Genomic DNA, 288170 nt, shown 5'->3' on the forward strand with positions numbered 1-288170 from the left:
AATAGTAAATAACCTTTTTAGTCAGGTAATTAGTTTTCAATAAAAAATTATGATCATTCTAATGTGAGAACACACGACAAATATAGAGTTGCCAGTCTTACTTGTGACTAAGTGTGGAAAAGTAACATTTTCCAACTTCATTTCAATATTCTGGGCTTTTATTCTATGATAAGCAGCATACAGAATTAGGAAAGTTACATAACCATGCATATTCACTACATTTAAATCACTTGACATAACACTAGGTAAATGATCCAAGGAAAAAAAGAACAAACATGCATTATGATTCACGTTTTGGATGGTGAAAACTAAACTGTTACAAACCCCCCATGTTTTCTAAAATGTGTATACAGTAAAAACCATGACAGCTGAAGTAGGTACAACAGCAGTATAGCCAGCATCAGGTGTTCTCAAAGTTTCTACACATAACGAAGTAGCCCCCATTCAAAACACGATTATTTGACAAAGTTATAAATGCCTGTGCCTCACATAAAATTTTTTAAAATACACTTAATCTCTCCTACAGATGATTGCTCTTTGACAGTGTGTACGTTATTGCCCTTTTCACAACCTTTAAAAAGAGGCCCAAAACAGAACTCCATCTCCACCCTCCTATCAGTAAGTTGCCAAAACCAGGGTCCTGAAGTAAAATGAGCCCAGGGTTTGCTCCCCTCCCTTGGGCTGTCCGCAACATACTCACCATGGTGGGCTAGTTTTGAAGACTTTCTTCCCCTCCCCCTGCACCTATGCACAATGAGGGAGAATGGAGAGCAGTTTCAGCATTAAATTTGAACTTTCCGGCTTTTGTTAGCTTCAGTCACCACCTTAACATTATCTCAACTGTAGACTTTTATCTGTGAATATCTAAGCCCTGTCTTGTGGAAAACTAATTACTGAGCCACTGAGAGGCTTCATAATGTCCTGCATTTAAGTCCTGAACATCATACATAATGCATAGGAAGCAGTCTCTGCACTCTGATTACAGAACACTGTCATTAAGAGAGCAAATTAAAGATGTGAATAATTCACTGGCTGAGCTTATTGTCAGTGCTGCATTGTGAAATTAGAATTTCTAATAAGTACTGCAATTTTTTTAACCCAATTAACACAGAGAACATCTTGAGTCTGATTAGTACAATAAAAATTATTACCTTATTCTTTTGCTTCACAACAGCCAAATTAAATACTGTACTTAATTATGCAGCATTCATCGTTTCTGTGCTAGAAATAATAATAATAATAATAAAAAATCTCACTATCGCTTTAATAAGACTTCCAATATTTAGAGTGCAACCCAAAAATAGAGCATATGAATTTCATGCACAATTTCTTATCGCAAAGTTACTGGCTTCCCCCCCCCCCCCCCCTTAGACTTTGAAAATCGGTTTTAATATCAGCAGTCGACCATGATGTCACTACTGAAGCCTTCTCTGGAAACAAAAACGTATTCAAAAAAACCCCCCAAAACAACCCTTCTGAACAAGCTCTGAATATATATTGTGAATTAACTTTCTCTGGGTTGATGTGAAGACAGAAAAAAGACCATTATCACTTACTGACTTGAAACCAAATACACAAATATACAAACAGAGAAATACATAAATATATGCATATATACATATATAAGTCATTTCAGAAAAGATGCTTAGGAAATATACTATGAAAAAGCAGGAGCTGGATCAGCTCTCTTACCTCAGTTCCTTCTTGGCATGGGATAGATAACATCCTTTCATCCTAGAATGGAGAAAAGTCCAATTCAACATCCAGCGTGTTGATTTTCCCCCCACACGGTGCCTGCTGCCATGTTAAATAAAGAAAATGATCACTGAGGATGCAGCTTTTGTCTCCAAATATTTTAATACTGCCTTTTAGTGTCAAGGACCCCAGGAACCTTAGCACATCTGGCAGCAGACACCACTGGCTGCAGCTGCTGCAATGGGATTTTGCCTCAACCCTATTTCATTCCCAGCTCCTTTTTCTTCGCCATCCTGGGGAAGTTTAATCACAGAGCATGGGTGGGGAGAAAAAAAAAAAAAAAAAAGAAGAAAAAAAAAAGGAAAGGTGGCATTGCAATCACAAGCTTTCTTGATTTTGTCCTAGAGACAGGGACTGCAGCAACCACCTTGCATCTTTGTCTAGTTATTTTAGCATGTGTATGCAAGGGGGGAGGAAAAAAAGCCTGAAAATTATTCAGGCATAATGCAATAGACATAAAGAGACACAAAACGACAGAGGAAGAGAAAGAGAGGGGAAGAAAGAGGGAGGGAGAGAGGAAACAGAAAGACTAAGAGAAGGAGAGGGGGCTGTCAAGTGCAGCTAAATCTGCATATGGAAATCAGGGTTATCCTGGGTACAGTTTTATTTAACCATGATGTACTGTTTTTTTAATTAGACAGGAATTTAAAGAAGGAAACGAAGGATTCTTACAGACATAGGAGCAAAGGAAGCATTTTTAATCACAGGAGCCTTCTCACAGCAAGCTGCAGAAGTAACAGCAAAACTTTTTACAGCAACTTCCTTGTTAGAAACAAAAGTTTCATGTACTGCTGCTGTTTTACACCCAGAAACCAGGCAAAACTGGAAGAGCATTGATTCTGAAGTGAATCAAACCAAAGCAATCCACAATGATACAGTAATTTTTAAAAAGACCCAAAAGCTGCTAGGTACATAGCATGAATTTTAAGTGGACTTATGCCACATGCAGGTTTTAGGACTTCCTCCCTGGCCCCTATTTGATGGTGACTGTCATACCCAATGAAGGCACTTCTATAAATGAAAAGAGGGACACTCAGTTTGAATTTCAAATGTACTAAACACCGCTTCCCATGCTTGCTGAGAACTGCTGCTGTCTCCAGATGGGAGCAGTACCTGACAGACATGGGAAGGTTGGATCACAGTCTGTTAAGCATCAGAAAAGGCCAGGACCTCTTGCCCATGGCTGTGAGGGAGCATGGGGATGAGTGAACTGAGGAGGCCAAGGAGAAGGAAAATGAGGTTCAGGTACAAGCTAGAAAAGGAAGCCAAAGAGAGGTAGAGGTCAGTTGAAGCACAGGATTAGGAAGCAGCAGTCTGATCTGGGGTATTCAGTAGCAGTGCCAAGGTGCTGCTGTTCAGGTGAGAGGTGGCCAGGCACCACTCGCGGCTGGCCAGGCAAGGGGCAGCTGGCCAGGCAGTTGCAGTGGGGGGCTTGGGGGCACTGGAGGGGGCTGCCAGCGCCCAGTGCTGGGGGGGGCGAGCGGCTGCCACAAACCCCACCTACACGTAAAGCTGCAGGCGAGTAACAAACACATTGGGAACCAAGCGGCTGGGAGACGCGGCCACCGCCCGGGTGTGAGGAGGGAGGCGGTGGGGAGCGAGGGGCAGAAGCCGGAGGCGGGCAGCGGGGGCCGGGGACAGGCACAGGCGGGCCGGGGACAGGGCCGGCAGCCGCCCCGCAGCGGAGAGGCCGCCCGGCCGCCGCGGGGAGCCACCTGCGGGCGGCGGCGGAGGGCGCCAGCGCCGCTGCGGCCTGAGGCGGGCGGGCAGGGGAGGGAGGAGCGGGCTCGGGGCGGGGCGGTGCCGCGGGGCGGTGCCGCGGGAGGGAGCGAGGAAGGGAGCGGGCGGGAGCACCCCCAGGGGCGGAGGCGGGCCAGGCCCGGGCCGGGCGGCGGGGAAGGGCGGGGCGGGGCGCGGCGGGGCGGGGCTGCCGGCGGCCAATCGGCGCCGCGGCGCTTGCGCAGTGCGGCAGTGACGGTGGCGCGCGGGACGTACGGAAAGTGTCCGGGCGCGGAAGGGGAGCGGCGTCTCCGCTGGCGCGCAGGTACCTCGCTGCCCCGCCGCCACCCCGCCCCATCGCGGGCCTACCGCGGTCTAGCGGGGCTGACGCATCCCGTATGCGCGGCCCGGCCTGGCCCGGCCCGGCCCGGCCCGGCCCCGCCCGGCCCGTCGGGGAGGCGCCTCTGGGGAGCGGGGAGCGGCGCTAGGCCGCAGGCCTTGCGGGCCGGGGGTCGCGTGTGTGGCAGATCCCTGGCAGGTGTGCTGTCCGGTGGCCGCCGCCCGGCAGGCGGCTGGGGTGTTGTTACCGGCGGCTTTATTGTCGGTGTGCGGCTCCTACCCGCCGACTGTAACCTCCTGGGAAAGTGCTCCCGCGTGGCTGCCGGGAGGGATGCTGTGCTTACAGCCCGCTGGATCAGGGATGGAATAGACAAGTGGAGAACTGACGGGAGTGCCGGCTGCGAAGAGCTGCCCTTTTTATACTTACACACCCCCCCCCCCCCCCCCCCGCCCCCCAACGTTTTCTATCGTGTGGGGCGATTTTGATACCCTGAATAGAACCGACTTACCTTGGAAACCTTTCTTCTAGTGATTAGGGAATTCCCGTTAGCAGCTCGTTTTTGCCTTGCCTGCTGTGCTAACACATCTATACATAAGGTCCTGGTGTAAACTGAAGCACTTAAGTCGTTCTTTTACTTAAGAGTTGTTCTGCTGCTGCTGTACAGCCCACTGCGCTGCAGCAATGTGAATGAATGGGGGAAACTAGGACAGAAACCTCTTTTTAATTTAGCTCATTTTTCAGTCAGGCCTCTGTACTGCCAGCCTGTAGCCACGGTGTAAACTGATTTCTATAAGAACAGTATTCAAAACTGTTAGCAATTAAATTGAAAACTTAATTCAGAGTTTTGTTTATATGTTTGCATGTTATTGTAGAACTCTGATACCTATTGCCTAGTTCTGCTCTTTCAGAATGTTATATAAAATATTAATTCACTGATGTTAAGCTTACATGAACTTCTTTTGGGCATATATTAATTCACTGATGTTAAGCTTACATGAACTTCTTTTGGGCATGATCTTCCTTCTGCTTTGCTTTTTTTTTTTTTTTCTTTTCTTAGGTTCCTGGGAAGTCAGACTTTTAAAATGAAACCTCCAACTTTAGCTATGTCAGAATTAGCCATACAATCATTTTCTGAGCTTTAAAACTTCAGCATTTCAGGGTTCCATAATTGTCATGTGGGGTGTATTTACTGCTTCTTAGAAGGAACTTGAGCTGTAATGTACCTTAAAGTCGTGGGCAACTGGGAGCCTGTAATGCATGATGTATTTTAGTAGCATAGCTACTCTGGTCGGAAAATGCAGTGTTGCTGAAAGTAGCTTACCCCTGTCTTGTAATGTATTCCTGCCTCTTATTTTACCCTAATGCTGGTTTAACCTCATGACTAGTCAATTTAGAGAGCTAAACCAAAAGAAAATGAACCTGTTTTGTTTTTTTGTAGTCACTGATGTGACTCCTTGGACAGGTTGTGGTGGAGGAAGATGAAGTTGCACAGAGAGGCAGAATTGTGTGGCAGGGCACAAGATGGTGATTGCTTTTCTTGGAGGTATCTCCCTATTTGTTAGTTTGATGTTACAGTTGGCGAGATGTGTCCTTACTTGGACTGAAGGATTATTGGCAGTTGTAACAATGAGAAATTTATGTGAAGAAACGCTATGAGGTAGTTTTTTTAATTTGTCTGTTTGTTTTCTGGTTCAGGTGGAAACAATGGATGATGACTTGGTGGCTTCTCCCACGCCCCAGTTTCTCACTGAAAGCTTGGAGATGGCAATGGAAATGGAGAATGAGAATTCAAAGATGCCTTGTTTCTCCTGTGCTTTTGACAACCAAAATGGAGGGAGAAGCTTCTCTGCAGAGTCTTATTTAGCAAGTGGGTCTCTTAAGAGGTATGGGGTGTTTTTTGAGTTACAAATATAATACCCTTCTAAGATGTTCTTTCCTCTGGTGTTTGGTGTCTCTAAATTCTGATAGGGTTTCCAAGTCAGTTTGTTCCTCAGCTTTTATGGTCCTGAGGTCAGCTTGGTGGTATACCAAAGTGGGAAGGGCAATTGTGTTGATTCACTGCTTTGAATAGTGTTCCAGGTCTGGTTCCTAGCTTTGTGAACTTTAATATTTTAAAGGACCTGTTACGGGCCTGTTAGGAGACTTCAAAACTGGCCTGCTGGGCAACAGCGTCTGAGACTCCTTGAAGTTCTGAGGAGGCTGCAGCACTGCTTTTTCCAGTCATATGCTCTATTCAGTACTGGCCCTTACTCTCGTTTCCATGTAATAGAAACAAACCTGAGCTGCCCAGCTTCCCCAGATCACTGGGTCTGTCAAGTCCATCTTTCTCAAAGATGCATGCATTCTGGGTTTCAGGTTCAGAAGTCGGATGGATAACAAGTAAGTATTTTCTGTGAAATTCCAGGATGTTACTTTGGTTTAGTTACTGTCTTCTTTACTGTCTGTGATCCAGCTTAGTTGTCTGTGTCATTTGCTGATCCTGCAGGGGTTGTCTTATTTTTCCTACAAAAGCATAATCTTTCTGTCTGTCTGCCTGCCTGCCAGGCCTCATATTTTGTGTTGTTATTTGGAGTGGTTTTTTACCCTTCATTTCCACAGCCTTTTCTGTAAAGCCTTAAAGGGGTTTCCCCTGTACCTCCGCCATTCCCTGCCTTATTTATCATATTGGGGTTTTTTGTTGGATCAGAGCACATTCATTCAGGCTGATGTCAAGTAAAGTACTGAGAGAGCCTGTGTCTGCATGAACATATCACTAGTGGATTCCGCACTGACAAAGAAGCGTTTCATGACAATTTCATGTGAAAACTGACTCAGGAGTCTGCATGTAGACAGGTTTCCCAGATCACTACAGTCATGATAATACTGTTCACCTGCCACTTATGCACGTTGTCTACTTGGATTGTAAATTCTTGGAAAAGTGTGTGTGCGAGGGATGACTTTGTCTTAATTATCTAGAACAGGAGTAACTGGATTTAATTGCTAAAGGCTTTAATTGCTAAAGGCTTTAAAATAGACCAGTGTTTAGGCAGTTACCAAGTGAACTACAGATGTTATGGGAGATTGAGCTGATTATTCAGCAAATGCTCTTTTTGCCTCTGAGAACTGAACTTTTAATAGTGCATAGTTCAAGAAGAATATGAATTTGGTGTGTAATATAATGAAACTAAGTGCTTGCCCAGTATGTTTTTTTTATTTTTGAAAACTGAAATACTTCTTGAATATTAGTGAATTCAGTTTCACCTATACTGAAGTATTTTATGAAAGGCAGTGGGGAAAATTCTGAAATAATTTCCTCTGATGTCTTTGTTGTTGTTATACAGCTTGCTGTGATTTATTTTTTTGAAACCACATTAATAAATATTTTTATATTTGCACAATTATTAATGTTTTAACAATCTACACAGATGGCTGATTTTCTTGACTTAGAGTGAAATGGTAATTCTGATTTTATTTATTTTTCCTTTAGCCAGAACAAAGGGTAGTCATGGCCTAGCGTTAAAGTTATATTAAGTCAGATTTTGTGACCTTCATCAGTTTACCTGCATAAAAGTGTGTTTTTATTAATGCGTTCTAAATAAATATTATTAAATGTATATAAAAGAGCAAATGCATGTTCTAGCATTAGTTATTAGGTATGTAGTGTACATTGAGACTGATTCCAAATATACACTTCCAGTGGAGTATGTTACCTCATGTAGCAGCCTCTTCTGGTAAGTACAGTCTGTATGTTATGTCTTAGCCCCTTTTAAGGATGAAGGTGCTTCAAGGTGGTAGGTTGTTAATTTTTATTTGATTCTAAAATATACTGTGTCCTATGACTATATAATGTTTTTATGCTCTTGAAGCTAGAAGTTGTCATATTTTATGTACTATATATCGTATTGCTATAAAAGATATAACAGTCTTGTCTTTTGAGAGCACTGCTGCTCCTTCCTATCTATAGTATGCATGTTGCTGATAAATTGATAAAATATCAGTGGTACGTAAGCCAGCTGTAGATACTGTATTCTATAGCTTTATTACTGGGGAATGTTTGAGTATTCTTGGCTCTATTTTACAGGGTTTTGCTGAGACTAGATCCTTCTCCAAATGACTATGAAGAAGATGTAGTGGAAATGTTTGGCTTTCAGTGGGTTACTGAAATGGCATTAGTTGAATCCTGTGGACTTCTCTTTGGCTTACTTAGGTATGGTAACATTAGTGTATTTTAGAATTAATCTGCTTCTGTAATAATATAAACCTTAAGAATGTAAAACTTTTCAAGTTTTTGATAATTCAATTATAAAAGACTGTCGGCTATGCAGCGTATCCAGAAAGATTATACTGTCTATCTAATGCTCTAGTAAGTGAAGGGTAAGACGCAGATGGAGTTACAGGAAGAAGTAAATTTTGTGTCACAGATTTTTAATAATAAGTTTCTAAGCAGTGTGGTGCATATCTTAGCCATCACCAGATAAAAATTGGTAGAGTATAATTATTACAACAACATTGTGATTAATGTAGAAGTCTCTAACTTCAGAATATATGAATAAACTATATAAGATTTCCTTGAATGAGATTGTGCTACCCATATAACTGAAGTTGTCTTTTGAAGGTTTTAAGTCCTTTTTTGTGCATAAAGAAAAGTGGAGGTTAAAAATCAAATACTGTAAATGCTGGATGCAGCACTTTCTTCAATTCTTTGGATTAGGATAGCTTCAGCAATCTTTTCAGATACAGTTACTCAGTGTTTGACTAATTCAATGTAGATGTTTAATCTGGTCAATGCAAATACACAGATCACCGATAATCCTCTTTGCTACTGATAATCCTCAGGATGTACAGCACATACAGAGAGTGGATAGGAGAGGAGCTTTTGTATGATTCCACAATATATTCCATCATTCCTTTTGATTACAGTGGATTCTTCCATCCCTTTAGGGTATGACCAAGGGCATGATGTGAAACTTCACTAATAGGGTCTGGCTTACTGAAACCTGATGGCATAGATGGCAGGAAGTATATTAAAACCAGTATTATTTAGCTTTGCTTGTCTGATGCAAGCTTTGACTTCACTGTGATTTAAAAAAAAAAAAATTATAAATATCTGATAATGAAGGAGACAGGAGGATAACTTAGTTAAAAGAAATACTGTATCCCTTTCAGCATTTAGTCTTATCTGTTTATTAACATAAAATCATTGGGCAGTGACAGTGATATAGTTGATCTGTTGAATTAAATTGATTTTTTTTTTTCCCTGTGATATAAACTGCTCTGTAATTGTAATAGAGATGAATGTAAGGCATAATATATTTTGTTGTGTTTTTTAAGTTATTCAGTGTTTTAAAACCTACTGAACTGGTAGGAGTAATGGTTTTCAGCTGACCCTTGGCTATGAGGGTTTGGTTGCTAAGCTGTCTTTTGGTGTGACAAGTCCCTCATCAAGGATATTATCTCAGTTCATTTGTTCAGTCATAAAATGGAGCACTTTCATTTATAGACCAGTTGACAACTGGAAGTAGGAAAAATTCTTTTTACATTGTAGAAAACGTGTGCTTTGAGTACAAGTTACAATGATTCTTGAGGACAGGGTGGCTGTAAATAGTTTGGTTTATGAAGTACAGGTAATATCTATGTTGAAATACATGCTTACAGTAATCTAGTCTTTTTAATGTGTGTGTGTAAATATTAAAGACTGTTATTTCACATTTTTAAATATTGTAGTAAATAATGATATTATGCAGCAGAACTGCAAGTTAAAAACTTTAATTGCACAATAAAAAGAATTCTTACCTGTGGTTTTTTTGTGTGATTGAGGATGTGTAAGTCAAAGTGAGTAACAGCTACATAACCACTTAAATGGGTATATTAAGAAAATATATCTTTGATTAATGAACAGCAGTACCAGTTTAACTGTCAGAATATTTATTTGCAAATCGAGTGATTTAATGATTAACAACCATGAGGATCAATCTTTGAGGTAAAAATGCAAATGGAAAATTGAAATTAAAATTACTTATTTAACTGATGATATCTTTGTTATGCTTCTCATGCCCGGTTTGTGCTTTTTTCTTTTTTTTTAATCAGCCCACTGTATTCTGTCTTGTCAATTCAGTGGAGAGTTGTTTTGTTTTTTTTTTTAAACTTGTGTGGCTCCTTTCTGACATTCTCTCTCTAACCTTCAGCCTTTTTCATAAAGTCTTCCTGCTTTAGTCTTACCTCCTTTCTACATGGTTGAAATACTTGGAAAAAATCATGCACAAATTCAGCATTGATTTCAAAACAAAATGAACAGCAAAACCCCACAACCCACATAAGTGACTGAAGGTAATCTCGGGTAGCTGACATGATTTTATCCAAGGAAGGAAGAGTTAGGGGAGATACTTTTAAAGTGTGCCTGCCCTTTAATATGCAGGTTACAACCTGGGGTATTGGGTCCTTGTGGGCACTTCCTAGTTTTCAGATTTTTTTTTTCCATAAGAACAATTGATCTGTGTTGTATCCAAGTATCCTGTTTTTGAATCCTTCAGTAGTTGCTGCTTTGACTGTATACGAAACAAAGCAGAGAGCTCCTTCCTCAATTTATGCAGCATTTTCTTTCAAAAATCTGTCTTACACAGTTGTGCTTTTCATGTATTCAGTTTACTACCACATTATCTCTGCGGAGACTATACTTGACGACCACTTGAAAATAACAGTTGTTGCAGAATATGGCTGAGTGCTTACCTATGTTACAGCTTTCTTAAATTTTCATTTGCAGTGGTAATTAGCAGCTTCTTTAAAAATGCTCTCTCCCCTCCAAAACTGAACTGAGTTTTAACTTTTCTAGAGACACTTCCTCCTTTTATTCTACTATATTTGTTGCTTTTTATCTTTTGTGCTCAAGTTAAGCAGCAGACCACCCTAAAGAGGAAGTGGGAAAAGCTGTGGAAACAATTTACTAGTGTTCATACACAGGTGAATTAATTCAGTGTATACTGAGCATATGCCATGAGGGCTAACTTTTGAGTTTTATTCTGTGGTCAAATACGAAGTTGATTAATGCTTGTGGAAAGATCACTTACAAGGAATTGCTTTTGGGGTTTTTGTGTGTGTGGTTGCTTTTTCCTTCCCTCATATTTAGTTAATTTTGTATTTGTTACTGTGTTTAATGTTGTAAAAACAAGCAAAAACCCTGTCCATTTTAATCCTTTCACAATTGGATGTGTCTGTTGCTTTCCACTATTATTATTTCGTAAGTTACATTTCTGTAAGCTTTTTCAGAAATACAAAGGAAGAAATACCTCTCACCTCTGTTCTATTTGGATCTTACTGAAATGTAGTTTTTACTTTTAAACAGCTTTAACCTATATAAATACCATAAACCTTTGTATTCTTTTAATTAGGCAACAGATAGACAGACTGGAAAACCTAGTAAAAATGAGTTCATCTGATTTTGGTAAGTTTAACACATTTAATTTGACATGGGGACAGGTATCTGACTACTTTTTTATTATAAAGTATATTGTCACAGATCACACTTGTGCTTTGAATCTTGACCGAGGGCTTATGGCATGGAGTGTGCCACAGAACAGTGTATAACCAGTGTAAACCTGCAGTAAGGGTCCAAGTACAGGCAACCAAGAGATGGATATAAAGTAGTGTGGAAAGATAGTGGAAATGTTGTGAGTCAATTTGGAACCAGATCTGCCTGTATAGTAGGTGCACTGGGCAATCCAGACCTTACTGACCTGAGTGGGCAGTTTTAATTTGACTTGAGCTATGATGTCACCCCTAAGGCAAAACTGTGAACTCATTTAATTGAAAAGGCAAAGTTGCATCAAAACTCCCAATAACTATTGTAGTTACAAAGGTAGTGGGTTGGGGCTTTTTTCAGAGTTCTCTTGGCTTACGTATAACCAAGTTAGTTATTTGCTTAATTTAGTGTTATTTACAAACAATTTATCTTTGCAGCAGGATCAATATAATGGGATTACTACAGAACACTTTGTTTCAATTAAATACTAAGACATGAGAAGCAGTATGTTTCTGAAGGATTATTGCAGCCTTGGGCTGCTTGTAAGTTTGAAGGCTGAATTACTTAGCAAGTTGAGAAGTTCAGTAATTACTCAGAAATAAACTGTCCTTAGTATCTTCTCATTACAGATACATTGCTAGTGTTCTAAGAGTACAAGTGAATATTTTTACACATTATTTTGGTTTGGTAATGTCATGCTCTCCCATTTAAATCGTTGGTATGAATTTATCAAGTTTTTTTCATACATTGTTGTTGATTGTATCTTTAAAGTCTGATTTTGCTGACATTTAATACACAAATGGAAATAGCCTTTATTCAACTTTATTCGATTACATTTGAACTTTTATTTATATGGTAGCTGGACAGCACGAAACTTTTCTGTAGTTCTTTTTCCCTTAAATTTAAGCATCTGTTTGATTCTGTTCTCTGAATCCAGTTCTTCCTCTTGTCAAATAAGTTAGTAAAATAACTGTTGGATTTTATGCTTTCCATCAGGCTTTCTTTGTGATTTAGAGCAAGTCACTGACATGTAGGGGACTGAAGTCGCCCTTTATACAACCAGGCTAGTAGCAGAGGACTGTCATGAGTATTAGAATACTCAAAATGATCAGGCAGTGTGATGTTAGGTATTATGATGTCTTAGATAAATGAGCTATTGCCACTGTTCGGAGTTTTAGCTCAGTAAATCTTTGTTGTGGATATATGTTCATACAGTTATAAATTTTGTACACTTAATTCAATTTCCTATCAGTTTTAATGAGCTTTGGAACCTTGGTACTGAGACTGTAATGTGGAAGCTGTATAAAATCTTGTCTTATGCTCTGTGTTATTTTGTCTTTTTTGAAAATGCCTGATCTGTTCTTAACACTCTGCTGTTCCTGTTTTGTTCCACTTACTTTATTGCTCAATGATTTATGACATTATGCAACAGATTTTGTAGTGAAACACTGTAATTAAAATTTTGCTTAAACAGAACTTCTGAGAACTTAGGATAAAATATTTGTTGTTGCTACAAAGCAGCTGTAATATGTATAAAGAATTCCTTTTCAGCAGAGTGATCTGAGCCTCTGAAACTTATGATTCATTAGCATGGCAGAACCCATGGCTGCTTCTGTCGTGGGGGTAGGCTGTACGCTAGAATATTATGGTAGTTGTACCAGTTGATTTGCTTCACTCAGTGAGTGGTGGTGTTCAGAAGATATTGAGGTAGGCTTATACGCACAAATTTATTTGTGGCATCCATAACAAGTGGTATATATGAACCTCAAGATTACTTGGAGGGGATGGGGGGAAGCAAAGAGGGAGGGGAGAGCAAGAAAAAGGAAAGGGAAGAATCCCCGGTGGTCAGCTGGGGAGAGGAGCAAAGGTGATTGCCTTTCCCTGGACGAGCAGTAGTAGGTGACAAAGAGTTTTTGCCACAGATCGGCTCTAGCGCAATACGCTTTCACTGGGGCTTGCTCAAAATTCTCATTTGCTGTTCCCATTTATGATGCTCTTAATGATTAGCATGTGCTTAATCAGGTACAAGTGTTGCAGGCTGACTGGTTGCTATGCTTTTCTGTATATATATTGTTGGGCAGTAGTTACTGGGTATTTAAATGACTGTATCTGCTTGGTTATGCACAAAGTTTCATCTTTCTGTAATATAAACTGAAAGCTACAAGGCAAGGTGCAGGAATAAATAAAGAGTGATTCTCACACCAATGGCAAACGATTCCAATGAATCTGCTGTAACGATGGTGTTTGAGCTTGCAGGTGCAAGACAAGGAGGATAACACCATGAGAACAACAGCTTCAGAGGGCAAAGGAAAGGAGACGTAGCCACAATAACTGGCTGAAAGGGTACAGAGCTGCAAGGGAAAGGCAGGCTACAGGATTGTACATGGATGGCTCTTAGCATTACACATCTTAAGGCACTGTGCAACAATGTGATGCTTCCTAGGAAGAGAAGTTACAAAGCATGTTTCCAAATAAGTCCACCTGCTTAAGTCCCCCAATAAAAAGGATGCTGAGAATTTTTCAGACATACCTTTTTTGAAGGTGTCTTGGAAGCAGACAGGAAGCAGGGCAGTAGGGCTGAATGAATTCTTCTAGCACTGCTTGCTTGCCTCTGCCACCTTTCTTGAGGGGCTGGAATCCTTCTTTTCCCTCTGTATCTGGGTATGAGCCTGAGAGGATAAGATGAAGAATGGATCCCTCTGGCATTTACATTGCATGCAAATGCAATGACATTTACAAGTGCATGTTTACCACCAGCTGCCTCCCAAGCTGTCCTCAGAAAAGAGAGTGGCTTTCCAGTGGTCTGGTTTAATTTCTGTGGAGAATGCATGTCTTAAATGAGTCACAGTGTGGGCACATCTGCTTTAAGCTATTTATCTCTTTTACTCCAGGTCAAGCTGCAAATTTGCACTCTGAAGCAGAGAGCATCAGGCACCAATGTGTTGAGTTTTTGCATTATGTGAAAGTTTTCATCTTCAGGTGAGATTTGCACACAGTTTACTAACTGATGTACTGAGCTTTGTGCAGCTGCTTCTTATATGTTTTCTGATTATGTGTCTTTGTATGTGTGTTCAGGTATCTGGAACCCCCTAAATTGGAAAACAATGGAATGCTCCATCCATATGAAGAACTAGAAGCACAGTTACCATCAGTGTTGGTGGAGGAGCTTCATGCTTTAACCATGCACATTGGTCACCTTTGTGAACTCCCTAGTACTGTCCTGGCAGCATTTACTATTCAACATCAGGCAAAGGTTGATGTCTTTGATAATTTTAATAATTTTTTTTGTGTACGTATTCAACTTGATAAATTTTGGCTGAATAAGAATTAATCTTTCTTCAGGCTGGAATTGAATTTACACTTTATATTCTGCTTTTTTTCCCCTTTATAAGTGCCATCCCATACTTGGCAAATACAACAAATGAGACCTGGATTTTCTGTTGTTGTTTTTATTTATCTATTAATTTTTATGTTTTATAGCTTTTAGAATTCTCCCTACACTATACAAATGATAATAACAATTTCAGGTAGATAAGTAGGCTTACTAATGGTTAACATTTCTGACCTTTCCCAGTAGGAGGGGCACTTTATAAAAATACATTCTGAAATCTGATTCAACATAGGAAAACATCATGCATATAAAGAAGAAAAGGGCAGACATGGAAGTAGGCGTGGCAACATTAAACTCCAGTGAAGTATACACCTTAAGATTTGTGCATACATATAATAACTAATGCTTTCAAATAGTTAAGAAAGAAAGAAGGAATTTCAGTCTTGGATCGCATAAACTAGTATCTGGAGAGGAATGATCCACTGAGAAGCAGCATTTTGATTTTTTCTGATTGCTTGGGTTGTCAGTAGGGCCACTGTTGAAATTACGATTTCTTTCATCAGCTCAAGTAAACTTCAAGGAAGAGAATTTTGAAATGCTGGAATTACTTTGAGTGCATTTTAGTAGTTTGTGTGCGACCTAATACTTCTCTGGAAAGGATAACTAAGGGTGCTGTTGTCTGTCAAGTTTAATCAATGCATTGTGTTTAAATTGTAGTTTAAATCAGATTAAAGACTTCACGAACATCTTCTACAGACAGAATTAATTGTCATGAAGGTTTTTTGTTTCTTTTTTTCTTCTTTAAATGAATGGAATGTTGGTATGTTACAGTGCATTTGATCATAGATGTCCATAATGCTCACTGTTGGGCAAAATGTACGCCCATCTTCATGTGTCTTAGTACAGTATCCAGGATTTGCTGAAGAAATGTTAAATATAAATAAGTGTGTGCATTTCTAATCGCAGGTCTTTCCCCCATCATGGCATTTTCTACACCTCCACTTGGATATTAAGTGGCTAGTACTGGAAGTTCTTCATGTACTAGGTGAAAAAATGATGAGTAAGTGTGCAAAGTTTTGTTTTTTTTTTTCCCTTGGAACTTATTCTTGTATATATGACTTGCCTAGACTTCTCATCTTAATTTGTCCAGAATCATTTACTACTTTTAGTAGCTTTTAAGCATGGCTATATTTAATGGGGTAAAGTGAAATGTGGTGGCTGGTTCTTTGAATCTTTGTGTGGCTCAAATTAAATGAAATAGGAATTTGTTCTATCAAAACCTGACCAGGATTACAAAGTTTGTTCTCAATTGATGTTTACAGCATATTACATGTTTAAAAACAATGCACTTTTTGACATTGCAAATGAAAATGCATTTGCAGAGATCCAGGATACATAATAGTGAACAGCAGTTTGATGAATACAATGTAGGAAAAGTATCCAAGGATGGACCAGGATTAAGAATCTTAGAGTGGAGAATTTGTATGGTTACCCATGTGCAATACTGGGCAAAAGAAGCCTCAGTCCGAGGAGCTTGTAAAAGTACAGCAAGAAAAGGGCAAGGCAATACCTTTTTTCTCTCTCTCTTTTTTTTTTTTTTAAAGACTTTGAAAGGGCAAAAAGTAGATTGATAAGACTAAGATAAAAAAGGTCATAGAAGGCAGCTGAAGAACCCAACTTCTAAGTAGATCAGTTTGCTGAGGAAGAATTGTTAGAATACAGAAAAGAACTTAATTTGCTTTGTGAGAATTGTATCTGTTGTTCATGTCCACACTAGCAAAATAAATCACAAAAATGTATTTTCTTCTATAATAATGGTGTCTCCACAACCAAACATTCACCATCCCCACCCTGTTATTATAAATTATCAATATAAGTTCCATGTAGGAATTCCAACAGTTGGAATAACATAGAGGTCTAGAAAGAATGCACTGCATATTTAGCCTGGGTAACTGGTACTGTGTCTAAACTCTTGGATTAACTTTCACCTGCTCCAAGTGCTGTCACAACACCGATTCCCTCAGGTTAATGCATCTTCACTGTTTCTGTATATCAGTGCTACTGGATAATGTGTGGGTTGGCTGTTCTATAATTCTAAGTTTCTTCTATGATCCATTGTGGGATAACCTGTTTTCCTTTTTGGAGCCTTTTGAAGAAAGGATGAGAAAACTGTTGGAGGCAATTTATTGTCCAGAATTCTATATTTATTTTAGGTAAAGTTCTGAGTAATAATGCAGTAATCCATTTTTATAGGAGGAAAGCTCTTGCTTTGTATCTCTGTGTATATTATTTTGTCTTGTATTCTTATGTGCCTTGTAGAATTTCTTAGGATCTCGTGTCGTTCTGTAAAGTATGCCGAGTAGAAACTTCACACTGGTGAGACCAGTGGCAGGATAAATGGGTTCAGGGCTTCACCCTGCATTTCCAAGAATAAAATACAGGCTCGTTCTACATATCTTCTGTTCCACTGATGTCAAGGGAGTTGTACTGTTGAAAAGCTTGTAGGATAAGATCTTACAGCCTCTTAACTTCACCATTTTATCTGTCTTAATGTCTACAAATGCTCAAGTTGGAATATGATCATGCCAGCTTTTTACATCAACACATACAAAGGAAAGTGTTAGACCTCTCCAGAATTGTTTGTCATCAAGTTGCCTATCTGCAAAACGTGTCATGATTTCAGAACATGCGCACTGGCATGTGATAAAGAGGAACTTGCAGATAAATAAATCTTTATTCCACTGCAAAAACTGTGCCAATAAAAGGCTGTGAAGTGCCAAACTATTTTACTGTCAACCAGAATAATACCAGACTTCAGTATAATAATAAAGGGTGCATGAACTTTCCCAAATGAGTCTGTAAATTACAATTGCATACAGCTCAACAAACAGTTCTAAAATACATAGAATAGAATAGAAATTACTGTCTTGTATTCCTACAGACAAATCCAGGACTAAATAGGTCTAATTTTCTTTTCTTTTTTAGGACAAGTTGTATATGCTAACCATTTCATAAATCTAACTGGAGAGAATTTAACAAGTGTCAGTTTATTTGAAGCACACTGTGGAAATCTCATATCTGATTTAATAAGCTTATCCATCAACAAGTTTATAAAGGTAACTTTTTTCTTTATATAGGACACAGGCAGTTAGGTGCTGTGTATTGGGAACCATATGAATTAGATACTGCACCAGTGCATAGATGACTTCTTACTACGAAGTTTTAAATGTTATGTGTGGTTTGTATCTCCATGTTTTAAAAAGTGTTATTTGTTAGGAGCTAAAATTGTGTTATATTTATTCATGACCATCTGGCAGTTGAATGAGAGAGTAATATTGAAATGCACTGTGTACAGAGCAGAAGTGAATGCCACATTTCCTAAGTTCAGTGTTCCAGGTTTAATGCCAAACATGGCACGGTCTAAAAGGTTTAGAACTATAGATACAAAAAAAAAAAAAAAATCTTTTCATACTCTCTTCAACAGGAACAAAAAGAGAGTAACTGTAATCCTGGCAGTAAGCTAACTGGACATTTACAGAATGTCATATTCAGTTGATTGTTGCACTGTTCCTATTTCCACAACCTCATATTTCTGGTACAGCAGTTCTACATTTGTCAAGGGAAAACTTGTCCTCTTTTCTTTTTTCTTTTCTTCTACAGCTGCAGTGTTTTTCTCACTTTGTTTTGAGCCCTCCAAAGCTAGAAAGTCATAACAGCATCATATAGCAGCTAGTAAAAGAGCTGTGTAATCTTCTTTGGCTGTGTCATTGTGAAACCTGCTTTAGATCGGCATGTGTGATCCACGAGTGCAGGACTGAATTCTCAGAAAAAGTAGCAGTGACCACTGTATAATATGTGTTTTCCTAGTACAGAGACATGAAAAATGGAGTCCCCCTTCTTTCATATCTCTATTGCTGGGGCCAGGGGGAATGACTGTACTAGCATTTGATAACTTCTTTTAAATGATCCTTCCATACAGTCCTCTGTTACCTTTTAAAAGTCAGTTTTGATCTATTAAATTATCAGATAATACTGCAACCTCCTCCCCCATCAAAAGGCAAATAGATGAGAGTTAAAGGGATTTTGTTAAAGGAAGATTCACATAGTATCTGTTGACCATTGTGCTTGATAATAGGCTTTGAACTGTCAGATGTTAAAATGACAGATTCACCCTACTTCCACAGAGACATATTACAAAGAGAAGATTGTTTTACCACCACTTTTTCTTCAGCTTTCCCTAGGCTTGGGCCGCACAGCTTGAACTAGTTCTATTTGAGATTCATTTCTGAAGTGGAGCTTGCACTTCAGCTGGATAACGTCTCTTCAGATGGTGCCTCCTCTAGTGTATATTCATTGCTATAATCCAGTAGTGGAAGTAGCATCCCTCAAAACTGTTGAAAACACAACTGATACACATAATAGATGACACTGCCAGCTCATCACTAAAGCATGTTATTAAGATTTTGGCTGTGATTATTGAGAAGTGCAACTCTTAACATTTGTGGCTATCCTTGGAAGAAGAGACATAAACTTTAATCCTCCAGACTCATATTTTCAGATCTGTTTCTTGGGCAGCTCTGGTATCAAGACACTTGACTTGGATCGTGTACTGAGTGGATTGTGTAGTGAGCCCATTGTGCTCTGAGATACGTTTGGTGGAGAAATATATATCCTTGGATATCTTCTTCCTATTTTCAGAAGCCACATCTCTGACACCAGAGCTCTGTTGTCTAAACAGTAGCCACAATTTGAAGTTACAACCACTCTTACCAAGAGACTGAACTCAGGATGTTGCAGTGTTCTTATACAGAGAGAAAAAAAAAATTGTGTGTCACACTTACAAATACGTATAAGTTAGTACTTCTAAGTAAGTGGTTGGTATTTAAACCTGATTAGGAGCTGTATGAAAACAGCAGTTGTATTATTCTAAAGGTAAAGTCTGTATCCGTACAGAATGTTACACAGATTTGAAACTATTGGTGATACACTTCTTCTTCTAATTGTTACTGTGTTTTTTAGTCATTCACTCCTATTTCTGTAATGTCTCTTCAATACTACTACTGCTGTCACTGGCATTGCGTATTTTGATTTAATTTTTAATTTACACCATTAGGTTTCCAAATTCAGAAGTGATTTGAAGTACCAGTGTGATTTGAGAATATTTGTGCATGAATGGAGCAGGAAGAGCATGAGGATATAAAAGTACAGGATTCATCTCATCAGATCTAGGTGTCTAGGAGTCAGTTGGCTAAACTAGTCATCCCAGTTCTTTTTCTTGTCAGGGAAGGATAGCAACTGTTCTCTTTCCTGCAGTGAGTAAGATGAATTAGTCTCTCTGGGTGCCTGTTACCCTCTGTTTGCTTTAGAGGGGTGTAAGCTGATTTATTCAAACTTGTGCTACTAATTCTTTAGGAATAAATTGAGTATGAGCCGCTTTATCTTGCTGCTTCTCTTTCTACATTTCTACCATTGTGTCCTTCTGATATAAATGTGCTGAATTATGCTAGTTAAGCAAAGCTTTTCTCACCATTTTTACCACCTCTGAGTACAGTTCAGTGCATTCATAGGTCCTAAGAGTAAATTAAGTTTTGTCTATACTATGATTATTTCAAGTACAGTACTAATAGGTCTTAAACATTAAAGCTTACAGAGAATGTTTATGTATTTAGCACTTCCTTTTGCTGTTTTGCATATTTTGTTTCACAATTCAGGAAATGTAAAACTGAAAGATGAATCACAAGAAAACTATTTGAAATGCATCAGTCTGAGTGAATTTTGTTAAATATGGAATAGTAATCAAATAACGTATGTGACTTGAAAGATGCTGTTTTCTGCATATTAAAAGAATGCCTTGCAGTAAATTTACCGAAAAGCAGATTTTGTGAAATGTTGTGGGAACATTAACATCCTCATGCCAACAAAAACATATTCTTCTAGCATTATGCCTAGTCATTAAGGATTTTTCAGTTAAAAATAACAACAATAATAGCTATTAAATCATTTGAAATCTTTTTCTTGTCTTCCCAAGAACATCAAGAAAATGTAATCAGTCATTTTCTCTTTTCCTTACTGTCAGACAGTGAATCAGTATTTATTGCAATTCCTTTTCATTTAGGCCTCAGAATCCCATTTTCATTTGATTAAATAATGTTTGAAAGTGGCTCAGAAGAAACTAAGAAATAACACAACTTGTAACTTATGCAGAATTAGGAAACAGTCTTTATAGTATGAGAGAGATATTTTGGATGTTAATGAAATAATGCACTTTCAGCATGTAATTGTAGCTATATTTAACTGCAAAAAAACCCGAACAGCCAAAACCAGAGGAAATACTTGTACATAAAATGCAATTTAAAAAATAACACTTTGAATAATTGTATTGCATATTCTCTTTCAGGTGAGACCTTCTGAGGCTCTTACTAGTCACCATTATCCCTGTACCTGCGTTAAAGAATTATGGATTCTACTTATTCAGCTGCTGGACCACAGAAATAAGGGCCCTCACACAGAGGTAGTGGAAGAATACTGTTATATATGCATGCATGTTACATATGCAGTATAGTTGCCAAATGTTCCTAGATCGCCATGAATGCACTACTTCACATCTCTGATGATAGAACTGAACTTCATATTTGCTTTATGCTGCTAACTGTGATGCTTTAGGCTGCCGTCTTGAATGTGCATCAGGTCCTGACTCTTTGCAGTGTACTGTTTGGTTATGACCTAGGGCACTGATAAGTAGTGCTCCTTGTGCTAAGAAAAGCAAAGGAAAGGAACAGGCTGTGAAAGTTTTCTGGTAGAACAAGAGAAACCATCTTTATCCATTTAAAAAAAAAAATATATTATTTGCAATTTTTGTGTGATGTCATGCAACGATTCATCTCCAGGCATTAGAAACACAGGTACAGTCAGACCAGTGATCCATCTAGCCCATGTTTCTGTCTTTGATACCCATACTTAAACTACCTGTACAAGAACAACCTGTTTTTTGTTTTTGAATCTTGTAGTTGCTGACTTCTTTTGATGCCCTCTTATACTTTTATTGGAAGAGCCAATCACTAGTTGATCTTCTTCCTTAGACCAATATGACTTTATATGTATCTTCAGGTTTTTTCTGCCTTTTCTAGGCTGAAGAGTCTTACTATATTCAGTCATTCTTTTTACAGGTGCATTCTCTACCTGTGGTCATCTTTGTCACCCTTCTTTGAACCTTTTTCCATACTACTACATCCTATTTTGAATGGTAGAGTACCAGGATTGCATTAAGTATTCCAAGTATAGATTAGGTGGCCACATGATTTTGTACATTGCATAATGATGTTTTTTCTATGTAGTTCTTTTCCTTTGCTAATGTTTTCTGGTATTTTGCTTTTTCTTTCTTGACTTGTGGTTGGAATTGAGCTGATGTTTCTCTGAATTAATATGAAGAAGCGTCAACATCCTTTGAAAGTTTTCTGAAATAATTTTTATAAAAAATGAAGTTGCCATTTGCACAATGAGTACTGTTCACTTTTTATAGAATCAAGTACTTCACAGTAGAGTGTTTGTATTGATAGCTATTTACTCATTAATGATATGAGATGTAAAGGTGGGCAACCCAAGTGAAAATTTATTATTGTTAAGTATTTGCACTAGCATTTTGAAGCATAAATTAGGATCAGAGCTCAGCTAAGGTGAGTGAGATAGAAGTGCAAAGAAGTCCCAGAGAGTTTCTGTATAGTTAGGGAGGATAGGCACAGGCTGTAAGAAGTAGTGTTATGGTATAGACAGGGATCTGAGCCAAAGAGAATTAATCAGTTTGTCAGTGCTGGAACAGATTTGGAACAAAACAGGGAATTTCAGCCTCAGTTTGCTGTCTTTCAGACTGATTCTCTACCATCTACTACTACTTTTTTTTGTTGAGGCTAGTCTGGCACTAAAAGTTTTTCAAAAATGTGTTATAAAAAGTCTTTATTAAAGAACTTGAAACTCTCTCATGTGAGTGCACCATCCCATCTGCATATCATCATTCCATCAGCTTGTAATTTTGCCTGTGAAGTGTCACACCATGTTCTTCCTCGTAAGCAAAGCTTGTCCTTTCATATTACTTTCTACTGGCGTTTGAGAAAGGACATAAAGTAGCTCCAGGTTTTCTCTGGTAATATGGAGATGACTGTCAGTTTTCTTGTTCTATGTAAAAGCAAATTAACTAACAGGACAGTATCGTAGAGAAAATTGTTAACATAAGCTTTGTTATTCAACACAGTTCAAATTTACTTTTGCATTTTCTACAGTGTTTCTGGAGCTTGGTGAACAAAACTCTAAAGAATACCTTTGAAAGGCCAAGTAGTTCTAAAAGGATGTCTGTTTTTGAAACAATTCAGTGTAAAGATCCATTGAGTTTTAGCTGGTGGATTATTAGTCATCTGGCATCACTCTACCAGTTTGATCGTAATGGAAATCTAGATGAAAAGGTGGGTATGCTTTTTTTCTAAGTACCTAAAAGTTATAATTTATTTAGATTTCTAACTTTGCTGTGTTGTTTTTGTTGACAGAAAACAATTAATATTATAATACAGGAGTTTTCACACTCCTTAAAAAAAGGTCCTTTAAGGTTGGTGGTGTTAAGGTGTGCTTTGTACAGGTCAGTAAACATTCCAGGAGCCCCTGATGTATGCATGTTTTATACCTGTTGTATTAAGTAGATTTGTGTATTAAGGAAATTTGAAATATCCCAACTAGATAGTAGCACATATATTTAATGATGTAGCATATGTTTTAAGACTGTCTGCCTGCAGCAAAAATGCTTCACTGGGTTTGTTGTTTTAGGAACTGAACACATTAAATTGTACCGTATGAAATATAAACCTCAAACATTGACTGTGTAATTGTTAATGTCACTTTTTTTTTTTCTAAAAGTGGTAGCTCTGCTGTGGCTATATTTCAATCTCATTGCATTCCCTTTGCATCACAGCAATGGCATGATGAGGTACATAAGTATTTGTTTATACAGCTTCATTTTCTTGAATACCATTTCATCGGTGTGGTACCAATGCCTGTCTGTCTAATAACGGTTGAATTTGAGCTTTAGTTTTGGAAGTTCTGGCAATAGGTAACAAGGCATTGACATTTAGAAGATGGCCTTAGATTTTCCTACGGGCTAGAGTAGGCTAGTTCTTAATTAATCAGGTTCTTGTCTGAATCTCCTTGTGAGGGACTTGAAGTTACTGTGCATTCTGTAAGGGACCTAGATGAGACCTGCACATGTCATTCCTACACCTGTAAGATGTATGTAGGGCCATACTTGGTACTGATACATCAAGTTACTTCATGGACCTCACTGTGGTTTTCTGCAGTTCTGGGGTCTTGGAAACCCTGACCTTTCTTTCAGTTTCTTACTCTGAAATTCATCCTGTCTAGTTTTAAGTTCCTAGTCATTGATTGGAAAGGAAATAGGCACTTGCTGAGGCAAATCATCCATTTTCAGAGCTATGAAAGCTGCCAATTTTTCTGAAGTGACTATAGAGGGAGCTGACTAGAAGCCAAAGAGATAGCTGAAGACCCAGAAATCTAGGTTTGGGTTTGTGGTTTTTTGGGGTTTTTTTAGTTTGATAATGTTATTGGCACTAGGGAGAACTTGGTCATGCCATCTTCTGTTGTCTGGCCTCTGTTCTTTTATCTTTTGCCTCATTATAGTTGTATTTGGTGATTGTATTTTTGTTTGGGGTTTTTCTTGGCTTGGTGGGTTTTATTGTATTTTTTGGTTTTGTTTTGTGGGTTTTTTTTAACCTTTCAGATGGATTGCTTATATTCCCTAAAACTGGAAAGGTCATATCCTTTTTCTGTTAACATCTTTACCATGATCTTTACCATGATTTCCCATCCTGCCTTAGGATGAAATGTTAAAACCTTGAAACTGTTTGTGAACTGCAGATCTGTAAAGAGAGAAGAGTGTGATCACATCAGTTGATCAATTTGTTTTGATAACTTAAAATCCCCTCACCTTCATCTTTAGATCTTTAAAAGCATTAGTATATAAAGAGAAAAGGAATGAAAAATGCTTAAGTTCTGTGAAGGCTTTTAATCCTAAGTGAAGTTAGACTTTCTAATAAAAGAATTGCTTTCATTGATTTTTATCTTGCAAATCCCCTGATCTGTTAAAAAAAAAAAAATAGGGAAGGCGTGGTAACTCGGTAACTATATACTTAATTGAAAAACTCACGATCATTTCTGGTGACTGGAGGACTTGATGAATGTAGGATGCTTATGCTGCTTGTGGGTTGACAGATCCTTTAGGATCCCATGGCAGGCTGCTCATTTTCATGTGTTTCAGTCTTTTCTAATAATACCATGGCAAAATGAAGCAACTTCTTACACGTTCATACAGTGTAGAATTACAGACCACATCTGATTGTAGCACTGAAGGTTGTCTCAAGCTTCCCTTCCTTTTGCCCTAGTACTATGGTAGTGGGAGAGGACCGCAGTCCACAGTGTATTTGAGGGACGTTGGGAAGACAGAATTACTATGCTCTCTGCTTATTAGAGGGAATTAGATGGAGAGAAAAGGTTATTTCCAGGTTGAATATAGAAACCAGTGTGAAGCAGATGTTTATCCAGGGCTTTTTGTATTTTATGCCCAAATCAAAATGCAGTGATACTCTATACTTCGGCCATTGGATTTTTTTGATGTCTCTCATATATACTATGCATTTAGCATCATGAGAGATTATTTTTTTGCCACAAGCACTATATAATTTAAATAAGCCAAACAGATGTAGAATGGAAAAAAATAATTCCTGTTGTTCTTATTTTAAAGTAGGAATCTGAGACACAGTGACAGAAATTAACTTGCCCAACATTAAATAATATTTTTTCCTTAGGGCCCGTGTGGGAGAAAAGAATTTCCAAGTCTCAATTTGTATTTTTTTTTTTCACGTGAGACTATCCTGTGCATGTTCCTCTTGTTGTTTCCAGTAGTCTCTGTGTTTGAACTGTTAGCTGTGCTTCGCACTTGTCTGAGTGTGGCTGTGAGTTTGTCCAGGGATCCCTGTTCACTTAAGTGCTGTGGGTGCTTACAGAAAACCCATCCATAACAACAGTGTCTTTTCACACACCACAAGAATGTAATCTGTCATAGGTAGTTGTTGGTAACCATTCCTTTAGGTTCTCCCCCTAGCCCCAAAGTACAGCATCAAACATTCTTTGACCACTGTAAGACAAAATAGTCTGTGATACAAATTTGTGAAGTCAGTGGAATTACATCAGGCCTCAGTGTAGTCTTGTTTTGTTGTTAAACATCTGATGCGATAGCTTCATGACACATGCTTTCTTTTAATTAACTGTGATCAGAGGTGGGAGGGTGATGTGTCATAATGATGGTTATTCATGTGCTCTGTAGCAAAAATTGCCTCTAAGCCTATGTCATCTGTGGAAGATTTTCAATTTTTTAATGTGGTCTGCATGGCCTTGAGGTTATTATGAAAGCTTTCAAAATTCTAAATTAGGTTTCAGACTTGCTTCTTTTTATTTTTTCCCCTTTAGCTCATATAACGTAATTTCAAATATGCAATGAGTCAGGTGTGTTGAATATATACTTCATACACATGGAACCATTTTTTTAAACTAGAAAATTTTGACCAGGTTTCTTAGTCACTGGGATGTACAGTGCATGTCTCCTTTCCATAACCTTCCACTCGGGTCCCACTTCACTCTTCTGAAAAGCAGGATTTGTACATTTAAAAACCAAATAGGACCTGATGAGAAAATTTGCTACTTCTGAACATTGCAGGGGTCAATTTCAATATACTTTGGGCTAGGGAAATATAGGCAGAGTTACTTGGGGCTAAGAATTCTTGCCTTTTAATAGAATAAGCTGAAATGACTATGTGGCGAGATACGCAAACGTGGACTTCCAGCTGAGAAGCCTCGTATGGCTCTTCCGGGTAGTCAGCTGTTAGTCCTTGTAAAAGATTCTTCCTGTGAACCCAGAGGGTCTCAGCTTAAGTTTTTGGTTTTAGCAGCACTTGCATGTAAGGTGCACTATGCACTGTAACGTGTCCAGGTTCTGTTGATTTTAGACTCTCTGGGGGTGGAGGGATGTTGTTGTAAGCCAGCAGGTTTGGAGTAAGAGCTGTAGATTCTACATATTCTCTGACGACAATGGGTTGCAAACAGTTGCCATGACATATTGCCAGGGTAGCAGGGAATGCAGTTAGGATGTAAATTTAGCGGGATATGAATGAAAAAAATCTGTTAAAAGATAGAAAAAATTGAGGCTTCAAAAAAAAAAAATAATGTGCAGCAAGTGGTTGTTGTCATTCTTGCCTGAGTTTGGCCTGAACCTGGATGTGCTCTTGTAGTCCAGTTCTACTTGATATTAGAAGTTTGTTCCAGATTACTCCAGGATCTTATAAGGTGATCTGTATACTGCAGACGAGCTGGAACTTTGGCTATAAACAACTTCTGTATAAATCGTGTGTCCTTGGACTATGGGAGTGCTAAAAGCATGTTCCAAGCAGACTGATTCAGACATTCAGAGGTCTCATAGCCATTTAGCATGACTCTGGAATACCTACTCATCTGATAAATCTGGCTTTTGAGCAGTTGATTAGCTTTACTTGGAGTCTGCAGTAGGAACATGTCAATGTGTAGGTCTTCACATAACATTAATAAAATAAGATACAGCAGTCAAAAATCTGACGTAAGTGCTAGCTAGAACTGTCTGGGAATGCTGATTATGTACTTCCTGGGTTTTACTCATTATTGACATATCCTGTGTTTTTTCCTAGCTATACAGGCCATTAATATCTGGCCAGCTCCTTACTGAATTGGCCAAAACAAGCCTTAATGTTTGGCCTGGGAAAAATGAGTTAGAAGTGTATTTTTGATTTAAAATGAAAAAACAAAGAAAAGGTGAGATTGTACCTTTTCCTTCTTCTTACCCCTTGTATCTTCCTTTTACAGAATGTTAAAGAAAAATTGTAAGACATACTGCAAAAATGCCTGAATATTTTGCTGCTTTACTAAAATTGAAGGTTGGGAGTGCAAATAAGCCAAAGCAGTTTAAATGGCATACTCTTTATTTTCAGCTCTTTATTTGTATTGGAGGCCTAAGTTTTAGGACAGATAGCAATTACATTCATAAAACAAAAAAGCTGTTTTCAGTGATGACTACAGTATACCGTCATGAAATGCCGTATATCTGGAAATTGCTTGTCTGCTTATTTTCATGTTATTACGTAATGATTCCTGTGAGGAATACAAATGCTATTTCATGCTGATAATCATTGTTTTTCAGAAACAGAAGGAATCCAATTGGAAATTTGTGGAAGAACTCCTTAAAAAATCCATTGATGCTCAAGTAAGTGTGTAAAAGGAAGAAATAATGAACAAGGAAAGTGTCAGGGATGCTTTCAGGAAAAGACAGTGCATGAAACAAAGTCCATCTAAATGTTTTTGGAATTCTAGTGTTTTTATCACAAGTAAATGAACATCCTTGATGTAGCTGAACTACGGCAGTATACGTTCTCTCCTTGTTAGCAGTTACTCTTGCTTTAAAGTGGTTGTGCTTTATGCTAAATTGTCAGATAAAGGAGAAAGATAATTATCCTGGAAGGGTGGGTATATGGCTACTCAGACAAGATGTATTCAGAATAAGAACTGGATGCTTAGAAAATGTAAACCAGATACTGAATTTGAGGATATCAAGTTGAGGAGACATGATGAGGGGGAGATAGTCAGTTACATTGAAAATCCAGCTATATCCTCATCACAGCGGGAAGGTGACTTGCCTTGCTGAGCAATTTGTCTTACAGGCTTGAATCAAACTCTTACTGATAAGGTTCTAGTTTCTGAGCATTCATTTCATACCTTATCATTTTTTCTTTCTGCAGAACTGTTAATGCAGTGCTTCATGGCCCAGAGGTCAGAATTGCTCTCATTTTAAAATGATTTTAAATATGCTGTTCATCATGTTTTTAAATATGTTACGTTGCAGCTCTATAATTTTTTTCTCAAGTTGCATGGTACAAATTGCAAATGCTGTATTAGCAACACCTATAAAAATTTCTGTAATTTGTGTATGCTTAAGACAAGAATAAACATATTTTTTATTTGGTCTTGGATGAAATAAAAAAAAAAGTCCTGCAAAGTTCTGTTGTTGAAAGCAGAAGAGGAATCAGTTCTTTTTTTATTATTATTGCTGCCTTGCTCATGCAGTAGCCAACAGCTGTGGTTGAAGCTGGAGTATGGAACAATGATTGTTACAACTACAGCTTTTACAAAAAGATATTGTAGTTGATAGGGTAGTTGAAACAACAGGGTATTAAAAAGTTGAAACATCATGCTATACATAAACTAACATTTGCTTATATAGTTTTTCAGCTTAAAAGGTCAGCTCCTTGAATTAATTCAGAATGTATAACTGAATACACACACTGTGCATGTACATTAAAACTACAGTGATGACATCACTTATTGAGTACTTACTATTTTGTGAGATAAACAAGAGATTTAGATAAGAAGCATAAAAACTGTATTATTATTAGCCACCTTCTTATGTTGCATCTTCTGTATGTCAGCAACCTTAGAAACAGTAAGAGGACACTTGTGGTTAATATTTTTCTTCAAAATATTGGTCTTTTCTTGTGACTGTTTATTGTTTTGAAGAAAGATTACTCTGAATATACATGAAATACACAGCTTTTTGATGCTTCTGTTAACCAAGTGTTGAGCTGTAGACAGTTTAGAAAGGCAGCTAGATGGCCAGGTTCAGAAGATTTGAATGAGTCAATTATGATGCAGTAACATGAGGCACGTTACCTGTTTTAATTTCCAAAGGTCACCACTGTTGAAATTGAAATAAACCCTCATTTGCCAAGGGTATGTTTGCAACTATTTCCAACTGTCTAAAACCAATCTAGTTTATTTCCTTTTTATTTTTAATTTGTTCATTATTTTTTCTTGCATTATGGATTTACCTGCTAGTAGGAAATGCTCCTTGGAGAGCTTATGTGCATGCATGAGTGGATATAGGTACTTCTATTAGAAAATGCATCCCACTTCTATCCCTGCCCACTGGCCATCTTGACAGTGTCTAGGAAGGAGATTCTTTTACCAGTAGGTATGTCCATCTCATCATACAGATGTCCATCAGATCATACATTTATAAGGTAAATTGATAGTCTCTCTCCTACCAGTAACTGTTAACTTTTCTTCATGTGAGCTTCAATTTCTGTGTTGTGAAAAGATGATTAAATAGGCACTGTGCAGACACGGATTTTGAGGGTAGGGGAGGATCATGAAAGCAGAGAAAAGAATGGTCACCTTTGATGAATCAGCAGAAGCTGGAGTTAACTTAAACATCCTTAGGATGGCTAAGTATTGGGATGCAAAAATGACTAACCAGTGTTAAACTTGCAGCATTTTGGTGGTTTCGGTAAAACTGTTGAGTTTAGTGACCCTCAGCACACAGAGGGCAGCCCTTGTGGGGGGCGGAGAGCCTGATCCACCTTCATCTAGCGTATGCCTAATTTTGGGGGTGATAAAGACTTCTGAGGAAGGTGTCCCATGTCCAAGTGAAAGTGGCAGAGGGGTGCTGCAGTGCCCAGTCTCCAGGTAGGAACTCCTTCTTTATAAGGTTACAGTCAGCCTGCTTCTGAGCAAGGAATAAATGTGAACATGCTGTTAGGTTAGGGAGCCAATGGAGATAGGAATCAAAAATACTCTTTATTTGTGAGCTGTAAATAAAGACAGGAGGGCATGTGTAGAGTGCTGCTTCCTTGGATATATCCTTTCAGCTTCAGTTGACAGACTGGTAAGTTTCTCAGCCAGAACTGCTCTCTTTTTTTATAATTCTTGATGGATAGAGTTGAAGACAATTGCTTGTGTGAAAGATATCCCATCTGTGTCACAAAAAAGGGCATTTTGGGGGAAACTAGTTACATGAGGTATTCCCCACTTCTGTTGTAATTTGGGATTTCTGTTACTGGGTTAATGACAAAAGTAGAGCTGGTTTACAATTCTAGTTGTATTGCAAAATGAAAATTGTTGTGCTAGGAATAAAATATTTGTATATTAGGCAACACCAAACTGACTAAATTTATGGATTGTCAGTGTAAGATGTGTTTGTGTTTACAAAGTTTTATTGTAAGTGAGCATCAAAAGCATTTTTGTTTATAAGAACTAATAGCAGTCTGTCTTATTAGCTCCTACTCTCATTTTAGAAAATAAATGTTTCACGTTGTTTAATGACTGCCACAATTTTATACTTTCACTATATTTTTTGTTTAATTCTACTCTAAAAGAGATACAGAAGTATTGTTGGAGTTCTAGGAAACCAATTTTGTTACTGCAGTAGGAGGTCATAAGAGAAAAATGTTGTGTTTAGATAGTACTATAATTTTGATAGTATCTGGTGTTCCTCCCTTCTGCGATAAATTAAAAGCTGACTACCTCAAGAGTTCTGATAGTATTTCCAGCAGTGCAAGAGACCATTGCAGAGCAATGAGAGAATCCATTAATCCCAGGGTATTTGAAGTCTGGAGAACTCTTTCATATTAAATTTGAGATAAAGCCTTCAGTACTATCTGGGTTTCGGAAACTGTTCTAAAACTATTGTTGGACAGATACTGGTTGAAATTTGAAGCTGCTCGCAGTACCGTGTTTATTGGTGAATTAATTTAACTGGAGCATTGTTTTTGAATTAGGCCCTTAAGCATGCTTTGGGTTTGGCTTTTTTTTTTTTTTTTACATCTTTCATCACTGCATAGATCTCTCTAGACAAATAGATATATTCAGCTGCAGTTTTTTGTTTTGTATCAACACTCTTGCTCATATTCATAAAAAATAGTAGTTGTTGAAAATGGCTGCGGTTCTGTCCCTTGTGTTGTTTTTTTTTTATAAGTTTATTTTGGGAAGACTACTGATTTAATAGTTATGTCATATATAAAACCAATATTTGAGGAGCACCTTTCATTTATAGGCATTTTTATTGTGTTTGAACTATTGTTCTGTACATTTTTTAATGAGTCTCTCTTGAAGAGTTTCTATTTCAGTGGGTTTTGCATGTTGTTATACATAATGTCTTGAATATATAATTTTCTAGGACGACTGAAAATGCCTTTTTAATTTTCAAGTTGTTCTAGAAATGCACCACTTTAGAAGCCATATGCTGTACATTAACTGTTCATGAGAAGAGAAAGCAGACATGATTAGAAGTTATTGTAGATGATTGGTATAATTGTTTACAATTTTCTGATAAAGTGTAGCAAATAATGTTTTCCACATGAATGTAGAGCCAGGTAGAGATAAGTTAATGAGTTATGCAACTCCTTTGTGTAGTACTGAAAACAGGAAAAATAATCAACTCTAAAGCATAATAAGCCGTCCGAAGCAGCGTTGTGGGTAAGAGCAGTAGTCCTGTTCTTGCAGTAGCAGCAGCAACAAACAAACTAACCCCCAAACAAACAAAACAAACCCAATAAAACCTAATGCTATCTTTTCCCATCAGCTGGTATCGGTGATTTTTTTTTTTTTTTTTTTTTTTTAATTTAAGCATTTTCTGAGCTGGTTGAGCTTGGGACATAATTCAGAACCTAGCACTGTAATTGGAACTGGAAGGGATAATATTTATCTTCCCAGTATTTATCTGAGGCATAGTTTCCTTTTTTTTCTCTTCCTGGGGCTATGATTTTGCGTCATAAAACTCACCCTGTATCTTCTTTATTTTTCTTACCCTTATTATTCCTTTTTAGCTTATTTTATGCTGTTAGAAATTCCAGGCCTGTATAATGTTTAAATGTATTTGAAAGCTAGGTCAGGGGTTTCTCTTGTCACAGAACAAGTTCACTAGTATCCCAGAGATGTTACTTACATGTATAAAAGTCTTTCTTTAAGACAACTACACACAAGCTGGTCCACTAAACCACTTTTATAGTCAGTGGAGACAACAAAGCCCTTCCAGGGTCTATCGTCCTATACTTCTCATCCTAAAGTAGATGTCTAAAATAGACTGGATTAAACACATTGATTTCAGTCTGAGCATGGAGCTCATAATATCCTAGCTCTGACGCAAGTCCAGTTTTGCTGACATCAAATGCTGGATGAGGGGAGTGCCACTCTCAGTATCCCACAATTACAGCCTGGATGCATCACTGTGTTCACATTTGGCATTTCCTATTTTTGTTCCTATGAGGCGCCTTCTTTTTGTGTGCAAAATTTGGAACTGGTGAATATGAAAATTGTGTGGGACATTTTTTGTCTTTTTTTTATTATTATTATTACTCCACTGTTCAGAGACTTATTTGCCCTTGATTTAGAGTTGTCTGGGAAGTTAGCAGTATAGCCATGCTGCAGAAGTTTGAGAAGGAACATGATCAGAAAGAAAAAATCTTCCTGTTTGGAATATTAGAAAGATGAGGTCTCAGAAAGTTGCACCTTCCCTCTGTCTCGGTGGTGAATGAGCTTTCCTTTGAACCTGCATGACAGGAGGGCTGAGGTGTGCAGCTGACTCATGCATTCAGTATACCTGCTGTCCCGTTTACTGTTTTGTGAGGTTCTGTACCAAGCAGTCATGGTTCAAGTTAGGCTCACAGTATTGAGTTGGCAGTTTTCTTAAGGTGAGCGCCTGAAATGGCACATGATGAACTATAATATTGGCTGGGTTGCAGGATGCAGTTGTCAGCTTTTATCTTCTAGTTCATTGCTCATATTAGCAGATGCATTTACCCAACATTGTATCATTAAAAAAATTATATTAGGAAATTATTCTTAATATTCTGGTAGTATTGAGTTTATGTGTAAACAAGGTGATGCTCCCCTCCTACAATAAACTACTTATTCCCTTTTCAAGACTGGTGTGTTAGAGGAACATTTACGAATGCATCTTCAGTGCTGTTTGACTTTGTGTAGTTTCTGGGACTTGAACCTATCTATTGTCACCATACTCTGGGATTATTACAGCAAGAACCTGGTAAGTAGATGAATATATAAAAATGTAGAATTACTTGTGGACGGTCCTTGAATTTTAGCAATTAATTCTGATTCTTCTCTAGCCAGGCTTCATTGCTAAAATTTTGTAAAACTGACTAGTCAATGGCAGTATCCCTAAATTAGCTGTATTTATATTTAAGAAATCACGTTTAAATATATGTTATGGTCTGTTATATTATGTCACAATAGAATTAATTATAACATATTTTTAGTCTTATTTTTCATCAGGACTATGGATTTTAAGATCTTGTAAAAACACTTTGCACATTTGCACTCCTCATTATTGTTTTTTCAGTGGTGGTGGGAGCATACCCTTTTGTTTGTGTGAAGGATTGTATCTTACTGCCTTTGGAATATTAGGATTTATTGTTACTTATAATCTTCTCTGGTTTTATTTATTCTTTTAGAACAGTTGCTTTACTGTTCCTTGGCTTGGTCTGAAGGATCTGGCAAATATTAGTAAAACTTCTTTGTCAATGCTTGAGCTGGTGAAAAGGTGCTGTTGTGAACAGCAGATCCCTGCCCTGTACAAGTCCAGCAACAGTTACTTCATTTTTCTCAGCATTTTGGCACAGATGATGAAGGAAGCAGAGAACAGTGGCATGCATCCTTGGAAACAAATTAAAGGACGGTATGGCTGCTATTTAGTTTGTCTCATGTTGTAAGAGGTCCGGTCAGTCAGATAGCATGGCCCTTCTAGCCACATACCAAAGCAGGGTGGGGAAAGGGGTACTGTGCTCATGAGAAAGTAAATGGGATGAGGGATCCAGGGTGATTCATAATTTAAAGAAAGCAGTTGTTCCCTGAAGTTTCTGTTGCCAGCTGAGACAGGGTCCAAGAGCTGGGTCCAAGAATCACCTTGGCATCCATAGCCCCTGTGATGATTTACTTCATCCCACATGCCAGGAATTTGGTATACTGGCAACCTATGCAGTGATACAACCCTATTGCCAGACAGGTAACGTAATTAAAGCACAGAAATTCTGTTTGAGCTGCATGTAATCTGTGTTGTCCAAAAACATGCAGACTGGCTCTTGCTAGGCCTGCAATTTCATTTATATTTACATTTTTCTTTTTTATGGTTTCCAAAATTTCTCACAATATTTTTTTTTGTGAGGGTTTTAATTTTTCATGTAATTTGGAAACATACTAATTAAGACATATGGTCAGTCATTATATAAAAACCATAAAATATATATGCTCTAAAGCAAAATCCTGATGTTTTAGATGCTTACTGAATTCTTAAAACTTTTATTATAGTAATGAGATTGTACTGAGCCTTAAAAGTGCTAACTTTTAAAAATTTATTGGATATAGAAGACTTAGAATTAGTTTTGTTTTGGGGTTTTTATTTGATTTTAAAAAAATTTTATTAAGTACTAATAAAATTAATTAAAAATGTATTAAGTAATTTTAATTAGGCTGCTCTGTTTTTACTGAAAACAAATTATACTTACATTTTTGTGCTATTATAGCTTGTTACTTTCCCTAATTTAAGAGGGGGAGCAATAATACACAACACACACTGTGTCACTCTGCTCAACAGTATTCATCATTTCTACCTTGAATAAATCAATTACACAAGTAGCAAAATTTAACAGCCTACAGCTATGATTTTGGGATGAACTCTGTGTTCAGCAGCTAACCAAGCATTAATTGATGCATGAAGAACGTAAATGCCTGTCAGTAGTAATTTACTACTAAACAACATTAATTGGATTTGCTGTAATTTTTGGTGGCTAGATTTGATAACCTCAGCACCATTTCCAACTATTTTTCCAGGTGACAGAATAGGAAAGCAGCATTTATGGATGTTTAACTACTGTATGTTGAACCTACTTTAAATTAAAGGTGAAGGATATACCCAAGGTTTTAAACATACAAATCAAAAAGTTCAGCAAGCCATTTTCATCTTACTCCTGTGTTATAGGAATGGTGACATTTATCTAAAACTCCAGATCTGAGCAAAGGTCACAGAAAAGACACCTATGTAAAGCCTTCTGCTTTTTGTCAACGACTATAAAGTAGCAAAGTAGGAACGCTTCTCGCCATCAGCTACATATGACTTGAGCACTGTCATACAAGCAATGCGGCTTAAAGTTTCTTAACATCTTCCTGCTGCAGAGAGGTTTCTCTCCCAAATGCCTCGGCTTTCCTGTTTTCTTCCAAACTTGCAGTCTGCAGTCCATACAGTAGGTGTGCGATACAGGTTGGCGCAGATTTTAGCAAAGCACTATGGAGAAAAGGAGTTTGCCATCAGAAATCTTCCCCTCTCTTTTACTACTGTGGTGGTTAGGTAGGTGAGCCTTTGATCACAGCACCTGTGGCAGATAATGTGAAGAACAGAAATCAATAGCTAAAGGAAGGAGGGTCACTTGGTCCTTTTTTCTTTTTTTAGAATCTTATTTGTGCCACATGTAAATATGGGAGATTGTAGGGAAGAAGTTGGGGTACAGGAATTGTTTGCTGTTGCAAAGAGATGCCATTGGCAACTTCCTTTCCTGGCACCCCTCATGGGCTAAATTTGATTGATGCGAAGGCATGGTATGGAGGACACCTATCACAGACAAAGTAGAGAGTCTGCTCATAACACTTTCCTCAACTTTGTACTAGCTTTTGGATAAGGGAGAAAGGTTAGGCTGTACCGGTGGTTGAAAACTCTTAATGCGTACCTTGTATTAAGAGCAGAAAGTGAAATAGCACGTTTGTTCCAGTAGCCAAAAGAGTAGAAGAGGGGAGGGAAAAGAAAGTATTTTACGTTTAAGGGTTATTGGAAGAGAATAACTGTAAACCAAAGGCATGAAAATACAATTTTGGTCTATCAAGCAGATAGAAAATTCCATACTTTAAGTACCTTAACTGGGGTTTTTTGTTTGTTTTTTTTTAATGTAGAATTTATTCCAAGTTCCATCGGAGAAGAATGCAGGAGCTGACAGAGGTAGGGCTGCAGAACTTCTTTAACCTGTTCCTCATGCTGGCAATTGTTGCAGAGACAGAAGATATAGTGAGTCGAGTGTTGGATCTTTTGGATTTCATGACTCCGTCCTCCATCACTGTGTCTCAGAGAGCTCTCATCTGGAGAGGTCATTTTGCTTTCCTTTTAATTTATGTGGAGAAGAACATGGACATTAGTGTTCTAGCTGAGAAACTCTCAAATGCTTTCCGTGAGAAGGCAAAGGCGTTTTTAGTAACCAAAAATGACTACGCACAGAAACAAAATCTCTGGACTCTGCTTTCAACCTACATTGATGGTGTCCAAGAAGTGTTTGAGACCAGCTGCTACTTGAGCCTTTCTGAGGAAAAGTTGCTAAATGATGGCTTTACTATGCTACTGCCTGCTTGTCGAGGATCTGAACTGAGTATGGTCCTAAATTTTCTTCAGGTTGTTCTAGCCAGACTGCGGTAAGTTATTTAGTTAAATTGTGGATGTAGACTGGCATGTTGGTTTTGTGTTTTAGGGTTAAACTGTAGTTCATATTAATTTCTTACTGAAATAGAGTAAAAGGAAAGAGAAATCTCCAGAGGACTGTGAATATGTTGAATTTCAAAATCCACTAATATCTCACTGCATTTAGAATCTTGGAAATGTTTCCTTACCATTTTAGGATATTAAGTTTGACATCCCTGATATTTTGTTATGAATTAATGACTCTGTAGAAAGTCATCCAGTTGCCACCTTTCAGACAATACCGTCTTTCTTTTGGCACAGGAAATTTCAAAATTTTTATCTGTACTGAATTACTTAAGTTAGGGGAGGGGAGTTTTATGTTTGGAGTTTTTGGCTTTTTTTGTTTTGTTCAGTGAATCCAATCTATTTTTCAGACTCTTCATTCTATTTTTTCCTCTTTCACCAAGGTTGCAATCAAATATAACAGTTATAGAGATTTAAATACTTGTCTGGGGTTCGATAGGAAAGAAGGAAATCATATTTTACCACTTTAAAGCAGTTTTGCTTTGATGTACTAGTTCAGTTTTCAACATCCACAGTGCCCTTCAATAAGCATATTTTTGTCTACTGATGCCTTTGAGAAGTAGTCCTCCAGTTTGAAGCCCAAACTGCTTTTTTTTTAATAAGATATTAAGAGGCGGCTATTGATCTGCCATTACTTCAAATGTGTACAAGGCTGATATATGTGGAAAGAACTGTGGAAGAGTGCATAATAGGAATAGTGAGGCTTATATGCAAGATCTCTCTTTAACTAGGTTCTTTGTTATTGTCTAGTAGTTTGACTGCAGCTGTCAATAGCTTATAGATCCAAAGACAACTGTTTTTCAGGCAGTCTTTTGAAAAAAGATGAAGCGTGAAACTAAGTTTAGTTGATTTATTATTTATTATTTCACTGCAACTGAATGTATTTACTGGAATAAATTGGAGACTTCAAAAATACTGATATTTTCTCCATTAGCTAATACACAGCATTTATTGTGTTATTTTTAAAGATGAAATGGGGAGAAATTTGAGACTGGTGAAAAAGTTGCCTATTTCATAAGTTGGCATTATTTTAAAGCTTTCCAGAACCTGGGGGTTATGTGATCATCTCATAACAAGGAGGACATAGAAGTTCATTACAGACTTCTCAGGTCATCACAGACAAGGTACAGGGCGATATTCATACCTCTTCTTACAAAAAGCAGGTCTGCTGACATATGTGAATTACCAACAGGCTCAAATACTAATTGGTATGAAAGAGATTATTACAGCCTTGTTTTTAACAGTTATATCAGCTTTTGTATTTATACATTTGGTTACTGTTACCTTCCTGTTTATTCCATCTGCAGAGAAGCTTAATTCCTTAACAGTTATAAAATGCTTTGATCATCAGCTTGCGTGGAACAGGAGAATGTTACTGGTTCTCTCTCCTCTGTAGCCATACAAGTAAAACAACGCTAAAACCACTTTCTGGGTGCAAAAAATCTGGATGGCTTTGGGCCAAGCAGATGTTAAATTATTATTGCCTTAACTAGACTGATTAAGCCTTGGTCTGTCTGCAAACTCAGAAAAGGATGAAATGGTTTAATGCCGATCTCTCTCCTGTTTTTAAAATCCATGCATATATAAGATAGCAGGCCTTTCATAAATGTAATTTTTCTGTACACTGCACTCTAATAATTTTATAACTGTATGACAGGGAATTTACAGGTAGGAAGGAAGTGAGATCACTGATTAAAGAGCGAAGCAGCTCCCTCTAGGCTGTTAGGAAATAATAACTTCTTATGCCACTTTCTGCTAACCCCAGATGATGGCTCACAGGAGCATTCTTTATTGCTGATTAAGTAGCATTATGAAAATACTGACTTGGTAACATTAACTAAATGCCTCAGTATTGAAAGCTTAAAATGTCAAATAGTTTTAGCAGTCCCCTTTAACATATCTTGGATTGCTAGAATTGCATTCCAGGTTTCCCAGTTGCTTTTCTTTGAGAACATTGTAGAAATGGCAATCTTTTTCGTTTGCAGTGAGGTGTAGCCAAAAGCTCTTCTTTAATTATAGCTATTCATGCTGCTATGGTTAAGGGTCTATCAGCATTTCCATTATAAACCTTTATTTTCAAGGGTTTGTAGCATAGCAGTGAAAGCTTGCTCTGGGCTAAAACTTGGCATACCAAGGTTTTGAAAGTGCGCTTGTTTTCTTCCTTTCTTTTTTCTTAAAAGGCATCTGAAAGGAGACCCCCACCTTCACCATTTTTATACTACTGTGTTTCAAAATAACTCTTTCCAATTTTTTCCTATGGTTTTCTTGTCTGCTAGAAAAAGTACTGGTAGCGTTTGATTGTTGTATTTACCTATGCTTAGACTGTTTTAAATAAGCTTTTTTAACCACCTTTTTTATTATTATTACCATTATGATTATTTTGGTGTCTGTATATTTTAAATAGAACTATGACTTGGCAGGAGAACTCATTTTTATCAGTTTTTGATATGTGGTGAATGGATAATTGGAAACAAGATGCTACTTGCTGGCACTTCCAAGTATTTGATCTTCATAATGAGATTCAGTATGAAGTGTAAGATTGTATTTTGATACAGTCCTTTTAAAAAACATATATAAAATAAACAGTATATAATCAAGAAAATTCCCAAAATAAAAAGGCAAAGTATTTCCTTCCTATGTTTACTTGTAGCATTCAGCTTCTAGCTCAGATACATATTTTTCCTTTTCATTCTGTTTTTAAGCAGTGTTTTAGAATTCTGATTTTTTTTTCTTATTTAATGAAAGGGAAATGCAGGATGCTTGCCTGTGTGTGCTTTCATTTGTTCCGCATCTCTAGCACTACCTATCACATCTGAGTGCCTCATGACACAAAAAGAAATCCTAGGTTAATAAAAATACAGGCATTCAATGGATTTGACAGAACACGCTGTAAAAATGGACACACTCAGAAATCTGCTGAGTGCCTGGAAACAGTAGGTTCCAGCATTGCAATACGTTATTCTTAAAAGAAGAGCTTGAAACATGTTAAAATGTCTTTTATTGTAATCGGGTATTTCTCTGACATGAGCTTTCTCTCGTTATCACTATCCTGGCATTTTGGTTTTGTAGTGTATTAGCACTGAGTTACGCAGTTATAAAATGCAAGTACATGCCCGAGTGTAAAATCGCTGCTGTGCTCCAAACATCTTTGCTTAGTTTCAGGGAGACTTGCTACTGATTCCTATAGGAGAAATGAGAAGTACCACAAACCTAATAACATAATAGATGGTAATTTTATTTTGAAAACAGTTCTTGAGTATTTATGCCCATTTGTACTTTTCTGCCAGTATTGAACGACATTAAAAGTTATTGAGTATTTCAGCGCGTAAATTTCATAAACTCTACAAGAATACTAATCAGGTAAACCTGTCTCTAATTAAAAGTTACATTAATTGGGCCATGGATAACAGCAGAAATGGATGTTTCTGTCTGTTAAGAGTGTGTCTAGCCTTGAGGTTGTGAGAGAAATCATGATAGGAAAGGATTATCCAGTGTATCTTTGCTATGGAAATGTATAGTCATTTGTGGGTTTGGGGTTTTTTTTTGCCTTATACTTGCCATCAAAACAGCCTGTGGGAAGATTTCTGAGACCTACAGAAGCCTCTCTCCCCCTCTCTGTCACTGTGTAAGTCAGCAGATAAGCTCACAGGAGAATAGAAAGGTCCTCCCTCCTTCTTTCCATTCCCCTCAAGGGTTTTAGTGTTAGTCTTTGTAAAATGTGTTTTCTGACATGAACTTCTGAAAACTGTATCCAGAACAGTTTGGAAGAGCATGAGTCTTCTCTTACCTGTTCTGTGGGTATATCACCAGCTGTAACGCTCTCAGAAGCACGGCAACTCTGTGACTAAGCCACTGCAGAAGATCTTAATTTGGCTCTAAGATCTTTCAGGCTTAATGAATGACCATTAGAGAGTCATTAAAAGTTGCTATGAACTTTGTTTATGTGTGTGGAAAAAGGAAAGAAGTCCTTTCTTTTTGACTTCGCAACACAGATCTTATGCTTGCAGACCAAGTGTGCCTTGTTGTGCTAACTTAACCTATGGTTTAAAGTATTTTTAGTTTTGTTTTAAGTTCAGTTATTCCATTAATAAAACTGGTATAACGAGTGTAAAGAAAATCTAGTCTCCAAATGCTTTAGAGCGTGGGAAGCAAGCACTGCTTTAGAATATAGCAGCATTTTAAGAGGTTTGCTCTGACTAAATCCTTAAAAGTAATCTGTTACCATCTTCGGTGGAATACTGGACGTGTTCTTAGCTACAGTTGTTACCTTAAAGTGTGCTCTGGTAATTAAAACAAAAATTATTTTTCCTACTTTATGTGGGATTCGAGGTTTGTTTTCTTTTCAGGATTTTTTTTTTTTTTTCTAAAATAATATTTTATACCTTTGGCCATCGTATTCTGATCTTCAAAGATGACTAGGTAAAACTGATGTGTTTTGATTGTGTCCTCTGCTCTGAGAGTATTACTGTCATCAAATCATAGAATCGTTTAGCTTGGAAAAAAACTTTGAGATCATCAAGTTCAACTGTTAAGGAATTCCTATACGAAGGAATGAAATGAGATAGTGTGCACTGGAACTGTGTATCTAATACTTTGCTTATAGAAAGTTCCTGTGTGTATTTAACATTGGTTCAGATTTGCAAGAATATTCACTTCCACTTGTCACTGTCTGTTTTCTTGAATTGGTAGGCAGCCATGTGAAAGCTGAATAATTGATTAAAAACAATTTCATATTGGTGTTTAAGATTTAATATAGACCATCTGCCTTAGAAGGAGGGCAACAAATCTGGTGTCAGGGCTGGAAGGAATGTCCCATGAGGAGCAGCTGAGGACTTTGGGCTTGTCTAGTTTGGGAAAAAGGAGGCTGAGGGGTGACCTCACGGCTCTACAGCTTCCTGAGGAAGGGGAAGTGTAGAGGGAGATGCTGAGCTCTTGTCCCTGATACCCAGTGGCAGGACCTGTGGGAATGGTTCAAAGCTGCACCAGGGAAGGTTTAGACTTGACATTAGGAAGCATTTCTTTACTGAGGGGGTGGTGTGACACTGGAACAGGCTTCCTAGGAGGTGCACTAAGCCTGTCAGTATTTGAGGCATTTGGACATTGTCTTTAAGAATTTGCTTTACCTTTTGGTCAGCCCTGAACTGCTCAGGCAGTTGGACTAGATGATCATTGTAGGTCCCTTCCAACTGAAAAATTCTGTTCTATTTTAGAATCACCTCAAAACCAAACTGAAATAACAGAAGCTGTCAAAGGACCTTCTGATTGTTGATGCCCATTGGTAGGCACCCAAAGCTAAAGAAACTCAAGTCTAGTACTCGGACATCAATCATGAAGATGCACAGCTCTGTCCCCTGCACTACAGGTTAAAACACTTCTCTGTGTTTCATCCATTGTGTCCATTTTATCTACCAGAATTTAATCCACATAAGCTTTCTGTGGCCTACCTGACAGCAGTACAAGACTTTCTGTTGTGAAGGAGTAAATCCACCCATAAAAGAGAGTCAAATCATCCAGGTGTCCTGAGAGCCTGCTGCTTGGGACCCTGCAGTTGTTTAGAGAAACACGTGCTCCCTGAAGGCTGTAAAGTGCACATTTGTTTTCTGATGGATGCAACTCACTTTTGAAACTGTTTTTCCCAAATTAACTTTCCTCTGTTTCCTTCTCTTTATTCTTCACACAAGGTATGAGACTAGCTTTTCATATGGAGTATTTTTTTGTTGTGGCTGTTAAACAAAGAAATACTTTTGCCAATAAAACCATTATATGCAAGTAGCCTTCTAATCTCTTAATTTTGATTGTTTCTTCGTTACCTTACAAGATATCCTAAAGAGAGAAGAAATATATATCTCTTGTCAGATTTAAGGCTTATTTAAAATGAACAGAAAGCTGAAGCAATTTTCTTTATTCCATTTCAGTCTCCTAAGGCCTATTTCCCCCTGGTGAGCTCATAGCAACAGGGGGGTTTAAGGGAATTCAGCTTTCTGCAAATTAATGTCTCACATCATGAAAATTCAGGACTTTTTTTTTCTATATCTTGAAAAAGTAATACAGTGAGTGCGAGTATTATTTCTTGCCAGCGGGTGGAAGATGAATGATTTTGTCACAGTTTTACTGCTTGATGAGCAGTGTCCTGAGGGTCAGGCTTAAGTCTGTGTCACTATGCTGCTCATTACTCTTGAGCTAAATAAGGGCTGATTGGATCTAAATTGCCTAGCACATGGGCTGCAGATGAGCTCAGTGAGTAGGGGATGACCTGCTATTCAGGCTGGGAGTAACCCCGGTGTGCAAATGCTGCATTAGAACACCGTGGGAGAATGAGAGGCTACCGACCGCTGCCAGCAAAAGAAATCGAAATGTAAAAACTCTTTGATGCTGCAATGTTAGAATTTGAAATGTAGGAAGTGACAGGTTGATGGTACTTATCAGCTTTGGCTGGATTAGAGAACAGTGTCATCTTGCTTATATAATGACAGAAGAATGAAGCTAGCTCCCAACCACTTTGCTGTGCAGAGCTGCTGCTGTCAGAGTCAATGCTGCCTCCTACTGACAGTCTGCGCAGAAGGATGGAGAAAGCAGATGGATTGCCGGCTCTGGACGACATACTCGGGCTCTCCAGCACGCCAGTGTACACTCTGTGCCTCTGCCCGCCTATTCCTGTATGTTTCTGGTCTCTTCTCGTGGCAGAGAATTGCAAACCTGGTTGATAAAATAGCACGTGTACATTCTGGGACAAGAGTGAGCCACTGCTGTCTTCAAGAACAGTTAGAAGTCATCTACATGCACCGAACTATACAAGTGTGTCTGCTTCACGCAAAGTATTTCTCATTGTAATCTGCTCTCCATGGCTAGCCCCTGTGAAAGGAGGTGATCTCTGGAGAGGGGAATTAATTTGTGCCTGTGTGTTTTAAAGAAAGTTAATCTTTAAAAAGGAGAAAAGAAATCTGAATGAACTCAGGGGAGAATCCTTCTGCTAACTGAACACATGAGTATACTTGTCTTAATAGAGGAAGATGAAAAGCAAGCAAATCGCCTGCCAGGTGCTGAACGCAACACTGATTGTAGTAGTTTGTGCAGTTCTGAAAGATTCAGTTCATTGGTTCAGTAGAACAAGCTTTTGGGTTGTGTTCCCCCCACCTCCATCACTGGTGCTTTGGAAACTGAGTAATGGCTGCAGTGATGATAAATAGCCACTTGCTTCGTTTTTTTCCAAATTTGTTTCAGATTTTATTACTAACAGCTGTAACCTCCCAGTGTCAGTCAGCTTCTGTTACTACTAACTTATGGGACTACCTCACCAGCAAAAGCAGTTTGGTTCTCTCATGAAACCAGTGACTAAAGAGGAAGGGATGAATCCAAATACATTCTGTGTTTTCTGTTTATTGTTTTCTATTTTTCTGTTTTCTGGGTATATACTATTTGATTCTTCTTCCCCTGGGATGCTTTTGCTCATGATGAAATGTCTTCTGGGACATAAAATAACTTGTAGTTTACTTGTTTCTGGGTATCGTAATAAAAAAGGAAGAGAAAAGAAAACAGCAGGCTTACAAGTGCAGTTTGCTGTAAAATGGTGTGAGTCTATGGGAATGAGAGAGAAAATTTTCATAAAACCTGTAATTAGTGTAAGGCTTCAGTGTTGCTTGTATTATCTTTGTATGAGGAGTGCTTAATGGTATCACTTGACTGAAAATAAGGAGCTGTTCAGCACAACTAGTTGTAGTAGATGAAAATGAGTTACAGGTTTGTATGTGAACAAAAATTACAGGGTGTTCCAATGGAAAGCAGAATGAGAATTTGGAATTGCTTTGATATTTTGAAAAAAAAATCATCAGCAAGAGGAAAGAGGGAAGGCCAGGTACTGAAACTGAGAAAGAGCAATGCTAATACAACCTATGGAATGCTTGGTGTGGCAGCTGTATTGTCAGAGTATGGGGAGGTAGTATGCTCCGTGAGATGAGAGAAACAAAGGAGATATCCACATCTGGGGTTGGTTAGTGAGGTGGCTACCGTGGCTGCTGCTCTTGCTTGTAGACTTTGCTGCCTGCTCAGCACAAATGGCTGCAAGGTCCCATATTGTTCCTGCACTAGCAGTTTCTGCCTGGTGTAGGGCGGAAAACCAAAACTGATTGTGAATGGTAGTTCAGATGGATTCCCCTGTACCTTAAAAAGGGAGGGGCGGGGTAGGAATGGTACTTACGTTTTTACCTCTATTTACACAGATATTTATTGACATCAATAAGATCATAGTCTTATTTACATCAGTAAGACCATAGTGGCTGTAAGAAAATTTGAAATTTGATTGAAATCCGTCTATTGGATAATAGTACTTTTCGCTGATGCACACAGCCTTTATGAAATCAGGAAGCAGGACTTAATGTGACTCTGCTTAAGTGAAAATAAATACATTTAAGTATCATTGTGGGGTGTGTTAATAAAACGTCTGCTTATTCTGTCTTTAGCTGTAGTTCTGTATGGAGTCCTGGACATGTCGCTTTACAAAACGTTTATGAATAAATTAAAAATTTGAGAGAGTCACAGAAATGGATGATTAAAGTAGGAAGTTTGTAGAAATTTGATGGAGCTGAATTTAGCTAGGAAAGGTTGAGGGGAGACATGCTAGGAGTTATGCAGTATGTAAAAGGGCGTTGCAAAGATGACAGGTTGCCTGTGTTCTCTATGCCAGTGAAAAAGGAATTGGCTTAATTTGGGGCACAAGTTTAGTGTGGTTATTTAGAGTAGGCTGCAAATGTCAACACTGGCAGGCCGCAATACAGAGCTATGGAACTGAATTTAATTTTTTTACCTTTTTAGACAATGCATTGGACAAACATTTGCCAGAGGGTGGTCTTGGTAAGCTTGCTAGAACTGCTGAGGTGAACTCCCTGAATGACTCCTGAGATGCTGCCCAGCTCTTCTCATACGTTTCTGTAATTTAATATCAATGAGTGCTCGATATGACTGGTGATTAATTAGTAAGGATGCTTCCTAAACTGTATTCTGTGCTTTTCCTTACAGAACAAAACCTCAGTGAAATCAGAAGGTAAAGAAACCAACCCTGAAATTGTAATCTGCCATAAAATTTACCTTTGGAAATCTGTGTAATTAATTTTGATTTGTAGTATCCACATTCCTTTTAATTTCACCTTTCTATTGGGGGTATTGGGGGGGGGGAAGTTGAACATGTTTAGTGCTTCTGTATCCTACTAGTTCTTGGGATTTCTGAGGTGGACACATGAGGGTGGATCGTACTGTATGCATGGCACAACAGCCTTGCTGAAGAGGGTGCCGAGTTTTTGCTGGTTTTGTATTTAAGTCTTGAAATCTGTCTAGAAAACTACTTTGAAAATGCTTTTTTAGGCATTTTCTAAAGGAAGCTAATTGATACAGGGCATGTATGTGTGTGTTGTTTTATTTGGCTTGGAGCAAATCCAAGTGCCCTTAATTGCCAATGCCTAAATGCTCCAGCTTGCTTTCTAGTGGTACTAAACCAGGGACAGTGAAAATGTGCCTAATGTGAAATGAGCCTGAAATAGTATGCCACTATCCTCTCTAAAAACAAAATGAAAAGTGTCGAGCATGCTCTGCAACATGTACATCTTGTGGGTGTCCCTTCCTGAGGTTAACTGGGAGGAGCAGGTGGGGCAAGGTAAAAGCAGCTTGTGGTTTACTTAGTTCTCTGATAAGCTGAAGGTACTGTCAGTTCTCTCTTTTTCACAACTGGAAGGCCCTGTTTATCTCTAATAGGGGTTAATTAAAGCCTTAGGGCAATGCTGAGACCCTGCCAATGGCTGGAAGGTACAGACATAATCAAGGCTGCAGCCCCTCACTGTAGGGAAGGAAGAGGTAACTGTGGGCTTGTCGTGGGCTCTGATAACACAGCTGTGCTAATTCTTTCTGAAAATACATGAGTGAACTTTTTTTTTTGTCAAATAGTTCTGTTCATTTATTAATTACTGGCTCATATCAAAGAGTTGTATGAAGTTGGTTTAATGTGTGTGGTTGCAAATCCACGTTAAGAAACAGAAGCCTTTTGGTTCTCTATATGGTAATGCAGGGACTACACACAGGCAGGCACGGCAGCCATTATGCACGCAGCAGGAGTGTTGCTGCAGCTGGGAATGTGTGGCATCTTTTATTGAGGGGTAGAAGAAGGGAGAAACAGGCAAGTACATATGTGTTTGCCAGGATAATGAAGTTTTCTTCTATAGCTTTTTGCAGTCTTGTTTTCTGTACAAAAAGTCAACCATGAGAGTAAAAGCAAATATTTTCGTTGGCATTCTTTTGTTTTCCTGGACAGAAATAAGTTGATTCAAATGCACTGCTGATGTGCATTTGAAAATACTTCAGTAAGTGTTCCAGGTATCTGCCTAAAATATTTTAAAGCTGCTAAAGATTTGCGTCCAGGGAATTCCTCCAATTCACACCACACTTTTATTCAAGGCTATTACACAACGGCCTGATTTGGCGAGGAAATGCTGTGTGCATACTTGCTCAGTGTGCTACACTTACATGGAGTTGTGCATTAGGTGTAAGGGTGACATAAGAAAGTAAAGCACTGTGATCATCTCTTAAATAATAATTAACTATAGCACGACCATGATTATCCTAATGTCATAGGGAGAGTGAATATATTCAGGCAATCAAGGGATTTTACAATGTAATTATTAGACATTGGGGAGATGTGACCCTGTTTAGGGTAACAGGGAGCTATGGTTAATTGATGTTAAGATAATCAAACTTACTGTTTTATTATTCTGGGACCCTGGGCTTTGTAACAAAATGTGTGTGTGTGCTTAGAAAAAAGAAACCTCAAACATATGAAAACAGAAGCCTAAATGTGAACCTTGAGGTTTTGCTTGCATTACCTTGCTGTACAGAATTATTGCTATGATTATAAATGTTGAGAAATCATTTATATTGTCTGTAAATCATACCCATTTTACACCACAGTGAAAATTCAATACGTTTCGATTCTGAGTATTTTGTAAAAGTATCTGTTTTCCTAGGACATCAAAAATGACTAGTTTTTTCGAAGTCAAACTCAAAAATTGAAGGTGTTTTTTCCTGCAGCCAAGAATTTTTTGTTGTTTTCTTTCTGGAAAGAAAACCTTTGATAGGTGTACAGTCTGAGCATTATGACAGAAAATACACTTGATGCAGTCCCCCTTGAGCTTCATTGTCTTGTCCAAGTTTAGAACATGAGGACATAAAACAGAATTTCATTTCATTAGAGTTCATTATGAAAGGGTTTCCACTGCACTGCTGTGATACTGAACCTCTGGAATTTCTAATAACTCAACTTGCCCTCTGGAAGATTTGAAGATTAAGTATAGCACTGGTACTGTCTCTTACTGAAAGTTTTGGTTTTTTTTCCTTGCTCTATTTTTCTTTCTTTCTCTGCTCCGCGCCTCCCCCCCCCCCCTTCTTTTCTTGAAACAGAGTAATTTCTGAAAACTCTTCAGCAATCCTATCTTCATGTAAATTAATACTGTAAATTGTGCTGCTAGTGAGGGTGGAGGGAGTAGTATGAGTGGGTGGGGGGAGAAAAGAATTAAAATCATTCCAATAAATGGTTTAATTTATGCCTCAGCAGTTAAGCATGCTCCTGGTTAACAGAAATACCCTTCAGCTACACAGGATTTGGGAGGGTTGGAGGGCATTCATTTGCACATAAATAGCCATTAACTGATAAATTCCCAGAGGTCTCCTGTTGCATGCTAGTGGTTCTGACCTACTTAGCTAGCTTAAATTTGTTTTACAGAATTATTATAATTCCATCCTTGGTACTTAAACTTTGTGATTAATGCATGCCTCACAATACAATTAAAGTATAATTACACAGTTTTACAGTTTGCTATCATGTGTTATTATTATTACAAAGAGCTGGATTTTGCAAATATTAGAAGAATTAGGGTTCTGATACCCATCACTTTGCTGTTATTAAGTGATTATGTTAAATGGGACCCCTTTATGTCTGAAGAATGAAGTGGAGAGAGGGGAATCATTAACTAAAACATCAGATGGTTTCTAAGTGATTGAGGATGAGATGTATGGTGGGGTTTTTTTACACATCTGTAGAGAATAGGTGCAAATACTTTTTGTTCATCTTTGCCAGCTGCCTATGACATGCTCTAGCTCATCTATGCTTTAGGGCTTAAAAAAAGTTTCATACTAAATATCTTATCTCTGTAATCTGTTAAAAATCATTTCCATGTGTTAAACACCTGATTTTATTATACTTCACTGAAGCTTTTTATCACAGGGACAGCTTTTTTTCCTACTCTTATTAAAAACATTAACAGCCAGATACAGAGGTCATATACCTCTGTGTAGCATAGGTTAGGACGTGCGTGCAAAGGCGGTACAGATCTTTCTCTTGCACTCTGTAAACTCAGAGGAGTTCTCTGTGAGGGTTCCTCTGTCTTTTTTTCAGTTTGTGTGCATGAATGTATCGTATATTTATACTGGCTGGAAATAACAGTAAGTCACAAACACTGCTATTTTTACCTTATTTGTAAGGGTTACCTGGTCTCCTCTATTTTTCTGGCCAAGCTTAGCTCTGTGGCTACTATTCATTCTTCGAGCAGTGATCCAAGAATCACTGACATCTCTTGTATGTGACCAAAAATAACTGCTATGCCACATAATTCTTCTTAAATCCTTTTTTTTTTTTTTTTTCCGTCCCGCTTTGCACCTGCACTGGAAAACTTAGGTCTTTAAATGTACAATTAATACAATTAGTAAATCAAAGGACTGAAAAATATTTTTTAATACTATTTCCCTATTCCAATATAAGTTACATATTTTACTTTCTTTATCGGTGAATATGTTAGATTGCAGTTTTCACTGGTGTGAAATGGAGCGGTTGACACATTTTCTGAATTACACTTGCTATTCTTCTAAAGCTTTTAAGGTTACGCTATGACTTTTTTTTTGTAGTTACAGTTGCACGGTGGAAACTCCAAATGGCATACAGAAATCAAATGTTGCACCCTCAAGTCTTACTTGATCCACTCTCTTGGATTACATTTTTGCTTAGTTTAAGAAGACCTGTTGCTTTTGTGGTTTTACGTTTTTTTCTAAGCTGTGCTATTCATTTCTTTAACAATGAAAATATATCTTATTTTTAATTCCAAAGAACACAAAGAGTAAAAGGCAAATAGAAATCTTTTTCTTAGAATGACTCCTTTCACATCTGTAATTTTAGTCTGTATTTATGCTACTACAATGATATAATCTCTGTTTTCACTATTATCATTTGCTGTCATTGAGCTCAGAAAACATTGGTCATTATTACTGATGCATGGAAGCATGTGAGCAGGTAGCCAGTAATTATGCTTGGAAGAATTTACTTTATTTCAGGGCTTCCTACTTGAATATTCGTGAAATGACTTTATTTCCAGTCTTTAAAAAAAATACTGCGTTGAAGTGATTTAAATCATTTTCATGTGGCAAAGCAAAAATGCAGAGGCACATTACCAGAAAGAAATGGTCAGCAATAAGAGCTGTTTTGCAAAGTTGGCATGCAACAACTACCACACGATGTGGAGAAAACAGTTATCCTGTAATAATAAGACTAATGAATTCAGAAATCCATTGATTGAACTGGCTCTGGGTAGATTATGTGCAGGCTTGCTTCAAGGAGAGGAATTTATGAAATGTTTGCCGCATCCAGCAAGCACTACTGCTATAATACAGCTGCCTCCTCAGTGGTTTGCTTTGATCCTGTGGAATGAAAGGACAGGAGGATCAGCTCAGGTCTAAATGAGATTACAGCTGGTTCGGCAGCTTATCTGGTCTAATGCCAACTAGTGTGGCTTTGCACGTCCTAAGGGGTTTACAACAGAAACTGTTTATTGAGTATCATCGGTTTACTCAACACAAGCAGGCTAATCCTTCCCAGCCTCAGCATGTTGTAGGATTGTGCATGAGCCAACCCAAAAGCTGGTGTAGCCAGGGCCTCCAGAGCCCTTTGTCTCGCTTCATATTGATTTTTTTTTACCTGTGTTAAAGACAGTAAAAAATAAAACCAATAACCAGCCCTATTGTGAGCAAAAGGTTAATCTGACCTAAAAATTTTACAAAAGCATCTTTTAACCCTAGAAGGGATGGAGGCCTTTTTCTGACTTTTCACTGAAGGGATTTTCTAGTTTAAGATTTTTGAAGAGCAAAATAGGAAAAACAGCTTAAACATTTAACTCTGTGTGTCTTGCAAGGTCTTTGAATTCTTTCAGCAGGTGCATAGAAATATTTAAACAGTTAATTCTGACATTATTAGCTATGTGTCACCTATCTGTGGTAGGTGTTACTGTGTAGCAAGGACATGACATGCTAAAGGTAGGCAGAGAAGTAGGAGCTGGTGGGTGTCCCAGGGGTCATGCTGATTTTTCACGATAGTGCTTTTTATGTAAAATCTTCAGCAAATGCCTTTATCAACTGATTTCTAGCCCCCCCCCAAAAAAAAAAAACCCAAACCAAAACAAACCCAAACACCAAAAAACCCCAAACCAACCAAAACCAAAAAACCCCACCAAACAATGCCCCCCACCCAAACCCCCCCCCCCAAAAACCAAAAAAACAACCCTCCCCAAAAAACAACATCCAACCCAAAATTAAATAGGTGAGTGCATCTTAAGGAATTCAAAAGAAGTATCAAATAGAATGTTTTAAACAATTATGTGCTGCGAGTTTTTAAACAATATCCCTTTCTGGTTTGATACAAAATACAACAGAATATTAGATATCATAATATTGTTGAGCATGTTTCCTGTCTGAGGCAAGTCTTTTTTGGACGACATTGCAGTGTATGTCAGATTATTATAAATCGCATTTTTTTTTTATAGTATAGAGAAAAAATATATTAAACTCTAGGAAGCCTTGCAGAGTAGTAGTAATACATTTGCACTGAAAAGAAACACAGTAAGTTATTGAATTTGCATTGTTGGAATTGTGAAGGAATTGATTAGGTACCTGTATTTATATACTGTGCATATTATTGGGAGTGGTTAAATCGGTTCTGCGGTGATGCAGGGCAGAGCATCTGGTGACACACCTATCTGTCCCTGCCTACATATGGCAGACTTAAATTGAACTGTTTTGAAGACTGTTGAACACTATCCAAAAGAAAACAGGGCAGTAACTTGAGAAATTACAAGTGGCTGTTTTGTTTACTTCACCTAATTGGAATGAATGTCTATTTCAAGCTACATGTAAAGCAAAGAGGTTACCATGGATACCATGGAGGTACTATGAGTGTTGTTTGGGGAAATTGCTAATAACGATGTTTAAGAGAAATAAGAACTTTACTAATACTTAAGCCTAATGAACAAGATGTGTACAAATTTAAAATACAGTATTTATCTAGTCACTTGTATTTGATCAAATCTGATCTTAAAAGCAGTAGGTTGCTCTCGTGTACTATTACACTTCTAGCACAATCGGAGATAAAAGCTATTGTTGCTGATTGCTTAAAGTCTCTTTGTTCAATCATCTGAACAGTGCAAATCAAAGCATTTTGTCAGACTGTGAGAAGTTTAGCCTGGATAATGCTTCCCACATACGCCGGTCACCAAATAAATTATGTGCACAGTTTTACAGCCTAGCTAGTGCTAGAAGTTAAATGGATGGCCAGTGGTAGAACTCATAAAACATTTTCCTGTTAACACAACCAGGCAGAATTGACATTGTTGATGGTAGCTTTCATCTAATAAACTATCAGTTCTAACAGTGATTTTTTACTGTGTTTCAGAGGGGATGATGATAAAAGTTTAGCAAGCCTACCATTCTTCCTGGATGACAGAAAATTAGCTCTACTGTCTGTATTACCAAATGTTGGGAACATTGTTAGTAAGGGATGTTTCATACCCAAAGTAATCTCCTTCGCTAAAAAGATGTATTACACAAACAGTATCCTTTAACACAACAGATAACTCTGTAAAGAACAAAATTGATTTTTCAGGAAGGAAATAAAATACTTCGTTTTGGAATTTGGAAACAAGTTCTTTATATTGAGTACAAGTTTGCCTGCCTTCCAAAAGCTGTTTTCTCTCTTGGAGAGAAAGATTTTCCTAAACCACTTACAGTATATGACTCCCAGCAGGTTTCTAGAGGGTATCCATATGCATATAGGTTTTGATTTTCTGCAAGGGCAGGTAGAGGAGCTGAAGCAAGAGAGCGTAATATTTTAAAAAGGCTTTATTTGAATTACAGTTCCTCTCTCTGTTACAGTCTTGTTTTAAATTAAGAGAAAGCAGAAAACTTGAAAGTATTTTCTCAGGCTTCCTGCCTGAAAATGGCATAATAATAACAACAAAGTCTTACACGTGTAATGGTAAGACAGGTCAGTTACTGGAAATTACATTCAGAATGTCTGAAGAGATAACTGCGGTTAGCAGTACTTCTCTTTTGTTTGTTTTCAGAACTTGCTGTTTATATTTTGATAATGTTCCTTTACTGCCCCTCAGGACTTTGTGTGGTTATCCTTTTAGAGTCCATTTCATCTCCTGATCAGATCAGGAAATTTCAGCTGAGATGACACCAACTCAACATTTGAATTTCTGCAGCCAGAATGACTATTTTACTGGTTTCTCTCTGTCTTCTTGGTACTTAAGTCTGGATTAGAACATGCTCAATGAGAGGAACTCTATTTCTAAAGCTGTGCTAGATAAAGGAAAAATATTTGAGAGGTGTGGTGAAGTTGATCTCATTACATTTCTTTCAAGCAATTTGCCAAACTTTTTTTTTTAAATAACGTGGGTTTTTCAAAGTGATCTGTACACTTTTGATCTGTTTGAACAAAACACTATGAGATTAAACAGAGATCCACCTTAGTACAGTATGTGGGTGTCTGTTCCCCAGTGTGGGGAGTCCATCAGCACTGGGAGCCCATTAGGCTATGGGGCTCTGAAATCATCTGCTCCATCAGCACTGGGAGTCCATTAGACTGCTGGGCTCTGAATTGTAAGAATTCATCTATTTAAGGTCAACCTGATAAGCTTTAATTTTTTTTAGATATCCTCTGTGAAAAATTGCATCTTAGAAGTGTAAACAATAGCTTACAGAAGATACGAGCCTGTCCCATCATTATAATTCTCTGTCAACTGATGTTATTCTGATCTCAGACTCCCATGGAAGAGCTAAAGGCAGGATTTTGGAAATGATTGTATGTATAATGATTGTATGGGTTTCAGTATTGGCCTTTCAGAACCAGTTGATTTGCATTCCAGTCACACTGCATAGTTACCATTTCTCATTGAATTCTTTTACAAACAAAAGACAGTAAGGAATTGGTAAAAAAGGCTTAGCTTGTAAAAATTCAGAAAATTTGTTGTATCAGAGTCTGGGCCATTGTATAGCTGTAGTCAGCTACACTTCATTGCCCTCCTGGTACCCTAGAAGAATGTGTTTCAAGTAAATTATGGTGTATAAGTAAGTAGCATATTGGGTTCCTAGTACAAGAAAAACATTGAAATACTGATTTAAGTCCAGCAAAGGACCACCAAGATGATTAGGGGTCTGGAGCAAATGCCCTGTGATGGGATACAGAGAAAACTGAGTTTGTGCACCCTTGAAAAGGCGGCTTGGATGGGAGGTGCCAGGGGGGAAGGTATTTTATCATTTTGTACAACAATCAAATGGGGTGGGGGCATTTACAAATAAGATGGAATTGGACCCTGCACAGAGGCGTACAGTGGTAGGAAGCAATGGACTGAGATTGTGATGAGGGAAGTTTTTATTAGATACAAAGGATAACGTTTTCACAGGATAGTCAAAACCATCAGAACAAGTTTCTAAGGTTGTAAAATTTCCCTTCTTAAGGTCATTCAAGATTATCATTGCTGTGAGCAGGGGTTGGACCAGATGACCTGTAGAGGTCCCTTCCAATTTAGATTTTTCGGTGACTGTAGCTCTATAATAAAAACAACAACGACCCCCCCCCCCCCCCCAAAAAAAAAAAAAAAAACCACCACCCCTATGCACACCAAACAAAAAACCCAAACCACAACAAAACCAACAAACAAAAAACAATCAAAAGGAAATCCTATTTAACACACTATTTCTAGAAGGTGACAAGTTTTAGAAGTTTTGCTCTAAGAGGAGAGTTCTTTGGAAGATACCCATTTGCAATCTGCAGTGTATGTATTAGTAACATGGTTGAAATCAGAAGTACTCGTTCTTTCACTTTAGCATTTCTACTTTATTTCAAGTTCTCGGGTTGAATACCGGAACTGGCATGCTGATTCTCACTATAAGTTATGGTCATGTGTGATTAATTTTATAATGCTTTGCAAGGTTCCCTATACCTTCATCAGGAATCTGAATCAGCAATGTGCCCTTTGCCACAAAGAAGGCTGATGGCATCCTGCGCTGCTGTAGGCAGAGCTTCACCTGCAGGTGGAGGGAGGTCATCCTTCCGCTCTGCTTATCACTGGTGAGCCCACACCTGAAGTACTGTGTCCAGTTATGGGCTGCCCAGTGCAAGAGTGACACAGACATACTGGACAGAGTCCAGTAAAGGGCTACAAAGATGATGAAGGGACTGGAGCATCCCTCTGATGAAGGAAGGCTGGGACTGTTTAGGCTGGAGCACAGAAGGCTCAGGGGGATCTTATCAATGTCTAGAAATACCTGAAGGGAGGGATGCAGAGGACAGAGCCAGGCTCTTTTCAGTGGTGCCCAGTGGTAGGACTGAGAGTGATGGGCACAAAATGAAACACAGGAGGGTCCCTCTGAACATCAGGAAACACTTTTTTCACTGAGGGTGACCAAGCATTGGCACAGGTTGCCCAGAGACATTGTGGAGTCTCCATCCTTGGAGATACTCAAAAGCTGTCTGAACATAGTCCTGGGTGACTGGCTGTAGGTGGTCCTGCTTGAGCAGTGGAGTTGGACCAGATGACCTCCAGAAGTCTCTTCCAACCTCAAGCATTCTGTGATTCTCCAGTTTCCCAGTAAGAATGGAGAATGTGGATTTTGTATTCAACAGTATGTATTCAAGGCAGGACCTTTGCATGTAATACCAGGATATTGTTTAATGTATGGCATCTTCTAAGAACTTTGTGGGCAAAGAGCTCACTCAGAAGGCCTTGATGGGGTTGAGTAGATCTTCTGAATATTTTGGGGAAAGGTGGTATTTAACAGGGAGCAAATAGTGCTAAGTCGCCTTATTTGCTGTGACCCTTGAGTCTGTAGTTGTAACTCCATCCTGCTCTGATGGCAAGAAGGAAGAGTGTCATGGAAGGTTGTTAACAATGCTCTTGTGTACCAGCAGTGATTTACTGCTTCCAGCTAATCCTGTCTCTTCCCTATATGACAGGCATTAGCATTTGTGTTCCTAATAGGCTATGAACGTGAATAAAGATCATCTGAAGTGATCCAGACTTCCTGTTCTTTCAAATATAAAATACTTTGAAAATGAAATGATGTTACAGAAATGTAATTATGATTTCTCAGTAGTTTTCTAAGAAATCTTTTGTATAAAAGATGACCTCTGTTTAAAACAAATGAAGAAACCCCTCAGAACTGAAGTGTTGAAGTGTCTTGTGGTCAGGGCTGATCACAGAGTCTCCAGTGTCTCCTGCAAGGCTCCCCTTGCACCACCCCCATCAGTGGTGGTAAAGTGTGTTTTGTGTTTTTCTTTCAAACTCTCATCACGTGAGGTGATGTGCCTGCAGCACAGTAGAGGCTGAGGCACGTTTGCTATTCTGAGGTTTTGCATGTGGTATGGGGATTTATTGGGGAATTTTGTCTTGTTTTGATCAAAATGAATTGTAATGTTAGTCTGTTACAAAGATTGCTATCCAAAATAAGGCTTTTGAGGTTTGAAGTGGAACTATTCTGTGAAATGGCAGTGACTTAGAAATACTAAGTTGGGTTTAGGTGGGGTTTTTTTTGTATGTGTGTGAACTAAAAAAAAGGGGGAATACAACAGTTTAGCGTAGTATCAATTTCAGTGCTGCCTGTTCCTTTTTTTTCTTTTATTTTTCTTTATTTGTTCTGTCAGAGGATTAAAAAATTCTGAATCTGACCTATGCTGAAAGCCCGTTTAGGCATATTAAGTGTCTTTTTAACTGTTTGCTTTTTCTGTGTTGTTTATTCAAAGAACCGAGCATGGACTTACCTGTTCAAAGCAACAAGATGACTCCAGTGCCTTGAACAGCGCAGAATCTAGTATAGAGTGCTTGGCTGAGATCTGTGAATGTCTGAGCCCTGCTGCTGACATGAGGACTTGGACTGACTCTCCCGGGACTTGAGATTTTGGGACAGCAGAGGGTCACTTTATGTGTTTGTGTGTTCCAGTTTATGCTTAGCATTAAAGACACGAAGAAAACTGGGATCCTAGCGTATGCCTGTGTAGTACAGGGGAGATGCTAACTTGGCTGAGTACCAGTGAAGGTAATGAAGTAAAATTGCAGTTGGGCTTAAATTACCTATCTGTTTTTCCCCCAAGACTATTCCATGAGCTGAAATGTGAACTAGTTGCACTGAATTAACGCAGGTTGTGTTGTCTTTGCTGCTCTTGCAACCTTATCTTAGTTAAAGGTGGTTAGGAAAAGACTAACAGCTCTCTGGCACAAATATGCTAGGGTGGCTGAAGCAGATGTAGTATTCCCTCCCAGCAGACCTAGCCAAAGCAGGCTAGAGCTTTGTTGCTTGCATTTAAATTATGGTCATAACAACTTGTCTTTTCGGTGATGTAGTTAAACCCTTTGAGAAAGGTTAAGGAGAAAGTGCTAACTAATATTCTGCAGCTCTGAATGTTTGGCTTTTCTGTACCTTTGTGTTTTAGGGTTGTGTGTCCATTCTTGTTAATATCTTTACTTTGTCTTTGAGCACAGTAAAGATGTTGGGGATTTCTTGTTCTCCCTGTGTATCATAAAAGTATTACTGAGCACACGCAACATGCTGCCACAGTGAACACAGGGTTCTCTATTACTGTGCTTAGCTATAGAGAGGATTATATTAAACTCAGTAACCTTGCTGAAGCCCCTTTGTACATTGCTGCTATATTGATAATCTTCACATGATTCAACTGCAGTTGAAAACCTTTTATTCACAGCATTAACACTTTCCATCCCAGTGCAGATGAGCACCTTTACTATCAGGTGATGAGCTCTTTGTGCAAATAATAATTTTTTTTATTAGTGTGGTCCTGCAGGTGGTGCCTTGGACATTTCTTCACCTGGGGCATATACAGGGAAAACTCATCAAGCCTAATATTTAAAAATGGGTAAAACAATTTCTTGATGAATGAAATAGTGGTTAACTAAGGGACTATTATGCTGTTTGATTGCTTACAAAATAGCGAATGCTTTAGGAGACTACTTGTGGAATTTTTTTTTAGAACACAATAACAGTTTAGAGTAAGTAAGAAAAACATTTCCTAGTGTGCTGCATCTGAAAATAAACAGTATAATCTGTGAATCAGTAGATTGAAGGAGCAATATAACATATGTTGACATTTTGTATCCATGATGAATTCAGACCTATTGATGAACAGCTTTTCTCTGAAATGTAAAGTTAAATGCACGGATAGTCATTGGAACTTATTGCCCCATCTTCAATACTGCACATTGTAGAATCACAATTTTGGTGACACTTGCTTTGCCTCCCTTTAAAGTAAAAGGAATCCAGCCACTAAAAAAGAATTCCATGCTTGGTTTCCTTTTCTTTGTCCATGATTTTATTTTATGCTTGTTCTTTTCCAAATACTTGCTGTTTCTTGTAATTTAGTGTTTCAGGTACACTGCTGGCCCATTTCTCCACATATTTAAGACCTTCATTAAGCAACCAGTGGGAAATCCTTGCCAGTGTTTGTAAGACGGCTTTCTCTTGCATCTCACAATTATGGCATCTCTTTGGCCTGGATCATTGTAAGTCTCACTGCATCCACAGTTGTCTGGGAGTCAGAAGGACAGGACAGGCTGGTCACAACACGTTCCAGGTCTCTCTTCTGCCATATAGCGCATGGGGAAAAGGTCGCTGCAGGAAGAATGTGATGAAAGAAGAACTGGTATAATAGAGGAAGGAGAGCTGGCTGTGCTTGGAGGTCACTTCATTTGTGGTTTTTTTTATGTCGGGGTTTTTTTTTCTTTCTGAGTTAAACTTTTTAGCAGTTGCTGTCTGTCCACATTCCTTTTTGAAGGATTTCCGCATTTCTTCCTGCAACTTCATCCATGAGTTTTAAAATAGCTTTTTTTATCCTCTTTGTCTATGCCAGGTCTGTTCGTGGTATCCTGGGAATGTTCACTGTTCTCCAGTAAAGGGTGGGAATGTTCAGGCTTTGGCCTTTGTGCAACTTTTGCCTTCCAGTAAAAAAAAGTAAAGGAGTATATGCAAATTACACCTAGGTTTTAAGTCATTATCACTCCTATGTGCTGCTTCCTTCTAAAAGCCTAGAAAATGATCTCCCAAAGAATGAATATATTTAAAGTTTAACAGGATGGCCACGTTTAGAGTTGCTGCAGCCTGACAAACTAGCATCTTTTACTTTGAATACTGGGTTTGAAAACTTTGAAGTGGATTAGGTCATGGTTGCTTTTGCGGTTTTAGTGATTCCTTGATTGGGAAAATGGATTAAGCAATGAGAGGTAACTTCGCTGATTATTTGTCCTAACATAACATATTATTGTTTCCATATTATGTGGAAAAGATGACAGTCTTAAAACCTCAGACTTTCAAGTCACTTCTTTGTGCTACATGCTTTTGGTAGTGTTGCGTTTAAATCTAAAGAATTTAGTGAAGAACATAGATCTACTAAATTCCTCTGTATTAGTGACAAAGAGCCACAGTTGTTGAACCGTATTTCTCTAATGAAATAGCTGCCAAGCTATGTATTACAGCATCTGTTGTTTAAAAAAAAAAAAAAAAGTTAGGAACATTCACTTAAAATTTGAATAGTGTATGTTTTTCATTCTTGATTATTATGGGTTCAGTTGCAATGGTTATGTTTTGGGGTTATTTTATATTTTTTTTAATGTAACCTTAAACTTGGAAGTTTTATAAAGAATGCTTCTTTTGATTTACTTTTTCTTTTATGTCAAGATGTAATGTAATCAAATGCTTTTAACTGTGCAGTTGATAGACTTCCTTGTAGAAGATGCATGAAACAAAAAAATGCAAACAGAAATCATAAAAAAATAAAATTGCTTGTGAGAATATTAAAAAATCATGAGCTACATTCCTAGCTGTTGATAGTATAATTATTTAATTACTGACAACTTGCATCATCCGTACTAATGCAATCTCAGATAATGTGAAAAAATATTGCTGCTGCTTTATGTGTAATATAACATTTAAAAGGATCTGGCACATTTTCCCCGCTCTTTCCTATGTTTTAGGGAACATCCCAAGTAATGTTTGAGAAATGAAACTTGGCTTTAGTCTTCAAATCACTAAAAGAAAAAGAGCAGTTGTTTAAAGTCTTTAACTGTTCTTTAAATATTTGTTTGTTCAAGGAGATTTATTTAATTTCCTGAATAGGTTTAGTAGTGAGGAAGGTTCATTTAGTTTAAGGTATTTTTTGTTGATATTGTTTAACTTTGGAAGGTGACCCTGAGCTAAATTGCAGTGTGTGATTTGAATGCCCACGGGCTGCCCTTTATTGGTTTGATTGGGGGAGATTATCTGGATTTCTAATATACTTTAATTATGCTGCTTATATAAATTGTCACATTAGAAGCTGCTTAACTGTTGAGTCTGTTCTGTCAATGATCCACTAACAATAGGAATATACTAGGCTCTTCCACTGAGATTTGAAGATTTATACCATCAATGAATGAATTGGAATGGCTCCATTTAAACCTACTGTTTCAATAGGAAAGAGTATGTGATCTGCTTCTAGTCAGGCAGCGATTGATGTGTGGCAAATTGAAAAGATCTGTAGCCTTTTTTATTTTGTTAATAGGCATTTTTTCAATTACGGGACATAATGCAAAATATGTTTTGGGGTGTTTAGGGGCAATGTTTTCCTGATGTGCATGTGGAAAAAAACAGAGAACAGTATGATTAGGATTTCTGGGTGGAGGAAGGTGGAGTATCTCTTTTTTTAGCAATGATTAGCTAAGGTTTTACAGAGAAGCTGACATAATTGAAATGCTGCCCTGATGTCTGTCTCTCTTACAGCCTAAGCTAGATGCCCTGCTATTTTTATCCCTCTCTCCCTGCATCCCCCCCACCCCCCTATATAAACAAGTCCTCTAAATTATGGTCTGGAGCATCTCAGTCCTGGAGTGTTATGGTGATTTAGCCCTCTTTTAACCCTTTACTCCTGAGCACTAGGGCATCTGCCTGCCTGACAGCTCTGTTCAGATGAGCTAGGAGGATACTAGGACTTGGAAGACTCCTGCTCTCAAATGTTGTAGGGGACTTCCAGGAAACAGTGGTCTGGTGGCCCACAGTGACGGGTCCAGCCGGGTGGTGACTTGTTTGGCATGTACAGCATGCATGTCTTGTGCAGCCAGCCACTCTTACCTCCTGTGTGGGACTTTGTCTACTGCTAACCTACAGAAAATGTGAAGGATTGAATCTAGTGTGTGTCTGGTGGGCCCAGAAACATCTGATTCAGTGTCATAAAGAACAGAAATCTGTGTGCTTGGAACCACTGTAGAGTCCTGCTGCTGAAGATGTGTACTTACATATGTTTGGGGTTTTTTGGTTTTGTTTTGTTGTTTGTTTGTTTGTTTGTTAGTTTTTTAAACAACAGACAACAGTCTGAAATGATGAAATATCTGTCACCTAGTGGTTAGGACATAATATGAGGACAGAGGAGTGTCATGGGCTCCATTCCTTGTTCTGGGATTTCATATTTTCCTCCAGTGATGGACTGAATATAAAACTCGCAATCAAGATCAGAACCTGATCCCAAAAACAGTCAGCCAAAACTGGACCCAGGTGCCCTCTATCTCAAGGCTCTGACTCATTGGTTGTTACATTAAAAAAAAACATGTGTTCCGAGTTTTAAAATGAAGATAGCTACTGCTGCACCTTGTGCAGCCTGCTTTTTTTATTTATTTTTTTTCTTTTGGTTTGGGTTAGTCATGATCAGATTTCTGGGCCCCAGTAGATAGAGATTGTGGGTTAGATGCTCAGCTCAGGGCTTTTGTGTAGCTGAATTGTGGGCACCTAGGGAACTTCTTGGTCAAAAGAGAGTGATCTGACTAAGTGAGCAGTTTTGGCATCATGATTCAGGAGTCTGAGATCTGTTTGTGCCCTGCTTTTTAACCGTTAAATCCTTTTATTCCTTTGAATCTCATCCAACATCTAAGGATGTCGCTTTGTGTATGCTTCACGCTGTTGTGCCTGATGAAGTCATGTTGTAACACTGACATGTATGATGTGCAAGTCTATGCTATAAAAAACTTCAGCACAAGTGGATGAATTAAAGCAAATTTATAAAAGTCCTGAATGTTAGAGTTCTGAAAAGCATCCCTCTTCCCTTGTTAGCCTTCCCTGCCTCATCACACCAATCAGCGATCATCATACACATACCTAACCAAGCATATTATTCAGACATCCTTTTTGCAGTAAACATTTAAACATGCAGTTTATTGTGGATTATTGAAGCAAATTAAACTGAAGGAAAAACACTGAAACGTGATTTAATAAACACTGATCTGTTGAGGGCATGTTATATGTTTGATAATATTGTATCATGATTTTACAAGTTCTGTTTGTACAGTCAACAGTACGGCTCTGTGATGGTGGTGATGCTATCATTATGCCTTTCACATGCTGACACTTTCATTATAAACAGTGCGATTTTTTTCAAATGTTTTTTTTAATACAAGGGAAAATTCATTTTTGGCCTTAAGTGTCTCATATTGCTTATATTTCTGAAATCTGTTTTTTTTTAATACCATAAAGATGGGTGAAAATTTTGTGCTCTTTTGAGTTTTGTTTTATTTTGGTTTTGGGGTTATTTTTAATTATTAAAAGAGTGAAAAGGCTGTTGCTCAGATATGAAGAAGCTTTACAGATGCTTTGTATGTATATTGCAGCTATGGAAACAACTTAAGCTGAGAGATTCTGATTTGAGGTGGGATTGCTGCTTCTGTCTGGTTCTTACTGCAGTCATACCAGTCTCAATATACTGGGTGCTATATAAAGGGATATGAAAAAAAAAATTATATTCCAAAGAGCTTAGAAACGGATTTGAAAGATGACTTGGATGTTTGAATCAGACTTTGGTAGAATTTAGTCACGTTCTTTCAGGCATGTTTCACTGCAACAGCCTGAATGTGGAAGTGTCTGAAAGTAGGTGACTCAGTTGTAACCACTTAAGTTCCCTAGGTACCTAAACTTGCGTGCCCAGAGACACTAAGGCTGTTTTCACAGGCCTTAGCTGTTTAGCATCCAGCATAGGCACTTTCAGGCTATAAACTAGATGTTTTAGCACTTAAAATTCTTGTAAGCATGCTGTCAGTGCACTTACTAAACACACTGATAATCAAGAGTTCAGTGCAGAGCTCGGCAACCTGGTGTACCTTCATTTGTAACCATGGCCAAGGGAAAGAAGGTTCACCTTTTTACACGTTAGGTCAGTTGGTCACATTGTTCGGCAGTGATCAGGAAACAAAAAGCCTTTACCATGAGGTGTCTGAAACCCACATCTATGGCTGGCCACCAGTCTCGAAGCATGGTTAGGTTGGAGGAGCTGGGCCATTGCAGAACCACTATGCAGCTGGTGTGCCACTTCTGTGAATCCTGATCCATTTCCTTTTCATGAATCTGTGTGTCTAAGAGATGCAAGATCATACAGCTCGTTACATGTACCTTGGCACAGCTCCATGATACTGCATGGAAAGCAGACTGGAACCCAGATGCAACCATTCTGTCCTTGCCTTTGTGAATGCCAGTATTACTGTCCATATTTAAACTAGCTTTTCTTTTTCAAATGTTTTGAAAAATTCTGTATAAAAGTAATCAACTCACTCTAAAAATATATTCTCTTTCGCACTTTGTGTTGTATTTTATAGTAGTATAACAGGTTATGATTTCAGAAATGCACATGTATTTAGTGTAAACTCTGTATTTGAAGAACAGACATGAAAATAAGTAAATGCTTATGAACAAATTACTAACTACAAGTTGAATGGTGAGTTTGTTAACATGGGAGCTGGTATCCATATGGATCAATGAAGTGAGTGCTATAGCTGCACTTTTCTATAACAGTCGTGTAACTAAATGGCATAATAGCCAACTAGTTGAATGCCCATACTGGATTATTTCCAAAGGCATATAGAGGGTGTGCAAGGCCCTTTTTCAGCTTAATCTTAGATAGGACTAGTTACTGGAGGTGTGTGTGGCTCCTGCTGAAACACCACTTCTGGTTCTGGTCACCATAAGAAGCAACAGTTCTGGTGGAATGAAATTAAGAAATTAGTAGAGATGAGTAGTATTGGTTGTTTATTATGGCATTTGAAGAAAGTGGAATTGGAAGAGTGATTTTGAACTAAATTCTGAAATCCTGCTTGGTAAATATTGTTTGGTCACTGAAGCTGGGTGTGCTGCTGTCTAGCAGAGATCTCGGAGTTCTGCACAGGTAGCAGTAGCACATATTTTGCATGTATCACTGCAGTGAGATTTATACAGCCACAGAAAATACGACTGGATAGATTTCTACAGGAAAGCCCAATCTTTTGCCATACAATAGTGCTATATAATTTCTTCATACTGGCAAGTAAGAGGGGAAGGGAAGCAGAAACACCTTTCCATGTGAAATGGAGTAGTGTCAACACTGGCACTTCTATTTTGGATTTTGTTTTAATGCTGTTTTTATTGTGTAACTTGTTGCTAATCTTTTCAGCAGAAACGGATATACTTTTCCTTGAATTAACGTGGCTTTTGGTCTTCTGGGAGACCTTAAGCTGATAACTTTGTTTTTGCGCACATTTCAGAGTAGCTGGCATCACTTCTGTGACTGGGGTTTGCTGAGACACTGCAAACCTCTTCTGTCTTCACTGAAATCAAACCTCTCACTTCACTGTTCTCTGCATCAGCTAATCTCCTTATCTCTTTAGTTCTTTACACTGAAATCTTTATAACTACCCCATAGCTGAGAAAGTCTCAACTACCCCCAATCATTTCTGTTGCTGCTGCCACCTCTATGGCAACATTAAAATAGGAGCAAGACACAATGCATTTGCTGCCTAAACATCAAAATTATAAACTGTGTTGATAATCTTACAGTGATACCATAAGAGGGAGAATATTTGGAAGGGAAATCTCCAAATTCAGGTATTATTCAAGTTCTATTGATCTGCAGAGAGCACAAAGCCCCTATTACCTTTCTTAGAAGCTGAGTGTGATGATGCTTCATCTCATTTCACTTAGCCTGAGTTTTCCTTGAAAGAACTGGTGGATAGTTAGTTGAAATTCTAAGCATCAAAGCCATTTATCATTTTAGAAATACTCATATATTTCTAACCAATCTCCCTAGATTTATCCAAGGGTGTTGGTTCTGCAGGTGTTGTTTTTTTAATTATTTATTTATTTCAACATCAAAAGGTCATTCGGGTCCTTTAAAAGGACTTTCCTGACCTTAATCCTGGCTGTACTGGGCAGCTGAGTTTCGTGGATGCTGCAGCGGGCCTGGCCAGTCTGGGTGCAGAGGAACTGCGAGTATCGTCTGTGAAGAAACCATTTATAGTTTTTTTATATATATACCATATATAGTATTTATAGCCTAGGAGCCCCTGAGGGTGGGAGTATGTGTCCCTGGCAGTGCTGGTAGGAAGAGAGCACCCTTCTCTCATGTTGGGGAGTTCTGAACCCTTGTAGATCAAGTTAAAGGACATCATATTAAGTGTGGATGCCAGCCAGTATGCAGATTATGGACTAGTAGTGACTTGAGTTTCCACTGTATAGGCAGGCTTGTGCATTTTGGTGTTTTACTTTTCCAGCTTGGCCTGAAGCGTCACTCAATTTTGGTAATTCAGGCTTGCAAAGGTATGGTTTATGATCGTAACGGCACGGTTTATGACTACAGTACCTGCATCCACATAAATGGCTGCAGTTCCTTACTTGCGTGTAGGATGTAGAAAATAATCCCACATGCTACTGCTATACCTGTACATCCAGGACAATCCTCATTCAGGTCGCACAAACATTCCCTCCTTTAATAAAGCCAGGGTTTATTTGATCTGATGGCAAAATGAAAAAACCCACCTCTTTTTACAGAAATAGGAAATCTGTGATTTAAAACCATTAAAACCCACACCAAGTTATTACCGTTGTAATGAGGCAATAGTAATGAGGAACAGGTGGTTCCAGAGCTCTTAACACAACGGAAAACTAGATGTATATTGTTTCAGAAATGGCATGTTGTTTGATGGTATATAATTGTTCAGCGTTAGAAAAATGTGGAAGCCTGAAAAAAAAATAGAATTGTATTTATCCATATTTTTATGGAATTAAAAGATTTGCTTGTTGGTAGAAGTAGCTGGCTACATCAGGTGCAGTATATATTGATGCCCCATCGATTCTAAGCATTTATCTTATTGCAAGCATTTGTGTAGGTTACTATAAATAAACATAAATACTGATTTGTATGTGTTGCCCTTCCACTGACACAGAGATATATTGCCTTACTTTGGAAGTCTGTACACCCTTCTACTTTGCATAGATGGCTAAAGGAGATGCAAGGCACCCGTCTTTGGAGAGGCAATTTAGAGGAGAGAAGAAGGTCTTTGTGCAATTTTACAGCATAGTCTGGATATAAGTAGGGCAGAATTTAGTCCCAGAAGTTTTATTCTCTGAAGTATAAGGCATCGTGCTTTCCTTTCTTAACAACAAAAAAACAGAAAAGCCCTTTGTTTTTACTGTTGATATTTTCTCTCTTTTTTTTTTTTTTAATAGGAAAAAATACAGTTTTAACTTCTTTAACCCTGCTTTTACTTTTTCATTGTTTGTCCCCTAGACCTCACTGTTTCTACACTCTTTTCTTTTTCCTTTTTTTAATAAGGGGATACTCCCAAAGAAGTATCGCTTGACTTCTTATGCTAATCTTGCATCTATTTCAATTCATGTTGACTTGGAGAATATGCCTTGTAAATAGGAATACCAACTGACATACTGAATATAATCCTCAGGTTCTAAGCGTTGGTTGTTTTCACAGCATACTTAAAGGGTAAGCTGTCTTACTATCCAAATATCATGGCTGGGAAACTGAGGCTAACAAAGGTTGTATGATTTATGTGAAGCCACAGAGGGAATAAATGTTGGGTTTAGAATTCCTGGCTTCTGTTCCCATGTTTGGACTCACGCCGTCTCTCAAAGAAATACTTTATTCCTCCTAATACTACGTACCTTTCCATGTCTGTTAAATGTAGCCATTCAAAAAGTAGCTGGTACTCAATTCTCTCTGTCTGTCCTATTGAAACTAATGAATGCCTGCAGGCAGGCATAAGGTATCGTTACCTTTGACAGCCAGTATGTTTTATGTTTTAAATTATGTGTTAGGCAGAATTTTTGGATACTAATTTGATATAATGAGATGCACTTCTAATATCAACCCTAGTACGGGAAGGCCTTGCAGCCAGCCTACTCTTTATTTAAAATTATTCCATTTCAGATGTCCTAATGAGTGCTGTGAGTTGTGTAATTCTTTCATAATTTTCCCATGTTCCCAGAAGGGAACTAGGGCCTGGAGTTTTTTCTATTTTTGTTCTAGTTTATTTCAAATTAGGGTGAGCGCAGAATAAAGATCTAGTGGAGGACTTATGAAACAGTTTCTATTGTGAGAATGGCAATTAAGAAAAAAAAAAATATAGTCTACAAATGTTAGTGTTATGGCAAGTCTCGATGCCTCCACTGTTTGCCATTATCTTATAAATATCTTGACTCTGACTTTACAATGCTGTTTATAGAATTTAATAAAGCAAATGTAATAATGCTGCCTGTGCTTTAATGCACAATCTCAATTGAGTTGACCAGAAGATAAATAGGAACAGGAATGATAGTGCGTTCTTACAGATTGTTTTTAATAAGCATGTTATTTAGTTGATCAGCCTGGTGCAGTAATGCCTCCTATCCTGCTCTACCAGACAAATTTATTAATGCTTCCTCCCCCACCCCGCCGCCCCATTTCTCTGAGAACATTGATTCCCTGCAGACATATCTCTATTAAACCTCTGGAAAGTCACAACTTCCAAATAAGATTAAGTAGCAGGAATGGTACTAGAAGAATCAAAGAAAATTGAGTGCGTTATTGAATTCATGCCACATTGTCTCAGGAAGAGATGGGAGTTATGTGTAGTGGTAACTTTTGTCCTTACTGTACTAACAAAGCTGTGGGCATTGCTGTCAAACCTAATTGTCTGCAGTGCATCAGGATAAAATGAATCTTTTCTCTTATCTAAACTCCTACCTGGTGAGATTTTACAAATGAGAAATAGATTTCAGAAGGAAGCTTTACAGTTGATCAAAATAATTTGCCATTATTTGCTGTACATAACCCTATCCTAAAATCCCTGTGGACAAAAAATTTTAAAAAGCATCTGGCTTTGGATTGTAAGCAGACTTGCTTGTCATGCTAGCTGTTGCAAAATGCAGATACTCATTTTAGAGCTGCCTATTTCTCATTTTGATCTGGCATATTAAAAAGCATATAATTAATGGTTGACATTAGTAATTAACATTAACTTTATGGTGCTTAATATGCCATCATTCATCCATCAAATAACTGGTATGCATAATGTCTTTGCATAAAGGTTTTAATTGCACAAAATGATCCTTCAGTTCTCAGGCTGAACCGTTTAAAATAGTTGTAAATGCGTTTTTAAAAGATGTGAATTTTCCATTTATTGAACGTAAACATTGTTTTTGTTTCTCCCTAGGAGCGTGCATGAACGTGTAAGACAGGGACTTCAACTAGGGAGCCCGGCCCCAGACGCACAGCTTCCATTAGTGGCTAAAGAGCACCACCTCGCTGTCGCCAGTGCTCTCTGGAGAAATTTCTTTCCCTACTTGAAGAGTCAGAGAATGTCACAGATGCCACCTTCCCCACAGCTTGCTGATACAGCTGCAGGTTAGCATTGACGCTCCCTGCGACTGACTGAGTTTAGTGCTGTTTTCTGGGTCACAGACTTTCAAGGGTCTTGTACTTTGGGTATTTCTACTTCCATGTAGTAACTTAAATATACATAAATGCAAAAAGTAGATGCTATGCTAAATATTTTGACAAGAAGAAATACTGTAGTCTTGAATTACTTGATGGAATACAAACAGATTGAGAACTCCAGAAAGGTTTGAACCTATACCCGCCTGACTTCTTTTTCGCTACTAGTCACGGATTATAACCAACGTTGCAAATGTTACACGGTATAAATGAGAATAACATCTTTTACTATATCTAGTATTTACATCTTTTTGTAGAAGTTCATGATTTTATGTTGAACTACTCATTGCAGTTGCAATTCAAACTAAATTTTTCAAATGATACTTTAAGTTTGAAGACAATTTTTAAAAGGTTGATTACATGACTGTTGGTTTTTGCTGAAACCTTATGGTCATGGTCATAAGACTTTCATAATTCATTTTAATTATTCATCTTGCTTTACACTGAAGGGTTTTAATCTTGAAGTACAGCATTCCATATGTACGTGAACTTCATGTGCAACAGAGTCAGCATGGCAGTGGATAGAAAGAAATTCCAGATTGGTCTTTAACAGCAGCAGCTAGCGTTGTATTCTGTAGTTCCAATGCAATCTTGTGTCTGTTTAACTAAAGTTTAAAGAAGTGAAATATAAAATATTTTCTTTTTCCCATCATGACATGAATTGGATAAAGTTACAAGCTCAGGAGTACCGAGTCAGTAACAGAAAAGCTGAACGACCCTTCATTTGAACCAGCTCGGCAGTAGTTAGTAGGTAACGTTAACGAAGGAGGCAGCGTGCAACGGCACTGATCTCACACTGCTGAAGCATGTATGGGAAACAGCAATACAAATCAAAGGAAGAGGTTGTTAATGTCAAAACTTTCATTCATTTCCTACAGTGTCATATCTTTTTATTTTATATTAACACAGTGAAATAGCAAGAAGAACAACCTATTATAAACTCCACTTAGAAGCAGGGGAGTGCAGTTGTGACCTGCTTTATAGAGACGTGTTAGGCAGTGCTACAGCGGAAGGCAAACCTTTCCCATGCTGTCTGAGCTTCTTGCCTTAGAGGTTGCAGCCCAGAGGAGAGCGCAGCTGTCCCAGCTCTCCTGCTCCCTCTGCCAGGCAAGCAGCCTAGGACTCACGTTATCATTTCTGTCTCCCATTTCTCCCCCAGCCCTGTTATGGCTGAATTTGCAGAAACAATGTGATAATCTGGAAGAAGGCTGGCACAAATTGCTTCCTCACCTAAGGCTGAGTGGGGGCTTTGTATGACTTTTTATTCTTCCAAGACACACAGGAAATGCGAAGTCCTTCATAGCTTAAGACACTCTGTCCCTATACCATTAATTAAAATGGCTTTGTTGTTCTTTCTGAAAATTAGCCTTTTCTGTCTAATCATCAGCTTCTCAGTGCATGCAGGTTTATAAGTTATTATTTTAATAAATTATTATTTCGATAAATTATTGTTTAATGAATCATTATTTTAATAAATTAATATTGCATTTATATTTAATGTTGAATTGGAGAATTTTGGAACTAGTGAGCCCCTTTATTTCAATGCCCTCCAAAGTCAGTTTTCCTGACTAATTTGATGCCTCTCATTTCCTATAACCCAATAACCGCTCAGCATTTCAGATTACATTTTCTTCCTGAATTTAAATGCGTTTGCCATTTGCAGCATAAAGACTATGCTTTATTTATTTTTTTTACTGTGGTGGTGTTAGGTACGGATTCCAAGGTAGACCTAACATAAACGGCAAAAAGTTGTGCTTCAATAACAAAAACTGTGCAAAGTACTGTCCCAGTTTCTAGATCTGCAACTGTTACATGAAGATCCTTTTTTCAAGAATAAGCTTGTCCGTATTGCTTTGTTTACACAGTAACTTCTGATACATGGAAGGCTATTTTAAAAATAGAAAGGTACCGGCTTTTACTGAGCGAATTCTTTTCAGATACAGTTCTTCACTGCGAGAAGTGTATAAAAACAACAAAGCAAATAAGTAAAACTCAGCCCTGTAAAGCACAGTAATACCTGTGTGTACAGGGGAAAAGGTGGTGGGTGGAGGCATGAAAGGGAGGCCAAGAAGGCAAAACCCCAAGTTTTTAAGACACTGTTTCGATTGCATAGGTGGTAAACCTTCTGTGGTTTTGTGAATATATTTAACATTGCATATTTTTGGATCCATTTTCCCTCCTTTGCATTAAGAGTGTCATGTTGACTTACAGACTCCTTCAGACAGAGATTACATTTTAACATGTGTACAAACTCCTGCCTGTTAGAATCGTTGCCTAGTTTTAATTGAGATTTCTGGTACTCCCAAACTACACATAATTAATTGTAATTAATTTTCAGTGCTTTTTAGTGGAACAGGGATGTACAAAGAAACTATTAACATGGTGCTATGTTTTTCTGTCTTTACAGGTTTTACTCTCTTAGCTTTGGATATACCCGGCAAAGCCCTATCAGATCTCCAGCCACAGCCTGTTCTATCAATGATGCAGCTGTTTGGATGGGATGACATGGTGTGGCCTCAGCTGGTGTCAAGATACCTAAGTCACCTAATTCAAAACAGGTGAAAAATTGCAACTACTTTTCCTTCCAGTATCTTGCCATTCCTTCGTTAGACTTGTGGAAAATGTTGCTTCACACAATGATGTTGCATTAAGATGGTCTAGGTTCTTTGCACCTGCTAAAGTTCTAGGTTTCTTGAAATTATCTGGGACATTTCATAGGGGATAGTGGGTGTTATTTGGGTTGGGTTGGTCGGTTGTTTTTATGTGTAAATAGCTTAAGGTACTAAAAATTTGTCAGCAAGACTGGTAAGTATTTTGAAAGTTCTCTGTCTTTTATATAGCAAACCACTTATTTTTTCCCAGTGGAAATGGTGTTGTTACTAACATCATGGAGATTGCAGACCTATACAACATCTTCAGAGAAGTACTTCTGTGAAAGGGCAATACTGTGAAATAAAGTGAAATGCCTGAACTCACAACCTGTTTTTTACTTTGCATAGTTATAGTTATCCACCCCCTTCTATTGTTACATCTGGGAAAAGTTGTTACAGATTGGCAAGGCAGTAGCCTCCTGCCCTAGCTGCACTTGAGGTTGAATAATGTACCTTGGTAAATTTAAAAATTTCTAGTTAAAAGTACTGGACTTTTTTCCTCTACCAGTTACACTTAACACAAAAAACTTACATCTTACAGAAAGTTGAGATAAACATTATCACAGAAATCTGAGGATGCTATATAGTAAATATTCAATTTTTAAATGTTTTGACTTCTTCAAAACGAAGAACTTCTTCAGGAAGCTGAGAAGGATCATAGAATCGTAGAATGGTTTGTGTTGGAAGGGACCTTAAAGATCATCTAGTTCCAATCCCCCTGCCACGGGCAGGGACACCTCCCACTAGACCAGGTTGCTCAAAGCCCCCATCCAGCCTGGCCTTGAACATTCCAGGGATGGGGCATCCACAGCTTCTCTGGGCAAACCTGTTCCTGTGCCTCACCACCCTCACAGTAAAGAATTTCTTCCTTATATCTGATCAAAATCTGCCCTCTTTCAGTTTAAAGCCATTACCCCTTGTCCTTTCACTACATGCCCTTGTGAAATGTCCCTCTACAGCTTTCTCGTAGGCCCCCTTCAGGTACGGGAAGGCTGCTAGAAGGTCTCCCCAGAGCCTTCTCTTCTCCAGGCTGAACAGCCCCAGCTCTCTCAGCCTGTCTTCATAGGAGAGGTGCTCCAGCCCTCTGATCATTTTCGTGGCCCTCCTCTGGACCCGCTCAAGCAGGTCCGTGTCCTTATGTTGGGGCCCCAGAGCTGAATGCAGTACTCCAGGTGGGGTCTTGTGAGAGCAGAATAGAAAGGATGGGTTGTGCAGTATTGAAAGTGCAAGGAAAATGATGGTAAGGAATGACATGCATTAAAACTTCCTTTTTGACAAGCTTCTGGAGTGCATATTAATGTTCATGTAGCTCAGGTTTCTGAGACCTGCTACATGGATGCTTTAGATTAAATAATGGATTTAGAAAATATTACATTCCTATGTTTAACATGCCAACATTGAATTTTTACAGAATCACAGAATCGTTTAGGTTGGAAGGGACTCTTGAGATCAGAACTTGCCCAATGCTTCTGCTCAAGCAGGGTCAGCTAGAGCAGGTTGTCCAGTTAGATTTTTATATACATGAGAAATTTTATTTGCTTTGAAGTAGGCCTCTATAAACTTTAAGATAGATTAGTGGTGGGGGTCGTTATTGTGGTGTATTCCCCCCTTCCTGCTTCTGAATCAGGCTTTGGAAGCAGGGGAGGTGAGAGATGAGAGAGAAGGAGGGAATGTTTCTATGTCAGGCTGTGTTTGAAAGTGAAAAATGTTGCACATTTTTAGGGTACATGTTGTACTAAGGAGCATAGCTGTAAATCAAGATACGGTAAAGATTATTTTAGTGTGATCAGCAAAGATGAGGCTATGGCCTTCTTGCAGGGAGATATCAAAAGAGGTTGAATTTAGTTCCTTGTGTGTTAGTTTGCAACTTGGGAGAGGAGCGTTCAGTCCTCTCTTTGCTGTATATCTCTTGCATGATCTCTACAGGGTGTGTGTCATGCAAGGTTGCAGATACCTAGCACATCCTGCATGAAATAGGAGTTAAGCACATAAATAGCCAGTTATAATTTGAATTTTGTTGCTTTTCAGGTGAGAGCAAGAAAAACATTTTGATGTCTAGATGGGATTTTTGGTATAATTTAGGTGTTTAAGGCTAATTACTGGTTCCCCCAGTAAACACTCAAGTAAGTGACTGAGAGCAGTTACTAAAGTATTGATTAATAATATTTATTAAGCACCTGATATGTTTTTATAAATATATATCTCTACAGATGCATTACTGTGCTGGCTGAGATAACATTTACTGTATTTGGAACCATGGCCAAAGCATTCCTGGGCACGATTGCATTAGCAAGTGCAGAGCACACACATACAGCCCTGCTGCCATAATTCCATCTAAAAATGCAGTTGGTATTGATGATAATAGTCTGGTGTACATTAGATGAAAGGTTAGAGCACTTGCACAAGAATTTGGAAAACCCAGGTTACGTGGATCTTGCACCCTGAGGGAATTCAAGCCTATTTTTCCAAATACCGCCATAGAAAGGAATGAGAGGACCTTGCCCTCCTCTGGCAGGTTGTGCCACGGAGGAAATTAAAATGTCAGGCTGATGGATCCATATTGAGAGAACTAACAGGAGAAAGTGACGCCAGAGTCAAGTGATGCTGTGTGTGTATGTTCTCACTCTGTCTTGTTCTCTCATACATTTTCACTCTGCTTTTCTGAATCTCCCCGCTGCTGGAAGCATGGGACAGAAACAGTCACACAGAGACAAGTATTTTTGCCCTTAAGCTGTTGGTGTTGGTATAGCCCAGCCTCAAGGACAGTTTCCCCTGTCAGTTGCCTCAAGGCCAACAAGGTAAAAACTGAAGTGCCTGAGCCTAGGGGGAAGGTATGTGCCTACCTCATCAAGAGCTGTAAAGTGTTCAGATTTCCTTGTGGAAGGACAATGAGTACCTCAGATAAGACTTTTTTAGTAGAATTATACAGAGGTATGCTACTCTAAACATTGCCATTTTATTATATGTTAATAAGATGGCCGGTTTTTGTAGTATAATTCATGTACTTACTTACTTTAGGCAGTTGTAGAGTAAAAGTTATGGAAACATCCACGTGCTGGGATCTTAAGACTTCATGGTTACTGCAGTCTGTTAATTTTCACATCAAACGTTATCAGTTAAAAAGTAAAAAAGATTTTTTTTCTTTTTTTTTTTTTTTTTTTTCCCTGATGCTGTTATAGACCTTATAAGCTCTGGGAACATGCGCAGAAGCTCTTACATTTCTTTTGCAGTAGTGCCTAAAAGTTCCTCTCCAGATCAGTGTTGTGTAGTACATGGCAGTATTATAACCTGTTTAAACTAACTTTGAGCATGTGTATAAGCTCACTGGTTTGAAAGGACCACTTGCCATGCTTCTAGCAGGTAGTTGCTATTCCTTCCTTTCTTAAGGATTAGGAGCATATTCCACTCCAGTTTTAGGAAGATGTCCAAGTGGCCTACCTACCTACCAGCAAGCAAGAGAAGCACAAGTGAGACTACAGCAGAAAGTGTTGTGAGCCTTTGGGGCCAAGTAGTCTCACTGTGAACATCAAGATTACATCAGGCTGGAATTCTTTATACGCTACCGCAAAGAGCATTAAGATAAAACATCCTGGTTTTTTCCTCTTTTGGTACTGGGATTTAATTTTCATTTTCTATATTTTATTTGCTTGCATTTGGTCTCCTTATTTATTATGTCAGTAGTGCTTCAGCAGGGATGTTCAGACAAAATACACAGTTGACATTGGTTTTAACTAAATGAAACAGAAAAAAAGCTTTATACATGTTGTTCAGTGAGAAACAGAATCCAGTTTGGTTTCCATCTAGACCTGTGTTGACTTTCTGTTGCAAGCAGGAGTAAAAATTCAGCAGAAAATAAGTAGATTTATATGTACATATATAAAGAAATGAGTACAAGCATTTTTCATTAAAGTTGAAGCTCTAGGACTGACCAGGGAGAAAATCTCTCAAATAAAAAGGTGTAACTATTTTCAAGAAATTTCACTGACCTGAAGGACACACAGAGCTCATCCGATAGGAATTGGAAACAGGGTGCAGAACAGACCCACTGCCTGTTAATAAGGAGTTTCTGCAGAATTAATGTTGTGGGGCTGATACGCTTGGGAAAAAGTGAATGTGGCAATGGTAAAGCAAGTAAAACTGAACAGTGGGGTACAGGAATTGTGCATTGAGTGTTGATGGTGCCGTTGACTCTGACCTGACAACTGGCTGGTAGAAGAGTAGTGAGTGTTTGAAAGTACATGCAGCAAGTTTGCTGTGTGTGAAAGTATGTATAATTCTGTGTATATACATACATACATAAATGCATGCTTCTCTAAGTATACATCAAGTGTAGGGTTTCCTTTCTCATCTGCAAGGTGCCTTTTCATGCTTCCTGTTTTGCTCTGTTTCTAGCATGACATATCTTTATTTGCTAATGCAGACCTTCTCTTCTCCATCTTTGTGTAGATAGAGCTAAGCAGACTTCAGAGTAGCATGGGGCACCTGAGATGGCTTTATATGAGAGGCAAGAGTAGCTAAAGCAGCATCAGTATGAAGTTCCAGGTTGATTCAGATAAACTGTTTCCAGCACTGTACGTCATCAATTTAGATAATACTGTCAAATTATCCATTTTTAGAAAAAGGCATTTCTCACTGTGTGTATTTTGCCCCTCTGTTTTGTTTTATGTAGCAAAAATGTGTACATGTGTATATATGCTTTTATATTACAATGTGTGGCTTTACCAGATTTACTGTTTTCTCTGTCTTTAGCCATCGGGATATTGTGGGCAAAGTCTGTAGAGTACACAAAAGGAATGCCAGTTAGCCTTCCTGTTACTTTATTTCTAATTGTTTCTGTCCACTGTTTCTATATGTCTACAGCCAAATGAGACACTCTACCACCTTTTTGCATATTTTCATTAGGTCTCTTTACCTTTTTCCTCCTCTTCTATATCTGCAGTGCGCTGTGTGAAGCTTTTTCTAGCATGGGATATACATCCTATGAAGCTTTGACAGTACGTTCTTGGTTTCGATGCATTTTGCAAATGTTCGTAGATCAACCAAGTGGTGTGCTGGCTGAGGCAGATGCTGGGCGAACAGTTGGTAAGTGTTCACATTTCCGTGATTTTGGGGTAACGATTCTATATTGTGAAACCGGCAAACGTTTTCAGCTAATTACAAAATGTATTTTTGTTTGTATTCCTTTACTTTTGCCTAATTATAAAATGTGTTTCTTTACACTGCTTGTGCTATTTTTTGATAGTTTGCCTGCTCTGCATATAACAAATTTATCACAAACAAAGATAAAAGAGCTTGTTTCCTTGGAAGCAAAGAACAAAAACTTTGCTCCCAAGGAGACAAGCTATTTTTCCCCCATGGAAAAACGTCTCTGGAAAAAACTGAAAATCTGAAGTACATCGTAAAAAATCATGTTGTGAATGCCCTAAAAGAAGAAAAAAGAAAAAAATAATCCAGCTGCAATTAATTCTTTCCTTTTTTATATAGGATATTTTGCTTTCTTAGAGCAACACTTCATCACTTCTATAAAATACTGCAGTTCTAAGTATCTGTAGAACACATCTTCTAGTGGCTATTTTTCATACACATTTTGTACATTTTCAAGAAAACCATCAGTAAAATGAAATAATTCATTATCCATACTTAATACTCTTCATTCTTTTATAACTGTTAGAAAAAGAACTAGTTTGGACACAGGTTGTCTAGGTTGCAGAATCCTTGTATTTTAGAAATTTTAAAATCATGTTTCGTTTTATCATTCTAGGACTAAAGTAAATGGAAAAGCGTAACTGTATACTGTATTTACTGCTGTGCTCTCTTGTAACAATCAGGGAAAGCCTATATGGAGCAGCTGACTGAAATGACAAGACTGATTTTTAAACTCTCAGAAGTAGAAAACATTCTTTCGAAGGCTCATGTTGAAGAGTCAGTTTTCAAGCAAGATCCTAAAAATGCTCTTGTCCAATTCATTAAGGTACTGTACATCTCTGTGTTCATAGGACAGTTTTAGTGAAACGCAACTATATATGAGATTTTGTGTGTATGAAAAGAAATAATTCGCACAAACCTTATGAGAGACTTGGTGAAGTTATGAGACTTAGTAAGTTTACATTTATTTCAATGGTTTTGTTTCCTCAGGCTGTTGGTAGAACTTACAGTGGCCTTCAGACACTCCCTGAGAAATCTATCATGGTAGCAAAGGCTCTGGAGTATTTAGGTGATGTATTAAAGTATGTAAAACCTTATTTGAAGGTAAAAGGACCCCCAGAAGGTCTGCAACTTACATACTGGATCATAGGTAATTATTTTGCAACCTCTTTTCTTTCAGGAAGTAGTTTTTAAAAAATCAGTAAAATGTGTCTTTTAATCTTTTCTTTTTTTTTTTTTTTTTCCTCTATACCATCTATCTTAATGGTTTTAAAAAGCAAAGTCACCAAGATGTTACAGTTAGGTATTTAATTTTCTTCCACTTATTTTTTGTGTTTTATCCTGATGTCTAACCTCCTCGTGAGATTGTTGGGTTTTGGGCTTTTTTTAAATAAATTACCCCTGCAAATCATTTTCAAAAGTAAGATGTTTTCTTGTCTGTTACTTCTGAAAGCCACCTGGTCTACCTAAACAAAACCAGAAACAATGACAAGGCAGTGAAGCAGTGTTACGGCCAGCTACATCATATTTATTGGAGTTACAGTAGTGGACAGGTTGGCTTAGGAATGTAATTTGCTTCCTTTTAGGACTGCTTCTCTTACATACACTTTGTGCATTTATTAAGGTTCAGATTCCAGTATTTGTTCATTAAAGTGTGGAACCACTGATAGGATGGAAAGAGTGCTGTTTATTATGTGCCAGTCTGATGTATTTACCTTTAAAAATAGGGGAAAGTTTATGTATCTTAAAGATAGAGGTAATGATTTGCATGTACACCCAGCGTGCGTCATGATTATAAGGAGCAGAGTGAAAAGCATGACCAAGATGCAAAAGGTGTAATGGAATTTGAGTTTTGTAAAACTTTCCTTTTCTATTGCAAGATCTGTATGATTTGATTTACAAGACATATGTTGATTGGTTTTAGATATCCAAATGTTGGGTCAGAGCCTTGTAAAGTAATTCTAGACTGGTATTCTCCTTTTTGTTCTTTGCAGTAGGGAACAATTAATCTTCAGTCATGCTGTTGCGTGCAAGAAATTGTCCTTTCTTTTTAGTTAAGACAATATAAGAAAGGCTTAAAAGGGCTTCTTAAAATTATAAAGACAAAGCAAGAAACTTAGTAAATCTGAACACCTTCCATCTGTGGTCAGATTTTGTCTTCTACCGTCCCATACATCACAGCAGTGATAATGAAAGTACTTTTAGCTGGAATGAGCATGCTTCTTTCAAAGCAGAAAGCTTAGACAACATTATTAGAAGTATTGTTAAGCGATCGTTCTCTTTCTCTGTGATCAATCATTGTGTTTTCTTTCACTCCACAAGATTAATGTTGTTTTGCGCTGTTTTTAGAGATGGTAATGAATGACTTTTATAGATTAATAGTATCTTGTAACAGTCTATTTTTGATCTTTCATTATTTTCAAAATCTTATTTTCTTGGGGTATTCCTGTATTTTCACTCCAGCAAACAACTTTTTGCTTCTAGTTAATTAAAAGTTAAGAATGTCTGTGGGAACTACTACATAGGAATCTTGTTTTGTTTAATCTATATTTTGAATATTAACACTCATAAGTATAAAGTTATTTTCTCAAGAAAAATTACACCTCACTGCAAGAAAGATGTTTCTCAAAGTTAGGGTATTTACACACCAACACCTTTTTACTTTTTTTTTTTTTTTTTTTTTTTTTTTTTTTTAACTCAAAAGGAAGATCTTAAAACTGGCTCAAAGCTACGGAAGTGATACATTAATGTGTTGAAAAGTTGAAAACAAGAAGGATGCTCTCTGAGGCTGTCATTTTGTGAACTCAGAGCCCATAAAGATCTGGAGAGACCATGTTGATTTAATGGAGTTGGCTGCCCCTCGTTCTTTTTAATCTGCTGAATTAAATGCATTAAATACAATTTGAAAGATATTTAATGTTTTCCTAACATTGAATTGCTGTATCAATAGCTGCTGATGTGGCCACAGTGGTATTAGATAAATGTGAAGGGAAGGCAAAGGCAGTGTCTCTCTGTAAAATGTGATGAATACATGCTGTAAGGTGAATGTTTCAGTGTGTGTGTGTTGATTGCGATAGTGTTACGTACCAGTTCTAGTTAATTTTCCTGCAGGGATGTGAGAGACTATCTTTTCTTTAGCATTACTGTACTTCTAAAGCAGCTTCACGTGCTGAAAAACTTGTAATATATTGAATCAATGTAGCACTTTCATTTTGCTGAACTGTAAATGGATTTAAGTCTTGACTGGGCTTTTGGAACGAGTACCTGGGAGTGAGACATTTCAGTTGCTGTTGCTACTCTTGGATTATCTAATTTAACATAATTGCCTCTTTAGCTTTTCAGAATTTTTTTTTTCTGACTGTAAATTGCTTTGGGATTTTTTGATGCTTTTTTTCAATAGGATGTCTGGTAAAGTTCTGGGCACCAATAATGGCTACTTCGAAAGCGCAGCCACTCTTGTTCCGCATCGTGGATTGTTTACTGCTGCCGCACTCTGTGCTCCAGCAGGACAAAGAGCTACCCGTGGCTTTGCTGTCTGCCATTCAGGAAAGCCTGCCTCTTTATCTTCAGGTAAATATCTGAACCCTATTACCAGCACACAAACGTATCTTCAGGAAAAGATTCACGTTGCAGAGGATGTTTTCTTTTTCCCTAATCAAAACAAGCGCTGACTGAATTTAAAGACGCAGAAAGAGGAGGTTTTCTCTTGTAGAAGTGGAAGGAAAAATGCCACCCCATTGGCTTTCTTCTCATTGCATGCAGCTCTGTTGTAGTATGCTCCAGAGCTGCTATTCTAATCACTGTATATAGGCTGCTTTTAGCCAGCCTGTTGTTTACACTGGGCTCTGACACGTGAGATTTCTGAAGCAGTGGGTCAAATAATCATACTGCGTAGCAAGACGCTAGTTGAGATGACAGAGCAAACAAATGTTTTAAATCATCCTTGACTTGGCTAACTGTAGATAATTAAATATGAGCTACTCTTTATTTTGTTGTTGTTATCCTTAGGAACAGAAGACAATCCTCTGCATATCATGGCACTGTTTTATCCTAATAGTTTGAGAATATGTTTTGCTCAATCAAGTTCCTGCTGCTTACGCTTACATGGCTAAAGCCTTCTTTCCTGTTACGCCTCCTATTCTTCCCTCAGCTTATCTATCACTCTTGAAACTCTGTAAGGCTTGTTGATACTGTAGAAAGAAACTAATTTCTGCTGTGAGGAAGATAAAAGCATGGGTTTTTTAACTAAATAAGCTGACATGGTTTTCCCTTGTAAATCCTTGGATCTGTTTTGCTTGCTATTTTCCCTTCCCTCTTAGTCTTCATTTTGATTGCAGTCTTAAATGATTACTTTACAGGATTGTATTGTGAAACAATGCAGTGTTGACATTGTAAACATCCCTCAGATTTATTCCTTTCAAAAGTTGCATTGTGATCGATTACGTCATATGGAAGTGAATATGGTTATATAGTGAGGTGCAGAATATGACTTGCTTTGCTGCTTTGTAGGTATTTTCAGTAGCTATATGCGTGTAGGACCATCTGGACACTGATATTACCACAGAGTGTGACTGTCTGCTTGCTAATTCAGTATTTTAGTTGGAGAGCACCGTTTCTTTGTAATGTGCATGTATGGATGTAGATTGAAGATGAAGCCACTCAAGCTGGTTTTGAAATCCAAGCGTTGTGGACCTTTGTTTCCTCTTTTCTTTGTCAGTATCTGACTTTGTGACCTTAGTGTCACACTCTTCAGCAGTCTGCTGCATAGTCCACGTGCTTTCCAGCTAAGCTAGATGATCTTATTGATCAAATAGTTCATTTTAGACAAATGCTGCTTCTAGAAAACAAGTAGCCCTTTAATTTGACAAACACTATTGGGGAGAGAAGACTTGTTTTTCCTGCTTCAATATGGAACTTCTACATTTTATTAATTGTTTGTATTTTTAAAGGTCCAGTATTTGTAAGTGCTTCTTACTTGTAAATGCTTTATTCATTCCAGAATACTTCCTTCTCCTTTATTGTGGAAAGTGGAAAAATTCTGAGTTAGAATCAACTCAAAATGAAATATTTCAGCATGAGATTAAAAAAAAAAATATTCTCTTAGGACTGCTTCTGAGCTTTGAGTTTGAATGTATTCTAAACATTCTCTGACTTCTCAGATTATCATTTTACAGTTGGATTCAGTCAAGTTGGTTTAGGGCTAAATTCATTCCCTTTCACCTCCATGTACATTCCCATTTAACTTGCTTTAATGATTTTGTGACTAGCAGTTTGTGAGCTGATTCAACTAGGAACTAGCTCCACAAAACAAACAAAAAAACCTTCAAACCTGAATAGGCGTATCAGAAAAATGATAAAACGGTGTATGTGGGAGGGAACACGTAAATATGGTGGGAGGAAAGATGGAGAAACAGAACCCTCTGGGAATAACCCCACCTTGACTAATTTAAACTGCTGGTGAAATGTGTGGTCAGACTCTCCTTGGGTGGCTGCCCTGTGTCTGGGGTCCATTCGTGGAGGTGGAGCAGCGGTACTGTAGTGCAGGAGCCTTGACTCACCCTACTGTTAGACAAACATTGTTCTGTAGATCTGTAGATCATAGTCCCCGTTAATACTCTCTAGTTTACAACTTAATCCTTTGGCTGTTATATGAAAGTAAAGAAACAGGAGTTTGGAGACCATGCAAAATATCTTCTTATACATGCAAATTCTTTATTCATAGCCAAAGCATAAAAGCCTTTGACTAGCATTTCTACTCATAGGTCTCTTAAATTCTTTTTTTTTTTTTCTTTTTTTTTTTCTTTCCAGTGTTCTGAAAAGTTCCAGGCTCCATCTCCATCTTTTTTTATTGTCCTGAACTCCTTCAGTTCCTTTGGTGTGGGCAGCTCCTCCTTTGTCTCAAAGACCTCCTTAGATCTCAGAAAAAGTCTTAGTTTTGCGAGCAATGGTTTGCAAAACTTCCCTCTTTCCAGAGCTTTTAATAACTAATTTTAATGTGGTTTATTTGATCCTTTTATGTGGGCTTTGAAAGCATTTGAAATCAGTCTTAGTAGCAGGCAATTAATTTCACACACTCAATGATGCAGCAATCTTAGGAAATCTGGTAGAATTCCTGAACCGTATAGAAAACAATTCCCCAAATGGCCACATGCCCTGTGTAATGGTAATGCAGCGGCCACGCAGCTGGGCAGCAGGCTTAAAGGCAAGGACAACGTTGCTGCCGCTGTGCTGTGCTGTGCGGGCATTGCCTTCCTTTGCCACCCTGTGATGGCAGAGGCCAGTTCTTCATCTTTTGGGACAACACAGGAGGCTCCTTCTCTCCCTGCAGCGTAGTTTGTTACTACGCTCAGGATTCATCAGAACTGATGCCTGTATCTCACCCTCCTTCACCACCCCAAACCGAGGGGTTTATTTTTAATTCAATTTTAATTCAGTCATCATCAAAGATCAAAATTACAGGCTTTGTTTAATTTTACACAAGCACAGATAACTGTCAAATGTTCTAATTAAAACTAGATGTTGCATTTCTCTCTCCTCGATTCAGACTGACTGTATTTACTTCTTCTATTTGTGTTTAATGTATTAAAACATGTGGGCTATACAGCTGTGCCTTCTGACAGTTGTTGGGCAACTGGTCTGTTCTCCACTGTACACTGAGCTTATCTAGAAGTTTCCTTCAAACTCAGTCACTGATGCTGCCTTGTCAAAATAGTTTAGCTCTAGAAACTTTTAAACTAGTATTTATTTATTTTTTCTTGCCTAAAGAGTTACTATCTGGATATTATTTCTTTCGCTGTGCGTCATCTGTTTTGATAATGTTTGATGACCTAAAAAAGATTTTGTTGTGAAACAATACCAAAATTGTCCTCAGAGTTGTTTGAATGGTGGATTAAAGTAAAGCATGAAAAACATGAGTGAACAGTCATTTTATAACTTTATGGGACTGTTCTTAATTAAGAGACAGTGAGGCATGTAAAAGCTAACGTGAGGTATTTTGCCACTGTAAAAAGAAGTTGAGCTGATTTGTGAGATAGTGGATTGCTGAAGCCTACCATGGGAAATTTCAGATTGAGATTGCTCTTGGAGGGATTTCTTGGAGGATGATTTGGAGGATTTTTTTTTTAGTACACATTTACCAGTAATATGGGAAAGAACAGAAGTGGAGTAGAGAACTTATTTTAGAGAATAAATAGTAGTTTAAATGTATCTTGCAGAATAGAGTGTGGGTGCATGGAATAAGCATAATATACCTAATAATGGTAAAGGTAAGATACCCTGCTTGATTTATTAGTGTTAATCCTGTCCAAATACAGAAGATTTCTATCTAAATACAGGAGAGTGGTGAAAGAGCTTAATTCTAAGTAGTGCTTGGCACATACATTTTCCAGTGATTTTAATGGGTCTGTGCAGGCTCAGCATTTGTCAGAGATCAGACCTTAAAAGCCCTCCTGTGAGCCACATCTGTGGTCTGATATTTGAGCAAGCTTATTAATACATTTTGTGAATTATAGTATGTGTTTAATAGGAATTGTACAACATTAATTGGTGACCAGCAGATTTATTCCAACAGCAGGACTGATATTATAAGTCATCATTAGATAGCTTGGCACTTCTGCAGTGAATAGTTCCAGTAATCCATACTAATCGGTTCTTCGCTCTCCACAGGTGATTTACAGATATATGGATAAATCAGAAGAAAGAGGCAGCTCTGGCCACAAAAGGTTCCTGCAGTGAACACGCACGGGAATCAGCTGCCTTTCTAATAAAATGAGGAGCAGATGTTGTCATGCTTCTCTACTCCCGTTAAAGTGTCTTTTGGTTTTTTGTTTAACCTCAGAAGATGGCTAAAGAACATAGTTAGGAAAAAGAGAGCGGCTCTATCAACCCTTTAAAGTCCATCTGCTTTGTAGAGATCATCCTAGGGGTCTGAGACTGGTTTCAGATTCCTGGTCCAGAATTGCAGTCCAGTAGCATGTGTTTCTTTTCTATCTCACCAACAGTAGCTTCCTTCATCTCTGTTAATTACTGGTGGGATTTAAAAGAAGAAAGTTCCATGTGATTTCCTCATAATCACATCCTTGGTCAGTGCTGCCTAGGATGTTTTGCCATTGTACTCAGAGTTTTGCAGCTGCTGTGCAGTGTTGGTAATTTATCCCGTCTGCCACTTGGGATGCGGTGGTGTCAGACTTTGTGCAGGTCTGTTGCTCTCTGCACTTCCTAAGACAAAGAACACAGTGTTGAGATAAAGGCAATGGGCCTTCATGTCCAAAATAGAAATCCAGGTTCTTCTGCAGAAACTTTTAGGAACGGTAGAAGTGTCAAGGTCAAAGGTACGATGATTCTTCCCTGAAAAGCTTTGATGCTGTACACATGCCTTTCATGTGTAAGGACTGATGAATGGATTTTTCTACTACACAGAAGGATTTTTTGTTTAAGGGTGGGTTTTTTTGCTCCCAACAAAATAAAAGGTGATTTTTCTCACTGTTGTCTCATTGGAAAAAAGAATTTCTATCTTGGAAGACATTGGTGCTAATCTGGTAACTTTCATTAGGAAAAATGATGAGGGTCCTCCTTATTGAAGGGAGAATTTAGGTATCACCACATGGTTTGAAAAATTACACCTTTTTTTGAGAGTCAGCATCTCTTCCTGGCCCACCAATAATGAACCTAGAATCCTTTATAAAGAAAGCATTAGGTTACAGAAAAAAAGCATTTTCTGTGTTTTAAAATGTTTCTTAAGTTAACAGCTCTCCTTACAGGGTTTCGAGAGTGCTCTCTGTCCTTTCTTCCCTCCGTAGTTGAGAAGAATATCTTTCAGTAATGCTCTTGGCAGGGTGGTTTGGTGGATTTTTTATTATTTAATCCTTTCCTTCTTTTTCAGATTACATCTTGCCCCATCCCACACCCCAGAAAGTTAGAATCAGTGTACTTCAACTGAAAAAATAAAGATGCTTTTATGAAGCGTCAGGCTAGGTTTGTTGATCCTTCTTCAAATGTAACTATTAGAAGATCTGCAAAAATTAGTCAGTGTTCCTTCAAACATCTAAATTTTTATTATTTTTTTTGCTTTTTAAAGTATCTTTAGGATCATTTCTTAAAAACAGTAACTAATTATTTAATAACAACTGATGTCTTCCTTTTCTTGATACTATGTAGCATTTGGTGATCCTCAATTTGAAGAACTGTCTCATTTTAGTAATTATCATTGTTAGTTCTTGACAGGTGTTACATTCTTCATGTATTCTTGCAGAAGTCCTCTGTAAGGTTGTGATGTTCTTTGTGTCGCTTTTATCAGGTAGATTAATACACTTTCTCACAGATATGTTTGTTGGGTTTTTTTCTACTGTTAAAACAGTCTAGAGTCATAAGAGTGCCAGTTCTGATTATGGAATATTTTCTTTCTTTTTGTAAGAGCCGTACTACAGAAAGCACAAGCAAGTCTCCTTTATGCCTGCTGTAATATCTTGCTGAAGACATCAAACACTCAAGCTTACATTACTAGATAATCTGTCATCTCTAACAATCTCAGCTGCTTGCCAAGCAGTGCTTTTAAGAATTCTGATAAAGCAGCAGCTGCTTTTTCCTACAAAATTTTGCTGTATGTACACGAAAAGAGGAGACAATCTTAATTGTTTATCAAAGCCCCAGTTCAGGCAGAGTCGTTTATGTTATTGGGACTTACCAAAATTACCAAGGAGCTCTAAAAGAATGTGTAGTTAATCCCTAACTGAACAGGTCTGCATTCAAGAGGACCACCTACAGCAAGTCTTCAGGCAAGTCCTGAAGCACCTCGTTTCTTAAAATCTCATGTTTCTTATATATGTTTACTGTGGAACCAAAAGTAGGAACTCCCTGTTTCAAGAAAGTGCCAAGACGACCCTCAGCTCTGTCTCAGTCTGCTTTTTTTTTTTTTTTTTGCCTGAAATAATTGTTCTGTCATGTTCACACAAACAGTTATAGATTAAAATCTTTTTTGGGGAGAGACTCCTATGTGAAAAGCAACAGAAATACTCTTTGTCAGTAGTTGGGGGACAAAAGCAGCTTGCCATGAGCTATTCATTCACACATCAGGGGCATTCGCTTACCTCAGCAGCCACCCCTGTTCAGGCAGGTACTCCTCCTACCAAAACGGGTCTGGATTGCAGTGCTAGTGGAAGTTTGAAGGGCTGTTGCAGTCGCTGTCTAGGGAACTCTGTGCTTGAACTTTTTTTATGCCATTATTCTTGTTGCACGACACTTGTGAAAACTGAATTCTCAAGAGGCTTCTGTTTGTGGTGCTGGCTGTGACCCTTGTGATAGGGGACGACTGGACTTGTTTATTTGGTGTTTTAGTGATTTGTTCTTCGTCCTTTCAGTAATCAAAGGAAGGCGAAGGAAGCTCTTAACTTTCTCTCACAGCAACTCGTACCACTGAGAAGAATACTCTTTTCAGAGATGTACCATGTGTATGTTGTGCAGCTATGGGTAGTGTTTAGGTAGGCACTTTCTGGGCAAGATTATAGATTTTTCTTTGGATCAATATAGCTTATATTGGATAAATCGCAGCAGGTTTAGCCTTACCTTACACAGATTTTTTAAAAAAAACCACTCTAAATCCTTTACAAATGATGCCTAATTTACCCTGATTTGTTCACACTATGAGCAAAAGGTTTCTTGTCAGGCCACGATTCAAAGTGCTCATTTTTCTGCTATATTGTTTGTACAAAACTTTCACATCGTGCTTTACAAACAGATGAGGTATTCTTTCTCTCCCTTCATAAATCTTACCTGACAAATATACTATGTTAGAGCACGTACAGAGTTGAAAAAGAAATGAGGAGCTCTTGGGCACAGAAACACTTCTCAGGTCTGAAATGCCAAGGTTTTATTTCAAATTTGAAGGGGAGCTTGTGTGTCCCAACGCTTATCTTCCAATATATCAATTAGTGTAGTAAAGATTTTTCTCTCCTTTGCAAGCCTTGCTCTGATTCTGTCTTCATTTATTACTGTTGCTTATTTGTCATGCAGTAGTTACTCTGTGCAGCGGTTTACACAGCGTGTAGTGAGTATGTAGCCTATGGATGTGAAAGATTTATTAAAAAATATTGTTAAGGATTTATTTGATTTCTCACTTTCTAAAATTTTCTGCTACAGGGCCTGTCCTTTATATGTTGTCAGTCCCAGACACAGGGTGCCTATTTAAATCAACTGCTTGGGAGCATTATTCAGCAGTATTTTGGACGATTTCTCCCTTCTTCTCCCTCTGCACTTGGAGCTGGACAGCATCCTATGCTGACTGCTTTATGCAGTTCCATTACAGTCCCCCAGATGCTCCGTCTGCGGAAGACCACTCTGCATGTCATAAAGTAAGGACCAGCAAAGTAACAAACCCATCACTTATTCAGATTTCACAAAGGGCTAATGGGGAAGGGAATGCCACTGCTTTCTTCTCAGTTAACTGATGGTTTGGCTATGGGAAGAGCCTGCGAGTTGCTGCCCAGGGAGCAAAGGAATGACACCATGTATGCATTAGGAGAGTAAAATTGGGAAGATTTGGAGCCTAGTGAGATGGTCATTGAGGATAAAGGTCCTAAACTATGAGAAAAAATGCCACATGGGGCCATGTGAAAAGCAAGTATTTTTCTTGACAAATTACCCTCCAATATACATCATCAAATGCTTGTGTCTCAGGCAATATTTAGGGCTACAGAGTTGTAGTACTTATGGTTGGCACGTACCTGTGCACGGGAGGGCTCATCGCTCTGTGTGTGTCAGGGTACACCTAGGTGTGCCAGCTGCCCAGGGGAAACAGAAAGTTTGGAGGGTGGGAAGAGGGAGGCGTAGAGGCAGGGAGACAGTACTTGTTCACTGTGCTGTCACTACTTGCACAATATCAACGGCAGCTATAAATGCTGGACCTGCTGCGGAAAGGCTGAAGCTTTGTTTTGTATACCACAGGAGAGGGAACAATTTGTTGGGAGAGGAATTAAAACCCCCCAAATATAAGGTGATTTCTTATATCCAAGGTAATTGCATTTTTCTTTGTTAAAGAGTGTGAATACATGTTGATTAAAAGAATTTCAGTGTTGATCTCAGGTAAATATGATAGGCAGTCCTGTAAGTAAAGCCTGTATTGTCACATATTAAGGCAGTGAATTAAGATTTCACAGTCTTAGTTCTGACATGTTTTTAATTTTTGAATACTCAAACTTTGTCATCTTAATAAAGTTATGCTTGAATGTGTGCATGCATTTTTAAAATTTTAAATTTGATAGTGGAAAGAAAGTTCTGAAAGTGTAAGGGCACTTGGCGATTTGTAAGACATGAAATGTTCCTTGGTGATCTGGGAAGGATGTCGTATAACTGAGCAGCAGCACTCTGATTTGCAGACTGTTGGGTGGTCAGGAGGCAGTCACTAGGTCTGTGTCGATTTGTGCAGAGTTCACTAGCCATTTTGCTGTATGAAAGCTCGTGAATGTCTTGCTGCTGCACAGAGGAAGTCAAACCACGGGATGAGGGGTGTATTATCCAAGTCAGAGAACTGTTTTAGTCAAAAAGCACTCCCCAAAAAATTAGTGTTAAAGTTTCGTAGTAAACTAAAGGGAGAGAAGATTTCAGAGTTGCTAATATTAAAGTGAGTAAGACTGCGTAATACAAAGACGTGTTACAGCTTTCATTTGCCAAGTTATACCAGTGCTCTAAAGCTGTGCAATGAAATACTCGGCTCTGTGAAAGTTGTAGAAGCACTCCTTACTTTTAACGGGGATGGTGGTTTTTATTGATGCATTGCTCAGTAAACATGCATGTGGTACCTAATATTAAATATCTGAAGTTTTTTTGAAGGTTCTGGAATGCTGTTGCTAATTGACGAATAAGTGCTGTGGGTTTTTCACCTGCAATCTTCTCTCCTGAACGCTTCAATTTAAACTTCAGATTTCAGTAATTTGTAATGTCAAACCAACAGTAATTCCGATTCTTGTATCCTTTTGCAGAAAAACAACAAATCAAGCTGTTCAAATTGGAACACTCAATGTGCAGGATGTCAAAATTTGCTTTTGTTGCAGATTGGCAGGTCACCTTTTATCTTTGTGACCAATTTTATGCTGGAGAGGTCTGTGTTAATTCTGACAGAGCAAAAGCAGACATCGGCTGTCCCATTACAACATACTGTTGACAAAAATAAAATAACAGTACTAGCATAACAGCAGAGCTGTTACCACGAGTTTGATTGTGAGTTTACAAAAGCTCATAAAGCTAAATAAAGTAATTCAACAACAGTTGTATTTTAGATGTTGTCTTAGGGTCTTAGAATCTTGGCTCCTCCCTTTATTCGGTTATTTTATGAAGCTGCCTTTGTATTTTAACTTTTATAATCATACTTGGCTTTTTAACCGTAATTATGGTAACTGTTATTTCTCACTTCTCTCTCAGCAGAAGAGTCGGAAGGCATCACTGTCCTCTGATAAATTGGGAGTCCTTGCTAAGACTAAGACAAATAGAAGCCATTAGTTGAGCCTAGATAAAGATAGAAATCTATGTTTGAAGTATGTGGTGCTTGCTTTGAATGGAAAAACCAAATTACAGACTTTTTTTCTGGTTTGCTTTGTCTTCCCAGTGAAAAGTGCATGCAGTTCAAAGGTAACGCTCCACCTCCTCGCCTGGCCTCCGTTCTTGCTTTCATTCTTGAAGTACTTCAGAGAACCCAGAGCACTGAACTGTGTGACGCTGACTTAGTTCTCCCAGCTGTGTTGAAATGCATGGTGTTGGTTAATGAGCTACAAGGTAAGCTGCTTGTTTGCTTTGAATATGTCTCTGCACACATGTAAGAGTTTTGTATTCCTGAGCATCTTTCATCCCAATATTTAAGACTTTTAGATGAGGTGAATGAGATACTTTGGCTGGATAAACTGGACAAGCTTTCTTTTTTCTTTAACTGGTCTGGGACTTCTGTTTTCAAGAAGCAGAGAACTGTCTTGCTTTCTTTTGTCCTCTTATGAACTAGTGATAGCCTTCTTGGGAATCTGAAGAGTATTTTCTTTCCCCCCATCCTTCCCACCTCATTTCTCCCAGACTTGGTAACTGTGGAAGTGGTCTCAAACCCCTTTAGGTGCAAGCAAAAATAAGACTAGCATACATTCTTGCCATAGAGGCTTTATAAATGGATTAAAAGTAGTGTGTTGCTGTCTGAAGGTATCTTTGAGTCTTCTTTCTTCTCTTAGCATGCTTTGTTTGGCAGTGAGAATGTCTTTCTTTTTAGTTTCTTAAAAAATGAAGCACTGTGTTTACCCCACTGTGGTATAATGAATGCGCATGTGTGCATAAGCTCAACATTTCCACTTCTTGCTGCCAGGAGAAGCATTAAGCAAAATGGGGATCCACCTCTGACAACTTCTGGGGATTTTGTCTAATAAAATACTTTTTGATTCTGGTCTATAAAAGATATATATTGAAGGACAAGATATATGCTTAGGAAAACAGCTGAATCATCACACAACTTTCTTCCCCCTTTTGCCACCATGGCCATATGTGCTGAAACAGAGCGTGCCTACTCTGCAATATGCTGCGGAGTGAGTGAGCTGGATGTCTTGTGCTGCTGTGGCCACCAGCTCACTGCTTGCCCAGACAGGGCTCCAGCACGCCTGTGTAGAAAAGCCTTCGCAGCCCAGTTCCACCTTTATAATGGGACAATTCAAGTTACAATATCTTGTAACTTGAATATTTGTTTGGAAAAAATGAAGGGGAAGAAAATAGTGGGGTGGTTTTCCCCTTAAAAAAAAGAGGTAGGGTGGATTTCAGAACAATATCCACTATTGAAAGGAGTAGATCTATATAGCTTTGGGCAGGATATGGTGCTATAGCTGCTGTTCTTTATTTCAAATAGGAGTGATTAAAGAATACAGATAGAACTTAAATTTAAATAAAATATCTGTTTCCACTAAGTGTGTGTCTCTTTGCTTTGACTCAAAGAGATCATAGTGTACTTAAAAATCTGTATCTTTAAAGGATGATGGTGGTGAAAATAAGACTTTTGCATAAATTTGTGATTCATTCTGTTCTTCTATAGCCAATCTAACTGCTCTCACAGTAATTTCCCTTGCATCAAAGTAAGATAAAACATTTTTTTTTCTCATGTAAAAAATTTTAGTCTTCATGAAAGACATTCTCCAGATGGTCAGTTCAAGAGCTCTGTGTGAATCTTGTGATTTTGCTTTTACAGTTAAAAAAATATCTACAGACATTGTACAGTACACGGTAGAAGGCTGCCAAGCAGGGTCAAGAGGAGAACGTGCCACCCAGCTGACTTCTGTATTTAGGTAACTGGAAAATATGCCAGTTGGCAGTGAAGTTACTGCAAGCCAATTGACAGCAAACATGTTTTTTCAAAATAACTAATTATCCTTAACATACTGCATTGTCACTTGTTTATGGTATTTAAATAACACTACTCTTGACACTGGTTTTAAACATAGCTTGGCCAAAAGTAGAAGAGAAATATACCTGCTTTCTTATGGATTAGGGACTGTTTTGAAAGGTATATGACAGAGGGGTATGTCACTGCTGCAATGGGAAAAACTCCATATAAACGTTGATGGCCAGTGTTAGGTGCAATGAAAGATGTGTGGGCTTAAGGTGAAGTGCATATAATGGACATCAAATCCTCATACAACAAGCTTAGCTGCTTTTTTTTCTTTTAATTGAGTAGATTTTGTGAAAAATAAATAATAGAGTATTATAATGTAAACTGTACTTATTCCATACCTCTGCAAAATGAATTCTGTTTCTCACATGGACAGCGTAGAAGAGCTGCATGAGGTGAGACCCAAAGACATTTTGCAGACCTAAGCACTGGTGTTGTATGGGGTCATATCTAGATGAAAGCTTCAGAGAGACTCACTGGAATAAGAATGGGTGTTTGTGGGCATGCCAGTCTGCACATGATACATCACTTTCATGGGATGTGTCATCCCTGGAGTGTTACTTCTGATTTGAATGTAATCTGTGATCTTTAAAGACCTCAAACCCTCGGGAAGACAAATGGATGTACTTCCACCCCATGGTCTGTCCTGCTTAAGATCCAGTGCAGCCTTATAAGAAACGCCAACATTATTTCTGCAGACTTTAATCTAGAGCTCTTGTTTTGCTGGTCTTTTTTTAATCATTATTTTTTATTAAATAATAAATACATGTTTTAGTTTTGCATTCAGACATGTTAAAAAGTGCTCTGGAACAAGTCAGCCCTGGTGAAACAGCAGCAGAATCTGCCAATTTGCTCGAAAAGAAATGTGTCGGATTTTTAGCATTAGTCTTCAAAAGCACGCCTTCGTTTAAAGAAAGTATTCCATGTAGAGTATTTCAGTGTAACAATATGAAAATTGCCATGCAGCCAGATTGCTTGTTCTGATTACACTCTTCAGTTGTTCTTGGCATGTTCTCTGCATCTGGTTTTGACCTTGCATTAAATGCCTCTGTGTCCCCCTCAGGCAGTTTATCCAGGACTATACCACCGTGTATGATCACCGGGTTTTTAGCATCCTAGAAACTGTGGCAGTCTTGGATCAGACGTTAGTTACCAGCCTGATTCCCACAATCACACAGTCTCTGAAGGATGTGGAGCACAAACAAGGTCTTGGAAGAAATGCTGCACTGAGGTTTGAATTTTATTTTAATATTGTTTTTTGACAATAAGCAGTAGAGGTTTAGTCTCTTGAAAGAAAGCAGCGTTAGATAGCAGCACAGATACTAAAAATTGAAGTGATTTTTTTTAAAGTGTGTTATAGTGTGAAAAGGTCCTCAGACCTTTCATGGTTTTAATCCATCTATAATTGCTAAATATTTCCAGAGATGTTTTCACACTAGGGTATACAGACCCCAGTGGAATTCATGTGGAGCCAGGTTGCCTCTGCTCACTATACTGTACGTTGCAAAACAGAATAAAGAAGTACCCATAGCTTAATTTCAAGAGTTCTCTCCTAATACAAACGTCCGAGAGCTGTGGACATCCAGAAGAGGCTAGCTTCCTCTCCCCAGCAGGCTTAGCAGACTCACCCCTCAACTGCTTGCTCCCCAGGAACTTAAGACAGAAATATTTGACTTGTGAATCCATCTCGCGTGAGGAGGAGATGGCACGTGAGGTGGCAGCCCCACACAGGTGGTGGTGTCTCTGGCTGCGGATGCAGCACTGAACTTCCAGCACCTATATAAATGCTGTTACGAAATGCCAGGGAGCTCTGCCCAGGGTGGCACCCGAGCCAGAAGGGCTCCTGCTGTTAGTTCTGCTCACTGGGAGGCTGGCCCTCCACTCGCCTGTACTCTGGGCAAGGAACTGGCCTCAGTGTTTGCGTTAGAGCGTATACTGGGACTGCTCGGATGGTGGGATCCTAGTCATGCCTCAGGCTGGAGAAGTTGTGAGGTGTGTGTTGGCAAGCCCTGGGCTATAAAAAAACCCAAAGAAAAGACTTGTGCGAGAATGTAAGTCATGAGACAGCGAAGGGTAGTCACAGGGTATTAATTTTTCATTTAATGAAAAATATATTTAACTGATTTGTAATTATATTATTCACTTTTTATCATCCTCTATCAACAAATACGTTTGCTTTTATTTAAGGGAATTCACCCAAGGTCAGACTGAAGTACCATTATATGCAGGATTTTCATACTACCTTGTTTTGATTTTTTGACAGCTATTTCATAGGAAATTTCTCTTTTTTTATATTGTTAATAAGGTAAAATTCATCCCTTTATCTACAAAGTATGAAAAAGCAGGTGGTCTGAGCTTCCTGAAATAGGTGCTTGGAGATTACTGAAGAGCTACATTTCTTTTAGCCTCATCACTTAATGTACATATTATCTAATCGGTTGTTGATGATTTGCGTTAATAATTTGGTTTTAGAATATGATCCATGAACATCTTTATTGTAAGAACACTAATACCCAATTTTTTTCTCTTCCATCCGGGCCACTGAGTAAAATTGTATTAAAATATTCTGTGCAATTACTGTAGACCTTAAAGTGCAAACCCATATATATATATAAAAGAAACAAAATTCAGAGGTTGCATTAGATGCTTACAGTCATGATGTCTAGTGTTGTTATTGCAAGGGACTAGTATGAAAACTGCAGTTTTGTTTGCTCAAGTTGATATTTCATGACAAAGATAGATAATTAGAATAGACCTAAATGTCAGAGGAAGTACTTCAACAATAATTATATTGTCTAGGTTGGAGAGTATTAAAATGAACTTAAGGTGAAAAGTCTTATCAACACATATGCACTCTTCTGGAAAATTCACTTGAGTGACAGCCCCCTTCTGAATTCCAGGTTTATTTTAAAACAGTCATTGCCCTTTGTAGAGGATGGTGGTCTAAATCTGTGTCAGTGCCAGTCTGCACCCTAGTGCCAGTGGCTCGCATCGCTGTTCTGTAGCATGAGTCACAGAGAGATTTCTTAGGCAGAAATCAGATAGCAAACATGATGAAGCCTGCATGCCATTCTCATCTAAGCCTTGGAAACTCCATGTTTAAAAAAAAAAAATAAATCTATTTTACAGCAGTTTACTAAGAAGTAGACTTCTAAGCATCTTCACTACAGTTCTAGCTGTAAACAGTGCAATCCTTACTCTTCTTCCGATCTGGCCACGCTAAAAATTCACAGCAAAGCAAGCAGTTGAATAGATGGGAGGGGGGAAGTTACTGTGTTTTAATAATCCCAATATGTAAACAATGTGTTTGGGAATTGTGTGCTTTTACTCCTAGGATGTGTGAGATTAAGTAACACGTTACATTCTTTTGTTGTGTTTTTTTTTTTAACAGAGAAGCCTATAAAAGACTCTTATCTTACCTCTCAGAGGCTGGGCGAAATGAGATACAAAAACTGGAAAGTGAGACAGGTTAGCAGTGTGCTGGTGATTAATCCTTTCCTCTTGAATGTTCTGACACTGTCGATACCTAAAACTAAAGTCAACAACACACTAACCAAATTCTTTATCTTTACAATGACATTACATTTATCAATTTTGTGGGTTTTTTCCCCAAAGGTATGTATTGATTTTAGTAATTTCTGTGGTATTTGAGTATTGTTGTGCATATGAAGAGTAACTCTGAATATACTGTTGAATGGCAATTGAAAGATACAGCAAATTTATTACACGTTAAAATGTCGATATGAGCAGAGTCCGTATGGCAATAGGATTTCAAAGAATCAAAGTAATTTCACAACTCACATTGAGTGACACCTGACCCTCTAAAAATTTTATTCAGTATGTTCTTAAGAAAACCGTATCTTTGTAATTTCTCATTTATTTCAGTAGAACGAGAAAAAAACTGTGATCTCTAGTACTGAACCTGAGTGTAGTGCATTCACCGGGAGTTGTGCCAGTATGACAGAACTATCACTTGTTAAGAGAGGGCTTGTGTGTATGTTGCACAAAATGTATATAGCTATCTTAACCTTCCACGTGTATTAAATAAAGTCTTTCAGAATCCAGTGTAAAATCTTTTCTGTTGTCTTTGTGGGTAAAATAAGGAAAAATAGGTTCAGATTTTCTGTTCTTTTCAATACTATGTTCTATAAATTAACCCATAATTTCCAGTGATCCCGTGTTCTTTTTATTAGTTATGACACTGTTAATTATCCATTTAACTTAGACTAGGTGTAAATGGTGTGAGAAAAGAGAGGACAGGCTTCTAAAGAAAATACTCATTTGGGGAATTTATTCCATTTGATCATAAGCTAGTAATTATTCTGGTTTGCCGGGAAAGTTGGATCTTCCAAATATTTTGTTGTTATGGATTATTTTATGGGCTTTCCCAGGACAGGTCTAGCTCTGTAAGTTTTTCTATGTATTTTTTTTTTCCCCGAAGTCCATAGGAAACTTTCATTAGTGGCTGTGGTGTTCACATTTTTCACTTCCCTCAGTAACCTGTATTTCTGCAGCTACTTACTGGACTTTGGGAGTGGTAAGTTTGTTCTTAAGGGCAACACTGGTGAACAGGCTGCTTACTTCTAAAGTTGCTAAAATTTTAACTTAATGATATTAAAGGGAAGGAAAGATTATTTTTGTGTCTAATAACTCCACAAAAATCCTTAAAATCTTGTTTGGAGCAGCTTCTTTTTCATTACAGTAATCTGATCAAGTCGAACTAGATAATCTTTTTGCCTAAATCAGCTATCGTTACATCAGATAATGCAGTAACTAAAAGCCTCTTTAGGCTACTTAATAGTGCGGAACATGGAGGTTCTTTTCATTATGAAAGTGACTTACTGAACTTGCATTGTAGTTTCTTGTAAGCTTCTGTATCTGGGAGGAGTTTTATTCTTCTCAGGACGATTGTGCTTCTAAAAAGCTTTTTGAAAAAGTAAATAAAATAATAAAAACCTCTCCAACAGAGATTGATAGAGATGTCTTCGAAATTTGAGTCCTACCACACAGTAGATTACAGAACAGATGTCTGACTATAGTAGTACTTCCTGAGAGTAAAATTCTTCAGCTTTTAAAGGATAGAGCAGATATAACAAAACATTTAACGATGTGTTTTGTAGGTTGTTGCAGACATATTTAATGCTATCTGTAATGGTTGGAAGTTTCTGAAAAAGCAACAGGGCCTTATGTAAATGCGTAGCAGCTCCTGGTGCATGAGAAACTAATTTAAACAGTTTGGAAATTACCATTCTTCTCTGTCAGAAAGTTAATGCAAACAGAAATAAAGCATTTTGCATCATAATTTATCAACACTGCCAAATGGGCAATCTGGTTTGGTCTAATTATTTGGTATGGACATTTGCAGATGTGACTGACAGTTCTGCTGATATTAATGAGATGAAGGCTTGCAGAGTGCTAGTGCTAGTCTGCACTGACTTACCAAGTATACACCAAAACAACGGTCTAAAACCAGTTAGGAGGAAAGAGAGTGCTGATTTATATAGAAAAGACTGAAAACTGCCATCAACTGTAAGAAATTATGTATTACGTCTTATTAGATGGTCTGTATAAGGACTACTTAGGACACTGAACATTATTCAAATTAAACCTTTCTGTATTATTTTAGATATTAACATTTTAGTTCAAAACCAGGACAAATGCCTAGCTTCCTTATACAATGCATGGAGAACTGCTTAAGCTAAAGAGCAGGAAAAGCTTTTAAAGCTGGAAGTCTTTTACACGGGTTGCTGCCACTGACAGGAGCAGTTCACCTGCATATAGATGCAAAGTCTACCTCTTCACTCTCCTTCATAAACAGTAGGATAGAACCTTGCTGTAAATCGGGTAAAGAGAACTACAAATAGGACTTCTACCTACTGCTGAGTGGCATCCTTAACCTCTGTCAGCCAAAGGGAACTCATCCCCTGCCAGACTTGCTGTTGCTTCTTCCTCCACCAAAGATCCATGCCCATTTGTACAAGGCTGAAATTGGTGGGTGCATGCTGAGGCATCTGTATAGGACCCTGTACACAGAATAGGAAGAGCACGAAAGCAGAAGCAACTCAGTTCTGCCCTGGGATCAGTAGCCTGGTGGCATGGAATGTGGCTCCTGGCCAGTGGAAAACAACATCTTAGGGGTTATCCAGCAGATGGATACGTGTGAAGTGACTTTGGACAGGAGCCAACAAGAATTCTAAGCAATTCTTTGATGTTAAACTTACTTACAACTCTTGCTTTGGAGTACTTTTCCTGCCGGTGTGTGTATATGTGGTTTGAACCAGAACCAGTAGATGCTTCCGGTATTACCAGCAAGTCATATACCAACCTCAGAGGCTCACTGAGGTCATCCATCACCTCTGCATTGTGGATGTTGGGACAGGTAATTTCAGACATCTCTTTTCAAGGTTATATAGGGAGAAATCCAGGGAACATCAGGACAAAAGTTCTCTGCAGTCCACAGGGTAAAGATGTGTCAACTGCCTTGCCCAGCCTTACAGGTTTTGGCATCTTTGTTTCTCAGAAGCCGTGGGCCATGAGTTACCAAAAGCTTCCACCAATGGCTGGGAAGATGTCTTTCTCTGATGGTCCATTTGCGGGATGATCTGCTCTCCACTAAGTAATACAGATCAGATGCCTGTTTTCTACTTTATCCCAGGCGAGTATCACAGCAAGGCCATTAAGCAAGGCTTCCGTGAGTCTGTGACAAGGATGTTGGTTACAGGAAAAGAAGGATCATGCCAAATCTGTGATGATTTCCAGCAGATGAATAAAGGTATGTCCCAAGATCACCTTCCTAGAGATGTATACTAAGCTTTATGCCATATCTAATATGAGTGCTGTCATTGACTGCACAGAAGACAACAGAAACTGTCATTTGGATGTCACCAACCTGTGACAGCAGCAGCTGTGTGGATCGGTGTGCTAGTGGGAGCTGTGTTCCAGGCGCGGACCAGACCTTATAGTGCTTGCAACAAAGGAGCTGAGGGCTGGGGATTTGCCTGGGGATCAATGACTCTTGCAAGCAACTCAGCCTGCACCGTGTGTTGAGAAGGCGCACCTGTGTTCCTGTCTTTCACCCAGCATCTGCATGACGGTTCTACACAACGGGAGTATTTTTGCTTACAGTCATTCAAGCTATTCTAGAAGATAATGGCCATTTCTACCATTTAATGGAAAATACAGTGGCAGAGACAGCATGATCTCAATCGTGTATGGATGCAGACCTCTACATCTTGGTTGGTCCTGTTTAGATCAGTGGCCTGAGTGATGTCATCCAAATTTCCAGGACTTGGGAAGCTATTCTGTTGCACAGTGAAAATTGACTTCCAGGAAGAACTGTTCAGTTAGCATCTGACTGACTGCACAGCGTTAGAGAAGGTGCATTTGCCTGATGAAAACCCATGTGGTGATCACTAACTTGCTATCTTCATATGAATACAGGACCACCATACCTGTCCATTTATAAATCCATGCTTCTTAACAGACTTGGGTTTTTTTGACCTCAGATCCCAAAACATCAATGTCTAGATGGAGATCCGTGACAAGTGGTGTCCCTTAGGGGGTCCGTACTGGGACCAGTACTGTTTAGTACATTCATCAGTGACACAGACAGCAGGATCGAGTGCACTCTCAGCAAGTTTGCAGATGATGAGCGATGAAAAGCTGGACAATAGCTGCCAGTGTGCACTCGCAGCCCAGAAAGCCAGCTGTAGCCTGGGCTGCATCAAAGGGAACATGGCCAGCAGGTCGAGGGAGGGGGTTCTGCCCCGCTCTGGTGAGACCCCACCTGCAGCGCTGCACCCAGCTCTGGGGTCCTCAGCACAGGAAAGACATGGACCTGTTGGGGTGGGCCCGGAGGAGGGCCATGAAAATGCTCAGGGGGCTGGAGCACCTCTCCTGTGAGGACAGGCTGAGAGAGCTGGGGCTGTTCAGCCTGGAGAAGAGAAGGCTCCAGGGAGACCTTGCTGTGGCCTTATAAGAAAGACGGGGACAGACTTTTTAGCAGGGCCTGCTGCGATAGGACAAGGGGTAATGGTTTTAGACTGAAAGAGGGTAGATTCAGACTAGATAGAAGGAAGAGATTTTTTTACGAGGGTGGTGCAATACTGGTACACATTGCCCAGAGAGGTGGTAGATGCCCCATCCCTGGAAACGCTGAAGGTCAGGTTGGACAGGGCTCTGAGAAACCTGATCTAGTTGACAATGTCCCTGCTCATTGCAGGGGGTTTGCACTAGATGGTCCCTTCCAACCCAAACTATTCTATGGTTTACAGACCTTGTTGATGTATTTGCTTCTGGGTTCAAACTACCCTTCAAGAACAATCCATCTTATTACTGGTACTTGGACAGACAGACACCACTGCAGTTTTGCTTCTTTACCCAGCTCATTCAGGCTTTTGTGTCCTCTCACAGGCTCGGAGCAACAGTATTGCTACGAACCCTGCCTGGGTCCTTCATTCCTTTCTTTCCAGCCAGCACCTGCCCACACATGCTGCTGTAGGAAGCAGTGTTGCCATCAGCCTGTTGTCTTAGAGAACCATTCAGTATTAACAGATCACTGAAAGGCAAACCACCGTTGGTGCAAGACAACGTGGTAGGGACTGCATTGGTCTGCGTTAAGTCAGACCTGATGTGCCGAAGCCGTGCTGCAGGGGAGCGCATTGGCTGTACAACAGATGACCACTCCAGACAGCTTTGTTTTGCCTAAGTTTGGTCTGAAGCTGCACCATAACGTGCTAACCTGATTTGCCTTCTGTAGGATCCTCCTTTGGCCTGCATTTGTGTAGCGCTAGGGCAGCACTTAGTGGAAAGGAAGGGTCTCTCTTACAGTATATTGCTTAAATATAACACTGCTTTCAAGGATGGAAATTTACTGCAGTTGTAACTAATTTCCAGAACTGAGGGTGAAAAGATCCTGAAAATAAAGTTGTAGCTAGAATACCGAATGAAATTCAGAGAAACTTCACCTGGGCTTAGTCCTGCTCCCCTTCTATATAATGAAAAGTTGGTGTTATTAAGCCATTTTGAACATTAATTGATTACTCTAACTACAGGATCACCACATGTCAATAGAGTTTTAACAAAATACTGAATTTCAGCAAGCCTGGTGCATGGTCTGTGTCCAATATCTCCTTTCATTTAGAAATGCTAATAACGGTGACAGGAGACCTGTTTGAAGTATAGCAGGCATGAGCCTTGTGAGCATTTTCTACGCTGATCTCATTGGCCACAGGACTGTTCCAGGATATAAGATGACTACTGTGCCCTTTTCTTTTTGCAATATAGAGAATTGAGAGCTGAATAGAAAGTATTTCATTTTTGTATTTTCCTTATTCCAGAATTCAGGATAGTTATCACCTCTGACCCATTATCATCCCTGTGATATGAAGCAGCTGTCCAGTGCACCATGAACAATGGCAGGGAGAGGGAAGTCTGGCTTATCATTCTTTTGGTAACCTTAAAATGATAACTGGAAAAAAGACTCCTTCTGTTCAAAATTCACATGCAACTTCCATTAGTCCCACAAAGCTGTCCTTCTATTTTATAAGAGTTTTCCATTTGTTATTGTTATTAAAGAGCAGGAACATGGTAATTTAAATTACTTCTTCCTTTCATTTTCAATGACAAAAAAAAAATAGAGGGAAGGCACTTGTTTCAATAAAAGAGCTTCTGAAATAGAAAAATTTACGCCTTTTATGCTGGAATAGAGCAGCAGACCTATAGAAAGAATAAGGTTCTGCATATGTGTTGTAATTGCACAGAAAAGGAACTGCCAATAGCATACACTACTTACAGAGCCATTTAAGGAACTTTGATAACTGTCCACCTAAATGCAATGTATTTCCCTCAGGAAACAGAAAAGAGGTTTTATTCCACTATGTTTTTCCTTCTTTCAGTAGCTCATGGAAATTATGTATGCATGGGTATTTTCAGTTTAATCATATTTTGTAATTTTTAACTATTACTTAAAACTCAAATTCAGTGTAATCAGCCCATCTGTTAGCAATGGTTATAAAATTATGTTGAAGATTAAAAACCTGATGCAGCGTCAGTATGTCCTAGCATAATTAAGCTTGTTTTATGATAAATTATTAGGATATGGCTTTTGTCTACTTGAGCAGCTTTAAAATGGTAAACCATGGTAGGCTTAATATATGACATTTGAAGGTATGTACAGAACAACAACAACAACAAAAACCAACCCCAAAAAAACAGTTTCTCAGATCCTGTGTTTATAGATGGGGTGTCTTTGCAGGCCTGGGAAATGCCAGCAGGGTAATTCCGCATTGCAACCAAATTCACTGCATTTTTTCAGTTCATCAAACACTACCTTGGATCTCTCTCCTCCCTGTAGAACGTCACCCACACAGGCATTAAAAAAGCAAGTTTACTAAATTCAATATTTGTTTTAAAAAGGGCCAGCATGGCCTGTATGGGCACTGGTAGAAAAATTAGTGCAGCATTCACTTACATAAATTGAGGGTATTGCTAAAAATACGCTGTTCCTCAGTACTTGAAGCACTGCAACATAACTTAGTCTACCCACAGCGAGAGTTAACATTCTAAGCATTTTAATTCTGGCATTACTGTGAAACAGCTAGATATATAGTCATCTCTATTGGAAAACCATTCTTCATGTGGACACTTTTTATCCCTTTAAAAACATGTCCTTGGGGAAAAAAAAACCAAACCAAACCAAAAAAGCCCATTTTGCAAAAATAAAACTGTATAAGCCCTTTATATAATTTATGTGCTAAACTTCCTACAAAGTCTTCCTCCCCTACAAACTCTGCCTGCAGATGAAGTGTTTTAACCTTGCCCTTTTAATTTATTCTACATTCTAATTTTCAATAAACAGATGCCGCCTCTTTTCGCGCTTGTTTCCACATTGTTCCACATTCTGCCTGTGTTGTTTCTGCATGTGTGAATATTCAATTACCTATTTCTCCATGATTCTGCAACTGATGTACTAAATGTCTGTACAGGTTTGGGGGAGGGTAACTAGGGAAGGCAAAACTTCAGAAAAAAAAGAGTTACAGAAGTTTAAAGTATTCCGAGAGTCAGGTGCTTTCCCTGAAAACTGCTAAGTTAGGAAGCAAATCACAAGCCACAACTAGAAATACAAGGATTACAAAGACACGTACAGAGAAGCAGAATTGCTGCACAGTGGCTCAGAATATGTAAGTATTTCTTTGGTCAGCACCTGGGTGTGAAATGCTCAATAGCAACCAAAGGGGCAGAAGAGGTGGTTGGTGCTGCTGCTTCTGGAAATTGTGTCTTTTTTTGGATAAAAATCACAAAGCAGCTGATTGCCACTGTGGTTATTTATAGCTAAGATTTGATAACACATCTTTGGGAGTCAAAGGTGAAGTATGCTATACAAAGGATGAAATGTTACTCTTGATGCGAATTCTCCGAGAAAGGAGATCACAGGACAGCTTTGCAGTACAGCTCTCAAGATCTTGTGGCCCAAAAGCCTAGTTGCAGGTACAGGCTTTAATCTGTAAATCTAAGGAATCCAGGGCACAGAACTTGCACTAGCTTCCAAACTTGAGAGTAACTGCTGCTGCATTATTCGCTCGTAAGGATACCTCTTTCCTGAATCACTAGTGAGCTCTTACCAGTTGCAACCTGCACCTTTACCTTGCACAGTCCCAGCCGGGAACCCGAGCGACTTTGTCGGCAGCTGCTCTCACGCTGTGCTGGTCAGACCCCAGGAACAGAACCCTCAAGCACGGGAATATTCTTATCATAGACAGCTGAAAGGCTCTGTGGAAAAACCAAGTTAAACTGCATTTCAGAGCCATGTACCAAACTGGTAGGCTGGGTGGGAGCAAAGGTTGGGTTCAGAGATTTGTGTTTGCTAAAAATGGCACAACATTTAGAACAGCAGAGGCAGCTCTGGAGCTTGCACACAGGAGTCTGCAACTGGTGCATTTCAGAAACCAGGGATGCGAGATGGAGAGATGGTGGAGCAAGGACATGGTGATTCAGAAGCTTCAGCTCACTGGGCAGCCTTTGCTGGCAGGACTCCGGCACAGTTGCAGCGGGCAGGTGAGGCCAGCTTGCTCTCCCAGCCCTGGCTCCTCCCTAGCAGAGACCCCTCAGTCAGAGAGCAGAGCCACTGCTGGCACCAAGCGTGCTCTCTGCCTACTCTTGCACCGACACCATCCTCTTTTCTTATCTGGCAATAAGTAATTGGGGTTTGCTCACCTGGCAAGGGTTACGTGGCATTTTCTGACTCCAGGTGCTGCAAAGCAACCTCATCTGTACTGTAGGTCCTGCAACAAAAGCAAAAGGAACCAGACAGGAAAGCGTGGCACAAAAACTTAGCGGGAAGGAGGTTGTCGTGAAAGACTCCTCTGTGCTCAGTGGAGCCTGATGATAAAGAGCCAGAGCAGAATCCTGACACTAACAGCAGCATAAGGTTGTCCCGAGGCTCCGTGGCTGTGGTACCCTTAACTCATTTAATGCAATTGCACAGCTGTTAAAACTGCCGTTCACCAGCACAGACAATTGGTGGTAACAACCAGGACAGTAAGAGTCTAAAGGGCAGAACAAACATGACAAATAACTTTCTTGCCGTAGACTCCTGCCTTTCAGTCCTCGAACCAAGAGGCATGTGCTGCTTTGTATAAGGAAGCTGCCCCCTCCGCTTCCCAAACACAGGCCGCTGTCGCAGCTTACTGCTGCCATTCCGTAGCCAGCCAGATCCACCGTAATCCCTCCTCTTGCTCTCCAGAAGGAGCAGTTTAGAAATTATTTCATAGCTACAGCTGTGGTAAACTATGAGGCCTAGGAATAAAAGCCTCAAAACTAAAGTCGGGACTTACAAAATATACTTTGCACTATAGTCTGGAAGCACACTGGGCTTTACAAAGGGCAAGAAATTAATTCTCCCACCACCTGCAAAATAGGAAGCGTATGTCAGTTCTGCACCCGGAGCGAAAGCTGAGCGCTTACCTGGTGCGGCCCCTCCAGGACGAGGCTCAAAGCCCCTACACACACGTTTTGATTATTGTAGCCACCTCTTCTTGAAAATGAGACACACAGTATGTTTGTGTCCCTGCAAGTCACGCGTAAGGAGAGCTTTGAATACTTGCCAGGCTTGGGACCTGTGGCCCACGCTGGGCGACAGTCAGATTTTTAAAGTGTAAATGGCCTCTTAGGAGAGCTGGCCCTTGCATGCTGATTTCCAGTACATCAATGGAACTAAAAAAAAACAAATACCTTGATGTACAGCCTATACAGCTCCCATGCAGTTACAGAAAAGTACTGCCTGGCTGTAGGCTTGCTTTGTGTGCAGAGGAAGACACAGTTAGCTCTCAAGTCAGTGTGCCAGGTGAAGACTCTGCAGCTGCAGCTCTGCTTTATGCGACAAGAGTGAGAAAGCTCAGCAAAAAACCCCCACAGAACTTTCTAACCTGAAAACTACCAGAAAAGGTGATGTTCCGTGAGTACGCGGCCCAGCTGGAGACGGAAACGGTGATAAATTCACCTCCCTGTATCACTAACCAGACCCTTAAAAGTTAAAAGAGGCATTTGACTTGGAAACATTGCTCACTGGACAAAGTCAAACCTGTTCCTGTCCAGCAAGCGCAGGCTATTGCTGCAGCATATTCTGCACACGGCATTTGCATGAGCATCAGTAGGACTTTCATAGGTTGGCTCAGATAACACAGTGGCAGGGAACAGATCAGCAGGTAAAGCAGAGAAGTGCACAGTACCCGCAAATCATAAATAGAGAAAGATTTAATTACATGCTTGGTTAATATTTACAAGCATTGAGGTTGTTGTTAGATATGTAAATAAAACACGGAAGTAAGACACATGGGCTGCAGTATCCAAGCAAAGCCAAAATATAACAGGTTAGAGTATTTATTGTGAACTGGCATATGCCTGGAGTACGGAATGCAGACACACTACATAAACTGAAAGAATAAATAAATAAATATTGACATTGTTCTACACCTGTTTAGCCTCTGGAGACCAGTGATTTGTGGGACCATATGCTGGACAAAATGAGACTGTTCATTGATAATTGTAAATGTGGTGACCCCTTGCAAACTGGATATTAAAAATATTAAGTAAATGGCACATTTTAATTATACAGTAAAGAGGCTGTTCTCCACCATTAAAAGACTGCAGCTGTCATGAGGATTTGATCATATGACAGAAGGTAACATTTATTTGATAGTAGACCTTGGTAGATGACATCCAAAAATGATCCTTAGATTCTCAAACACATTCAGTTCAGATTTGGGTTTAACCATGAGGCTTTGGTGTCTTTGTCTTTCAGCTGAGACAATTTTTATCTCTCCCTCATATACTATAGGGCTCGTTTGTTTTTTATTTTTGTTTTAATCTGCTTTGCAGTATTTAAATTTCAAATTAAGTAGTATTAAATGAGAAACTGTAAACGATGGAGTCTGGAATTGGAAGTCAACACATTTGTTATTCTTTTTGCCAAAGGTATCAAGTAAGTTCCATAATTATCACAGTATCATATCGTCTTTGTCAACATAAACAGAGCTTTCTGTCAGCTTTGAAGGTGCCATTGGTGAACAACTGAACATGCAGACTTCACAGAGCAGCAGCTCAGGAGAAGCTGAGAGCATTCACAAAGTTGCATAAGGAAATGAAGTAGAGACAGGTAGCAAGTAGTCACCACCAGAAGTGCCAAACACTCTCACGTATATGCTCCTATATCTGAGGCAGAGGAGAGGAACTGTAGGTTTTGTAGCTTCCTTCCTGCCCGTTGTGATCCAGCTTTAAGACAAATGTGTGAAGGTAAAGGAGCTGCCTGTGTAGATTCATTCTTCTCACTGATCCAGAGAAACCCTTCTATACACATGGGTTGATTTTTTCCCACTCCACTTCTAATTTTATGAAGTCCACTTTCCTTGTCTCACATTGTGCCGATCCTGTGGTGAGGCACTTGCAGAGTCTGAAGGTTGGGGCATGTGAAATAAGGAGCTGGAAGAAAGCATGCTGCTATTCCATTGGAAGCGAAAGGGAGCGTAGGCCCATAGAATACTTCTTCCTTCCCTTCCTTGCTAACATCCAGCACCTGCAGGCCAAAGCATACAAAATATTTCAGAGATCAGAGAAGAAAGCGGAAACAAGATTTGCTGGCACACACCACGTGTATACTATTAATCCCAACGGAAAGGTAGTTTCAGTTCATTTTTATATTGTATTTATGGATCTGGTGATCCGTTGCTGTCCTCATCACCCAAATCTTATGCTGGCTAGGCATTCAGTAGCGGACAGCGACACGGGATCCTGCTTCAAGGCAGCAGATCATGCCACTGTGCAAGTAGAATACTGTGCACAGAAGTGCCACTGTCACCACAGAGTATGAATGATTTGTCACTTGGTGGTGTATAAGGAGCAAGGGAGCTCTATGGAATTTGGAAAGGCCAAATAAATGATTGACTTAAAAGAAAATGCAGGTATACAGAAAAAGTGATTTTTTTTTTCTTCCAAAGGAGAAAGTAACCTCGCATTTGCTGTATTTGAAGATAAAAGGGCTAGTTTTGCTGGTTAAAGCCAGGTACGCTGCCAACAGCTGAGAAGTGGCAGCTCACCCAGCTCTGCCAAAGCACTCATTATACTTACTTCTTCCTTGAATGCAGGGACTGTCTCCAGCAGGCTGCCAGTTCACAACCAGTTTGGGGATGCGGACAAATGTCCATTTAAGAAAGCAAGATCCCAGTATCACTTTCCCTTGCCACTAAGCAGTATTTAAACCCAGCTGCAATCCTGCAAGGTACCTGCTGATTATATATGAGCCTGTTGGTGAAGTACAGCCACCACCCTGACACTGTGCTATTACTCCATCTGAAGCACTGTGTGTCAGTTACTGTCATCCAAGCCAGTCTGCATGACTTTTTTCCAATAACAATTGTTAGGTATGGTTTCCAACCATTTGGTAAAACATAATTATACTATGACCAGAACATGGCTCCATCTGCTTATCTTGCATGATCTAGTCTTTACAAATTCATACTAATAAGCATTCATTTTAAGACCAGCAGCTCAATATCTAATACATTCCCTTATTATGCTAAGTCTAATTTCTAGTCTTACGGGACAGTTTGGAGATGAAATCCTAAAATCCAAAAAGTTGGAAGCAAATGAAAATGTTTATCAGCAAAAGTGCAGAAACTGAGATGTAAACAAAAGTTTCTGTCTGTAATTGCCCAGCTGGTCACAAAAGCGATGGCTGTGATGCAGACTTGCTTCACTCAAACATGCAGAAAGATAAGAATTCCTGATTTCTTTACATGAATACCTGAAAGCCATGGATCTGCAGGCAAGCTGCTCTTACAAAAGATAAGAGAGCAGAAGAGTTTGTTGGACAACCTATTGCCTACAGCAGGGATCAAAAAACCTCCATTCCAGCTTTGAAGCAGTAAGTGCTAGGGCAGGTTGCAGGCTGACTGAACTTTGTCAAAGAACAACTTGATAACTCTGGCAGCTATTCAAAAAGACAACTTGGAAAGAAGGAAAAAAAAAAAGTACAAGATGGGCTGGAAAATTGTTAGCCCACGCCCCATCATCCATTTCTGCAACCCTTTTAATTTTCAACTTAATTGTGTAACCTGAGAATATGTACCTATTATTTTACCCAGATCTTGCCATAGGAGAGATTCCTCAACCCTGTTTTACTAGAATAACTGAAAAGAATTGCATCTACTGGCTCATCTGGAAAGATTTTTAATATCCACAGCATTTCCTCTCTGTGTCTGTGTGAACACTGTCAGGTTCAGTGGCTGCATAAGAAACACCCTTAATCTCTCCACTTCACATGCATTTTCCTTTTTGAATAACCTCTGTGCAAAATTTATCCTTGAAAAATTATTGGAAAAGACTTTAAAAGAAACCTAAATCACTCACCTGGATACATGCCAAAGGCTCATTTGTCCAAATCGAATAGCCACCAACTAAATATATCCTACCGTTGTGGACAGCGACTCCAGACTCATTTTGACCTAAAGCGAGAAAGGAAATAGAAACCACTTTCAGTGTTTAATTAACCCTTTTAACGTCGAATGTTGGAGTTCTGTAATAGGATGCAAATGCACCTGGCAGTAACTCGACTGTTTCAGAATTCACAACATGTAAGAGTGAAGGTGAAGCATGAGGGGGCTGTTCTTTGCACTCTGCAGGAGCCCTGTACAGTGCTGTCCAGAGAGATACCCCAGATGAGCAATAAACTGAGGCTGTGCAGGGAACCATCTGCTGCCTCCTCAGCGGCACAGGTTTTTGTACACGTGTATTTCATAGGCAAGCTCCCCACCTGCCTCTCGGCTGCTAGCATCACACATGAACATCCAAACAGACACATAGGCTGAGAGAGCTGAATGCCCCTCACGTTCTGCCCGCCCCTGTTCACCCCCTCATTCCTCCAGGTACAAGTAGGGTGAAAACTGCAAAAGATGCTGTGCAAGCTCATCCCCATAGCAACAGTCTCCTGAACAAGTTTGGAAGTTCTGAAGGATAAATACAGCCTTAAAAGAATATGCACTACACAGTGCAACAGGCACATTTACCACCAGTTGCAGATACACGAAGAAAGGCTTACATAGCTTCTTTAGGTGCAGGCTGTGGAAACAACCCACCAGGTTGTATCTGAGGAGAGACTACTGTCTCACAGCATTCAGAGGTATAGAGTCAGCTCCAGAATGAGGGTGCCTGCCGTGCCAGTGCTTTTGCAGTTGCAAACCAGATTATGTCCTTCTCAAACGTTCCTCCAGATAATAAAATAATCAACTGGAGAGCCAAAGGGATATGAAAAACTAATTTTGTCTGACAGTGTGTAGCTCCTTTTTAACCTATGTCTCTCTCCCAATGTCCATCAAGCTCTCTAATGACCTGACTCAGAAACCAAGCAACCCTTCTTCAGATCCCAGAGATTAAGAAACACAATGCAATATCTTATAGAACAAAGTTGCTACAAGAGCAGCTTTTAAACCTACCAGGAGGAAGATGACATAAGGCAACTGCCTTATTTGTCAGATACTCATTTCCCTGACATGGTGTTTCTAGCTATCCTGAACTTCTAGATAAGCTCCTACATCCTTTTGTATCCTTTCCAGTGGTAGAGCTCAGAAATCAATTCAAAACCAAGTGGAAAAAGATGACAAGTGAGGTAGGCTTAGTTCTAGGACTCCTATAGCAGTCTGCACTGGAAGTTTTTGCAGCCAGTACTGTTATTAATTGAGCTCCAAGTCTACCACACAAGAGAATGGCCCCAACGTTAATGCTGCCCTGTCCTGGAAATCCATCCTTTTCTGCAAAGCTATGTTGGTGCTACTCTGAGAGTGTGTCACATACCTGTCTCTCCCAGGGATTCAAATGGGTAGTTCATCTGGGAATTGTATCAGGTGGCGGTGAAATTTGGTTGACTGGGTGGCAGGAACATTGAGTTGCAGTGTGATGGTCAAGAAGAACTTTACAGACCCTGTAGCTAACTGAGCTGTTCAACTCATCCCTGACTTGATGGAACTCCAATAAAGACACCTCCTTTGGTGTAATTTATTAAGATACCGTTTAGAAATAAGTGATGGTTAACGGATATCAGTGAAAGCTTTCCCTGTAATGCCAGCAGGAAGCACAACAAAACGGTATTATGGCGGAGACATATCTGCCTGTTGTACACTCAAACAGGGAGCTAAATCTACCACTGCAGGCAAGCTTCCGGGGATTCAAAAGCAAGTACTGGTAATACAAGGACAAATTATTTTTGATTGATTAATTAAATTAATGTGCACCTTCTTAAGAATTTAGCCTACGATGTGCTAAAACAAGTGTTTTGTAGAACACTGAATGCCAGAACAGTGTCTTCTTGGCCAATGAAGGTTCCTAAATCAGAAGCAATTGCAGCAGTCATGGAGTTCCACATACTAAAGGCACCTAAAGGGAAAAGAATTGATGTTTTATTTTAACAGTAGCAAGTTTCCCTATCTGGTGTACAATACTCGCCTGTCAACATGTTGAAGCTGCAACGTGTCCACTGGTCAGCATCTATGCTGTAGGAGTCTATGTGCCGAACCAGAATCCGATCATTGTTATAGTCGAGATCATTCCCACCTAACACGTAAAGTTTCCTTTGGACAGCAGCCATGGAGTGATACACTCTCCTCTGCAACATCGGGCTACGGCTTAACCATTTATTCTGGAAAGAGAAAGAGAAAACTTGTCTCAGCACTGCTTAGAGGCATACCTATATTAGCAGTACAATAATAGTAGCATGTTACTTGTGTTCTCCTTACCCTTGGCCAGAAATCACAGGTATGTATACTTGTGTTGTTCATGTGTTAAATGTGTGCTGGTTATAACACTGACTAGATATACTGGTCTTTCAACATGTGGTTTACAGTTCTCACATTTAAATTCATTAATAGTATTTCTTGATCTGTATTTTTTCTGTTTAGCTCATCGGGTTTCAAAGCTTTTATTATTCTTTGTAATTCAGTAGCAAATCCTCCTTAAGCAAGACTATTAGATGTCTCCTTTGTATACAGTGCTAAAATTATCTGTACTAACTAGCTGTTATGAGAGAAGAGAGATTCTTCTACCTTTCATTACTCAGAAGATCAAATGATCTTATCCTTGGGGAATGAAGCAACAGGGAAAAATTATTTCCTAAAGAATCTTCTCAAATGATTCATGTATTTGGTTTAATGCTAACTCTTTATTTGTGGGTGCTTACCAAGTAATATTCTTTTGCATATTTTCCTTCCTAGTTAATAATATTCAAGAATTCTACCTGTTCAGGGGAGGGGCGAGAGGACACAGAAGAAGACGGATTAAAGCACAGTATTTTAAAACCAAGGAAACAATTGCTCCTGATACACTTACTGAATCAAATGACCTGGCAATGGATAAGATTAATTTATTTAAGTGGAGGAAGTTAGAATCTGTGAGGAAATTCTTTGCTTTGCATGTGCTACCGCTTGCAGTAACTCAAGAGCCTCTAATACTACTGCCTTTTAACCTCCGCAATATATAGCTATACATTTCAATGTGTAATAGTTGAGTATTAGGCATTAATGTTTGCATTAGCAGTCCAGTCTCTTAACACCAGACTATAGACACCATCTGCTTTGCTAAGCCTGCCTGCATCCCCTGATTATATCTTTAGCTTCCTCCACTGCAGCGCCTGCCAGGTGAGCCGCAAAGCGCTGCAAAGGCAAAGAAACAGAGGGGCCTGGTGGGGTCATTTCTAATAAGCCGGGGTGTGAATACTAATCAGCGGTGAGGAAGCAGAGGTCACCCCAGCCGGCTTGTTGGCAGGTAGCTGTGTGCTCTGTGGCAGATGGCAGGCATTATCGACTCGCCACAAAGGCCTTGCGCAGAAGCAAGCGCTGGTGCTGAATGATAGAGTTATTGAGATTCTGTGCGAGATGCAAGCAGATGTGATGGTTTCCAGCACCCACCATAAACAATATGCCCGCAGAATTTTTAAAAAGAGTTTGTGTGTACAAACACGAAGCAGACCTTGTTTGAAGAATGCAAGTGCACAATTCCTCTGTAACTCCTTACTTGCCAGGCCGGGTTTCTCACCGTCGGCACGGCATGCTGGAGTAGCCCTGCCACTGGCAATTTGGGGTGCAACTTCCACATCAGCAAGTAAAGAATCAAAGCGAAAGACGCACAGTAGAGACACAGTATCTAAATATATGTCCCCCTCATAAGCGAAATAAGGTTGCTGCCTGTAATCGCTACTTGGATTTAGGACAGAATCAGCATTCGTACAATCAGCGCATAAAACTGCACCTCAAAAAGAAAGAGGCGGGTGTGTCATTGCCTGCTTTCTGCTTCAGGACCCGTATGTGTTATGCTTTAAAAAGTCAGCGGGAACCACATGGCAGTATCCTGGCACAATTTGGTTCCAAATACAGCAATCAACCCTATTCCACAATCAGAAAAGTCAATACTCTTCCGCGTGGATGTAAATCAAGCTATGCAACTCTGATTGCAAGCTTAGGACTTAAATTCCAAATACAAGCAAGAGGGCATAACCATGCCCTAACCCTCTGAAATGGTTACTGAGCCGTGCTAACCTAATCAAAACATACACACAACGTATGAAATAATCCCTAAAAGATATTTTAGGTGATTGGGTAACAAAATGATAGGCACCCTTGCAGTCAGCAGAATAAGTCACAGCCAGGTAGTATAGTTATGAAAATATGCAGAAAACAAAAAGCCCATACATGCAATTCAAAGCAGAAATACCAATGACAAGGAGCAGTTGCGTGACACTGATTTGGAGTATATTGGAGTACACGTGGCCCAGGGCTGCTGGATTACCAAAAAAACCCAAACAAAACAAACAAAAAAAAAAAAAACCACACCAAGGAAAATAAATACTGATAAATACGGGGAATTTAAAGCATATTTCTGTATTTAATCTCAGATGTCTCTAATACCCACAAGCTGAAAAACATAGTAAGTAGTCAGGGTCTCCATTACTCCGTTAAACTCACACATTAGTACAAAGTGAATTTAAAACACCACTAATCCAAATGGTCAGCATTTTTAGCCTTACCAACTCATTGTATGTATTTGCTAAGACCTGTTTGAAGCAAAACATAGGACAGAAACACGTGCAGCACAGATACCCACCTGCTTAGGATCATAGACCATGAGCCTGTTCTGATACTGTGCAGTATTTGTTACTCCTCCTAAAGGCAAAGTTTATACAGGTTAGGTTTTTTTCATATAAACAAAGCCAGATCAGATCAGGTACAGAAAAATAACTAACTCTAGGGTTCATTTGCTGACATAATTACATTGCACACCACCACTTATGCTTACATTCCATTGCATTTTTTATTCCGGTTGCAAGGTAATAAGTAGGATATCTGTCAAACATCTAAACCCACAAAATAACAAACAGCTCCCCCCCCCCCCCCTCCTTTGTAAAACTAAGTCTATGTGCTAAAGAGGAGATAAAAATTGATATGTTTATAAATGACTGTGTATTCAAACCTCATCAAGATGCGAAGATATACCCTGTCCCTGTTCCAAGGAGTGTGCAAGTGTGACGCGGTTTAAAAGAGGAGGAGGTAAGGCTTGTATCAGAGAGAAGGAAGCGGTCAGAGAGGAGCTCTGCCTAACCAGAAGCATGACGTGGGACACTACTGCCAGCTGGAAAGCATAGTGCAAACCTGTGTGACTGTGTTTGCCTATATATTTGAAGGAAATCCTATATTTAGTCTGTATCATAGGGAGAACATCTTCTGTCTTAGTCAGACTTACTGTGTTAGGAGGTTCCTTCATAGTGACCAGAAACAACACTACCATTTACTTTTCAATAATGTTTAGAAACCAAGGTAAAAAGCACTTCAGAAAAATCCAGAATGGACTCCGACCCAAGTAGATGCTGCAGACCAACTATCTACCTCAACACAGTACACGTTTAATGCCTGATCATCCTGGTCTCTACTGGGTTTAAATGGCAAATCTCACTGAGTAAACTGGTAGAAAAACTCTTCTGTCACAAGTCTGTAATCTTACCTGCATAACCATGTTCTTGAGTGTGCTCAAGCCCCCTGGGGAGGGACACGGTATCACTGCAGTGCTGCTGCAGGTCCCACTGCCCCCTCTGTCACCACCCCGGGCCCATGGGAAGATGGGATCAGAAATAACACCTGCAAGCTGCACCTCACCTTTCATCCTACCAGAGAGTCTGGACGTAATGAGGGCATGCCAGTGGCCACGCACCAGTGAAACTCGTATAGACAGACAAACTTTCTATATCATAGTTTTAACCACACTTGTCAACGATGGACAAAATCCACAGTAATGAGAGGAAGGAATTTCATCTGTTGATGAAACATTTGTTGATGTTTCCCTTTTTGTGAGGACATCCCCTGTTTCAGAGAGCAGCAACAGAGCTGCTTTAATTCCTGCTGACTGAGCTATGGCCCAGTCCTACTAAAGCCACTGTGGGTTTTTTTTCTTTTATTTCCAGCCAATGTTAACACGGCTCCATGCTGGGGAATCCTCATTTTGCCACCCTCCAGCTGCACCTAGCTCAGCATTTTGGTTCAGAGCTATACTGCGATTTTGAAGCAACTCCCCCACCTCTCGCATGTCATTTTAGGCTGTAGGGTGGGACCAGTGTGCACTGAAGTTAAACCAGGAGTTCTGCTCCAGATGTACAGCGGTGCCTAATGGGGCATAAGGGTGTGAAATAATAACTGGTCTTTCAGATGGTTTTGTACAAGCTGAGTACTGGGAATATCTGGTCCAGAGGACCACAATAAATCTAGTCCAAAGCAAAAACTGTGAAGGATACATGGAGTTGATATAGAGAACTCGGCACCAAAGTGTTATCTGCTGATCTGCTCCTACTGGGCTGAACTACTTGCCAGCAGAAATGTACTCTGATCACTCCAAATAACTTCAGTGAGGCCCAGAATCTGTAGCAGAAACTACAGACAACCAAGTGTCTTGTCTTCAACCACAGTAGCAGGGAGGAATAACACTGTTACTTGGGTGCATCTCTGCCAGCACAGGCACGGTAGGTAGCACAAGCTCCCAGCTCAGGGATGCTTACAAGCTAAGAGACAGCTCGGATGAGATGTAGTCTTTTCAAACTGTTTCCATCACGCTCTGCTACACACTGCCCATCACAGCACCTGTGAAGTACACATACAAGAACACACACTGGAAAGCAAGGACTGTTTCCCACGTCTAATCTCACAGTCTGTTTTGGTCTCTGCAGCCTTCACAGCCACATGCACAAAACAATCTTTTCTAATATGTTTTGTAATTTGATTTTCTTTTACGTAGTTATTTTCACTCCTAGCGTAATGTTTAAAAATGAGATGTCATATTCATATTTTGAAAAATAAAAATCATAGTTATTTGGATGATTACCTTCAGAATGTTAAACTACATGAGATGCACCAAAACACAGTGCTGGGTCATATATTTCCATTCAGAGAGGACACCTTAATTTGGGGGGGAAAGATGTGGAGAAGAAGAGAAAGAAGGGAGTTGCTTCCTTGTAAAATAATGAAATAATCAAATAAGCAAGATTTGCCTCTCTCCACAAAGAGCCCCTCATATCAAGTACACAGCTTACATTTTTTCCCCTGCAATATTGCTCATCTGTGGTGTTTTATCATTACATTCCCTTCACATACTGCTCTTCACTTTTAGATTAATCTGCCAAAATGAGATGCTAAGGATTTGCATACAGATTTGACTACACAAAAATAGATCTGGAATTAATAACAGTCTCTATATGTTTTAATTTCTTCTAGACTGGAGTACCCTTGCCTCCAGCAGTATTCCTGGCTTTGAAAGTCATCAAGCTGATTTGTCTGCTCTTAGGTTATGATGCCACATGCTGCTACACTGTCCCCTGCAATCAAAGTGCTCGCAGAGATAGATTCCATGCCTTCCCCTAACAAGTATATTTTATAGATTGGCAGTTTTGATCTCCCCTCCCCAGGGGGATAATCTGCATCTTAACAGGTTTCTATAGATACATCTGTCATTAAATATGCCATCTTATATCTGCATCAATTTTCAAACTCAAGTTCCTCCTAACTTTGAAGTGCTACAGCAAAAGTTTAAAATTTTCTGCCAAAATTCAAATTTAACAAGTCTGTAATGTCCTCTTGAACTAATTTTAAAACAATTCCAGGCAGCTGGGAAAGGGCAAAAGAGCAGCAATATGTCTCTTAAAAAACGGGAAAAGGAAAAGAAAAAAGTTTAAATGGTACTAAAAATAACACATATTTTCCCAGAAAAAAAGGTATCATTCCAAGATCATTTCTTAAACTTCTCTGCAGTGATTTCTATCAGGACAGAAGGGGAATGGCAGGGAGGCATTGTAACAAAATGTAAAAAGAAGTATTTAAAAATACAAACCATGCTATTAGATTTGATGTCAAACAATAGCAGCTAAAGGGGTAGTAACCCATCAGTTACAGAAAGAGGATAAAATGTCTGGCTGGGTAAGTGACAGAAAATTTACAGTTTGGTCAGCACTTGCTGGGGTTTACGAACAGTGATGATTGCACCACTTCGACATGAGCAGCTTGCTTTGAGGACTAGAGTTTCTGGGAGGCAAGGAGCTCCCTCAAGACAAGCCTGTGTCTTTCTTGCTTGTACAGACACGAGAAGACACTCCTGAAAAGCCCAGCATCCAACCCCTGGGCTTACAACGTTTTTACGCTACCAGTCACTGTTTCGCACTGCCTCCTTGCAGGCTGTAAGCCTTGCTTTTTAAGCCCTCCAGGACCCCTATTTCCCAACTCACGGGTGCCCCTCTACATGGGGAAGTTGCTGGAGGATTCCAAGACCCACCTTGTCCAGCTCTTCCCTACAGATGGAAAATATTTTGGGTTGTTACAATCCCCTAAACAGTTCCACAAAGTGCACTGAAAAACACCTTCAGTAAAGACACTTCCAAAAAGAGAAGGGTGGGAGGCAGTAGATTCAACAGCATTTTCCCAATCAAAAATTTATAATCCGTATTTATAACATGTCCTAGTAAGACCCCTGTATGACTTATAAAATCTAATCCAATACAAATGCCCCAGAAAATCTCACAACTCTTTCCAAAGTCCCCAAGTGCTAGGCTGCACGCACGAATCCCAGTTCACCGGGAGACGTGTAAAACTACATGTTGGCAAAGAGCTCCCGGGTGTATTGCTTCCAGCAAACCCAGGGAATATATAGAAACTCATGACATGCACCCCAAGGTGCTCTGCTATTTTAAAATAGAAATCTCTTCTCTCTTATGCGTCTGTGTGCTAAACACAAGACAATCCTTCCTCAACATGCAAGCCTACTGCCTTGTACTTCAGCCAGCCCAGAAAGGACAGCTGAGCTGCAGCATGTTCTTCCACCCTAACAAGTCCCCTGGAAGACACCACCAGCAGCTCTAATTAACACTGTTCCATCCCGGATGCTGTCTAGCTGCAAACAAGAGGGCCACAAGCCCTAGTTCGTTTGCACTTTGGTTTTGGTTTGTGGGTTTTTTTAAATCATTAAAGCCTGATGTTTACATTCAATCCAAGTAGAATCAATGGCATCAAACCTATAACACCCATGCTTGAAAGGTGTGAGATCCCTTACCTTTATTAAAATATAATAATAAATAATAATAATAATACACTGTTCCATATACAAACTAAGTCTGGACCACTGAGGCAATTTTTATGTACTTGCTGGTCTCCTGTTTCTGCTAATTTCTGTGCCAGCCACACTGCAAAACTTGATTGGGTTAGATACCATAAATTCCTATTTATTCCAGATCTATTTTTCATAAAATAATTTTAAAGGCATTTACTGACAAAAAAAAATTTCTTCTCCTCACAACTGCATACTGATAATAAGGCAATACTTTTCAACCCAAACCACCTGCAAACTCAGAATAATTCTCCATGATACAGGTTCTCGATCGTTTCCTTGGACAAAATCTCCATTAAGGAAAAAATAAGAATAAAAAAAGAACCTTGAATTTTGAAGAGAAAGCTGTTAAATACAAAGCAACTGTATGGGGTTGGCTTGTTTACCCCAAGTTGAGTTTCCATGTGCATGTCAAGATCTGATTTTAGCTGACACAGGTGAGGTCAGCAACTCAGACCTCTGGGAAACAACAGCACAATACCTCGCTTTAGAGAAGACTTTTCATGTGCTAATCTCTTGAGCACTTGAGGCAGAGGGGAAGCCTCCTAATCCCCAGCTGCAGGTGCAGCAACGGCCCAGAACTGAACTGCCTTGGTAGAGGTTCCCTGCCCTCTCTGTCCCCAGGGGCACTACACCTGTAAGGGAGGAGGAAGGTTAAGGTGCAGAGAAAAGCAGGTGTCCAGATTTGCATGTGCAGGGCAACAGGCATAGGTCAAGTTCTCAGTCTTATGGAAAATGTTTCCCTGCTCTCATAAGGAATGATTGTTTGTAATGTTGAATTCCAAAGGGTCTGGTGCATCTTGTTTCTCTTTCACTCAAATACTTCACTTTTCAAGCATGTGGCATGCAATTCATTTGTGAAATGGGTCATGGTGTCAGATGTTAACTGGGGCCTGTGAGATTCATTTTTCTACAAAATTTCCAAACCATCTGCCCAATGCTGTACTGTCAATACAGAGAACTTATTTTAATGAGTTCTCATCTATTTTTTAAGATAATAAAATAAAATGAGAGCTGTGAAAAAATAAAAAAAAAATGAGAAAAAATAATGACACAAACATAAAAATATGTTCTACAATATATGGAGCTCAGAAAACTCGACAGCTGAACCCACTTGTGCTGACCAGAGGGTCCGACTAGTTCCAGAGTGCAGAAGGCTCCCTCTGAGCCTTCTGGCAGGTTAAAAACTTCAAAGAGGTGGTGGCATCTTAAGAGTCCCTCTGTCACCTGAAACACCAGCCATCTATCTCCTATTGCCAGTGTGAGCTTATACTTGTACAGCATTTTGTTTAGCACATTTCCTTTCCCTGCTGCCTTCGCCATGATTTTATGCTCTATTCCATCTCATATTTGTCCCAAAGGAGCAGCAAAGTAAAGCTGAAAATTAATCCAAATAATAATAATAGAAACCCCTTAAGTCCAGGCAGCTTTTGATTAGCAAAGCCTTTGGAAGACAAGGGGCTGTAGCAGAGGCACTGATGCTTTGACTATAGAGTAAGTACACAGTCAGTGTTTGGGTCATGTTTTGATTACTATCTTCACAAATACAAAGGCTAGAAACTTGTATTATCCCAATTTAATTTGTCCACTTACTGAAAAATTGGGCACATTTTCATGGTTACCTTGCCAGCTGGTAGTAGCACTGACTTTGACAGCTCTAGCTGATGACACTTATTTCCCAGAAAAAGCAGCAGGAATACAGTTCAGAAACATCCCTAACTCAGACTAAAATTTTTAATTACTTCATTTTAGGCCACATACTTCAAAATTAGGTTCCCTCCTGCATTACTGATGACTTTATGCTAACACCTTACATTTGATGATGAACGGTGGATTTTTTTCAGCAGTGACTACCGATAGTTTTGGAACAACAAAACATCTCTCTCTACTATTCCCCTGCCCCTGAATATACATGTAGAGTGAGCTACGTTCTGGCCCTAAGCAATTAATTAATAATAGAAAGTTAGCTACACATTGCATCTCCATCTATTTTTATTTTTAAAATAACTCTATTCAATATACAGAAACTAGTTTTCAATCTGAGTACATAATTCAGATCGATACCCTACTGAAGTATTGCATAGTACGCTGTCATACCTCATAATAACCTGTCAGAATCCAGCACCTCAAAACTGCTAGGCATTTTCTCAAAAAATATATAAAATACAAAAAAAAAAAAAAGCCCAAAACATTGCTCCTTACTGTGACTTTACAACAGAAATTACGTTGGTAGCATTTTCAAATATAAATGGAACAATACTGATGAAGTATTTTTTGTTGTTTTGCCCAGTTTTGAAGAGTTTATCTAATAGGCTTCCACTTACCTCTGCCCCTGATTCTACAGCTGTATTAGAAGCATATCCATGAAAACAATATCACACTGTTTCATAAAATAAATGCAGATAGTATTTAAATACACAGGCAGGCAGGCATTTCACTTCTGTAACTAAGCACATTAATTGAAATTTTCCCTTTCCTAGCATATCTGGAAAGATTAGTCCCACATTTGACTTAAAAATCCCTACCAAAGACTTCCTTGGCTTGGGTTTTTTTTTGTTGTTGTTTGTTTGGTTGATTGGTTTGTTTTGTTTGTTTTTTTGGGGGGTTTTTTTGGTTGGTTTTTTTTCAGAAAAATATGAAATTAAGAAAACATAAATATTACTTTTTTCGTGTACTGGAGCGAGGGCCACACACTAGTGGATGTCTCTAATGCTTTTCAATGATTTCATAGTAAAATGCTTAACAATTTCCTAAAAAGCCCTGTTTTTCATAGAGACTGAAAAATGTAAAACACAGGAGGGAAAAAAAAATAATATCGAGACACAGCAGTAGTAGCATCCATGTATTTGAACTGCCCATCACATACACACATCCCCCTCCACAGATAAAATAGGTAAGGTAGTGAATAAACAGGGTAATGCTCTGAACTGGTACCCAGCTGGTACCATAAAGCAGAAACCCTCTTTCTCTCTGTATGTGGGTCTCAAAGCCCACCGAGTGCATACTTCAGGGTTAGCACACAGCACAAACTCTACAAGACTCCTTCAATGCCAGTTTCTGAAGAATGTGACTCAAAGCATCTGCCAGCGATCTTGGCAATTTTCTATGTTCCATCATGCTTTTAATTTCAAAGTCATCATTCATTGTTTTAGCATATATGTATAAAAATAGATACCCATCCTGCTACCTCCCCCACCAATGCTTGGGAATCCATCCCCATAAGGCACTTACTTATTCCACATGGGCAGAAAGGTACATCTGTAAGTTGCTCCGCTAACTTAAAAGACATACTTTCAGAAGCACAGCGAAGGCCTAAGTAGCTAACTTAATCTTTTGTTCATATACCATTTTTTCACCAGAGGCATCCCAGACCATATTAAAATCCCCAGAGGGTATCTACAGTGAAGATGTCAATCACTGAACATTTTCCTCAAGGACTAGCCCCATTTACTCATTAACTTCCTTGATAAATATTACAACTTTATCACCTTCCATGACACACTTCTTAGTAAAATGTGGATGTTTTTCTGTCAAATCTTCTGTAGACAGCATTGACTTTATTCCAAAATAACCAATACCAGAAAAGTCACTATAAAGACTGACGACACAATGTCCTCAACTCCCATCAACATGCACATGTAAATTAAAAAGTATATCAGACTGCGTTGCAAGTGATATGTTAGTTTAAGATTACAAGGCCTTTCATCTACCTGTTCCATAAAGCTATGATTACACCTAGGCAGTCCTGTGCACTCATTATGGCCAGTCAGAGCCCTACATGATTTCTAATAAAGGTCATCTTGGCCTGTTACAACATCCTGAAGAGCAGGTGGGAGCAATTAATAGATCTGCCTTCAAGCCCTGGATTGACACAAGCCAACAAGGACTTAATTCTCCATTTCATAAGCAGGAATAAATGCAGTGGTACCAGACCATACTGCAGAAACTGGGTCTTGGTTTTTTGTTGTTTAGGAAGCACCCAGAATTTGTCATCGGAAATTTGTCCAAAAGTGCATTACCATTCCGATTCACTGTGAGGTATGAATGGCGACTGGAGGTAGCTCATATGATATACACAGCTTTGAAACACAGAGAGATATTTACCAGACAAAAAATATTGTATAGGTACGTTATGCTCCTATACTTCTAATCTAAGACTTGATTGTATGCTTCTAGGTTTAAATTCTTTGAAATATCCATCTCCTAAGACAAAAGTTGTTAAGACATATAAACTAAAGATTTATTACTTTCATTCAAGACAGTATTTTGGTAGTTTGTTAGTACCTCAAACCGTGTGAAACATTTTCTACCTGATATCCAAAGAAGACCATCCACCACATATCCTGCATGGCATGAGAGCGATCGATCAAAGGACTGTACAAAGGTCCACTTGTTCTTCTTGGGGCAATAGCGTTCCACTGTAGGTAACACTTGACGCAATTCATTTCTGCCCCCTACGGCATAGAGGTATTCATCCACTGCTCCCAGCACGAAGTGTTCCCGACAGTTCTTCATTGGAGCTATCTCAGCCCAAGAGTTAGTGCGGGGGTCATATCGACAGGCAGTTCTCACTGCACAAGTGCGCCCGGTAGAGTGCTCTGCCTCTCCACCAGCTACAAAAAGAAAGTCTCCCATGACAGCAACACAGTGGTGGCTTCTCCCTACAGGCATAGGCGCTAGCTCGCTCCAGTTTGCGATCCCTGCGATATGAACGTTCTCTTGATCTACCGGATTGAAGTACCGCAATTCCTTCACTTTGCAGATTTCACGTTTTTTCCCACCAATTATGTAAAGAGTGTCTGACTGGAAGCGTGGTTTTGTCCTTCTGGTTTGCCAAACTGGCTGTGCATAGACGCTCTGGTGGTAAGCCAAGGCCTCATTAATAAGTGCTGTTGCAGTTTCACTAGCTTGCACAAGAGGATGAGAAAGAGCTACAGTGTGCAGTGTATCCACATCCATAAGGCCAAAGCGGACATACTGGAGAAGTTCATCCATGTACTGGTAGCGGCAGTTATGTTCCAGCCACCTCACAGCCAGCTAAAAGTGGGGGGAGTGGGGTGGGGAGGGAGGAAAGGAGAAACAAGACACCAATTACTTGTGTACAATTCTTGTTAAAATTTGGTCTTTTGAAAACTGCTTGCATTCCAGGAGCAGCTATACACTTGCCTCAGTAGTAATATTTATCAATATAAAAAGCAATTATGAAAGCATATGAGTCAGCATAAAAGCCACCTACTAAAACTCTACCTATAATGTACATAAGAGCATTGTATTGTACCACTCCCCCTAAATAATTTCCTAAGCATTGCTGGATTGCAATACTGCTACGCAATACTCTCACTGTGCAAACCGTTAGCGATGTAGGAGACCGCATTATCCCAGAATCAAGCAGCTGAAGCAATACTATAAATGCAGGGCCTATGGGATCACTGGAGACCATGGGTATATTAGAAAGAAAAGTAGGATTATGGTTAGATGATTAGAAAGAAAAGCTCTTTCTCCCCCCATCTTTCATTCTGTTTATGACAAAATATTGAAGGAATGTAACAAAATACATATTGAATCCTTCAGTATTCTTGTTCCTTCTCCATTTATTTCATTCATAAAGTGGAGAGAAGTGTAAAGGGACCAGAAATTAAGCCGGAGAAGAGGCTCTGCTGGTTTGGGACTGACAGAAAGCAGCAGCAAGGAAGACTCTGAAACTGTCCAGGAATTGTACCAGAGATCAACAGCCAAGATTAAACACAACCTTTAAATTACATACAGAATCCAACCAGGTCTAAAAAGAGGCTTGGAAGGGCCTAAACCATTTCAAGGACTGTAGTATAAGATATTCTTTAAAATCTCCAGTGATTAAGACAGCCAATCTTTCCTCAGGAAAACCATTTCCATGCTCAATTATCCTCTCAGAGAGATTTTCCTTTCACCTATGCAGGAGCTCTAAACCTTTCAACTCATTGCCCCATTTTCCACCTGTGGGTTTATATTCCAGAGCTCTGGAACTCCCAGAGCAACCCTTTGAAATTCATCCATCCTACAGAATGAGCAACAGTTTACTACTTTCCTTTTCTCCTCTGCCTTCGATGCATTTTAACGTGTGTTGCAGTTTCCTCTTCACTGAATCGAAAAGTCTCTCAGTCCGTCTTGGGTCACATTTTCTACACCTCTGGTGTGTGGCTCACAGTTCTCTGTTATTGAAAGGAAATGCTCCTCTTTCTTAATGATTGCTTCTGAAAACTGGATATAATCTTCCTCTTAAGGCTGTAGTAGTAGCAAATAGGAAGGATCTCTTTGTAACAATCTATGCCATTCTTGTTTGTACATCACGAGACTGTCACTGCGCTACAACATCACTGATTCATGTTTAAGCTTATGGCTGAGTACTATACCCACTTCTTTTTTCTGCAGAACCTCCACAAAGTGCCGTGCTTTCTCTGTCATTACTGAACTCTACTATTCACTTCAGGCCACTGCTCCAATCTGTCAAGATCATTCTCAATCCTAATTATATTTTCGAAAGTGCTTGAAGACCATTCCCCCTTTCTGATTGTACAAAAACATAAACCCCATATTATTCTTTCATCCAAGTTATTAACAAAGACATTGACTAGTTCTGGATGAGGACAGACTCCTCTACTTGATATTTCATTTCATTCTGACAAAGAACTCATGGAGCAGAAGTTTGTAACTAGGTGTGCAATAATAACAGTTTCAGCTAAAACTGCCGCGTACTGCTCATGGAAATGTCACATGAAGGAGCTGAAAACAAAGGCTCCTGTTACTCATGGCTTTCATATACACAGAAGTATATAAAATTTATTGCTGCTTCTGTATTCTGTCCAAGAGGGAAGATGACAAAACAAAATCACCTTCTCATTAAGATTAATTTGAAACACTTTCTCCACCGTGCTATTCAACCACTGTTGAACAAAGAATCAATGAAGGGCATCAAAAATTGCAACAGTGGTCCAGTCAGTTAAATGCTGTATTGAGTTTCAAAATATGCATCAGCTACATGTATTCAGAATGGTTACTAAAAATGGCTTTAATTAAATATATTTGAAAGTGTTTATGGACTAGAAATCATTGAGCATTATATCCACATGTTCTAAATCCACCAACTCTGTCAGGTGTCACCTACTGAGTAGTTTTAGGCAACTCCCTACTTCATGTCTTAGGCCATGTGAATCATTCCTCAAAGCCTTCAGAGGCACTTAGCTCTCCTCATTGACTAGACACTTGAAACTGAAGTCAAATTTAGGCCATCTTCATCATGATGAACATACCAAATGCATTCATGCCAACTGAATGACATATGGGTTGCTGTATTAAAAGAGAAGAACTCACAAAACGTGCTTAAAAATTTATCTGTCATCACTTGCATCCAACAGATTTGTTTCTTTTGCTTATAGTTCATGCCCTCACTCACATAAAAAATGGCATCGTGGAGGTATCACCTGTGCCATAACAACAGACACTACAAGACTCTTAAAAGACATGCACTAACATAAACCAGGTCTTCGTAACCACAAGGCTTTTAAAGGAAGTTTAACATTAATGCCTCCTAAGATCTTAGAACTTCATCCTTCCTCTTTCCTCTATCATCCTTCCTCCCTCCCCCCAATAAATACTATATAAATACACAAGCAACACTACATAAATTCATACCATTCAAAGACACAGTATCTGCATTCATCTGTGCATATGGGACGCATGGCAATCTGCAGCAGAAGGGATGGGCATCCCCATTACAATACATTTTCTCCACTGCATGAAGTTTGGCAAAAACAACTTGGTTCATGCTGAGTTAGGTCAGTACTGAGACTATTCCTGGAGCTGTAAAAAAAGGTTTCACTTAAACCAATATTGCTTAACATTTCTCTAAAATCGCAGAATTTCTGATCCACAGCAGCAGTGGTGCAGTGATACAAAGATTCTGCTGGCACTCACAGGAGATGTACAATCTAGTCCTGGTCTTGAACCAAGAAATTTCTCCACCCTTTCCTACACTATTTCATCCCTGTTCATCTGTCCTGCATCTTTATTTATGATAACTTTTTTACCTTTCCAAATTAAATATATTGCAATTTCATTAGGATCCTATACATTCTGCACCTAAAGGTATCTTTGGTCTACACTACCTTCTGACAAGCAACTGCAACAGCAACAGGGAGGGTAAGGTAAATCCCAGGCTGTCGTTTGTGCAGGTTGCTGCTCTTACCAGACTCCACATCTGAGGTCACTTTGCAGTGGAGTACTGCATTTTACTACATTCATTTAGAAAGCAGGGCTAAGAACCCTGCACATCACTATGACCTGGATGGTCTGTAGGCACCTGATAAACAGCAGAGAAACTCTACTGGGTCTTTGGGAGGCAACAAAGGTCTGGGAATCACAACGGGTACAGAAGCTCCTGTCCAAATCAACTCATGCTACTCTTTAACATATTTTTGGCTACAGTATTCCATGTGACCCACACCTTACCTGCGGCACTCCAAGGCAGAGAAAAAGCCGTAAGAGCTAAAAGCTGTAATGTTTTTATCTCCTTGTCTTGCTATTGATAACAATGACTGCTACTCAATTTTAAATACCATAAATTAATTTTGGGACAATTCTTTAAAATAACTGCCAGGAATTTAAGCTACAAATGTAGATATTTCTATGTATATTCATAGAATACAGGACCTAAATTGTGACACAAGGCTACGGAACAGGTCATATGGTTTAGGTCACTCACAAACTCAGCCTTAAGACTACCACACTTGTTATGCAGCACACATTGTTATGGTGGTCTCTAGCAGAACCTAGTGTCTCACACTATGTAGGCATGGAAGAAAGTAGAATTATCGCTGTGGGTGAACAGATATTCTAGTCACTGGATGGTCTGGCAGCTATTGGAAAGCTGGAGAAGTTCAGAAGAATGAAAATTAAGTTCCCAAACAAGTTTTTTGCTTTTAGTAGAAATAGTTACTGATGGACTGTAATACAATTCTACATTTCCTTCAGTGTAGAGGTGGCAAATAAAACTCTCATGAACATATGGCAGAAGTGCCATCCATAGAATTGTATCAGCAAGCACCTGTATATTTATCAATACAAGTTCTACCACCTTTACTCAGTTTTTGTTTAATTCAGACTCAGAAACTTGGTGCCTACAAAGAAACTCCAAAATTCACCCCATCTATACACTAATTAGAGTGACTAATTTTTAGCCTCTTTGGCAGCAGTGACTAGCAACTATAATCAGTATTAGCAAAATAAACTCAAAGTCATTATACACTTTATGACACCGAAAGGAAAGACATTCAGACCTCTGCAAGGAGATACCAATAGCACTTGACATTACAACTGTGTTTAAAACGCAAACAAGTAAGCAAGGCGGGGGGTGGGGGGTGAAGACAGAGACACCATACACAATTTTGAGGTTTAAAATATTTGTATTGCTGCTAAATAATTAAAAAAATAAGTAAAGACTCCTACTCCTAGTGCCATTATAGGCAAATTCTGTTTAAACTGCTAGAAGCTTCTTTTCTATTAATTTTAATGTATGAATATGTGAGAAAAGGAAGCTAAAGCCTAGTGCCTATATCAACTTTAATAAATAATATATTTTGCCATATTCATCTTCTAAACTAAGTAAATGACAAAAGTAGACCCTCAGAAGGACAGGATTTTCAAACCAGATTAATTCCCTTATTCTAAAACCTTAACCCAAAGGATTTTTCTTCTCCAAGGTTACACTACTTGATTTAGCAATGGAGTACCTTCTCAAAACAGAAGAAAACAGACGGAAAAATGTAACATGTCACAGTTGGAGCATACATCGAAGCAGATCTGTATATTGGATTGTGATTTCACTGCATTTCCAGCAGCTGCTTCTGCTTCCAGCATGGTGCTTCAACAGTCCAATTCACACAGCCTCAGAGTGCGGTCCTTCCCTCCCTGCCGTTAATGGTGTATGTGCCACACACATACCACAGCCGCAGAGGACACAGAGGCAGTGGAGGTTAAAGCTGAATTAAGAGTTTCCCTCCTGCAGCAGGCAACCCTGCAATAAATAGTTACCTGGTCTTTTGGGCTGCCAGCTATCCCAGGAAGCGAGAGAGCCCGGCGCGCCTGTGCCTTGCCTGTTCAGCATCCCCCCGCGGCCCTTTGCACGCCACTGTGCTGGGAAACATGCCAGACCTTCACTTGACATCACAGTAAGTTTTCTAACCGGAAAAGCCAAGCTACTTTATGAGTGAAAAGAGCTTGAGACGCTCATTAGACCCAGGTTCACTTAGAAACTACTTTAAGTCACAAAGTCAGTGTAAGGGAAAGTTTATGTCCGCTGCTCTGGAAGGGAAAATGCGCCTCCAAGCCTGGGCTGTGTGGGAGGCAGGGCCAAGGGAACTCCATTAAAGTCATCTTGGTGTGCTCTTTAGTTGATGTATTCATGTTGTAGCTGTGTGGACTGCAAAGGAATTAGGCTAATTTATACCATCTAATGTCTCTAATAACTGAGATGAAGCCAAAAAGTGACAGTAGTGGAAAAAAATGAGGGTTTTGAAGTTGGTTTTGGTTGTTTTGTTGGGATTTTTTTTTTTTTTTTTGGCGGGGGGGGGGGGGGGGGCAAAAAACAAATAAAAGGAAACAAATTCTATACAGTTTCAAAACAATGAATTCACACTGTCTTATTAAAACAAATGGAAATCTTAAATACAATAACAGAGTGAGCATTCTCATTTTAGGAGAAAGGACGATTTTAAATATGGGAACAAAAGTGGAGAGGGAAGTATTTACCTGGACTGAGATCAGATATATTCAACACAAATTATCCAATTTCTGCATGACAATCTGATGATGATATATACCTGGGAAAGAGAAAGAACCACAAACCTCTTCTTTCAACACAAATCTCATCTGAACAGTCTTTCTGTTGCTTAACATAAGCAAAAAATTTTCAGTCAGAAAAAAAATCAAATTAATACCTTTGTATCATTAGCATATTGGGCAGTGCTATAGATCTGCTCCTATTGATCAATAACCAGAAAGAGTCACAAAAGCAACACAGTTACTACAGCAATCACTCTAAGACACCAAGGTAACTTCAAAAAGCAAAACTTACACTTTACTAGTTCAGTGTTTGAGAACACTAAGAACATATATTTTGGCTTTAGACTTGCACATGATTTGGCCTTTCATTGGATTTTATCTAACTCAGCAAGCCCCAGGTGTTCCAGACTGGAACCTCTTCCCTCAAAGCCACTGTCTATCTCACTTGGCTATTGTCAGCACCACCATGGCTCTTCAAATCTCAAGTCTAGGAGCGGAATCTATGGATAAACCAGGACATTTACTACAGCTCTGAAACAAAGTCCACTGAAGGCTATGGAGAAACTTCCACCTTTTTTCAATGAACAGGGATTTCCAAAGGGCCTGAATTTGGACCTTTAAAGGGTCTTTGTCCTCTCTCTCCAGAGACTATAAAGGACAAAACCGAGAGGGTTTAGGATATTCATTTAACCATTTTAAGTAAAGTCACCTAAATTGGTCTGCACCACCCATTTGAGAATAAAAACATATGGGTGAAGAATTGTTGCTGGGAAAAAACCCAAAACACACATAACACAATTTTTCAAAGCCATGAGTTACACAGGAATATTTTCAGAAGATAGTCGTAACCACACAGCACAGCCTCCAGACTCTCTTTGCAATTCTATCAATCAGGTACTACCTTACAGCTGTGGGCAGCATTGAAAATGAGTGGCTCAAGCCTAAATGCAGGACAGCCTTAAAGACAGAAATCTTTTTCTTTTTATTTTGAATTTAAAACATGCATAAAAATAAGACTGTAAGGAGCTGCATGTAGAACAATCAAAATTATGAGGTATTTGCATTTCTTTTGCACCTTAAGCCAAACAACTACAAGATTATGCATAGGATTCTCTCAGTCTGAACACAGTAAATATTAATAATCTCTGAATCAGCAGTCAAATGCCTTTTGCCCCTGAACTCTGAAGAGAGACTTTCCAACTCAAAAAGTTGTAGTACAGTGACTGAGACCATATTTACAAGGCATCAAGCTGAGGCATATACGTGTAGCCTGTGAAAATAAGGCTGTGCCATCCCCCCACCCTCTTTACACAGGGACATTTTAAAATTACCTGTTTGTCAGTTTTACAAATGTGTGTCTACGTCAGCAGCCCCCTGTGTGGCGCTGCGTTAGCAAGAAGGCATGCTTTCATTTGCACGTTCTGATTTTACAATCAGAATTAAAACATTTGCTCTGTTCAGGGTGAATTGGTAAACAGGGATTTTAAATTTTTTTTTTTTTTTTTTTTTTTTATAATGTGAAAAATGAAAGAAAAATGTTCCTCTAGATGTATTATGCCTTTGGGCTCCATTTGAGGGAAGGCAAAAAAGACAGAGAAAGCTACTGTGAAGGTCACAGAGTGAAAGAACTTCCTCAGGGCACAGAATAAATTAAATCCCAAGGAAAAAATAAAATGTGATTTCCAGAGTGTGAGGCACAAACTCAAAATGACAATGATTGACAGCCAAACTATATCCGTGCAATATCGAAGACTGCACGTTCTCATTTACCTCAGTGTAGCCAGCAAGCGCCCATTAAACATCCGTCTGATGCCCAAATTAACCTTCTTGGCAAACTGAAAGAGGCACAAACTATCATAATCAACCTTTCATTATCACAGCAGCCTCTAGTTAAAGGGTCAGAATAATTGTGCCATCAGAGCCCTGATTGTTTTCAATCAACAGACGACTGGAGTGACAGCTCAGTGATGGAGTAGTTTGATGAAACCGCACCAGGCCTAATCAGAGCAGATGAAAGGAAGGCATGATTGGTGCAAATGAACAGTCGTGCCTCTCTTTTTCATTTACAATCTGAAATTACTCTTAAATTTACAGGGTTTTTTCTCCCTTATGAGTACCTCTGAAAGAATGTTTGACTTATTATGAGTTCTGACAGTGCAGAGTTATAAAACACAGGTAGGGTTTTCAGCCCAGGCTTTAAGTGGGTATTCAGCATAATTTTAACAAATTCACTCTTGAAAAGCACAAAATGACTAAAGACTTCCAGTGACCTAACCTTTCAGTGCCGTTTGATTAGCAGAACAATTTATCATGGCTCACATTCTTCATGATAAGAGAAGATTAAAAAAATGGGCAAGGATGTCTTGCAAATGTTTTCTTTTAGCCAATATATTTATTGTGTTATTGCTCTCCTGCTCTCTCTCACACACACATGCATACAAAAGAAAAAAACATTAAAGAACACTGCATTAATAACCCTTTCCCTCTTAGAATAAATAATAGAATCCAAGCAAGGGACTGTTTGGAGATGAAACCAGAGACCAATTATAATGCCACTGACAGCATCAATATTTAGCTTTCTGGTGGGTTGGGTTGTTCAGTCCCATACTCTAAAGGATGGGAAATTAATCGATCCCAGTAGGTGTTTCTTACCTTATTCATAGGCACAGAATCAGAGTGCCTCACAAGTTAATATTAAGAAGAAAAAAAAAAAAAAAAAAAGAAAAAAAAATGGAGACTGCTTAGACAAAATTTGGAAAGAATGAAAGATTCAAGTTTCTTGTACTGCCTCAGCTGCAGTTCACTTCCCCTGACAGCTTCGTCCAGCTCCAGCCAGTGGCTTCCCAGCCTCACAATGGCGCTCTAAGCAAGGTGCGCTAAACCAAAGGACGTCTTTGTACCTCTGAAGGAAGTGTTTCAAGTGACGAGTGGTAAATCTGTGATCTTGGTCATCATAAGGTGTTCTCTAGTTTGTCAAGCATCAAAAAATGCACATCAGTGTTCAAGTCAGCACACCAAAACAAAAATAACAGCTTAGAAGCAAAATTTAATATTTACCTGAAGGGGGAGCGGATAGGGAAGATTGATCCAAACACCAAAGGCTTTCAAAAAAATTTTTCCTGTACCTTTTCCTCACACTACAGAATGGAAGTTTTAATTCCTTGAAAGTTTGGGGCTGTAAGCAGAACATTAATCTAAATGGAGAACACGTAAATTCCCTCAGCTGAAGAAGCTGTGCGCAGGCTTGCACATCCTTGCTGACACAGAGGATACCATTTTCACTTCTTCCTGTTTAATTTACTGAAGTCTACCGTTGATGTAAGTTGGTTGAAAGGACCAGACTCTCTGACGCTTTTTCTTTGTATAGGGAGGAAAGTCTTACTACCCTCAGGTAGCATGAAGCCTCCAAGCCTCCAATTAAGGAAGATCTATTAGCTTTAAGTCCAATATAAAAGAAGCATAACAAAAGTTGCCCAGTCTGCCAGTGATTTGGCAAGTACTTCCCTCCAGTGCTTCCACCCAGTTAACAGCTGAGTTTCACTGTTCCTCCTGTTTCAAATATTACAACACCCAACCTTTTCCAAGTATAAAGACACCGTTCAAATTGTATACATATGGATTTAGTCAACTCTTGGGAATCACCCCAAACCATTCCTAATGTGCCAATGAAGAAAGGAAGTAAAAGTTTAGGAAGATGCCGCCTTGTGCTTTGTCGGATGGAGCACAAAGAAGTCTCAGGAGCAAACATGCTACTCTCTACACAGCTAGCAAAGTCTTACATTCACATTTCCCCACCACAAGAATCACACCACATATTCAAAGATGCTGTCATTCTGCTATTCGTCCCCAACTCCTACCCAGCCATTCCCACACCAGTGCTAGACTCCTGCTTCAGCTCTGTCACTGGCTTTGTGTGAGAGGGGGACCCTGAAGTGCATTCCCAAACTGGAGTGTGAGAGCACAGCTGGCAGGAAAGACAAAATATGTGTCTCTGCAGACCCAGCCATAATCACTGCCACCCAGTCACAGACCCACAGCTTCCCAGATGGACAGAGTCTGGAGGACTGAGGGATCGGACAGTAGGCTCAGGCAATAGCAAGGGAAGCCAAATATACATGAGTTATGAGTTGAGGAAACACATGGCCCAAAAGGAAGACTGAAGAACCCCAAGGTTTATTAGATTTGGAAAGTGAAAGCACTTGTTGGTGTATGTCCCTCTGACTTCTCAGTCTCTGCGAGAGCTGTGGATCTGGCTAGAGTACTCTTCGGGAAGCTCTTGATGGGCTAAACAAGAAGTGCTAGGGGTTCTGCTGGTTGAGATCTACGTGATGTCAAGCTGACAACCTTCAACCTTCGGACCATCAGCCCTGCAGTCTGTAGCCACTTTCCAAGAGGCAGAAGTTTGATTTTGATCTTTCAGCACTGAATAACACGCACAAGCAGAGTTGTTGGCTAAAGTCTGTCTAGCAGTATGAATAATGCGTTTCATGACATTATACTTCTGCTTAAAGTAGAAGTAGATAATGCAGCTGTATTAATAGCAAACGTTTATCAAAATTAATGACATTAAAATGAATCACAGTGTATTAAAAATACTTCTTATTTTTTCTTAAGCATTGATCTATCTTCTTAAAACATTTAAGCTGTAAGGTATCAATCACCAGTTGCCCAATTTCCTCACAAGGCCGCTAGAAAAAAAAATATTGTCCTGCACAGTCTTCAAAAAGTATAAGGGAGACATATTTCTTAGTCATAATTAAACAGCTCAGTAGCAATTTTAACAGTTGTATTTCCATCTCAGAAATTTTTAATAAATGTTACTGCACAACACCCTTGTGAGGAAGGGAGGAATTCTCCTTCCCAAAGACAAACACTCCACCAAGAAAATACAGTTCCATTCTCAGTCCAGTGCTTTACCACAAGCTTCCTTCCTGCCTGGTGCTACATAATAATACTGGCCTTCCCAAAAGGGACATTATTTTATCAAAAATGTTGTAAGAGAGACAGCATTAGCTTCATTTTTTATGTATGTTTCTTACGAAACAGGGAATAAAATGTCTAGTTTTATAACAAGTTAAGAATAGAATGTATGTGTTTCAAAACTGTATTCACGTCTTTTACACATTTCATCCAATGCATTTATTTTACCATTTCCTATATTGACTGGAAATAAGACTAGACAGAAGCCTACCTAGAAAACATTGACTAACCTCAAAAAAAATATTCCAGCTTTTTAGACTTGCAATAAAATAACTATGATAAAAAATCAGCTTTACAAAAGGCTAGCTGAGTTAAATGAATATATGACATTATATATTCATAATTTTATATAGCATATATAATATATATAATAAGGCATCATATTAAAAGCCAAGAGTTGCTATAATGGAAAAACTAAACTTTTCATCTACTCAAGCTCAACGTGAAGTAAGGTAGGGACAGAAGGTAAACTCTCAGCTGTTGTAAATTATCACAGCTCATGGAAGCTTGCCATTTTACACCTTCTGGGGAATCTGAACTTCAAAATTATATAGCACTTTCCTTCCAAGTATCTCAAAGCAATTTATAAGCAGTAAAACTCGGGCTTCTCTGAGCGAAGTGTACATTTCAACCGTTTTCCTAACATGGGAACTAAGAGAAGGAAAAATTAAGTGATATGGCAGAAGACAGCTGACATATAATCAAAATCTTCTGTCCCCTCAAGCTGTCCACAACTGAGTCTCTTTACTCCACTACCAAAATCTCCTGTGGAGATATTTGTGCTCCATGCCACTGAGCAAAACCTGGTGAGATGCAGGTATCTGAAACTGAGGAAAAAACAGATCACTAAATATCATCTGATGAAAGTATCTGAGGCATTTTTGCAGCTGAAGAGTACATCTCACAGAGGCAAGAAATCACTGCATTTTTTCTTAACCGTCTTGAGGCAGCAAAGACAAAACTATCCCAGTGTGCTTCAAGAGAAGCGTGTTCTTGTGCGATCAAGTCCTCAAACTAGCCTTGTTTCCTTTACAGTCTTTTAGACCTTCTCTACAAAGGCAGATCTACAAATGTGCTTCTTGAACCAAACCCATTCTTCTGCCGTGATGGAACGAACAAACAAGACCCAGTGCAACTCCTAGCAACGACACTCCATATGTACAATTGTGCGCTTAAAACCTGTACGAGCTAGCGTGCAGTCCCTATTGCAACAGACTTTACAGCCATCCCCCTACTGACACACACTCTATTTTGCTGTGCACTGCAATGACTGTCACACCTGGGAGTGTACACAAATAAAACAAATGAGCTGGGACTGATCACACTGGAAAGGCTTTACTTACTCCTGCAATCAAAGTAAATTTTGTTTTAACAAGATTATCAGAGTGTGGAGGGTGAAAATCCATTCAGAGCAAGCAAAGCCCAAAATATGGCACCTGGCGATAGAACCTTGCTTTTCTCCTTTCAAAAAGGTCCAGCCACAGAAAGTTAGAAACAACAAGCAAGCCCCTCCACCACAAACATTCCTAAAATGTAGCTTCATAGGTTACTAAAACTTACAGAGCTAACAGATCTGCATCTCTAAAAACCGGATTAAATGGCAAGAAGCTCTGAGGTAACGACTTCTTGCCATCCATTTTCTAACTCATCACAAAAATACTCAAGTTTGGACCCTCAATCATTTGTTGTGATGGTAAAATCAACATTGCTAGATGCTTCACCTCTGTCTGATAAGTTTTTCTGAAGTTGCAATGAACAGAAGCTTATCTCTTCATAAACACAGCTGTCTAACTAGGCCCTTAACTGTGATTTGATTTCAGTTTAAGGAGATCACAGTTTACAATAGGATTTCTCTTCTCAGAGTGAGAACAGAGCACATGGGAGGAAGACCAAGAGGATCTCCCCAGCAGCCATCACTTCAAAATCTAGAATTTGTCATTTTTATTTTTAGAGGAAACATTCAGGCTGACATCAAACACACTGAAACTTTGCAGAGCTGCATTCAGCATTAAAATTAGTTGCCGTTATGTAATTATAAGTGGAAATTACAATCTTCCAATGTCTGATACACTGTTTTTATTGCTATTCCTCTCTTGTTATTTTTCCCCCTGAAATATATTTTAGAAGTATAGTGGATGTCTATGGAGACAGGCAACTACAAGCTTTCATCAGTAAAAATTGTTAGAAAATGAAATAGGCACAAAATCGACAAAATTCTTAAGAATGCAATTCAGCTCTGTGAAAATTAGTCTAAATGATTCTTGAATGTAGAAAAATTCCTATTCCTTTCTTCCTTATTGTTAGGGTATAATTTTCTATGGATTTAATAGGCAAATCCAACAAATCACATAAAATGTGTCATCTTCTATAATAATCTTGACAATAGCTATACAGGACTTGTATGTCATTAATATCTTAGGTCACACACAAAAATGTACATCAAAATACATATTCTCCTTGGTTGGTTTATATATATGTATGCTCTCAACATGCCATGATACTACAAAATCGCCAAGGTCAATTTTTCCAAGTGAAATCACCAGGTGGTTTTATTATTTTTTTAAACGAGTGCTATCAGCAGCACCTTCATAAGAACTTTGTTTCTGGTTTGTTCTGCTTTAGTATCTTAATGAACCAACTAAACCCTCTGACAAGAACAGTGTCAGCTTACCATTCAAAACTATCAAAATAGACAAAAGCTATCTGAGCGTCCCCTACTTTCTCCCAGTCACTTCACCCCTGCAGTCATCAAATGTTAGCCACTGAAGTCCACATTATGCATTAGTAAACCTGATTCAACTCTGAAGCACTGCTGGAACCTCATTTTAACACAGACGACCCCACTAATACTAACTGTGGGAACATTTAGGCCTTTTCCTGTCAGTAGGCAATTCACTTCTCCTTTCTCAAATCCCAGGAAGACTCAGAAGCCAGCATGACAACAACAAAGCCACATATGTATTGTAAGAGTTGGTATGTCTTTTGACTGATTTTTCACAAAGGGATATTTTTCTCCCATTGCTTTTTTAAATACAAAAAACCCCAAGCAAGTACACTAGCAGAAGCTCACTTGGCTTTTTTGAGAACAGCTTCCCTTTTAATAAAATCACATCTTCTTAATGATGTCAATTCTATTGACTTTGATTTAATCTCCACATGATGGGCTTCAGATTAATGCCAAACTCATTATTTTTAAGTTATGAGCTAATTTTTCAAAATCAACTAATTGTTGTAAGAATGTTATTTCTTTTAAATAGTGACTTAAACACAGCCACATTTGTAAACACATTTCAGATCCCAAATGTACCTCATGAATTGGCAATGTCAGAGCTTCCCTACTACAAGATTAAAACAAACATAAATTTATTATTTAAACTGACTAAATCACATCTGAATCTAACTGAAACAACTGCAATTGCTAAAAGGTGAGCCTTATAAAACTCAGATATGGTTTCACATGAACATAGGCTCCACCCTAAAGGAAAGTTTAGTTTGAAAGCTTTTCAGCACAGATTCTCACTTCAGAAACTGCGATCTTTCGATCTGCCATTACGACCCCACATAGACCTCTGCCTTGGAAGCCACTTCACAGTGAGGCTTAAGATCTTTTTGGACAAACGTATTTGTCGTAATTTCTTCCATTTCTCCCTGGCATGAGGGAGTCCAAGGTGATCAAAGGAGTAGAACGGCCCTTTGTCATAAGGCAATGAAAGCCCCAGCTCTGCAACTCACTCGCACATCTGGAAGCTGCCAAAGGGTATCCCTGGAGGAGTAAGCAAGGTTGTGCGGTAGTGCTACTGCTTATCCATCTCCTTTCCTCCTCACCCTCCTGGCGCCACTAGTGTCCTGGTCCTGGGGCCAGAGCGACAGCAAGGGACAACAGCTAGCCAGGCCTCAGCAGTCACGCCAAAGTGACCCACTTAATAGCAGGTCTAGACATACGAGCGCAAATTTACTTCAACCAATTTTACACACTTAGTTTAGGTACTTAACTCCAAAACTAGATTCTAGCTACCTTAACGTATTGATGACAAATTGTATGGTTTTAGACAACCTGGAATTCAATTTCGTTTCTCCATCTTCTTTGGCACCATAGTTACAAATAGAAGTAATGCTTCTACCAGCTCCCAAAGGAAAACTTGTTCAAATACAGAGTTGGGAATTCTCAAAAGAACTTTTCATCTTCTATCATTTTCCACAAGCTTGAATCCAACAGAAACAGTGTTAAACAGCTTTACTGGGAGTAGAGATTGCTACCATCTGTATCTCTGAATGGAAGACATTAACCGAGAGAGTAACAAGAGACTGCCTCATTTGATCATCCATGGTATCTGTGGGTTTTAGATTATGAATGTTGTTCTCTTTAATGTAAAAATGAAAATAAGGTGTATTTCCTACCACACCTGGCTTTCATAACAGCCTGAGCAACTGTCTTTTATGTAACCATATACCTGCTCATTAATAAATTATACTTCAGTTAATCTCCGACAGATCAGTGCCACAAAGAGCATAACAGTCTATAACAAACACAAAACCCACTATAACAGATTAATTCAAATGCAGAATGCAGTATCACAAGAGCAGTCTTGCTGTGTGCACACTTTGCTGTCCTTTTTTGGTTTTCTAAATAACACCCATCCACTGCTTAGCTGAAGAAGTGACCGAAATTCAAGAGCTGTGGGCACAACAGCCTTCCTAAATACTGGTGTGATGTTCTGTGCACTTCTGAAGTTAAGCTGGGATAAATAAGGTGAGGCAATATTACTGTAGGACACCAAGGCAAAAGTAATGTTCTCCAGTAATTCTCTATTGCTCACAGCAACAGCAGCAAAATAATCAAGTTTTCCAATTGGAACTGACATACATTAAAACCAGTAAAATAAGAAGAATACACAGTTGCTCCCCATATAAACCTAGTTTTAATACACAAAACCCCTTTCTATGCTTCTATACTTGATAAATAACAGTAACAAGATTAGCTAACATTCAAGAAGTAACAGGCAGAAACTTTCAAAAATTCAGAAGAAAAACATATATCAAGTTCGCAAAACTTTACAGTAAATGACAAGATTAAGAGGCCATAAGATTTAAGCTAAAGCAGACAAAGAGGGAAGGTGCTTCATTAAGAGGAGAGAGTGCCAACAGGGGTAATATTCATTTCCAGTGTAAGCCAAAATGCCATTACTACTACAAATGATGCAGAAATTGTATCAGGAAAAACGTGCATGACCTGAGCATATCGGCAGAGCAGAGTGTGAGATTCAGCTGCCTCCATCCACTGTAGCCCGGCACAAACCCTGCCTAGTCTGTAGCTCCAGTGGACACTGATCTTCTTGCAGATTCTGCGTGACAACTGCCAGCTTGGCCTATATATAATGGATACCCTACCAAAAATGCTGCGTGTGCCTATGCTTATAAAAATTAACCCTACAAAATAGTCTAGAGAGACCATAAGTAGTACTACCATTGCACACAGTCAATTCAGGTGAGATACCTGTGATAATGAGCATTAGCCTTAGGAAAAGGAAACCTACATGCTGTCACATTTTATGTTTTCACACTGTTTTTATTTGAGGGTAACCATGTAATCTTGCTTGCAGCTAGTTATGATACACAGTGCAACCATCACCAATCTAGCACAGTGGATACTGAGTTTCAAGGGTGGCACTTTGGTGCTTTTAGGTAGACTACTCGTGAAAAGAGTACTAAAAAGAGGGTGAGAACTCAACAAGACACACATGGACCACATGCTAATTTTCACATACAGCCTCACCAATTCACCTCAGCCTTGATAAGCAAACTCCTTTTTTCTCTTGATAAGGGGCTGACAGCCACATTTTAGTGTGGTGGTTTTCTACTTAAGGCAAATACTCACTAGGGACAAGCATTAGACCACCAGGCATGATTTCATTTATTGCCCAAGAGAGCACTTAAGCTTATTTCTTGAACAGTGAAAGGCTAATATACTGTTTAAACACAGCGTTGATTACTGAGATGCTTTTCTTCACTTACTGCTTTATGTCATTACTTACTTTGCAGTAAAACTTAAGTTCACTTTTAGCAAGGCACTTGGACCGCATTTCATCAAAACATATATATACATCCCTGAGAAACATTCATTTTGCTCTCTCCATATTAAAAATTACCTGCAGAATCAAAAGGCTGAAAAAAAATTAAATAAAATCAAGTACTGCGCTGAAGGAATGGCAATCTTGTGCTGGAACATGACAACCCACTGTGGAAACCGCTGTTCTGCATAGGAAAGTTGTCTTTGGGCCTGTCTTCAGCAGACAACTGCTCCATCATAACAGCCTGTTACAATTCATACGCTGCAGAATTTCCTACAGTACTGAACTCTGTGGGATTTCTCTGGACAATACTTTTGGCCATGCACAAATGCCACCAGGAGATTCAAAAATGGAGCTCAAGTATAAGAAAAGGCCATTGAAAAAAGGGTACTTTACTCTCCCTTAGAAAAGGATAACAGGACTGTAATTAACAAAACTGGATTTATATATTCATTGTTTTTATAAAATAGATAATTAACAACTCATATTGACCTGTAACACTGTAGTCTTCCTGTCTTCTATTTTTCTATTTATTCAAGCAAAGACCCTTCTCTAATACAGAGATCAAAGATTGATTTGGCACATCACATCCACAATAACAAACGGAATAACTAGTGCTATGCTTTCATATGTGGAAAATATACTTTACGAACACAAGTTCACAAGTTGCACACAAAGAAGTTAATATGGCTGGAATGTCTTGGAAGCCTAGACGTGGAAAAGACTCAACACTGTTGAATGCTTTCTAGCTGAATCAGCTACTTATGCAGTTTTATCTAGCAGTTTTTACTAGATAGCTTGCTTATTAGTTGATTACCAAGAAACTGAGTTGCATGGCAAAATAATAAAAAAAAAAAAAAAACACAACAAGAAAAAACTCCTAATCTTAAGTTCGGAAGTACTGGCAAATACTAAAATTGATCTATTTGTAATGTTAGCTGTTTAAAAAATATATATCCTCTAACAACCTACTTAACCAGTAGCACAGAAGTAAAAAACTAATCTATACTGATCTCATGTTAGGATTTTTTTGCCAAGTGTGATTTGCGATTTCACCTGGATCAAGTACAGTATTTAATACAGTATGACTTGACCAATGTACTGCTGGAAGACAGAACGATCCAGTAGATACTTCTATCTGTAACTATTAGTATGATCCTTGAAATATGAATATTTAAGCTTCATGACACTGAATTTTTTAGTAACAAACATGGTAAGGCATAACTATATTTCAACTAAGGCTAACATCAGTTTTTAACTTAAATATTCAGCTTGTTTTCTACTTGCTAAGGTTCCAACAAGAAGCCCTCTACTGCTAGATTTCTCTGAGAATACGTTCTGTCTTACAGGGTTGGTTACCTTTTCAATTATCAAGGGAAAGAATTCATCTGCTTCCTTAAAGTAGAGCCAATGAGCCTTTCAAGTAATGGCCAATTATGAAAAGATTCACTTTTCACTTCGTGATAAACTAGACATTTATGTCCTCATCATGACCATTTCCTGTGAATAAGTGTGTGCTGCACAGCCCATGACGAAGAGGAAAAATACTAAACAAGTTCCTTTTTTTTCCTCCAACTTCTTCAGGGTTCTTCCTTGATATTCTTCAGGTTTTTATTTAATCCTTTCTTCCATGCCACTGCTTTAAGTTTATTTACGTTTTAATGCAGCCGATAAAGCACAAATTTCATATATACAAAAGAATGTTTCGTAATCTCACATGCTAGTAAAATGTAAAAGCTCAATATGAAAACAAGTCCTACGTCAACTAATAATCATTGTGACTGTCTTAGTCTAGCTAAAAAAAAAAAACCCTAATGATGAAGGCTAATAAATTGTTCCGATTTCACAGGCTATGAAGGTTTACTGGTAGGATTTATTTTGTTTATTTGTTTTAAAAGAAATACATCATTATATTTCTTGTCCATTGTCTTTGCTAAACATAAGACACCTACATCAAACCAAAGAGTTTCAAAAGATTTCAAGAACTAAAAAAAGAAATTAACTACTTAATTTGTCCACTTTACCCTGGTCTGGAAGTCACATTTTTCTCCCTGAAGAGATCAACAGGAATGAACATAGTACTCTACATTAATCCATGTCCTTGTATACTGCCATTAATATTACTGTTTAACTTTCTCAAACTTGTTTTTTCAAGGCTATATTTCACCATATTCATACAAACTGGGCAATTGTGAATCGGTAGTCAAACAAAAATCCAAGATGTGCCAGATACAAGCTGCAGTCACTTCAGTTTAAATCACTTCCAAGAATCAGCATACGCATATTGATGTGTTAAAATAATTGCCTTAATATTTATGTGCATTAGGATCAAATCACCAAGTGGACATTAGTAATTTAAACTACTGGAAATAACCGTACTCTGCAGACAGTGGCACCCTTTCCAGAGATCATCTGAGGGAAGCTTAAATTTTGTGCTTAGGACTTCATGGGAGCCCTACTACTAAAGGTGCTTCGCAGACACAATGAATTCATCTTGCCGTAACACACACGCACGTGTGTATGCAGGAAGCCACACTAGTCACAGGTAAGACAGACAAATCCAACGGTAGCATCCCCACATCAGCTTTTCTATTATCTGCCCCACTTTGTGCCAATTTCCTCCAGCTTCCCCAACACCTCTTGCTTTGCTGTTCTTCCTTAAGACATGGGATGGGGATTTGTCAAAGTCAATGAGCACTTTATTACAGTGAGAGTGCTCAGTAATGAACAATTCAGCAATTTAATGAGATTCTGTAGATCTGTCTCCAGCCTGTCCATCAAGTTTCACTTCTATAAAGCACCCTGACACTAATCCTCTGGCATACCCAATCTTCACCCTGGGCTGAATATTAGATTCTTCCATGCTATATTGCATTACCACTATAACCTTAGCAAAAATGATGAACTTAACTACACTTGAGGCAATATAGCTGGTCTGATTTGATTTTCTTCTATTGGGTTGACTACGAGGGAATTATTTATTTACTAAGATAAAGCAAAAATCCAGTTTCTTATTACCTTCTGAATGCCTAAATTGGTAAATATTTATGTGTCTTTTAATTCATTCTGGGGACCTGGAATATTTATAAATATATATTTATTCCTGGTTGTACAGACTGAATTAAAGAGACACATGCATGTGTTGCCTGCAGCGGAAAAACTAGTTTTAAAAAAAATTCTTCGGAACAGTATTAGTAACCTTTAGAGAGGCAATTATGATAACACTTAAATGGACAACGTGGAGTTTGTTGTCACTCAGAAAGCAGCATATTACCTATAAGTATCTCTCCCCAGTCTGACCCTGCAACAGAAACAGAAGCTTTGTCAAATTTGCCTCATGAAGTGTTCATTGTCTGGAGCGCACACAATTAGGAAAATTATTTCCAAGTTCTTCCTGCAGGACAGGACAATGACACAAGATTTAAAAACTCCCACTTCCCAAACATCGTTTCAGCAGGTTACAGAGGGCATATTGCTCTGGATATGCTTGCTCATTACTGAGCTGGCATTAATTTGTACTTGTATGGCTTTCTTTAGCAACTTTTCTAGCAAAACTATACCCAAGGCATGTAACCAGGAGATTTCACTGACCCTGCAGAGAAATGATGATAAAACCCAACTGGCCAATCAGGCACGCCCCATATGTGAACTTCAACATCAAAACCTTTTCTGATAAGGGGAATATGGGCTAGGACTCTAGAGTACTATGCAAAAAAAAACAACCAAACCAAATTCACTATCATGGGTAGAGTGCTGCAGGTTCTGTTACACAGACACACTCCAGAGACTGGGACAGAAAAGAGTCTAACTTTATATTAATATTTGCAGAAAATACTATGTTTGTAAAATACTCCATAATCTAATGTTTTGGAAACAAATATGCCAGTTACCAGACTGAAGGGTTGAGTTACATCTGCATACTGTCTTTATGGTTTGAAGAGCTTACCAAGACATTTTTATTTTTTTAAGAATAAGTATTTTGTTGCTGCATGATGTTACTAATTCACAGAACATGATGTGCCCCACACATGAAAATGTTTTACACTTCATGAAAATGATGGTATATAAATGAAATTATTTGCTTAGAACAATCCAAAAGATAAGTAACAGGGATTGAAATGTAAATCAGTCTTCTGACTCAGTCTTCTCTGGACCAATAGAACACACTTCCTAAAAAGAAAGCACAGGTTTCTTTCAAGCAAGTTACATTCTACCTTGAAATATCCTGAAATACTTTCCTCTGTAAAATATGACAGCAGAAGAAAACAGAAAGAAGTGTTTGGGTAACCAACACTATAGAGATTTCCTTCTACTATATTGTAAATTGCAATTTTTACAGACATATGATGGGAATACTTCCAAGGATAGATTTTTGGCTTAGGTTTTGTGTTTCTCTTTACAGGCTATGTGTTTTTTTCATATTGGGTTCACACACACACACACTGAAGGTCACAATATAATGCTGTTATCTTGTTAATATATGGCTAGCAACCTGGCCCTTTTCTAGATCCAGCTTTTTTAAAGGAAACTATCTCCATCTCCAGCTTCTTGCTGCAAACCTTCCACTAAAACCTCCACCCATCTCTGAGCAGAGCAGCCTCTGTGTTGATTATCTAAATTTGCTTCAGGCAAAGTCAGCTGTGGTGGCCTAAATGACTACTGACTTTACACAGCTAAGTTTACCTGAAGTGAACAGGAATGACTGCAGAAGCAAGTTTGCCACCAGGCTTGCAGCAGTAGCCTCACCAGAGGCAATAATAATTGAGCGGCATGAATCAGCCACCTCTTCCCACCAGCAAAGCTGGATCTGGAAGAAAATCTCTGGCCATATCAGAGTAAAACAAGTTAAGCAGTAAGACAAATTTCTCTTTTAAACAAACTAATTGCATTAACACAGCACAACTTTTTTGAATTTAATGTAAAAATTTCCCTCAGTTGTTATTCACAGTTTTTGCTCAAGTGCTTATCCTCCCTCGAGATTGCTCCAGGGTTTCAAAACAACAGATTACTGCTACAGTTTACAGAATATCGCACATTCTACTTGTTCACCAATCTCCTTACCTGCCAGATTTGTTCTTCACTGAGTGAAGTGAGTCTATCACTTTTAAAAACCTCTCGAAGGAGACAGTATGGGAGTGCCAGAACTTCTTCGGGATGACTCTTCAATAGCTCAGACAGATGTTTTACTAAGAAGTCAACCACTGCATTCTCCAACAAAGTGAGGTTGAAGAGGTCCGCAAGCTTATACAGGTCCAAGTAATTAAAGCTATTTAATTCCTAAATGGTGAAGCAAACAAAATATGTCTCAGAAAAAAAAACACAACCAAAACAGAGAATAAAAAAATCCCACAGGTCCGATAATGAAAAGAGGTTATTCTTTTGGAGCTGTAGAGAAGGAAGGCAATATAACTTGAAATTAATTAACACAGCCTCATTCAAAATGTATGTGTAAATGTTACCAGTGCATATGCAAATATATATGATAGTACTAATTTATATTGCAACTGCTAAGGTTATATATGCATAAAGCATCTGTAAGAACTATGGAGTAGTATGTAATATAGTAAACCAGCATGATTTACACCATGTGACAAGAGCTCACAGGATTTAACAAGTGGATTAAAAAAATGTGTTTGTTAACTACAATGGTTTGTTACAAAGCAATTGTTTGTTCATTATTTACTGTTTTGATTGATCTAGAGCACTTGTGTAGTACAACTTTTAGTTCTATGAAACCTCACAAAACAAGAGATGTCGAACTACATTTTATTACGTATAAATTGTATCTTCAGTGAACAAATAAACCCTTCTTTTCCAATCACTGATATCAACCTCTAGTGGACGCCGGCCTTGTATTCCTTCTCCCCCTCCTTCCAGCAGCAGAAAATCTGCAGAGACACAAGCTGCAGTAACTCAGGGCAGGAAGTTTCTTCCATCCTGGTAACAAATAACTTACATTTATAAGCTAATGTTTTCAACTTGGCATCCCTTGTATATTAGCGGCTGGACAGCGAATTACTGCTATTGTAGACCACACGACTCCCTTTTAGGAGAGAGGCCAAGAATTCATCTGTATTTGAGAGAAGCACCCAGGATATCTGGGAAATAAGCACATTTACCCATTTCCTCTGTTCTTGCTGCATGCTCACACCTCTCCTCTCCTCCTCTCCCCTCCACAATCCTCGGTTTCATCTTCCAATTTACCGCAATGCTCCCTATCAGCTGCCTTCTCCTTGACCAGCTCCATGTGTGAAAATGACAAGAAGTCTTGTCAGTTTCACTTTGCCGGTTAGTTAACATAGGGACTAGAGCAGGAAAGAGAAACAGACTAAATTAAGTCAATTTCACTTTCACTGCTCTGCTGGATGGAATGGCAGCACCAAATGAAACTGACAAGAAATCTTGTAAATGTCAAATGAGCTGCACGGCTGGCAGATAGAGCAGAGCAACAGGGAAGATGGGAAAGTGCGAAGAGGGGGTTTTTTGGAATGTTTTATGGACTACATCTTGAACGTGTGAATTGGGTGGCTGTCCCAATGACTGTGGAGCTGTTTATGCATATGCAATGGAGAGTGGAGAAAGAATTTTTTTCACCTGCTTAGAGGAGTCAGTACTGGAAGAAACTGAATCAAATTCCTGTGGAGGCTCCTGCTCCTTACGTAATCTCCCTGTCCGATCGGTGCACCTTCCCCAGCAGAGTTGCACACTAAAGATAAATCCTACTCATTATCTACTCAAACTGCTACACTGGAATTTCACATTGTTTTCTTGGATGAACAAAGAAAACTTCTTGACATTGTCAGAACAAGCACTAACAGATATCATCCCAAAAGCCACAGATATTCTAGTGTCAGTTCCTCCTCACACTAACATAAAAGAGGTAAGGATAAATGCTTCCCAATTGCTGAAAGAAAGAGGGAGGAATGAATTTTGCATGAGAAGTATCTGCTCTGTGTGCTTGCTCAGTGACTTAGTATCTGCAGATCACAGATGGTACCTCACACCACCACTTGCATGATGGCCATGCAATGGTGGCAACACCACACAGGAGCACAATCAAAGTAAACATCACAGCATTTGACAAGCAACAACCATGATATATTGTCCCTGGTTTGGAAGATGATCTTTTCAAAGAACTCCCTGATTGAGTGAATGCCAAACATCCAGAAAGAAATTTAGAATAGCTCAGTGTATATTTATCGAGCTCTTTTGTAGTCAACAGCTATACCTGGTGAGGACAAAAATAAACAAATAAATAATCAAGCATTGTGATCTGAGGATCAACAGCCCAATTACAACATAGGCCTGATCAAACCCCACTAAGTGTCAATGGGGAAGAACAGATGGCTTTTGGTGGACTTCAGAAGAGGAGAATACTGGAGACAACATAATGGAAATCTTTCCTCACTAGAGAGAAACAGTAATATGACACACAAAAATGCAATCTTCCCCTGAAAAATCTTCACATTTTCAGTGAAATCTGAAACACACTGATAAGTCTTTATTTTTGGTTTGGGTATTCTTTATGATTCCCCAAACTCCTCTATCCCCTCAGATCTACACCAACTGAAGTTTTTTGTGAAAGCTGTCATACAATTGAAGAGGCCAAATATACTTATGGATGGATAAATAAACTCTCACCAGTTGTTTATTTACAGTATTTTTTTTTATTTATTTGTGTTCACTTATTTCAGCTGCTTATTTATTTATGTGTCTTTATTTATTTATTATGGGGGTTTATTTGTTTACTTATTTTCATTGGTAAGCTTCAGGTGATTTTTGATGCTTCACCTAACATAATGTATTAGTAACCTGCTGGACTTATGGTTTACTGCTTGGTGAATATTGCAAGTATATTTTGTTAAAACTGGTCTCGGCCTGTAATCAGAAATAGTAATTTCTGGGTTTGTAAGGTTAGAGCTGATCTATAGGTTTGTATTTCACTGCCAAAGAAGCAAGTAGTGCACTAGCTTTTACAAATGAAAATTATCACTGTCATACCAATATTCAAATCAAAATTATATAGTACTATACATTACTGTCTCTGTGATGATACTAGAGGGCAAAAATGTCACACTGAGATTGCATGATGTATAGCACAGATCAGATAAACTAGTTCTTCATATGTGGTAAGACTTTCAGAAACACCAAAAAGCAGTACATATGTTAGTTGTAAAAAAACCGCGCAAAACCTGCACCTCACCTTCTATCCTGAAAAAAATATCCAACAGGAAAATAACAAAATCACTGGATTTGAAGAGATTTTCAAACTAAACTTTTAATTGAATTAAAAACTTTGTTTAAAAATGGAATAGGTTACTAAAAAGAAATTTAGGTGCAGGCATGAATAAGGGTTGTGGCAGTCTGTGTTTTCCACAGATTTTATTATACTGTGTTAAAAGAGCAGCTACAAAAATTAAAAGCCATGTGCAACTTTCTTCTGGTACTGTATCGCAGCATGCATTCTTTAGAAACATGCAACACAAGACAGGTTTATGTAAATTCTTGAAACTTTTAATCTTTTTTTTTTTTTAATAAAACTTTTTAATATATGCCACTTATCTTTTTTGAACTGAAGGATGAAATATGAACACAAACAGAACTGTCACTAACAGCTGAAGAGAATTAGGGAAGGTAGTGATCCTATCTCTTCTAATATGATGTATGTTACGCTGCTGAAACATGTTCAGACTAAGATTATTTATGCAGGTCTTACAACTAACAGTTGAAATAGTTCTAAAATCTCACATAAAACTCAAACCAATTTAATAAATTGGCCAAATTATTTATCAATGTCTACTTCTAAAATGAGAAACTATCTTTAATCCTATGCATACTACTTACTATCCATCTCCCTGCTTCCCCTCTCTCTGAAGTAAGAGAATCTATTGTTCTACACTATTGGTCTTCTGCTTCAGCAGTATCAACCTTTAGATGCCAAACCAATTTAACAATGAGCCGACATGTAAAACCCTCATAAAAGAAAATCAGTTTTCCAAACAAACATAATCTGAAAGATGACAAAACTAAATATTTGAAATAAATTACGTGACAATGTCCACATTTTAATACAGAAGTGTATTTTAATATAGAGATATGATAAATTGTCAAATGGGAAAAATAGATATAAACATTGTATTAAAATTACTTCAAAATCCATCTTTATTCATTTGTACTTTAAAGAATAATTGCCTTGCACAAGCCACAGAAAAGGAAGTAACAGATTGATAAATTAGAGTTAATCATAACCAAGTACACAGCAGACTATTATATACCTCTATTCCTCTGCTCCGTGTTATAAATAGTAGAAAAAGCACAAGGAGAACTAAGGGGAAAGAATGCATTTCTTTATGACCTTATTTGAAAGATAAACTCCTTGGGGAAATACAATTTATTCAGATTATCAAGACCCTGCTGTGCAAATCTACAGTGTGGGAGCACACTACAGAGATCAAACAATATTTACTTTATTCTGTTGGGTATAAAAGCTTTTAATGAATGCATAATTAAGACAGAAAAAGTATATACAGCTTTAGAATTCCACTGCCAAGCCAAGCCATTAATATCCAAAGAATCGTACCCGGTTGTAACTCCACCTGCTTCCTATTTAGATTACAACACAGTTATAAATCAAGGTATTAAAACAACTAGCCTTGCTGCTATAACAGTGTCACCATGCAACTCTCCTCTATTTCCCCCTTCCCTAAAAGGGGTTCAGCCTCTTTAAAGCAAAAAGGAAGTGCAAGGTCTCCGGGACAGGGACATGTTTATTTAAAATCCCAAAACACCACCTAGCACAACAGGGTCTTGACCCTGTGTCCTCCAGGTTCTCTGCTACGTTAAATACTATAAACCAGGTGCAGCATTCAGAAAAAAGCCTTAACATAAATCATAGCAAAGACAGACTCTAAATAGATAAGGGATAGTACAAAAATTAAAAATTGTAGTGATAAAAATGTACATCTAACCAAAAAAGGGAATAACACAATCTTAAGAGAAAAGAAATCCAGTTTTGTTGGTTCTAGCTCTTCCCTTCTGTATCAAAAGTTCTCATTCTGCAAAACCTTACATATTTACCTAAGAACTAACAGATCATGCACATACCCAATAGCACAGCAGACATGCGTGTTCCATACTAAGCATAAGCAAAATTACTTCAAAAATGGTATTTTAAATCTTATTTGAAATTTGCCTCCATTAAACACTGAAGCCATCAGGTTGAACCATGAAAGACATTTTGCTGAAGCCTGGTCACAGTGGAACAGCTGGGTTAGAATTTTGCAATGTATAAAATTGTGTTCACATTTATTACAAGACCAGTGCAGACTGTAGATTTATTTATAGGCACAGTAAAGGATGACTTCTTAAATGACTCATTTTATAAAATTAATTTTTCTGGTATATCACTGCTTTCTCAACACTTCTGGTAATTCTTGCTTTTGTTTTCTGTTTGAAGCTTGAACAGTTATTTTGCATTCTTGCTGTTATTTCACAGTAGGTCTGGGGCTAAGTATAAGAGCAACAATATCAAAGCATTTCAGCCTTATTGTTTTCCCTCCACACTATGTGCATTACTTCCCCTTCTTAGTGTTTCCCTAGATATGCTTGGTTTCCAGGTTCAATCCTGCTGGCTGGTGCTAGTGAGCATGGAGGAAACCTGTGACATTCACAAGCACAGTGGAAAGACATGATTGCTCACAATGATGAGACAGGTGTGGTCTTCAAAAAAGGAAGTGACACATGCCATATGCAGATACTCAAAAAGTAAAACCAAAAAGAGAAAATATTTTCTAGAATCCCAGATAGATTAATCTAAGTTATAAAATAGCACAAATATTTTCAAATGGCTATCCAATTTAAGTGACTCTGATTGTACATACCTCGTATATTACATACAGGATTATGTGCATCACAGAAAGAAATATAATGAAACCTTAAGTCTACACAATTAAAAGTTTCATGGTACCATTGGAACAACCACAGGTAAGGTTCTGCAGAGTTTCCAATAGCTGTTTCCCCCTGCTAAAGAGATGCTGCTGTGAGAATATTTTTTTCTTTTTTAATTTTTCAAACTGCAACTGGCACAAACACTCCCCAAATGAAGCACTTCACACCTCACCTGGCTCCATATTTTGCCAGGTATTCCTGGCAAAGTAACTGTAACAATCAGTATTATTTAACAAATAAAAAATACAGGGATGAAACAAAACATGGAAAACTCATCTAAACCATCACCTGCCCTTTTATACAATTTCAGCCAGTAGAAACCCAAAGGGAGGATTTAATCAGATTTATCAATGTTTACAGTTCTTGCCAATTAAGGGAGCCTGTCTCTTCTTCAAATATGCTACGAGGAATGACATAATCCTGCATTCGTTACTCCAGCAGAAATCACAGAATATTGGTACATAGTCTTTACAGATGTTTTGTTACTTAATATTTTTGCTAACTCTTCAGCATTAGTAAAGTGCTTGAGGAAAGCTGAAACCTACTTGGCTAATCCATCAACCACCAGCAATCTTTTATAGTAAATGTTGATTTTTTGGTTTTGTTGCTGCTATTGTCAAATCCAGAAAGAGCAATTTCTGTCCTTTAGAAATCCAAAGTTCACAGGGGTATCATGTAAAAAATTACTTACTGTCAGCAAGAAGAATAAAGAAAAATAGGACTGTACAATACTATTGCTTGCAATTCTTTTGCAGACTCTTAATTGAAACAGTTTAACGCCATGAGAATACAGGAGCAGAAGTTTATTCCTCTACTATGCTGGACAAGCTCATCAAATAATCTTAATCACAGATTAAGAAAGATCCATCTCAAAACTCACTCTGTTCTTGCTCCCAGCTACTACTACAAGCAGGCTCAACTGATTTTGAGACTGTTTCCTAATTTCCAGCTTAATTTGCTCAGTTTATATGCATTTGTTCCTGTGCCAACGTTATCTTTTAGTTTTAACACCACTCACTCTCTCCACGCTCCCCCCTCCCTCAGTATTTATTCCCTTGATATGTTTACAGAAAGCAATCATATTCCTCATTTTGCTAGACTAAACAAGCCAAGCTCTCTTAATCTCCTTACATAAAACAGGCCTTCCTGATCATCTTAGCTGCCCTTTTCTACACCTCTCCCAGTCTGACTTCATTTATTCCTCTGCATGAACAAACTCTTCACAGTATTCATGATTTTTCAGCAATACCTTGTACACACCAGCATTAATACTTCCTTAGCTTTATAAATTACCTTGCATGAAATATTCTAGACTCAAACTGCCTTTTTCTTGATGGTATCGCTTTATAGCTCAAAGCCACTGTATGATTTAATACACAAAAATTCTCTGTAAACTTGATCCTCAAGTGAGACACTGTAACAGCCCTTCCATCTGCCAAGGCAGGACAGAAATAATACGACATGTTACAAATGGGAATTGAGTATGATACAGTAGATTCTACTGGGGATGCTCAGAAATTATTTTCCAATTGCTTATTTAATTTCTTTCTACATTTGAGCAACAGATCTTGTAATTGTCTTGGTACATACCAGTTACTTATTGGGGGAAATATTATTTCAATAATCTTCTTAAGATCTGTTTCAAAAGTAGGCAGGAAATCCCCTTAATATTCTGAAAAGCAAAGTAAGTTTTGAATCACTATAAAGTATGAAAACTCTCAAACACAGTGAAAATATAAGTAGAAAATATGTTTCTAATATACAGTATGTTAAAGTGTCATTTTTATTCTTAATTCCACTACCAGCATGAAGGGGAAGGGGAGAGTAAGAAAAAAAAAAAATCAACATAAATCTGTTAGTAGATGTATTAAGGTACCCGATATCTTCCCTTTCCAATGCCTTTTTTTAAAATAACTTACTATTTTATCAAAACTTAATACTTCAAAGCTGAAGTTTTCCAGCCTCACAATGAATCTCTTTAAAGTCTCTTGAAAACATGTCACACATTACTGAGATCAACAGAAAAAGACCATTGGTCTTTCACATTAAAAATATTCAGGATGGAAATTACCCATAGGAGTCCCCGTCACTGTGAAAAACTTCTGTTGACCCCCCTCATCAGCCTCTAAAAACACTAAATAGTTTGGGTATACTCAGTAATGACGTCTTTGAACTTTGCAGCTAAAATCTCACCCCCTTCTAGCTGCACTGTCCATAACGTATTCCACAGCTAAGCAAGATCCTGTCTGCATCACTGTCCACTGCGAGCCAAATCACAATGACAAAACCTGAAGCCTGGAAGTCCGTTTCTATGGTGCTGCTTAGGGTCCACTTTGGAGCCCTGGCAGGTCAGAGAAAGACACTAGCACTTTTAAATGCAGAAGCATGAAAAAAAAACCCAGACCGCAGAACAGGAGAGCGGATCCCGACAGGAACTCCAGAGACAACAAGGAGCAGGAGCAAACAGTACTGGAACCTAGCAGGAGAATTAGAAACACAATCAAAAGAACACATGGCTTCTCAGCGAGGCTGGGTGATAGTTCCTCCAACTGTAGGATAAATGTAATACATAAATGTAAATGAATAAGGATGAAGATGGGTAATAGCATGATAGTCACTAACTAAAAATGGAAGTCAACACTCGTGATGTATTGCTAAACAACAAACACAGGGAGCATATTCCAAAATTATCAATATACTAATGTTAACACTCTAGGTATAAATAAGAACAGGGGAGGTGTTCATATGCAAAGAATATGTAATATGATTCAAATAACTGTTTCATAATCTTTTATGACATTTTATTTCTGGAACATTACAATGATGTGTATGTGTGCTCTGTAATAAACCATTTTTCTTAAAAACCTGTCTCTGCTTCAGAATCATGGGCAACAGCCTGCCACCAAATGCTTAAGGATTACAGAGCTAATAAACACACTTAAAAATGGAGATTTGGAAAAAAGTAACTGTAGCAAGCAGGACATCTAATATCACCAGATAATGAAACAAACTAAAATGTGTGGAATGACAGGTCAATTAGCATACAGATTCAAGTCTTAGAAATTTTTGCTGAATGCAAACAGCAAAGCTTTCTCAGAATTTTACGGCAGTATGTGACACTATCTACAGAGAAGCTGAATCTAGTGCACAATAACTCAATACTGAGCATAATTTTGATAGACAAAGCGGAATCAGTCACCAATTTGAAATCAGTAGCTCCTAATGCATTGTAAAAATCACATCACCCCAGCTATCTATCAATGTTTGACTTTTATGAAAGGAATAAGGAGTCAGTAGGGGAACTTTTTTTTTGAAACCTCAGAAGAGCTCATTTTCCCAAGTTTACAAGAAATACTGGCAGAATAAAATGGGACAAATTTAACACAAGGAGTATTAGAGAAAGTTGAGCATTATAGTATTTCATAAATTTCATATATCACATACTTTTAGTAAGATGCATCTTAGATGGATCAAAGATTGGTTTAACGACCATCTCAAAATGAAGTTACTAATGGTAGGTCATAAAGCAGTGTAACATTTTCTGGCAAAGTTCTCAAGGAATTGACTCTTGGTCCCATACTGTTAACAGTTTACTTGAACTAGAGAATGGTAAGTTTCGCCCGCAGATTTTGCAGAAGACTTTGCAAAAGCAATGGGGTAACAAATTACGGGAATGACAGAATATGAGTATTATCTGGCTTTCCTGGCAAAGTGATCACATTAAGAAATAAAAATCCAAGAACCAGTCACATAGCTAATACAGAAAATATACCAGGCGCTATTCAGAACAACACTTACAGACCATCAGGAGGCACTAAGAAGCAGTCATAAATAGCAATATCAGTTCTCAGAACAGTACTGCACCAAAGGAATAAAAAAACAACTAAACAAAAAACTCATGTCATAAAATGCACACCAAGTACCATTCAATAAAAAAACCAAACACTCTTGCTGCTTCCACGTTGCATTTTTAAAGCTACTGCTCAAATATCGGTCCCAGTTCTGAAGTCCACACTTCAAGGATATGAAAATACTATAGGCTGGGAAACCAACCTTGCAAGTTTTAATGTCCTCAAATTAGTTTTAAAGAAAGACTCCTGAAGATTTGACCTTAAGCAAAGATTTTTATTAAATGGAAAGAATATATGAAAGCAAAAAATTTCTGAACAAATCTTCGGAAAATAGTTTCTGGCTCATGAATATAGGATCAAAGTTACCCTAGCCACTGGACTAGGAAGTACAGGACTGATAGCACTGCCTTCGTGTGATTAAGAACATTTCACAACTCTGCATTAAAAAAGTTGCTGCAATAAACCAAGTCTTTTGACAATTGTCTATACAGGTAAAGGAGGAAATATTTGCACAACTTCACCTCTGAGGGCATATGGTTTCACATTCCTCTAAAGAACAAGAGACTTGTTGCAGCTGCAGGAAGATATGAGGGTACTCAGCAGTTAAAAGAACTTGCATGTGAATGATGAAAAGGCAACATATCCATTTTATTTGGAAAACTGTCATTTGTTCAGGTATCTCTGTGCTCCTGCACTACCTGACCTCAGCTCAAAAATCACTAAGAAAGTTTTTGCTCACAGCACTAAACCAAGGCGAATTCTCATTTTACAGAGAAAAAAGGTGGAGAAAAAGAGTAATCTAAAAGATTTCCCATGATGCAGAAGATACGAAACCCAGAACCTCAAACGCCTGGAACACATTCCAGTGCTCTAGTACTTAGAAAATTGTTTTCTTCCCCACCCCCAACTTTAACACAATTTAAAGTTATTTATACAGCTCAATCTATCAGCAAAATGTCTGTAGCATGTTTTGCATAAGCATTATGTCTCAGTAAAATAAAACCCTCCACAACACACTGTCCCTAAATTTATGCAGTGAGAAGAGCATCTCTCCTCCTCATGGCTAGGAGCTGTGCTGGTTAGTAGGTTTCCTACATAATAATCAGAACTAATCTTAGAAGGTAAGCAGGATAAAAAGTAGTAGTAGTCCACATACAAGAAGTGAAAGAATGAAAACAATACTGAAAGGAACACTGAATTAGAAGGAAAAAATAAAAAAAATAATTCAGTATGCATGAGGATCGAGGGGGATTTGCTTGTATGTTAAGCATTATTGACTAGGGATTCACTTATCACTCTCTTGGTCAAAATTATTATAAACTCGACTCTCAAAAATAGGAAACCTAGAAAGGGCAAAGCCCAAAGGTAAAAAATGGACCCTGACTCAATGCCCAGTTTGACATTTCCTACATCTGTCCTTCAGTAGTGTCAAAGAAGTCACAAGTCCTCCCAAAACTAATGTGTGAATGTTCACACTGCTTTGAAGTGAACATGTTTGAAGGCATGAGACTTCAAAGATCATGCCAACTTTGGTTCATGTAGTTTCTAGCAGTTCTTATCAAGAATGAAAAATAATCCCTCATCATTCTTCTCTCTCTCCCCCCTCCCCACCCCCACCCCAATCTCAAACAGCTAACAATCAGAATTCCATGCTTTACCACCAAGGCTTTTTTTCCACAGAAAAATAGAAGAGAAAAATATTTAATCAATGCGTCATAATATATTTAAGATGTAATCAAATCATGAAATTCTCATTGGCTTCAAGATTTCATTGGGAAGACACCACATTTAAAAGCAGAACAGATCATTACAGGCCCAATTTCTAAGCGTTCGCAACCACAGATGCTTGCCAGTAGCTCAAAACCATGGAACACATGAAATGAAGCCAGACACACTCTTACAGAAAATTCGAAGGGCGTTTAGAGGAGGGACATAGCTCAGTTACTTCAAAAATAATGTATTTCTGCAGCCAAAGTCACTGGTTTTTTAAAATTAACTAGAGCTTACTTACTGAAAAAGATTTTAGTCAATGATTATACCATGCAAGGTTATAGAAATCAGAAATTTCAGATTTTACAAAGTAATGCTGCTAAATTTCAAAGATTTCAACCACACCTAAAAGCAAAACGCTAACAACAGCTTATCAAAGGTTACATATGCCCGATATTGTTTGTTTTCCCCTACCCCAAAATATTCACCACACACACTGATCATTTTCACTAATTGTTTTATTCCTTTTCAAGAAGTTTGATTAATCTGTTCAACTTTTGATCCAGGGCTGAATGGTGCTATATGAGTCCAGAACTTGTTTAGACTTTTTACCAATGGTGTATAATACACATCCAAGTTAAGACTCAAATCAGCCTCTAGGTAGTCAAACACTTTCAAGTATTTAGTAAATATATTCACCATCAGCCTGTCAGGGTCCTTGACATCACCAGTGTATACATCTACTTCCTGCATACTTCAGTTCCCCATGAAGATGGTAATGCTGCAAATATCAGTAAAAATAGTGAGGCAGGCAAAAACAAAACAGAAGGACATAAAAACACTGATTGGGCCTGTCTCCCAGCATTGGGCCTGTCCCCTAGCTTTATCCCTGGCCACCATATGCTATTTCAAGTCTGTGGGAATTCCAATCCCAATGTGTTTTGGGGGCTGAGCACACCTGAGGTTACTACAGTACTTTCCCTCATGATAAACAGGTGTGCTTAGATGCTATGGAAATTCAAGGCCTTCTTGCATATATAATTAGAAGAGATGTGGCTTATGGTAAACAAGGAGAAAACACTGAAATGGAATATAGGAAAAAGAACTCTTTTGAGTGGCTTTGGAAACTTTCACAAAGGTCAGTGTTTACGAGGCAAGTCCAGCCAATATATTACTACCCCTCTAATCCAGAGGGCACCACAGCTTCTATAAAAATTAATGTAGAGACTATTCCCTGTGTTAGTAGCTCAGTTCCCGCTGAACTGCAAATAAAAGTCATGGTTAACATCATTCAAGATCCAATGCCACCTATGCAACTAGACACAACCAATGGTAGAAATCACAAATTCTGTAAGACTCTGTTGAAACAGATGGGAAATTTAGCAGCGTCTTCCTCCACATTAATAAACAGATGTTTAGAATAGATTACACAGGAAAACAAGTGAATAAAGTTACAAACATTTTTCAGTTTGGAATAACACACTTGCAGGACATGACTGATGATCAATAAAGTTGTTGATACTACTAATCTTTAGGTTTGTATCTATAATTTTTATAATTAGTGAGATGAATGAGGGCATTTTATAACTTTCAAAGCTCTGATTGCATATTGGCTGAAGATTCAGTAAGACAGCATGCATACACTTATATTCATTCTGCGTTCAAGACCTATTCAATACCCTGCACAGAAACGGAGGTTTTGTTTTCAATAGAATTAGCCTACATCACAATTCTGAGGCAAGATACTGGTTCCCTGGCAAATTCTACTCTGATGCAGTTGTGCAAACAAAACACTGTAAATGATGGAACATGCTAAAATGCTGTTTCATTTACCGCTGCTGAGACCTACTAAAAAACACCAACAGCCTTACATGAAACTTGTTTCCTTCTTTGTGCTCCCCTACAAACTGAAATGGTTCAATGAAAAATGTTTTTCTATTAAGTACTGAAATAGTATTTAACAGCAGTTAAAACTAGGTGATAATTTGGGGTATTTAAATTTCTGAAACTACTTACGTATACTTTGGGCTTAAGTCATTTTCATTACAAATCTTTCTTCTTAACTAGCAAAACACACTAGTTAAGTGTGTTGTAAGCAGTTCAGAGAGATGGATCAAAAAGAAAAGATTAAGCCATCAGAAAAACATAACCTATAACAGTGGTACGGGGAATCAACTACATAGATCCATATCAAGTTCAGACTTTTTGCCTTTAATGAGCAATTGTCTAAAGAAATGTCTAAAATGAAAATACTGCCAAACTGGGGGATGTCTCAGCTTGGACCTTTATGACATCTCCATTTCCACCATTAAGTAACCAAGGTTTTGAATGGATATTCTCTCCTATCAGGCTGACAGTAAAATGAAAATAAGATATTTAAAAAAGCCTCATAAAAGACAAAGCAGAGTCATTCCTTATTTTCCTCAGTTTAATGCTTCAAGTGCCAAGTTTCCTCTCAAATTTAATCAAATAATAAAATTTCTCATTCATTTACTTAAGAAAGATTCTTCTCCTGCTTAACATTTCAAACTTGAAATTGATCCCTGTGAAAATAATAATAGTTGTGTTTAAAAATACAAAGTATAGAGGAAAGTAAAAGATACTTTCTTCACAGTTAAGGAGGAAAAAAAGATTAGTTTGTTTTGGCTAAGCCAGTACAGAGGAAAGAAAAGATGGACAATTAACTCTCTACCCCAGTGATACTTCTGAGATAAAATCAGATTGTAACTCACTTCAGGCCCAATGTTCTCTTCAGGTTCATAGGTTACAAATGATTTATAGTCACCATTTTGTACTTAGCATTCTGGCTTTTCCCATATTGGTAAATACTTTATAGCCAAAGCATCTTCATGTTTCAGAAACACCTTTGCTAAGACGGCTTAACACAACTGAAATTGCTTTAGATCAAAGCAAATTTAACTAAAATGTCCCTCTACTTCTTTACTGGAGGTAAAAAAAAAAATCTCTGTACATCTGGTCCCTGTATTCCCATTCTTTCACATTAGAGCTGTAAGTCTCTTTCAGGTCACGTCTTCCACATAAAAGTGCTAAACTAATGCCGCTTAATGACAAATTAATGTCCATGAATAAAAAATACACCTCTAATAGCATAGAGTAATTTGCCATTACAATATCATCATTGGACATGCCCCTGGTTTAATACGATGTATTTAATTCATAACTTAATGAGTGATATATAAAAAGAGAGAGATGAACCCTGCAATTACATTTATGCGAGTCTGTCACCTTATTTGTAAAACCTTAGAGTCATTTACATTCAAATTAGAACAAATGAGTGATTTCACAAAGTGCAGTGATAAATGACCATTGCTGCACAAGACAGAACTGTATTTCCTGCGAAAACATTAACAGTTTCCTATTATTTGTTAAAAATTACAATCCATATTGCCCAGTGTTGTGTGAATAATGGCTTTTTTACTGATTAGGTCAGAAGACTAATACGGAGTAAAAATAAATAATTTTTCTTTTCATTTTTTCTGATTTCAGCTCGAATTTATCTGCTCGAACTGGTACGGGCTCACAGCGCCACCTGCTGCCCGCGCCAGGGGAGGAAGGGCCCCAACTGCCGCCTTCCAAGTTGCCGCCATTCGGCCTTCCCGGTGCTATCTCTTGCCATCAAACAAATTTTCCTGCCAGACTGCTAACTCGGCATGTCGCCGAGGACACCAGCAGATAAGCGAAGCTGCACTACTCAATTACAAATGCTGCCATTTGGGGGGTTCACGTATCTAAACAGCCTCAACTAATGAGGAGATTCAAAAGCTAAAGACACCAGGGAGGGGGGGGCAGGAGGGATGACATAATACATCAGTATTGATCAGAAGGTAATAAAACCAAAGGAGAATTTTGTACACTAAGCATCTGGGAATCATCGGCCTCTGTTTACAGCTTCATAAAAACACTAGAAAGATGCTAGAAGCAGGAATCTTTCAGGGGCTGACGGACAGAAAGGTCAGGTAAGGAAGCCACATTGAGTAGAAAGACAACATCAGAAGGGCAGAGAGGGAAACGGTGAAGCAATATAGTTTCTTTGTTCCTCTTTAAGACACATACCAAAACTGCTCTCCCTTCCTGACAGAAAGTGCAAAGACAAGGAAGACGTAGCAGTATCTGTCTCTTCCCAATTTGTGACCTCTCCTGCAACTCTGAAGCAGAAGACCAGCAGTGTATATCCATACAACTAGCTAGACAGCTTGAGAGTTTTAATCTGGCCAGTAGTAGTAAACCTAGACACTCCAGCACAATTCTTTGCACATCCATCAGCAGTTCTGGTTCAGCTTTCCCAGCTATTACTTCATTAGGACAAGTAGAACACACACAGAGACACAACCGACCAGCAGGTTCCCGACCGTAGTTGCACCACTATCTCTAACAGTTAATACCCCCAGGAGCAGAATATCCACCGTCACTTCACAGCTAAACAGCAGCAAGTGGACTGCAGTAAGAATGGGATTCAAAGCGACTGGGTATACCAGTTTTACTTTCTTCACTGACACCAACTGCAAAAATGGAGAAAACCACCACCATATTTTTTTTTTCCCCAAGTCTCATTTTAAGTTGGAATCCTCAGCAGTGCATTCACGTTTCATATATAAAAATATGTATTTCTGTAATGTATCTGTATGTTAAAGAGAGAGCCGGAGATAAATTCCCAAAGTTATTTCTAAGCTTTGTACAATAATTTTCCTAATGACTGTTAATAGCTTAATGACTCAACAACTGACAAAACATGCTCCTTCAAAAAATAGCAGGCTAGCACAGCAACAACTGGTTGCATAACACTGAAAACCAGCAAAATGCAAGATAACATAATTTCTGTCTACTTCATATTCATGGTAGGGGAAGGTCACTCTTTCCACCATGGGATAAAGTTGGTGGATAAAGATGCAAGTTTGATGGTAGTGGCTTTATAAAACACCACTCTAATTCTGGGGAAGTAGGGGTGGTAGAAAGTGTGCAAGCATGTACTTAGATTAAAAACTCAGTATTAGTTAAAAAAAGGGCAAGCATTGGTTGCTAGATGACCTTTAGATTTTTTTTCCAGAAGTTTAATTTGCTCTATATGAAAAACCCAGGAGCTAAAATCCCAACTGAGCTGGGGTTCCCAGCAATACAAAGGTGATGCTCTCAATCTCTAGTGCAAGAATTAATTCATCTCTGAAGGAGAGTATCTTAGTGAAAGTTGGAATTGTGTTGTTGGCACCGTTCCAAATGGAGAAGTTGGGTTTAAGAAAAATAAACTTTTTTGAAGCTCTGGCCCCACCACATATAAAAAACATGCACGCTCCTTTTAATTCCACAGGCAGATTAATTTGTAGATTCTTCCTTTTAAAACTAGTATCATATCTCAATCTATAAACACATTTAAATAGTTTAAAATTACTAGAAGAAAAGATCCAGTTCATTAGGTATTCATACACCATGAAAAAATTTTGTTTTATAAGCCTAGATTGACCATTAGAGTAGAAGGTTAAAAATCAAATGCCCCTACCCAAGACAATTTGCCTGTCTCACTTATTACCAAGAATTATTCCAGGAGGTCTTTCTTTATCATTTGGAAGTTGATTAATCTGATTTTTCCATTCAAGGCCTGATCTCGCTCACTGTCTGCTTTTGTATACAAGAATCCAGAGCATACGGTACAAAGGTGGCCCTAAGAAAATTCCAGTTGACTGCTGCTGTACAGTGCTGTGTTTTTTTCAGGCTCTTTTTAATCACTCACCTAAAATGTTCTTTTCAGCTCTGTTTAAAGATGCTATGACCGACATCAGTAGCAAGTGGGCACATATACCTGTGGCAGAGTTCTATCCACTGTAATGAAGTTTCTAAAAGGTAACGTAATACATTTATCATTTCGCAGGGAACTTAATGCAGTTAAAACTAACGGCTAAATTGGCATCAAAGTTTTAACTTCTCTTGACAGAAAAACATTCATGATCCCAAGAACAACTTTTTAACAGTCAGGGGAACTTTAATGGCAATCGGGATCACTGCTCATGTCTACTATAATTGCTGCTCCTTAGTACTGTGAAAATAGGAAATTATTTCCAGCATTGAGTACAATGACAGTTAATACCACTTCTAATAAGGCTGTATTGAAAATACTTAACTGTCCAACCAATAAACATAACATAAATGATATCCCAGACACTGTCCAGTATGCAGACTCTGTCCAGTATGTAAACTTAATTTGCTCTTCACGAAATGTGCCTGATCTGGCATCAGAAAGTTAAAGGGGTAAAAGCTAACAATAATGCCATGTCCTGCCTCTCAGAAATGAGTGGGCTGTTTTGGACAGTTCTGCGACTTTTAAACCTCTCACTCACACCTATCACTCTATTACCTTGAATGTAATCCAGGAGGTATATGGGACTCCACTGAAAACAGTAATACTGGACTTCAGAAAACACAGAAAAATCACTTAGCTTTAAGATTTCACAATGGGCAGTCTTATGTCCAGACCTCTGAATGTCAGTGGAAATCAACCTCTGGTTTAAAAGCTGATTACTAAAGCTATATCCACACAATATTGAGATCATGTTGATCAGCAGAAGGAAATTCCAAAAAAACTTGTATTCTGAATAGCATTTCCTCCCTATTACATTTTGATTGTTGAAATGCTTTGCAGTTTGTGGCTCTCTTTGGTACTGAATACACGAACAGCTAGCTGTAAAAGACAAAACTTCTTACATCTACAATCAGTTATGTAACTCAGACATTTATGAAACAAACATTTCTATATTCTGAATAAATCTTTTAACACGTTTGTACTCTTGCATAAGAATAAAGTCATCATGTACCATTCAGAAAAACATTTGCAAGTTTTAAGTGTAAACCAGGTCATCACAAACACACTACCTAATACCATGTTCTCCACGGCTCCATTTAAGTCGTCCATTCTCAGACTTCCATCACATTCAACGCCTTCAACTAGCTTTCTCATGCCTTCTCCAATGTCACAGTAGGACAGTTATGGTCCACTGGCACTCTAAAGGCTAGAGCTTTTAAAAGGGAAATGACATTCAGGTAATCTGCTTCCATTATAATTCAGAGTTTACCTGCTGGTTGCAGCTCTCTGCGTTAGCCTCCTTAGAAAAACTTCAGCCCAAACTAACAATCAATCTGAGCTGGAAGACGAACTCGGGAAACAAAGAGTCTTAGAGAACTAGATGTGCACTCTGCAAGCAAATACTCTGTGTGTGACCACAGACTTCAGTGCAATTCAAGACACACAAAGCTCAAGCCTTCAGCTTCCACACCTATGGGGCAGCAATACATCCAAGAACAATCACATTGCCCTAGCGTTTGTTTAGATTGAGATGGATGTGTGAGATTTCAAGCCTTGTTTCTATGTTTAAAGTACCTGAGAATTATGCAGACAACATAATCAAAGAGATTCATGAATATGTATGTATCTCATACATCAGCATGCTCCAAAAAGTCTCCCTCTACAAACTGAGCTAAAACCAAAAACCCCAAACAGCAAAGGCTAGGTGGTGATCATAATTCAAGATATGACACTGCTGAGGCAGGAGAAGTCTGCACGACACAAAGCCGGAATTAAGACCTAAAGTAAGGAATGCTTGGCTATTTCTCTTGTTTGCAAGTAGAAAAATGCAATTTACAATTCTTTTAAAATAAGAATTAGTAAGTTATCAATCAAAAATGAAAATTAGTTTTCCAGTAAGAAAATGGAATCAACATCAGATGCTACAGAACACTTGATAATGTGAAGTTTATAGATGATAAAACTCATTTAGTAAGCTAGCAGTGTTGTCAGAAACCTCCACTGCATCATGCTATCACAAATGTCTTGGACATGGATGTTACCTAATTGAGGGTGAGGGAAAGAACGTTCTTCTCTTTTTTTCTGTTTTTCCTTTAATCAAAAGCTCTTTACAAAAATTCCATAATTGTGATTCAAACAATTTGTTACAGAAATCTTTTTGAGATCTATCAATAAATTAAAGTGCTCTAAATTGGCTGGTCTATGAGACAGAGTATCTGTCTTATAGTCAAAATAACATCTTGTTTATTCCAAGACAACTGAGAGGAAATTCCTTAATTCATCTTTGACAATTAAGACGCTCTGACAATCATCTTCGACGAATTAGATCAATATAGTCTTTGCAATCTCGCAGACTACAAATATGCCTTGGAACAGATATGTGTACGGACCATGTCAATTTCATTTGTAGCAGAAAAAAAAATCCTTATTGATATCCATGGAATAATTACAGGCCCCAGATAAAAGTATCAAGATGACATGACAAGCTGGAACATCTAGAGAAAAGAGCTAGAACAAGCTTTAACAATAACAGCAGCATGCTTTTACAGGAAACGTCTGGTCCAATCCAAACAACTGAAGAAACTCTACGAAGTTAAAATGCAGCATCATCATTACACAATAATAATAAGTAACAGCTAGATTCTACATACTGTATTCCCTGAATTTATGCTAAACTAAGCTAAGTTCATGATATCTGAACAACTCAAAACAACAAGAAAGAAATTCACTAGTACAGTAAATCAAGAATTCTGTAGCACTCAGACTCATCAGAAAGAAGAGAAAGGACAAGCGTTATTCTCTTTCCAGCATCTGTATCACAGCATGCAGGGTGACAAGACACCCAGTTACCAACAAGGATAAAGAAGGCCTTCTTAAAGCCACTTAAACTACTTTAATTTTACTTTTAGTAAAGCTACAGTAATAATTAATTACACTACCTAAGTAGTGCAAGTAATCTACAGTGATCCCACAGGTGTCCATGCAGATTCAAAACCTTATAATGAGACCCTGATTAAAAAATACTTTACAGTACTACCACTGCTCTCTGTCTCCCAACACCTACTCTCCTCCTCATTCTGTGCCCTTCCTTCCCTATCCTGTTGTCTGCCTCCATCACTGACAATCTGGACACTGGGACCCACTTCTTAATTTTTATACCAAAGTAGCTCCAGTTACCCTATCTCGGCACACTGAGTACAACAGAGCTCCTTCACATCATTTGAGTTAACTGCATATTGACCATCACCTCCAGAGAATTTTTACTGGTCTGTTAATTACAGAATAATTTGGCAGCAATGTTTGCTCACTCTGGGGCTTTTTTCAGGGGAGTGTGGGGGGCAGGGTGTGTGTGGTTTTGGTGTTGATTTTTCGTTGGGGTTTTTTTTTGGGGTTTTTTTTTTTTTGGTGTGTTCGTTGGGCTTTTTAAAAAATATCATTAGCAGTTTGTTCTAAATACTTGACTATAGCTGGCACATCAAGGACAAGGTCTAAAGCATTGCTAATTCTACAGTTACCCTGCGATTAAAAGTATTAAGATGGTGCCGAGGGAAGAGCTACAAACACCACAGGCTACTCAACACAGGTCATGGAAGAAGTTAGTACAAGGACTTATGTTGGGCATGTACCTGGCTCCTTTCCTACATTCCTCTCATGTCCCTACCTCACCAGCACCACAATACTCAGCTTCTTCCCTACTCTTTAATATTTCCTCTGGGTTGTTTGCTGCAATGGTCTCCTTAGTTCAATTTCTGGCAAACACAGAGCATGGAAGCAGCAAAGACATGTTCACACTGACTGATTTGCTACTGGTGGGGCATTAAATACACTCTACAATTATCAATCTTAAGACTTGTATCTTCTTTCTCACTACAATAACCCCTTCCCAGGCCTGCCTGACAACTGGTAGGCAAATGGTTTTGTGGCTTATTTGGCATCTCAATTTTCTTATTTCTCAAACCAACCATCTTTCCCGTTACATGTCTGTTTTCTCAGAAAAATTAAATCCCTCCTTACTTTCCTAAAAATAGATTGTAGTAGTCTACCAGCTCCTTTAACTTTCTAATTAATTTATAACGCACAAATTAATATCACCTTATTACCTGAACATACATTTTGAAGGCTTCACTAGGGCTAACACTCAAAGAACAGATTCTTTCTCCATACAAAGCCTAGCCTTCAAGTACATCCTAAAGCTCTTAACGTGAGATCCTGCGTGCATACAGTACTCAGCAGCTCAGTGTGCTGCCAAGCACACTCAGACTGTTCAAAGGCAGTTATGTTGTTGGAAGGCAAGTGCATATGGAGAGGATCATGCTGATGTGCAGTTCCATGCCCAGCTGTTGCACAGATGCAGCCAACACACCCTATTTCAGAAACAATACTGAAAAATTAGAGACAAGGAAACAGTTCTGCAGAATTGCTACTGCCTTTTTTTTAATAAGTCTTTTCATAGATCCACATCAAAGCTATGTTTTTGCTACCACTGTGAGCCACCTCCTATATAAGCCAAGCACAAAAAAAAAATATTTTACTGGATTCAGATTTTTTGCTTCATAATGACAGCCCTAATATTAATAATATTATCAGCATTATGGGCATAAGGCCAGCTGCAAATAAGGTGCGATTCTAATAAGCCCTACTCCTTCAGTGAGAGGTAGTGTGACCTGAAATGAACATATCAATATTCTTCTGCTGTAAACACTTATGCATCTAAATGCTTCACAATACTCACGATCACAATAGGGAAGTATTTAACATTTGGTAACTTGAGGCAGGAGAAAGCAAATTCTCTGGTAAAAAAAGGAATAAAACTGTCATATACTGATACTAATCAGTTAGACAATGCTTGTTTTCAGGACTGAAAAAGACAAAATGAATGGGAGGAGGAAGTACCTACCACACACTGATATCCAAATTACACCCAAAATTCAGGTCTCCTGAAATCCAGTTTATTGCCATTTAGATGACACCAGGTATTGTACTAATACTGTCCTGCTGAAATTAGGCTTGAAACAAAAGCTTACCAAACAGAAATGGCTGATAGTAACCAGAGAAGCCTCACCTGAATGAGATAGTGAGAACATAAACTGAGAAGCTCCAGTAGCTGCAAATGACTCCCAGCTGCTAGGACATCCTGTATTACCCCTGGTTCCAAGAGGATCTGTAAAAAAGAAAATGGAAGGTTTGTCATGTAGAACTCTAAGTACTTGTAGAAAGTAATAAAGGCCTTTGCTATTTCAGGCATTTAAGTCAACATAAAGAATAGAAAGAGTTCAATTAAGCATATAGAAAAGTCTTTGCAGGATGGGGACAGAGTTTTTAGAAGTTCACCTGAATTTCCCTAATTCTTTTTAAGCAGATCTTCCTATGAGAGTCCGTAATCCACATTACCCCCTAAATCCTTTAAAACTAAATATATTATATTTATTTTAAAATGTGACTTTTCAAAATAACAGAACCTTCTTTTGTTATCCAGATGCCTGGATACTTCCATATATACTGATGAATCAGGCCAACAGAATTGACTCAGAAGTCTCTACTATTAATATTATTAATGCTTGTAAAAAATATACAGGCTAGGAACGCCCTTCGCATTCTGCATGGTACCACTTCATAATTTTCTTAACCACTGTCTTCATTCTACAGAGTAAGGTTGTGAAGGCACAGGGTGAGCATGCTGCTGGGGAAGTGCCAGAAAGGACTAAGAAACCAAGACTGATTATTCTGTCACTTGCTCACACGAAACTCCTACTCATTTCAATTAAAATCACACACAGGCAGCAGTCAGGATAATTGGGCCTCAGCTCCTAGCCTGCTGTCTTGGGGTCAGCTTCTTAGAAGATCCCTTTCAGGACACAAAAAAGACTGGGAATACAGACACTGGTCAATTTCTTATCAGCAATCCCATTACAAGCTATGCAAAATAATATTCTTTAAATATAAGTGGTGCAACATAAAAAAAAATAAAAAATCAGAAATGCATGAGAAAAGTTAATTTGTAAAGATACTCAGTTTATTCCAAGTTTTACCCTTGTTGTATTTCCCCCGGCAACTTTGGTTTCACACCACATGAGGTCAGTCTCTCACTGCTCCACAGGGAAGTAAAGCTTTTTTCAGATCCTTTTTCTTTTGCCCACCAATTTAGTTTTATCTCACAGCATCATTTATATGTCTCAAAGGCAGTGGAATAAGGAGGATGGCAAACAAAAGGAAAGACACTCATCTGCATCTTTTGCAGTTAAACTGTTTTTGAGGGAAATGAAAAAGCATCTATGCTTTTCTTCAAGCAAACCTACAAATTATCTCCAACATAATGGATATGTTAAGAACAGGAGAGAAGGGGGGTTGATCCTTGCTTATATCAAGAGCTCATTTACATTGAGTTCTGTCAGTGTATGACATGCTTAAAGCTTGTGCAAATCACTATATATATTCATGCTAGGTTTTAAGTGAACATATATGTAATTTGCATACTGTTTAAAAGTTCTTTATCTAGCCAGAAAGACATGTAAGGATCTTAATGTAAATGAGAATCAGGCCCAGCACAATCTAGGTTTTAGGCTGGTGCTAATGAGGTTACTATATATGACGAGAGGTAGTTCAATGGAAAGCTAGGAAGGATTTCAGTTACAAAAATATCTCAAATAGATATACTGGGAAAAAAAGGAGGGGGGGGGGGGGGGGGAAGCAGAACTAACAAATATTTTCCAGTGAGAGCTCAAGGTCAGACTGACAAAACAAGCTGGTTTAGACCTTGCAGTGTTTGTTATTCAGACATCATTCGTGCTGAGGAAGTTGTCATCTGATGTCATATTACTTACTAAGTGCCAGCCACCAGCTTAGCATTGTTAAAGACACACCATTAAGATAATCAGAACCATAAGCAGATTACTACCTTGTAGGCATTGGCAAACTATATTTAACTGTGATAATATTAATGTATTTTAAAGCTACAGCAATCCATTTACAAACAATACTAGTAGCATTATGAGATAATAAGTAAGACGAGACAAGCAGGGTGACTGGTTAGTACCTAGAGGTGCTTTGCACAAAGTCAGCAACAAAAGTTCATGTCAAGCCAGCTGACATTCTTTACATCTTTTTCCATTTCTTACAGCTTTCCTATACCATACAAGATTTATTCTGCTGAGATAAAATCTTGGGAAACACAAAGGTGAGTATAACTGAGGAAAGTCTATTTTGTCTCTTCCCAAGACTTTGCCTTAAATGGAACTACCTAAATTTTTATCCAATACTCATTTGGATATAGGCAAAAACACTAATTCAACTATGCTAAATGTTTACCATCAGCAAACTGCATGCTGGGGAAACCCACAAGAGAGCTGTAAATAAAGCAGAAAGAAAATATTGCAAGCCTTCCTTCTACTGAAACTAGGGTATTTCACAATTATCCCACACCTCTTAACTTCTATACATTAATACAATTACTTGATTTTTATTCATTACAAGCATAGATGTTTATATGCTATATAGGCTATCCAGCTGAATCCTGAAAGTAAATGCACACAAAGACCACCATATGCACACCATAAGTACACCCACGGACTGACTCTCCTCTGTTTGTCTAACCCTCAAAACAATAGCTCTGTCTTCAGAGTGATGTTTATTGAAAATTAAGGAGAGGGAAACTAAGATCTACTTTGGATTCACACCTTCAAAATTCATCACAAATTATAAGTGTGAAAACTAAAGACAGAAGATTAATCCTTTTCCCCACTTCATCCTCAACTCAAGGGTCACATGGCATAATTATCAGGGTAGTAACTTGGAGTAATTTGGAACCATTGACTTCAGACAAACTGTGCAATCTTCACCAGTGAAGGAAATGTCTGTGTGTGACACATGCTACCTTAAGACTGATTTCTGTGCTATTTTTATATTCAGGTATTGCACCTGGCTGCATCTTACCATCAATCCTCTATTCGACCCTTATTTCTGAAGGTTAATTTTCATTACGCTGTCAACTTTTCTCTGGCCCACGATGCTACCCGGGAAAACCAGCTTAATCACGTCCTCCCCGTATATAATGGGCAGATATTACAGAAAGCCTGAGTAATTTACTTTCCCAAGCCTCCAGGTTTCACGTACTGCTCATTTTCAAACTGATTTCCTTTGTCAAAGCTATTTTTCTCCTCCCCAACAATGACTGTTTTCAAACAGGTACCCTGTTCTTCAAGGCAGCCATTCCATCCTCCATCATCCCACAAACCCTTCAGAGAGAGCATGCACTCAACCCAGTTCACCCCCTTTTGTGGTCAGATTCACAGGCCAAAGGATAAAATGGATGCAAAAATCTGGTGTTTCTTTGCAACAGCATGCCGAGTCCACAAAGTCCAGAAAGGCAGATTACACAATTTCTTAGATATATAATTTAAATATATATGGAAATGCATCCATTTCTGCTTCATTGATATATTGAGGAAAGATGCTCTGCAGATACTAGAATTAGAAGCTTTTGTAAATTAAACCTGAGCTTCTGCGGCAGAAAAGGGAATTCTATAATCAGCCCCATGGTCACAGATACACATGGCCCTGAACACCCCACTGTACACCCGCCCTCTGGGCAGCAGTTCTAGAACTGGAATTCATTCCCCCTTCCCCTAGGATTTCCCTATTCCTTTCCCAACTCACCCTGCATCCCCTCCAACCCATCACATCTTAGGGGTCTGGGTAAACCTGGAAAAGATTAACTGGGATCACACATCTTGCCTCTCCCTTCAATCAGTTTCCTTTAGGAGACTTCTTGGCAACACAGAGGAATTAGCAGCTACAGATTCTTGGGCCAGGAGCAGCATATGAGATATGCTTTCTACCATCCTTTCTCAAGGACAACTACTCATGCCTCACCTCCACACTGCCCAGACTGAGAACATCCTCCTACTCGTTCAATGCCTCCCACCCCCCTACAACAAACCAGCCAGTACAGGCCAACACAAGAATTGAATGGTCATAATAAAGAGGGCAGTAATGGACAAAACAGAGCGAGGAGGAAACTCCTTAAACTGTCCTTCACAACAAAAACTTACAGCCCAAGAGGGAAGGCAAGGTCCAGATTAACTCACATCTACGGATCCTCATGAGGTTTATAACTCAAAAGAACAATTAGATCGTTTAATCTATTCCCTGTATATTGCAGGCCATTATATTTCATCCAGACACTTTTAAAGACACTAAACTAAAGCTACTTTAGGCCCAGGGAGCTAAACTGCATGCCCAGACAGACATGGAGAGATCGAGGATGCACTTCTACCACCTTCATTCCAGCTACTCATTTATACCCCTGCATTTCCTTCTCATTTCCATACAGCTGTTTATGGGGCCATGGAATAAGTGTGGTGGTGGTATGATATACATTAAAAATAAACCAGCATTATGCTATAACAGTAAGAAAATATATAATGCCATGTCAGAAAACTCTAGAAAGTAAACCATATGGAATTTAACACAGAAAACAAAACAAAACAAAGAAACCCTAAAAATCCTGCCAGTTTAATGCAAAATTCCTTCTTGACTCCACTTGCAGAGATCCACATTTCAAATGAGACAGGCATCTAACAAAAGAACCACTTGTTTTTCCCCTCTGGAGACCATTCTGTGTGCTTGAGAGCAATCAAAAACCTAACTTTTTTTTTTTTTAGAGCAATTTAGACTGCATTTCATTCGCAGCCAGTTAACACTTCTGCCTATCTCCCTGTTAATTTGTGCTTCAGTTGAATCCTGAGCATCTTGCAGGTTAAGAACTGCTGCTTCAAAAAAGTGTGAGCAGGGAAAGAGAATGTTCTAGTCCACTGCAGGCAACTGCCCAAAGCCCTGGCACCTAACATCAGATAGTTACAAAATCCAGATGTCTCATTAGCCAATGCCAGAAGGCATCATGATCAGCATTTCTGTGATGGATGTAAAAATATTTTTCCAGAAAACTAAATGAAAATATCTGTTAAATGCACAGCATATAAATCATAGAATCATAAAGTATCTCAAGTTGGAAGGTACCTGTAAGGAGTGTCCAAGTCCCTGCTTCTCACAGGACTACCTAAAACTAAACTATATGACTAAGAGCATCATCCAGATGCTTCTTATACTCTGACAGGCTTGGTGCTGTGACCACTTCCCTCTGACCACCCTCAGTGAAAAGCCTTTTCTTAACACCCAGCCTGAACTTCCCCTGATGCAACTCCATACCATTATAAAACAAGTATCAGTATTATAAGTAAATACCATTATTTAAAGTAAGCCTCCAAGCAAATTCACTATTTTTTGGGAAGACATTTCATTACTTTGATTACTTTCAGCTCTAGAAAAGCTGTCTTGTCCATAGCTTGATACCAATCCAGAGCAAATAACATGATACACTTCTCTGGAATAAAGTGCATAAACTGAGTTAATTAAGCTCTGTGTTATTCTAAGCCTTCTGGGCAATCTGCAGTTGAACTGTGAACCTAACACCTAGTAGCTGTAACCTACTGCTAGGCACAGAAACAAGATTATCCTCCTGATCAAAGTAAAAAAGGAAGTGTCCAAAACTAAGTATCAAATTTTTATTTTTGGCTTTGAAATTGCATTTTTAAATGATGCCAAGTATTTAAAGCAAGACATAGTCCTGCTGTAATCAGTTTTCCATGACCTTGGCACGTTGTTCCCGGTAGAAAAGAACAAGGATAGTTGAAGTGATTTTTGCTAAGGACACTAGGCAGTTTAACCAATTAATTTTAATCAAAAGGCAACCAGTGGAACTGCTACACACAGGACGCAGGAGGTCACTTACCCCAAAAAAATCAATCATCACAATACAGCTTTGCAATACACCTCATCCACAAGTGAGCTAGAAAGGATTAACAGAACAAGAGGTGCTAAGACACTGATAGCTGTCTCCCCTCAGTCTTAACTGAAAATGGCAGATGAAATACAGGTTGATCACTATAAAAACTGTCACCATCAAACAGGGGGGAGATTTGATGAGAGGTGAAAGCCAATATTCTATAAAGGAATCAAAGCAATTATCAGGAGAAATAGTTGTACTTCAAAATATTTACTTCAACTATTTCTTTATTACTTGAGAAGACCTTTCACTCTTTCATATTTTTTGTTAAAGAAATAACTAAGCCGAAAGTACAATTTCATAAAGGAGCTGTAAGATATTATAACTAACCATAGATTTGTGTGCATGAATTTGAAAAAAAATCACCAGATGGTACCACTACCAGTTCATGAAACCTCTTTGGTAAAGTGATAATAGCTGTTACAGGATGACAGGTTTTTTAAATAAATAAATACAAAATAAAGTTAGTAAATAAAGGCAGCAGTTAAATAGGATTCACATTGATAATGCTTTAAAGTAATACTGAGAGCAACCCAAGCACAAGAAATAACAATATATCAGGCGCTACCATGAAATTCTAGATTTGTAACTGGAACATTAAATTGATATTCCCTTTATTAAAGACTGATGGTATGTTAGCATTTTTCGAGTAAAGACAATCTGTTAAATATGCTAAGAAACAGAAAAAGTTTAAAGCCTGTTTTTGATTCATTATAAATGCAACTTATTTTGTGGCTTTCATGAAAAGGAAACATTTCAACGTTCTATAGGCAGGGTGTAAGGCTGTGTTAGGCTAAGAAGATACCACAGGATGACTTACCCACAAATTTGCTTTTGGAGAGTTACCCCAAAATTTACTTTTGGAGAAAGAGCTGAACATAAAACATCTCTTATATAAGGGCTGCTTACTGACTCTTTTCAACTTTGACAATTGAGAATAATTTTGTATTTTTAAGACAACAACTTCATTTCTATTCATACAGACACAAAATATTACGGTTTAGAAAAAGAAAAGAGAGACTAGCCAGTTTGGAAAACAGGACTCGGTCAGGAGAACTTGGTATTATGCCCTAATAAAGCTGTTGTCTTTGGAAAGTTATTTTCTCCCAAAATAACTTCCTGTCTATGATACAACAAAGTAAGGACAGCAAATTACTTGCTTTTGAATGTTTTTGAGGTCCTCAAAATTATATCTAAAGGCAAAATCTTTTCATTACCATAGACTAAAGACATATGACAGAACATAATATAGAAAGAAGAAAGATCCAAGTCAGCGAAGCATTTCAGTATACATAGGACTCCCACTATGTATTCGTATTTTTGTTGAATTAGGATCACAATCATCTAAAGTAAATTAAATCCAGTGTTCTTGCACAATTCTTCTTTCTTAAAACTATACCTCAGTGCCGGTCAGCTGATTCAAATGATGGTATCACTTGGATTTTACATAAATATGAGATCAACAGAAATCATATAGTTTGCTGGACCTACGTTGAGGAGGAATGCAAGAGCCTCATCTAAAATGAGGAGCCTCAAAGTTGCAGTTCAAACCATTTTAGTCTCACAGCACTTGACAGTTTATAAGAGCCTGTTTTCAGCACTGTAACTTCAAATGCCCAAAGGTTTTCTTTTGATCAAAAGCAGCTTTTCTTGTAATGATGAGTGACTTGCCACCCAGATACAGTGGCCTATAGAGGGGCTATCCCATCCCTCCAAATGAGACTGTTTCTTGGTAACAGAAGAATTCAAAGCAAAAAAAAAAAAGTCAAAAAGAGCAAGTAACAGTGCCTGTAACTCACTAACCCAGTGTTTAAGACTGACAGAAGAAATTGTGAGCTCCAAACTCTGCATGAAAAACTGTTTTTCTATGTTAATAATCTAGAATATACAGTTCCTGTACCAATTTTACTTCATCCATCTCCCTTCCACTGCACACCTGACACTTGTAAAATCCCCCAGTGAGGAGGAGGGGTGAGTAGTCCCTGAGACTCTGGCCTGGCCTTATTGCTGCCAGCTGTGAAGTAAAAGTGAAAATTACCCGAAAACCCTTTTATGAAGAAAGGATACATCAGCTGCAATAGGAAGGGTCAACTACAACAGGAAGGGAGTTGCATCTCTGAATTCTTTGTATGAGGATTACAGGGTAAAATGCCTACGGCCAAGAGTAAACATATTTAAGACTTTTTTTGCCAAGGATTTCATTATTAGAGGATTACTGAGAGCCTTCATGCGTAGAATAAAACCAAATTCTGCTGCTGTTCTCTTTCTTAGTTTTTATTTATTTCTATTCAAACATTTCTTTCTTTGTGATGATTAGGGACCATAGTAATAGATTAATTCAGTTTGAATTATGATATTGAGTTTTACAACAATCCTGTCTTCTATTGAGCAATCGATCTTCCCTTAAAAGCAAAATATTTCCAGCAGTAATTAGGATAAAGCACTGTCTGCCTCAGTAGACAGGAGGATGAAGTTTGTATGTTAACTCTGCAAGCATATTTAATAAACCAACACAAAAAAAATCCCACAACAAAAAAAAGAACCAAGGATTACTTTAATTTCAGATTGCAATGTCATGCCAAAATTTTAATTTCCTAATTTTGAGAAGTTTCAAAAACTGCAAGCATCAAATATTGCCATCTTGCAATATTAAATATTTCCACCAGATGTCTCCAATATATTATTTTACACAGAAAGTTACATTTGAGTTACTACACTTCCAACTGAATGTAAATTTAGTAAAGTTAAAGAAATAAAGAGAAGAAAGCTGAAACTAAATATTTATCTGTTTAGACACGGATACCTTAGGATTGTCCCTACACTGTCGTGAGTTCCACAGTGTTACCTAAAGAAACAGCAATTTTTTTGACCAACATTTTGGCCAAACAGGTTAAACAAAAAAAAAAAAAGGGGGGGGGGGGGGAGGGGTAGCAAAAGAGAGTGGAAAAAGAGTTCATGGTTTCGACTTTTAAAAGGCACATCAGATTATGTCTTGATACCTACATTTTCAGAGCAATAAAAGGTTGTTATTAGCACAAGTGAGTTTTGGGTTGGTAAGAAATATTTTGTTTGTTTGTGGTTTAAAATTAGAAAATGTTTGAAGACCAAACTAAAGACGACTGTTTTCAGAACTCTCTCTGATGTAAGCATGCAGTAATCCAGTTATTCATTAATAGCCTTTGTGGCTTACTCCCACTCACTACCTTGAAACATTCACCCAGATTCTGTCAGCCTGAGTCAGTACATAAGCAACGCTCAATACATATAAACCCAGTGCCAGAAAAGAATTTCAAGGACAAAAGGGAAAATTTGACACTGCTAATTCTCAGATGCTCATATCACTGAGTTATGCTTCAAAGGCATTTTTGTAAGAGAAATCCTACAGAACCCTTCCCATTTCTCTGTGCTTCAAAGTAGCACTTTGTGTATTTGATGGATACGACAGCAAACTTTGCCTTATAATCACTTATATATATGAGCAACTGTACCTACATGCACATCTATATTTAATTCAAGAAGCCCACTCATTTATTCCAAGTAGATTATACCTGAAAATGAAAGACTCAGAAGTCTCTAAAGGATCAAGGGTAGAAGGCACATATTTTACTAGGGAGCTGAGGATACTATCCTGGAAACAACGTGGGGTGGATTGTAGGCTTACATAAATGCTAAATCCATCCTTTCAAGGTTCTCTACATATTTTGCATAGCTTTTTTTAGACTTTGAATTGTGCTGAAAGATATGGGAGTATACCTTTATTCACAGCAGACAGAATGGGTAAAATAGAAATCAATTACAACCCATCTTCCCAAAAGATACTCCCATTTAGCAACAAGAGTTCTCTCTTCAGAATAATTGACCTATAGTTTCAAATTACTAAAATAATACAAGTGTTCAACAGCACAGGAAACGTTCAATTTTATCTATCAAAACTTTCAACTGAAAGAACAAAAAGCATACCAATGACAAGTCATGTACTGAGATCTTCAGCCAATTCAGTAATATAGCACAGAATCTCTGTCTCATTTATATCAAAGAAATCTTTGCATAAGTTATACTTTCCATAAGAGCAGACACACAGAAATTTCAAGTGCTAATCTCTAAGGCCAATGCTAATGTATAAATGTTGTGTGGGCTGGTGACAAAAAAGACTCCTTTAAAACAGGTTTTAAAAGTTTCTTTCCTTATTTCTACTTAATTCCCTTTGGAAAAACAAACAAACAAAACAAAACAAAAAAAAACCTATGGCCATATACTCAATCCACAGTATGGAAGAAGATGCCTTAAATTTGTACAACCCCAAAACTCTTCCAGGATAATGCAATATGAATTTAAGCTTTCCTTTTCAAAATTAAGTAATAAACAAATATAATAAAATTAATTCAATTGTTGTAGCAGTATGTCCAGAAATAGTTTGGTTATCTAGAATCTTAGAGTCCAAAGCAAAAAAAGCTGGGTGTTCTGAGCTCACTATCCATGAACTCTGAACTGAGACACAGTCATACAGCAACACTGTCCAAGCATGCACTGCAGAGATATGGCAGGTCTTTTTTTTCCTTTTTTTTTTTTTTTTTTTTTGGCGAGGGGCAGAGGTAAGAGCAGCATCACTCTGCATTTTCTGGAGTAACATAATGTGATACATAACCTTCTATCACAAAAAGTGTTACAATTAAAATGTATAGTACCTATAAGCATTTAATAAGATGCTTGGACTGCATCCGTCCAGGGGATGACTACTGTTCCCTTCAATTATATGTTATCAAACACAGCAAAGTTTATAAGTATTCATTATTAGGAAAATACTGAGAGTATTTTCCCTTTCTTTACATTTAATTTAGCTTGCAGAATCAACTCACATTAAGTTTTTATGAACAGCCAGGCCACCATAAAAGGGGCATACAAGTCCTACATGGTTCACTACCTGGCAACAATGCATATAAACAATGTTTTTATTAGACAACCCCTCTAAAGAAAATTTAAAAAAAAAAAACAAAAACCACCAAAAACCAAACACACACCAATATATGAAAAGTAGGATCTGTTAAATTAAAAGACCTTGTTACTGGGCAGTGCACAAAAAAATAATTTCTAGTACCTCTGTAAAGGTCATCTTCAGTTTTTATTGCCGTTTGCTTTTGTTTGTGTGTCTTAATTTGAAGAACTGTACAATACCTGTCCAGTATATGCAAAGTCCAGTGCTTGTTTTAAACCAAGGCTTGTGACACCATGCAAATTCACCTCATCAGCTTCGCTTTCAACCATGCAGAGACTGAACATTGCCTACGGAAAGAAAAGAAATGTTATTAACCATTAAAAACAATGCCCAGTGAAGGTCCAAGAAGAGGAGGATTGATTTTTCCACCTTCACTAACCTTTGTTTTAACTTGGATAAGAATTCTAAATAGCAACAGATTTGTGAGGTAGAATGAGATCTATACCAAATTTTCAGTACTAATCCCATAGCAATCAATCTTGAAACTAAGTCCTTTTGTCAATAAGGAAATACAAAAACTTATTCTGGAAAAACTGAAACAAATCCCTTTGGCCCATGTATATACTTCTTAACTGACTAATTCTGGTAAAATCAATGAGAACAGTCACACAATAAGACATCATTCAATAAAAAAAAAAAATATAAGAGCTAGACTGGAAAAAAATCTACACAAGCGTCACTAGAAATAATATTTATGTATAGTATCATTATGTGTAGGATGGAACAATAAGCCACACACAATTACTTCTATGAGAAGAAGGGACAGTTCACGCACCATCTTTATAAACAACCCTTTCCAAATAAGCATCTCAGCCTGGAATGAGAACAATTTAATACTCAAGTTATTGAATGAGGAGGAAGGATGGAGATGCAGTCACCTAAACTTACAACCTCCCCTTACTTGTTATTGCCCCAGTTTCTCAGATCAATAAACTGAGGATTAGCAAGATGCTATGGAACTTCCTTAAAAATAACACTGAGGGAGCAACTGTCCCTTTTATCCAATCTTGTTTTCTAGATCATCAGTCTCTAGTGCCTCCCTGGACTGAAGCAACGTTCCTCAGTCTCTGGATCCTTGTAAGAACCTTACTATTCCCAACTGTGTTAAACAGACATTCTTCCCATCTCTATTAAACAGACATTGTCTTTGCCCCTCACTCTTCCCTCCCAGCTGGCACTCTCACTGTAGTACCCCTACTTATCACTCCTTCCCTCCCCCTTCCATTCTCCATTTTTTGTCGCAGACCCCCATATTTTTTTTTAACAAAATATACCGCTCAGTCTTTAGACAGTAAACTGAACAAATAACCTGAATAGTTCTACCATCTGTCATTACTAAAGAGAGTCTAAACTTAGCCCCAGTAGGTTTTGTGCCAAACTTAATGCCTCTATGGAGACTTCCAAACTTCACCTTGGAGGACTCTAGTAAAGAAGCACTTTGTACAAACATACCCTCTGCTACCTCTGTCTCTGCTGTAGCTGATACCTGCAGAAGCTGAAGCAGTCAACAAGCACACTGGAATTCATATGTGCAACTTGTCCACCAAGCACTGCCGGATTTAAAGGAAAAAAAGCCCTACCCTCCTAACAGCTTTGCACATCGCTTTTACCTAGATGCAGGTGCTTCTTTCAAGAGCTGAGTGTTTCCTGGAAATAAGTAATTTCTTCTGAAAATGTTAGTATTTTCATCATTAAAACACCATAATTTGGCATAAATCTGTTGCCTGGAAATCATCCAGTACAAGGAAGACCAACATCTAACACACGGTCACTCCTTGTATTTTTGCGATTTCTGTTTCAATAAAGCGATATCAGGGCTTCTTCCAAACTGGCAACAGAAAAGCAGCATCAAAGAGTTTAAAAGGTTTATCAAACAAATGTAGTAAGACGCAGGCATGAAATACACCTTGATATAAAAAAAAAAAAATACAATCTAACAAATTCAGATGCTTTTCTAATTCCATTACAAATATAATCAGTTGGACATTTCATTGTGATTTAGATGTATCAAATGAGCTCTAACAGCTACTGTGAGGCTTCAGGGCTTGCCAGGAGCTGCAAGGAACCATCAGCTACCTGCTCCTTGCAAAAGCAGACATGCAGGTTGTGTCTGGAAGAGAAACTTCTCAGAAATTCACTAACTACTAAACTTTTTGGGTAACAGTCCTCTCACACACCAGTTCCAGAGTAAAGAGAGTAAGGTCTACACAGGGGTAGATTTGCACGCCTTCTGTACACTCAGTTCCATCGCAGCCTGCCTGCAGAAAGGCTGGAAATGCTCAGTGACACAAGTGAGTGCATGCTCTCTATTCTCTGCCTGTGCTACAGCACCTGTCTGACACTACCTACCTGTACATAGGAACCATCAAAACACAGCACGGCTACTAATAAAGTTTCTGTTCTGATCAAGGGGCTGATGTCCCACACAATGGATTAAGCTTAAAGATAGAAAGAAACACTTAACTGAACCTCATCTGTACACCACCAATCACTTCTGTGAAGAATTTGGGGAGTTTTCCTTTGTAGGCTTACTAATTTGACCTTTAGGAGACTAGCCTATTTTATCACAGAGATTCTAACATGGTTGTTACACAGGGTTTATTACTACACCCAACTTTGTAAACTCAGCAGGATCAGGCCACTAAGTCAGTCATTGTCCATAATTATCCACAGCATTTAAACAAACACAGCCTCCAGCAGAGCTCCAACCCCTTGCCCACTAGCACTCTCCCTGGCGATGACCAGGCTATGGTTCAGGGGTCAACTCAAGCCATGGCTGCTCCAAATAGACAGCACAGATACAGCCAGTTTGTTTGCAGAGGAGAGGAGGTTTAGCCATATGGACACAAGCCATGCTGTGCCAGTCACCTTTAGGGCCACAAAACAAGCCCTTATCCATCTTATTTACTAGTACAGGTCTAACAGTGCAGTAGGCTAATCAAAACCGTCGCTGCCAGTAAGCCATAGGACTATGGCTTTGCGCTCCACCTGCTATATGGAGTTAATTTTCTCTCATACTACTCCTTTTAGTATTCTGTATTCAGTAATAGTATTTTGATACTGAGTACAAACTACATTTGTTTTTCAGGGGGCAAGGCCAAAGAATTTGCTCAAAAGATCAGGTCTGCAATGGTCCTCAGACAGTTCACATTCAGCTGAACTGGATTAGCCTCCAGGGAAGTAGTCTCCCACACAGATGAACCCAGCGCTGCTCAGTGACCAACACTGCTTTCACCAGCAGGCAAATTTCCTTCTCAGCCTGATAGGTTAAAGGTTTAATCCAGCATGAAAAAAAATATATTCAATTATATGCAGAAATTAAGCTCAAACTCAGTCTTTAATTTCCACTACTGTACTTGAATATTGTAGTTTCAACTGCAGAAACATATGGATCATTAAATTCTGGCTTGAGAGTTCACCAGTACCTGGAGAATGAGTTACAGTTGGGCTGTCAAACTCCAATTTCAGATGCATCTCTGAAAACATTCTGAGGTTTTGTGAGCTTAAATAGATCCATCAGTCATGCTTTTAATGCAAGGCTAGTAGCCTACTTTATTTTTCCCTCGGGTACATTAAAAACAAAGCAGTAAGATAAACATCGCAAGTGGATGTAAAAGTGACAGACAAGAAAAACAATGAAAATATAAAATATTTGGAACAGTGCACAATTCAAAGTCAAATATACCAGAAAAGTTACCAAATTTGGCTAAGTATGAAATGTTAATTGTTTTATTTATTAATTTCAATCAACAATGCTAATATATCATGCTTTACTTTTAAATACTTCTGCTTAGACAAAATAAAATCTCTTGGAAAATGCCTCACCTCCTCCAAGAGCTTCATGAGAGTGGGCAGTACAAGTTGCCAATACGTCAACCAAAGATCCCCTCTACAATAAAGCCCACTTCTGAGAAGATGGATCTTTTCTTCAGTGCCTTTAAATATCCAGATCTCGTTCTGCCATCCAATAAGTCAACGAGCCAATGTTGTGGGAAATAAAGCAATTGTTTAAATTCTGCTGGTTTAGTCAAGATTTTAAGTAAACCAATTCCCCAAAAGAAATGTAAACACAATGACATTCTGTGGCAACTACTCCAAAATTGAGGTTTCAACATTTTGTCATAAATGGATATATTCCATTTGTGGAATTCCACCTGAGCTCACACTTACTTAAGAAGCTACAGAATAGGATGGCCTCAATTTTGTGGGGCAGGCAGACACTGTATTAGCTGTAAAAAGAGCAGGAAGGGAGGAATCAACCCTCCGCTGTTCTTCTAATCTTGGCCTGAAATAGAGCTAGAGAACTATTCCCAAAGGAAAAAGAAAATGAAGCACATAATCCTTGGATAAAAATAATCAAAGCATAAAATAACTCTGACTCTTGAAAATTTGACTTCAAAGTAATTTGGCAAGTTAGTGGGAGTTTAACACACATCACATCTGCATGCAGTTTTGCTACTTTGCCCTCAGCAGCCAAAGGCACATTTATAAAATGGTTTCTTCTGCAAACATAGAACACAAAAGGCAACGAGAGCTCAAAACTGAATGGCACACAAAGAGACCAGGCTCAGATGTGATCAGATATGGTGTAACTGGGCAGAACAGCCTGACTAAAAGATGCTTAGCACAGTCACTGGTTCTGACTTTCCATGCTCAGTTTCTGCTGTTGCTTAGCTTTAAACAGCAAAATGGAAGATGGGTGTAAAATACCACCAAATCAAAAAGATGTATTACTGTACATAAATATAAATGAGACAAAAGTCTAAATGCATTAATTTTATCACTCAGGCAGCATTGCAGCAATACGTACAGACTCCTTCACAACATACAACTTTAAGAACAGACACCAGGGTCCTAGAAACACAAGATGATACTCAAAATCCCCAAAATACAAATTGCACACTGTCACAATGGTGAAGTACGAAATCATTCTTTGTCTTTGAGTCATTTTCTTTCTTACTCAGATGTTCCATATCCATGAGAGTAATGAGCTCATTCTCATTTGTACACATCAATCTTACAGCCAAGTCAGGCATAGCAAACAGTAAATTGTCACAAAACAACTTAACCAACTTATACAGTATTTCACACAACTAAACTCTTTCAGTGAATTCCATGCAACTTAGTGGCCTTTTAAAGGCAAGAAATAGAATCAAAATATATGCAGCCTCAGGAGACAGGTAAATGGATACAAAAAGAACAAATGGTTATGCTTTTAAAAAAATATAGTGACAAAAATTATCAGTAACTTACTGATATCACCTGGGGAAACAAACTGGAATTCTTACTATTGAGCTTTTATAAGCTTTCTGCTGGGAATTAAAAAATAAATTGAAAACTAAGGTTAACCACTGGACTCTAACTTGTATCAGCACAAAACCTGTTTAACATTTAAGAGATATTTAAAGGAAAATAATAAAGTCATTAAATAAACAATAATAAGATACCTTGGGTAAACAGTGGATATAAGGGAAATTGGTAACATAACTAGAAACTTGAGAGAAAAGGAAACTGTCATCAGGGCCTGTAGTAACAGTAACTGAAGTCAGGTAGCTGTATAACAAAGGTAGGTCTTTTCTGGGTAATCAATAAATAGAAATAAGCATGTTTTGACACGAATTTATAGAACTTAGAGTAGAAAAGGTATTTAATCTCACCAACTGTAGAGGAAGCCTAAACACAGCTTAGCTTAGATGCCTAAAATAGGTGAAAACTTTAATCCTAAGAGTAAAGGGTTAAGTGAACTGAAGGATGAAAGTTGGAGGAGGTAAGAGTGAATTACTTTTAGTGTATTCATTTTAGAACAGAAGAACTTCTGAAGATTAGTATTTCTGGAATGAAAGCTACAGTGACAGCAACAATAAATTGATAAATGTTTGCTCATGTAAATTTGTTTCCTATGACAAATTACTATGCATAAGAACTAGAGTTTTCTTTCACTTCTCTGAACTCATTAAGTAAATTCTGTTTTAAAAGCCTTAGGTGAATGGGTCTTTAAAAAGTTACAGATCACCAATTATGAGAGGCTGAAGCCACACAAAATGATTTCAGTTTGCCCATCCTGACCTTATGCTCATCCCTTACTCCAGCTACAGCTGCCCCTAGCTGACTTTTCCAATATGTTCCAAATGGGAGATGAGCAAATGACCATTTAAATTACTGCCTCCAAGAAATACCCTGGCACTTCTGGGACTAAAGTACCTGGTTCCAGCACATAGCAATTACCTCCAAAATATCTCAAAGTTCCCTCAGCAAGATTGTGATAATCATCTCTTTTTCTTTGATTCAACTCTAAATGTAACTTTCAAAAGAAATCTAATCCTTCAAAAACCAGCAAGTAAGCTGAGCCTACTACAGCAATCTACAGCAAGTCAAAGAGCAACGTTTCCAAATTTCCTCCCTCTGCTTTCTCAGGCATCGTTTTGATAACTATCAGCAGCCCTAGTTCTAAGTCCACTACAATTCAAAATGAATGTTTGGACCTCCCCACCAATGCATAGCTGTGACCTCCACAAATTCTTGTTCGAGCACAGACTTAGCAGCAGATAGCAAGCACGATAATACAGTCCTGGGATACTTTAGAATCACCCCCGTTAAAGCTGCAGTCACATGATGTCCATAGGGTTTCAGCAAGGCCAACTTGTTTCGTACAACACAGTGCAAATATATCAGCTCAGCCCACCTCCCACTCAGCTTACCCTGTCACCTTTCATCCTTGACTAACTGGTAGTTGAAAGTTTTTGCAACTGATGTGCAAGAGCCTGCCTTTACCTTCAGCTATTGTTCTGTGGCTGACTGGGAATCTGACACATTCTCTACTGTAAAGCACATAAGCATTTGCTGCACTTCATCACAATCACCACCAGCTAGGGAGAGTGGAAAGCTGGCACAGAGCGAAGCAGCATTTTTGTAGTTCCTTTCATCACGCCACACTCGAAAAGATGAACACCCAGGAAGTCAAGATGAAATAACAAGTTAAGCTCAATGCACATGAGCTTCCTCATCTCTAAGTCACTGTAGAGCTCTGTTAAAAACTCACTCCTACTCTTCCTACTAATTACCAACTATATTGTAAGTACTCTGGTCAAATGTTATGGGAAAAAAATTCTTATCTGTCCTACCATAAATTAAATTTTAGGTATGCCCTCCCACACAGCCTCTTATTACTGAGGCTGAGCTCTATAGGAAAGAATTAAAATGCACCGAACAACTCGCATGGTTGTCATGCTAACTATTTAACTAACTTTTTCCCACCCAATTAAGAAATGTGTCTGAAGAAATATATATATACACACACTTATAGCTGAAAAAAAAAACCCTCAAATTTTGAAAGTGAATCAACATCTATCCTGTCTATCTAGTAAACTAATTGGTAAAGAACTGATCAATGAAACTGCAAAGGTTTTCCTTAGCTATTTCTCTTCTTATACTGAATTTTTACAGTACTAACACTATCTAGCATTGTTTTACTGTTTTTGAAGAGCAGAACTGTCGTCTTCAATTTCTGCCTCCAGAATTCCACAATGATATTTCTTGAGTTCTTTTTAAAATTATTTTAAGATAGACAGGCCTCTTCATTAAGTGCAGTGTTTTATTCAAATTCACTTCCCACAGTACATGCACTTACTTCTATATTCACCTGTTTCACATCTTTTTCTTTACAGAAAATTGATTGTACTTCTCATCTCATGCATCAGAAAAGCTATGAAGAAAGTATACTAACACTTCAGACATCTTGGATCAATTTCCTACGCTGCTCAGGGAACTCAGTCATGATGTGATACCTCACGATTTTTTTATTGCACGTGTAATTTTAAGCCTGCCATAAATCTTACCGACATCAGTATCAGTCTGGCATCAAAAAACAGCTCAGTAATGCATTTTTTTCTGATTTGGGACCTAAGCCTATCATAGAATCATAGAATGGTTTGGGTTGGAAGGGACCTTAAGGATCATCTAGTTCCAACCCCCCTGCCACGGGCAGGGACACCTCCCACTAGACCAGGTTGCTCAAAGCCCCATCCAGCCTGGCCTTGGGCATTCCAGGGATGGGGCATCCACAGCTTCTCTGGGCAACCTGACCCAGTGTCTCACCACCCTCACAGCCAAGACTAGGTCACTAAAACTTCTAAGTATCCAGTCCTGAGACTATCTTATCAATCTGAACTATAAACTCTTTCAGGCCAAAACATTCTTTTTTGCAGTTTGTACTAAAAATAGTGACTCATTGTTCGTGTAACAGTAATATTAAATAAATAAATTATAATTTAATCTGTGTTGTACTACTCCTGAATTAACCTTTAGGTGTTCTTAACTTCATGTTCTAATCCTTCCTTACATAAGCAGTATTATTTCCTCTTTGCTGTTTACACCTACCACAATAAAAAAGAATATATATATTCAGAATGTATTAACAGGAATAAAAATACTACTGTGACAGATGACAATGTCCACATCAAATATCAGCTATTTTCTAGGTATGTATACTTAACCCAAATACTCAGTATGTGAATGTGTCCTTACTGCATGTAAAAATGTGGCTTTTCCTTCTCGTAACTAACATGTTACATTTTTGCTTTGGTTTCCTCCCAATTTAAGCCTGTCTATCCTAAATCAATCATCAGCCATGTCCTCTGGAGTCTCTTGCACACTGAAAAACATATCCATCAATACCAACTGCATGAAATATGATTAAGAAGCTCATTACATGAATCTTCTGAGAAGTTCTATATAAATTCCCCCAGAAAATGTCACATAACGTCAATCACTGATAACTGAGCCTGCAGTAATTCACCTGCTCAATGAAATCTAACTAAATATTGTTTTTTAAGTATTTGCCAAGCAACTAAAGTGAATCCTGTAAAATGAAAAGGTCAGCTATCATTCGTAGTTCTTAAACTTCAGTAATTCCCTTCAGAATATAGTTAAAGAAATAAGAAGAAATAAAGGAAAAACTGAGCAGCAAAATATACAATTTTATGCACAGTATGAAGTCTCAAATATTACTGTTAGCAAAGCAGATTCCACTGAACCTTTGGTGTTTCTTTTAGCACATCAGTGTCACACAGTGATACGTGATTACACAGCCTCTAAGAGCTTACCAAATCAAGGATATATGCAATGCACTCGTTCCATTGCACTGTTAATACAGAAAGATATCACTTTCTTCGGATTTTAGAAATAAGTAATGAAAATTGAAGCAAAGAGCTACCCTACAGAGGACCTAAGGATGTGACATTTCTTCTGGTTTGTACAGCGCATATTTTTTTGGGAGTAACCCAGCAAGAACAAAGTAATTTTCTTGGTTGTAACAAGGCACAGGGTCTTCCGTGCCAGTCAAAACAGAAAACAATATAAGCATTTGTTGCTAACAAGTTACACACTTGGCTGAACCTGCATCAAACCCAATTCATGTTTTGATAGTCAGAGTTTAATAGTCAGTGCAATGTGCCTTCCCCAGATTTTTGCTTAGATGGATAAACACAATTTAAGACACAAGGAAAAAGGACAGTGTAGCATACTACTCCTAATGAGTTGCAGCATTATCACTTTAAAGATCTATATTTAAAAGTAGTCCAAGTTGTGCTATAGAAACAAATAATTCTATAATCTTCATGTGCAACACCGTATCAGAATAAAAAAAACAAAACAAAACAAAACAAAACAGGGAACTAGTACAGATACAGTAATCTTAATACTTCCAACATTTCAAAATGATTGAGTCGTCACAGGTAGTCCTGAATACCAAAATTATTGCTTTCATTGTAGCAGAAGCAAGAAAACTGAATTGTAAGTACAGCACCATGCAAAGCACTGAGTAAATTTGCAGTAATGTACAGGCTATCCTAATTACAGTCACTCTTAAGCAGGCCTGCCTTTTGGAATATAAGGGGAGAAGCACAACTAAAACCAGATTTTTTTCTCCAGGCAAGCACAGAAAAGCATGAGTCACATTTGCAAATTTTGGCTTAAATTGGTTTAATGCTTCCCAGCAAATGCATAAGCCTATTGTTCATGTCCTTTGATGATTTTAGCAAGTGATATCAAAAGCAGGCCCAAAATTGGAATAAAAGTCGGTTAGCTCTTGAACTAGCACTTTAACTACCACAATATGTTTCATTTAGGGTAGCAAAGCTTCTTCTGATTTCTTCTTGCAGGAAAAACCACGATCAAAATTTTGACACTGTTATGGGGCTTATTTTTAAAAGCATCCTTCATACAGTACCATCAAGACAAGTTTCCCACCTCTGTACATACAGGCTATAAATAGATAATTGTACAGCAAGGCTTAGACACCAACATCCAGATGTTCCAACCAATAGTAAACTACGGCAAGTACCTTTATTCTGCAGTGTAACTGCAAAGGCATACTAGTTACGTGAGAAGCCTAACGCTGAAATTTGACATGGTTCAAACCCTCATAAAATGAACTAGATACCCTTCATATCTTTTAAAACAATCCTATTTTCCATTATGAGTGTTAATCCTGGTTTCTGTTATAATTATAGCATAATTTTGCTAAAGTACCACCCTTAATTCCCACCCACATATTTAGTAAATTGTTTTATACAAGGGCCAAAGAATAAAACCAGCACACTGACCATTTTCCTTTGGTTTTCCACATTCTTTTACTGTTAAAACCTACAGAAGTAATTAAACACTAACAATTTGCTAAATAAAAGAATTACTTGATTAACCAAGCTTGTGTTAATATTGTAGTCATTTGTCATAGTAGCTTTCATCATCAGCTGAGCTCTGCCATCCATCAGCTATCTCCTCTGAAACAGATGCCTCTATAAAAATCATCTCATTTTATTTTTAGCAGTCGACATCTGAGTGTGCTCATTTATCCTCTGCCTCTTTCTTCATCTCCAACAAACCACCACCCTCCAAACTAACAGACCACGATGACATCTATTTATTCTCATAAATTCTATAGGTTTGACACCTACTCCTTCATGCTTGAAATTAACTCTGGCACTGGCAAGGTAGATCCTTAAGTGCCAGGTATGAGAGCTTCTGAAAATACAGTTGGACATTTCATAAGATGTCCTAATATTTAGTAACTTTCATTTCAAATGGGTTTTCTGTACATTTATTACCTATTTGTATAGCTGATACCCTATGACCTTAGAAGGCCAGATTCTTTCATCAGTAGCTGAGAAAGCTCCACATGTTTAAGAAGATGGTAATTTGATTTTTGCACACATGCACAAATATAAAGCTGGTTTTATACATGGAAACAGTGTATGTTTTACGCATATGACAGTAATTGCTGCGCCTACTGGTAAAAAGTATGTTATGCTGAGCTCTAATCATCACTTTTCCACAAAGTGGATTCACAAAAAGCATTTGATAAAGGCTTTCAAAGGCTTTGAAGGCAAACTAGGCAAGAGAGAACACAGAAGCAAGGGTAGTTAAACAACTGAATACATAAACCGGTGAATAAGGAAGAAGCAGTCCGGTTTTCACAGTGAGTGATGATTCCAGTGGAGGACCTCAGTCTGGGCTGTTTAACATGCCCAGAGAAGATCTGGAATGACCAGAAGGACTGCAAGAGCAGTAAAGCTAAAAAGTCCATTGAGGCAACACTATTCAAGGTGGTAAAGACATGGGCAAAACATGATAAACTGTAAAAGGATTGTATGAAATGAGCAGTTGGTTTCAAAATGGCAGCTATAAAATTAGCATATGACAGTTTCATGAAAAGCCATCCCTGTGCTCAGCAATAACAAAAAAAAAGTAATCAAAACTTATAAATCATTAGGCAACAGAAAACAAAACAGAAATCAATCCTATGCCCATGCATAAATCTATGCTTTGCCTACTGCTGCACGCAATTCTCTTACCCTCATCTCATAAAAGATATACTAGAGCTGTACAAGTTTCGGAGAAAGGCAAAAAGCATCATCAAGCACATGGAACAGCTTCAATTTGAGTAACATCTGAGTAAGTCAGAAATTTCCAGCCTGTAAAAGAGTTGATTGAGTGTCATGAGAAGAACACCTATGAACTGATGGCTTGTTGTCTTTTCCAATAGAAGAACTACAACAAGTCAAGGGAAACTGGTGGAAGTCAGAATCAGAACAAACAAAACCCATGTTCTTCACACAAGGGGCAGTGGGCCACCTTGTTAGAGAACACAGTGGATGAGATAAGTTATACAGGCTCAATGGGAGAGAGGATAAAAGCTTAGATGAGCCCCCTGTTTGGGACTGCTGAATAGGCAGGAATTACACCCTGCTCAGGAAACGCCCCCGAGCTCAGAGACACACCACGTACACTCAGCCTGGATTTACTCTTTTTCCCAAGGCATCACAGCTCCTGCTAAAGGAACGAGCCAATGATCCAACAGTGTGGTGATTCTTATGTTCTCATCCAATGCTCTTAAGGGCATCTCCCTCTTTTGGGGCACTACCTATTAAATAGTAGATCGAGAGGCATTTTAATTCATTTGTCACTTTCGCATTAGGTCATCCAGTAACTGGATTTGTACTTAGGTAAGTTTTAGACAACTAAGTTTGAAAACAGGTTGACTTAGGCAGGTGAACTCCTGCCAAAGATAAGCAACCAGCAGCATTTTACAAAGCTGTTCAGGAAAGTCAAATGTAGAGGTTCCACTGCTTAAATCCAACTTTTTAGTAGATGAAGGCCTACAGTGATGTGAATTCAACTAGCCAATATCACATTTCAGTCTACTAAAATGAAGTTATTAACAGGGTTTTTAAAAATGGCACTATTGACAATGAAGCAATTGAAGAATTTGTTTAAAGAAAGGTACTTTCGTCTGAACTCCCAACAAGTCTGATGTGCAACACAAAAGTTAAAAGTATGTGCATTGTGACAGGCAGCTTCTTATTCAAATGAGGAATAGAAGAAACCCTGAGGGAGCATCCAAGAGAAAAACAGTTATTTCAATAGTGTTAAAACATCCTAATATCAGCTATATGTACAAGTGCAACATGTGGATTGTGTTTTCAGCTCTTCAGCAGTCTTGCCTTTTTCTTTGGATACTTCTCATATTATTAAAATGGTACATGGGTCCTAGTCACTGAAGCTACAAGTAACACACTGCCCAAATAATGCACTCAGGTGTTTTCAGCTTCACTACACCCACAGAATAATAGGTTTAACTTCTCCTGAGGTTGTGTAGGAATATACCAATGGAGACTGAAAAATACAGAAGACCGTCTACTGCATCCAACAATGTTCTAAAATATAAGACTTCTTCACCAAACTATAGACTGAGAAGAAAACACTTTTCTACCACAGACCTGCCCCAATAAATTGGTTTTCCATGGTCAGACACTTAGCAACGCAGAAATTGCAGCTGAGCACACACAGCCCAGCTTCAGAACACTTGCTATAGCAGCACTGAGAAGTTGAACTGAGGTAAAGCAAGGAAAGATAATGGTAAAGAAAGCTGGTAATTACAGCAACACAACTGCAATGACTCCTTTCTGTCCTGCTTTTAAATCAAGCAAATGCATCAACTGAGTAGCAACCAAACACCGCATGTTGTTATAACAGAGTTAATTTGAAACAATGAGCCACAGTCTCCTTGACCTATCTCACTAACCGCAGATTTGATTTTGCCACACTTACTCGTGGTGCACTCACCACAAAGGGACTTCAAAAAAATAAAAGTGAAAAAAATAATCAAGAGGAGAACTCAGAGAATAAGACACCATACTGTCTACCATCCAGCAGTGGAAAAATTGCAATTAACTCATTTACGTAGTATGAGAATTGCAACAGAAACATATTTACCCTGACAGCATAATAACTGTTGGGAATCTGAAAACAGAATTCAGAAAAGAGAAGATTCTTGTAAATGTTTCTAACAGCAACCACATTGCTGAGCTGTAGGAATTCTGTCTGCAGCAAAGGAAAACTGCTTCAGAGCTTCACAGAATAAAAACCTGTTAATTGCAAAGATAAGGATGACCAGACACCCTCCCTTACTTTGTCCACTTTGAAAGAATATTAAAATATTTATAAATAAAGCTTGAAAACATTTGAAAATCATTTTTATGTATACTTCAGAAGTAAAAAAATCTGGTTTGTTCAGATAAATATTGTACAAGCTACTTCACATTTGCCCATGCTACATTACTTCCAACAACTTGATTAAACTTAGTAAAATTATTAACAATGTCTGTATCAAACAATATTTTAAGTGAAGTGCTGTTTTCTTGACATTCAATTGTAACTGCATTGCTGAATAAATATTAACAAAACTCTGGTTTGTATTTAAACCATTATATTGTGCAAGGAATAGAACTTCTCAAAATTTTTTTTCCAGGACTCCTCATTTTAGGCGTTTTTTTTTTCCTAACAAGAAGCAAGCAGCACTGAGTTCTCATTTCTCAACAGTGTATAAGTAACGTGTTCACAACACCCAACACTACTATGAATCTTCAAATACCTTCTGCATTGTTGGTGTCACTCAGAACTATGTGTATTGTGCTGCATTTGGCTAAACAGTGTGCTGAAATTGTCTTTAGATTTCTTACAGTATTACTGTATCATAGTGAACATCACAAGGTGAATAGCTGCAAGCCTGGAACCACTACTAAGATTATGTTCCTTCCCAAGTTTGCAGTTAGTTTCCTTACATAGGAAGAATGCATTAAAAAACCCCAAAGAGATTAAAAAAGTTGTGGGGGGAATAGTTTTATCTCAATATTAAGCACATTTAAAAGAAACACCTTTATCAATGTTCTTCAACAAGAAAACCTCTGGTGTGACAGTAATGAGACTACTCTATCATTTTGTAAGGCGGCTGGGAACAGCTTCTGAGTCAGGGGATAATGGAGTATGGCACAACACAATATGAATTAGTACAGCAAAGACAAGAAATAAATTGGTCAAAAGTCTTGAGGCTTCTCAGCCTGTGGGGAAGAATGTTAAGAGTAAGAAGATGACAAGGATGTATGAGAGATGCCATATAGCTGTGGTATTACTAGTTGTGCATAAATCATGATGAGGGCAGAAAACCAGCTAGGTATTTCATGGAAAGTGTTTCAATTTTCACGTAACTTATCAGCGAAAACAAAGATAAGAAGGGAAAGGATGCAACATAACCAGATGCATGGTTTGCCACCTCTAGGATAGTCATCTCACATCTCTACAATTGTAGATCTGCATCCTGTAGTCGATCTGTTAATGGATGTGTCAGATCTCAAAACAAACTGTAGTTGTACCTGCAGTCCTCCTCCAGCCACAGGCCATACATGGATAGGTATGACTGCTTCTGAACAACTAACAGACTAGCTTTCTAGCTTGAGCATCAGAGGAGGACTTTTGTACTAAGAGTCAGGCTCACAAATACGCTTCCTTTTCTCGGCCTTCTTTCTTAAATCATTACAAGCAGTGCACAGATTTCTCCCAAGCCCATTACGAGTCTGCATAGTCTGGAAGCACCACATACTATCCTCGTGGTATTATCCTACTATTCTTAGAGGTATGCTGGATTTCAGCCTGTACTGTCCCAAACAAGTCTGTACTAGATATGCCTTCAGGAGTTGGTGAAAAATAGTGTTGGCTCAGATTTACCAGATTTTTGCACTTCCCAAGTCGTTGGTCAATCCTAAAATGCTAGGTTTCACAAGAAGAGTATGAATGGGGAAGGGGGAGACATAATCATTTCCGCTACAGACCACATTTATGCAACATCAGTTACACCTACATTTTTAGTTCCTTAACAAAAAAGCAAACCTTCAGTTTAACTAAAATGTTCTAGAAATACTGTCTTTATTGTTTTAGCTCCACTATGAATCATAGAACAGTTGCCACTGGAAGGGACCCCGAAGTCATCTTGTCCAATCCCCTGCTCTAGCAGAGCCCAGGACTGTGTCTAGACAGCTTCTGGATAACTCCATGGATGGAGACTCCACAACCTCCCTGGGGAACCTGTGCCAGTGCTCAGTCACCCTCTAGGGGGAAAAAAAGCATTACCCTGAAATTCAGAGGAAACCTCCAGTGTTTCCATTTGTGCCCACTGCCCTTGTCCTGACACTGGGCACCACTGAAAAGAGCCTGTCTCTGTCCTCTTTGCACTCTCCCTTCAGGTGTTTGTACACAATGGCAAGATCCCCCTGAGCCTTTTCTGCTCTGGGCTAAACAGTCCCAGCTCTCTCAGCCTTTCCTCACAGGAAAGAAACTCCAGTTCCACAATCACCTTCACAGCCCTTCACTGGACTCTCTCCAGTATGTCCACATCTCTCTTGTACAGAGGAGGCCAATAAAGGACAGCTGTGGGTTATTAACATATCCTAGTGGCAAGCAACTATGTGTGTTACATAATGAAAAAATATAAATGTTTCAGTAGCATTAATTAAGATAACATTGTCTGATATACAATAATTAATTATTTTCTTTTGGAGGCTTTTCCTCCACAGTAAACTTCTGTTGCCTTTATATTCACAAACTGTTTAAGAGAGCATTTGGCACTGCCTCACTTGCCCGAGTTGCTCAGAACTCAAGAAACCCAAAGTCCATTCCAAATATTGATCTCCATTTTTTAATTCTACTTACAATAGCTTATTTACAAGAAGGAGATGCAGTTGAACAGAGCCAACCAGTTCCATCGAATGAAGCAGAATCTGTTGTTAATTGCATTTCCTTCCCTTTGTTATCTTGTTCACAAAGGTTGGTCTAACTTAGAACTTCAGGTTTCAAATTCATTAGAACACTGCTTTTGGATGCAAGCTGCAGGTATACAACAAGCATACAGGCATTCACTTCAAGTTACCTGCTCGGTAATTATTACAAGCAGGTAATATCCTTATGAAGGTTATACTTCGAATTATTTGAGTTGAAGAACCTGCAGTAATTATTAAAGGAAAAAAGTATATAGAACATTTAACAAAAACAATGATTCTACATGCTTGGAAAAAATTTTAAAAGCATTAGTTTAGAAACAGTGTTAGATGACACAGTGAAGCTATGTGACCAAGATCTACCAAAGCTGTGTTAGGCAATTAATACAGATGAAATAGCTTAGTTTCTCAAATATATAGTAATTTCCAACTGAAAAAATGAAATTAAAATGATCCCAGGAGAAGTTTAGACAGACAAGAAGAGGACGTATTTCTCAACCTACACAGGAAGCTAGAAGTGAAGGTAAGAGCCTCCTTTGACACAAAAGTCTCAGTAATGGTTAAGTATTACAAGAAGAATATTGCTGATCTGGGCCAATGGAAAGAGCTACTATTTTTAAGTGTTATGTGAAAAGACAAGTAGCACCATCACTTCCAGGGTACAATAGCAAGGAAAATATCGTTTGTTTGGTACACATACATCGATGGTAGAATACTGAAAACAAAATCACATTGTACTGCAAAAGCAGCAGGTAATTCTGATTTCTCAGAACCAGGTCCTTAGATCTATCCCTAAGTCATGTTAGGGAGAGCCTTTTCCTCTATGATTCGTGTAACAAGACCTCAAAAGCTATTTACATCATACAGTCTTTCATACCTCAGGGATTTGTTTATAAAAATTAACCAACCTTATCAAGAAACAGTGCAATATATTGCAAAATATGAACAATCAGTGATGTTATGTACACAGGAAGAAACTATCTGTTGACATGGAAGAAAGGCAGCACAGAAAAACCTTAAAAGAAACTGCTTAAGAATCAACTGTGACAGTTCTAAGTACTAATTTTGCATACAGACTTTGTATCTACTAGTTCATTTCAGAGAAGATTCTTCTAAGAATTGAGCGGGCTTATTGTCAAAAAAGTTTGAATATTATTTACATCTTAAAATCTATTCTAGTTAAGTAATACAATTTTGTTAATCCCGATTACATGAAAAATCTGCATCTTTTTGAGAAAGATGAAAGTCCTGCGACTATAAACCCACTCAAATGAAAAATAATAAGAGTTGCTCTGACTGGAAAACCAATGCATTTTGTACAAGAAAATCCTGAGGTTATATAATCACCTGCCAACACTGTAAATGCCTACTAATGAAGTCATGCAGTAACATTTCATTTTGCTCCCAGAGGGGAAAAAAGAAAAAGAATCTTTTAATTGGAAATGACTTAGCATGCTAGAGTTATCGCAATGCACACATACTAACTCAACCGCCTTGTCTTACTGCAATGGACTGAAAAAAATAACAAATTACAGCATGTCATATGGAAAAGTTCACCTAAAATGCCATTTGTTGCTTAAAAATGAATACATAAAAATACACATATGTTTACTATTCTTGATATGAGTCTTTTAGGGTATGGAGCTAACTACTGTATTCCTTAACTCATTTTGAAAGAAAAGGTCCTACAGGAGATACTGAACAGAAAACGAATTGAAAACTCTAATTTTCAAGTGTCTGATCTTACAGTTTAACTTTGTATTTTTAATGCAGCCTGTCTATGCAATTTCTTAAGAAGTTTTCTTAAAGAAAAAATCCACAACATTTTGGTGTAACAAACTCCCAAATCAGATGCTATGCTTAGGATTTAAATTCCAGTGTTTCTACACAGCTGGAACTATAAGACTAACTATACCACCTGGAAGGAGGGATTGCAGGCTGTTAGCCTGAAAGGCTGGCCCTTAGTATGTTGCTGAAGCTCAGGTCTTCCAGTTTGTCTTAAAAAAGCAAAGGAAGATTTTTACTGCAGACTATAACCTCAAAGAAAAATTGATAAGGAAACCCTCTGCTTGACCTTCTCCACTCTTCCACATGCAATGGCTGCGATTCCCTCAGTCTGTAACATGACACACATTTAGTTACCCTTCTAAAGTGTTAACAAATGTTTCTTTGCAGTAAAAGAAATAAGTGGCAATTTAAAAAAAAAAAAAACATGCTGCTCAGCTGACTTGATATTCTCATCAAGAAAACACTACAGTTTCAGAAGTAGCTCCATCTAAATCGAAGTAGACACAGAAAATGTAGAAAACCGTAACAGGGCTCTGCAGAAAGCAAATATCCAGTCTCTTGTACAAGCTGTTTTACGTGAGTGGGGAAAAAAAAAAAAGGAAGAAAAAACCCTAAACAAAAAAAATCATGCTGACTCATTCTGATAGAGCCCTGTGTAGAACTGAACATATTTCTGGAGTAATCTGTGAGATCATAAGAATTGGACGACAGCCTCTCCAAATACAGCTGAATGTAGGCTGGTATATTAATCAAATCTATGAGCCATAGAAACCAGAAGCTATGGTAGGCAAGTCCTTCGTGTCACACTGATAGCTAGTGGTGTCATCTCAGTTTTATTCAAGGCAACTCCAACATCTGATGTTCCCAAAATCCTGTTCACCACAGTCCTGCTCTTTTACCTTCACAAAAATTAGTGAAAAGTAAGTTTCCCATGGCAATGACTTCTTCATAAATAACTTCAGGGTTCATCCAAGAATTCCTCCAAAAAAATCCAGGAAAAATTAAGGGTAGAAATCAACGTATGTTATATTAACAGCTAAGTTTGAAGCACGTGAGTCTAGGCTTCAGGATGCGTGGAGAGAAATCTGGCACTTCCAGATGGTCATTCATTTCATTCTAAATAAATCTTCTATCCTCCTTTATCATCCCCTGGAAATGCCTGTTTCTCTTCACTGACTCTGAATGAAGCTTGGCGTCATTCTCCTAAATCTTAGAAAATGAATACTCTGGTAGCTCAAATTAGGCAAAATCCCCCTAGATATACAAACATTATTAATCTCATTTCCAATACAGAACATTATTACTTTTTAATCAACTCTTGCTTTTTCTAAATTATTAGAATCAGGAACATAGTGTATACTACCTTTTTTTTTGCCACCTTCCTACAGAACATAAATCTCATTTCACAATTTTTGAATAAAGCTTTTTGTCCATTAATAATAGAAACTGTCTGGCTGATTTCAGAAAGCCCCAGTTCCATATTTATAGCTGATATCTAAAGTCTGAAGAATATGTCCTACCAAATTATAACAATTTTGAGGCCGATCAAATTACTAAATGTTGTATAGATCATTCTCTCAGTACTTTTTTTAATAGAAAATATTTACATAGTAATTTCATCTATTTTAAGGCTGTTTTCTTTTCTGCAGGGCATTAAGATTTTAATTTGCAATAACTGTCCACAAAATACCTAGTAACTCAATTGGAAATAACAGGGTGAGGCACAGTGCCCCAGATCTCAAGGTCAATCAATAAGTGACCAAGGCAGAAGCTGTTCCTACCACACTGGCTTGGAACACTGGGTATAGCTGCCTGCTATATGATGTTTCTGTGCACAGGGTACAATGAGCTCCGGAAAGAATATGTGTCATAGGTGCAGAGGAATGATATGGCACTCATTAAAATATTTCAGTCAAACCAGAAAAGTAGCCCTGTAGTATATCTATCATCATCAAATATATATAGCACTTGCTAAAGCTAGAGAGCTCCAAAATCCCTCTCTGTGTACTGGGGTAAAAGGAAAAAAAGAGGTAAGCAATCTGTGTTACAGCAGGCCAGGGCATCATGACAAAGCAACATCAGCAGCTACGGCAGTACGAAGTCTGCAGTAGCGGAACACAGAAGCATGCAGGCAAGCTCAAAAAATGAGCAATCAATTGCCTCAACATCATCACAGTGAAAGTTACATCAAGGTTAACAGAATAAATTAAATACACAGAATAAATTAAGTCTCAATTCTAACCAAAAGAGAGAGTTGACAGAAAGAAAAAATTCTGCTCAGGTAATTAAGGATTTAGAACAGTTGTCATACATCCTGTTACTACTGTAACAAAACAAAAAGGTCACCATGAAGAAATTCATAGCACTACAACTACAGTGTAGGCAAAATATTAAATAAACTTACTTTGTTAAAGAAAACAGATCCTTAAATTAATTTTAGCTTTAGTCTCTGAATAACAACAGGATGACTCACACATAAAACCAGCTGTTTGTTGATGAGAAGCTCATTATGACCTGGCAACACGCATTTGCAGCCCAGAAAGCGAACTGTATCCCAGGCTGCATCAGAAGAAGTGTGACCAGTAGGTTGAGGGAGGTGATTCTGCCCCTCTGCTCCAGTCTCATGAGACCCCACCTGCAGTGCTGCATCCAGCTCTGGGGCTCCCAGCATAAGGAGGACATGGACCTGTTGGAGTGAGTCTGAGGAGAGCCACAAAGACAATCAGAGGGCTGGAGCACCTCTCCTATGAAGACAGGCTGAGAGAGCTGGGGCTGTTCAGCCGGGAGAAGAGAAGGCTCTGAGAAGACCTTCTAGCAGCCTTCCCGTACCTGAAGGGGGCATCTGAGAAAGCTGGGGGGGGACTTTTTACAAGGGCATGTAGTGGTAGGGACAAGGGGTAACGACTTTAAGCTGAAAGAGCATAAGATTTAGATCAGATATAAGGAAAAAATCTTCACTATGAGGGTAGTGAGGCACTGGAATATTGCCTAAAGACGCTGTGGATACTCCAGCCCTGGAAGTCACAGAATGGTCACGGTTGGAAGGGACCTCTGGAGATCACCTAGTCCAAATGGCTGCTAAAGCACATTCGTCTAGAGCAGGTTGCACAGAATCATGTCCAGGCAGCTTTTGAATGTCTCCAAAGGAGACTCCCCAGCCTCTCTGGGCAGCCTGTTCCAGGGCTCTGCCACCCTCGAAAGTAAAGAAAGAAGTTTTTCCTCACATTCAGGTGGAAATTCCTGTGTTGCAGTCTGTGCCCGTTGCCCCTTGTCCTGTCACTGGGCACCACTGAAAACAGCCTGGCCCCATCCTCTTGACAGTCAAGATATTCGTAGAAATTGATCAGATCCCCTCCCAGTCTTCTCCAGCCTCAACAACTCCAGATCTCTCAGCTTTTCTTCACAAGGGAGATGTTCCAGTCCCCTCGTCATCTTCATAGCCCTCTGCTGAACCCTCTCCAGCAGTTCCCTGTCTCTCTCGAACTGGGGAGCCCAGGGCTGGACACAGAGGACTCCAGATGTGGCCTCACCAGGGCAGAGCAGAGGGCGAGGATCACCTCCCTCGACCTGCTGGCCACGCTCCTCCTAATGCACCCCAGGATGATCCCATTTGCCTTCTTGGCCACCAGGACACACTGCTGGCTCGTGGGCAGCTTGCTGTCCCCCAGAACTCCCAGGTGCTTCTCCTCAGAGCTGCCTTCCAGCAGGTCAGCTCCCAGCCTGTACTGGTGTATGGGGTTATTTCTCCCGAGGTGCGAGACTAGGGTAGGCTGGATGGGGCTTTGAGCAACCTGCTCTAGAGGAAGGTGTCCCTGCCCATGGCAGGGGGCTTGAAACTAGATAATCCTTAAGATCCTTTCCAACCCCAAACATTCTATGATTCTATAGTCAGTCCAACATTTTGAACAGGTATATTATAATGCAGGCTAGTAAAATTCCTTCATATGAAGAATGTTCGTCCTATTAGAAAACTCAACTTTTCAGTTACTCCGATTTTAGCACCTGGGTTCAATTTTCCATGCTAAGTGTCTGAATTAGATTTCCCAGGGAATATTTTAATCTTTACATTTCAGAAACGCTTGTTTCTGAAAGTAAGTTTTATTATGCTTAAAAATTTACTATGATCTCCTCTTTGAAAGTAAGCATTTACACCCCTACAAAAATCCACTCTCAAGCTGACTTAAACTGCATTTATTAAATTTGTTCTCCCCATTCTTCCATGCTCTAATCACAGCTGTCTCAAACATCTGGGTTCTACAAAAAAATGTTCCACTTGATTTACTGGGACATAAGATTCATAGACAGATGTGTACTGCCTATCTCTGTGGGGGGGTAGACTACTCATAAATATCGATAAAAAAAATTATTAAGTTCTTAACATTTCTTTCCTATGACATGCATGTAGATATTTAAAGTTGCATACACTACTGAATGTGCAATAATCCTGAATTTTATATAGGCTCAAATTTAAAGCTTGTTCAGTATGATATCTATACCTATCCCTGCCTTCCCACCCCCAGGGTAATTTTTAATATTATTATAAGAAAAAAAAATAAAAATCTTTGGACTTACTCTGAAGTAGTCACTGCAGGCTGCCAGAACTGCTTTATGCGCATGGAATTTCTGTTCTTCAGCAATAAGGGTGATATCACAAAGTATGCCATCACTTCTTTGTTGGTTCAGGGCTGCCAGGACAGCATCATTATGGGAGCTGGACTGACAAAGCCTCTGACCTGTCAGCATTTCCTGAACACTGAGAGAGGAAAGGGGAAAGTTTTTTATCAAAAAAACCGTAGGAAACTAGCAGATTCTGTCAGAAATATAGACAAACTTCTTCTGAGACAAGATTATTTAACAATTCTTGGAAAGCAAAAAGCACCATGAACCCTGTCATGCAAAAATATTTACATGGTATAGACATCACAAGAAAAGCTCAATATAAAAAAGTATTATGAAACCTGATTATATACTCAAATTTAAAAACTTCAGCTGTTCTGATTTTCATTTGCTGCACTGGAAGTCAGCTGGACTTAACTCACCATCATGTTAGCATTAAGGGAGAAGAATAAAGGGCCTGGGTCCCTGAGCAACAGAAAACTTCTAAGTGTGCTCAAACTTCATTATTAGAAAGGAGTATGCATATATATATGTATGTAACTAGTCCTACTAAAAAGAGTGAAGACTCATGGTGTCAGGTGGCCTGTTTAAGTCTGATACTGCACTACTAAATGTTTTCAGACCATTTCAAATCATTCATATTTATGAAGTGTTGTGGGATTTTTTTGGTTTGTTTGTTTTGTATTGGCCAGGGGAGGATGTTTGCTTGTTTTTAAAATACTGAGGCCTTCCACCACCTCTGAATATCTCCTTGTATGCATACAAGATTTCCATGTCATGCAGCCTAAGACTGGCTGATCGCAGCTTCCTTTTCTACAGCAGAAGGAACATACAATGTAACTGTTGACATAAATGGAAATAAAACAAACAAATCTGCAAATCCTCTTTGGCACAACACAATGAAGTTTATCTGAAATCTGTGAGACTACACCAATTTATATTGCCTGAGAATCCACGTCTTTATAGAAGGTGAGTTTGCAGAGAGTCATTCCTGAATAAATCAAAGTGAAGGTATAATTTTGGGGTTTTACTGATTAAAAGGTAAATAAACTATCACCTTTCCAATACCATCACGTAATTCACTCCATACACGTTATGCAGCAGCTAATGTGGCTGCTATATTCTCCTTTCCCATCAACACACACACTCTGTATTGCCTATCCCACTCCTGCACCTCTGTAGTATCTGTAATACTAATGCAGACCTCTCTTGCAGACTGTTTGCTCTGATCCAACCTAATCTTTAAATAAGTCAAGAACTAAGACGTTACTTCTAGAAGGATGGCCGAAGCGGAATTACACAGGAATAACCTGTATCTGAACTTCACCCCCTGCCTAATAGTTTAGGTTTCACACATGGACATACCCTACATACATTTCAAAATTATTCATTCAAATTATTTTTTTCCTTCACCCGTTCTGTTTGTGGAACCCCATTGATACTTTAAATGACAATTATCAAGAAATATAACTTGTTAAAATAGAAGGGAATTATTTCTAACAATTATTTCCCTTCCATAATTTCTATAGCAAAGTGACTGAATCAAACTAGTGCAAGTATAATAAGCTAATTATACGTAGAGATTGTTTCTTCCAAACCCCCCACCCCCACCCACCCCCCTTCTTTATTAGGCTCTTTTCCCATGTTGTGAACCAAGACTTCATTCCTCTTGCTTTTTTCACCATCACCCAGAGATGAAAGTCCTTTTCCACAAGAAAAGGACTATTATACCCAATAGAAAACAGATTGGAGAGACAAGGTACAAGGGTAATTTTTGTGGGGAAATCATATATACACATATGCATACACACATACATAAAATCAGGCATCTGTAGTTTTAAATTGAGCTCTATCATAATCTTTTTTTCAAGTCAATGACCAAAGTGGAAAATCAATTGCCTGTAACCCTTGTATTAACAATATATGAAGAATGTATACACATGCAAGGCAAATTAACTGGAATTTATGAATGAAATAGCACTGATTCATTAAACATAACATGGCCACTTTGTAGTGATATTGTCAGTTGATAAACTCAAAAGCTATAAAGTGCAAGGAATTCCTGATTCTCTTCTGCTACAGAAGCATGGCACCGAAAGAGGAACAGAACTGGAATGATACAATGTCCCAGTAATACCAGGTAGATCTCTAAGCTCCCAGATGAACAGTGAAACAGAACAACTGCCAGCATATCAGAGCAGTGCAAGGTTCTGCAGAAAAGCAACTAGATTAACAAATTCTGCTGAGTGTTCTGCCTGAAAGTGCCCCCTGAAACTAATTAAATTATAAATGTCAAATTTTCCAGTGAGACAATGGGCAATACAAGTAAGTGAGAAAGGCTACAACAGCAAGTACATATAGATGATTAAGACTCTGTAAGAGTGGAAGAGACAGAATGGGAGATTCTGGAAGGCAGGAAGCTGAGTTTGGAGAGAATGCTTTGAGCCATTTCAAAGAACTGGAAGAGCAATGTATGTCCTGAATAGTGGAACACTACACACACTAAAAATGATCGCCAGCCACCAATTCAAATGCATGAATGTAAAATGCCAGTTGCAGCCACAATCACAAATTCAGAGTATAGACAAAGCCATAAACAAGATCATATATAAAGAGACTGTGGGCTCAAATCAATCCCTGGACTGCTTCTCTTTGCCAGAGGTAAGGGGCAACAAGAAAGTAGTATTTTTGCAGATTATGACAGGGATATATATTTAATAATGTGAATTCCTACTTAACGAACAAAAATATTAGTTTCACTTTTCTACTGTCCATTACATGACTTGGTAAACATCATCCTAAATGTAGATGACTTCCTACGTGCCACCAAGTACTATACCTCAAGCACCTCTCAGAAGGCATCTTTCAGTTTTCCTCTTATGAATGTCAAAGTTTATAATCCTGTAGGGAAAGCAGCAAGCATTCCAGCTGGAAAGAGAGAAAGGAGAGGAACATTAAAATTCAAAGCATACACAGCCTCAGCCTTAATCAATACTTTCAGGACGTGTAATCAAAAGCAACTTGCTTCAATTTTTCTATTACAGAAAGACATACCATATAGATTAGGTGCATGTGAAATTTCATTGCCTAGATACAGTACAGTCTGAAAGTAGCCTTTCCTCTAGTCTTTTCTAGAAATTCCCACCCTACCATCTGAACCTCCTGCATCTACTGCTCTTAAGGCATGTCTCCTCTCTGCAAAGTAAGGAACACATATTTCAATGGAAGTGAAAGAGTGGTGAGGAGGGAAATATCTTCCCAAAAATCCCTCAATTTGAGGAGTAGGCCAGAAGCATCTATCAGTATTTGCTTACTTCCCTGAAATAACACACAGCTATAAAAATCTTACGTCTCTCACAGTATCATCTCATAGGCCTGTCTAGGGTCAAGGAGCTTTGCCACACACTTAAACTCATGCCTTGACTGTATTAATTTTTCCTAAAGACACAGTTTGTTAGGGGAGAGGAGATAGGTTTACTGTATACTCCAAAAGCCAGCCCCCACTTCCCCCAGAGAAACATTCCTAATTGACTAATCAGTGCTATGGCAAAGCACCTCTGTCAATCTGGAGAAGGGCAACAAAGCCGGTGAAGGATCTAGAGCACAAGTCTTCTGAGGAGCAGCCGAGGGAACTGGGGTGGTTCAGCATGAAGAAAAGGAGACTCAGGGGAGACCTTATCGCTGTCTACAACTACCTAAAGGGAGGTTGTAGCAAACTGGGTGTCAGTCTCTTCTCCCAAGTAACAAGTGATAGGACAAGAGGAAAGGGGCCTCAACTTGTGCCAGGGAAGGTTTGGATCAGATGTTAAGGAAAATTTCTTCCCCAAAAGGGTTGTCAGCCATTGGAACAGCTGCCCAGGGAAGTGGTGGAGTCACCATCCCTAGAGATATTTAGAAGACGTGTAGCTGTGGCACTTAGGAACATGTTTAGTTGTGGACTTGGCAGTGCTAGGTTAACAGTTGCACTCAATCTTAAAGGTCTTTTCCAACCTAAATGATTATATGATTTTATAAACAAACCTTCTGGCAAATACAAACAGTACAGTACATACAAGCTATATGATCAGTTTTAGAAACTCTGTAGCTTTTTTAAAAGGTTAAATGTTAAAATTACCTTATAATTTAATCTATGCTGCTTAATAACTTACTGAAAGTTGCTTCTGTATCAAAAAGGATAAAGGGTCTTGTAACAGAGAAATTATTCCCCAAAGCTGTCAAACAATTACAGATCTGGGGAAGAGTGGTTGGAAAGCTTCCTAGTGGAAAAGGACCTGGGGGTGCTGGTCGACAGCCGGCTGAACATGAGCCAGCAGTGTGCCCAGGTGTCCAAGGGGGCCGACAGCATCATGGCTTGTGTCAGACACAGTGTGGCCAGCAGGACCAGGGCAGTGACTGTCCCCCTGTACTGGGCACTGGTGAGGCTGCACCTTGAATCCTGGGTTCAGGTTTGGGCCCTTCACTTCAGGAGGGATGTAGAGGTGCTGGAGCGTGTCCAGGGAAGGGCAACAGAGCTGGCAAAGGGTCTAGAGAAAGTCATAAGGCATGTCAGAGAAAAATGGAGTTCAGTCTGTGGAAAAGGTGATTCAGGGGGGATCTTATTGCCCTCTGTAATTATGTGAAAGGAGGCTGTAGGCAGGTGGGTGTCTGTCTCTTCTCCCAAGTAACAAGTGACAGGACAAGAGGAAATGGCCTCAAGTTGTGCCAGGGGAGGTTTAGATTGGATATTCGGAAAAAATTCTTCCCCAAAAGGGTTGTCAAGCATTGGAACTGGCTTCCCAGGGAAGCAGTGGAGTCATCATCCCTGGAGTTGTTTAGAAAAAAAAACATGTATGCAGTGCTTAGGGACATGGTTTAGCAATGGACTTGGCAGTCCTGGGTTAACAGCTGGACTTGGTGATCTCAAAGGTCTTTTGCAACCTAAATGATTCTGACTGCTGTCCTCGTACCTGAATAAGGCGACAGTGATTAAGGTGACAGAACTTTTTCCTCTCTGCTGGTTTTCAGTGTGCCCCTGAATAAGCAGTCATCTTTAATACAAGGCAGGGGGTGGGGGTGTTTGGCTTTCAATTAAAATTATGCCCTATTCCAGGTGCTGTCAGAAGCTTCCACCGAGATCAAACCATGGGCCTAACTGGGGCCTTGAGTGCACACAGGCTACTAAGGACTTTATTTCTGTCCCTCTCATGATCCAGAGTCAGCACGACCAGAAATATAGCTCAATAAACTGTTAAACTTCTTGATCAGATCACCTTTGTTTCAGCAGGCCACCCTCCTTCCTACTCATCACGGCACTGTAGAAAGAAGCATTTTTGTAAAGATAAACTCCCCTGAAAACAGTAGAGCCCAGTTCGCATTTTTATAAACACTAGTAGGAAACTTTGATCCAATTTTTTCTTCCTCACCTTCTGCAATCTGTCTATTTTTTTAAGTCAAGAAGTGTCCAAAAGTCCTGATGTTGCTCACTGCAGTTAGGATATCCTTCACCAGCTAGAAGCTGACAGGGAAGAAATGCAATCTTTCTCTGACCTTTTCAAGAGATCTAAACTCTTTGGCCCACAAAAAAACCCAAGCAGCAGTGAAAGCAAACAGAAGGGCCAAGACCTGGAGGGAAACCTGCTGCTTCTAGAATAGCTAAAGCATATGCTTCAAAGTGATGTAGTGTGAACGAACTTTAGAATAGAATTAAAGAATAACCATTATGCTTGTTAGCCCCTGTAACAATTGTAGATATCATGTACCACCATATGTTACTCATCTACCTTCGGTGTCTGTTCTGTTATCCTTTGTTAGACATCCGCCTATCTGCTGACCTTCTATGTTAAAACTTTAGCAGAACACTTCAGCAGGAGAGGACAGATAAGGGTAAAAGAAATAATTAAGCAAGAAAAGCAGATGGCCAGCAAGGGCATAAATTACCTCAGACTGATAAGAACACTGCAAATGTGCAAGACCATCACATAATGAGCAAAAGGTGAAAAGTACACCATGAGGAAGACCTACAGCCTTCCTCCTAGAGACCACTGCCCACGTCTCGGAGACCCCTGCCCACAATTCTTGGAAGAATTTGCACAAGCACGAAGGACTGATAAGCTAATTAACATACGAAGCGAGGGTAGGCGGGATTAGATAATGAATATGTATAGATATTAGTTGAATAATCATTATTTCATTGTATAAATATGGAATGATTAGCAACCTTAAACATGCACGTTTGGTGGAAGGATCCCCCATGCATCCAGCACTGCCAATAAAGGATACTTAGTCACTAAGAAATTCTGACTTTGTTCTTTAAATCAAAAGAATTAACAGAACATCAGAACAGCCCCATATTGACCTCAATGTTTTACCCAGACAAACCAACCTTTCCTAAATTTTGCCACACATCCTTTCTCCTCCCAAGTGCCAGTGCAGCATGCCTCACTTTTTTTACAGGAGTACTATAACAGTGTGTAAATCATTTGATCAATACCGCACCAATTTTATTTAGCAATACAGAATTAATGCAGCTCAAAAATTTTAAACATTGGAAATTCTGATGTATGTAGTTATCCTTGGGGGGAAAAAAAAAAAAAAGGGCACTTCCACCTGCTGCACAGATGTGCTGTGCCAGGACAATTCCAAAAATCGTTTGTACCAAGAGCTTTTTTCCCCTCTGTTTCAGATAGCTGGACACAGCATCTTCCTGTAAGTCAACTGTCATTGGTACATAAGGAAACTCTTTGCATTAGAATGTTTAAGACCTACTATTGTCTTTCTATTTAACTACTTTAATTAAATCGGCTTAGAAGATTAGTTTATAAATTTAAGGATAAGACTTTTGGTTTAAATGGAAAACTTCAATTCCACCTAAATCCTTCTGTTCTCCAGCATAACTAAGTATTTCACTAGATTAAAAGGAAAAATATAGGCCAGACAAAAAACACTCCTTAGATCTTAGGTTTGAGATATGGCAAATTTAGCATTTAAGACTTTTTTGTTTTGCATATTATTTGTCTGAGACATTCACTTCTTACAAGTTTATGATGAAGATCACTAACCACTGATCCCATTATATTTTACAACTAACTTTTATTTTCTTATTGCTTCATTCGTTTGTTCACATCCTAGAAAAGTGTAAAAACTAAGAATTTGCAAACAAAAAAACCAGTAATGGTCTAGTTAGTGCTGAAAGAATATAACAATAATTTGGCAGGGAATGGGGGGGACCAGTAGTTTTCCATGAAAACACAGTATACGTAGGGATTTCAAAGAGAGGAAATTCAAAAGAAATAACACTTTCTATGCAACTAATTATGTCCAACTAATATTTCAAAGCAGGCTTTGTTCTGTGGCAGCCTCACAAAATGTCTTAGTCATTTTTTGTCTTAGTCTTATGATGCAGCACAAGTCAAAAGTAAGGGTTTTACTCTCTCAGGAAATCTTGGAACAGTGTGCCACTCTAGCCTAACAGCATGTGGTGGATGCAGCATACTTCTCTAATCTAAATTAGTAATGTAGTTCAAGAATTAGTTCAGAGAGTATTAAAATATATTATTTAAGCAAGCAGTATTTCTTCCTTTAGTTTAGTTGATCGTAATATTGTTTTGGAAATGGTAGACAAAGCAGTTTATTTCTAGACAGTGTATTCTGAAAAAGGACACATTTACTGGCAGAAAATAAAATCTCATTCATTTAAATTAGTTTAATCTTCAGGAGCCAATACCACATTCAAAGTTTATACAGAATGCACATGAGCTATTGAAACAATTTCAGTTACACCTTTTCCCACAATGTTGGGGTTTTTTTTTTCCTTGTATTATTTAGAAATTAATTGCAGGAAATAAAGCATTTCTGATTAATTCTTGAAACTACTTGCCAATAGAATACAGAGTAGATTAAGGGGCAGGGAGGTGTATTACAAATCAAAACAAAACTCATGTTTAGTCTAGTTTACTACTGAAAATAACTTGAATGCCACAACATTCACTATTTTTCCTTCAAAGTCATAAGCTTTTTTTTCTGACTCACATACCCAATTTTACAGAGAGACTTAAGCCATAGTCCAGATCATCACAGAACTAATTCTGTGCATGAACAGGCAATGTATTTTAGATCTGGTGCTTAAGAAACATTTTCGCCCCTCTAATCATGCTTGCTTTGTCTTGCAAACCAGTAAAAATATATATTCATAATGGAAACTACAGTCTATTAATAATGCCTGAAAACATGCAGCTTTTCTATATAATTCAGGCTTATTTAAAATAAATTCCACTTTAGCAGTTTCATCAATAATTTTCATAATTGCTTTTTGTAAATAAGAACTGAATTACAATAACCTCAATGTGAACTCACTTACAGAAGATAAGCATTACTTTTGTTAGTAAGACAAAAATGAAGCAATTTGAAAACCCTAACCTTAAACAAAAATAAAGTAAGTTTTAGACAACATGCAAGTTCTCTCTTCCCTACTGAGACAATTACATTTTAGGCAGCAGTTACTAAACTGTCTACTTCCCCCAAAGGTGATCTCTCCTCTCCAGTGGAGTTGTACAGGTCACTTAATCATTGGCTTTAGCAGTTTACAGTGGAAGATGCTCTTCCACATGGGCTGGGCTTCTCTTTCCATCCACTGCTGCACACTTGGCTGTCTCCATAGTTCTAGTTACCACACTGTGCTGCTGTGGGAGAAGTGAGACTCTGCCCTCCTCAGAAATTTGGCTAGACTGGCAAATAATAATTGTAATAATTGTAATTTGAGAAAAATCAAAGTGAAACACAGGCAGTTACCACTTCAGATTTCAGCTTAATATAATAGTCAAGAGATAATGAAAGATGCTTTTGTAGACAGAAGGGATCCTTCTCTTGCAAGCACAGCCAGCATCACAATTTCATTAAAAGACAAGTCAGAAGATTACACAGCAACTGATGCCTTTTTCCCCACCTAAAGAAAAAAAGTGTAACTGAAAAACCGCAACACAAAATTTGAGCCAAATATCTTTCAAACAGCTCACTGAGATCCATACAGCTATCATACATAAATCTTCGCTGCAAATGCAAAAATGACATCCCTGCTCTTCTGGTGAGCCACGTTTGGAATGAGGTAGAAGAGCAGGCTGCAGAGAACCCTTGGGGATGTCTTCAGGTGGAATGATGCAGCTACTGATTTGCTCCCCACAATAGCCCCTGCTGCTTCAGACCCACTCAGAGTGACAAAAAGACTGGCTTGCCTTTCTGGAAAGATCTGTGTTATTCATCTCCTAATAAAGGATGCAGTGAGAAAGTTTGGGAACTGTGGTATCCTTTACACTAGTACTTAAGTACTTCAGAAAGCTTTCATCCAGTTAATCACAAATGAGGTTGCTGATCTCCTATCTACCACTAAACTTCACAGAATAGCACTGCATTAATTAATTAATACTCCGCCTATAAACTCCTCTAGGGTGTGAAGGGCCCTTTGATTTCTCCTCCTTTAATTTTTTTCACTTTGAATTGGGAAAGCTACTCATTTACCTGTTTCTATATTATCTAAAACAGTATTTCCTATTCAAAAAAAATATCTATTTTAAGTAATCAGTGTTAACACTTATTCAAACCAGCCAGCCAAAGCCTGAGGAATTAAGTAAAGATTTTAACCGTATTTCACATACGTTGCTTTTATTTATCTTCCTAAACTGAGGCTGTCTCTCTTGTCGGTAACCAATAAAACTTGATTTGTAAAACTTCCCACTAAATGTGATTTTGTTTCTCAGTACTGATAATGTATCTATCTTTCCAGTTAGCAATACTTCATTTATTTATATTATTAATTCTGACTCTCAAGTTATGCTGGAAAATATCAACATTACTTTCATTAAATCTGCAGCGTGCCAACCTAGATGCGATAAACATATGAAAATTCATATACATAAAAATGCTAACAAACTAGAAGTACTCAAAGAATTCTAAAGAGATTTTGCACTTTCAAGTAGTTACCTACCTTCTCTCAAGTCACTCCTTTTCAAAATGTATATTTTAAGAATTGAAAAACACTTTCACTTCAACCCATACTTCTTCATTTCAGTTAGAAGAAATAACAACATACACCAAGTGCAAAAATGAACCGAAGGGATCATAAGCATCACATTACTGGCTTTCTACAGGGAAGAAAATTTTGAACCAAATAAACAGGTCATGAAGATAAAGCATTTGGACACTGTGAAGTTACCCTACCTTTGACAACTTCAAATGCCTGGTTTAAATTTGGTCTTTTTTTAAGAAGAAAATGTAACATTTGAAAACTATCAGAAGTACACTGTGTTCATTTCATTCCAGGACGAATTCATAGCACATCCTGAAGAAGGCCATCACAGATGCAGAATAAGACCACTGAGATTTACCCATGGCAATTTTCTGTCCTAGTTCAGATCCTTATTCATAGGACCTTCCGGTTTTATCTTTGAAGTATTCTAGTTTTAGTAAGTTAAAATAAATCATCCTTTCAAGCTGTACTTCACTGTCTCTCAGAAATAAGACTACGAGCTTACTAGTCACAGAAAATATGTGACAGTGTTATCTTCTATCTTTTAACAAAGCTCTGCCAAATTGATTTGTCAAAAGGGAAACACCTGGAAACAGCTAAAGAAAACATTTGTTTGCAAACTTGCTCTTCTGAGTACATTAACACACTTCTCCTACTTGCCTGGGAGACACTGCTTTTTCCCTCTTTTGTTGCTATCTTTGTGGATTTAAAGAATTTTCTCATTCCATACAAAAATGTTCAAGAACGTCACAACTGTGAGGAAAACTCTGCCAGGGCACAATGTTGTCAGTGAAACCATAACTCAGCTCAACAAGTTTCTCATCTAATTTAGTGCCTCCACATAGTGACTTTCAAGAGAAAGTATTCACAGCACCAGGAAAAAAACATACCTTTGATTAAATGAATATTACAATACCAAGAACATAAAAAATTGAAATGGATGTGTTTGCAAAAATAGGAGTCAGTCAAAACAATGCAAGAAAATACTTAGTAAAATCAATAATAAAATAAAAACATTGACAAATCAAAGAGTTACACTCTTCTGATCAGTTACAAACTATTTTCTTGCGAGACTAGAAAGGTCATTGCTATCTTCAGGCCATCAGCTACTGTCAATTAGAATCATGAAGTTTATTGTCTATCATTACTAAATTACCATCTGACTTCACAGAGTCACTAAGATCTTAAACCACAGAAAGAGAAAATGAAACCACAGGGGTAATGGATGTACAAGTAGAACCACATCTTTATGGTCTTTATACCTTTTTTGTGGCTTTGAATCTTCTATGTATCTGAATATATTAGTATTCAGAACATTTTTTCTGAAGAGGTATTCAGATAAAAAACCCCAAAAAATCCAGGTCAATAATCATCTGTGTAACCTCAGGCATATTTTACCTACACTACTACTTGAGCAGGAGATTGTTACATTCTATGATAAAACCGCAAGCAATTGTGTAACTCAATGCAGTAGCATAGTACCCACTAAAGGAAAAAGCCTGCAGTTCTACTGAAAACCACGCATTTGGGGTTTGATGACTTTCAATAACACATGTTCTTGTTCTGTGTATACTGTTTAACATTTTTCATTTGAAAAAAAGATCAGTTTTATACAACTGTAATACCATATCATTGTGCACTATCAGCTTAGCTTTGCAGAGCCACTCACTGTTGTTATCATTTAAGCTATGATAGGAATTACCTGCAAAAGAAGGCAGCCATTCCTTACAAGCTGACCCTTGTGTCATTGTTAGGGAATGGTCAGGGAACAGTATTACAACTTGATCCCCATCTAGTTGAAACGTCCCTGCTCATTGCAGGGGTTTGGACTGGATGACCTTTAAAGGTCTCTTGCAACCCAAACTATTCTATAAACTTACTTTCTCATCTTTCTGAAACTTGAGCAACAAATACACAAAGCACTCTTATCTAAAGTATCTAAACCTTACATTGAGTACACAGTCATTATAAAGGCAGAGTGAAACCTCTCTGGCATTTTAGTTTTAAGGCACACTGCTGCTGGCATGAACCTAAATCTTCAGTTACTTCGCTGAAGTATGCTTTCCAGATTTTTCCTGCAGAGGTCAAGAAAAGACAGGGTGACTTAAGTAGTTTGCAACTGAACTTTCTTCTGGAATTTCATTTGCGTTTTCATTGCATAAAAAAAACAAAAAAAAACCCTGTTCTTTAAACCTGAGCATTTTTCTTCAATGTTTGTTGCAAAACGTGGAAGGCTTCTCTAAAAGAGGTCAGAATGCCTTATAGTGGAGAGCAACAGAAATGCAACAGAGCAATCATAATTATTTCTCCTGATAACTCTAAAAATGAGCAATGAAATGGACACAAAAGAGTGAGGTGTGCTCTGAAATGCTGTCAACTTCATCAGGGCCTCACGCAGGTAAGCCTTGGATTTTTAACTGTCACAGGCACCACGGTGCTTTTATTTAACAAAATCATTCTTTTCTAGAGTAGTAAGTGCCAAAAAATACATGGGTATGCTTTTGAAACCACTTTGAATCTGCATACGGTGTATGTATGCCCGACAGGAGTACACAGTATTGTAGACAGATTAATTGTTAAAATTGTAGACTATGTGAACTTACAAATTTTATGTCTATTACTGAAACACAGACGATCACATTTTCTGCCTAAAACTAAGAAAAAGATAAGTGATTGCTGGATAGTGTACAGCACTCGCATAACTGAGGTGACCAGGTGAACAGTTATGCGTCTACACACTACTCTATCATGAGATTTATTAAGTAATTGCATTTCCAGTGAATGAGTATTTATATCTTTCAATAAAAGCATAGAGCATTTATACATCTCTATGGGACTACAACAGTCCTTCAACTTCCTCCACAAAATAGCATTCAAGTTTAAATAGCATGCAAGCAATAGTTTAAAAGACGTGTGTGCATCACAGTAGCAAACACGCACCTCCTAAGAATGACCTTCGGTAGCCACAGGGTGGCAGAACTAACTTCAGGATAATCTATACCTCCAGGACAGCGACCACATTATTTCAAGGGGTCTTTTTCTCCCCTCACAGCATAATTACAACAGCATAAAATACTTGCTGCGTGTTCTGTGGGTGCTTTCAACACCAGCAACCGGGGCGGGGGGAAGGAATGCCTGTACATAGTTACTGACCTCCATGTCTCTATTTTAACAATTTACTGAAGTCATACAGTAACTGATCCCTAGAATCACTATCAATTTTACTCATATTATTAAACTAGCGTGAAATTTTTCATATACATTAACAGCTCAAAGGAAACCAAATACACTTCCTCATTGGAAGTGTAGATAATTTCACCCACATGCATCCTTAAAAGGCAGGGAAGGTTTCAATGTTAATAAATTGAACAGTGCCAGTGCTGGTTCCATTCACCATGCGGCCAACTAGCCCTCATTTGGTCTCTTGGGGCCTCCAAAATAACATGGACATATCCAAACAACTAATTGGAAAAAGTCACCAATTAACTCCCAAGCCGTGCCCTGAAATGTTTTGGGAGAGCACTAGGTGGCTCAGGTCAAGACCTTGACAGAAATTGCCATAAGGGTCTGCTGATAGGATGTTTTGAGTTTCCAGCTCTAGCCTGGAATGGGCCATGCAATGTTAGTAGCACAAACAAGGCTTTTGAATCCCTGCACTAAACATGTCTTGTGCAAGAACACTCAAAGTTCTAGGAAACTCCTAGCATAGTAAACATCTTAGTTTTATACATGTGTTTTTCTCTATTTATCATGTTCATAAATGCATGGATGCAGCGGGGGTGGGGAAGAGATGTGGGCCAGTTACTAACTAATATTTTAAAAACAATAAAAATTTCTAATATGTAATTGGAGATCCTTTGTTAACATATACACTAATTTAAAACGTGCTTTGTACAAAGTTAAAATTTCCAGTCAAGGACAGAACAGGGCATTCAAAATCTTCCTTTATTACAGAGCTTCTGGGTTCTCACCTTTTTTTATTATATTTTTTTTTGACAGAAAAAATAATCTGCCATTTAAATCAAAGACTAAAGTACACAATTCTGCTCTAGAGGAACAGGAGTTGCCTTCTAGCCTCTTGCAACATGACCGACTTACCAACTATTCCTCCGCTCCTCACTGTATGAAAACAAAAAGATATTTGCAAACGCCTTTCTGTGAAGAGGGCATCAAAAGATTTCTGACAGCTTTAAGCAAATTGGGAAAGGAGCCATTCATCTTGATGATGAACCAGACTTGGACAATGTCAAGAGGAAGATGAAGAGTGGCAAAGCAGATGGAAGAGGAAACAAAAGATAGTAAGGAACAAGCTGGTGGTGTGAGATGGCTGCAGTTGTTTCTTTGTTTCCCTCTTCTGCAAAGGGGGTAAGGAAAGGGTGGAGTAATGCACAATACTAAAATCAGACGAGTATCCAGGCAAAACAGAGGAGAAAGGATGCATTTTTCTACAGCACCATCACAGGAACAGAAGCCAGAGGTCAGATGGTAAAAATTCTAATTGCTGGGCAAGAAGGCTGAATGCTCAGTTCAGGAGTGAAGGAAAACTGGGAAGGTGCAGAGAAGACAGACAAAGAGCAAGGAGCAGAGCAGATCCTTTACTAAAACCTGCCTGTGATACAAAAACATCAGATTTGGAAGAAAGCAAAAGAATCAAAGTCTGTTGAAGCCTATTCCATCTAGATCTTAGAATAGATATCAAGATCACCAAGTTCCACATCTTTTTCATGGAGAAGCAGCTGCAGAACACTTGCCTTCCCTTTCTGCTGACTGTGCTGGATTACAATAAATAATATCTGACAGTTTATTTGGACAGCAGAGCTCCATGCCAGTGGTTCCCATTATACTGCTGTTCCACACAGTCAGTACAGCTCTTCCAGACTTTTTTTCCTTTAGTTTACCTTTAAGTGGTGAAAAGTTACACACCCATGAAACTAAGAATGCTAGAAAAGGCAAAAAGCTAAGTGCTCCAATGCCCAAACTGGAGATGTCTATGATCATCTTACTACAAGAAAAGGCATAGGTATTTCTAATTTCAACACATCCTAACACATGAATGCATGATTTGAAAACAAATAAAATTAAATTCTTCTCATATGGCATATGTTTGTGTTAAAGTCACTGAAAGGTAACTATATTAGGAAGACATATACACTCCCCTAAGGCACTTTTTCCACATTATATCAATTTTATATTGATTAGATACCATTTTTTTCATTCAAATGAAACTTCTATAAGTCTGGTTAATGCCATTCCAGCATGAACTCTTGTATTACAGTGATGCCTGTATTATTGTTGAGCTGCAAGCTGCATTAAGTATAAAAGGAAGTCTCACATGCAGCTTTTCATACTACCCACTTCTAATTGACTTACAAGTTTAAATAGGAGTGACAGGACCTGAAGGTAGCTAGAGCTCTGAAGTAGACATCTAATCTAGACCTTTTACTTACAATGAACTCAAAGTGATTAAAACTCTTCTGTACTGAAACACCAGATCTCATTCAAACACTAAAGAATTCTAGTTTGAAAGAGAAAACCAAACTAATTAGATGATCAGAATAAATAAGACTCACAGACAAACGTATTTCTAACCATTGTCTGTGAGTGAGGAGTAGGGAGAGAGAATGAAGAGGGCTGCCCATCCCCATGTTTTGTCACACACTGTGATCATGAAAGCAATAAGCAGTAAAGTCTGCAGTCCTCCACTTTTTGGGAATATCCTGTTTCAGCCCCATAGAGTCTGACAGGCAACTGCTCCCTGCTCCTTTCAGTGGTCTCCTACAGTCTTGTCCCTCGCACTGGAAGTTCACAGCTCCTTGCTGCAATTCTCTTGTCCTGCCAAACCCATCTTCCAGGTGGAAGTTCTCCTTCCAGGATGAGCAGCTGCCAAGGAAGGGATGATGACTTCTGCCACCTTCCATCTGCCCCACACACTCATTACATCCTGGCTTTTCTGTGATGGTAAGTTACTTAATTACCCTCCAGCAGCAAGTGGTGGAAAGAGTTCTTCTCCAAAAGTTTCTCTCATCCATCTTATAGTAGACTATCTCAATTATTACTACTACATTTTTAAAATACATTTCAGAAAGACATAATCTGACAGAACATATGGGACAGACCAACACCTGACTTTCTTTGTTTCAGGAGAAGGAGATAGCTGTGAGATTTTGTAGAGGACTCTTCCAGTGTGAGTTACACATACATGAACATACTGAAACTGTCACAGTTACACATGCAGCAGTAACTGTAAAGGTGTTCCTGTATGTTGTAATTCTATGCTTGACTTTAAGAAGAAACTTGTAAGGTCTTGTCCTGGTTTCAACTGGGATAGAGTTAATTTTCTTCTTAGTAGCTGGTGCAGTGCTGTGTTTTGGATTTGGTGTGAGACCAATGTTGATAGCACACTGATGTTTTTAGTTGTTGCTGGGTGATTTTCATACCAAGTCAAGGACTTTTTGGTTTCTCAGGCCCTGTCAGCGAGAGGGCTGGAGGGGCATGGGCAACTGGGAGGGGACACAGCCAGCACAAATGACCCAAACTAGTCAAAGAGATATTCCATACTATATGATGTCATGGTGAGTGCCCTGCTTGCCTGGAGATGGCTGAACACCCGCCTGCTGATGGGAAGTAGTGAATGAATTTCTCATTTTACTTCACTTACATGTGTGGCTTTTGCTTTACCTATCAAACTGTCTTCATCTCAACCCACAGGTTTTCTCACTTTTACTCTTGCAGTCCTCTCCCCCATCCCACTGTGGGGGAAGCGAGCAAGCAGCTACATGCTTGCTTTGTCACCAGCCGGGCTTAAACCACGACAGGTCTATCAGGGGGAAAACAGATTGAAGAGGTGTATATGCAAATCATCTTCGATACTGCTTGCTGCACAGCAGTTACCGTCTAACAGAACTGTGGTCCAGGGCACGCAAAATCTGAAGTTTAGAACTTGCACCGCTACATCTGCGGCAGTAACCTTTCAACCCCCTTTCTTTAGGGCTCTCAGCATACCTGAACTGTACTCTTTTTATTCCAAGCTTTCATTAAACCATCCAAAAGTTTCATTCAGAAGAACTGTAAGCACCGTGGTTACAGATTAACAAAGCATTAAGCCTATGTCATTCTGGAAGGACACTGGTTTCCCTAGCTACAATCCCTCATTTGCTATCTTCATGATAGATGGTTTCTTCCAGCCCTTCACCCTTCTGCAGATCAAAAAAGGTATCTATTCTTTAGAAAGCAAATAGAATTTCCATCATGTACACTATTTTATTACTGTAGACCACTTTATTTCTTACATTCACTGCCTGTAACATGTTTACACAGTCACTGCTACCTCTTAACTAGCTAAGCTAGAAAAGAACACAGATAAACCTAATCTTGGTTGGGGAAAGTAGCATAGAAGTCAGAGGGATTTTTTGCACCCCACAGAGAAAAATCTGCAGGAGCTCTGCTGCATACACAGGGCTGTATAAAGCTGTAACTGGACAAAGGAAGCAAACACAATTTAACCAAGACAGAAAACTCTTACCATACCAACAGAAGGAAAATTGCTCTCAACTCAGGAGTATCAAGGGTATCAAGGTACAGATTTAACAGAGGAACTAACTGTGGCCTTCTCCCTACTCCCTGTGGGTACAACCTGCTATAGTGTGAGCTTCTAAAGAAATAATATGGTTGGGAATGGTACAGTTCCCATCCCCTAACCAGGGAAAGCTGTGGTTCACAGATCGTTTGGGAACACGATGGAAAACATCAGCACACCTGACCTCTTATGTAGGAAAACAGCTGAATGCCCTGTCCAAGTTGATGGTAAAGATAGTGGATTCTTTTCCTCCAGGGATTCATCCAGTGCTTTCATTTAGGCTTTGCACAAGACATCTAGACTTCAACCTAGCATATCTTATTGAAATAGATTTCTCTTGTCTTCTGCTCAAAGCACGTTTCATTTCTAACAGGGACTTTATATTTATACTGTGTTCCAGACCAGCCACCTAAAAAGTGTTCTGATACTGACCGCTGTTATTAATACCCAGTGTCAATCCAGCAAATAAAAATTCCTCTCAGAGCAGAAAGAACACACCAGGGAGGGAAGGGAGGGGATAGGAAGTACAGTCTAAAAAGACTGATTTTGAGGATGTATATGATGCATTTTATAGTGTGAGTCATGACTTTGGCAACATGCTTTAAGAAATTGACTCTAAGATAATACCTTGTACTAAAGGAAGAAATCACTCTAATTAAAGCTCTGTCAATTAGGTTACTAGAGATACATTCAAGTTCTTGTTTGCAGACATCAGATTTCAATGTGCTCTACTCTTTTTCAGAGACAATCCAAGAATTAATACTTAAAATCCTTTGGGTACACACAGATTTCAAGACCAAATGGATGGTCCAATGGGTTTTTCATAAAACCTGTATAAATTCACGAGTCTGATATGACTAGCATTAGCTGTTCACACATTTGGTAGTCAAGAGACCAGAAACTGCACCATCTACTGTCATTTCTCAGCAATAACCTCATCTCAGTAATGGAAATATGTAGAAGTACTCAGTGAGTACAGAGATACTCTACCTGGAGAGCCCTGAACATCTATTATTTCCTATCAGCTCTGCTTTTAAGCTCACCAAACAAGAAAAAGTACACGGAAATCTCCCATTTCCTTAATATTTGTGTACCAGCCTGTACACAAAACTTGCATTACAGTCCTGTTTTCAAAACATCAAGTCAACATCCTGGTTCCAGCTCCCAGGACAGAACCAGGTCTCCCTGTCCCCAGGAAGCCACCTTCATCACTGGATTATGGATACCTATTCTTACCCACTCTCCTTCTGATCCAAAGTGCACATACTTAGTGGAACAATAAATCACAACAGCAGGAAGGAATCAAGAACAATCCCATTAGTACCTAGTTCTGGCTCTAGTCTGACAGTTATTTGCCTCATAGGAGGCAAGAGGAACAGTTTTGAATGCCTGTCATGGTAAGGACAACTGAACTCAGATGCATTAAGCAGCAAGTGCTGCATCAACAGTTCTTAGATTATTTAAAAAAAAAAAAAAAAACAAAAAACACAAAAAACAAACCACCACACACACACAAAAAAACACCCAATCAACAAAACCAAAACAACAACAACCCATGAGAAGACAGTAAAACAACTTGCTGCTTAAATTCATCAGGGCACTATGAATGTAAGCACCTACAAAAGACTTTGTGAGGCTATAGTTAGGTGCTTACTTCCAGAAAAGTGAGGAATTGTAAAACATATATACCTTTGATTTTTTCTATCAGCTAAATTGGCATCCTGTTCTTCCCTTCATATACATATAAACAACTTGAAGTTTGTTGAGAATCTTCTGTTCTTAAGCATCTATTACTACCCAGACATTAAACTGGGAAGTTCAGCCAGTCTCTAGGGTTTGCGAATACCACTCCGGGAACCAAACATAAGATGATTTCTGGAGACAGTCCTAAATGCCTAACTGAAATTTGTGAATTGCATGCCAATCATTAGAAGCCCACTACATCTGAGAAAGTTAAAACAGTGCCAAACATAGTTCCTTGTACACAACTGGAGCTCAACTTTTGCCAAGACAACATCTGTGTATGTGACAATATAAAAAAAAAAATAAATTCAAAAGGTTCTAGAGGCACCTTTCTAAAATAACATATATATTTAAAATTATAAGGGCAATAATTATCTTGCTAAAAAAAATAATCACCAAATGCTACAAATAGCTATGCATAATTAAGTTAAAATATTGCTGCTTCTTCATAAGCACAAATTAACACATTTAAAATGATGATGGAATTCCATCTAACACAAGAAAATACTTTTTAATGTGAGGATGGTTAAACACCAGAAAAGATTGCCCAGAAAGGTTGTGGAGTCTCCATTCTTAGAGATATTCAAAACACCTCTGGACACAGTCTAGCTGACCTGCTCTACCTGACCCTGCTTGAAGAGGGGGTGGTGGGTTGGTGACTATGATCTCAAGAGGTCCCTTCCAACCTAGACAATTTTGTGCTTTGTGTGATTCTCTATGGTACAGCTGAGAAGACTCTATAAACTGTATGTGTGCGAGAGCATATTGTCCCCATATGTCCTATTTATTCCACTTTCCAATCTTCTTGAAGAGATTTTATCTCAAAAGGAAACAGAAAGGACAAAAAGGGGAAATTCTATCAAAACCATAACGAATGTGCATACCTCCACATCTATCTTCAAGTGTCCTGGTGCAGCATATTTATGAGTCGCAGTCTTCCCACTTATTGGAACAGCTTAAGATTCTGTTGAATGCCTGGCTTGAATTAACACCAATCCAAAGCAAACATACTGTAACACTAAAAAATTCATTGTCATCATTACTTTTTTTTTTTTTAGGATAGGAAAACTCAGTAGCAATTCTGGTGCAACTCCCATTTATATTAAGTTTGATATTATTTCACCTGATAAACAAAAATAATACTTTAAGCAACACATACATGCACTGATTATTATTTTTTCCCCATTTAGCTCAATTTAGACTTAAATTCAGTTGATAATACACAGAAATTTACTGTCATTTCAGATCCCCTATAATAACTAAGACATTCCCTGAGGAGATGAGAGATATGACATAGGACACACAGGACATCCAGTCTCTTCTGGATCAGTATCTCAAATGGCACTAGAAATTCTCATTTCAGGAAGTTGAGCCCTGAATGACTCCAGACAAAAAGCAAAATAATTTATGTAACTTAATCTTCAATGAGGGTATTGTCAAGAATTCTGGTAGATGTTCATCACTCAAAAACTGCAAACTAATAAAATCACCTTGTATAATGCCCAACAATCACAAAAAAAAATTTTTGCTTTTAAACACAATGCTTCCAAGACTCAAAAGTAAAAGGAACACATCAGAGTTATTTCAGAATTAAGACGCACTAAGAAGCCTTCTTGAAAGGTAATTTTGGCAAGTATGATGTCTCGGAAAGTCACATCAAATACTGAGCATTCTGAATTTAAAAATCTGACTATCCATTAACTTCCACAAAATATATCATATCTCACTATTTATTTCAGGTCAAACCTTGCTATATTCAAATTATTCAATAATCTAGTGAAGGTCTTCAGTGAGAATTAGACTAAATTCATAGTTTAACAGCCTACATTTCTGTGTGAATCTTTTTATTGCAACGTTTCATAGCTTGCTAGTAGAAATGATGCTGCATATTTTAAGAAAAGAAAAAAAAAATAAAGTAAAATCTTAATGACAGATCACGCCCACAGATACAGCTAGGCAAATCATGAAATACCTAGCTATCAGCAAACCGTTCTGCAAGGGTACGTAAGCGTAAGGCATTCCCACTAGTGGAGAAAGAAGAAATTAAATCTTTAAAGAATCAACTACTGGCATCTTAATGATCTTCTTGCAATAAAAGGAATGAAGCCCCTTACACACTGGGAAGTAACTTATTAAACTTCTCCCTGATACCTAAGATTTCGGCATGGAACAGGCCTTTGGATTTGGATGGAAAGAACTGGAAAAAGCAGTCAGGCAACAAGCAAACCACAGCTGGGCAAAGTGAGGACAGGCGCAGTCCCTGGAGAAGATGCGCTTCACTTAGCACCAAATCAGTGGTGTTGAACATAAAGCCAACTTTGCCAGCAGTTGTGCCTTCCCGTAGGTATGCTTCAAGATGGGATTCCTAGAGGCCATAGTGGACGCCTCTTTCAAAATCATATTGCCAAGCAGAGAGGGAATTAAAACCCAAAGGAAACCATGAATTGCAAACATGACAATAGTGGCCTATTACTGTCATTACCATATCCCAGAAACTGTGAAGATTTCTCTACAAGAAAAAGTAACTCTACAAGAGATTTCTTCCCCCAAATCTTCTCCATGGACATATTAAAGGGAAAAACAGTTCCTTCATTCCTAAAAATGTTACTGAAGTCTTCGGAGAAGTCAAACCTCTGACTAAATTTGAAAGACCCGTGATCTTTTTGCAATTCAGAGCACAGAGTTAGCAGACTTGGATTACACAGGGGTTTTTTGTTTAGATGTTGGCTGGGGTTTTTTTTGGCAGGAGAAAAGAATTTACATCAAACAACTTATTTGACTAGATCTTACGCTGATAATTGCCTTAACTGTGCGCATTATCTACATGATCTCACCTTAGCATTTTTAATTATTTAAAGCACATTAAATATTGCTGGTATCAGCATGATCAGAAGTTACCTTCTTAATAACCATTCTTGTTTGAGTGTAAAGCATTTGATTCCAGCTGCTATGAAAATTTAAACAAGCAAAAGCAATGTTTGCTGACATAAATGGGACAATCTACTTCATAAAGGAATGCTGACCAAATTAAACTACATGTGCCCAACAAAACAATACTATTTCATGCAAGACACTTCATAAGCTTTAATAAAATGAAATTGCTTGGCAGGAATCTGAATTACTGTATTTTACTATATTATTCTAACTTCTACACTGTAGTGCAACACTAAGATTTTTATTTACCCCAATCAACTTTTCATTAGTTTTGATTCTCAGCCTGTAACCCACACGGAAGCTACCTATGTTGCCTCTATATTTGTCCACAGCAAATAATAAAATTTAAATATATCAATGCTAGTACATCTCTAGAAGAATCAATGGGACAGCATCACTACTAAAAGCAACCGACCTTCTAATCAAAATTAGATGCAGACCAATCTAGAAAGGAAAATACTAACTCAGTCTCCGCCACTACAGAAAAGTTTTGTTGCAATCAAAGGGAAGCAGCAACCAGAAAACAAACACATTTTAAGGTAAATAAAAGCCAAAATAAAGCAGTAAAGGTGGTTTCCTTCCCTGTCACCAAATGTATCTCCTGGAATCAAACTGCACCTGAAGCTTTCATTTCAAACAAAGAATAAAGTTTATAAATCTGAAGATTACCGAGAGAAGCCTGAAAACATAATCTAACACCAGACTTACAACTTCTAATGGAAAGCATCTGAATTTATTTGATCACTGATGCATGGGAACTGACTTTCAGCATTTGAATGCTTGAGGCTGACAATGCTAAAATTAAAAGCCATTGAACAAATGGAAGCTATTCATCAATGTCTGGAGCTGGGAACAGAAGCACACTGGCCCAAAAGGTGCTGACTGTCATAAAGATTGCCTGAAGCACCCACCCATTCCCTCCAATGACTAAGCCTAAGGATTCTGCAGATAGATCCAAGGACTAAGAGGATAATTAAATGGTGTTTCATTTCTCCCTTTACCAAATGGCACACACAAGAACCTGGACTTGAATCAGAGGATTTGCAGGGGACAGACTGCTCCTCACCTTGCCAATGAACTGAGCCATTGTATTGTACATGATCCAGCACTCTAAGCACAAACTCACTGCTTCTCCATCTTTGGACAGTAACACATTGAATGCAGCCAAGAAGTGCAGGACTGCATCCAGATGACCTGAGTCACTATAACCAAAGGGTTGATTTCTAGCTTTGGCTGGGTTTGTTCATTTACCTGGCATCACTACAGTCACCCCTACCTAATCAGGAGATACTTGTTCCCTAATAAATAAACAAACAATGCAAAAATAGGTTTGAAAGATTTCTCTCTGCCTTGTAACTCTTAGACCAGACAGTGTTGCCAGTCAGTGAGCAGAGAGAAGCTGCTGCATCACCACTATGACTTGCTTTGCAGCATACGCTCATGTAACTCTGTTATACGTGAAAAACAAATGCAAGCTTTTACCTCTGTATTTATACTGATTCTGAGATATCCAGAAAAAGGCTCTTCCCATCCATTTCCAGGAAAGAAAGAGCACAAACTGCAAACTGAACTAAAAGCTATCTGTTCTTAGGTATTCATAAAGTTCCTTCAGTGAGCACTACTGGCAGTACAAATCTTCTCAGAGATGACTTGAAATCTGATGCAGCAATACTGCTGGAAGTATTTTCCCAATTTACCATTACATATGTGGGGTCTTTGAAGTCCATTTCTCATGGACAGGAAATAAAATTTCTGAATCTGGATTGGAAGTTATCCATCTGCAATTCCTAAAGGACTACCACCTCACCTGCTTTCAACACAGCCCAATGCAGAGGCCTGCAGAAACGCCCAAGTAGTTTCTCAATGTTACCCACACAAAACACTGTACTAATAATACTGCTCTTATAGGCTCTGCTACTTTGTTCAGAGCTAAGTGGGTACCTCTACACAGCACAGTCAACTTCTACATCCTAATAACATGCTTATATGGAAGGTTTCATTCCTTCTGTAAAACACTGTATTTCTTTTTCCTACCATCACAGTCACAAAAACATCTGATATATTGTTATAATATTCCAGCCTACTTGGTTCCAGTAGAACCCTAAACCAAGAGATTCTTTGTGGAGACCCCAAGATTGCTCAAGACAGGTTCCTGCTCCACACAGGGAATAACTGAGGAAGAGGGGCAGCTTTAGGCACGATTTTTATTACCACTTCATCAGCTCAATTTCTAGTCTGAGTTTATCTTTTAAGGCCAGAGACTTTCTTTGGGGCACAAGTGTGGTTGCATGAAAACCACAAAAAAGTTGCAAAGAAGTCAACGTCAACATGAGTTATCAGTTACGAAGATTCTTAGACATTACTTAGTCACAAAAAATAAGCATTAGTATAAAGTAAAAATGAAATACTGATTTGTGGGTTTGGTGTCATTTAACAACCCCTGCTTAGAAAAAGCCTCACAAATACATCCATCCTCCAGCTGCACAGCTGGAAATACTCTGCTCATCTCAGTATTACCTACCTATCACTTTTGTACAGTAATGTTAGACTGAAAAATGCCAAAAATACAAAAGAATAAGGAAAATTAATTACTGAGATTTCTACCTACTACACTGAAGTTAAGTAGTAAAAGAAGAGCTTTCCTTGTGTGAAAAGTTTCATTAGGGGAAATGATTCTTTGCTTTAGCTAACTGCAACATTGTGACTGCAAGATCTAACACTCAGAAACAGGTAGGAAATGTTCTGGGAAATACCTTGTGGGGATTCAAAAGACTTCTAGCAGTATTGAATGCAGTTGCTGCAGATTTTCACCCTTGTCTGAGGCCAGCGCTGATCAAAATCATTGCCTTTGGTTTCCTGAGATAGCTAAAAAGACTGAAAACAGAACATGAAATGTTATGAAATCTGTCCCAGGTTTACAAACAATGGCTTTCAGTATTTGAAAATAACTTGCTCCTTTCTGTACAATCTTCTGCTTTTGTAAACCATGAATAACAGCTCATCTTTTATTTGTTTTCAGTTTCTCACAGAGCCAGTTTGTTGTGATTGTGCTCTCCTACACAAAAGCTGGTCAGGATTTCCAAACACCCTTCTGTTTATTTATGGCAAGCTGCAGTAAAAACATTTGCTTACTCCAATTCAGTGCAAGAATCTGGTAAATAAAAACACTCATTTAACGCCTTTTACCCCCTAGTATGTAAAAGAAAACTAAGCACTTACAATCAGTGTGTCTTTCTCTAATCTGCATATATACAGGACAAAGCAAACGACTGCTCTTTCAAGACAGAAGGGGTACAAGTTCAGCAGCAATGCCGGCTTCTGTACTTCCTTCTCTTGCCTGACCCAGTTTAAGAGTGTATAGAGACTCCTGTGGGGTTGCTTTTTAATTATTTGGGGGGAGTTGTTTTACTTTGTTTTGTTTTCTTAAAGCTTTAAGAGGCATAATGGTGATCCAGTTCCCAGTACACCTCCACAAACAGTGATGCCAGAAAAACACAAGAGTAATAAGCAGGAGGGCAGAGGGATCGCAGGTACCTCAAGCTGTATTGCTACAGAACATCTTGTATCAAACCATGATAGAAAGGCAAGGAGAGACTGATCCACAACTTCCATTCAGTTGTCATCCACCTATCCAGAAAAGGTACATAAAGGATTGTAAACCCATTAGATTGAATGTTCCGATAAAAGTTTTTTTCTTCTGACAGTTTTCGAACATGCGTATCATACGGACAAACAGATGGAAAGCAATCTCAACTGAGAACAGATAAAGGGACACTTTTCTTCAAATAGAAAGTTCTGAATTTACAGCTCAAGTTTTTATTTAACCTTTGCCTACCCTCCTTAATCTGAGATACAATTTTCCATTATCCGGAGAAAAGAACTCTCTTTCAAGAAAAAACATCTAAAAAGAAGATCTTAAATAATTTTTAATCTTTGATCTTTAATTAGGATTAGAAGTAGAATTAGAGAAGAAACAGACAAGCCTTTAGACCTCTGTGCCCTCATCAGGTCTAAGTGAAAAAAACACTTCTGGTTTGGAAGCCTTGTCCTTTTTTCCTCCCTTCCACAGACTGTATCAACTGGCTCTGAAGAAAAAAACCCCAAGCAAATGAGTAACAAAATCCCAGCCTTCACCTCTTTAGATCACCATAGTTTTAAGTGTCCAGTTCTTGGTCTAGTTTGCTATGGGCTACTCGATAATCACATAGCAATCTCTCTCACTGCCTGGGCCAAAGAATAAATAAATCAGAAAATAAAGATGCAGCCTATGAAAATCCATTCCTTGCATTTCCAACAACAATATTCTACATTCACAGTACACAGACCAATGACAGGACAAAATGTAGAAACATAATGAGTAATTCACTGAAGCAATCCGTGCCATGCAAGACACTTCCACTCCCCTTCCCCTGCCACAAATTATTGCCCCAAAGTACAGGAAACACTTGTGTTGCCACCATTCCATTGGCATTACAGCATGAACCCATACTGACATCCCATGATAGCGCCTACATCCAGCCAAAATGCAGACACATGCTCTATCCCACCAGCTCTGCTACATGAGCAGGGGGAGGTGGAAAGCTGGGGGTATTTCTGTCTTAAATGGTCTCAAATTACAAATGACAAGGCTCAGTTACTAGAGCCCCAATTCTCTTCACTTATCCAGTAACACCACTGGCGGGGGGGGGGGGGGGGGGGGGGGGGGGTGGGAGAGGAAATCAGTGCAAGTCCATAGTGCAAGAGCTACTTCTAGTCAGTAAATTCAAATGGCCTGTCTAGCATCTTTCCTCCCTTTAAGGCAGTTCAGAGCTGTACTATGCCAGATTTGGAATTCTTTGGAAACGTGAACAGTTGCAAGCAGCATAAACTACACTAGGTCTGCACATGACTTGTTCTTGTCCTCAGCAACTCTCTTCTGTCATTTGCATGCAAAAATCTAAAGCACGGAATCTGGCTCCATAAAGCCCCTAACATGATGAACCTGATTAAAAGACCTTAAAGAAAATGAATAATCCTAATAAATAATTTTTAAAATATCAAATGCCATGTTTCAAACTGAGTATATACTTGAAGGTCCAGTCACATTGGTACAAGAGAACTTAATCCATTAGGCAGCCAGTCCAGGCTACGTAAACATTTTGGAGTTTGACTTGCTCTCTCTGTAAAACTGAATTCCTACTTCTGATCCACCTCCATTCAGCTATCCTCCCTAAGTAAGCCAACAAAGCACATCCAGTCCTCTTACTTACATTTCAGCAACTCATGTTTTTGCACTTCCATGATTCTGTTTGGAGGATGGAGTACATGCATGAGACTTCATAGTTGCACTGCATCGTTGAATATCCTATGCACTTTCCTAACAAGCAAATACAGCAGTTGCATTTGTATGCAAAAGTCACCACAGATCACAAGAGCTGCAGAGTGTGTTTTAATGTAACCTCAGTGGGAATGAGAAGCTCAGCACAGCAGGCGTATGGCACACTCCAATGCTCTCTGCAGTGCCGATGAACTAAGACCCTGCCAGAAAAGAATCCTGTTCCCTTCCTGTTTGTTTGCCCGGGTTTTGTACTAAAGGAGAAAAAGAGGGGGGGGGGGACGACGACACAAAAAAGTGGGAAGAAAAAGGAAGTTCAGATGAGGAATATACCAAATCCACAAAACAGGTACTGTTATCCCCACTAAAGAAGTTCCATGCTTCAGCCTTTAGCTGAAGATCTCTATTTTGATCTCCACAGTTCACTGCAGTCAAAGTCCCAGTTCCGTTCTGAAAGCATCACCTCCATCCTTTTTGTGTTTTATGCAACTAAAATAAGTCACAGTTTTGAAAGCCTCCTTTCAGTCAAAGTATAACACAGAAAAGAGAAAAAACCACAGAAACCACAGATGTATCCCCTCAAAGGGAGAGCCCTTTGATGCTTTATTATTGCTTTAAAGACATCATTTTAAAATCTGTATTAGATCAAGAAAAAAAATATTCAAAGCCCCTCTCTTCTTATAAATGTAGCTGTTGGGGAAAAAAGGTAACAACAATTCTAGAGAATTTAAAAAATAAACTCAGAAAGAATATGTTCCACATATCCCAATGACATTTCTTCAACCACAGGTTTATCTGTTTTATCTTGACAAGCCAGGTAGTCTCAGTTTAGCTTACAAAGGGCACTAGCCCTTTTACTTTATTTAACCTGAAGTGAAACCTTTCAGTGAAAGCGTTTCAGACATAATAAGGCCATAAGCTTGCTCACTTCCACTTCAAAATTTGTTACTATGTAAGCAATGTTGTTTCCACTTAAACAATCATTTAAAAAAAAAAAAACCAAACAACGACCCCCCCCAAAAAAAAATCCAACCAAGACACACATAAACATACAGGACAGAAATCAAGTCTTACCAACATTGCAGAAATGGACCTCAATCACTCTTAGATATATACCTTCAAAATGAAAGCCCCATTATCCAGACTAGTGATGCTGAGAAACTTTTCCAAGCATATTCTTATTGAAGAGTAGAATGAAAGGCTATACTGGAGGCAACAAGGGGTTAGGATTGAATTGTTAATTGAAGATGTTTAAGCTTAGACTACCAGGGGAAAAAATACACATACACTTTTTTAAGATACATCCCAAGTAAATCACAGCATTCAGGAAAGACACAACAGTAAATTAGGCTGCAACATCACATCTTCTATACTGTCAAAAGCCACAGCTATACATATCATTCTTGTCAGGAAAAATAAAGACAGATGGTTGCATAAAAAGACACTCTTCTGAACAACCATAACCCTTAAGTACTGATGAATCAAAATATTTACATTATCTATCCCCCTATAAAGCACATCCTCTACATTTGAGGTTCTTCTAAACTGCTGTAGCATATTGCTACAGAAATCTTGGCAGAACACGTTCTCAATTTACATAATTGTTTAGAGTAGTCACCTAACTTAAGGGAAAAATCAAACATTCTCACGCGTTATTGATGCTCTGAAGCCTCTGATTTACGTTATTCATAACTGCTTACATATTTTGTTGCTTTGTCACCACAAAGAAATGTCCAACTGCTGATATCAAAGTCAATAGCTTCAAGCTGGCATGAGCACTACTGGAACGTCATTTTTTGAAATGACACCTTTCATTTCTCAAGCCAAAGGAGATGCATATTTGGAAGAATTAGCAACGTACGTAGATGTATAAATACCCATCTGTACTACCCCCATCCCCACAGGGCATCTGCCCTTTCAGTGACTTAGCTGTTCACTGAGAGCATGGAACACAAAAAGTATTCCACTTCAGCTACCCTCTGTGTGCAAAACTTCTCCCCAAGTAAGGAAGTCAAACATTGCTGGTCCACAGCAAGTCTGGTAAGGGACTTCAGTGTTAAATCTTAGCTATGTCCAAGTTTTTCCATACTTAAAAGTGCAACAACAATACAAACTTGATAAAAAAAAAATCATCTTTCCAGTCCCGCTCTTGGCCAGGTTACTCGGCAATCAATAGCACAAAGTTCCTCCATACATGCTCGACATTGCAAAGGCTGGGACATAGGACATAGGCTAGCACCTGCCCAGAACATGCTGCAGCTCCCTTCCGGACTCCATTCAGTTTTCCCCTTTCTATAAAAGTCAGGCAGATTCAGAGCAGCTGGTTCACATGGTAACACCTAGAACCAGGAGTTTCCAAGGTCCCAACATCATTGCTTTGTTTTCTTCTCTTGAAACTACCTCCTAGAGTTGACTCTGGACCCTGGAATTTCCTCACAGACTCAGCAGGAATGCCCCTCAAAAAATCCTCTCATAAGCATGGCTCTTCTCAAATTGAAGGTTCTAACTGTTTAAAGCCCCAAATTTAATCTAAGTCCCACCTGTGAACCAACATTTAAAAAAATAAACAAGTTTTAAAATTGTTTAAAAAACACTGGGAAAAGTGTCTGTTCTTAACTAATTTTCAGTAATCAGAATTTGATAGTAAAATTTCAAAATTCCCTCTGAAATCAAGTTAGTAAAAGCCTGTAAAAAAGCATCCCATCTACAGGTAAATGGGTATATATATAATGTCTTATAGAATGACAGAAGCAACATCAGACCTCCTTTTATCGCACAAGTAGTCAAAAGGCCATCTAGGTCAGAACACAAAGAAGCAAAGATTTAGAAAACACTATGTTAAGGATCCTGCCTCTTTCACTACTCAGTATGATTGTCAGATAATTCAAGAAATTGGGATATACCAGCACAACCAATTAGTAATTTTTCTGGGGAATAAATAAATAATTAAAAATCCATGTTCTAAAAACTGAATAATTTGTTATGGAAACCTCTGCAGTTTTCAGCCTTTTGGCACTATTGGCCTAACTATCTCCAAAAAAAAGATATAAACATTCAAAAACAATGTTCCCCTTCCCCCTACAATCAGTTCTGCGGTAACTGAAGTCCTCAGAGCAGAGAACACCCTGGCAAGTGACATATGAAAATTCCAGATGGATGAGAAATACAAGGATCATTTCTTTACACTAAAAAGAATTAAAATAAGACAACTATGTTGTTACTGTAGGTGAGCATAATTATAGCCGATGATATTTATGTTTGGCTAGTCTCTCCTGATAACACTGTCAACTGTTCTCACCCGAGTGTTTAAATTAATTTCATTTTTCACTTAATTCCCATTTCTAGTCCAGTTTATAATCATCACTTCCCCATACCAGCATGGCATTAAATTACTGTCATTCTTGGCCATTATGTCAATCATATTCCAGTCAGCAGAGTCAATCAAAAATACCACAGTAGTGCCATGAATTTCATATTGAATACACTCCTTTTTGCTGCGTTGCAGAATATGATTATCAGTGTCAGAAGCTACATTATATCAATTTCTGATATTTCAGGCAGAAGCAACACATTCTGACTCAAAAATTGAGATGACAAAAAAAGTAATTGTTTTTAACGAACACTGCATTTTCTCCGGTCAAATCCCACTTGCTTTACTTTGTAAGTACCCACTGAAGAAAAGGCCCACACAAGTCTAAATTTCCATCTGCTACTAATGTTTCAACCATACTTCTTACTGTAAACTGCAAATTTATTGCTCCCCTGAATACAAAGAGAATGACCAGAGGGAAAAAAACAACAACCAAAACCACCTTCCCTGATGTTACTCAAATTTGTTTGTGTGTGCAAATTCAAATCCTGAACCAAATTCACTTTTACAATTAGCAATACAGCTGTTCATGTGCTTCTTACAGGGAAGACAGACTCAAGTATGGTTACAGTAGCTCAGTTAGAAGATCCCAGAGAATCCCGAGTTTGTTGTCCGAGGCAACATTCCACATTATCTGTTCAGGGCCAATTTGAAGTTCAGTGACTTCCAAGCTTTCTTCAAAATAAAAAAACAAAACAAACCTCCATAAATGTAATTTCTGCATAGTCATCTTTACTTTTAGAGCATCACATGGTTTCCTAATGGTAAAGACAATGTTTAATCTCATACTCTGTGTGGTTCATATCACATGCTGATCTATAAAGTGTTAAAGACCACCTCAGTTTCCCTATTAAAACACCCCTTGCATAAAAGGACTTGCTCTCACATGGAATTGAATGCAAGTTATACCTGCAAATCTTAAAAAACTGGATCGTTTTTGAAGAAACCCTGAGGCAACCTCTTCCCCCTTTCAAATATTAGAAGTAGTATTTTCTCCACTTCTGCCAACACCTGCATTTTCTCCCTGCAGGCTTATACAGGAAGTAACAGGGACTTTCGTTGCTCATACACACAATAAAACACAATAGTGGTGGGGTTTTTTTATAAACACTGTAATTGCCTAAAAAAGATCCTCTGCTTAAGACGTGTTAATTGATGTGATAGTATCCTAATAAATCAAGGGCTTACTATTCCCTAATGGTTTGCCAGAGTTCCCATGCTTAGCTTGCGCTTCACACATAACAACTGCAAAGTGCTTTACAGATACAGTCAAATTATTCACAAAATGAAAAGCAGACGAGATGAAAGGAGTTTATCTGGAATACTTTCAAAGTTCAGTAAAAAGTTCTCTCTAATCACTTGTAAACTTGAACAAAGAGATCTGACTAAATAGCAATATATTGGTAGATTTTTAAGCATTCCTGGTAACTATTATTTGTTGAGTGCATCGCTGGATTTCTGTAGGAGCTAGTTAAATAGTAAACTTGATTTTCAGATAAAAACTCTAAAAATTGTTAACATCCCTCAAAGGCCTTGTTGCCCCTGCTAACGGCTTCATGCAGGCAGATCCCAGATCCAAAAGGAATTGGCAAGGCTACAGTAATTCTTTACCCTATGTGCTACAGTTAAGACTGCAGCCTCTGGATCAACTCTTGATTTTTTTCGTGACTGAACGAATGCAGCCGTTAACATTTTGGCAAGTAAACCTAATCCTACCTCGCTTCTGAGACATTTGTAAGGCATTCTTCTACCCCTACAAAACCAGACAAATTTTGTAACAAGCTTAAGAAAAAAACCCAACCATATTCACACTATTTGCCAAGATCAATGCCTGCAGTTTACCTCACCGTGCTAAGTTTTGCAGCTCCATTTCCTTCACGTATTACTGTAGCGTACGGTGCCAATCACACGCTTCCCAGCGTTTGCGTGTGACACTGGTGTCCAGCCGTCAGCCGGACTCTGCCAGGGACCATCCGGCCGAGCCGGGTTCGCTCCCGCGCTCCGCGCCCACCCCCCGCCCATGCCCAGGGGGACTGGCGGCACCGAGACACCTGCGACCTGCAGCATGGCAGGAACCCGTGATTTTCTGGTAGAATCGCTCCGGATTGCTTCAGATGGTGCATTTAGCACCGAGAACCAAACCTTTCCCCACACTGAGCCAGGTATTCAGCCACCTGCACAGTATCTTTTGAAATCCCCAAGGCTGCAGATACAATCTTCCAGCAATCAAGGTGCCCAGCTCCTCTCCAGCTGGGAGCCTTCGCCTATTTAAACACCGGAGAGGAGCAAAAGCTTAGTTTTGTCACTCAAACGAGTAGCTCCAAGTGTGGATACACGACAAGAACAGCCCGTAGTAAGTAAGGAGGCGCATTTCAGCGCCCGTTTCGAGGCTGTTCTAAGGAACCGTCACAAACCGACCGCCCGGAGCACGTCCGCGCACAGCCCCCGGAGGGAGCGGAACTCACCGAGCCCCGCAGCCACCTCCCAGGCTCCGGTTCGCCCTTCCCCGACACCCCCTTCCCCCCGCCGCCTCCGGAGTTACGCTGAGCCGAGGGCCGGCGGGACCGCTGAGGCGGGCGCCGGCCGTTACCCGGGGACGCCCCAGCGGTCGGAGCTGCCGTTTGAACCGTCTCCCCGGCAACGGGGACACTCGCCCGCCCCTCAGTAACCCCCCCCGCCGCCACCACCACCACCACCACCACCACCACCACCACCACCACCCCCCCTCCGGCAGCGGTGCCGAGAGGCCTCGCCCCGCCGCCCCGGTCCCGGTTAGGTAACGGCGGCAGCCAAGCACCGCCTCAGGCCCGGCCGCTCGCTCACCTCGCGGCAGGTGCCGGGGCCACGCACGACGGTGGCGCCGCCTTCCCGCCCCGCTCCGACGGCAGCGGGGGAGAAGCCGCGGGGAAGGAGCTCCGGCGCCGCAGACCCGCTGTCCCGGCCGTGCGGCTCCGGTGCCGGAGCAGGAGGAGCTTCCCTGCCCCGCCCCGCCCAGTGCGCAGCGGCGGCCCGGCCGGCAGGGCCGCACCTGCCGGAGGAGGGGCCGGGCCTGGGGCGGGCCGCGGGATCGTGTCGCCTGTTCCCGGGGCACTTCTGAGGTGCTGCGGGGCCGCAGTGTCCCGGGAAGCGGCGGCAGCCGGCAGCGCCCCCGGCTTGCCGCCCGCCGGGGCCGCGGCCCAGCGGGAGGGCTGGACGGGTTAGGCCCGGCCGAGCCCTTAAGTAGCGCTAACTTTGCAGGCAGCGCACCTGAGCGGCGGCGGCACCGCAGGGACAGCGGGGCCGGGAGCGCTGCCAGCCGCAGGAGTTTGGAAGGAGGATTTTAGGACGAGTATGGCTGGAAAGAGAGCCATACCCTCCAAAAGGGCAGGCCCACTGCAGGGTCAGGGCCTGAGCCTACATCCTAGGATATGAAAGCATCAGTGCTTCATTATCCTATTAAGGATTTGATGTGGCTTTTTAAAAACCTTATTGCAAGAGTGACGAGGGACACCTCTCTGAGGTAGAACTGCTGCACACAGGCGTGCTGCCGTTGTGTAATTTTCCAGATGCTGCCTTTGCAGGGACACAGTAGCCAGCTTTGCAACAAGGCTCAGGAACAGGGCTTTTCTTTCAGCCTCGCCTCATGGAACTGGGAGGTGCTGGGAGCTGTTCCTCCCCCTTTGTCTGAGCCCATTATTGTGAAAAACGTTCAGGAGAGTTAAAAAAGAAATCTAATTATTAGTGAGCCACTCATTTTACAAGGCTGGACAGTGCTTTAATGTGTAGGAGGAAATACTATTTTGAGAATTGCAGGGGGCAGCTCTAGTTTTGAGCAGAGTCTGCATCTTGCTACTGGATTTTCTTCGGAGTCAGTTCCTGTTTTCTGGTCTTTACCATTAATACAAAACCAGGCGACCCCAAAAATCTCTGCCTCCATCTGCAATATACCTCCATATTAAATTTTACCTACATGTCACATCAGAGGAGTTCAAGCCTTTTCCAAATTACAATTCCCTAAAATATTTTTCAGAGGGTAAGCTGTTAGTTAAGCTCCTGACAGATGAGTAGTTCTGTTGTAGGGTATCCACAAAACACGTCTAGAAATACCACAATTGCTCATCTGCAGAGCAGACAGTTAAAACTGGAAAGTTAGTTCAGAGGGGGCACAGCACCAGATGCTGTATATGGTGCCTTTTGTGTAGTAATGCAAAGCTTCTCTAAGCTTCAAGCAGGTTGGTGCTGATGCAGTGCAATACTAGGCAGAGGCCCATTTCTATTTCAAAACAGAGGCATAAAGACAGGCCCACCACTTCATATCAGGTCCGGTTACCTCATGCGCAACACAAACCTGATGTGGCTACGTTACCTTTTGTCCCAGGGCTATTTTGATCAGCGCTGGCTTTTTTGCTGCAGCGCACAGTGTGGACATGACAAGATAAGTGAGGAGCAGAGCCTCGCTATACTCAGATACTTCTGAGCCACCATAACTAGAAACTTGGCAGGAACTGGCGTGCGCAGTTGCAGGAGGTACAGTGCAGGTGGCTGAGGTGAGCAGAATGGGAGCAGCAGGCAGCGGCTGAAGCTTGAGGGTCTGCAAAAGCATTATGGGATAGTCAGCGCTCTGCTTCTTTCTCTGAAAGATTGGCCTTAAGATGGCCAGCATGGCCTACTTGTGCTGACAGGGAAGTGGCTACATAAAGAATGCGAGAGGCAAGAACAGCTAGGTGGTGGTGTGCTGCAGGCCTTTTAATGCCTCAGGATGTAAAGCGGGTGCGTATACTTTTGTAGACTGTGATCAGGCAAGCAAAGAAGTTAGAGTCTGCGCTGGAGGAGTCACTGACAACTGCTATGTTGTTGTTGGGTGTTGCTGCATTTTGGATGAAGTTACTATGGGTACAACTGTACAGTGATCATTTATGGCCAAACTGGTATTGGGAAGGCCTTCACAATTTAAGAGGAGCCCCAATGAAGAACATGCTTGGGAAGAGGTTTTACTACCAGGCACAATACCTTGTATTGAATATTAGAAAAACACAAAAAGATTGACACTGATTATTTTTTTTTCCTGGAAATCTGTAATGAAGAGCTTTTTGATCTTCTGAATCCTATTCCCAGTGCTGCAGAAAGAATGCAGATGTTTGATGATCCCATAAACAAGACAGGTGTAAATGTGAAAAGCTTGGAAAAAATGCTTGTACACAACAAAAATAAAACCTACCAAATCTTGAAAAGATGTACAGCAAAAAGAATTACTGCATCTACTTACATGAACGCATATTCCAGTTGATTGTACTCTGTGTTTTCAGTTACCAACCATATGAAAGAAAGCAGAGCAGATGGACAAGAGCTTGTTAGAACTAGGAAGATAAGCTCGATTGACCTTGCAGGAAGTAAAAACACTTCAGTTCAGGGCAGCTGATAAAAGAGCTTGTGACGCTGGAAATACCAAGTAGTCTGTTCTGCCTGATGATGGAGTTATTACTGCTGTTGTAGAAGGAGACACAGAATCTTTTCAGAATCTCTTGGAGAACAACGAAGAACATCAATAATTGTCAGAGTTTCTCATGCATCTATAAATCCTGAGAAAACATTGAGTACCCTGGCATACGCTCACGGAGCAAAGAACATAATGAAGCCTGAAGTTAACCAGCAGCTGCCAAAAAGAGCTATTGTTAAGGAAGATACTGAAGAGATGGAGCATCTAAAAGGAAACCTCACTGCTGCACAAGAGTAAAATGCAATCTATATTTTCATTTAAAATTCATGAAGCCCCTTAAAGGAAAGTTGACAGTTCTGGAAGAACAAGTTGCAGCATATATGGAAATCGTCAGCACCATGGAAGAAGTGAAAACAATCACTAAACCATTCACAATCAATAAAAGTGAACCTTAGTAACGAAAACAGATCTGCAAATCAAGCACAGAGAACTGAAAGAAGCACAGACAGATTTGCAAGAAACCATGGTTCCTCTGGCTGAGGAAGAATATGTGGTGTCAGTTTTGGAAAACACCAAAAAAAGAAAAACCTCATGGCACAGATAGCCATTTGGTTAGTAGTGTTAATACAAAGATGTATCTGTGCCCAACTGGATCATTAGAAGACTGTTGAGCAACACAATGCTATCGTTCAAATCCATTTGCAGGAGAAATTAATATTCTGTTCAATAACATACAAGATTCAGTTAGTGAGAACAGTCTGAAGCAGCAACAGGTGTTGACATCTTATGCATATTTTATAGGTGGCCTCCTATATAAATCCACCAGTTGTTCAGCAGCTGATGTGCTTGCATTAGTTGTATCAGTGTCTTTTGCCTGTTAAAAAATTAACTTTCTTATATGACTGAAAAAAATATTAGAAAATATGACAGCCATTTGCTAGTAAAGCTGAGCTGCTGAGGTTGACTGGGGAGCATACATATGGATCAGGGAGAACATTTTATACCTTGACACCAATGGTGGAACTTGTCCTGGAACTAAACTGTCAGTTTCAGAATAACATGAGGAATTTTCTGCTGTGGCTGAGATGGAGGGCCATAAAAAGAAATTAATACCTTCTTCAGAGATCTCTGTCTCATTCTGAAAAAATTACAGGAAGAGACAGTCAGTGTTTTTTCTCAGCTGTAAAATACCTTAAGAATTTAAGAGAAGTGGAAGTATTAAAGTTGGTATATACAAAGAACTCAAATGAATTAGTGTCCTTGCTGCCAAGCCAGCTGGACCTGCTGGCACAGGGGATACAGAACTTAGCTGGCACACTGTCAAAAAATGGAAGTTTGAAGACTACCATCACTGCTGGGCAAGAAAATGTTTACCTGGAAACAATGGACCTAGTCAGCAGTAAAACTTCTCCTTCAAAACAAATTTATTGCATCTCTGGATAACTTCTTTCAAGAGCTCAAGGACATAAATGGTGAAAACAAGAAAATGCTGGTGGAATCCATTGTTCTCAGCACCTTCTTAGCAATCTCACAAATGTGTCTCAGGGTACTAGTAAATGGAGAGAATTTGAAACTGTTCAGACAGTTAGCTTTATGGATCAGTACAAGTCCTTCAGCAATGAGAAACAGCAGCTTCAGTGTTTACTATAGAAAACAGAAGGTTTATGATTGAGATCAGTATTTTGTATTGGATATTTCTTTCTGCATTACATTGCAGTACCTGTGGTTTGGAACTACCACACTGTACAAACAGATCCTACAATAGCTTTTATTATATGCATATCAAGAATACAAACAGTCTTTTGTGTTCAAAGATCCTTGACATACTGCTGGCACTAAAACAAACTGATGATTTTAAAAGCATTGCAGGTCACCCATGAAAGCTACAAATTGACAGCCTACACTGACCTTAAAAAAAGAAAGAGTATGTCATGTTGCTGCCAGCCACGTTCAGGGTCTCCAAATCTGTGCTCTCATTTAGAGGCCTGACTGAATGACTGCAAAAAAAAGATTCTATCAATTTCCAATATGTGCTCACTAAAAGCCAGTCAATAAGTAAGAACTTAATCAAAGAATGGAATTGCCCTATAGATACTGGAAGCTGGGAGGTAGACAGCAAACAGTTCTGTGTAATGGGGAAATGCAATGGATTTATGTATTATATACAGCTCTCAGGAACAACAGGGAATTGTGGCTTGCAGCGTTTACAAAGTGCTTGACTGTTACAGAAACATTATCCATAAATACAGACTTGTCAGGCTTTTTTATTCTAGATATAAAAAAGCTTATATTGCTACAAATATACTCCCCTAGATATTTTTTATAAGTCTGACTTTAGAGATTGGCATTCATGTAATTTCTTTATCACTGCAACATATGGCAGTCTTTATTGCTGCCAAAACATGGCCATGTTTCAGCCTCAGAGTACAGCTGTGTTGAACTTAAAACTGAGACTGTTTTCAAACATAGATACAGAATTTTCTGTTACTCCTTCTGACACCATAAAGGAAAAGTAAATTCAAAATTCCAGTCCCTGGAACCTCTGTGAACACTACAGTGCCTAGTGGTTCCAGCCATGCTAGGAAGTGGGTTTCCCTTCTAGTTGTTGAATAACATCTAAAATGCTAACTAACCACTAGTATGTCAGGATCATGTATCACTCAGCTAGCCACATTGAAAACTTCTTCAGTTCAGATCCCAGTATAGATCTGCAGGATTCTGAATCTTATGGCGATTTATGGTGAGTTTCCCACATAACCACAAGTTATAGCAATCTCTGTTCCTGTGCAATCAATTTTTCTGCAAACCTTCTGTTCTCAGCAGCTCTTTACAACTCATCCATACTTAACCCATCATTTCCTCTTACTGATTTGCCTGGCTAAAGTGCTGTACTGGTGCGTGTTATCTCAAGTGTTCTGAAAATTAGCCAGATAAACACAGCCAAATCCTAGCTACATTTGAAAGTATACCAAGCGCCACTATTTTGATTAAAATCAGAATAATATCAAACACTACACTAAGTTTTGAGCAGTTTGCTCAGCTGAGCATTTTCCAGATTACAGGGCAGTACCACAAGCATCTAAAGCAAACAAACAGAATAAACGTCCAACATTAAAAAAAGGAAGACAAAATAATAACTGCAATCTCATTCTCTAACCTTGCAACTAGGGTTAGAAGAAAACCCGTAAGTGCCTCGGGTTTTCTGCTTATTGGTGGAGCTGACGAACACTAATTGTATGACAGCACCTGCTTAGAGAAACCCAGTGGGCAAAATGAAACAGGTAAGGGAACAACTATATATAACGGCTGTAACACTGGAGTTGTCTACGTTACTGATTTGACCTGGCTCTTTCATTTGGAACAGGTTTAGTCAGATGAGGTGACATTCCCTATAGGAGGAAGGAAGCTTTCTGATGGGTACCAGGGTGCATAAGATCCTGTTTTGAACCTTGCAATGCTTCCTCTGTTATGCATGTTGTTCTGAATAAAGCTCCAGATTCAACCTTTAAAATTTACAGAAAGGGAAAAAGGAACTGGAGGTTAGACAAGAAATTACAGCTCTCTAAGGAATCCATATAGTACTGTGGGCACGTAAACTGCTGGCCACTGGAAGTGAACAATTTTTTTTATTCCTCCATCTTCCTTTAGATCTCCCCTACTCTCAAACAACAGTTGAGCATGGCTTAGCCTGAGGCTGCTTTAAACAAAATCGTTCTCCACTTCTGAACTGTTGAAATCAAAATAGTCTGGCACGTTAGATGTGACAATCCACAGCTTTTATTTCTGTGAAGTAGGAGGTGTATTCCTAACACAGAGCAATCATATTTTACTGCCAGTACTCTGAAAATGTGGTTGCTGCATTTAGCATGTGGCTGCTGCAAGAGAGGCTGGAGGCTCCAATGTACGAGAAGTTCCTTGACCAGATGCAAGGGATCATGTATGGCTGGCAAAGGAAGAGCAGGGGTACAGCCTTGGGGAAAACAGTCAGGAGGAAAAGGGAGAGAGACCACGCACTCCTGCAGTGCTGCTTCCACTGTGATGGATGAGCTTGTATATACAATGCTTTATTGAGCCTGGTGCAAGCCTTGGCACCATCAGTCTCTTAACAAAAGCATAGGACTCAGTGTAGAGCACTTTGCACGCCTTTGTTTTCAAAACCAGTGTACCTAAGGAACCACAGCCTCTCCAGATCACTCTTCCTGCAGCTTTTTCGTACATTGAGGTCCTTCCTACAAGGGAAAGTAGCATGGAGATAGCGAAGAGCCAAAAGAATGACTGAATGTTTTCTGCACTTTTAATTCTGGGACCATTAGACAACCAATTATCTCCCTGATAAGAATAAGAGGGAGGATGCAGATGTCAGAAACTGAGGGAGAGCTCATATAAGTAACTTACTGACCTTTGTCTGCAGAACCAAAGGACTTTCTATTTTCCCTTCCACGATTAAAGCTGGCAGAGCTGACCTCACTGTGCTGCCTTCAAAAGCCTGAAGTAACACAAAGTTTTGAGCCACTGGCTGCAGGTCCCCTCCATTAAGAAAGAAGCGGGAGCTACACAAAGGACCTTATCGGAGGCAAGCTCTAGAGCCTGAAATGGCATCCAAATTACCTGAATATCTAATCTAGCAGAAAATTTGCCACAGTCTAGAATGTTCATTACAAACAAAATAATTATGCACACCAGTAGTTCCTTTCTCCTAGTTTAATAAAATGATTTTTAATTCTTTAATCATAAAGCCCTGTAAGTTAGAACATCTGAAGACTAGCAGAACAAGAAGTAGCAGGCACACATTAGAAACACAGCATGTGACAGAAATACAAGCCTGTGTAGCACATTGGCTTTAGCCTTCCTTAACCTGGGTCTACTCACTTTCTAGGCACCACCTTGAGAATAGTTGATTCCATAACTGTATCAAGGAGTTCCAGTTTTTTGCCATGCAAAAGCACTTGCAGACATCGGTTATTGTAGGCTGCTGCACCGTGAACTTACGGTTTTGGGTTTACTAAGTTTTAAGTTACTTCTGCAAATCCTACCAGCCTTTCAGCCTTTTCAGTGTGTGTTCTAACAGTTCTCTGTGTTTTTTAGAGCATTACTGAAGGTCCTGTATGGCTTCATGTTGTCAGAGAATGAATTCATAAACTGTTACAGGAAGAGCTAGGTAGATTCCCAAAATACTGATTACTGTAGATACCAGTGATATAAGGTCTCAGCTTATTCCAGCACCTCAGTGTCTGAGTCCCCTGCACCTTGCCAGCTTTTGTGCACTGGAAACAGAAGATATTCTAGTTGACACAGTCACTAGATAGATGGAAACCTTATTTTCTGAAAGCCTGCTATTTTCATGTGCATGGCTGGTGCTGTTAAGTCAGTGGAGAAGAGCTTTCATAATCATGCTGGTGACACAAGCATGGCTGTACTAGGTCAGACCAAAGGTTCAGCTAACACAGTATGACTGAACCCTCACAGGTTGACTTTCCAGTGCTTAATTCTTTACTTAAGGAACAGCTGAAATCTGGAGTAGCTAGTTTTCTAACAAAAGTCTGTTCTTCTAATAGGATGTAATTTTTCATCAAGCAACTAACTGGTGATAGAAGGTGAATGCAATTTCCACATGTATGCAAATTAGCTTACTTTGGATGTCGTGAAAATGCCAGCAGGGATAGGGAGCATGCTGGTTGTAAAATATATCCTTTTGCCCAAGCTTACTAGTACATTTTGTCTTTTGCCATTCTTGACGTTACCTAGCCATGGAAGTTATCTGAATACTGCAAAAGCCACTCTAGCAGATCGCTGTATAGTTGCCCCAAAAATGGGAAATCCAGGCATAGTTCTCTGAAGGGCCCGTGCTTGCTTCCTCAACAATTTGTTCGACTGGTTAGGCTGCATGCATGGTGGTCTGTAATACCTTCTGCCATTTGGATTGTGATGAAAAACAAGAAACAGTGCTCTATACACCAAATACTACATAGATTGCTTACTCCATATGGCACAAGATTTGCCTTATCTTGAGATAAGATTTAGGTATACTAAATGCTACTCTATTCAGTATGTGTGGGAGTAGTTACGTATATGTGTATTTGGAGCTGAACTTCTGTAATTCAAGGATTTTTACAAGTACACTAGTCCAGAACACAATATATCTCTTTTTATCACTCCAAAACAATCAAAGAGATTTTATATTAAAAAAAAAACCAACACAAAAACCCCCAAAAAAACAAACCACCAAAACCCAAACCTCACACAACATCACCAACAAGCCTAACCCTGAATGGAATATTTGATGGGTTCACAGATCGACAGTTAACATTTATCTGGAGTTCAGGTTAAGTCTGTTGAGCTCATTTTGGACATAGAGACCTGCACGCATGGCACTTAAACCTCAAAATTAGAGTACTCCTAATGAGTTCTCTTTAAGTCAACAAACAGTACATATGGAAACATATTTTGTATCAACTAGTCTAACATAGTCAAGAAGAGTCAAGACAAGCTTTTGGATGCTCAGTTCTTCCACTACTCATCTAGGCTCCATAAAATCAGCCTAGAGTTTCCAATAGAAGACACCGACTGCAAGAGCTTATAGGAAATACTTTTTTGGAGACAGCACTCGTCTTTTACTGAGGAACCCCAGTTCAGGATCTTCTCTTCAGGAGAGGAAATAAATCATTTTTTTAGGATTCAGGCTCTAGATATGCCCTCTAATACCATATCCAAAAGACCTAAACAAGGCTTATTTTAGAGGGATCAGAGGATATGGAAATCCCAGTACGTTGGCATATAAGAGATGAATGACAACAGCATGATGAAGAACACTCACCAAGATATGAGAGGAATTTGGCATTTCTGATACATGGTGCGTGCTAGAGGAAGGTAATTTTAGTCCCCAAAGGTTAGAATATAAGAGATTGTTCAGTCTGTTTAATGTAGATACTTCATATAGTCAGTAGGACGAAGATTTCTAGCACATCAGTTAGAAGTCCTTCTCTCTTCACTGACAAATTAGGAGACATAACATCCCTGCCTTGGATACCAAAGTCTTAAAATCCCTCAGCCACTTTCTGGATTATGATTGTACTTGAGGATGACATATGTGCTATGCTGCTTACTCACCCTTTTAAACAAGGGGTATCTGCAAAAAAAAATGAATGAAATATTAAGCAGCAATTGAGTGGTGGCTTTCAGGGTCACCAATCCGGACTTACTTATGCTCCCTCTAAATCCCATTTAGGCCCCTAAGTCCTCTGTTATAGATGGTTCTTGGTCTTCCATAGCTGTGTCTGCATTTGTCACCATGTAAAAAGTGTATAAAGTACCCTCATACCTGTAAGGTTCTGTAAAATTGAACACACAGAAATTGCAAGGACTGTACTAACAGAGCCACCTAAGTGTCTTAAGATGTGGACACGATGGTATGGCTTTTGAGTAACCCAAAGTGGAAAATATAGCTTGTATTCTTGTGATTCTGCTTGTTACAGTTCATACCTTTATGTTACTAAAAAAGAATTGAAAATGCAACCGGATTAGGATGCAGACAAGTCTGAGTTCCTTATTTAAATTTAAAATCTTTTGCTGACATAGATATCTTGGTTGGGATTGCAAAAATAACCACAACACAACCCAATCATAATAATTTAGCATAGCTGTAATGAAAAAATGGTACTGAAATGGCAATTATACCTAAGGCAAAAAATGCTACTTTATCAGCACACTTCATTTTACTGTGTTCTGATAAATGGCAATGATAGTAGTATCACAGCACATAGCTATGCTGTTGTATCTTCAGCAGTTTTTAGGCTAACCTGGCCAAACTTGTACTGAAATTGAGGAGTGCTTACATAGGTTACTAACAGCATTTGCATGTGACTGCAGTAACTTATCAGCTGTGGGTATGTAACAGTATGGACAAAAAGCAGTAATAAAGATTTATATGTATTGATGTGGACTTCATGTGCTAACTGACCTGAGGGCCAAAGAATGCTCCTTGACCTATTTTATTTGGTAGTATATAACACCAATTTATAACCAGCTGCTTTGTGTTTTCAAACAGAAAACTTTTTTTTTAAAAAAAAAAAACAACATGAATGGTCTTCTGCACAGACAGTGAGTTCAGCTGGCTTACCTTGCAGGCAGAGGAGCCCTTCTTGCAAGGGGGTTGATGGGTGGCTACTAGCAGAAGGATTCTCCTTTAGAGACAATGCACCATTAGACTGCAGCCTTAGATTGCTCCTGGTAAGGACACAAAAAGACACTTGAAAGTAATTTCAGGATGATGCATTCCACTCTGGCAACCAGGCACCTTGTGCACATTGCCTGCTCAGATAGATATCAAGTCTTAACAGCACAAGAGACACTAAAAGGCAGACTGCATCTGACTTTCAAGAGATGTACCTTTGATGCATGAAAAAGTCTAAATCCTATTTAATTTTAGTAGCAGTGATAACCTAGTTCCATTCCAGCTACAAATACTGTTGGTTTTTGTTGGGTTTTTTCGTTGGTTGGTTTTTTTGTTTTTTTTTTATAATATCTGAAATCACAGCAGTCATTGCTTGAATCATTCACCAGAATGACAAACCTGGAGTGGAAGTTGAACAATCTGGTCTGAAGCCAGGAGGGCTGAGAGTTGTCAGGAGGGGTAGCTCTGTACATCTGAGAGGAAGAGACAAAAAGCAGCAGGGAAGGAGACACATTATGGAAGTTATTAAATGAAACATTTGGCTTGTGACAGCAGGAGCTATAGCTGACAACAGACCCTCCTGCCCATAAAAGCAACAGAAGCATACAATTGTATGTCTGTGTCTATGTGTGTGCGTGTGTGTGACTGTTGTCTGGTAGGGGCCTGAAACTCTTGAGTGTGGAAACGATCTCCTGTTTCCTGCTGTGTTCAGAAAACAAGGGATTTTATGTATATCGCTTGAAAGAAACAGGACTCAAGTAAGCAAGATTCCTTCAGAAAAGTCATTGAAGCTATCATCTGGTTCTCCTAGTGGAAATAACCTGAAAAATCAGAAACACTGGCTGAAACTAGCATTAAAACAAATATTGTTGCCATTCAACTCCCAGTCTACAAAAGCAATAAAGAAAACGTAAGTATGATCCTCTCTGGCAAGGAATTAATTAATAAAATGCTAAGTTGCAAAAAGTATTAACATTTAAACCTTTCAGAGCTTAAGTATTGTCAGGAAACAAGAAACACATTTTTGCAGTTTGCCATAATAGCTTTTACTTATACATTTGCTTACAATACTTCAGTCTTTTACTCTCTATTTTCAATTTATACACAGCACTACAAAAAAAGCACCTTATTCATTTATGCCTCAGGAAGACAAAACACATTTGAAAAAATATATATTTAATTTCAGCAAAAGTTGTAACTACTGTTTTAAAAATGACAGTGTTACTTTCCACTCCATTTTCTAACCTGTATTATGAAATGATGGAAGGGCCTGAAATATATGTGAACCAACAGAAAAAAAAAGGCAGTGGTCAATATCATCCACTCATCAAAAAGAGAAAAATATACCTTGCTTTATTACTGTTATCTGCAACAGTCTGAACTGTACAAAGTTAATTTTATGAGAATATCCATGCAGAGTATGCTGCAGTTTGCTAGTGGAGATCACTGGTACACCTCGTTTCAGCACAGGAAGAGAGAGAGAGAGAACAGATTCTGAGATCGATGTTGTTCTGTCTCCTGTATGAACAGGCTGTAGCTCTGCTTCTCTCTCCCATGCCCAAAGACAGTCTATGGTACACCCACAGAGGTGTAAGAAAAAGAAAACATTGCATCATTGTAGTGATTAGCCATTATGATATCACACACATTTTCCAAATGGATTAGGGTATTAAAGAAAAACACATAACTTCTCATGCTCCCTCCAATGTCTGAACAAAGAGTAAAAGAGTGCAGAAGCAGCTTGCAGAAATCTAAAAATCTCAGTTGTTGTTGGGGTGAGAAGTGAATTTCCCCCTGCTGAAGAAAAGAGCTGCCCTGCAGGGACACCTTCTACAGTCTTATAAGAGATTTTATGCCAGTGTGCAGCTGGCCCATCTCACAACCTGTTGAAGAGAGACTGGCAGTCCTTCTGGTGAGAGAAGCGTGGCTGCCGTAAATCCGACAGGCCACCAGCAGACATCTCCTCTCAAGTAACTCCGTGTATAGAGTTACTTAAAATCTCAGTGATACACAGGCTGACTCCTGCTACTTACAGGTACAGCAGAGAACCTCATCTCAAGGCAGCTGTTAGATGCTGAGGCCCGATCCCACGGAAAAGTGCTCACAGGGCTTCTTGTCAGTAACTTACTGGAAACAGGATCTAGCAGTTTTGTCCGTATGGAATTTATCATTTCTTCTCACTCATCATTATAGCCTTCTGTGGAGAATTAGATTCCTTAATCCATATTAGAAAAACATGAGTCATCCTGACAAACTGGTTATCAACTAAAGAAATCTTGCCCATTTTCAGTGTTAATTTTCTAGCCAAAAAGTATGTTAATACCTACAGAGTTCCTGAACCGATGCTTGAGAAGAGTTTTTTTGTTTGCATTATATTATGTATATAGGAAAGCATGCTAGTTTGCATCTTGACCCCAAAGATACCTTATCTTACATAAAGAACTCTGCCTTCAAGGAGTATTGGTAAGTCTGTGTTATAACACTGGAGCTTTGAAGCTTAATCATGTCCTTATTATACAATCTAAAAATGAACTTCTAGTACATAGAGGTAGTAATTTAAATATTTGGGGACCTCTTTAATGGTCTATTTTAGCAGCCCCCAGAGCAACCTGACACTTACATATTTAGACGCTGTATCTCTATATATAATTAGTAAATGTGATTGTTCAAAATTCATCTGTGTCCCACATGCTGCCCTCGGATTTTTGATACTGTGGAAAGAAGAGACACACAAAAGGGCTCTCTAGCTTCAGTAATGATTTCCATTTGAACTCTTATACTGGTAGTCACGTGTTGGTATCACGGAAACCTCTTCTTGTTTCTCTAATGCATTCTCTACCAACACAATGTGTATATTGAAGCTCTCAGGTAAATGGTGATATATACAAACAAAAATGAAAAGGCTCAGAAGACCTGTATTAAGAGTGTAGTTCATTTTCTGTGTTATTGTACATAAAGTATACTATTTAGGAATAATGCAATATTAGCTAAAACAATACAGCATTATTTGTCTTAACTATATCCTCCTTTGTGAACTAATCTAATCCCAGACATTCTTTACATACATTAATAAGTACTACTGCATTAGGTGTAGACCAAATCCTTTGTAGCGGACGTTACTCCTGTTACAACAGGCATTTTTCTGCAATGTGTTGCAATAATCCATACTCATTTATTCCTAAATCAAAGAAAGCATCATCTTTTATGGTAAATGAGGCAAGTAGAGATGAAGTCTATTTTTCCTTGGTCAGCAATATGAATACGTGTTGTCTAAAGCAGTGTCTCTAATAATGGCTTCCACAGGATATTTCAGAGTAAGCTGTAGAAACAACAACCAAACACCATATAGTAGGTTACAGCTGACAGTTACGAAAATTTTCCCTCAGGAATTTCTTTCCTGACCCTCACTGAATCACACCCCAAGCTTAAGAATTTTTGATACATTTCAAATGTAGATTTTTGTTTAGAGCCTTGGATTCTTTCCTTGTTTTCATTCCTTTTTATCCTGTTCTGCATAAATGCTACTGAGGTCAATAAGATTTTATATGGTTTACCTATTTCAAGGTCAGCCCCTGAAGAGTTACTATTTAAAATACAGGAAAACGTGAATGCAATCACAAATCTAAGAAAAGTTTGCATCTGAATCAGCAAGACTCGACTACTGGAACTCCACTGGTAACTGCGTATCTTAGAAAAGTTAGATGATGGTTTGTCATTTTTTCTTGGACTAAATGCTAAATTAGTATAATGTATTCCTCAAATCATGGTCTGTATTTTATCTTCTGGTAATACAGTGTTATATGTTCTGCTTTATTTCAAGGCTTTTACTTAAAGGTTGTAGGTTGTCACCCTGTGCTCACATTTTCTTTGCTCTGCAGTCTGGTGGCTTCCCCTAACAGAGGCCTCTTCCACCATTAGTGTAGATGTGTTTGCTTCTTGGAAAGGAGAGAACTTGAAATCCATAAAATGGCTCGTGGAAGCAGCCAGGAAAGATGTGTAATCTCAGTATGGTATTCCTTGAAGCTTTGCAAAACATCCCTTGTGTGTGTCAGGTAGATTTTTAGATCTATAAAAATACAGGCATAGGATGAGGACTCTAATGCAACTTACCCAGCGTAACACTGATAAAGCCACTAAGCTATCAAACTATACTGTAACTTCTCCAGCTTCTTAAGACTTATCTTACTCATGTATGTAAAATGGTTTTAGAAGTGTTTGTTGAAGTTATTTTGGCTTTCCTGTTCTGCACAAAATTTGGCTTTTCATAGGTAAATATAAGAGACTCCAGTTCTTCACATAAACTGTGCTTGTAAATACACAATTTGCAAATTGTAGAAGGATGGAATTAAAGTGTAAATGGAATAAATAAAACTGGCTCTGCAACTACTTATAGAAGCATGGAAATTCAATCCCATGATACATCAAGTCACAGATAATAAAACTAAGTTAGAAAGTTCTGTATACAAAATGCATCATACCCATATAAATATTCATGCATCAACAAGAATTAAAAATATACAGAGAAAATATAAATATCCTTTTGGGAGGGAAGAATATTACATTATAGTAGAATAGCATTTTACCAACACATATAGGTTATGTATTTCTATGTGTTACAGTTCATGAAACAGATAATGACTATTCCAGCGCAGAGCTGGTGAACAGGTTCAGAATATTAGTAAACCTTAAGTTTTTTTCTAAGGTTTCTTCAAAGTTCCTACCAAGGTTTTCTTACAATCTGGACACATAAGGAAAAAATAAGATCACATTCACTAGTGGCTATTTTGACTTACTATAATAAAGTTTCAATTATTAAACTAATCCATTGCTAATAATAAACATTATTCACAGATGTTAGTGATAACACAATCTTCCATTTTTTTCAGGGATAGATCATTACATTCTTGGAAAAAAAAGAAAACCCTAAGAACTTCCTGGCCTGCTGTTCGCCATTTCCGTGGTCTGAGAGAAGGTCAGTAACACAGCGGGGAATAGACCCTCTGCCTAGACCAAGGCATTACTCAGCCTTCAGTGACATGCCAGATACTAAAATACTTGTTGGCTTTCCACAAAAAGAACACAGAAGTCACTTTCCCAGAAAATAAGTTAGTGATTTTATTCAGTATTTTTTTTTAGCAAAAACTATGAGACATTTGTCTCAACAGAGTATCACTCTAGTCCGTGTTGACTTTTTTTTTCCCTTCTGATGTGCTTATAGTTTAAGACAGTTGCATATCCTTGGGTTTCACTTCTTACTTTCACAGTAGATTTTTATAACACAGACTTAGAAAAAGATACTGATACAGAGCAAATACAGCAAACACAATGTAAAGAAACATGTTGGCATAGTGTAAAAACACCCCAAAACATTAGAGGAAGAACAGGATGCCCACAAACTTTTTATCTATGGTCTAATTTCAAGTAATTGGTAGACTATCTAGGTTCAGGAAGGGGTGGAGAATTCGGAAGGAAAAAGATGATGGCACATGCAGCCTTATGTGATAAAACCAACGGGTCTTACCTCCTTTGTGTAAAAGTTAAACTTCCCCACAGAGGTGGAGTGGGATTATTATGTTGACTCTTGTTCACATGCAGGTGTTTCCAAATTTGGAGATAAGTCAGAGCTTTACTGAAGACTAGATTACATGTCATAAAGAGAATTGTCTTCAAAGATTTGTTTGAGAAATCCCTGTTGGGAACAGTAAGTAGAGGGATTCCATTTTTGTATGTTGCTTTTAGAATTGCAGCTGGCAGTGTTGGAATAAATAAAATAGGAACTAGTATGCTTCAATATGCAGGTGGAAGCAGGTTACTATCTTAAACTGAGGCTTCCAGTATGGAAGGATTGATTGGATTCCTGGTTCCCTGCTTTCAGGGAAGCATTCAGTCAGGCATGAGAGAGATGTCAGCAGGGCATGAGTTAAATTGGAAAATTTCACAATAAACTGATAAAGCTAAATAAAATTCTCAAACACACTGAAAAAAACCTCTTGTCACTTTAATGCAGCTTCTTTAGAGAAACACTTTTAACACATGCAGAAGCGTGGGCAAAATCAGCCTGGATCTGATCAGACCTGAGAAGAACAACTAAGTTACTTCACAGCTTGCTTTGGTTTACAATTTGTCCCGTTTCCTGGAATAATCATAGATTAAAAATAAAAGTTCTTCTTTCTCTCCTTGTGCCTTTCATACACACTGTGCCCACATCAGACCTCGGGATCACTCACTTTTTTTGTGATAAAAAATATTAGAGAGATGTAATGTAAGAAGCTTTTATCAGTATGCTTCATACAAATTAGACTAACAGTACATACTTCTAAGTGGTGCAGTGATTCAGAAATCCTGGATTTCATGGTTTTCAGCTGTCAGAATATGCACTTTTATTTGCCAAGAGGAACGTAAGTCAAATTTCAGATCATCAAGTAACAAACACTGTAGAAAGCAAGGATTTCCATGTTCATCCCTAGATGCATCCTAGTGCATCCCAGTTTTGCTACACTGGAAAGAAGAGGTCTTAGTCACTATCTCAGATAGGTGGGTCACCAAATGCACTTCAGTCATCTCTGTCCCTTAGGTCAGTCACGTCATTTACCTTAGTCCCACCCGTGCACACTTTGGTCACCTCCCCAGATGACAGTAAAGCGCAGGGTAAATTTACTCCATTGATCTGGTGGAAGTTGTACTAAACTTGCTGTTTAAAAAGCAATGCTTTCATCTTTGGACATCTTTAATTGTATTTGCAGGAGTAAATTAATCCTTTAAATTCAATCAACACTTTTACAAACAGAATCAGCATTCACTAACATTGTTTTGTAGGTACTGATTTACAACAAACACAAATACAAACAGAAGACAAAATTACTCGATATAACACTAAATCAACTCACCATGTGGATGGGATTCCTCAAGCAAAAAAACCCCACCACCTAAACAAGAGTAAGTTTTATGATGTCAAAGCATCTAAAGAAAATGACTGTTCTTTTTGAAGGCAATTCATGAGAGGTCTCTGCTGGGTACAGAAAACCTTACTAGAGAACAGGGAATTACCTGGGCTTGCTCAGCAAGTTGAATAACAAGGACCCCAATGAACAGGTACAAAGGTCTAAAGTTGCAACAATATATAGGTAGCTCATCCAGCAAAATGATTGTCATCACTGCATCTTATCAACATGCAACTTGTATTTGTACAATGCTTTCTGTGACAATTTTATCATCATAATACAGACCTTCCAATACAGCTAACATAACTCTTACCTTTCAAGTACATGAATGTTAGGTCACATTTTTCTCAGGCCCAAAGTGGTGGTGTTTGTCTTGCCTAATTCTGGTACGTCACCAAAGCCAGCCCAAGATGAGCCACCTCTCCATTCCACCCAGTTTCTTCTGACTGCTGGTTCACCTCCCCCTCATTGGTGCCGGTACAGTCATTTCTGTGACTGATGGAGCGAAACGATCTGGGTGCAAAGTACAACCTCTCACAAACCAACCAACAAACCTGGCAGCAATACCAGTTCAAAGTATCCATATTCTTCCTATCATAAGCTTTATGCTTCTCCTCCTGTGTTTCTGGTAGCTTTTTGTGGGACCAGTCAAACCATCAGTAACTGATACAGCTTAGAAAAGTTACAAGACTTCTTTTCTTTACTAAATCAGACCAGCTGTTTGATGTTGTTCACTGTGACGAGTTCCTACAGCCTTGCTCTGGCAAGAGGGATGAACTGAAGCCAGGGTTACAGGAAGGAATAAGGGGGTCAGTTCTCTCAACTAGTATTGCCACTGAGAAAAGAGCATGAGGAACTGAACCTTGGAAGTAAAAATGAAGTACAAATGCACATGTAATTGCAACAATTAATTAATTCATTCCAGTACCAGGCTGCCTCATTCTCAAATAAGCTCGCTCCTACTGTGCATTTCCAAGTCAAAGCAACCTGCTAACAGAGATATATCAGAAAAATTTTGGAAGATGACATCAGGTATACCAAGTCACAGTCAAACAGGAGAATTTAAATGCAACACCTTTGAAATGAATGTTACCTGGCAAGGAGGCTGTGACCTGTCTGGGCTGATGCCAGAGCCTGTAAACACCATGCACTCTCCATAAACTTCATCCACGTAAGGACCTGACAAAACCTCCTTGTAAATAAAGCACTGCAGCCACCTAGCCTTGAAAAGATGCAAATGTTCAGTAACACTGGATCACAGCCTGGAACTAAGTAAAAGCCTTCCATGTATTTGTAGATACTTCAGAAGCCAGTAAAAGATGGATCAGTTGACACCAATAACACAGAAACAAACTAAATTAAGTGAACGAACAATGAGAAAACACTGAAAGGCAACAGTGATCGCTAAACGTCCTTCTTTCTTGAGTTTGTCTTCACAAAGTTGCAGGACAGTCATTTTTGCTTGGCTCATAATCAATTCTTGCTAATGCTGTGTTCTCTGGTTCTGCCTAACACTGATGAGATAAGGAACAAATGGATCAGTGCTCTCATTGTATTTACTGGGAAACCAGTAATCAGGACAGAGGACTCAAAACAATTCCCTGAATCCTAATTATACATGAATTTGCTAGAGTATCTCTTCAGACTGCCATAAACTGTGAAGAAACATGAATAATAATATGAGAAGAGGAAAACAGCATCAGTGGTAGAAAACGTGGTCAGAATCAAATATAAACCTACGCTGCTGCTGCATAAGGGCACTTTTAATTTTCCTCTGCTGTTGACCTCTGGGTTGTTCCCAGACCATAAATCACGTAGCAAACCTCACCTGCCTCCTCTCAAAAATCCTGAAGTCGGGCACCCATTACAAAACCAAAGACTCTTCACTGAGATTGCCTGCCCATCTGGACTAACACTTGGATTTCTGCTCTTCTGAATGGCAAAGACAGCAGAGACACCTTAGAAGTACTTCAGAGCAAAACAAGTTAACACCAGATAATCCTATTCTCCTGTCTTGAAAGGGAATTTTCAATAAATCAATCAGACTTTTATACTAGTTAACTACCAAAATTAATTTTTGAAAAATTAAGAACACAACAGAAAATCAAAGCTGGGATGAAAAACTGAAACAAAAGATTCAAAGAATGGTCACAAATGTAGTTTTTATTTTCCAAGTGCACAGTAGTTTTAAAAATTCTCTCTTAGAGGTGTGAAAGGATTAAAAAGAGATCTAGTGTGGCAGCCTATGGCACAGGTATATTGTGCAGGTTACAGTATTTTCCTCTGATGTGTTTGATGCTGTCCACCGTTGAGAACAGGATGCTGGTACACAGGAACTCACTCGGATAGCCTGTGTTCTTCTCATGGGCTGTTTTGTTAGAGCCCTACTTAGGCACTCATTTATTTCTTTTGGTATTTTTAAATTCTCTGGAAAAGTTTAGGTTCCTGGTTCAAGAAAAATGCATCCCATTTGTAATGCTGTATAGCTGAATACATACAGTTTTTATGCTTTGAGGAACTACATATCCATTTTTTAATAATCACACTTGCAGATAACTTTATATGGAAAAAAAATTAATCCAAGATCTTGATTACTGATATTTAATATCAACATGGTCACAGCGGCGAAATACCAAATTATAAAAAAAAATTAAAAAAGTTTTTTAATCTCAGTTCTTCTGCTTGCTACAGTCTATGAAAGATTATTCAAAATAAAAATCTTGTACTTCTGGTGCTTCCTTATACATAAAAAGAAGAGCCTTGTGCCATCCTCAGTGATCGGAGGTGACAGGCAGAGCATGACATCGCTCTTTATTTTTAACTGACTGCCTTCTGGTGAATTTATTTTGCTGTCAGTAAATATTACAGCAGTGTTAGTCACATTCAGGCTTTACAGAGGAAGAAGCCCTGTGCTGAGTCTGATCCCAGAAGCCATCAGTTCTTAGCTTTTGAAGGGAGAATCTTTTATTTCCGAATTTGGCCCAATGGCTTGCATCCACAGACAGATTAATAAAAATGTATCTCAGAGAAATGCTAAAGCACCCACCAAAGGTCTACAACCACCAAAGGCATCCATGTGAATTTTACCATTACAGCTGCACCAGATAAGCCAACCACTTACAAAAACAGCAAAACCTGTACTCAAGCACATAGGTTTAGTCAGTAAGTAACTGACTACTGATATTTAACTAAATGTGCGAACTTGCTACCAGTCAGTCCAGCAGCTTTTAACAGCATCCATGTTCCTATTGTCACTAATACCACTTAACTTCTTAGTATCACTATACATGCAGTGCCTAAAATAAGATAGGGCCAGTAAGTTTATTACCAGAGAATATAAATTGCAGACATGTTTCTATCCTTCTCCTACAGACAGTGAGAGACTTTAAAATGAAGTGGAGAAACTGCATCTTCAGGATTCCCCAAGACAGCAGAGATCTAGCAAGGGACCATGCTTATGCTCCGTGTCTCTGTTGCCTTTGCAAAACTATTTGGCTTTTCTTAACCACCAGCTTGTCTTTTGGCTTCCCTCTAAGCAAAACATTGTCACTCATTATGCAGTATTCAAGCATATTCAAGCATAGCCTTAATAACTATCACATCATCGTTACTACTAAATAACGCTACTAGTAGAAGAACAAGTTCTGAAAACCCAAGTTTTGCATGCCCACAGTAATAAGCACTAGACAGATGGGAGGGCAGAAAAGACGTGTTTTCCTTCCAAAAAAAAAGAACACAGTGAGAAGTTGGATTTTGACTCTGTCATTTGTTAACACTCACTCCAAGTCACTTAATTCAGGCAACTATTACCATGCAGACAAAGAGTCTGCAAACAGCATATACACAACTTAAAAAGATAAAACAATTACTTATTGATGAATTCACACAGCAGCTGGAATTAGTAAGTCACAAGTAACCTCCTTTGGAAAGGCACCCTATGAGTCTTGGTTGACCCTGCGATCACATAGAAGATCATCCGGCACTATTGCTTCTTGCAACAGGCTAACAGTCCTCAGTGTTGCTCTTTCTGCCTTCCCTTCCCTCGGAGGATTTTATATCTTTCCATATTTACATTTTCTTCCTTAATCTTTAAACTGCTGATTCAATCTCAACAATTTCACCTCTGTCTACAATTTTATCTTTCTTATCTTGTGTAGCTCAAGACTAAGTACTTTCTCATAACAGAGTTTAGCAATTTTTGCAGGAGTCAGAAGGAAGGTTATTTGGTTGAGCTGAAGGAGATGGGCTGCACCCTGATAATGTTGTGTAGCCCACAGATTCTGAGCAGTATTGGGGAATCATACAGATTTTCCATGTTTGGTATGTCTTTCAGATGAACCTGCTTACAAAATTGGTTTTCCGTCACTGAAGTGAGGTGTCTATAAGGAAATGCTATACACTTTAACGGGAGTAAGAGGTACAACATCACCAAATACCTATGCTACCATTACCCAAGTGAAAACTTTTAAAAAAGATTTAAAAGGAGGGTGAGCTGTTACACAGGCCGAGGGCCCCTCGCTCCCGCTGCCACCCGAGCGGCAGCACCGCGCCGCAGGCGGCTGGCGCCCGCCCGGCTCCCCCCGCCCGCCAGCTCCCGCCGACACACCAAGCGGCGACAGCTACGACCCGCCGCGCCGTGGGGCTGCCCCGCCAGCCGGCGGCCCCCGCGCCTGCCGCTGCGGCTGCCAGGGCCGGCCCGGGCCAGCCCGCCGCCCTGAGGGCGCTCCCCGGCGGGCCCAGCTCCCACGGGCGGGGGAGGACGCGCCGCGGGGGCTCCGGCCCCCCTCGCGTTTAGCAAAGCCGCAGCAAGGCCAACACGCCGCCCCTCACCGCCGCGGCGGGCGGCCCGGGGGCCAGGGCGGCGCTGAGGGAGAGGAGGAAACACCGCCGGGGCGCCGGGAAATAAACGGGAACCATCGCGTCCGTAGTTTTCGCTTGTTTCGGCCTTTTTTAGGGTTTGTTTTTTCCCGCTGCTGCCGCCGCCCCACAGGCCGCGTCGCGCCTCCGACCTTTTCGTCAGGGCCAAGCCTGTGCGCAGGCGCCGCCCCGCGCAGGCGCGGCGCTGGTGGTGGTGGCGGCGGCGGCGGCGGCGGCGATGGGCGGGCGGCTGGCCCGCGTGTTCCGGAATTTCAACGTGGAGAGCCGGGCCCGCCGCGAGATCAGCAAGGAGAAGCCGACGCCCGCGCCGCGGCACCCCGCCTCCCGCCTGGACGAGCTGGCCGGTGAGTGCCGGCCTCGCCAGGCCGCGGGGCGACGCCGGCGGGGCGCGACGGCCGTGGGACCCGGCGCGGAGCCGCGGGGCCGCGGGAGGGGGAGCGCGGGTGCGGGGGGCGGGCTGCGCGGGCGCGGGAAAGGGGGCGCGGGGCCGCCGCGTGCCCCGGGGCGGCGCGGGGCCCGTGACATTGAGAGCGGGGCGGCTGGGCGCGCGGGGCATGCTGGGAGCCGCAGGCGGCGGCGGCCGTTGCTGGGGCCGTTGCTAGGGGCCGTTGCTGGGGCGGTTGCTGGGGCCGTTGCTAGGGGCCGTTGCTAGGGGCCGTTGCTGGGGGCCGTTGCTGGGGCGGTTGCTGGGGCCGTTGCTGGGGCCGTTGCTAGGGGCCGTTGCTGGGGCGGTTGCTGGGGCCGTTGCTGGGGCCGTTGCTAGGGGCCGTTGCTGGGGCCGTTGCTGGGGGCCGTTGCTGGGGGCCGTTGCTGGGGGCCGTTGCTGGGGCGGTTGCTGGGGCCGTTGCTGGGGCCGTTGCTGGGGCCGTTGCTGGGGCCGTTGCTAGGGGCCGTTGCTAGGGGCGGCGGGCTGCCGCCGCTGGGTCTCTCGGGCCGGCCCGGGCCAGCCCCGCACCCGGCGGCAGCGGCGGCCTGTCCCGCGGCGTTACGTGGCGAACCCTTCGGAGAAGCACCGTGCGGCCCGGGGGCCGCGCCTTCGCCCACGGGGGTGGTTAGGCTGGCATAACTAACAAAAGGGAAACAGTTCGACTCAGATCTGGCTTGTCTCTTTTTTTTTTTTTTTTTCCCCTTCCCTTCTGCTCCCCGCTGCCTTTAGACCACCCAGAGATACGACAAGAAATTTACAGGAAGGACGATAGGCTTCTCACCTTGTTAAAAGATGTTTATGTCGAGTCCAGAGATCCACCTGTGCGGGTGAGTATGACCCTCTGTAGGAGGCACACCTGCATCAGCTTTGTGGTTTTCAAACTTGATACAGATTCTGTCTAAAAGAAAAATGCTCTGTTACTGCCTAAACCCTACCTTTTTTTTACAGATAAAAGTGATGTTTTCATCACTGTTATATATAGGTAGGACTGACTGTTTGACCCTGAGTCTTGAACATGTGACAGATTGTGATTATACAACCTTTTAAATGCTTATGCAGTCTTCCTTTTTAACACCACATTGATCTTTGTTCTTCACCTAAAGTCCTACTTCTGCTTCCTTTAAGGCAGAAGAACAGTTGGCCAGCCTTTTGCAAAGATGCAGGAGTTTGCCAGAGATCTCTCATAGAGCTGTTAGAAGAAAAGACATTGGAACTACTATGGGAGCCTGAATGTGGTTAGAGGACAAAGACACTGATGTTTTAGTGGAGTCTTTACTGGTGTTAATGTCATACTGTGTAGAGACTTTTCCTTATGCAGCTGAGGAAGTGCCTTATTTTTTTTCTGCATAACCTCTTGGGATTGTTTGGTGATCAGTTTCCTTGTTGTCAATAGCTGCAGTATTTGACTTAGAAGGCAAAGCACACCCCTTCCAGTAAAATGCAGACTGGGGTTCAGGCTCCTGTTTTCCACCATGCTACATTATGGCTTGTATGTTTTTCCTGATGGATTATTGGACACTTTATTCTAGCTGCTTTATTCGGTAATAAAAGTTTTCTAGTCATCTAGCAATAAAATTCCTAAGTCTCTCAAATTTGCCATTTTCATAGTACCTTGTATTCAAGACTAGAAGTACTTAAAATTTAAACAGATTTCTGCAGTCTCTCCCTGAACTTTCCAAGTAACCTCTATCCTTAATTTTCATAATAGAGGTTAGGATTCTAATCTTGAAGCACTGAAGGTCTAATTTCTGTATCTTTCAATAGTCATTGTAAGCCTGTCAAGAGAGATTTGAGAAAAAGCCAAAAGTGGAACAAGTCTCAGTACTTGATTCTGTGCCTACTCTGCTGCCATGCCAGGCTTGCTCTTGTGGTGTGTCTGCTTGCAGTTGTTGGGTAGAGCATGGTTAATAGGCAAAACTTCATCCAAACACATCCTTCCTTTCCTGAATACTTTGTGTGTCATGTATGTGGACATACCTATCTGTATATTTGGTATGTGTGTGGTAAGTGAAAGAGCACCAGCTCTCGAGTCCTGAACTGGCAGATACCCACAGGCAGATCATTTCATTAAGGCTTGAAACACTGTTCATTACCCAAGCACAGTATTAGCACAAAGTAAAAGGAAGAAGTGGCGAACCGATAGCATCATCAGACATCCTCTGTAGTTTAGAAACAGACATGCAGTTGTAGATGCTGTAACATCCACATCAGCTTTCTCAGCTTGTGAGTTAGTACAGAGTGTCTGTGGCCTAATTGATGGCTAGGGGCTCAGGTAACTGTAAAGGTACTTTGTCTTAAATTTAAGAAAGGTTTTCATTGTGGTGTTTTTGCAATGTCATTCACTCATTAAATCTTAATGAAAGGCAGTACAAGGGAATGCAGAACTGGTTTGGAAATGACTTGGAAATATGAAGGGCCTTGGGAGAACAGTCTGAGCACTGCAGTAGTTATGGGAATTAAACTCCATATGATGCTGTAAAATAGTTTCTTTTTGTCCAGCAAAGCTTGTTCGTTGGACAGAGCAAAAGAAGGGATATCTTTGAGATGCAAAACTAAAATCTAGAAATGAAGGGAAGAGAGACTATATGAAAAAGATTTCCAGTGCTATCAGAAGGATACCAATTTTTTCCCCCTCCCTTGCCATGAATCAGTACCAGATATTAGGTTATCTGCATTTACATTTGGCTACCAGAATCTGGAGTTTGCCTTGTGTGAAGGGCTGCTGAGCCTGTGCAATACTTACCGTTCAACGGATGGTAGCTTTTCAGAATTTGGGTGGGGGATGACATTGTATGTAGAGTGGCTGCGGAGTAACGTGACACTTTGTGTTGTATCAAGAAGCAAGGCTGGCAAATTATTTGTTTTTAAATGCTGTGAAAATGGGGAAATTTAATAGGAAATGCCATATTTAAGAAAACATCTTGGCTGCTACAGTATGCATAGTAAACAGAATTTCTGTTAAGCTCTTTTTGTTTTCCTTCCCACAATTAGGTAGAAGATGGAGGTGGTGAACATCTTCCATGTAAACAGGAGGAAAAGAGACTTACAAAACTAGGCCACTTGGGAGAGCTAGATGTTAAGAAAGTTCCCAAAGGCAAAATTTCCATTGTGGAGGCTCTGACGCTTCTTAATAATCATAAACTTCATCCTCAAATATGGACCGCAGAGAAAATAGCAGTGGAATACAGTCTGGAACTGAAGGATGTCAGCTCTCTTCTGGAATTCTTCATTCCTTTCACTGTGCAGGAATTTCCTAAAGAAACCAAAAAAGCTATAAAGCCAACATAAAAATAATTACCAAAACCTTCTGTGATTTCACTTGTGTCTTAATTTTACTCTTGAGTATATTCAGTGTCTGAAAAGAGTTTGTAACATGTCATCATCCAACAAGGCTGCTTCCTTATATCAGTAAGATGTATTCAAGCAATTCCATTCTGTATTGGATGGCTTCAATTACATGCAGCAATTACAGGATATATTTTGGAAACCAGATTATAACTAATAAGTTGTATGAAAGCATGTCACATGAATCTGATTATCCCATTTGCATGTTAAAAGTTCAGTGTAAACACGCAAGTTCTAGTGAGAACTTTACCATAACAGATTGCCTTTCTTAGCAGAGACTTCTTGGCCTTCAGCTAAAGCAGAGCTCTGTGTGTATTAGCTCTGTAGTTTCACGTTACAGTGTTCTTTCAAGGACTTAGTCAAGGTTTGTGTGTATATGAACAGCTGTATTTTTTTGGTATAAGAATGGAATAGTATTTATACTTTGTAAAGAAGATTAACCACAGGCTCATTTGGGATATTCAGCTGTGTCAAAATAAAACGGTGGTGAATAGCCAGAGGGCCTCTCTCTGGTGCTGGAACAGTAACGGCTGATGTGTAGCTCCTCTTACACTCTATTCTGATCTACTTTAATTATCTCATCTCCCCAGGTGCAGTCTGTCAGTGAATTTGTAAAGTGATGATACTCTAGCATCAGTCTCCTGCAGCAGTTGATGGCACCTACTGTATGAGAAATAATGGTTCATATTATAATTAACAGGTAGCTGTGAAATGCAACTGGATCTACTGATTGGACCCACTAGTAGATCTTTGTAAATGTCTGCCTGTCCTGTTACAACAGCCCTTTTTTCCTGTGGAGGCTTTGTCTGACATCCAAATGTGGGCTAGATCCGAGTCATGTTCATTCAGAATATGTTACCCACGTGCTACCAGCCTGGAGATGAACAGCATCCTTTCCAGTTAGCGAAGGACGACACGAACTGTGTGATGGTGGCTTGTAACCTTGATACTGTGACTATAGAGGTCTGCATAGGTAAGGAAGAAGTTTTGCACTGATGATTAATACTGTGGTGAAAACTGGTTCACGTTTTCCAGATAAGCTGGGGGGGTGCAGTAATCAGAATTGATACTTAAAAATGCGTTACGGTTGGCTTCATTCAAAAGAAACACACAAAAAAATATATGCGATACTAACATTCCTAGTGCCGATCACCAAAGAATTTATTAAGAGGGTGGAAGTCAGTACCAGGTCTACAATGTAACTTCCTTTTTAAGAATTTTTCTGCCAGGTCTTAGATTTCAGAGTCTGTTAAGTATCTTACCAAGGAAGGTGATCAGCTTTGCTATTTCACAGCAAGATTTTTTCTACTTCTCTGAGATGGAACAAGGTATTTACAGTACAGTTTGCCACAGCGTTTTCAAGGTTTTGCTTGATTAATTTCTGAAGTACTTAATGCCATACCTCAGTAGAAGATGGCAGCTAAGTGCACTGTATAAAAATTGGGAATTGTTAGTCTTTGGATGTGTGGATTGGAGATAGGGTTGTCATTCTTGCTGTAATGTAACGCAGACAGAGCTGCGCTCTGAAACCAATGCAGCCGAGTTATGTACTACATTTTTTTTTCCACAAAATATTCTTATAGAATGTTGTAATGGAAATACTTTTATTGTTTGAGTACTGTTCATCCTAATGTAGTATTTAAGGTAATAGTCAGAAAACAGCTGTAGAATGCATTTGGTACAGATACTGTTATTATTGGAGACACTGTGCTTTCCTTCTTTAAAAATTAATCCTTAGGTATTGGAGTTGATTAAAAACTCACTAGTCAGCATCAGACAACAGCTCAACTATGCTCCTTGACTAATGTGGTATGTATTTTGGTTTCTTTTGTCTGCCTTTGTGAACTGCCTTGTGATGTGGCTACACCATTACAGTACCCTGTTTCACACAGAACGTCCCTATAGGCATTATGGCACACTACTGCTTTGCTTCCACTCTTGAGCAGGCACGTGCTTTGGGATGTTTGGTGCTCATTACATTCAATGCTCCACTCATAACTTCAGGACAAAATCCTGTTCATTGATGAATGAGATAATTGCAAAGCTATCCCTGATTTCTCTGGAGCCAGGATTTTGTCCTCAGAATATATTGTCCACGGTGGGAACGCAGGCAGGTCCCACAGCACAGAGGTGGGCCAAGGATCCATCTCCCTGGATGCAGGTGAACTCCTGGTGGCCCAGAAAGCTCCTCTGGAGCAGGGAACTCCTCCAGCACAGCTCATTGACTTCAGGAAAATCAGATGCAATGCAGTTTGCTGTCAGCGCGAAGATTCTTCTGCTGGTCACCTGCCCCACCTGCTGGGCAGTATCAAACCAGCATTACGTAGGTATTGCTGATGGTACGGGATCATGTAAAATCTGTACCTTTACCTATCTAAATTATCCATAATCTGAATGTTTAGCTTTCATTGTGTCTTCAGACATGGAGTCCTTTACTTGCCCAAAACTCACAAGAAGATCCAGGAGCATGGATCTTTCTCTTTGCTCGGGTGGAAATGACTGTCCCTGATCAGGGACTCAACAGTACCATCTTGTCTTCTGTAGGCTGCCAGCCACAACCAGCCGCAAGGTCCTTGGCAGGTGTGTGCTTAAGCTCTGTTCAAGTGAGCGTGTGTTTGAAGATAACACTGTCTTTAGGGTTGATGTCTGGGACAAGACCATTCTCACTGTTGCATCTTTTCTAGAACTGCTTTTTTCCTTTCTTCCAGTTTCAAGGGACTCTTTGCTCATCAGTTATCTTGCCTGCTTACCAGTTTCTGGTTTTGATGCAATTTCTACTTGGAAGAATAATGGTATTTTCTTTACACTTCTAACTTAGTTTTGTCTCTGTCCCTTTCTGTCCATATCCTTTTCCCTTAACTGTTTGGCTGTCAGCTTAAGGAAAAGGTACTCTTCACGCAACTGTTTTGACAAGGTGGGGAATTTGTGGGAACCTGCAATTCAGTTTTCTGGTACTTGTGTCTGGAGAATTTTTCATATTTCATTGCCATGCATGCAGTGCACAAAATTTAGCTCAGATGTTTTTGGCCACCATATAGAATTATTACATTTGGTAGGGAACAACCTGCCTCACTCAGACTGCTTTGTTCTTGCTGAATTAATGTAAAATGTGTAGCGAGTAAAAGCTTTGTGAGCCTGTAAGGGAGCTGTTTCATTTCTAGTGTAAATGACACACGGTTAACAAACTTCTTTATATGTGGCATTATTACATCAGTTTTCCAAATGCCACTGAATAAAGTCAGGGCTGCCTTGGGCACCGGAGACACAGTGAGTACACAGGGCAGGCTGAGCCTCATTTGGAAATGAAGGTTATGTTCCTGGTGAGACATAAAATTGAATTTGTTCTGGGGAATTCCAGCAGGTATACTGGAATTTCTGGCTTGAATTTTTCCAAAAGATGTCTGTTTAGGGGGAGTCTAGTAGCTCACTAGCTTATTCACCCGTGTGTTCTGTTCTGGGACGTGGTCCCATTCCTCTAGCCTTGTTCTGTTGTTAAGTCTATTTCCAGCCTTCTCCAGCCAGTCTTCTCTGCTATGAAAACTGCATGCAGCTGCACTCTTGGTCTCTACTAGCTTAGATGCAAATGTTGGTTGCATTCTGCCTTTTCAGTATCACCAACCTGTTATATCTCTGCACAGCTCTCTTGCCTGCTAGGAGCAGCACATCTACTGAGGTAAAGATGAGAGGACTGAGCACATGTTTTGCTCTGCACAGCTTGTGAATAGGACAGATTTTCAAAAGGGATGTAGCTTTTCATACATCTTCAAAAGCTGCTCTTTTGGGATACGTGAAACTAAGTAATATTGTGCTGTCTCACTGTGCATTAATGGTAGGTAGGTTCTTGCAGTCTGATGCCAAGACAGCAAGATCGGAGCTGTGAAGCAGTAAAGTTTTAACTCTGCTTTGTGTGCAGGTTAGTCAGAGGGGACTTCAGTACAAAAAGTGATCTTTCTAGCCTTCCAGCACAGGGAACTAGTCTTTTTAAGCTACCTCTTTTTACCCAAGGAGAAAAGAAAATGATGTTTATATGTGAGAGGTGTGTACTAACCTTACAAAATGGAATATCTTATTTCTGTATTGAAAAATTGAGTCAGACCTCAAGCAGTCATAAAGCAAGACCAAAATGCAAAAGTTTAAATAGGCAGCTGTCTTGCCTTGTTTCATACGAGCATTGGGCTTTCATGTTTGAGAATGCATGAAGCTTCACATTTCATGGCTCTGCTCTGGAGCCCTTTTCTAAACAGGTGTTTTTCTGGTTCTTAATTGGGTGGTGCCAGTGTCAGCCTGACAGCAGGGGAGGCCTGACCAGTGCAGGTGCGCTTCATGTGCGAATAGAATTTGGCACTTCAGACTGCAGCAGTTGTACACTGAATGATGTGCTATTGACGATCAAAACACTGTGTCAGTGCCTCGTTATTAGATCTGTTTCCAGCAATCTACAAGTCTAATGAATTCTGTAACCTTTCACAGTTTAGGTACTGCTGTGTTATCAGAGCTAAGTGTTCTGCTGGGGGGGGGGGGGGGGGGGAAGAGAACCCCCCCCCCAAAAAAAAAAAAACCCAAACCCCATAAATTAATTTATTGTAGAAACTTGACATTAGTTTTCTTGGTCTGAAACAGAGGCTTAGATTTACACAAGGTAACAGCAGCACATCTGGAGCATACTGGAGGCAGCACGCTGTGGGAGTTCCTGCGGCTCTGGGGAGCAGAGCAGGGCTTGATGTGTCTGTGGACAGCAAGAGAATTTTAAAAATAAATCCAAGATGGTTCTTCTAACACTGTTGTGCAAAATTCCCTTTGGGTGTGCTTACCTGAACTGCTGAAGCTCTGTCTTTAGGTGAGATGTTTTGGCCTCCTGATGGCAATAGTGGTTCTGGATCACCCAGTAGAGAAGTGACTGGGGGCTGGATAGACCCCATAATTATCTCCTTAAGGATTCCTTGCACGGGAATGGAAAACACATTGTATCTGGTAGGACTGAGGCTCTCAGGACACCGCTTTTCAGAAAGCTGAGGGAGGTGACAGTGTGGCTGGAGGAATCCCTACTTTTGAAGTAGTTGCCCAGCAGCAGCCGCATCTGTGAGCAGGGTTCACTCAGGGAATAAAGGATCCCGTTGCTGATGAGCTGCAAATGGTCCTGCCAGGGTTTGCTGTAACTGCAAGCTTGAATGCAAAGTTGAAGCTGGGAGCTCTGCTTACGTGAGGGAGATCAGGGCTCTGCAGAAAGGCCACCACCGCTGGCAACTTGGGTGCAGCTGTGAGCGCAGAGCTGGTTATAACTGCCTCTGCTGGCAGAAGGAAAAAAAGAGATAAAGGCGGAATCTTTGGAGCATTTTCTCTGAACTAAAGTATGCCCCGTTACTAATTACACAGGACTTTGCTCCCAGGAAAACCCACACAGTGCAGTTTGTGCCTCAAGTAGCTTTGACTCCACCCAAGGCGCGTGTTGGGTATGGAGTAGGGGCAGAGCGCTGTGAGCCTGGATGGCCAGAACCGTGTTGAGCTGCTGCATGGACAGGTCTGTTGGGAGCTGTACCTTGCATGCATGCACGCTTTATTGCCTTCTGTCTTGGTCCTGGTGTTTGCAGCACAGCACTGTAGCCTCAAGGATGCCACAGGCTTGATGGTTAGGGCCCTGTTAAACTGGGGTTGTGCATTTTTATCCCCCTTAAGGTGAAGCAGAAATTGAATGTTAGGTAGGAGTCTAGCTTAGCGGTCTCCATGCCCCCCAAAAGGTGGAAACTAGGGATCTTATCTTAGTCGCCCAATTCCTCCGTACTGTGAATTTCCTTCCTGAGCACCAAGCATAGCAGAGCTTGAGTCCCTCTTGGTGGGGCTGAGGTGGGGAACTGGTAGGGGCTGCAGCACAGTGGGTGCAGGAAGGCTCACTGCTGCTCACCGAGGGAAGGCTTACTTATTTCTCATCACTCCTACCCCTGTTCCCAGCACTACAGTCCACTGCAGCCCACCTCCGCTCTTTTTGCTAGCTCAGGAAACTGGCAGACCACTTTATGAACCACTTTTAATTCACTAACGTGGCAGAAAAGAAATCAAAGCAGGTATATTTAAAACTGAGAAGGAGAAACAGTCTTTACTGTTGTCAGCATCAGTGGATATCCTTTGGTTGGAGCCCGCATATATTCAACTTACTTCTACTATCAGCTCTGTCCCCTGGGGGAAACAAGTTATTAAAATTAGGTATGTTTTTCTGTGCACAGTTTAAGGGCAAAAAGCTGAACATGCAGAGGTACCAAAATGCTTCTTTGAATTTTTGAAATACGTTACACTCAAGTTATTTGATTTGAGATGGGAAAAGAATATTCCAAAATCTCTTTTTTATGTTGTAATTTTTGGTATGGTGGTATGAGATAACATTTATTTCTAAGAACAGTTCAAACTGAATGCCAAATATTTTGTTTAGACACCAAAGATATCCCTTGCTTTGTCAAATAATGAATGAGGATTTTTAATTATTTTTTTTTCCTTTGGTCAATCTCAAAAAGAAATGCTAAGCCTTCTGTTAAACAAAAGTTTATCCCATCCTAGTTACTACTGTTCCCACCCTTACCTAAATCTAGTCCTCCCACTTCCCCCACTACTTTGTTGATGAGTATCATCTGTCAGGTTTCTAGTCTTGTTTCATAGATAGGCAATTAACTGTGTACAATGAGTAAGGCTGATTTAGTGTCTACCTAAAGCTACAGTGAAAGTGGAATAAACAGAAAGTAAGTGCATTGAATAGCAATGAATCAAAGCAAAGCAGGCTAGTGAAGATGTCTTTGGGAAGAAATAATGCCACTCTCTTGGCTTTGGTCCTCCACAGAGGAAGAAAGTGGGAATAAATTTCATACTGTGTTCTGCCTTTCTCAATTAGTTGTCACCCGTTAAAAGATTTCCTGTGTGGGAATTAATTCAGTTGTCGTCACTTAACAAAGACAGATTATATCAGTTCACTTCTGCACATGCAGTACTTCAATATTAAGCTCTTTTTTTTAATATTGCAAAGTTCTCATTAATGTAACAATTTGAGAAATTGAGCCATTTTTCTTTTGACTCTTTTAAGAGGTTGACATTTAATCATGGTTTCTTAACCCTTTCAAAAGAAATTGCTATTTTGTACATTTTGAATAAAAATTATTTCAATTTTATCAGGGGCACATAACTATGATTAAAAGGTGAGACGATACTACAAAAAGCAAGTCTGTTCTTTCAACAAATAAATACCTGTTTGTGATATCTAGGCTCCATGACATACATAATTCTCTAGCCTTCAGAAAGTGGTGAAACTACAATGTTTCAGAGACACCCTAAGGAAAAAACAGTTCTATTGAGAGAGAGCACTATAGGAAACCCTTGCTGGATTTTTATCCTCAAATTTTTGTGTTTTCTGTAATTCTGCTGCTGTGGAACCTGTTACAGAATTCATCCCTTGTACAATGTCATGCTCTAGAATATAATATTTAATTTTGCCCAAAAAGCATAATTAGTTCTTTGCAAAGAACAAAAGCTTGAACTGTGTGAACCATGCTACTCAAATCCCCTTGAGTTTGTTGCAAGCTAAAACAATACTTTGAGAAATTTGAACAGCTCCCTCTGTCTTAGCTGCTAATAGTTCTGAAAATGAAAGATGAAAATCTAAATAGAGTTAAAGTCAAAATGCAGAACACGGTATCAATATAAATTATATAAGGCTTTTGATGTGCTGTTGCTTATTTGCATCTTTAATTTAACCCAGGCTCTTGTGACAATCCCCTTCCCCTCCCTTTTTTTTCCCCCCCCGTTTTTAACAACATGAAAGGCCTTTGCTAAAATAATCTTTTGTCCTTGATGAAATGATAGCACCTCCTTCGCCCTCCCCTGCACAGATCATCTTGACTTCCTGAATGAGGGTGGAAAACAGTAGACAAATAGATTCAGATGTCAGGTTGAAGAATGTGTCATGAAGGATTTTCAAATGCTACATCCCTTCTACACCAGACATTAGACATGGATATCTTGCATTTGTACAGTCTTGATCAAAGGTTTGTTTCAGGTGGAAGGCAACTTGAATCTGAAGTAACTTCACATGCTGCTGGTTTCAAGTTATTTCCATGATAAGGAAAAATGATTATTTAAGAGATAAAAATCCAGTGTGCATTTCAATTGGTCAAACTGTTTCTATGGTTGCAGAGTGGTATCTAAAGATTCAGCTGAAAAAATGTCACTTAAAAATGAGAAAACAGCTTATCTGTTGCATCCCTTCACTAGATACACTACACAAAAATGGAGTTCCAGGCTGCGGGGGAGATAGAGGCAGGCAGTTTTGCTGCTGACACCTTGCAAATAATCTCTCTCTCTCTCCAAACAGAATTTTTCCCGAAAGCCCTGCCAAGTCCATATACACTGCAGGTGGCCTCATTTTTGTTTTATGTTGTTAGCTAGTGAAGTTTTTAAGTGCCCCATGAGAGTTATAAGAGTATCATGAGACATAGGGGGGCTCAGGGGATCTGACTGCATCATTCGGGAAGGTGACTTACCAGGATGCACCTAAATGTAAACTATGAAAACAAGAATAATATTTGTTTTGGCTGTGTTCTGCGAGAATACTTTACCCCATAGCTTTTAGAGAAGTCATCATACAAAGTGTTACTGAATGTTTTGCTATGTTTCTCTCTGTTTACCATCAGGAATAATATTGCCTTTTTTTAATTATTATTATTTTATTTATTTTACCTGAGATCTGCTAGCAACAGAGGAGGAATAAAAAATTCACAGGTACATTAAATTAATCTTGATTTTTCCTAGGCATGCTTTGTTACATATGTGTCTCTTGCCATGCTACAGTATTTCTATTTCAGTTTTTCATTTTACTTTTAAAATTGCAGATCATTAACAGCATCCATATTTTCTTTCAGAGCTTTTCCTTAGCCCATCAAAGTTATACAAAGGCAACTGCACTGGAATAATGAGTACTGGAGTCTTATTGACCTGCAGGAGTGGGATGGTATTTTAACAGGGGCTGGGCAACCTGCCAGTCAAGTGCAGTTAGCCGTGTAGGCATTTGGGATCTACTGGTTACAGAGATGAGGAATGATCTTTGTGGAAGGAGAACTGAGCCATTTAATTTGGGAAAGAGGCAGCCCACTTGCTACATCAAAACATGGGCACCGTGTTGGGAACAGTTTTGAATTAAAAGAGTCACAGAATAGTTTAGATTGTTGAGGCAGTAATTTCTCTTGTGCAGTCAAGCTTTGAATCCTTCCAGGGCTGGAGATTCCACAACTAGGGCAATCCATTCCAGTGCTTAACTATCTTAATGGGAAAAGCAATTTCTTTTTGGCTAGGCAAAATTTCCTCTTGCAACTTGTGACTGTTACCTGTTGTTGTTCTGCTATACGCCTCTGGGAAGAATGACTCCATGTTGCCTACACCCAACCAAATGTCTCTCAGCATGACCAGAACATTAAAAATTATGGGGAAAGAAACTTGATTCCATCCATCTGTGCTTTACTTCTTTGACTGAAATACCATCCTTCTGATTCCTGTTCCTACTGGGAGCTAACTCTGCCACCTCATCTACAAGACATAAGTGGTGAGAAAGACAAAGGAATCATTGAAGAGAACACAAATATACAAATTAAGGATTATTCTGCAATAGTAGCACCATCACTTTTCCTGCCAGCTTGTGCATCTTCTCTGTATATACTTCATACCAGGCAATGCATTTGTCTCTAGAAAGCAGCAGCTGTCAGTGGGAAAACAGAAAAACAAGAGCAAAAATCTAAACAAAACTTATCCCTGTTTTTTCTCTGTGGTTTACCAATGGAAATAATATTGCCTTATTTTATTTAATGAACAGTAATTTAGAAAAATTACATGTAAGCTCACAACTGCTCCTCTTCTCTTAGCAATTTCTCTGTAGTAACATTTTCTGGTAACAAGGTTACAGGATCCACATTAGTGTCAGAGCACTTTATGAAAGCAATGGTTTCCATTTAAAAGATCCATAGTTGTTATTAATTTTCTAAGGCCCCAAACTTTATTAAATATTGGGAAACAAGTCTGTTATAGATCAACTTTATAATTTATGACGCTTTGAATCTTTGTTTTGATAGTATTGATATATATGCATAAGTAAGTTGACATTTTACTTTCAAGTCTCCCACATTTTCACAAAGTTACCACACAAAAAATTGCACACACTTTCTTAATGCCTCAGATCTACATCAGATATATGAAGAAATTTGGGTGCAGTCACCGACTTGTCTATTTTTTATCATTGCCTTAGCAGCATACACCAAACTGTTGTCATTATATCACTCGCATCACTCCAGGAAGGCTCTCTGATGGTCCTGTGGCATATACAAGTTTGCTTTCTGGAAGGCGTTCATCTTAAATTCAAGTCAGTGATAAAAGAAAGCTGAAAATTCTGATGTGCCACAAAAAAGGACTGTGGAAGATCTGGTGAACTCCAGCCTGTGCCAGTGCAGAGGGGCACTGTTATCCTCATCAAGGGAATGGAACAAGTCCTGATCCTGCAGCTTAGATACGTATTTATTTACATAAATGCTCAGGTTTCCACCAACAGAAATGACGCATGTGATCAAAAATATGCACAATTAGGTCTTAAGATTAGCTCTGAGGCCTCTGTAAATTTCTCAGAAATAAGGCTAGTTCAGTTAAGATTCTGTTGTTCATTTTTTTTTCATCTGAGGGATGAAAAACATTGAAAGTTACCCTTCTATGAAAGTGTAAAGTGGCACCCTGTGAAGATTTCCAAGCAGTAAAAGGCATGATAATGCTCTAATCATGTGCTATTGATCTGACCATGTGAGAACACTCTTAAAGTATAGATGATCTTAATAAAGCCAATTAGTCTAACACCCAAGAGACTTCCTTTTAACACACAGTGATATAGCGTTATGTTACAAAATCTCTGACACTGTACATCCTGAGGCAGTAAATGGCAGTGAACTTTTTTTTTAAAAAAAAGATATGTTGCTTACAGACAAATAAGAATTATTTCTGCACAACAGAGAAGGGCATGTACACACACACACACGATATTATCATTCTACTATTAATGTAATACCCTAGGCTTTGTGAACAGCCTAAGCTTACTCAAGTGTGCTAAGCTACATTTGGAAAACATAATATTCCTGTTCTTTTTTACAGTCTCCTAAGAGAGAGATTGTAAAATCTCTGGATCATCAACTCGTGCTGTGTCAGATGCTGGCTCTGTCGTGTGGGTCACTTAGATGCCAGGTAAGTATAAAGGCTTTCACCTGCCTGTACTGAGGAAATCTGCATGTGAGATGAAAAAGAAGCCAGCAGGTCGAGGGAGCGGATTCTGCCCCTCTGCCCCGCTCTGGTGAGACCCCACCTGCAGTGCTGCACCCAGCTCTGGGGTCCTCAGCACAGGAAAGACATGGACCTGTTGGGGTGGGCCCGGAGGAGGGCCATGAAAATGCTCAGGGGGCTGGAGCACCTCTCCTGTGAGGACAGGCTGAGAGAGCTGGGGCTGTTCAGCCTGGAGAAGAGAAGGCTCCAGGGAGACCTTGCTGTGGCCTTTCAACACTGAAAGGGGGCTTGTAAGAAAGACGGGGACAGACTTGCTATCAGGGCCTGTTGCGATAGGACAAGGGGTAATGGTTTTAGGCTGAAAGAGGGTAGATTCAGACTAGATACAAGGAAGAAATATTTTACAATGAAGGGTGGTGAAACGCTGGGACTGGTTTGCCAGAGAGATGCTAGATGGCCCATCCCTGGAAACATGCAAGGTCAGATTGGACAGGGCTCTGAGTAAACTAGTTGAAGATGTCCCGGCTTATTGCAGGGGGGGGTTGGACTAGATGGTCCCTTCCAACCCAAACTATTCTATGATTCTATGAAAGTCAGCCTATTTAACATGTACTATCAACAACTGGAAAGCAGCAATACTTCTATCTCTTTTCTCTCGTTATTATAAAAAAATTGGATCCTCATCCAGATTTACCACATAGGGTAGATATCAAAGATTTGTGTAATACCGTTTAGTGTTTAGAAAATATTTAATCATCACTATAGAGTACAATGTGCATTATTCCCATTTTTCATGCCAACATGATTTGTATGGCAGCCAATGTATGCTAATTAGAGAATTTCCCTATTATTTTTTTGTCAGTGTGCTACCCTAACATGACTTGAAATTTACAGCTTAATGGTTTAAATGTATTAAAATTGCTTCTAGTACCCATTGTATACCAGGGAGTAATTTGCTATTAACAGCAAGTGTTTACAACACTCTTTAGATGCACATATTCTAATTAAAGTGAACATCCAACATGTTGGCCAAGGATGTGTCATACTTCACAACAGCTCTACAGGGAAGGAGGTATGAGTTATGTATTCTTCTAAAGCAACGGCCAACAAGAATAAATTGTTTTCTTTTGTGTGAAATATAGTTTGTGCTGCTTATTGCATGCCTAAGTGAACATGAAAGTATGAAGACTGGGCGGACATACTGCATGGCACAAGGATGGCAGCTGTAACGGAGGGCTGGAGGGAGGGCTATTTGAAAACTTGGCTGATTAGGTTTTGTTGCTAAGCACAAAGCCTACTCTATGTGCGTTTTTATCGCTCAGGAACAAGGTACCAGCATATGCCACCCTAGTTACCATGGTTTCCATTCAGCCACAGTGCCCTCTCAGAAAAGAAACAACTTTAGTTTTATATTCATTACATATATTCCTTAGGCATCTTAAAACCAGAACGTCAACTGAATTATCTACAGACAGATCATCATGATTTGGTTCTTGAACACAATACATACTTTCCCAGACCTGAAAACTCTCCTCTCACCTAAGTGGTTTGAAAATAAACACCCTCACAGAGATGCCTTTTGCCAAAGAGCGCTGAACCTTTTGAACATCACAGGTTATGACGCACCCTGACAGCAAACGGATTGTGCAATTCCAGCTTGGCACCAGATGGTACCACGGTGTCACTAGTGGGCTGTGATGAACTGAGAGCCTGGAAGAGGCTGCTGGGAACCTCCAGGAGCCACCACCGGCATCCTGCCCTGCTACCAGGAGGCCATGCTTCGATACTGTGATGGTCGAGGTTAAGAAAAAATATCCTCAGTGTAAGGGCAGTCCCCCCTCAAAAGGAGCAGTCACTACTTGTATTCCCATAAGAGAAGAATGAAGGCATTTGAACAATGTTTATTCTGAAGGTATCAGCCTAGATTAGCAGCTTTTGGTCTCTGCTCCTTTTAATAGCTCCTGAAAGCACAATGCACAGCGGCCCATTCTCTAGCAAGGCCCCTTGCAGTCTCTAGCTATATTTAAATCACACAACATCCAGTGTGATACTTTTCCTAGGCAAACCTACAGTAATTTAGTTTGGGCAATACAGAATACATGCAAAGAAGCAAAATATGAAAGAGATTAATGCTACCAGAACAATAGCTATTGTTGTCATTTTTTCCTGGATTTTCACCTTTTCCGTGCAACCATGGTATTCTCAGCATACAATGAACAAAGACAGCAAAAGTTGGTCTTTAGGTAGAAAATTGCATGTGAAATGTGAAATATGCTAAGACAGATGGGACAATCTCTGTTGAAACAACCAAGAGTGAAATAATTAGTAGTGCAAAAGCTAATTTCAGTAGGTTTCAGAGTTAGATCACAATCACAGAACAAACCTCTTCGTGATTTTCTGACCCATCATAATTCCTGACTTCCTACATGTCCTAAAATACTTGTGAAATGAGGCTCCAGTTACACTTGTCACTAGAAAATTGCAAGGCAAGACAGTCCCTACCCTAATCCTCCTTTCTCCCACCTCTATAGCTGATTAGAGCTGTGGTAAATCTGTAGTAAATAACCATTGGAAAATGCTGACAAGTTAATTGGGCTCATAACTGTGAAGGCAATGAGACATTTCTGCAACTGTTTAGATCAGCTTTGTCAGAAGTAAGTCAGTAACAAAGACGACACATTTAATTCTACAACGAACACATGGAGAATAAATCAACTTTCAGGCTTGAATTACAGTGCAGGAGGGATAATTACCATAGCAAACATGTACTTAGAAACAAAAACCTTTTGTACTGCACAAACACCTGGGACAGAATTACACTGAAAATTAATGTTGAGTATCCAAAACATATGAAACAGGAATATTGACTAAAATATTTTGAGCTATAAGAATTTACATTCTCAGGGGGGACGGAGAAGAGAAGTTTTGAACAGACTTCCAAAACATATTGAGGTGATGATGGTGGTTCACCAGGCATCCATTTGTTTCCCAAAGCCAACGAACAATTGCAGAACTGCTTGCATCTATTTGTTCCACAGTCTCCATATGCCTGGTAGGTGGATTGCATGCATGTGCAGTCTGGAAGGCCTGCTTCAGTTAGAAATGTATGTACATCAGAGACACTATAAGTAGAAGTCATATCAAACACCTAAGGTGAGCTTTGAGATCTAGATTGATAGAACTGAGCTCTTTTACATAACTCCCCTGCACCAAATTTTGCCAATTGTGTGCTCGGTTAAGTATAAACTGGCAATTTGTTCTTGCTACATACATTCTCTGATATTATAAACCTGTGCCTGATTTAAAACCTAGCAACAGCATATAGTGTGCTACTTAAAATGTGTATGACATTTCAAGTCTATTTAGGTACAATAAACTCATCAGGTGATGTGATGAATTACTGAGTTTTACAGAATTTTACCTGTTACAAAAGTTTGGTTTCTTAGTTTAGCATGCCACAGAACATTCCCAAAGAGCACTTTGGAATAAAGGACATACATTTGAATAAAAATAATATCTCAAGTTTGGAGTCATCTGATTTGAATGAGTTTGTTGGAGCTTTCTTGGAACGCAGAGTGAGGCTATTACACAAGCCAAGTTATTTCTCATCTACAACAAAAGGCTACAAAGACATAGGAATTACAATATTATCAGTTCCAAGCACAGAAAAATCTTGTGTCCCACTTGCCAAAAATTGTATTACTGCCCTCAAGCATCAGGGAGTTTAAAAAGAAATATGGGGTTCATAGTGTTTATCTGATTTACAATTATTGAAACTTTGCTGCAGACTTTTAATCTTTTCTCTACAACCATAAGGCTTAGAAACTTCCATTAAAAAAAGACAGAAATAAAGCTTTTCATCCACTATCAAGACTGAAGGATTTAAAACTTCTTGAGAGAAAAAAAGGTAACATATTTATTCTCTCTGATTAAAAAAAAAAGTGACTTAATGTAAAATCTATGATATTTTAATCAGATATTGAGGACTGATTTGGAGAAAGGTTATCCAGCATATAGTTAGGCATTTGTTTCTTACCATTTTCTCAAGAGGAAAACAGACAGCAGCTGATATATTCTGCCTATAGATGGAATTACACCCCAGATATCCAGAAACCACACTGCTGATCCAGCATACAGTGTATTACTGTTGACAGAGAATAATTACAATTTTTCTACTTGAGATTGCTTTTTAGAGGTGCATGAAATAATCCCATATATCATCTGTACAGCACTTTGGATTACCACTAAATAAAAATATTATACACATCTACAGTGTTTTGTTTGTTAGGAAAAGCCCTCAACAGAACAGCAAAGGAGGTTTTGTTCAAACTAATTGATCTTTGTTTCCTCTGAATTGTTCCAGAGCAAATTATGTCTTTCAGTGGTTTATGGTTATTCTGAGTTCCTCCTTTATCCTTATTTTCATACTTTATATAATCTTAGACGTGATCACTATGATGATCTAATGTGATCTAAAATGAAGTGAGGTAATGCTTCCTCAATTTCCTATTTCTTTGAAATGGAAAAGAAGCTTTAGGGAAAAAAATAACAAACCCAATATTGATCAAACAACTTCAAGCGAGAGATAATCCTGCACAATCCTTAAAAAATTACCACAGTGATTTACTACCTTCATGGTTTAAGACTGAGCTCTACTTGTAGACTGTGGTAAACTTTCAACTGTTCATTGCCTCTTCTTTAACCAATGTTTATGGTACTGAAAACCAGCTGTATTCCCCACGAAGACACCTACAGACTGTGATTTAGTAATACGACGTCATCATCTCTCTAATGCATATACAAAGAAATGCACACAATATTAGCCTAGCAACTGTTGAAGAAGGGTAGGAAATACCTCTAGAACTACAAATGTCAGGAAAATGACAGGCCCACTCAAAACATCAACTATTCCAAAACAGATGCTCACAGCAGCTCTAACACAAATCCTCCCCTCTTTGTTCTGTTGAGGAAAAACACCCCTGGAGGCTGTAGAAGTCGTTTTGTTTTCGAACCCTGCAGACTGTTCTGAGACCTGCTGTATCTCTTAAGTACGCTGATGTTATCATGTCAAGCTGTGACTGAAACATTTTCTATTAAGGCTGGAGCTAACACTATGATACGATGGATCTTTTCAATTTCTAGCTTCTGTATGTGTCCCTGTAGGCTGGAACTTTGCAATGAGAGCATGAAAATGGCAAACAGGCTTTGAGGAACGTGTAGCTACTGTGGATTGTCAGTCCTGCAAGCCAGTCCTGTTAATGTATAATTAAATCATGGAAGTAATTGCTGTGAAATGCTATGGAGGTCAAAAGTATAAGTAGATTTAAAAAGAAGTAAAAAAATCCCAATGCAACACTGAAGTGAAAATCTGTGTGTAGCTGTTTAACACAGCGGTCGGGGCGTACACCTTTTAAGACAAAGAAGGGATTTAGGAAGTCCGTAAGCCACTGACTGCTGGAAACCAGACATAATCATTTGGTAGATGGCCTGTTTCTTGTGCTGTTCCTGTAAGCATCTACTGGTCATCCTTAAGAAGAATACACTGGGCAAAAAGCGCCAGCATGAGTGCCATGCTACAGCTGTGCGGTATCTTTGTGGTTGACTCGCCAGAAAGAGACATTCATTGGTCAAGGTGTCAAACAACTTTTCACCATCACTTCAGCACTCACAAGGACCAGCAGTGTGGTACAGAGGCATCCAAACAGGCCAAGAAGAAATGAGCTTCAGCAGTTTTTGAGTTAGACCCACAAGTCCATGTTGTCCATTGATTTTTCCTGCCATATATCAGGAATTTCTCAGTGCGCCACAGGAAAACATCTGGGAATGCATAAATCTGGAAGCAAAGTGTTTTCGCTGTCCGGAAATGTTGCAAGCTTTGTATTCCAAAGGTCCTCACTGCACAGAGACTATCATTCAGATTGCAGCAGAAATAACTGGTTGCATAGATACAGCTACTGAGCTGTGTCAGATAGTTACCACAGAAATTGCAGAAGCTGTTGCTGTCCTTTCTTTCAGAGGTCACTTGCCTCTGGAGCTCAGTTGTGGAACGGCCTCTGTGGGCACTCCTAATCTACTTCTGCACAGTCAGATGCCGTCGTTTAACCTATTCCTTAATGTATTTTGAGCTAATCTTGGCTGACCTTTTGCTGAAGCAAATAAGAAACACTTGCAGAAGTCTTTCTGCTGGCTCAGCTCTGATGACTGTGCCCTCCAGCAGAAAAGCAGTCAGGTCTAAAACTTCCACAGATGCTTTCGTGAAAGTTATTTAACACAGCTCCACAGCTCAGTAAGAGCTCACTCCCTCACAGGCAAGGTGTAGCAGAGCAGAACGTGGATTTTCTCCTTTAAATCCTAAGACAGAGCTGTAGCTACATCCCTACATAAAGAATAGGATGCTAACACTGTAGAACCTAGGTTTTTTTGGCTGTTCTGCACAAGAAAGACAGACTCCAGGCTGTGTTACAGCCTTCTGATTAAATTGGCAGAGCTGGAAATCACAGATGTCATCTTTGTACTGAAAAGAGTTCATCCCACCGTGAATTTTGCTGAAAAGCTGTTCCAGAACCCAATTCTTCTGATGACTAGAAATGATCTAAATTTCAACCCTAAATTTATTCATAGCCCTTCTCCCTCCTTGCTGATTGCCATCTCACTGCCTGTGTATTTATAAGCATCAATCATAATATTAGAAAGGACTTTATACAGGGCAATCAGGAGAAATATGCTTCAGCAAACATGATATGAAATTGAGAAAATGATGGTTTTATTTTTCCAAGTTTGTGGGTTAAAATATATTTTTGCCGTAACCACCTCCTCCCTGCATTAAAAAAAAAAAATAAAAAGCCAGAGTTGGTGTCAGCTGGTCTATTTGAAGACAAAAAGGGAAAGGAGTTTGCTGATTGTTAGCAAAGGGTTGATTCTTCAAACATGTTTACTTTTAATAACAGGTTCTTTAAAAGGACATAGAACTTTCACATTAACAATCCTTCTTTCCCCAGGAATCAGCATTAATAAGAATAGAAGAGAAACAAATTATTCATTTTAAAATGAATATTTTACTTATTCTTTGGATATTTTACAACCCTCCCCGCTAAAAAAAACCCAAAACCAAACCAGCAGGTGCTACCTTCTTTTATTTGCTAGAAAACTGATTTAAAATGTCTGGATTTTTAAAAGACAAAACTAAATCAGCAAAGAGCCTTATAAAAGAACAGCCTGCTGTCTGTGTGATTGCCTTTACAGATGCCCTACATTACTGTTTCACGGGGATACTGAATAGACAAGAACTAACATGCCAAGCAAAACGTAGTATGCAAAATACCTGATCACTAGGAGTCTGATCACTTCCCCAAAGGAAGAAGCTGACTCTTCTACTGCAGGACTCAGGCAGTGCTGCAAAGGTAACTCTAAGTTGCTCTCTCTGCTGTCTTCCTATCTAGGATCAACATCTACAGTGTTTTCACCTCGTCTACCTCATACCAAAGATATGTTTGAGCTTATTTAAATAAGAATTCCACTTGGCTCAAAGCAGAGCTGTTACTTTGGAAGACCTACAACACTGGGACCAATAGACATATTCAGACATTATAGAAGGAACTGGAAAAGTAATCATTCACAGGATTCAGAATGGAATTCTGAACCTGTATAGGTTAACATCACTTCTAAAAATTAACAGCTCTATATAATTGGCTAAATGAGTTGGCTTTCTCTGAAGCACACAGATTGTCACATAGCGTTGCCGGATCTAATGACCAGATACAACTCAGCAAAGAAATGGTAGTTATTGAGACTGAAGTTCTCTGAGATCACTGGGTGAATTTGTAGTAGCATTGAAACAAAAGGCAAAAAAGGTGTTTAGCACCACCTGAAATGGTAGTAAAAGAGCATTATTTTGCCTCAACTCTAGTGTAACTATTGTAACCACATTCTGAATGCTTTATAGTTCTGGTCTTGGTATCTGGAAAAGGACGTGGTAGGGAGGGAAGATACAGAGAAGACAACCGAAATTAGTAAAGGATTAAAGGGAGTAGCTGTCTTATGAGATTTGAGACTTTTCAACTGGAAAGGAGAATGCTGTGGTAAAGGTTTGTTTAAGTGTCACGGTTTAAACCCAGCCAGCAGCTAAGCACACCACAGCCACTCACTCACTCCCCCCATGTCAGGATGGGGAGAGAATCAGAAGAATGGAAGTGAGAAAATGCATAGGCTGAGATTAAGGCAGCTCAATAGGGAAAGCAAAAGACACGCATGCAAGCAAAGCAGAACAAGGAATCCATTCACCACTGCCCATGGACAGGCAGGTGCTCAGGCATCACCAGGAAAATGGGGCTCCGTCATGCGTAATGTTTACTTGGGACGATAAATGCTGTAACTCCAAACATCCCTCCCCCTTCCTTCTTCTTCCCCCAGCTTTACATGCTGTGCATGACATCGTATGGTGTGCCATATCCCTTTAGTCAGTCGAGCTCAGCTGCCCCAGCTGTGTCCCCTGCCAGCTTCCCATGTACCCCCCGCCCACTCGCTGGTGGGGTGGTGTGAGGAACAGAAAAGGCATCGACTCTGTGTCAGCACGGCTCAGCAGGAATGAAAACATCCCTGTGTTACCAATGGCATTTCCAGCACAAATCCAAAACACAGCCCCATACTAGCTACTATGAAGAAAATGAACACTATCCCAGCCAAAACCAGCACATCAAGGTTTACAAAGTCATGAAGGTGGCTGAAAAGATGAATATGGAACCAATTTCCATCAAATTGCAGAGTTCTGCTCATTTGGTGGCTTTACACAGTAGCTAGTGAATTTCTGGACTTGCTGCCAAAAGAGATTGTGGAAGCAGATCCCAACAACAGGTTCAAATAGGAATTGGAAAAGTTCATGTACAGTAAGTCCAAAAATGAATAATAAAAGGTCTAGACAAGGATCTACCTTCCTAACAGCCACGGAAGGCAGGGGCGTACAAGAAAAAGACTGAAGAAGGTGTCCAAGCTTGTGCACACTCTATAAATAGTTTCTCCTACTGCTGCTGTTTCTGTTTCATTTTTTGTTTAGGTATGTATTAGGAACCCCTTGAAGCCCCCTTAGGGAGGCAGAGAGCAAAGGTAATGAAAACAAGGAGGAAAAAATGAACTGCAATAAACAACAAATGAAAGAAATGGAAGAGTTACAGGACTGGAAATACAGAGATAGGAACTGGAGGACGGCATGAAGCAGAGAAACCCTGACAACGCCCACCACTTCCTGTGGGAGAATGATGGAATGAATGGACACAGGTCCCACAGTCAGCAGGATCCCCCCATCAAGCTTCCTTCTGGTGACATGAATAACCAACAGGGTCAGGGACTGGAAGAGGTTGATCAGGAGGTCCTGCACCTTGGAAGGGCCTTGGTGAGGGAGTGTATCAATAAAAAGTTTAGAGGAAAGAAGTGCAGTAGAACTTCAACGAGCATTTCTGGAGGAGAGACCATAGCCTGCCTCATTTGATGTATACTCAAAGTACCTGATGTGTGCCAGGGTCTTTTGCCACTGTCAGAGAAAAACCCCGGGTTCCCCAGTCCAACCCAGTGGGGCATTTCCCATGTTCACATGTTCTTAGACATCCTTCTCTCTGAGTAGTATGAGTTGTAAAAGACTCCACAGGTCAAAGTCACTGTTAAATTACTAGTACTGTTCTAAAAATGGTAAGGCACATTTAAGACAAAAAGAACTTGAAAAGAATTTGAAAAAACAGCTAATCCCAGGTGTAATTGAAATAGGGTAATATCTTTTTTAAAAGAGAGAACTGAAAATTATGTGCAAAATGTTTTATATACTTAGTAAATCCACTGAACACAAAATTTTGTTTTAAACTCACTATCTCATGTTCATTCTTTGCTGAAGTTATTTACCAATTCAGAGAAGGGGATTCCAACACAAATCCTTCCTAGCGATAAATCATTTACCTTACTTACTCTAATGCTGTCTTTCAATGATGAGTGAGTTGTTCACCATTATTTTTATTTAACTGGAAGATCTATGAAGCATCTGTCATTGGTTAACAGTTCAGAAACCTGTTTTATTGCAGAGGTCACTGTGTAACATGTTCATGGGGCATTGCCTTTGGTTCTGAATTTAAAAAAATCAGATTTTTTTTTAATGAATGATATCTATGTTGTCCATTTTGATTTATAGCATTAAACTTGCTGGTGAATGAATGGCAACAGTTTTAACATGATGCACAGAATCAGATTTCGCAATACTAAATTTGTGACATCAGAAAAGAAAGATGCCTTGTGGCAGAAGTCCTGATTTGTTATGCTTTTCCTAGATAGCGTAGCTGCACAAAACACTGGACATGTTCAGACACTGCACTGGAGATAGTTTCCTGCATTAAGACGTTGGAAAGTCATCCCAGCTAGTTTCACTAGACTATAATGTAAGTAACCCAAAGCATTTGCTGAAAATAAAGACTGTAATTTTAATACCTATGTTATCAGTAAAAATAATTGTTTTAAAAACAAAGATATCAGTAAGTACCGTAAAGGTTCTACTGAAAATTGGACTGAGTAACTGGAGCAGATAGAAATCTACCCTGACTGTGACAGAATAGTGAATTCACAAAACCAGACAAAGCTGGGATCTGGATGCGGGGAAAGGAAAGACTGTACTTCTTTTATTACACCCTCTGCATGGAAGCACGGGAAACACTAAACCGGGGGCAGGGAAGGGCAGACAGTAGGGAAAGAAGTTAATAGTTCCTCTCTAGGAAGTTTATGCATCAAGATTTTCCCCCCTGATTTAATTCCCTAGATTAAAGGACAAAATAAAACAAATGTCATAAACAGTACATCAACTTTAGTAATACTGGATGTAGCCTCCTTGCCAAGATCAGAAGTATCAGAAAATGTCCAGCATAATGTCCAGTACAAGGGGAGGTCAGCTGGTTCTCTTATGGGGGAGTCCAAAGAAAGACAAATGTGAGTCTCATGCCTTTCTTAAAACGGGGATGTGGGATGAAGATACAGAGTTCCCAGAGTTGAGTTTCAGGGGCAAAATATCATACTGGAGACTATTTTGTACCATGTTCTCTGCTTCCACAAGGTTCTGAAATGATTATAGTTGCTGAAGGACTTAAGTTACAGCCCAGACACTTCAGGGTCTTATAGATCAGAAGCTGAATGCTGAATTTTCCCAAAACATTTTTTTCATGGTGATGTGGTTGGCACACAGATGCAACAGAGCTTTGGTTTATCTTGCTTCAAAGGCAAAGAGTAGCAACCGAAGCAGCAAACGGCCTGTGAGAGAAAGGTGAATTTATGAGGTTTGCTGACTGTCTTTTCCCTTTTTTGCTGTGAGAAATAAAAGAGGAATGACTTCAATAGCAGTCAGATGGCCAGAACAGAAGACAAGAGACACCAAACATGTGGCGATACCTGAAATTACATAATAAATGATCTTACATTTGCTTGGCAGTTACACAAATTTTGCTCAAATGCTTTCTCTTTCTCTCTATTCCCCTCAGAATAAAAACCAGATAGAAAACAAAATACTGAAGCTGTGAGGAAATAGCTAGCTGATATTTGCTCCACTGCAAAAGCAGCTCTAGAGGACCTCACTCTTCTAGAGAAAGGCGTGAAAGCATTTTCATGCCACATTTCAAACCCAGCTCCAATTCACAAGCCTTCTGCATCAATTCTCCGATAAATGTCATAAATTTCCATTTCAAAATAGCAGTCTGCTTTTTCACTATAATCCTTACTCACACAGACTTTCTTCACCCACTCCAGTTACTGTGGTGAGCTTGCTTGGATTCCACATATGGGCAGAATAAAATACTTGCTTAACTTCAAGCAAACGAGTAACTCCACCAAGGTCAGACCTTGTAACTGTCCCTTTGTTGTTACACTATGCTGTGTTTTTTCATGTCTTCAGATTCATTCTATTACAAAGAAAAAGTATGCAAAAAGGATGATAAGGTGGTTTTTTTTTATGCTGGATATACCACATTTTGAAGTAATCCTTTTCTTTGGGGCATAGAGTTCAGAGGCAGCCTTGAAACTCAAGACTCTTTTGGGGTTGTATACAACTAACTGCTTAATAAAAAAGCATAAACATAAAACTCTCAATATCTAATTTTTGTTCTGTTAATCTGCATGCTTTTTTGCTACTGTTAGAAAAAAAATTAAAATTTAACTGCATAGCAGACATTTACATTTGGGGAAGTCTTTCCGGCTACTCCTGCTCCAACATTACTCTTTAGCCTGTTCTGTTAGAAAAAAAAATCTGTGAGGCTGAATTCTAGTAAAAATTGGAGAGCTGTCATGTTACGTCCTGATTTCCCTTCAAACAATACTAATGATTTCACAAAAAGGTTTGACCATTTGCTCTGAGTTTTCACATACTATATTAAAAATCAACACTGAATAGTTAAATATCATAAATATGAATAGAATTATCAGGAAAAGTCTAAATAATGCTCAAATGCTCATGTAGAATGCTTTCAGTAGATGATTGTTTCAAAAATTCTGACAGTTGCGCACAAAGGGAATTAGCATAAGTATTAAGTTACTTATATTGTAATAATAACAATTTAATGTAATCAGCGCAGTGACGAAGTGATGAGTCATTGCTCTAGGAAAATGACCAAGGAGTCTGGGAAAGGCTAACAAATACTGTAGTCAACAAAGATTCCCTGCCCATGGTATTATCTCAGGAATTAATGACCTGTCTCCACTGTTACAACAGTAGCCAGAAACAGACAGGTCACCTTCAAGGCCTTGTTTGCGCTAAGGCACTACCTACAACAGACCAATTACACCTTATCAGACTTAGCACAGTTTGGAGCAGTAAAGCATATCAGCAGTCAGTGAGTTGACCATTGTGTTGTCCAAACCCCTACCTAGTAAATGAAGCAAAAAAAGACGGTGCTTTGTTCAGCATTGCTGCTCAATGCCACATCATGGGGAGAGGCATGTACAGTACTGCCACTGCAAGAGATGGGGGAGTTCTGGGGAGGAGGGTGGCAGGGGGGAAGCCCAGTTCACATCTGCTAATTAAATTTAGCCTCCTTGTGGAACCTGCTTCTGGGGTGAGGTAATTCAGACAATCCTCATTTGTACAATAGAATTTCCTCCTAACTTCTTCCTGTGCAAGACCTGTTTTCCCCTGCTTTTTTGGTTCTGAATGACTAAGCTTTTCCACAGTCTTTTCTCAAGAAAACATTTGTTCTCTCATCCAAGGAACAGCTGGAATAACTAGCTCTTTGCATTTTAAGTTATTCATTAAAAGTTAAATGGCTTTATCTTCAAGCTTGTCCTAGGGCAACTATTACAAGGTTAACCCTTGTATAGCTGTGAATCCAGGTAAGTTTGTCAATTTTCTCTGCACCTGGCCAGACACAAATATGTATGAATATGCCTTTGCTATGTGCATAGTTGTCATGCCAATACCTATTCTGATTTCCCAAAGCAGCACTGAATATAAAGGGGAAAAAGGTCACAAACCACAAAAAGCAGTTTCAGGAGGGCAGACAGAACCTCATTGTTTGGGATTTTTTGGCAAGACAGGTAGTGATCCTTACTACAGTGTTCCAGATACAGTTAAATTATTGTACTTATAATAGGGGTAAAAAAAACCCCAAACACCCCACAAACAAAACAAACCAGTCAGTTCCCTACAGAGCAATCCTGCTTAGCAGAGTTTTTACCCCAGCCACATACTCCCACAGATCACCATCCCTACACCATCTGGCTGCTTCTTCCAGTTTATGACTCTCCCAAATCTGGGGTGCTCCGTGGCAACTGGAGCCACGGATGCTTTAGTTTCTCTTTTCAAATTCCACTTTTCAAATGCTTTCCTAAAGCTCCTTTCCAAAGCAAAGAAGGAGATGTGAAGCTCATACCTAAAACCAAGGCATATTTACACAAATCCATTGCGTGCAATTAGGCAGATTGAGAATTAAACAAGGTATTACAAGAAGGTATCCACTGCTATATGTAGTTCCTTGCTATGGCAGTAAGAACCAGACATTGTTAGGTTTAATTACTCAAAAACCCCACTACAGGATCATTTTAAAATGTATTGTTGCCTCTTCCACAAGATGGAGTGCAGTGATAATATCTGCGGATTTTCAAATTGAATTAATATATCATGCCTCCCCTATGCTAGAAAAAGCCTTTAAAGACTTTACCCAACCACACCAAAACAAATCAGAAGCCCCAGTGGGGTAGTTTCTCACTGGTTAGTTATGCTTATTTCAGATGGGAGGAGTTCAGAGTGCATCCCAGAAAACAGAGCCCACATTTTGAGCTTTCTACTCAAAATGAGCAGTAGAACATAACATCTATTTTCCTCTGCTAGGAAATTTCCACAAAAAATGTGCTCACACCCACTTGTTAAGGAAAATGTAAGAATAAAGACGAAATTTTACTTGGTCAAGCATTTTTAAAGCAGCCAGAAAGAATTGCTTCCTCTCTGGATTTGCCTTATGGTTCTCAACCATAGCTCTGTGGGTGCAGGGCAGCTAAACTCAATCAAGAGCTGAACTTCTCAAAAGTCAAAGCAGTATCAGTGGATGTAGCTGCTGACATTTTGCTGGTATCCCATCAGCTTCATGCTCAAGAGATCCATTTGGGAGAATGAGAACCTTCCTTATTCTTTCATGTTCCAATTTCTGCGAGCAGTTGTGATCTGATGTAGTGACCTGTTAGCTGGCAATCAGGTAAATGCAGTTTGAGTAGGAAAAGGGATTATGAAACTTACTGGTTCAGCTATCAAGTTCTGCAATACAATAGTCTTCATATCAGTTTACATCCTTGTACACCCACTTAATACAATACAGTGAGTCTTGCCAAAAATACATACTTTAATTATGAGAACAAAATGACTAGCTAAACCCACAGTAAGCTACCCTGAATGACATAGACTTTGGCCTGAAATAACGATCTATTGCCTGCACCTCTCAGCATCGGTAGTCACCCTATCCCAGGTTTAGGGGTGATACGGCTGCCAGTACCACAAACCGTGTGACCTTAGTGTTGTGACTATATCCTACCGGGCAGGTCGGCCTCCTCTCCGAGTTACCTATGTGGGCAACGAGGAGACGTAAAGGCTGGTCTCGGTCCCTAAAGACCAGCCGGCACAACTCTATACAATCGAGCCAGTTATTCCCCAGAGGCATTTTGTAGTAATTTTCCCGTTAGGTACACGAGGGCAGCAATACCACC

At 39.1% G+C, this 288170-nt stretch overlaps 3 protein-coding genes and 1 pseudogene across 10 annotated transcripts; 3 read left to right on the forward strand and 1 right to left on the reverse strand.

Moving 5' to 3' along the window:
* The first annotated feature begins 3726 nt into the window (after positions 1 to 3726).
* MMS22L (MMS22 like, DNA repair protein) lies at positions 3727 to 96461 on the forward strand. 4 transcript variants are annotated; one of them, XM_055714301.1, is made up of 25 exons: positions 3727 to 3799; positions 5510 to 5697; positions 7875 to 8000; positions 11179 to 11231; positions 14201 to 14288; positions 14385 to 14562; positions 15607 to 15700; positions 17626 to 17756; positions 21038 to 21151; positions 22914 to 23093; positions 27917 to 27979; positions 33470 to 33589; positions 34017 to 34240; positions 36502 to 37011; positions 68914 to 69104; positions 71602 to 71752; positions 76785 to 76927; positions 77674 to 77816; positions 77981 to 78140; positions 80391 to 80560; positions 88124 to 88335; positions 90585 to 90751; positions 92187 to 92283; positions 93451 to 93618; positions 95779 to 96461. In XM_055714301.1, the coding sequence occupies exons 2-25, from the start codon at positions 5519 to 5521 to the stop codon at positions 95858 to 95860; spliced, it is 3744 nt and encodes a 1247-aa protein (XP_055570276.1). In that variant the 5' UTR covers positions 3727 to 3799; positions 5510 to 5518; the 3' UTR covers positions 95861 to 96461. The 4 variants fall into 4 exon arrangements, with proteins under 4 accessions (XP_055570276.1, XP_055570278.1, XP_055570277.1 ...); XM_027800982.2 differs by lacking the exon at positions 3727 to 3799 and having other exon boundaries at positions 5507 to 5697; XM_055714303.1 differs by lacking the exons at positions 88124 to 88335; positions 92187 to 92283; positions 93451 to 93618; positions 95779 to 96461 and having other exon boundaries at positions 90585 to 90755.
* A 9660-nt stretch (positions 96462 to 106121) lies between these two features.
* Positions 106122 to 235484, reverse strand: KLHL32 (kelch like family member 32). 5 transcript variants are annotated; one of them, XM_055714696.1, is made up of 11 exons: positions 235336 to 235484; positions 204418 to 204506; positions 201534 to 201714; positions 178749 to 178856; positions 167799 to 167897; positions 145481 to 145696; positions 122867 to 123593; positions 114027 to 114085; positions 111378 to 111570; positions 109290 to 109384; positions 106122 to 107457 (listed from the first exon to the last, which is right to left on the reverse strand). In XM_055714696.1, exons 2-11 carry the CDS (start codon positions 204438 to 204440, stop codon positions 107296 to 107298), a joined length of 1863 nt encoding a protein of 620 aa, XP_055570671.1. In that variant the 5' UTR covers positions 204441 to 204506; positions 235336 to 235484; the 3' UTR covers positions 106122 to 107295. The 5 variants fall into 5 exon arrangements, with proteins under 5 accessions (XP_055570671.1, XP_055570672.1, XP_055570673.1 ...); XM_055714697.1 differs by lacking the exon at positions 235336 to 235484 and adding an exon at positions 226582 to 226691; XM_055714698.1 differs by lacking the exon at positions 204418 to 204506.
* Positions 223347 to 238809, forward strand: LOC114014954 (kinesin-like protein KIF11; annotated as a pseudogene).
* Positions 238810 to 257652: 18843 nt separating this feature from the next.
* NDUFAF4 (NADH:ubiquinone oxidoreductase complex assembly factor 4) lies at positions 257653 to 261647 on the forward strand. Its single transcript, XM_055714491.1, has 3 exons — positions 257653 to 258261; positions 259074 to 259171; positions 261336 to 261647. The coding sequence occupies exons 1-3, from the start codon at positions 258135 to 258137 to the stop codon at positions 261630 to 261632; spliced, it is 522 nt and encodes a 173-aa protein (XP_055570466.1). The 5' UTR covers positions 257653 to 258134; the 3' UTR covers positions 261633 to 261647.
* The last annotated feature ends 26523 nt before the right edge of the window (positions 261648 to 288170 follow it).

The sequence above is a fragment of the Falco cherrug genome, chromosome 6 (assembly GCF_023634085.1).
Source record: "Falco cherrug isolate bFalChe1 chromosome 6, bFalChe1.pri, whole genome shotgun sequence".
Lineage (NCBI taxonomy): Eukaryota > Metazoa > Chordata > Aves > Falconiformes > Falconidae > Falco > Falco cherrug.

What these genes read in the sequence shown, in the direction of transcription:
- MMS22L (XM_055714301.1), top strand. Translation starts at nt 5,519, where the DNA reads ATGGATGATGACTTGGTGGCTTCTCCCACGCCCCAGTTTCTCACTGAA. An exon ending in GCAAGTGGGTCTCTTAAGAG is followed by an intron (nt 5,698 to 7,874) that starts GTATGGGGTGTT and finishes TCTATTTTACAG; the next exon opens with GGTTTTGCTGAGACTAGATC. An exon ending in AATGAGTTCATCTGATTTTG is followed by an intron (nt 11,232 to 14,200) that starts GTAAGTTTAACA and finishes CTTTTACTCCAG; the next exon opens with GTCAAGCTGCAAATTTGCAC.
- KLHL32 (XM_055714696.1), bottom strand. Translation starts at nt 204,440, where the DNA reads ATGCCTTCTGAGAGGTGCTTGAG. An exon ending in CCTGCAGTGACTACTTCAGA is followed by an intron (nt 178,857 to 201,533) that starts GTAAGTCCAAAG and finishes TTCTTTCCGTAG; the next exon opens with GCAATGTTCAGTCTCTGCAT. An exon ending in AGCCTTTGGCATGTATCCAG is followed by an intron (nt 107,458 to 109,289) that starts GTGAGTGATTTA and finishes TTTGGCCTGCAG; the next exon opens with GTGCTGGATGTTAGCAAGGA.
- NDUFAF4 (XM_055714491.1), top strand. Translation starts at nt 258,135, where the DNA reads ATGGGCGGGCGGCTGGCCCGCGTGTTCCGGAATTTCAACGTGGAGAGC. An exon ending in CCGCCTGGACGAGCTGGCCG is followed by an intron (nt 258,262 to 259,073) that starts GTGAGTGCCGGC and finishes CGCTGCCTTTAG; the next exon opens with ACCACCCAGAGATACGACAA. An exon ending in CCAGAGATCCACCTGTGCGG is followed by an intron (nt 259,172 to 261,335) that starts GTGAGTATGACC and finishes TCCCACAATTAG; the next exon opens with GTAGAAGATGGAGGTGGTGA.